This window comes from Saccopteryx leptura, chromosome 5 (genome assembly GCF_036850995.1).
Source record: "Saccopteryx leptura isolate mSacLep1 chromosome 5, mSacLep1_pri_phased_curated, whole genome shotgun sequence".
NCBI lineage: Eukaryota > Metazoa > Chordata > Mammalia > Chiroptera > Emballonuridae > Saccopteryx > Saccopteryx leptura.
The window spans coordinates 195861287-196149644 of record NC_089507.1 but is presented as its reverse complement, the minus strand read 5'-3'; the positions used below and the strand labels follow the sequence as shown (position 1 = coordinate 196149644).

At 45.1% G+C, this 288358-nt stretch overlaps 4 protein-coding genes across 10 annotated transcripts; 2 read left to right on the top strand and 2 right to left on the bottom strand.

Moving 5' to 3' along the window:
* Window positions 1-92029: 92029 nt before the first annotated feature.
* On the top strand, window positions 92030-99233 carry CIMIP1 (ciliary microtubule inner protein 1). The gene is made up of 4 exons (XM_066385792.1): window positions 92030-92151; window positions 94863-94944; window positions 96354-96455; window positions 98843-99233. The coding sequence occupies exons 1-4, from the start codon at window positions 92084-92086 to the stop codon at window positions 99002-99004; spliced, it is 414 nt and encodes a 137-aa protein (XP_066241889.1). The 5' UTR covers window positions 92030-92083; the 3' UTR covers window positions 99005-99233.
* Window positions 99234-136070: 36837 nt separating this feature from the next.
* ANKRD60 (ankyrin repeat domain 60) lies at window positions 136071-145552 on the bottom strand. Its single transcript, XM_066386602.1, has 4 exons — window positions 145156-145552; window positions 140165-140295; window positions 138434-138599; window positions 136071-136366 (listed from the first exon to the last, which is right to left on the bottom strand). The coding sequence occupies exons 1-4, from the start codon at window positions 145550-145552 to the stop codon at window positions 136071-136073; spliced, it is 990 nt and encodes a 329-aa protein (XP_066242699.1).
* A 201-nt stretch (window positions 145553-145753) lies between these two features.
* LOC136406964 (serine/threonine-protein phosphatase 4 regulatory subunit 1-like) lies at window positions 145754-219472 on the bottom strand. Of its 6 annotated transcripts, XR_010751748.1 has the most exons (21): window positions 219443-219472; window positions 219255-219299; window positions 197884-198016; window positions 185411-185517; window positions 183990-184132; window positions 178454-178600; window positions 169352-169459; window positions 168545-168610; window positions 166287-166445; window positions 165166-165350; window positions 163233-163696; window positions 160892-161085; window positions 158120-158215; window positions 157087-157272; window positions 156685-156846; window positions 155757-155857; window positions 153520-153640; window positions 152581-152715; window positions 150194-150335; window positions 147873-148681; window positions 145754-147823 (listed from the first exon to the last, which is right to left on the bottom strand). XR_010751748.1 is itself a non-coding variant. In XM_066387373.1 (20 exons), the coding sequence occupies exons 1-20, from the start codon at window positions 219447-219449 to the stop codon at window positions 148524-148526; spliced, it is 2859 nt and encodes a 952-aa protein (XP_066243470.1). In that variant the 5' UTR covers window positions 219450-219472; the 3' UTR covers window positions 145754-148523. The 6 variants fall into 6 exon arrangements, 4 of the variants coding, with proteins under 4 accessions (XP_066243470.1, XP_066243473.1, XP_066243471.1 ...); XM_066387373.1 differs by having other exon boundaries at window positions 145754-148681; XM_066387376.1 differs by having other exon boundaries at window positions 145754-148681; window positions 163233-163480.
* A 129-nt stretch (window positions 219473-219601) lies between these two features.
* RAB22A (RAB22A, member RAS oncogene family) lies at window positions 219602-271174 on the top strand. Of its 2 annotated transcripts, XM_066387371.1 has the most exons (7): window positions 219604-219926; window positions 220768-220847; window positions 247609-247690; window positions 256460-256531; window positions 256619-256725; window positions 257299-257408; window positions 263904-271174. In XM_066387371.1, exons 1-7 carry the CDS (start codon window positions 219891-219893, stop codon window positions 263999-264001), a joined length of 585 nt encoding a protein of 194 aa, XP_066243468.1. In that variant the 5' UTR covers window positions 219604-219890; the 3' UTR covers window positions 264002-271174. The 2 variants fall into 2 exon arrangements, with proteins under 2 accessions (XP_066243469.1, XP_066243468.1); XM_066387372.1 differs by lacking the exon at window positions 256460-256531 and having other exon boundaries at window positions 219602-219926.
* The last annotated feature ends 17184 nt before the right edge of the window (window positions 271175-288358 follow it).

The following is a 288358-nucleotide window of genomic DNA, read 5'->3' as shown; positions in this document are numbered from 1 at the left end:
ATCGTCATGGTGATTGTGATCACTAATGTCTGGATGCTGCTTTGCTTGTCACATGATGCCTTTTACCACGTTGCTTCATTCTCATCATCACACATGGGTGAGACCACTGAAGGTTGGTGGCTTCTGATGTGAACGAGTTCACCCAGCTGGACTTGAACTCAGCTCTCCTGAATACAAATGTCACAATCTTTCTATCATTCAGTTGCCTCCCAGTAGCACATACCATTTCACAAACACCAAACTTGTCCCAGAGAGAGGACTGCTTTAATTGTTTGGTTTTTCCTCCCCCTTGTGTGGAACTTAATTCATGGTTTAAATAAGGAATTAATCCAACTTGCAAGATTAATGAGATGTCTTCTGGGCACTGTTTCCACTTTCTGGCTGATTGATAAATGCCAAGGCAGTTCCTGAATTTAGGCACATGATGGATATAGTCCTGGGAAGGAAAAGCATGTCTGGTAAGCCAGATGAATGGCGAGAGAAAGTCACTGTGGTGTTATTGAGACGCCTTCAGGAGGTTATAGCAAAATGCAGTCATAAAAGTCAGACAGATGTTGTTAAACTCCTGGCTCCACGTGACATTCTTTGTGGCCACGGGCAAGTGGCTTCACTTTTCTGGTCTCAGTTATTTTTTCTTTTGATATGAATAATAATAGTCCCCAGATCACTGATACAAAATGTGTCGTGTATTTAGCACAGTGCCCTCCACGCAATAAAATTCCCAGGAAATGATGGTGACTATTATTATTTAACAATCCCTAGTCAATATCCACTCTCTTTTTTTTTCTTCACTAACAGAATCTCAACTTCACTTAGGCAGTAATAGGCCTATTTAATCACGTTTACTTTCCTGGGCCTCCTTACAGCTAGAAATGACCATGTGACCCAGTTCTGGGCATCAAAAAATCAGAAGCAATCCTGTGGCAGGATTTGCCACCTTAATATTAAAAAAAAAAAATCAATTTTAGCATTTGCCTTCTTCCCTACCTTCCCTTCTTTGTTCCTGGATTATGGATGCAATGTCTGGAGATGAAGCAGCCATTTTGCTCTTGTCAGGATAAAAAGTACACTGTCAGGATGAGTGAGAAAGAAGGCAGCTGGGATCTTTTAGCGTTATGAAGTCATTGTTTCTTTTCATGTTAAATGGGGTAGTGAGGGTAGGCAGGAAATAAAGCCCTGCTCTGTTAAGCTGACATGGAGTTTCTGTTGATGCAGCCTAACACAATCCCAATCAGTCCACCATCATTGCAATAGCTATTGTTGGATCATCTCTGGCACTCACTCAGGGCCCAATCTTAATCCTTGGTAAGCATTTCAACATATTAACTTGCAGGAAACTTAATCTATGAAATAGTACTGACTGTCAACATCCTTTAAAAAGAAAAAAGTATCTGACTATCCTACTCACCAAGACAAACATTTTGACTTACAGCTTTTCATCTTCCTTTTTGCATACACATTTAAATATAAATTTAACTAATAATGATGACATGTACTATAAACTGCTTTACCACTTTTCATGTATTCAATGTTAAGACCTTTTTTATTTTTTGGTATCATTAAACTGCCTTCTACAATAAAAAATAATAAATCAAATCATGAGATGAGAATGATCCTTTAATTGCTTCAGTGTTGTTTACTAAGAACTGGATCTTCACAACATTTATTTAAGCAGACACCCACTCTGCAGATACATACATAAATATTTCCTGTTCAGAACTGTACTTGGGGACAAGATGGCGATGGAGTAGGTGGACATACCAACTTCCACCTCCCAGAACCAAAGTGGATTACAACTTAATTTTAAGAACCATCATCTGGAAAAACCAACTTTGGACTAAACTAAGAGGACTCTTCAACCAAGGAACACAGAAGAAACCACACTGAGACTGGTAGGAAAAGCAGAAAAGCGGAGAGGGCTGCCCAGCTCCCCGGAGTGAATAGCAGCTCAGAGAGACTTGCGTGGCGGGAAGTGAGTTTAGCAGAGAGGAGAGGGTCCTAAGCCCCAGGAACAAAGCCTCAGCCTGCAGCCCCAGAGCCTAGAAGAGGCATATGGACAGCATTTAGCTGGAAACAAGTCAGGATACTGTTTATAAGAAAGAGACTGATTTCTCAGACCCAGGATTCTTCTTAAAGGGACTGCGCAGAAAACCTCTCTCACAACCACTCACTCAGGGCTCTGGGGGACGGGGAGAGAGGAGAGGACCGGAGTAGCAGGAAGAGAGTGTAATCTAGGAGGCACAGGGAGAAACACTTTGAGAGACAGCTATTCTAACCCCTGGGATGAGTCACTCCCCAAATCTGAAGTGAATATTTCCCCTGGAAACAGTAATACCAACAAAGGGAAGCAGAACACCAGCCAAACAAGCTCTCCCGTGGCACTCAGAGCAGAGTGACTTAGAAGGAAGGAGCTTTCGGGACTACAATAGTGAGTCTTAGGGTCTAAGCTGCAGCATCCCCACCCACACAGCTGAGGGCTCCCCCGAGGGCGGGCAGTGGTGGGATGTGGAAGCACAGTTCTGTTGGCAAGGGCAGAAGCCGGCTGATCACAACTGAGGTCCAGGTGTGAGCTCGGTCTTGCCCAGCTGGGGAGGAGGGGATGCACGAAAGTGGTCAAGCCCAGCTGTGGGCTGCCTTCAATCCAGCCTGCAGGGGAAAGGCAGGAGCCCTGGAAGGGGCAAAGACCCACCTTTGAGCTAGGGTGCAGGAGCACAGCCTTGCCCCGCCTGTGGAACCGAGGTTTGTGGCCTGACGCAGGAGCCGGCTCCTCCTATGGGGGTGGAGTGAAAGCCCAGAACAGGTGGAGTCCCGAGACTGAACATGGGCATGCAACCCTGCCCAGCCTGTGGAGCCAAGGCTTGCAGCTGTCCCACAGGTGAGTTCCTCCTGCAGGGGCAGGGCAAAAGCCCAGAATCAGGCGGAGACCCGCAGCTGAGCAAAGGTGCTCACCCCTGCCCTCAGGGCAGAGCATAACCCCACCCATGGGGGCAAAGCAAAGGCCGAGGCCACCAAGTCTTGTACATCCAAGCACGTGATCACGGCCCCTCCCATGAAGGAGAGGCAGAAACCACAGCAACAGCCCCAGTGGGCTGGCACTGGCAATACCCATCCCCAAACACCCTAGGCAGCAGCACAGAGGGGGTGGCAGAACTGCAGACAGACCACACCTAGAGAACACAGAGGCCACACCCAGTGGACTCCAGTGGCCAAAACCTTCTTTTACACAGACAAAATGAGAAGGCAGAGAAATGCAACACAAATGAATCAAGAGAAATCTCCAGAAAAGGACCTGAATGAGTCAGATATAACCAAATTACCAAATGCGGAGTTTAAAATAATGATTGTTAGGATGCTCAAAGATCTTATAACAATAATAGATGGTCATTACAAACACCTAAATAAAGAGATAGCAAATAAAAAAAGGACATTGAAATAATAAAAAAGAATCAGTCAGAAATGACAAATACAATATCAGAAATTAAGAACACAATGGAAGGAATTAAAACAGGGGTCCCCAAACTACGGCCCATGGGCCACATGCGGCCCCCTGAGACCATTTATCTGGCCCCTGCCGCACTTCTGGAAGGGGCACCTCTTTCATAGGTGGTCAGTGGAGGAGCATAGTTCCCATTGAAATACTGGTCAGCTTGTTGATTTAAATTTACTTGTTTGTTATTTTAAATATTGTATTTCTTCCTGTTTTGCTTTTTTACTTTAAAATAAGATATATGCAGTGTGCATAGGGATTTGTTCATAGTTTTTTTTGTAGTCCGGCCCTCCAATGGTCTGAGGGATGGTGAACTGGCCCCCTGTGTAAAAAGTTTGGGGACCCCTGAATTAAAAGCAGGATGGATGAAGCTGAGAATCGAATAAGCGTGTTAGAGGACAAGATAAATGAAGGCATGGAAGTGGAGCAGAAAAAAGAAAAGAGACTCAAAAAGTCTGAGGAAACTCTAAGAGAGCTCTGTGACAACATGAAGAGAAATAACATCTGCAACATAGGGGTTCCTGAAGAAGAAGAGAAAGAACAAAGGATAGAGACTTTGTTCAAACATATCATAGCTGAAAACTTCCCTAAATTAAGGCAAGAAAATGTATCACAAGTTCAAGAAGCACAAAGAACTCCATTAAAGAGAAACCCAAAGAAATCTACACCAAGACACATCATAATTAAAATACCAAAGCTAAGTGATAAAGAGAAAATATTAAAAGCTGCTAGAGAAAAAATGTCTATCACCTACAAAGGAGCCCCCATAAGGATGTCTTCTGACTTCTCAACAGAAACACTTGAGGCCAGAAAGGAATGGCAAGAAATATTCAAAGTAATGCAGAACAAGGGCCTACAACCAAGACTACTTTATCCAGCAAGGCTATCATTTAAAATTGAAGGAGAAATAAAAAACTTTCCAGACAAAAAAAAAAACATCAAGGAATTCACTACAACCAAACCAATGCTGCAAGAAATGCTAAGGGGCCTGTTGTAAACAGATAAAGGGGGAAAAGAATATAGCAAAAGAGGAATACAGTTTTAAAGAATAAAATGACAATAAACAACTACATATCAATAATAACCTTAAATGTAAATGGATTAAATGATCTGATCAAAGGACATAGGGTAGCTGCGTGGATAAGTAAACAGGACCCAGCCTGACCTGTGGTGGCGCAGTGGATAAAGCATCGACCTGAAAATGCTGAGGTCGCTGGTTCAAAACCCTGGGCTTGCCTGGTCAAGGCACATATGGGAGTTGATGCTTCCAGCTCCTCCCCCCTTCTTTCTCTCTGTCTCTCTCTCTCTCCTCTCTCTGTCTCTCTCTCTCTCTCTCTCTCCTCTCTAAAAAAAAATGAATAAATAAAATAAAATTTAAAAATTAAAAAAAAAAAGAAAACAGGACCCATACATATGCTGTCTACAAGAGGCAAACCTTAAAACGAAAGATGCACATAGACTAAAAAAAGGATGAAAAAAATTATTTCACACAAATGGAAATGAAAAAAAAGCTGGGGTAGCAATACTTATATCAGACAAAATGGACTTTAAAACAAAGGCTACAGTAAGAGATAAAGAAGGTCACTACATAATGATAAAGGGAGCAATCCAACAGGAAGATATAACCGTTATAAATATCTAGGCACCTAATATAAGGGCACATAAATATATAAAGCAGACTTTGATGGATTTAAAGGGTGAAATCAACAGCAATACTATAATAGTAGGGGATTTCAATACCCCACTAACATCACTATATAGATCCTCAAGAAAGAAAATTAACAAAGAAACAGCAAACTTAAAGGACACACTAGATCAACTCAATTTAATAGATATCTTCAGAACCTTTCACCCTAAAGCAGCAGAATATACATTCTTTTAAAGTGCTCATGGTACATTCTCTAGGATAGACCACATGTTAGGGCACAAAAACAACCTCAACAAATTTAAGAAGATTGAAATCATATCGAGTACTTTCTCTGATCACAATGGCATGAAAATAGAAATCAATCACAACAGAAAAACTGAAAAATACTCAAACACTTGGAAACTAAATAGCATGTTATTAAATAACAAATGGGTTAACAATGAGATCAAAGAAGATATAAAAAAATTCCTAGAAGTGAACAATAATAAGCATACATCAACTCAAAATTTATGGGACACAGCAAAAGCAGTCCTGAGAGGGAAGTTCATAGCATTATAGGCATACCTCAAGAAGCTAGAAAAAGCTCAAATAAACAACTTGACCCTGCATCTAAAAGAACTAGAAAAATAACAGCAAGTCAGCAAGTAAAGCCCAGAGATAGTAGAAGGAAGGAAATAATAAAGATCAGAGCAGAAATAAATGACATAGAGGCTAAAGAAACAATACAGATGATCAATGAAACCAGGAGCTGGTTCTTTGAAAAGGTAAACAAGATCGATGAACCTTTAACCAGACTCACCAAGAAAAAAAGAGAGAGGACTCAAATAAATAAAATTAGAAATGAGAGTGGAGAAATAACAACTGACACAACAGAAATACAAAAAATGTAAGAAAATACTATGAAGAACTGTATGCCAAAAAGCTAGACAAACTAGATGAAATGGACAAATTCCTTGAAACATATAATCTTCCAAAAATTAATCTGGAAGAATCAGAAAACCTAAACAGACTGATTACAACAAATGAGATTGAAACAGTTACCAAAAAACTCCCAAAAAAGAAAAGTCCTTGGCCTGATGGCTTCACAAGTGAATTCTACCAAATATTCAAAGAAGAACTAACTCCTATCCTTCTCAAGCTATTTCAAAAAATTCAAGAGGAAGGAAAACTTCCAAGCTCCTTTTATGATGCGAGCATAATTCTGATTCCAAAACCAGGCAAAGACAACACAAAAAAAGAAAATTATAGGCTAATATCCCTGATGAATTTAGATGCTAAAATCCTCAACAAAATATTAGCCAACCAGATCCATCAATATATGAAAAAAATCATACACCAAGATCAAGTGGGATTTATTCTTGGGAGGCAAGGCTGGTACAATATTCACAAATCAATCAATGTGATTCATCACATAAACAAAAGGAAGGAGAAAAACCACATGATAATTTCAGTAAATGCAGAAAAAGCATTGATAAAATCCAGCACCCATTCATGACCAAAACTCTCAGCAAAGTGGGAATACAGGGAACATACCTCAACATGATAAAGGCCATCTATGACAAACTCACAGCCAACATCATACTCAATGGGCAAAAATTAAAAGCAATCCCCTTAAGACCAGGAACAAGACAAGGGTGCCCCCTTTCACCACTCTTATTCAACATAGTTCTGGAAGTCCTAGTCACAGCAATCAGACAAGAAGAAGAAATAAAAGGCATCTAAATTGGAAAAGAAGAAGTAAAACTCTCATTATTTGCAGATGATATGATATTGTATATAGAAAACCCTAAAGTCTCAGTCAAAAAACTACTGGACCTGATAAATGAATTCAGCAAGGTGGCAGGATATAAAATTAATACTCAGAAATCAGAGGCATTTTTATACACTAACAATGAACTGTCAGAAAGAGAAATTAAGGAAGCAATCCCCTTCACCACTGCAACCGAAAAAATAAAGTACCTAGGAATAAATTTAACCAGGGAGATTAAAGACTTATACTCAGAAAATTATAAAACATTGATAAAAGAAATCAGGGAAGATACAAACAAGTTGAAGCATATATCATGCTCATGGTTAGGAAGAATAAACATCATTAACATGTCTATATTACCCAAAGCAATTTATAAATTCAATGCAATACCGATTAAAATACCAATGACTTACTTCAAAGATATAGAACACATATTCCAAAAATTTATATGGAACCAAAAGAGAACACAAATAGCCTCAGCAATCTTGAAAAGGAAGAATAAAGTAGGAGGTATCACACTTCCGGATATCAAGTTATACTACAGGCCATTGTACTCAAAACAGCCTGGTACTGGCATAAGAACAAGCTTATAGATCAATGGAACAGAACAGAGAACTCAGAAATAAACTCACACTTTTATGGACAATTGATATTTGACAAAGGAGGTAAGAGCATACAATGGAGTAAAGACAGCCTCTTCAACAAATGGTGTTGGGAAAATTGAACATCTGCCTGCAAAAAAATGAAACTAGACCACCAACTTACACCATTCACAAAAATAAACTCAAAATGGATAAAAGACTTAAATGTAAGCCATAAAACCATAAGCATCTTAGAAGAAAATATAGGCAGTAAGCTCCCTGACATCTCTCGCAGCAATATATTTGCCAATTTATCTCCACGGGCAAGTGAAATAAAAGACAGGATAAACAAATGGGACTATATCAAACTAAAAAGCTTTTGCACAGCTAAAGACAATAAGAACAGAATAAAAAGACAAACTACACAATGGGAGAACATATGCAACAATACGTCTGATAAGGGGTTAATAACCAAAATTTATTTATAAAGAACTTGTAAAACTCAATACCAGGAAGACAAACAATCCAATCAAATAATGGGTGAAAGAAATGAACAGACACTTTTCCAAAGAGGACATACAGATGACCAATAGGCATATGAAAAATGCTCAACATCACTAATCATTAGAGAAATGCAAATTAAAACCACAATGAGATATCACCTCACACCAGTCAGAATGGCGCTCATCAACAAAACAACACAGAATAAGTGCTGGCAAGGATGTGGAGAAAAGGGAACCCTCCTGCACTGCTGGTGGGAATGCAGATTGGTTCAGCCACTGTGGAAAACAGTATGGAGATTCCTCAAGAAATTAAAAATCAAACTGCCTTTTGACCCAGCCATCCCACTTTTAGGAATATACCCCAAGAACACCATAGAACTGTTTCAAAAGAAGAAATGCACCCCCATGTTTATGGCAGCATTGTTCACAATAGCGAAGATCTGGAAACAGCCCAAGTGTCCGTCAGTGGACGAGTGGATTAAAAAGCTTTAATATATATATTATGGAATATATACTATATACTATGTACATATATACTATGGAATACTACTCAGCCATAAGAAATGATGACATCGGATCTTTTACAACAACATGGATGGACCTTGATAACATTATACTGAGCGAAATAAGTAAATCAGAAAAAAACTAAGAACTATATGATTCCATACATAGGTGGGACATAAAAATGAGACTCAGAGACATGGACAAGAAGAGTGTGGGGGTTACGGGGTTGGGGGGAGAAGGGGGAGGGGGTTGGGGGAGGGGCACAAAGAAAACCAGTTAGAAGGTGACGGAAGACAATTTGACTTTGGGTGATGGGAATGCAGCCTAATCAAATGTCAAAATAACCTGGAGATGTTCTCTCTGAACATATGTACCCTTATTTATCAATGTCACCCCATTAAAATTAATTTTTAAAAAAAATCTAAAAAAAAAAAGTGTACTCGGGAAAGCCGTCGGAGCCGCTAGTGGGGGTGCTCTCAGGGAAGCACTTTCTCATGGCCAGGAGCCCACGTGGAACCATCTTTCCTTTCATGGACACTCATTATGTTCTTTCCAAATATTGCTATGAAAAGTTCCTGCCTATTTCACAGTGAATGCATGCTTTTGCAGTTTTAAGAGACACGAAGCCTGAATTCTGCAATGCTACGTTGGAGGGCTGTGGAACCTCCAACGCAGCCTCTGAGCTGCACCGAGCCTCCTCCTCTCTGCCTCCATTCCCACCTTGGCCCAATGTCCAGAGAGCGTGGGAAGTTCTGTTTTGGGAGGGGCAGTGAGTCAGAAATTACTTGAGAAAGTAAATCTAATACTAATAATGTGCTGATAACAATACTAATAATATATTGCTCACTTAATAAAATCACACAAGGAATGACTCCGAGAAGCCCCTCAATGCCCCTGAGGCCAGCCTGGCTTGCGGAGGGCGTGTCCCCCCATACCTCAGTCCCCAGCTTATGGTTCATGTGTCCAAATAAGGATTTGATGTTTCCCAATTTTTTAAGAGATTAGGGACATGCATTTTTTATTTAAACTCTTCCAATTTTTAAATACTGGTCACTTCATTACAAACCCTGTGAGGGCCAATAAATACAACCAATTGCACAGGCGGGACCTGGCCGTGGCCTGCAGTTCAGGGTTCAGCCTGCCCTTGCACCTGGCTCGTTAGGGAAAGAACACCCCTTGCAGAGGAGACATTGCCGCAGGGACACGGCATTATGGTAATAGCCTTTTTTGCTTAACATTGGTTTCCCAGACACTCTGTGCTTTAGGCACAAATGAGACAAATTAAGGACATTCGTCTGGGAACGAGTGCATCTTTTTCCCCTGTTAAGGAGCTGAGCGAGTCATTAACCGCCCAGGGCTGTGGAAGGCTGGGAGGCTCCTGCAGACCCAGGAGGTGCAGAGAGCCCACGACCTCATTCTGTCCCAACACGGTCTTCACTGCCGAAGCGAGGGGTTGTGACAGGGCCGCCTCCGCCACCCCCAAGTGGCAGCCGCAAGCCTGAGGGGGTTTGGAGCTCTATTTTTTGTCCTCCAGCTACCTCACTGTCCAGGTCCTGCTCCGAGACATCTACAGGGGGAAATGCCCCAGAGCAGGCCCGTCCCTCTCTACTGGGTGAAGCAAGGTGACAAGCCCCCTACTTTCCTGGTTGACACTGACCCTGACTGATGCGCAGTAGGTGGTTACTCGGATTGTTCCCCAAGCCTGTACCGAGTAGTCCCGGTGTGTTTCATCGCCCAGGCTGCAGTCTAGATAGGGTGACAGACTCGTCCTGGTTTGCCAGGACTGAGTGTCCCCTGTTCCAGGAAGCTCCTCTGTCCTGAGAAGACCAGTCTAATAACCCCAGGGGCCTGACTAAAACTCCACGACTGAGATGTCCTATCGGACTATAGAGCAGTGGTCCCAACCTTTTTTGGTCCACGGATCGGTTTAATGTCAGAAAATATTTTCACGGACTGGCCTTTAGGATGGGACGGATAAATGCACAAAATAAAATTATGCGACTGGCGTAAAAACTGTGATATTTTTAAATATAATTGTCGAACTTATGAGACAAGTGTCAAGAGTGAGTCTTAGACAGATGTAACAGAGGGAATCTGGTCATTTTTAAAAAACAAAACATCGTTCAGACTTAAATATAAATAAAATGGAAATAATGTAAGTTATTTATTCTTTCTATGCGAACTGGTACCAAATGGCCCATGGACTGGTACCGGTCCGCGGCCCGAGGGTTGGGGACCACTGCTATAGAGGACATAATTTAAAAAGTTTAGGAGGTGGGCATGTTAGCCAAATGAATTGAATGACAGAGTCCCCAATGTAGCTCTGATTCCGCAGGTAGGAGAGAGGTGCAGACCAGTGGGACCATTTTAGACAGCTGGTGCCCTCCGCCCCACCGGCAGCCCAGGCCCCTGGCATCAGCAGCACCGGGCAGCGGGTTAGACATGCAGACTGCACCAGCTGAGTTTGCACCTGAACTTGGAGAAGACTCTACGGGCTTCTGGAACGCTGGGCTTGCAGAGGCACTGGCTCTGTGTTCTGTTGTTTTCACAGCTGGACTGGATGAAAAGGACCACGAAGGGGCTTCAGGGACATCTCAGGAAACTGCGCAGGACCAAGCAGCCTGGCTCCACTACCCAGCTTCTCAGGGCAAGAGCTCCTTAGCTCGGCCCGTACACAGCTCCACCTGCTGGGACAAATAGGGCGCCATGGTTCCATACTACATGGCCTGAGTGTCGGTGATCTCGGAGGCTGTGGGGCTTTGTGTACTTCTTCCATTTAGATTTATTTCCCAGAACCTTCCAGAACTGAATTCTATCAGTTAAAAATGCTTTAGGGTGCAAGTAACTCAAATCCCAACTGCCAGCGGTTTAAACAAACAGGAGTTTATGTCTCTGCATGACAAGGAGTGAGAAGGGGGTGCTGCTTGGTGGGGACCTTGTCCCTGTGACTCCATCAGGGACAGAGCTGTCCCCCACCTTCCCCTCTGGTATTTCAGGCACCTGGGCCTTTGGCCCTCAATGACCTCATGCTCTCAAGATGGCTGCTGAAGCTTGAAGTATAACATTGACGTTTTCAAGACAAGGAGAAAGCAGAAGGGGAAACCAGTAACGACGGCCTTTGTATCAGGAGAGTAAAATATTTCTCGGAAACTCTTCTTTAGATTTTATCTTAAGTCCTTAAATCTCACGCATGGGGAGGCGGGGCCACCGCAGCTGTGGCTGAAGCTGAGAGTCAAGTGCCTGGCAGAAGGTTCTAGGTGGTCACGGTGGGCTTCAGCCAACCCCGGTTCCGTGCCAGGAGCCGAGGAGCCGGGGACTTCCTTCACAGGTCCTCTGCAGTCTTGGCTTGGTGGCCCTTATCATGTGGATCTGGCTGTTTGTTTATATTTCTGACCCCCTATAAGTGATAGAATGCTTAAGGCAGGGACTATGTTCTCATGATCTCATTATGCCCCTGATGCTAACACACCAGGCACAAAATAAATGCTTAGTAAATAGTTATTAAATGAGTAAATGAAGGTACCTTTGGTGGCCACGAACCTTGTTGGATTAACTATATCTTTCCCAGGGCCACTGTATCCAAGTATTTGCAACATAGTGTCATTAGCTTCATCTGATGACATCTGTCACCTTCCAGCTCTCTCCACATGACATCTTTCCACACTAAACACAGGCTTCAGAGAACCGGGGCGTAACCACAGAGCACCATCACCAAAGCCTGGTTTTAGCATGTGATCCAGCTGGTTGGCAGCCAGCAACCCACCCGCTCCCTTAAGGCCAACAACATAAAACAAGAAACAAAATAAAAGACAGTATTTCGGGTCAGGCTAAGCTGTTGTTTCCGAGGGAGGAACCCGCGGAACCAAATGATGACCTCAGTGCATCGCTGCCAATCACGGCCCGTGAATCCCAGCGGGAGGGGGAGGCCCATCAGAGGATTCTGCCTGATCCATACCGTATGGCGGCTGTCAAGTCGTTTGAGGTCCTGGAACCAGCATTTCATGGAGAAGCAGGTAAGGGCAGCAGCCAAGAGCAGAGAGACTCCACCTGTCTCGGTGGAGCACTGGACGGGGTTGTTAGGGCAACGTCTCTCATTTCCTGAGCCAAATCAAGGCACATAAAAGCTGGGGAGAGCTCAGGGTCTCCACAGGAACCAATTTAGAGGGAAAAACCAGACTCTGCGTGCTGGCACAGGCACTGGGCTAGTAGCAGGGATCCGAATGAGGTTGAGGCAGGAGGACGCGGTCCAGCTGCTGGCGGAGGCACCACAGCTGGGCGGGCAGGGAGTCGGGGAACCCGTGTCTCTGTCCTGGAGGGTGCTGGGTGTGGAACCGTTAAGGGCATGGGCTCTGATGACATGTCTTTGGGCAGGTCTATCTCCTTCTCAGCTTCCTCTGTTTGCACACCTGCAAAAAGATTGTGAGGATTAAAGGTGGGAAGACGGTCCCCAAGGACCCAGCACAGTGCTCAGCACAGAGAAACTGCCCAGTAAACAAGTTATTAATAGGACCAAGTCCCAACTAGGGTGCCCTGGGGCCGCCTCCCTTCCCCCTTGGCTGAGTGGGAGGGTTGCCACATTGAACAAGTAATAACAGAGGGCACCCAGTGAAATCAAACTTTAGATAAACAAAGAACACTTACACTAAAAAATTATTTACTCTTTATTTGAAATCCAAGTTTAATTTAGATTTGTCCTGTATTTCACTTGGCAACCCTACCGAGGAGAGATTAGGCGGGGAACAGAGAGGCTGTGTGGGTGGAAATGCGAACATTAGGAGATATCTGAGCAGAATGTGGTCAAATTAACTAAAGGCACCTGTGTTATGAGCAATTAATTAAAAATTTTGATTTATGAAATCTAACTCCCAAAGCCTAAAATAATAAAAAAAAAAACCTCCTTTAGTCAACAAGGAAACCAATTAAATGAGTGAAGGCCGGGAAGTGGGAGTCCCACCCCAAAGGAAGCATCTATGTGCTGATCGGTCCCCATGCCGTCCTGCCAATTTGCAGACTAGAAGAGCAAGGTGCTGGGAAGTGGCTGCAGTCCAGGTCTGCCTGACGTTTAAGCCGGTTATCCTCACCAGGAGACTCCACCACTTGGAAAGGTCCCACCTAGCAGGCCATAGACCACCCCCAACTTTTGCAGGGAGCATAAACATCAAAGGATGTCAGGTGAGGGTGAGTGTCCTAACCCCTTTGTGCCTCAGTGTCCTCCTCTATAGAATGGGGTAATTATTCCACCATCTTCATAGTGTTGTTGGGTGCTTAGTAACTGACAGTGTGTTGAGTACCTGGACCCTAATTATGATTGGACAAATGCTGTTTATTAAAATTACTCTCATGGAAACAGTAAAGCTTTGTTGCTAGCTTTAATCGTGAAATTCGACGAAACTGGTTCAGCCCAGACCCACCTCTTACCAATCTTGGGCATGTCTCTGAGCCTCAGTTTGCTCATCAGTAAAGTGGGAACATTATATACCGTACAGTTGAGTTGTTGGGGATGAAATGGACTCACACAAAGAAAGGATTGAAACAGTGTCAGACAAGTGAACATTCAACAAGTAAGGGCTATTTTTATTTTAAAGCCATGGTATTGGAGGAATGGCCAGCAGCCTCTTTGAGGACTGCTCTGAAGTCTCAGCACATAGCAGACCTCTTCTCTGGCTACCCCCTCCCCCCGCGGTGGACTGTCACAGGCCTGCCTCTGTGGCCAGTGGAGACTTTTCTCTCACGCTCGCCAGCAAGGCCCACCTCAGAGCCCACAGCCCTCCTCTCCTTGTTTATACACCAAGGACAATACAGACCTAGAAGCCAAGGGCTTTTTCAATTTTAAACCGGGTCTTGAAGAAAACGGTTGTCTCTCCAATAAATCCGTGCGCGTCATTGCTAATAACCCTGGACCACGCTGCCCACCCTGAGCGCCTGCCACTGGAGGTCAGACAGCGGTTAATGAGCTTGCCACCATTAATTAATCCACAAGGGACTGATTCTCTCATTCTACACACAGCCAGGGTGCCACTCCTCGCCCCCTGTTACTGGAACTTTCTTCCTCTTCTTACAGCTCTGCTCTCTCCAGTGTCCCACATTTGCCAAAACTTTGGGCTCTCCAAAGGACACAGGTGTGCCAACTGCATTTTCTGAGCTTGAAGTGTTGTGTGTCTCATAACTATCTTTACAGTTACATAGACCTTGCGCCCAGGAGAACTCTTCAGCTGAGATTCATCGACTCTGGGCTGGGACGTGCCCAGGAGGTGAGTAAGTCAGGTGCACACTGGACCCCTGGGACATGGAAGCCCACCGCAGGGAGAGATGGTGTTCCTGAGAGCCCCTCTTCTGGACCAAAAGCTGGCTACAGGCTCTCCTTAGCCCTCCATTGACCATCACACCCCACCAGGTAAATGTTAGCACCCACTTTTTCTGAGGAGTAAATCATGGTTTCGAGGAGTGACATGGTCCGCCCAATTTTCACAGCAAGCAAGTGCTGAAAGAGGTCTTGAACCCATCAAATGGCGGGCTACATTATTTCCACTACGTAGGACGTGGCTCATACAAATACTTGAAGTCCACTGAAAGCCAGAGCCTGGGATATCATACATGCAGCTTTCTTAACACCTGGTAGGCACAATGCTGTAAAATTACAATGCCATTAAAGCTGATGGCTCAGCGGTAGAGCATCAGTCTGGCATGTGGAATTCCCGGGTTCGATTCCCGGTCAGGGCACACAGCAGAATCGCCCATCTGCTTCTCTATCCTTCCTGCCTCTCCTTCCTCTCTGTCTCTCTCTTCCCCTCCTGCAACCAAGGCTCCATTGGAGCAAAGTTGGCCCGGGCACTGAGGACGGCTCTGTGGCCTCTGCCTCAGGCACTAGAATGGCTCTGACTGCAAAGAAGCGGTACCACAGATGGGCAGAACATCATCCCCTGGTGGGCATTCCGGGTGGATCCCAGTCAGGCACAGGCGGGAGTCTGTCTGACTGCCTCCCTGCTTCTAACTTCAAAAAAAATACAAAAAAAAAAAAAAAAAAAAAAGCTGATGATCTAGTGACCTAACAGTTCATCCATTCACCAATCTTGTGTACATCAGGGATTTTTACTTTTGCTGATTGGAATTCCATTCTTACATAAACTATTTTTATATTATCTAGAATTGCTAGTTTCCATTAAGTTCAAATGAAGTAAAAAAATGGAAGGACATTTACAGAGATTCTGAATGTAGACTCCTTCATTGTTCATGTGGTTTTTGGTCTTTGCTTAGCCTCTCTGACACCTAATTCTTTAGCAATTTTTTTTAGCAACTCATATCTATCAAGTTCTTCCAAAGCATATCATATGACCTTTTTTTTTTTTTTTTTTTTTTACAGTGACAGAGAGAGAGACAGAGAGAGGGACAGATCAGGACAGACAAACAGGAAGGGAGAGAGATGAGAAGTATTAATTCTTTGTTGCAGCTCCTTAGTTGTTCATTAATTGCTTTCTCATATGTGCCTTAATGGGGGAGGGGGGCTACAGCAGAGCAAGTGACCCTTTGCTCATGCCAGTGACCTTGGGCTCAAGTCAGTGACTCTGGGCTTCAAGCCAGAGACCTTTGGGCTTCAATCCAGAGACCTTTGGGCTCAAGCCAGCAACCATCAGGTCATGTCTATGATCCCACGCTCAAGCCAGCGACTCCTCGCTTAAGCTGGTGAGTTTCTACTCAAGCCGGATGAGCCTGTGCTCAAGCCAGCACCCTCGGGTTTCGAACCTGGGTCTTCCATGTCCCAGTCTGACGGTCTATCTACTGCGCCACCACCTGGTCAGGCCTGACTTATTTTTCATTGAAACAATTATTCTCTTTCTTTTCACACTCAGAGTTTTTCATTTTCTATAATAATTCAATTGAATTATGAAATTAAAATGACAAGTGTAACTGGCACAAACAGGTTCAGGAACAAACCCACCTGACTCTTGGTAACCAGACAACTTATTAGATGGGGACAGAAGTAAGGAGAGCTTATTTGGTATAGATGACCATGCTCAGACATTCAGAGTGCTGTGGGCATCCACAGAATGTCCACAGTGGCCATGGAGAGCATTGGGCAGTGCAGTGTCTTGGTGATATAGAGACAGGCGCAGGCAGCTTCTGCTCCAGTATCTTGATGGTGGTAATAGGAGTAGTGATAGCAGCAGTAATTTCTACATATTTAGTGTGAGTGCCATGGTATTAATGTCTGTCCTCCTGATGACATTTTGAAATTACTGTACTTGCAATCTAAAGATTAGCTATTGCAGAAAAAGTCACTCAATTTTACCAGGAAGATTTTCTGAAAAATATTCATTCCTACCCCAAGTCTCCTTAGAGATGTGCCAAGCCACCAGGAGGACTGGGTTAGAGATGCCTCTTGTGTCTTTCTTGTGACCTTCCTACCTATCTGTGGGGGGTGGTAAGGCAGGGGAGTAAGGGGCCACATTGCTGAGACTTAGTCCATTCAGTGTCCTGTGGTGGACTTGATGGTGTCACCCAATGAGGCACCTAAAGGGAAGAAAAGTGAGTCTTTTTTCCTCTTGTAGTGTGTGCTCTCCTTGGTGCCATATCTAAGGAACCAATGCCTAGTCTAAGGTCATGAATATTTACAGCTATGTTTTCTGCTAAGTGTTTTGTAGCATTAGCTCTTACATTTAGATCTAGAGTCTATTTTTGCATGTAACATGTAGAAAATAAATCTTATATACTAGAAAATATAGAATTTTTATATCCATTTTAAAGATGAGAAAACAGACGCAACGGTGAAGTGACTTAATCAAGGTGGCACAGCTTCTAAGGAAAGAGCTGAGATTCCACCTCAGGTTTATCTGATTCCAAATTCTGCATGTTTTCAATTGAATGACTATTGCCATTGAGTTGAGTTGGGTTGGGTTAAACTAGACTGGGTTGTGTTGGGTCAAGCTCGGTGGGGTTGGATTGAGCTGAGCTGAATTGAGTTGGTTTGAGTTCAGTTGGGTTGCATTGGGTTGGATTGGCTTGAGTTGTTCAGTTAAGTAGATTGGGCTGAAGTGGATTGGGTTGAATTGGATTAGTTTGAGATTGGTTGGGTTAAGTTGGTTTGAGTTGGGTGGGTTTGGGTTAAATTAGGTTAGGTTGAATTGGCATGGGATACATTAAGTAGCTTTAAGTCACATCGAACCCTTTGCTGGGTACTGTTGGTTTCATAAAAAAAAAAAGAGTATAAAGTCTCCTCTATAGACTTTCAGCTCTTTGAAGGCAGAAACAGTAATAAATACAAAAGAAACAGACCAGAATCACGTATGATTTGTTGTTAAATTGTGGTTGAATTAGCAAGGTAGACACACTTCTCTCTGGGCAAGCTCACCGAGTATGAAGCACCCCTACAGAGTGGTTGGTGGAGAGAGGGCCCTTCTGTCACCTGGCTCAGAAGGGCTGGACCTAACTATGCTCCTAGTCATGGGTCACAGCAATCCCAGTGTCAACCCCCTCGGTGCAAATCATACACCACATAGGCTCAGCAAATGTTAATAGCGAGAATGACCTTTAATTGAGCACATTCGATGTGCAAGATGCTATTCATCTACCCTCAAAACCTCACATCAGCTTCCTTCAGAAAGTATAACCATTACCTTTTCACGACAAAGCAACTGAGGTGATGTAACTTGTCCAAGTTAACTCAGTCCTCAAAGGGCTGGTGCCATGGCTGCTATTATTTAAGACAGGAAGCACCACTGAACCAGGAAAAATGGGCAAAGAGTGGTTGCTGATGTTCTTGATCCACTCCTTCTGAAACATTATATTCTGTATTAAAATATCCTTCAAAGTAATGGCCAAATGCCCCTTGGCTGGGAATATGTTCCCTATAGAGGAAAAGCTACCCTCAAACAATACAGGGCATTTTAAACTGCAGCCTGCCACCGAAAGATGTGTGACAAATAAGCATAGTTAACCATTTATGGTAAAGTCTGGGTGACAGGTAGCTGAGTGTGCACTGTACAATTCCTTCAGTGATTCTGTATCTTTGGAATTTTTATAATAAAATGTTGGGGTGGAGGAAATGCAGCCTGCCCCAGCCCTCCGGGAGAAAGTGGGTTAAAGCATCACCTCCTTATATTTCTTCTAGTTCTGTAGAACCTTTTGTTCATAACCTCACAGTTGATACATGTTTGAACAATTATTACTGTCAGGTGCACAAACAAAGCCCCCACACAGCGGTGTATTGTTCCACAGATGGAAAAGTCTGTCAGATTAGATTATTTTTTTAAAACCTGGGGCGAGGAAGCTGAAGGGGGATGTGTGTTGATAAAGGATGTCTCAGACCAGGCTTGAACAATCACAATGAGAAGATCTGGCTTTTCAGCGACTTCCCCTAGAGCCGCCTTTGTTTACCAGGACACAGGTTTAACTCTTTCTAACCAAAAGCTTCTTTGCAGTGGGCACTGTAGCCCTGTTTCTCTTTTTTCCTTATCCAATGGTTGATCCACACCAAAGACTGACTCTAGTCCAACTTGTGGACCTTAATGGGCAGCAGTGGGGCTTGAGGATTCACCCTCTGGCCAGACTGCCTGGGTTTGAATCACACTAGCTTAGTGATTGGCCTTTTTGTGCCTCAGTTTCCTCATCTGTAAAAGGGGAACAACCATTGTTGTTGGAGGATTAATAGAGATGTTATGCACAAAGATCTAAGAATAGATGAGACAAGCCTGTCGTCAATAACAAATCATCGTTCCCTATTATTAGTAATTGCTGGGTAACGTTTCTGAGCCTCAGTTTCCTTATCTATAAAGTGTAACTGGAGATTATATATTATGTTACTAAAATGATAATAGGACCCTTTTCTGGGGCTGCTGTAAGGATGAGATGACATTGACCATGCAGTGGGAAATTGCTTAATAGAATGTCATGGCTCAGGAAAAGATTGCTACTTAAAAGACCTCATTTAAGATGTACAATGGGACACTTGTCCTTGCCTCTGTGACGGGAAAGCAACAGGCTTGAGGCCGATGATGTGAGCAATATTATGAAATACATTAAGAGCAAATGCTGCAGAAGGAAACCAGCCTGTCTGCTTCTCACGTGCCCGGGCCCCGTTAGTCTGGCTCCCAGACGGCCGTGACCTCGATACGGTGTGTGTGCCGCCGGCTGGCTTGACCCCCCTTCCCATGACCGCGTGCCTCACTGGGATGACCTACATTTCCACGGCGGCAGCCAGAGCAGACATTCCAGGGTAATTAACAAACACACACATAGAGACACACACACATACATGTATAAACACACACACACACACACACACTCAGGCGGTTCAGGCCTGGCAGTGGCTCACATGCTCACTCGCTGTCTAGACAGGGCTGGGAGCTGAATGGCCTCCTGCCACGGGAGGCAGCAGCTTGGGGCAGCAGCCGGAGCAGCCCGTGGCTCCTCCCCAGCCCTGTCCCTCCAAGAAAAGTGTCCTGAGGAATCATCAGCCAGACAGCTGCAAAAAAGCTCAAAGCACTGTTGTTCATAATCATGAAGAATGGGAATGACCCTTCCCAGAAGGAGCTAGTTAAGCACAAGCAGGACAGTCCCGACTACGCAGACCCAGAAAGCAGCCACTGACAGTCATGTTGGAGGAAACGGTCTGATGGCATGTGGTGACTGTCAGCAAACATTAAGTTTCAAAAAAGCGGAATCAAAACGGCAGGGCCATCAGGGATGGTGGCTGTCTTTTTCGTTGGTGCATCAGAGAACCCTGGGCAGCTGGGTGCTGATCCCAGGCATGATAGCCAGTCGCCAAGACACTGTGCACACTTCCAATCACAGCTGGCGTGCCAATGAAGTAGGCTTACACCTGAAATCCCAAGGCAGGAGGCTGCCCTTTCCCAGACCGCTGACCATGTGAGGACCGTCTTCATAACTTTGCCCACTGGCACAATCATTTACTTAGAGCCATTCTTTAAGTGACGCACCCTTTGCACAAGAGCAAATTTATTTTTAAATAAAACCCTGTATCACAACTGTGGGTGAAAAAAAAAAGTAATAGAAAGTGACTATAAAGATAAATACATCATTATTAAAATTTTCAAAATTGCTTCTGCCCCACCAGAAATCATCTCACTGACCAATGATATCTGTGCCAAATGTTGGACACTGTCTTCCCCCAACCATCTCATTTCCAGACTGAGGGCGCAGAGGTTCAGGAGCTGAGGTCATCCGGGAGCCAAGAGCCCCGGGTTCTGACTCAGACTCTGCTTCCCCTGGACCTTGCCTGACTATGATCTTCCCACCCTCCTGGCAGAATCCTCGGAGGCTGCGCTGGCAGGTCTGTCTCCAGGGAGATGGGAGCAGCCTCACCTCCCGGGTCTCCGGACTCCTCCTGAGCTCCCAGGCCCCTGGCTTCCCAGCAAAGCTCCTGCTCTCTCCTCCTTCTGCACCCTCCATCGGGACACATGGTTTTCAAATGCTAAGTAGAATGCCAGACAAAAGTACACGAGCTCTGTATTAAATTATTTTAATTTCATGGTGCTCAGTTTCACACTCAATTGATTCCCAAGTGGGTTTGGAATGAATTTGGGGCGGTTCTCACACTGAGCCGAGCGTTGGGGTCACCTGGTTGCCAGACCCGCCGACTTAACGGTCTGGAGGGGGCCCGGCGCCCGGCTGAGCGCCTCTGGGAGAGAAGGTGTTAAAAAGCTTCAATGTGCAACAGGAACGGAAGCTCCTCGAGTGTTTTTGAGAGATTTCTCCAGGACTGAAATTGCCTTCAATTATTTCTGACCCTCAGCCAATCGTTTATTTGAATGTGACCCAGTTCTGGGACAGGGTGCCACGGTGACCTGGCTTTATCTGATACAAGTGAATGAATGAAGAGAAGGGTCCTCTCCCAACACTGTCACCAGGCATCACAGACATACGTGGCAAGAGGAGGTAGCAAGATTCTCCGGTTCAGGGACTCACAGGGAAGGAAGGACGGTTTATTGCTGTTTCCTCTTCCCTGGAGGATCTAAGTACAGGAGACCAGGGGCTCAGTGGCTGCTAAGTCTCACGTGGAGAAATTAGGTGTGATGTCCCAAGTCTTGACTAGCACCTCTTAGCCAGCTAGGCAGATGGTCAGACAGACGCTTCTGTGAGAACCTCCTTGCAGGAGACTCTTGGAGACGCTGTCTGAAAGCCAAGCCAGTCATCGGAGCTGCTGAAGGTGTTCGCCTCTCCACGCTTCTTCTTCCTCCATTTTCCTCCTCTTTTTCACTGACCTCTTCTTCTTCTTCAGGACTGAGACACAGGCTTGTGCCCCTCGGTCATCCCTGGAAGGAGCTCTAGGACTGGAGGTGTTGGTTGGGAGGAGCTGGGCCTTCATCTACCCCACCCTCTCGGGCTTCCATTCCCAAGCTCTCCAACCTCTCTGCTGGGGGGGGTCACACAGGGCAAGTCACGCCTCCGCCTGGTCACAGCTGCACAAATCCCCAGATGATCCCCCACCCTGGGGCTCTCACACTCCGGAAGCAGCAGCCCCTCCCGGAGGGCATCTTATAGGGCACTTGTTGGGGGAGGCCCCGGGGGGAGGGGGGAGGTCCTGCAGTGTCACCTCTCACAAGCCCAGGAGGTACTGACACGGCTGGTCTCAGGACCGCATTCTGAGGACCGCTGCTGGTGAGCTCTGCTACTACCGCACCTGGGCCCCACCCAGGGACTGTTAGACATGCAGATTGAGGGCACCTTAGCCCCTTCCCCATATGGTTAGCCTGGACACTCCAGGGGAAGTGACAGGCACACAACTAAAATTGGATCAAGACGTGAAACAGGGAGTATGGTGGGCCTTGTAGCAGGGAGGTCCGTGGTCACGCAGATTTCAGGCTTCAATGTCCTCCGCGGCCCCAGTGCCTTGCAGCTCTGACTCCTCTGCACCGGGTTCCATCTCTGGCCTCTCGCCCCCTTGGGAAGGGGAGATGGTCTCTAGCAGTAGCCTGCCCACGTCCCGTGACTCAATGTCCCCAGCGGAAAGAGGTCCTCTCATCTGCCCTCCTGTGGAGATCGGGGCTCACCTTCAGGAGTTGATGGATGGACTGGGTCACACAAACCAGTCACAGTGTTAGAGTGGTGACGAAGGCTGATGACCGAGCCTGGTCACACGGCACCTGTGGAGCACGGGGACAGGGCTGCCCCCCCCCCCACCTTGCACACAGGCGAAGTGCAAGTGAGAGCTGTTTCCAGATAGAAACTGGGGAGTTTGTAACCAGAAGACAGGTGGGCAGACCGAAATAACCGCCTGCCCTGCGAGGTTCTGGATGGGGATTCCCACCTGCTCCCCGAGTCTCTCAGACACGGGTGCCCCTTTCATCTCCACCCCCACTGCCCTGCCCCAGGGCAACCTTCATCACTAGGAAGGGGTCCCTAACCCACCTCATGACTCCAGTCTCCCCACACTCCCTTCTCCACAGCTGAGGTCTTTGAACAGAGATAGCAGCTGAGGGGACTGCAATTTAATGAGAGTCAATCCACATACGCTACCTTAAAGTAGTTAGGAATAAAGGCGTGGCACCCCATTTGAATCCTGGCCCTCCCACAAATTAGCAAGTTACTCTCTCTGCTTCTGTTCTCTCATCTGTATAATGGATATAATATAGGTCCCTTCCTCAGAGGGTTATTGTAAATGTTAAATGAGATAATATAGACAAAGCACCCATAAATGCGAGCTGTGATCAAAACTTATCTCCAGTCTGTCCACTTCTCTCCATCGGCACCGCCACCACCTCCTCCAAGCCTGCATCCCCCACCCCCACCCCGGGCAATGCACAAGCCTCCTGACGGTGGCCCAGGGGCCAGCCTTGCCTCCCTCTGACCCATTCTTCACCCAGCAGCCGTGCTGCGACTGCTGCATAAACTACAAGAAACCCAGTCAGACATGCATTTCTGTTGAAAAGAACAATTTTCAGCACAAGTATGTCCCATGCAATATTTGGGATATACGTATGCTAAAAACATTATTCACTATTTACTTAAAACTGAAAATGAACAAGGTATCTTTATTTTGGTTTGGTGCGCCTGGCAACCAGGGGGACTTTTATAAAGCACAAACCAGACCGTTTGCTCCTTGCTCAAAACCTTCAGTGATTTTTCATCACAATTAGAATATAACCCATACCCTACTTTGACCTGGCCTGCCGGGGTACTACTCTGACTTCACTGTCCTTGTGACTATTATTAATAGTTTCAGTAGCATCAGTGGCCAGGTAGTGCCCCTATGGGGTCTCCCACTGGCCCTCCCTCTTCCGGTTATGGGGCTGGATCCTCCTCTGGAGCCTCAGGAGGGAGCACAGCTCAGCTGATACCTTGATGTCAGACTTCTGGCCTCCAGGAAAAACGAGAGGATAAATTTCTATTGTTTTAAGCCACCAAGTTAGTGGTAATTCGAATGGCAGGCTTGGAAACTAAAGCGGTGTTTAAAAGTCCCCTCTGGCTGAAATATGCAGAACAGGGCTGCCGGAGCAGAAGAGAAAGCAGGGAGCACAGCGAGCAGCTGTGGCCCTGGTCCCCTGGAGCAGGATGACAGTTGGAGTCAAGGCAGTGACAGAGGGGAGAGAGAAATTGGGCGGCTGGGACGGGTTTCAATAATAATAATAAAGGCCACATTCAGCTTCACTCCCGTCTCTCAGCATCAGACTCCAATGACCTTGTGCAAATTATCCTGAACTAAACCTGGCTGTTGGCTATGCTCTCCATCACCACGATATCAATGTAGAACCAAAGAAACAGAGAGGTTAGCCAACATGGCTGAGAACACACAGCAAGAAGCGGCAGGGCAGAGGTCCCAACCCAGGAGGCGTGATCACACAGTCATATGAACGGCACTTGCTGGACTTAGAGATGGCTGGGGGAGGAAGGAGGAGAGGGGAGGAGTGGCTTTTTATTAATTACTAATTTGTCAGGAAGGGTGACTGGGTGGTGCTGTTTACAAAGTCAGGGCCTGGGCAAGTTGGGGGCTGCTTGGGCAATCTTGAGGTGGGGAAGCTGGTCACTGCACTCTCGAGAAGCCCATCAGAGTAGGAAACTTTCTGGATCTGGGCCCTCCCCCTCCAGGTTCTGGAACCCACTGTAAGTCGTGTTCAATTTTCTGAAAGCAAACCAAGGCCCTCAGCTGAGCCGCCGGCACCAGGAAAGCCTGGTTGCGGAAAGTGGATTTGGGGAACGTGTCTTAAAACAGCTGCCATTTGGCCCTGGCCGGTAGGCTCAGTGGTAGAGCATCGGCCTGGCGTGCAGAAGTCCCGGGTTCGATTCCCAGCCAGGGCACACAGGAGAAGCGCCCATCTGCTTCTCCACCCCTCCCCCTCTCCTTCCTCTCTGTCTCTCTTTTCCCCTCCCGCAGCCAAGGCTCCATTGGAGCAAAGATGGCCCGGGCGCTGGGGATAGCTCCTTGGCCTCTGCCCTAGGCGCTAGAGTGGCTCTGGTCACAACAGAGCGACGCCCCGGAGGGGCAGAGCATCGCCCCCTGGTGGGCAGAGCCTCGCCCCTGGTGGGCGTGCCGGGTGGATCCTGGTCGGGCGCATGCGGGAGTCTGTCTGACTGTCTCTCCCCGTTTCTAGCTTCAGAAAAATTCAAAAAAAAAAACAGCTGCCATTTTTCTTGGTGTGGGCGTTGGATCCCTCCCACTCGCAGACTGGGGTGTGCTTTGTGGGAAACCATGGTCTTTCCTGTTCCAGCTCCCTCTGCAAACAGCCTTTCTCCGAACCCTCCTACTTGGAGAGAAGAACTCCACTTTTTCAAATAATAATAAAAGTTTCCATGGAAATATGAGTAATTTCCAACCCGACGTCGTCCAGATGAACTGTTGGGCATTGCTGGCCACCCGGCTGCCACCAGCTTGGGTCTCATTGACTAGAGAAATTTGGGGATGTTTGAGAAGCTCCCATTCTATTGCATTGATTTCCTAAATGGGTCAGAGCTTGGAGGTCTTGGCAATTAAAGGCTGACCATGGAAATCTTGTGAGCAAAGTACATCTTCCTCATTTGGAAACATTAAAGGCTCTATTTGGATAGGTGAACCCTAGTGCACCTGAAGCACTAAGGAAATTAGGTGTGATTTTATTACAATATTGATTGCTGTCGCCAAGCATATCAATTGTAGCTTCTAGCCTTGAAAATGGCATCTGTTAATCAAGTTGGAAATGGTACTCTCTGGGAAAATTGAGCTGAGCTGAAGAAGGAAGGTGGAGGGACAAGAAAACATCTGACGCCTGACCAGGTGGTGGTGGAGCAGTGGATAGAGCGTTGGACTGGGATGCGGAGGCCCCAGGTTCGAGACCCCGAGGTCGCCAGTTTGAGCGTGGGCTAATCTGGTTTGAGCAAAGCTCACCAGCTTGAGCCCAAGGTCACTGGCTCGAGCAAGGGGTTACTAGGTCTGCAGAAGGCCCGGGGTCAAGGCACATATGAGAAAGCAATCAATGAACAACTAAGGTGTTGCAACAAAAAACTGATGATTGATGCTTCTCATCTCTCTTCGTTACTGTCTGTCTGTCCCTATCTATCCCTCTCTCTGGCTCTCTCTCTGTCTCTGTAAAAAAAAAGAAAAGAAAAGAAACCATCTGAGACCCTCTTTGGGGGCAAGTCCCCATCTTTTCACAGAAACAGGACTTTCAAGAGCAGCTAACAGTCAATAAATATTCAGTGGGTAACAGAAACAGAACAAACTGAACTCCTAATGCACTGAGTTCTATGCAAGTCCGAGAGGGCTGTGGAAGATGCGGGAAGGAGGGAAGGAAGGAAGGAAGGAAGGAAGGAAGGAAGGAAGGAAGGAAGGAAGGAAGGAAGGAAGGAAGGAAGGAAGGAAGGAAGGAAGGAAGGAAGGAAGGGAGGGAGGGAAGAAGCTTCAGGCAGGGAAGCTATTTCAGCAGAGGAACACAAGAAAGTAGTTTCTCAAACCTCACGTAGCCTGGTATGCAGTAGGTGCTCAACAGGTGTGTTTAGATTGTTACTGTTAAAACTTTGAGGCCTAGAAATGGGTGCCTTTGGAGAGGGGTGCCCTCCATGGGCGCCTGTCCTGAAGGAAGGGCGAGGGTCAGCCAGGTGAAGACGGGGTGGTGGGAATGAAGGCGGGGAGGAGGTTCTGCACTGAGGGGACAATGTGAGGTCATCCTTCTGATTACAGAACAAACAGGGGCCTTGTGACGGGAACACCTGCCCTTGTGAGAGTCCCTGTGAGACAGTGCGGTGCATGGTGGGGGGACAGGCTGCTCGCCCCAAGGGTCCATCCCAGCACAGATCACGGGACCGGGGAAGGCTTCAGTTTGCTGGCAGGCAAGAAAGAAAGGAAGGAAGGAGACAGGGGAGGGAGGGGAGCTGAGGGGCAGGGAGGGGAGAAGGGGGAGGAGCTGCTCCCTCAGAAAGTGCCTTTCTCCTGATGAACCTTTAACTTAGCCTTTCTGAGATGCAGCTTCAAAGGCAGGTACTATTTGATGTCCTGCAGTTCACCTCCCACAAGCACTGACTGGGGGCATTCACCCCCAGCACAGAAAGGCACCAAGGCCCTAAAGGACTTCACAAACCAGGAAAGAAAGGGGCTCAGGCCAAGGGCTGTGACACTTGGGAGGCCATGGCTGCCCCACTCCACCCCTTCTGACAGTCTCAGCAGAGGAGACTAATCACAGGAACCACCTGCTGGACAGGCTGGGTGCGAGGACATGCCCGGAGGCTTTGGGTCATGCACTGGAGGAGGGTCTTCCCGCTGGGAAGGGGTGGTGGGTGGGCACATGCAGGGCGGGACTGGAGAGGAATGCATGCACCCTGGGGCGCTCCAGCAAAGGAACAATAGTGGCATTCTTGCCACTTCCCTGTCCCCTCGACGTCCCAGTTACTCATCGAGGATGTTGGCGTGTCCAGCCTGGAACACAGCGTGCTTGTCGCTTGATTAAGCGGCAGACACGCTCAGACAGTGGCCCTGCGGGAGGCGGCGATGAGTTCATCTCTTGGCCATTCAGAGACCAACCACCATGAACTTGGGCAGAAGATGGGTCAACAGGAGGTCATGCCGGGTGGTCCCTTCCAGAGGCCACCCCCAGTGGAAAACATGACAACATCCTCTCCCCCAGGAGGTGCCCCAGGCAAGTCGTATGGGAGGGGTCGGCTCTGTGGCCTCCTTGTGCAAAGACCAACCTTGGGCTTGGGTGGCTCGCGCCTGTGAACAGACTTGCTTGCTGCCCTTGCAGGAGCTGGCTGTGTCTCCAGCTAAGATGGGGCTTCCTTCAAAACAGACGGCGCCTTTTAGAATATAGTGCTTTATCACTCCCTTGCTTTAAACCCTTGGTGACTACCACTGCACTCGGAATAAAATCAAAGCTCCTTACACCGGCCCTCGTGACTGGACTGCACGTCTTCCCCCGCCCCTTGGCTCACTGTATTCTTCTCACACTGGCCTGATTTCTGACCCCGAGACACACTAGTTTGTCTCCCTCAGACTTTTCCTTTTGCGCCTGACCAGGCGGTGGCGCAGTGGATAGAGCGTCGGACTGGGATGCGAAGGACCCAGGTTTGAGACCCCGAGGTCACCAGTTTGAGCACCGGCTCATCTGGTTTGAGCAAGTCTCACCAGCTTGAGCCTAAGGTCGCTGGCTTGAGCAAGGGGTCACTCAGTCTGCTGTAGCCCCCCGATCAAGGCACATATGAGAAAGCAATCAATGAACAACTGAGGTATCGCAACAAAAAAACTGATGATTGATGCTTCTCATCTCTCTCCGTTCCTGTCTGTCTGTCTGTCCCTGTCTATCCCTCTCTCTGACTCTCTGTCTCTGTAAAAAAAATTAAAAAAAAAGAAAAGAAAAGAAAACACAGACTTTTCCTTTTGCCTGGACAGGTCCCTGCTCTCCCAAGAGGCTGGCTCCTGACAGGGACCCTCCTGCTCACCACCTTGCACACCCCTCCACACATACCCCCACAGCGCATGCCCACAGGCGGAGCTAGCACACATCCTGGGGGATGGTCCCTCCCTGGTACCAGCACAAAGCCTGGCCAGCAGAGGGCACTCAGTAATGTGGGAGGGAGGTGGGTACAGGGAAGGGGAAAGATGGAGAAAAATTATAGTATGACTGAAGTTCAGAGACAGAAAAGAAAGTGATACAGAAAGGTACCTCCTATAGTCCCTTTTGGGGGCCACTTGGCTCCCTGTGGCTAATTGCATCTCATTCACCACCACCTAAAGCATTTCAGGGAAGGGGTCTACCTCTCTGAGTGTGGGGGAGCACTACACCCCAGACTCACAACAGGCAGGGCCCCTCCCCCCAAACCTGTGTTAACCTCTCATTTCTGCTCCAGCATTGGCTTCATCCCACGGGGACCAACAGTGAGGACATCCACTCAGGCCCCATTGGAAAGGCCAGCAAGCATGCCCTATGACAATGGCTGGAATATTTGTGGTCATCTTTCCAGGAAAGATACTTGTCACCATCAGTGGGATTTTCTCAAGGACAATAGACAACAAAACCCCAGACGAAAGTTCCTGGAGTGCAGGGAAAATGCATTAACTTCATGATAAGATTACAGGGACTTCAGCCAAACAAAAAGGAGGTCTCCCAGAAAAGCCCACACTTTTATATATTTCGTGTCTCTTGATTTGAAAGAGGTGGACAAGATATCCTCTGGTTTTATTCAGGCTGCTAATGTAAAGATGAGTGGCGGGTGGCCCTTAGTTTTAAGAGTGTTTGGCAGCCCCATTAATACTTCAAGACAATAACATTGAGTGTTGTGAGGGCAAAGTTCTGCTGCTTCCAGGTGAGGACTTCCGTTTCTAAGTGTCACTTGAATTTGGGGTTGTCTGAGCACTGCCCCGCCCACAACCACCACAGAACACAAATCCTCCATAGAGAATGTACGCCATGGCCATGTGGGCGACAGATGAATGTTGGAACGACCCAGTGAATAGACAGAAGTCACTCTGCAGTTAAATGATTACTCTCATCCTTTCTGAAGTGGTGGGTTTCCCCTTCCTTGGCCAGCTTAATCTGAATTCCCCCTCTTCTGAGAAGGGTCAGAAGGCTTGTTCCCAACTTGAGCCTATCTTTAAAGGCTCAGGCAGCCCAGCATTCTGTGTAGTTTTGAAAAGAGAGGCCCTTTCCAGTGCCCCTGCACCCTGCCTGCCCTGCGCCCGGTGAACAGTTCATTGTCCTCAGTATGGCCCTCTGCATCCCTCCCCCCCTTTATTTCAGCTAGTTGAGCTATTAAGATGTTGACTGGCAGCCACAACAAGAGCTTCAGTCAGGAACTTGGCAGCCTCCAGTCTTGAACCCTAAACAAAGAGGGCGGATGCCGAGGGGGCCTGGGGAGAGGGTGGTGGGCCAGTGTGCCTGCCCGTCCGCCTCTAAAATCCCGCTTTGTCTTGCTAGCTCTGCAATTGAGCCACAGGAAGTTCATGGCCCGTCCATCAGCCCTGTGGTACAAGTAGCAATTAAAGACATATTTCTGAGAACAGCCAGGGCTTGGGTCCAGTGCAGGGCCCCTGCCTCTCATCAACCTGCTGGCTGGGCAGGGGGGTCACTCTGCAAAGAAAGGCCACTGTTGGGGATGTCAGAGAACTGCCATCCCTGACGCCGAGCCCTGATGTTCAGGAGTCATTGTCTGGAAGAAAAATAACTGGCAAGTCCTGACGCTGGTATGGGCAGGGTGTTTTCAGCCCCCAAGGCTCTAAGAGGGACATGAAGGAGGTCACTCGGACACCAAGCCCAGGACGGGTCGAGAGCAGTTATAAAATGAATAGTTGCCATTTATGATGTGCAAACAGCACTGGGCTGGGACACACGTGATCATTTAGTCTTCCTCAGGACCCTGCACGGAAGGGCAGTCTTGCCTGTGGGACATGAAAATCCTAGGTTGGAACCGAGGTCGGAGCCAGCAAGAGGTGACTGACCGGACATGTCTACCCTCCCCAGAGGTCCTAACCACCTGCTTCCTCTGGCTTCCTCCAGTCTGTTCCCCAGCCTGCAGGGAGAGTCGTCTAACTAAAACTCAGACCTGATCGTGCCCTGCTGAGTTCCACGTCCTTCAGGGGTTCCCTGGTGGTCTGGGGGAGAAAGTCCAAGACGTGAATTTTCGGAAACACGCGGTATTCAGTCCACAGCACTGATGTGAACCCGCTGACTTGCTGCGCTGCAGGAGCCTCAGACTCTGAAGGCAGAGGAATCACCAGCCCGGGGGACTTCCTGAGATGCAGGCTCCTGAACTTCGCCCCCACTATCCGGATTCAGGACACCTTGGGTGGGACCCTGGAATCGGTGTGCTTGTAAGCCCTCCACCTCACTCTGATTAATGCAAGTGGTCCACGCAGCCTACTTTGAAAACCACTGTCTAGGGTTCTGGGGATGCTTTCATTCTATGCCATGCTGGAGTTAGCATCTCCTCAACTCCAAAGCACTCAGCAACAAGTGAAGAGCCATATAAATTAAAAGAGGTTTGTGTCAGCAGTGTTCCAGACACCATTATTATTCATCTCATTTATTATTAACAACCCAAAAGGTGGTAATCCCTCTATATTCAAGGTTAGGAAGCTGAGGCTCAGAAAGGTACAATTCCTGGCGCTGGATCATACACAGGCAAATACCAGAACTCAAACCTGAATCCAGATCTCGCCCACTAAGGTGCTCTTACCCACAATGCATCATGTTCGTGCTCTCTGCAGGTCCACAATGAAGACCAAGCCAGGGTGGCCCTCAGGAATGAGACTCCAGATTCTTCAGGGCTCAGGCAAGCCCCAAGTGGGAGAGTAGATGGTGGACCATGGACATGAACTGCGTTGACTTTGGACAAGAGGCAACACTCTGCCTCAGTGTCTTTGTCTATGAAATAGATATCGAATGTCAACTCCAAACTCCGTAAGATAGTTTGAGGAAGTGACGTGTGAGAAGCTTGGTTCATTGGTGGCTGATGTGGACGTTGAGATGTCTGAACAAGGTATCTTTATTCATGCAGATGTGGGATTCCTTGAAGCTTTTAAACTAGGTAACTGGCTATTGAAAACATTTTTAAAGTGAGCTAGTAAAATAAATTTTTTTCTAGTTAATTTGCAACTCACCCAATTTTTACTTTTCAGCCGGCCATTTATACAAACTACCCTCCTTCCCTTCTGCTTTATTCTATCACATGTCCTAATTCTATCCAGGCTTTCTCTACTTCTCCTTTGTACATTTTTTGTAAATGTTATTATTTGGACTGTGTGAAGTGTTATAGAAGATGTCTGGAGTGAAAGTCACTTTGCAAATAGAAATGAAGTTGACATATATTGCGTTTAAATCTCTAGTCGAGGGGCACAGGGGCATGGGGAAGAAGTATGCATAGATGTACTTGGGTCCAGGCTTTGAAAAATCTCCTGTCTTCCTGCTTGGCTGGCCAAGATAATATTACTAAGAGAAATCTCCCTGGGAAGGAAAAACAGTCCTTCAATGTTTATGGTGCAAATTGAAAATGAAAAGATAACACCAGAGCCAAGTTGCTTGGCTTCTCTGCTCCACTCCTCCCGGGGACTACGAAGGAGACACACATAGAATTTTCTGTCGCTGGTGGAGAGAATGAGGTGAACGGGGCCAGCCTTTGCCATCCAGGTAGATTTGGGGCTGAGCATTCCAGCTGGTGGATTTGAAAAACAAAAAGCAATGGGGTGCTTCTTCTTTTTTTTTTTTTAATAAAAGCATTCTTTTTTTTAAGATTTTATTTATTCATTTTAGAGAGGGAGAAGAGAGAGAACAGGGGGAGAAGCAGGAAGCATGAACTCCCTTATGTGCCTTGACCAGGCAAGCCCAGGGTTTCTTTTTTTTTTTTTTTGTATTTTTCTGAAGCTGGAAACGGGGAGAGACAGTCAGACAGACTCCCGCATGAGCCCGACTGGGATCCACCCGGCACGCCCACCAGGGGCGACGCTCTGCCCACCAGGGGGCGATGCTCTGCCCCTCCGGGGCGTCGCTCTGCCGTGACCAGAGCCATTCTAGCGCCTGGGGCAGAGGCCCAGGAGCCATCCCCAGCGCCCGGGCTATCTTAGCTCCAATGGAGCCTTGGCTGCGGGAGGGGAAGAGAGAAACAGAGAGGAAGGGGGGGGGTGGAGAAACAAATGGGTGCTTCTCCTGTGTGCCCTGGCCGGGAATCGAACCCGGGTCCCCCGCACGCCAGGTCGACGCTCTACCGCTGAGCCAACCGGCCAGGGCCAAGCCCAGGGTTTCAAACTGGTAACCTCAGCGTTCCAGGTTGATGCTTTATCCACTGCGCCACCACAGGTCAGGCATGGGGTGCTTCTAATTAAAGAAAAAATATATATGTATAGAATTGTTACTGACCACAAAACTGCTTGGTGTCAACTCTTCAGCAAGTGGGGAGCCAGGCCAGGGCAGCTAGCTGTGTCTGGGGACCCCAGGTACAGATTCAGAGGGCTTGCTCCCTTCTCCCCTCTAGGATGTCCAAGCAGCTGCGGGCCGTATGGTGCCCTTGCGCAAACCTAAAAGCATGTCCCCTTGGAAGGAGGCTGCCCCAACCCTTCGGCTGAAATAGGGAAACCCAGGCTGGGTTTCTACCCTCTGCTCAGCCCCTTCGATGCAGAGAGAAGCCCCAAGCAAGGTCTATGGGAAGGATTCCCATGCTCCTCCAAGGAAGGACCGCCCAGCCATGGGAACGTCCTTCATGCGGTCACACCTGCCTTGGGCAGCTGGCATCAGTGAGGACGCTACCCTGAGGCACAAAGATCCGGCTGCTCAGGCTCAAGGCAAGACGGTGTGCCGGGCACACCTACCGTGCCCCTGCCAGCCGGGCTGAGCACTAATGTGTCCGCCTGCACTTCCTCCTCTGCCCTGCGTCCCCCGCCTCTGACTTCCTCTGACAGGTGTTGATCCCTAATGAACACGTTGAACACCGAATTCCATATCAGATCCTGCTGCTGAAAAACCCCACCTGCAGTGCCGTGTCCTTCCCTGTCAGTCCAGCTGGAGGCACAGATACTGATCAAGGAGTTGAGGACACACATTAAAAACTGAGGCTGGAAGCTGCTTTCCCAGGGAAGGAGTGAGTCTGGGCAGATCTGGAAGGGGCCTTGGTGGAGATACAATCTGATGGGATGGTGGATTGTCAAGAGGAGGGGAGGCAGGCACAGGCCCTGGGGGACAGGGGACAGAGAACAGGCAGGGGAGGGGACAGCCAACTCAGCAGAGCTGGACCATGCAAAGCCAGGTGGGTGGAAGTGAGGAGGTTAGTCTTTATTTTTTGACTAATATGTTTAAACCTGGGCTGATCTGATCAGATTTGCTTTGTGAAAAGGTCTCTCGTGCTGCTGGGAAGGGCCTGGATTGTTTAGGCCGCATGGAACGACACAGTCCTTCCCGAGTGGAGAACAGTGTGTGGCGAGGGTGTGGGCTGAGGGTGGGTCATGCGGAGGAGCTGGCTGTTGGTGGTGACCTCAGGGAGACATGGCCAGCCCGTTCTGTGCCCCACCCATTGAGGAGGATGGGCGTCAGCCCCAAGACCTCCCCGATGAGGTCAGCCCTGGGCTCCTGGCTGGGAGGCCGCCTGCCCACAGGGACTCTGAGCAGAATATTTGCTGAAGTTTGGGAGTGCCAGGCTCAAAGCCATGTGTTGTCATTTATTTTTCCAGGCCTGTGGGACTTCCGCGGTGGGGGGCAGCCATGAAGCCACGATGGTGGAGGCAGAGGCATGACTCGGTCGGTGCGGCTCTGGGTCCTCATTGGAACATCCATCAGGCAGACGGGCCGGGGAGCAGAGCGGAGCGGGGAGGGGAAAGCGCCCTGCAGAAGTCACGTGGGTTCTGCAGCTTCAGGAACAGAGTGGACTTTGCTCCCACTTGTAAAATGACAGGCGTCATGGACAGGGAAAATTGACAACAGCATTGTAAATTGTGGGAAATGTTGACCAAGTTACATATGAAAACAACAGGTGTTTTAGTCTGGCCCCTCTTCCCAGGTAACCTGCCTACATGATCATCTGAATGGACTGCGAGGACCTCCATTTACAAGAGGGAAAATGAGTTCCAGGGGGCACAGACGTACTAAGGCCTCCCAGCCGGAGTTTCGTCCATGTCTGGGGCACCACAGCTGCCCCCTCGAGCACCCACACACCTGTGTGCAGGGGGCCAGGTGAGCTCAGCAGTAACCGGGCACTGGGCATGACTGCTGGTGCTGTCTGTACAATGCACAGAGCAGTCCCATTTACAAAGCGTAAGAGAAGGGGAACACAGATTTTCAATAATATCTTCCCTATTCCCTCTGCTAAGTACAACTAAGCCAGCACACAAATGTTAAATCAATGGCCAAACCCAAGTGAAGGCCAGAGTGCAAGAGGACCCATTGACATGGTCCCCTTGGGTCAGCCTCCTCCTGGGGCTGCGAGAGGACAGGGTGGAAGGGGGAGGTCCGAAGAGCAAACATCCTCACAATGGTGACTTACTCCCCCTACACTAAAGGCATAGGCAGTGACTGCAACCTACAAGAATACTGGCAATAACGCCATCAGACAAGGGGAACCAGCGTCTCTCCTGGTGACTGGTGCCAGGTATTTATGCCTCGACAAGACAAAGGCAAGACAATCTCTCTTCAGATTTTAGCACTTGCTTTCAAAATGGCAGGGGCCCAAGCGGGGGGACAACAGAGGATGGATGGGCGTCTGGCGTGGATTGGTATCCGGCCTGAATAATACATCAAGGGCCTGTGACTTCATCACAAAAGCAGGGAGAGCCAGCCTCCTGCAAGCCAGACTCCCCAGGGACTTGTCTTGCCAGGTGTCTGCAATAGGAAATAAAGTGAGAGGAATGTTCCTGAATCTTCAAGGTGGGCTCCCAGGCTGAGCAATGGAAGGAAAGAAGTGTCCCCAAAGTTTCTAGGACTCAGGCCTCCTAAAGGGTCCTATGCCCTGGAGGTGGGCTCCCACATTCCTCTTCATTTCCATCAGTGGGCAAGTCCCAGGTGAAGACAAGGCTGCCTCCTGGGCTTCGCACAGGCTCCTTGGGAAGGAGGGACTCGGCGGCAGGCCCCGGGCCCCAGGTGAGCTGCAAGCCGAAAGTAGGGGCAGCACGAGCAACCTGACCTCCATCCCCCCTGCTTCCTTCCTTTCACAGACATTTGCTGAAGTACTGACCCAATGGCAGGTGGCGTGCCGGAGAGCAGAGACACAGCCCAGAAAGGCCACCTCAGCTGCTGCCCCACTCCCAAGAGAACTCCTCTGAAGCCCTTTCACTGAACATCTGTCCAGCACCTACTCTGTGCCACTCACGGGGTTGGTTGCAGATCAGGCCCATTTTGCAGGAGAAAAAAGAGCAACTCCAAGAGCAGCGGTGCTCTGTCACCAGACCTGTGACCTTGAGCAAGTGGCAGAGCTCGGACCATTTCTTCTTACTTCCTGGCCTTCCGTGCAGCTCCATGTGAAAGGGTTAGATCTGCCGGTAGGCGATGAGCTCTGGCTCACTGCTGTGTCACAACCATAATCTAGCACAATCCCAGGCACCAGTGAATGAAGACAAGAAATCCCTGGCCTTCCGGGTCCTGAGCGCCCCCACACAGCTAGGCCTGGCTGCTGTCCATGGTACCAGAAAGATGCATGGAGCCGCCTCATGGTCGGTGGCTATAGCCACCCTTCGGAAGCTAAAAGACCTTCATCACCCAATTCATGGTTTCGACAGCTCCCAAGTTATTTGCCTGGGACTTTGCAACGTTTCTAACTCTTTCTCTCTCCCTCTCCCGTGAGCTTTTCCATTGGCCAATGGAGGCCTTGTATGAGATGTCTTGGTACGTATTTTGTCTCTTGTTTCATCCCAAGTTATTTTTAACTCCATAACCAGCTGCACCTGCTTCAATAGATCTCAAGTTATTAATAAACTATTTTGTTTTTTATTCAATGTGTTTAGCGCTTTTCCCCATTGTCTTACATGAACAGAGACCTCAGTTGTAACGATTACATTACAATATTAAATATATTAAATATTAAATATACAGTTCTTACATCATGTTTCCCAAATGTTAATCACCCACATACCTACTTCCCAACGATGATTTCCATAGCCTTGTACCACCTACTATTCCATACTGAATTTACTTCATCTCACATAAATCAAATCACTTAAATTTTTAAATAGAACTTATATTTTTAGAGCAGTTTTAAATTTACAGAAAAAAATTGAACAGAAAGTACAGACAGTACTTTCCCTCTCCTCCACATTCTCCCTATTATTATCTTGCATTAGTGTGATACATTTGTTACAATGGATGAACCAAATTGATACATTATTAGTCACTAAACCTCAGAGTTTAGAGTCCACTGATCATGTTGTATAGTTCTATACAACAAATCTGGGTTTTGACACAGGTATAATGACATGTATCCTCCATTACAGTATCATACAGGATAGTTTCACCACCCTAAAAATTGTCCTGCGCTCCAACTATTAATCCCTATTGCCTTGCCATGAACCTCTGGCAACCACTGAATTTCTTTTACTATCTCTATAGTTTTGCCTTTCCCCAAATGTCATATAGTCAGAATCACAGAGTATGTAGCTTTATCAGACTGGCTTGCTCAGCCAGAAGACTTGATTTGGTTCATCTCCCAGAATATAACCAGAAACTTGTCCATATTACTTCTCATGCCCATTGGCTAACACACAGTCACATACATGTCCACTCTCTGCTGCAAGGTCTTCTGGAAAATGTAGTCTTATTCTGGGTGGCCATGGAACCAGCTAGCATTCTGTATCTGACAGGAGAACAGATATGTGTAGGGATAGGGGTGGGGGGGTGGCAAGTGGCTATCTCTGACCCAACTTTCTCTTAGTGGATAATGAGGATTAATTAAGATGCAGTTGGTTTGCAGACTGACTTAAAAGAAACCCTGCCAAGGCCAAGGAAGTTGAAAAATGTTTCTTTTATAGCCAGGACATGAGTAGAAAGAATATAATGATTGAACTGAATTTTCTGCTGACAATATGCTATAAGTAGTCAAGTTGGTCTTGAAGTTAAAACAGTAGAAATAATAATGTCATAATGTGTTTCTTACATGCCAGTCCTCAAAAGCACCCTAGGAGAAAAGTACTATTATTATCCCAGGTTTCAGAGGAGGAAACTGAGGTTCAGAGAACTTAAAAGACTTGTTCAAGGCCTCACTGCTAGGGGGGTGACAAAGTCACACTCAAACGCAGCACTAACTGCCTGCAAAACCTGTATTCTCGGCTTCTTCACAGAGATTCCAGTAGGCAGGCACCCTAGTGACTCCAGGAATGAATGCCAATGCCAAGGTGAAGGTCAGGCTCCTCCCAGAGGTGCCCTGGCTTAGTCCTGACAGCCATGCACCTGTCTCCATGCGCATTCCACACTCACGACTCAGTATTCACTCATTTTCTGAAAATGTTTTTTTAATGGTGAAACAAGCAAAAAATAACCACCAAAAGTAATACATCTTTACAACTCAGAGTGTGGCCCTCAGACCAACTGGGTCAGACTCTGCTCTTGAACAAGTGATCAGGTACCTCATGTGCAGAGCTGAAGTTTTTAATTTTAATGGCGTCTAGCTAGTTGGTTTCTTCTTTCATGGATTGTGCCTTTGGTGTGGTATATAAAAAATTATTGCCATTCACAAAGTCACCTATGTTTTCTCCAATGTTGTGTTCTAAGAGATCTATAGTTTTTTTTTATTTGTGTTTAGGTCTATGACCCATTTTGAGTTAATTTTTGTGATAAATATAAGATCTCCGTGTAGATATTTTGTTTTTGTTTTTCCCTTTTTGCATGTGGATGCCCAGTTGTTTTAGCACCATTTGTTGAAGACCCTATTTTTGCTCTATAGTGTTGCTTTGGCTGTTTTGCCAAAGATCAGCTGGCTGTAGTTATAGAGGTCTAGTTCGGAGCTCTCTACTCTGATCTAGTTGTTGTTTCTTTAGTTAATGCCACACTGTCTTGATTACTGTAGCTTTTTAGGAGGTCTTAAAATCATGTAGTGTCAGTCTTGCTACATTGTTCTCCTTCAATATTGTGTTGGCTTTCTGGGTCTTTTGCTTCTCCATATAAACTTTAGAATCAGTTTGTTGATACCCATAAAATAACTTGCTGGTATCTTGATTGGGATTCCATTGTATCTATAAATCAAGTTGGGAAAAACTTATATCTTGACAATATTAAATTTTCCTAACCATCAATATGAAATATTTGTTTCTTTCTTTAGTTCTTTGGTTTTGTTCACCAAAGTTTTGTAGTTTTCCTCATACAGATCTTGTACATATTTTGTTAAATTTATACCTGTTTCTTTTTGAGGGTCCTAATATAAATTGTATTGTGTCTTTAATGTCCAATTCTACTTGTTTAGTGCTGGTATGTGGAAAAGATACTGACTGTTGTGTATTAACCTTGTATCCAGCAATCTTGCCATAATCACTTTTAATTCCAAGAGTTCTTAATTCTTTCAGATTTTCTACATAGGCAACCATGTCATTTGTGAAAAAGGTTTTTTTTCTTCCTTCCCAATTTGTATGCTTTTTATTTCCTTTTCTTGTCTTATTCCATTAGCTAGGACTTCCAATCTTTGATGTATAGAATTCCAACCTTTTAAAAGGTTCTGAATTCTATAGCCAATTGCATGCTAATTAAATGGAAAGTTTTATACTTTTTGCAAAATATCTTTTTTAAATGTTTTCATCACATTTTAACAAAAATTTTATAATTGACATAATGTTTTTTTAATCTATCTAAAAATGGATTCTTTTTTTTGTGCAGGAATTCAAGTTATGTTATATTGGCCCCAGTTATAAGTACAGATTCTATTAGAATCATTTTAAAGATTTTATAGAACATTTAATTCTAGTTGACTTGTTTTATTGATTCTTTTTCAACCATTGAGAGGAAAATTCTTATCAAATTTATTATGAATTTGATACATGTGTCTGTTGCTATTGTTCATTTTATTATTTTTTATCCAACATATAAAAAAATTTTGTTTTTCCCTGCTGATTGTGATTACCATTCATCATGAAATTTGTAAGGTCTCAGGTTTTCCATATCATTCTGCATAGCTACTTGATTCTGCACAGTAGAATTCTTCCATTTAAAATCTAAATATCTGCCTATATTTAATTTTGTGTGTGTGTCTATATGTGTGTGTGTGTGACAGAAACAGAGAGAGGGACAGACAAGGACAACCAGGAAGGGGGAGAGCTGAGAAACATCAATTCTTCATTGTGGCTCTTTAATTGTTCATTGACTGCTTTCTCATATGTGCCTTGACCAGGGGACTCCAACAGAGCAAGTAAGCATTCACTTACTCAAACCAGCAACGTTGGGCTTCAAGCCAGCGACCATGGGGTCATGTCTATTATCCCACACTCAAGTTGGTGAGCCTGTGCTCAAGCCGGATGAGCCCATGCTCAAGCCGGCAACCTTAAGGTTTTGAACCTGGGTCCTCTGTGTCCCAGTCCAACGTTCTATCCACTGCACCACCACCTGGTCAGGCAGCCTATATTTAAGTTTTAAACTAGAAAAATAACCATATTAAAATAAGAATTTCAATTTAATTACATATATATTATAATAACTTGTACCATCTGCATAAAATATTCAAATAAATACATTACAGTGTTGCATTTGTGCATAGGAAAATAGTCATCCTTACTGGATCAATCCACTGATACCAACTAGGTGGGTGCTGTGTTTATGAAAGAGTACACTTGCCCAATATATGCACAACAATACAGGAATAAGATCTGGTGGGCTGGAAAAGTTAATGTGAACTGCAGTGTGGTAGCCAGAACAATGGTGTCCTGAACATTTGACATTCAAATCCCTGGATCCTAGGACTATTTCACCTTACATGGCAAAAGAGAATTAAGGTCACAGATACCATGAAGTTTGCTAATCAGCTAACCTTAAAATGAAATAACTCTGAATGACCAGGGTGAGCCCAATGATGTCATAACAGTCCTTAAAGTGGACAATTGTTTTTTATCTGTGGTCAGAGGGAGCTATGACAATGGAACAATAGTCAGATTCAACATCACTGCCTTTGAAGACTGAGGACAATAACGCCAGAATGTGGGTACCTTTGGAAGATGGGAAATGCAGAAACACTGTCTCCCCTATACCCTCCAGAAGGAAGAAGGATCACAGTTCAGATGGCACCTTGATGTGAGCCCAATGATACCCACGTCAGACTCTAGATCCCCTGAACTGGTATAAGATGAAAATTTTGCATTGTTTTAAGCTATAACATTTCTAGTAATTTGTCATGGCAGCAATAGGAAAAGAATCCAGCAGTTCGACAGAACAATAAAGGCTTACGGGAAAATATTTTACAGTTCAGTTCTAACGTTCAAGTTTATTAAACTTAAATAAAAATTAAACGTTCAGTTCCCTAGTTGCACTATGCACATTGCAGCTAGTCAATAACCACACATTCTTAATGGCTCCCGGATCAGACAGTCTAGTCTGGCTACCTTCCCCCTTCGTGGTTGGAAGTTGTAAGCATGGAGCCATGGGAGGTGGGGGAAAACCAAATTTGCCATCGCTGGTGAACTCTTGGGGCCGTGTGACCTGTTTCCCTGACTGTACAAGTTTTGAAAATGTGTTTTAAATTTCAAGTTCTGCCTCAGGATTGTTTTTGGAGGCCCCTATATTTGGCAATGGTGCGCTGGCTGGAGAGGGCAGGAGAGCATCTTAAAAGAAAATTACATCTTTGTTTTTTGGGGACTCAGACCCAAGATACTGTTTGTGGTTGCTTACTAAGCATTTGATCCCAGGATTTCCCATGAACTCTTCCAGGGCCTGACTCTGCTCCCAGCAGGATGTCAGGAAGGGCTGGTGAGCCACATTATTTATCGATTGGTGTTGATTTCCGTCTCCTCTTAGGGCATAACTGACTAGAAATGAACCCCATCTCCAGCCTCCCCCACTCAGTGTGAGCTCAAGCAGGGGGTGGAGTAGGGGTGGGGGGTGTTGAGTTGAGACAGCTGCAGAGCTCATAAAAACCAGGGACTGCCAAAAATGAGCAAAGAGAGACTTCAGGGCAGAGGAGAGGGAATGAGTCAGTGTCAGCTGTGGGGTTTGTTCCATGGCTTCTGTGATCAAAGGAAACGCCCAAGGGCCTCGCTTAGAGCTTACCCTTGAGGGGATGAGGGTCAAGGTTAGGGAGGGGGTGGGGGTGGGTGATAGCTCTTGGGTGTTTGTGGAAGAAACAGAACTCCAGTGCTCTTTTTGAAGTTCTTCCCAGCAGAAAACTCAGCATCTAGAAAATGCTTACCCTCTCCCTCTGCTGTCCTCCCTCCCCTTGCCTTCTCTGTCCGCCCTTTAACTCTTCTCTCTCAGCTTTTCTCTCCTTCTTTCATCTTTTTCTGTTTCGACTTCTTCCCTCTCTCTTTTCTCTTTAACTCTGGGCTTTTGCCACATGGTAAAATGGCATCAAACCAAACCAGAAATGGTAACTCTACTCACCTCCTTCCACTTTTTACTTAAAATTTCAACAACTTGCCTATTTTCACCATTAAGCAACATGTTTATTGAAAACATCTGAAAAATCATGTAAAGCATAACAAAAGAAAATAAAAGCCACCTATAATTGTTCTTTTTTTTTTTTTTTTTTGTATTTTTCTGAAGCTGGAAACGGGGAGAGACAGTCAGACAGACTCCCGCATGTGCCCGACCGGGATCCACCCGGCACGCCCACCAGGGGCGAGGCCCACCAGGGGGCCATGCTCTGCCCCTCCGGGGCGTCGCTCTGTTGCGACCAGAGCCACTCTAGCGCCTGGGGCAGAGGCCAAGGAGCCATCCCCAGCGCCCGGGGCATCTTTGCTCCAATGGAACCTCTGCTGCGGGAGGGGAAGAGAGAGACAGAGAAGAAAGAGAGGGGGAGGGTGGAGAAGCAGATGGCGCTTCTCCTGTGTGCCCTGGCCGGGAATCGAACCCAGGACTTGTACATGCCAGGCCGACGCTCTACCACTGAGCCAACCGGCCAGGGCCTATAATTGTTCTTATCAGAGAAAAATACTATGAAAAGTGTGGTGTGTTTCTTTGAAGTCTTTGTTGTGTGTGTGTGTGTGTGTGTGTGTGTGTGTGTGTGTGTGTGTGCATGCGCGCGCTTGCGTGTGTGTGATTGGAAACTGTGGTTACAAAAAATAAAGTCTGTGAGTAGTTTTGTATCCCACCCGTTTTGTTGTTTTTGTGTTTTTTTTTTTTTTGAGTGTGACATTGTATCATAGAGAGTCTCTCAGATTAGTAAGAGTTTTCCAAAAACCAGATTGTTGGATGGTCTGAAGATAGTTATCTCAATTGATTGTTCACAGTCAGTTACAAAAACCAGATTGTTAATGACTGGGTAGTTTTCTATCTTACAAATGTACATACTATCTTTTACTTGTTTATATGCTTCTAGTTGTTGTTTTTTCCCCCAGAGGTTGCCAGTTGCCTACCCAAGACCCACCTTCTTTCTTCTTTAGTAAAAGGACACTGATTTTTATTGTGAATGGCAATACGCTGATCTATTGTAAAAGACTATATCTCCCAAACTCTTTTGCAGCCAGGGGTGGCCAATGAGATAAAAGTTGTTGATTCTTCTGGGAATGCACATTAAAAGGGTCTCTCCTTTTTTCCTGATTGGAACACAGTTGCTATGGCTGGAGCACCAGCAGCCATCTTGGACCGGAAGATGACCTTGAGGAAGGAAACTATGTACTGAAGACCAGGAAACATAGGCTAGAAGCCACCTGGGTCCCAGAGAACAACATGTGATCACCACATCAACACTAAATCATCTACCTCAGGATTTCTTCTGTGTGAAGGAGAAATAAACTCCCGTATTGTTTGTTTTCCATTTCTTACTAGTATAGCTGAATGTGACTCTTACAACAAATTAATTCATTCTATATTCAGATACAGTGGCAATTTATAGAATGATTCTATGTACCAGTTCCCACTGGTATGAAGCCATTCCAGTGAACAAAACATAGAAGAATTCCTGTCCTCATGGAACTGACATTCTAGCAGGGAGAAACACATGATTTTAAAAAAGGTAAACAAGTGAAATATTGAGGAGGTTCGATCATATACTAAAGAGAAAAAAATAAAGTAGGGCAAAGGGTGTGTTATGCTTTGAGGTTTGGGGCAATGTTGAAATTCTGAGTAACCCAGGAAAAGGCTCACTAATATTACTATTCTTTCCCCCCAAATAATTCACAATTAGATATCTTATATCATGATACACTTTTCATATCTTTAAGTGCTTAGAAATTAGTGGCTAATGGGGTTTGTAGAAGAACTGGCGACTAGGCTGTTCTCGTGAGGGTTAACTGGGATATTACATGAATTGGGCTTCTCCTTGTTGTTGGTGAAAGAAACACTCAAATAGACTTAAGGAAATAAGGGAACATTATGACTCGCAAAATTAAGATACCCAGTGAGTGGTCCAGGCATGGCTGAATCCAGGTGCTCAGAAATGTCTCAGGAACCTGTCCTCCCCATCTTCCTGGGCATCCTCCATCGGTGTTGGTACCATTCTCAGCCCCCTCCCCTCTGCCCACTTCGGGAGAGAAGTTGGGCTCTTGCTGCTGCAGACTGAGGTTCCAGCAGCAAGGGTGCCTGTTTCCCAGTAGTTGTAGCAAATATCCCAGGGCTCATTCTCATTAGATGGGGCTGGGTCACATGCCTATTCCTGAACAAATCCCTGGGCCCACTGGAGTCAGACAGGCTGATGGGAGGGGCTTATGTTACAGGACCCCTTCTGAAGCTGGAACACGGGGCTGACCCAAAGACTCCGAGTGAGAGTGGTCGCCTAGAAAACCAGGGAGCTCTCAACGGAGGAAAGGGCGGAAGACGCTGAGCAAACTCTTCCCTTGGCCTTGTGCTCCACCCTGGAGTCCCCTTGAGCGTTGGGGGGAAAAAAAAATCAAACCCATTTCTTCTTCAGCTTTCCTTTTGCCTGCTGATTTTTCTCTCGTTTTACAAATGAACAACCAAATGCACGAGGACCATAAATTATAAACAAGCCGTTCAAATGAGGCGAGTGATGGCAATGAGTAAAATCTAATTAAGCAGTTTGAGATCTAAGTGATATTGTTATTAAAGTGCCACATTAACAGAGCGTTTGATCAGCTCTCTAATCTGTTATATGCGTTCGTTGGAGGCGAGCTCCACGCTGATTGACGGGGAGATCAATTCGTTCTGTAAGAAGAGATAATGTGCAGCTCCAGTCGGCGGATGGCACGCAGGAGGAGGCTTTGCCCCCGGACACCGCCTTCCCGGCCTCCCCAGACTGCACTCCTTCCGCAGCCATCAGTCACAACCAGGGCTGGAGGATTTGGGAATACACTTTTTAAAGAGTGTGATCACCTGCTTTTGAAGATCTCCGGGGACTTCCAGAGCTTAGTTCTATTATTCGCATTTAAGCTGTTCATTCTTCTGACACTGAGGCTTCTAGAGGTTCTTGGTAAGGCGACACCAGAACCTCTGAGCTATGGGGTCACCAGGGGGAATGTGACAGGGTGGAAACTCCCTGGGGCCACTGCTGGGTGTGTCCACTTTCTTTTGTGTTGGTTGGGGCATGTTTGGTTAATTACATTTTAGTGAGGATAAGTGAGTTACCTCCTTTCACAGGGAGGAGACTGAGTCACGGAGAGCTGAGCAGCGTGCCCAAGGCCACCGGGCTGGAGGTGAATCCAGGGTGTGGTCAGCACCCAGGCTAGCTCCCTGCCATGTTGTCCTAAGGAGAGAAGACTGCGTCACACCAGTGGGACTTATCCCCCAACCCCAGGTCAAAGGTTGAGATCATCTCCAAAGCCAGCTCTCTGAGGGGCACTCTGGTCGTCGCTGACCATGTGTGACCCCAGCCTTACAGAGTGTGGCAAAAGAAAGCAGTGGTATCGCCTTCTTCCCAGGCCAGACCCAGGAAGGAAAGGGTGGGGGTTCCTGGAAATGCTGGGAAATTTCTCCATCTTGCTGTCCCCCCACCCCACCCTAGCCACTCTGACTCTCTGCTGAGTGGGTCCCCTTCACTTCCCTTTTCTCTTAGTCTCTGAATCATGAGGGCGGGACTGAAGATCTTCGCTCAAAAATTTACATGATCTGGCACTTCTTGGCAAGCCCACCAGTCTGTCTCTTTCTTCTCTGTTCTCTCAGGATCATTCCAGGTGGCAGATAATCCCTGGAAGCTGATTAAATCTCAAAACATGTTACACGGTGAAAAAAGCCAGGGCTCTCGGTCCTACACAGCACTTGTGGGCTGTGTGACCTTAGAGAAGTCACTTACCCTCTCTGAACCTCCATCTCCTATCTGTGAAATGAAGACGCTAGCACTACTTGAGGCATGAAAACAGGTTAATGGATGACAGCTCATTGCACAACTTATGTTAGTTTTTGGAAAAACTAATGATGCTTGGGGGAAATGATATTTTCAGAAATGCTCACCTCTCTACTAATCTGTAAGAGCCCTCGGCGGCAGTGGGTACACGTGTCATACAATTCTCTCTACCTGCTTATCCCCTTTTTGCTGTTAAATGGAGAATGTCTCTGTTCTTGCCCGTTAGGCCAGGCGTGGCCAACAGTTTTGGCCCCCAGGCCAGATTAGAAAGAAAACTTTTTTCACAAGTTGGATGAAATATTAAAATTAAAAAATGTTAAATACAAAAACGATTCATTTAAGTAAACAAAATTTTATTGTGTAATTTGTTTATGAATAAATGTAAGTAATTTAGTACAACAAATTAACAAAAAAACTAATGTGATGTGTTGAGGCGTTTTGCATCACCTATTATTTTTTTTAATATCTGGCTCTATACTATTCTTAACACAGCCTCCAAATGTAAATCATTCAATCTTGATCTTGTACTTTTTAGATTGATTAAAGAAAAAGTTTGTTCACAAATATAAGTTGAGCTGAAGATTACTAAATATTCCTTGGCAAGTTTTTTTAAATTTCCATATTTTCCATTATTCAATTGCTTATAAAATTGCACAGAGTACAAAGGTTGTAAATCTTTATAATGAAATTTTAAAAAGTAAAGAAGTATCGCGAATCCATTCAACCAATTATTGGAAGTTAACCCTAGATTAGTCACATGCGGAATTCTTTTCCACATATCGCTATCTTCTTAAATATCTCAATTTCCAATAATCAAAGATGCTTCCGCTTCTGAGTAGCTGAGATTTTAACTTTCATTGTTGTATAATGGTTAGATACCGTAGTTTATGTATAACGATTTAAAAGTACCACTTATTTCATTTCCACAGTGTTTCGTGTGGAGGATATTAAAAATTTAATCGCGGGCCACATAAACTCATTCCACGGGCCAGATCAGGCCCGCGGGCCGCATGTTGGCCATGCCTGCGTTAGGCTCTTTGGGTTACAGCTCTCTCCTTTGCTGGAGAAGAAACCAACTTGCTTGCATGATCAAATCCAAACCAGGGCCGGGATGGACGGCTGTTGTCTCTCTGTGATACCTTCTGGGGTGTGTTTATTCACTATGGCCCTTGACATACCTGATCCCTTCAGGAGGACAGACCAGTCAGAGGTTAAAAAGCAGAGAGAACTCGGCAGAGCTGTCATGTCACGTGTGTGGTCCAGCCACCCAGGAGCTTGTTAAACATGCAGAACCTCAGGCCCTAACCCACCCCTTGCATCAGCATCTGTACTTAGACAGGATGCCCAGGGCTTCCCGGGCACAGCAGGACTGACTCTTGTCCCCCTCCGACAACAGGTGAGCCAGAAGTCAACGCCGGTTGATCTCCCCTGATGGAAGTGGGGGCACCTGGGCTCATCCCGGGTGCCCTCCTACTGTGCGTGAGGAGTAAGGGGACAACAGGGGGTTCTAAGTGACAATCAGAGATAAAGATGCCCCTTCTTTGCACCAGATCATCCTGTTTTATCTTTTGGGGTGCCTTCAGTTTATTCTTGACCCAATATGGCCACAGTACTTTTGTCAACGCAGTTCATTGTCCACTCTGGGAAGCGTCCCTGGACACTCACATGCCAGTGCCTTAAGCAGGTCCTCAAAAAGAAGGGAAAGCAAGGAGGTGACCGCCTGAGACAGAGCTCTGGGAGCCCCCCGGAGGGTCAGCAGGAGCCTGGGGCCACGGGAGCTGAGGGTGACAGCTGAGGGCTGGCAGGACAGACTACGGCCGCCCTGGGCGGAACCAGAGCCAGGCGGCCACCACTCAGAGACCACCACTCACTCCCTCTCCCGGCCCCACTTCGCTCTCTGATGGAAATGGGCTCAGGTGGCCCTGGGAAAATTCCAAAGTCCCTGCATTCATTTCCTGGGGCTGCTGTAACAAACGACCCCACACAGGGGCTTAAACACAGAATGTGTTCTCTTCTGGATCTGGGGGCCGGGAGTCCAAACCCAAGGTGCTGGGTTCCATCCCTCACCTCTGGTGTCCCTTGACTTGTGGCTGCATCACTCCAATCTGTGCCTCTGTCGTCACACGATCATTTCCTCTATGTGTCTCTGTCTGTCTCCTCTCCTCTTCCTAAAGGACATCAGTCATTGCGGGATTTAGAGCCTGTTCCAATCCAACAGGGCCTAGTCCTAACTAAACCACATCTGCAAAGACCCTATTTCCAAATAAGGTCACCTCCTCAGGTTCTGGGTAGACATGAATTTTGAGAAGACACCATTTAACCCACTGCAATGCTCTATGGACTTTCTAGAAATGTTGGCATATCCTCCCTATATATATACTTTTTTTTTCTTCATCTGCTATTGATAGTAAAATAAAATAAAGTAAAACAAAATAAAAGTTAATTGGAATCTTGAATGAATTTGAAATCTTCCCTCCTCTCACACAAAAGCCTTAGCCGAATGTGCATTTTGGCCACAAGATTTTATTTAATGACTGTGGACAAGAAAGGGAGACCTAGAGGGTAAGCTTCGTTAAATATTTATATTTAGTAACAATCTGGTTTGCAAAACTGCGTGGGCACCTGCAGAGGCTGAGGTGCCACTCTTTCTCCCGTGCTGTTGATACAAAGGACCCAGTTAATTATCTCTTGCCAAATATAATAAACTTATAAAGATTCATTCTCAGCAATGTCTTGAGAGTTCTACGTCCTGTGGGTACATTTCCAGTCTGGGGGCCATTATGGCAGCCACCATCGTCTTGACTTGAGTGAATCTGAACCCAGCAGGTAGAGGGTGGGACCAAGTTTCTTCGCCTCCCTAAATCTCAGTAACTTCATCTCTAAAATGGTCAGTTTAGTCACCTAATACTCATTGTATGCTGCTATGTTCCAGACACTGGGGTTTAATGACTATCTAGACCAGGGGTCGGGAAACTCTTTGGCTGAGAGAGCCATGAACGCCACATATTTTAAAATGTAATTCTGTGAGAGCCATACAACAACCCGTGTATGTCACGCATTATCCAATAAAAATTTGGTCTTGTCCCGGAGGACAGCTGTGATTGGCTCCAGCCATCCGCAACCATGAACATGAGTGGTAGGAAATGAATGGATTGTAATACATGAGAATGTTTTCTATTTTTAATATTATTTTTATATTAAAGATTTGTCTGCAAGCCAGATGCAGCCATCAAAAGAGCCACATCTGGCTCGCGAGCCATAGGTTCCCGATCCCTGATCTAGACAAATGTGGTTTCTGTCCTCACTAAGCTTTCTTTTAAATAAGAGAGTTGGACAACAAACAGATAAACAAGTTTATACACAGTGTGATGTGATATCAAATGGGGAGAGTACTAAAAAAGAAAGGTAAGGCGAGGTAAATGAGTAAAGAGTTCGAAAGTCATGTAAGTTTTTAACTGAACAATCAAAGAAGACAGCTTGGAAGAGGTGGCATTTGTGCAAAATATATATATAGAGAGAGAGAGAGGGGAAGCCAGGAAAAGAGCCTTGGGACTATTTAGGGGAAGAGAAATCCAGACAAAGACCACCTCAGGTGCAAGAGCTCTGAGGAGGGTCCTTGCGGGGGGTGGGAGGGAGCAAGAGAGCAATGAGACCAGCTGGGCTAGGGGCAATCACAAGAGCTTGCCTGCTTTGTGTGGGATGAGAAGCCTCTGAAGGTTTGGGAGCTGTCTGGTGTCAGGCTCAGACCCCCACCTTCAAGCATCTGCTCTGGCTGAGATCGGGAGAACAGACAGTGGTGTGGAAGGGGAGAAGCGGGGATACCAGATAGATAGAGTGCCAGTGGCCTGGGCCAGGGTAATGACATGGGAAGTGTGAGAACAAGAAAGTCTGCCTCACAAGAGATAATGCACAAGGAAACCAGGTGAAAGCGGGGCAACTCCTCAGGGGACCTGGTAAGCATTTGTTCTGTGATGGGCACTTTCCCCTGGAGATTCCCCTGAAAGGTGTTCCATTTCTAAGCCACCCCTGCCACGTCCAGGACAACCTGATGTGACAGGCTTCAGCACCGTGAGAGACCCCATGCTAACGGAGAACTCTATAAGAAGAAAGCAGCTCCTTCACTCCTTCGTGCACTCATTCATTCGATACATCCTGAGCTCCTGCTGGGGACAGCGGTGTGCAGCCCCAGAGTGGTCTGCCGCCCACTGATGCTCGCCACCCGGGGAAGACTGCAGGCTTTGGCTGGTTCCGCTATTAGAGTGGCAAGTCCCTGTAAAAGGGTTGGTCACTCGCACCTTCCTGGGCAGGGCAAGACCCAGGTGTCAGAGCCACTCCCCTCAGTCCTCTGGTCCCAATGACACAGCTATATTTTTTGTTTGTTTGTTTGTTTGTTTTGTTTTTTGTTTTTTGTGGGGTTTTTTTGAAGCTGGAAACAGGGAGAGACAGTCAGACAGACTCCCACATGAGCCTGACCGGGATCCACCCGGCACGCCCACCAGGGGCGAAGCTCTGCCCACCAGGGGGCAATGCTCTGCCCCTCCGGGGCGTCGCTCTGCCGCAAGCAGAACCACTCTAGCGCCTGGGGCAGAGGCCAAGGAGCCATCCCCAGCGCCCGGGCCATCTTTGCTCCAATGGAGCCTTGGCTGCAGGAGGGGAAGAGAGAGACAGAGAGGAAAGAGGGGGAGGGGTGGAGAAGCAAATGGGTGCTTCTCCTATGTGCCCTGGCCAGGAATCGAACCCGGGTCCCCTGCACGCCAGGCCGACGCTCTACCGCTGAGCCAACCGGCCAGGGCCCACAGCTATATTTTTGTTTATTTATGTGATGTTTATGCCCCTGCCTTAGATCCAAAAGGAGTCTGAGGTCTCACAGTAAAAGGCAAAGAAATGATAATACCATGAAAACCAAGCAGACACATCAGCATACGGAAGTACCTCTTTGATCCATAAACCTGACTGCCATCTGCCTGTCCTCTCCCCAATCCCAGCAGAGAGGGTGGTGGAGTGAGAGGCGCGCTGTCCCTGACCTGGTTCCCAAGTCCCTCCTTACAGACAGGCAGGCTTGGCTGTCTGGGGAATGTTGTTCTCCTTAAGGACAGAGGCAGGGAGGGCGCCTGTGCTGGAAAGAATGCCTGTGCACCGGAGGGCTAGAAAGTGGCTTTGACAGAGCCGTCACCCAGAGGCCGTGGCCTGGAGCGGGAAATCAAGTCTTGTGAACGTGTTTAAGCCATCTAGCCACAGGAGCTTTTTAGAACCTTTCTGGAAAGCTCGCTGGACACCCACTGCAGGTGGGGTCCTGGGTGCAGTGCCGGGCAAGCAGTGTTGAAGCAGGCATGTGTCACAGTGTGGTGACCGCTGAGACAATGGTGTCACAACCACATCATAGCAGCATCACAGTGGTGGCTACATCTGAGAGGACCTCAAAAGCCCAGCAGAGGCCCTGGCCAGTTGGCTCAGCAGTAGAGTGTCGGCCCGGCGTGTGGAAGTCCCAGGTTCAATTCTCCGCCAGGGCACACAGGAGAAATGCCCATCTGCTTCTCCACCCCTCCCCCTCTCCTTCCTCTCTGTCTCTCTCTTCTCATCCCGCAGCCAAAAATCCATTGGAGTGAAGTTGGCCTGGGCACTAAGGTTGGCTCCATGACCTCCGCCTCAGGTGCTAGAATGGCTCCTATTGCAGCAGAGCAACGCCCCAGAGGGGCCGAGCATTGCCCCCTGGTGGGCGTGCCGGGTGGATCCTGGTCGAGCGCATGCAGGAGTCCATCTGACTGCCTCCCTGCTTCTAACTTCAGAAAAAAAAAGAAAAAAAAGCCCAGCAGAGGCAGGGGTGCCCCGGAGTGCCAAGGTTAGCCTGCCTCACATCTGTCCCAGTCTCTTTTGGCTTGAGTGCCCAATTCTGTTCTTGGGACCTGCTCGTCCCTGGCCTGTGCTCTGGAACAGAACAGAATGGAGTGCAGAGAACCAGGAGGCAAGGAGACCAGCTCTGTGGCCCTCCAACAGAAAAAGCGCCTCTGGGGAGGGGACCAGAGGACAGCAAGGAGGAGGGAATGGGCTGGGGGGGACATTGGTGTTGCAGGGAAAGCAGACAGCCACTCCTTGAAGGCATTTAAGCCTTTACATTTCCACTCTCTCAAGCCCATCAGTCAAGGGCTGCTGCAGGGGAATATTACTATTTTTCTCTTTCTAAAGGTCAGCGACTTGTTTCGGCTGATTATGTCCCTGAACGGAGCAGAGAGGCAGACCCTGCTCATCGATGTCCCTGTGTCACCCAGCTCCGGGAGACATGAAATCTCACAGAGGTCCGTCCATCACTCGCTCGCAGCTGCAACTTGGAAATGAAAGAGACTCGTCCGTACTTCCAATCAATGTCTGTCTGCCATCTCTGTCGATAACTGCCGGGCGGTCCAGTCTTCCCTTTGACAGAAGGCACTGGGGGTCAGCCTGGAGATGCGCTGGGGGAGGAAAGGCGGCTGTTTGATCCTGAGCCTCCTCGCCAGGCTGGAATTAAGTCGGCTCTTTGTCTAATGAAACTGACTCCAAGGGTCCCCATATGCCAGAGACTCAAGGGCTCTCAGGAGAAGCAGCGATGAGCAATAACATTAGAACCGTGCGCGCACACAGCACACAGCCTTGCCTCCACTCAGTGCTTTCTGGATGCTTCCAGCCCCACAGGCAGACACCGGAGGGACCCAGCGAGTGCTGAGGGGCCAGCCTCTGGTTCCTGCCTTCCCAATTCTCCTGATGGAGAGACCAAAGCATTAAAAGGCTTAGAAAGTCACTCATGGTTCCAGGTTACAGAGCACCTGAACGGTCCTCATGTTGGCAAGGAAAAGGGGCTGACCCCTAGATTGGGGTGCCCTCTCTGGACAAGGCTTTATACTGGACTGTGTCCCAATTCCACGCAATGGGATGGAGATTCTGATTGAGCCAGCAAGGGGCAGGTAGGCATTCTTGTCCCATAGGCTGTAACCAAGGGGTGTGGGGACCCACAAAGTAAAACTAGCCACTACGTGTGGCTAGGGAGGGGATGGGGCAGTCCTCTGAGAAAGGGGATATCGCCTTGGGCATTCAAGTTCAATGCCCCCAAAGCGAAGCCCAAAGGAATGGGAGCTGCTTCCTTTGATGCTGAGTGAAAAGTTAGCTTAGATTTGTGGATCATTAAGGGTGGGAGTGAGCGGACCCAGCTGTCAGAAATTAGGTCAGAAGGCCCAACCAGAAAGATACGGGACATGTTCTCCACGAAGCACAGCGGGCAGGGGAGCCTTACTGAGCTGGAAAATGACCCTCTTGGCAGCTATGGGATGAGAGGGGCACACTCAGTGGCCAAAGGGTGGGGTCCAGCAGCCCAGCTCTCTGCCTGGACACAGCCTGGAAGGGACTTTTGATCAAACTGTGTCTCAAATCTCCACTCCTAATCCTTGTAGTAGTCTCGTAACTACACACCCCTGCCCAACCTGGGGTCAGCCCATCAGAATCGCGCTCCGGTTTCTCAAATCCCAGTGCTTTCCCGAAGCCTCCTGGGTCAGAATGCATCATCTTCCTCTCATGAGCATTCTTTGTCTCCTGTTTCTAATAGTTACTTATGGCTTGTCTCATCTTCCTTCCACCCAAGGTCCCAGGAGCCTCGAACTTGCCCAAGTCTGACAGAAGAAAGGAAATAAGATTTAAATTGAATATGATGTTGGATTTTTAAACCGGACTACCAGGAGTGACCAGAAAGTGCTGAGACTGCCGACAATGGCATTAAAGGATGGTGTGGTTGGATGTGGGTGGATGCAGAACCAGAAAGCCCACAAGTCACATTGGCCAAAACAAGACAAAAGTTGATAAGTTGATTTTTTGTTCCGGTAAAAGATGTCTGGAGGTGGGGTCCAGAGTTGATGTGGCAGGTGGGCTCCACAAAACTTCTGAGAATCCAGCCCTTTCCCGCTGTCTACTCCGCCATCTTTAGAATGCGACTCTTGTCCTCATGGTCCAATATTCTGGCCATTCCAATAGGTGTGTAGTGGCTTGCTGTTGTTTTAATTTGCATTTTCCTGATGACATAGGATGTGAGCATCTTTTCATGTGCTTATTTTCTATTTGTATCTCTTCTTTGGTGAGGTGCCTGTTATTGGAGTTTTCTTACAAAACTATTCATCCTTTTTCCATACAATCCAAGAATTATGCCCCCCGGTATTGCCCAAATGAGTTGAAAACTCACATCTACCCAAAACCTGCACACGGATGTTTATAGCAGCTTTGGTCATAATTGTCAAAACTTGGAAGCAACCAAGATGCCCATTCAGTAGATGAATAGTTAAGTAAACTGTGGTCCATCCAGACAGTGGAATATTATTCAGAGCTAAAAAGAAGTGAGCCATCAAATTATGAAAAGATGTGGAGAATACTTAAATGCATGTTACCAAGTGAAAGAAACCAGTCTGAAAAGCTACATACTATTTTCCAACCATATGACATTCTGGAAAAAAAACAAAAAAACAAAAAACTATGGAAACAGTAAAAGATCAGTGGTTACCAGGGTTTGGGGTTGGAAAGGACTGAACAGGGAGAGCACAGAGGATTTTTAGGGGAGAGAAACTGTACGATACTCTAATGATGGATGGATGTCATTATACATCTGTCCAAACCCACAGCTTAGGTAAACTATGAACTTTGGATGATACGATGTGTTAGTGGAAGTTCATCTGGTGGGGGATGTTGATAATGGGGGGGATGCATACGTATAGGGAAGTTATAGGAAATCTCTGTACCTTCCTCTCAATTTTTTGGTGAACCTAGAACTGCTCTAAAACAATTAAGTCTAAATTTTTAAAAATCAAATTCATGGCATAGATCATTTTTAATCTCAACATCCGTCAAAGAAGAATTTCAGTTAGGAAATGAGATTCTATGACAGATGATGCTTCAGCTATAGTAAATCAAAAGTTCACATTTACTGGAATTTTAAAACAAGACACTGATGTTTCTCTTAATATTTTGCTCCATTGTGTGATGCATATAAAATATTGATGTTCGGTTTTCTGGAGCAGATGCTGAAAACTTGTCACGGATATGGCAGTTGAAATCATTTTTTCTTTACAAACAAATGCTGTGAATCTCACCAGCTTGTAGAACTGCTGAAGGAAGACGAAGACTCTCACAATCTTGTGTCCTTCGCTCCTTGGTTGAGCCATGAAAGAGCTTTACAAAAATTTGTTGTAGTGTTAACTCCAACTCAAGATTTATTTGAATACAAAAACATACTTGTCGGCCCTGGCCTGTTGACTCAGTGGTAGAGCGTCAGCCTGGCATGCAGAAGTCCCCGGTTCGATTCCCGGCCAGGGCACACAGGAGAAGCGCCCATCTGCTTCTCCACCCCTCCCCCTCTCCTTCCTCTCTGTCTCTCTCTTCCCCTCCCGCAGCCAAGGCTCCATTGGAGCGGGGATGGCCCGGGCGCTGGGGATGGCTCCTTGGCCTCTGCCCCAGGCGCTAGAGTGGCTCTGGTCGCAACAGAGCGACGCCCCGGAGGGGCAGAGCATCGCCCCCTGGTGGGCGTGCCGGGTGGATCCCGGTTGGGCGCATGTGGGAGTCTGTCTGACTGTCTCTCCCCGTTTCCAGCTTCAGAAAGGTACAAAAAGAAAAAAAAAAAAAACTTGTCTATTGTTCAATAATCAAAGACAAAAAATGGGAGTTTGATTTTAGGTTTTCTCATGGTCATCACACAACATATGAAAGAGTTAATTTTGAAGCTCCAAAGGGAAAAAAAAGTTCATTAGTGAACTGTCCTAACTAGACAGGTGCAAGAATTGATGTTAAAACTGTAGTCAATTCATTTATTTTCCATATTCCTTGTGTAACTATTATATTACTCTATATGTACTCAGGTACATTGGGTGTGTGTACATCTGTGTGTATAGTTGTGCATTGCACATGAGCATATTTCTCTGTCCACAGTGTCTGTCATTTGTGGATATCTGTGAACGTATGCAAATGACTATTTATTTATTCATTCATTCAATAAACTCTTATTGTATTTCTATTAAAAAAAAACTGTAGTCAATCATAGTGACTTTATTTTATAAAGGAATTACAATGACCTGATTTTTTTCCAACCTGAATCAATATGTCAAAGATTGTTGTTGTAATTGGCAGCATTATGTAACAATTTACATAAATTGTTTTTAAAAAAAAAACAAGCAAAAATTGAAGACTGCTTTGTTGACAAGGATAACTTATGTGCTGTCTCCACGACATTCAAGTTCATAATACTGAATTAGTGGATTTATTTCACTTTAAAACTGATAGGCGGCCCTGGCCGGTTGGCTCAGCGGTAGAGCGTCGGCCTGGCGTGCGGGGGACCCGGGTTCGATTCCCAGCCAGGGCACATAGGAGAAGCGCCCATTTGCTTCTCCACCCCCCCCTTCCTCTCTGTCTCTCTCTTCCCCTCCCACAGCCAAGGCTCCATTGGAGCAAAGATGGCCCTGGCACTGGGGATGGCTCCTTGGCCTCTGCCCCAGGCGCTAGAGTGGCTCTGGTCGCAACAGAGCGACGCCCCGGAGGGGCAGAGAATCGCCCCCTGGTGGGCAGAGCGTCACCCCTGGTGGGCGTGCCGGGTGGATCCCGGTCGGGCGCATGTGGGAGTCTGTCTGACTGTCTCTCCCCATTTCCAGCTTCAGAAAAATACAAAAAGAAAAAAGAAAAAAAAACAAAATTGATAGGCTTTTCCTTCAAAGTGAAATCCCATCTAAAAAAGATGGGCCGCTTCTGTCAATGGGACATAAACATGGAAGGAAAATGACACTTGTGCACAGCTCAGTTACTGGGAAACTTTTCAGGATGTTTGGAAAAACCTAGACTCATGAATCTACTTTTCCAACAATAAAGTTTAAAAACATCTAAATGCAGACCAACGATTTCTGATGAAAACTTAACAGCTGAATCGAAATACACGGTAAGTATAAAACACACACACTAGATTTTAAAGATTTAAAACAACACAGAAGGGGCCCTGGCCAATTGGCTCAGTGGTAGAGTGTTGACCTGGTGTGTGGATGTCCTGGGTTCAATTCCCAGCCAGGGCTCATAAGAAAAGCAACCATCTGCTTCTCCACCCCTCTCACTATTGCTTCTCTCTCTCTCTCTTTCCCTCTCTCTCTCTTCCCCTCCTTCATCCATGGCTCAATTGGAGTGAGTTGACCTGGTCCCTGAGGATGACTCCCTGGCCTCAGGTGCTAAGAATAGCTCAGTTGTTGAGCAACAGAGCAACACCCCAGATAAGCAGAGCATCACCCTGTAGGGGGCTTGCTAGGTGGATTCCAGTCAGGGTACTAGTGGGAGTCTGTCTGTGCCTCCCCTCCTCTCATTAAAAAAAAAAAAAATACCACAGAAGGAATGTTAAATATCTCATCAATCATTTTTATATTTATTATGTGTTGAAATGATCATTTTTGGATATATGAGATATATTTTTTAAATTCATTTCATCTGTGTCTAATTTTGTAGTAGAAAATTTTAAACTATACATGTGGTTCTCATTACATTCCTGCTGAACAAACTGAAGTTTACAGTAAGGAACTGTCTTTTCTGCCTTTGGCTCCTTGTTTCGAATGGGTCCAAGTCCATTTTAATAAAAGTTGCAAAACAGTGGCCAAATCCAGTCATCAAATTTGATTTAGTTCATGTCAGGTAGTCAACAAACAAACAAACAAAAGGACTTAGTTGACAGCATGGCAAAACCAAAGTTACACACAAACATTCAATTCTTGGCCTTCTTTGAAAAACCAGATTTGACCAGCCGGAACCCATATTTCCAAGTGGTTTGTGAAACAATTCATCAAAAATGGTGCCCAGCGTTGGCCAGCCTCATTACATTGGGAAGACTTTGCTCTTTTTCAACAGTCTGATAAAGTCTAAATGGAATTATCTCTTCTTAGCTAGAACCTGTGTCAAGTCAAAATCAATTAAAGTATGTATTATGATAGATCTTTGACAAACTTTAAAATTTCTTCTCTGATTGTTTTAAATTTCTTCTATCGTTATTCTATGTGGGAATTTTTAAAGGTTTCTACAACTTTACCTATTTCTGTTATTCAAGAAAGTTATCTAGCACTTCACCAGGTTTTTAAATATTCTCTTTTAATTTAGGTACCTTCTGAGTTCCCCCAGGTCCTTGAGCCCTGGTTACCTGGCCCCTCCCCCTTCCTTCTGCTCCAGCCTCACTGGCATCCTCCAACTTCCTGGGACACGCCAGGATAACTTCCGCCACCCCGCCTGCTGTTCCCTCTGGCTGGACCATCTTTGCAGGACTGGCAGCTCCATCTCCTCACCACCACCAACCCCCCATCTCAGCCAGAGCAGCCCTCCCAGCACCGAGTCCGTCCACCCTCATCAGCACCCTCCATCAGTCACCGTCTCATCTTCTTTATGGACCACCTTAGCCAGCTGCAGTTGTCTTATATATTATTCTGATTTTGTCAGCTTCGTCCCCCTCCAACTAGAACGTAGAATCTTCAAGGACACTTCTTCGCTCCTGCCTTCCTGGTGCCGGCAGCAATCTTGGAATGCAGTAAGTGCCCGATACATGCTTGACACTTCCATAGCTCTTCAAGTTGAGAAAAAGCCAAAAAAAAAAAAAAAAAAAAGTCATCTAGTGTAAGATTGTAAATTTTAGCCATAAAAGAAAAGGTACAATATGTCATTTAAACTTGTCCTATGCAATATTTGGGTCATATTTATTGTTTAAAGAGTCTGTTGCTTCCCTGCAATGCAAACTTCACTGGGCATCCTGTATCTTTGCTGGCACCCCTAACCCAGTGAAACCAGCATTTTATGCTAAGGCAGTAGTTTCCAAACCTGGCTGGGAAGCTTCCTGGGAATATCGACCCCGGGGCTGCACCCCAGACAGATTGATTCGGCCTCTGGGTCCGGTTCCAGCTGCTCTGTGACTCTGAGCATTAGTCAAGGTTGAGGGGCACGGTGCCAAGTGTCTTAGGACATGTCCAGCTGCGTCACCCCAGCTCTGAGTGGTGGGGAACGCACCGCCTGCTCTGGGGAGCTCTGACTTTTGGGCAAAACTCCCCTTGTCCTCACTTCTCTGGGCAAAGGGAAGACAGCCCTGGTCCTCCCGCCTGGCCTGGCTCAACATGGCTCCATGCAGTCAGTCCTAACGCCTGGTAGTGGGTAGAAAGAGGGTATGGGACAGAGACAGAGACTGTAGAGGGGAACCCCGAGAACTGGATCCCTAATTCATTTGGTGCCTAGAGAGGGTCCGCCAGGCACAGAGGAAATGGCCCCCACCCTCTCTGTCCCAGCATCAGACACCCTCCTCTGAGGCTGAGGCAGCAGGATGCCCCAGGGGACAACCGCCAGAGAAACAGCTGCGTGGTCTCCGTCTGTCCCCTGCACCCCGTCCTCAACATAACAGAGACACCCGTGTGGGACAAGAGAGCAGGTTATATCCCAGCTGCAGTTAGCTGTGGCTTGTCAGCCATGGTTAAGTGTTTCACCTGGCAAGGAAGAAGGGAGAGGGGAGGGAGGGAATGAAGAAGAAGGGAGGGCAGAGGCAGGCCTTTCTTCTCCCTCCAGTCTGATAGACAAACACAAGCAAGCACCTAGCTCTCCCTTGGGTGGGGCAACAGACCCCTCCAGGCTATCTGGGGGCTACAGGAAGCCCGGTGGTCCTCTCAGCAAGGAAGCCAGAAGAGGCCCAGGGAGAAGGCGGCACCTGAGTGAGCAGGCAGGGTCATGGGTAACAAGGTGCTCCCCGCTCCAGCCCTCCCACAACCAGCCTTCGGGTGGGCACTGCCTGCCTGGCCAGCTCACACCGGGGGCTGGGCCACCCCAGGCAGGCTCCAAAGAGCCCCGAGGCCTGTGCTGGGCTCCCCCACTTTATGCCCTGCAGAGACCTCACACACCCAGTTTGGGCCACCGGCTGTCCTGATGGCCAGCCATTTCAACTCTGTCCTTGTCACAGCTTTGATCCTCCCACAGCCCCCTTCCCCAGTACAAAGAGGGTCCCTTAAAAAGCAGAGGCCCAGGCAGGCATGAAAGGACCCTTTCTCCCACCCTGAAGGGCCCTATTGTCCTCAGATGCTCACAGGACTTCTTTGTGTGGGGAGAAGGCGCAGAATCATAAAAGAAGCTATGAACTGACTAGTCCTTCTCTTTTGCTATAATATCGTAGCATGGCCCCTAAATTCCAGATGGCTGCCCCTGACCACCTCCTCCCCCACACTCTGATGCCTCATTGGGACTCTTTGGGGACCACAGCTGGAAACTGAGGTCCAAGGTTAGTGGGGGGAGGGCACTGGGCAGAAAGCAGAGTCCCCACTCTAGGGTGCCCAAGTCTAAGGACAGAAGTCCCTCCCCAGTCACCTAAAACCCTCTCAGTCCTGTGGCCACCCTACCTCATTGCTTCTTCTTCCCCAGTGTCTGGTCTGTGTCTGACCAGTAAGTGGGAACAGAGAGGGAGAGCAGTACAGAGTTTACCCACATGCACTCTGGGGCCAGTTGCCTGGGACTAGATCCCTGGTACAGCAGGTCCAAGCTGTGAGACCCAGGCCCAGCCCCCTGATGTCTCTGTGCCTCAGTTTCTTCACCAGCAAAATGGGTGTGAGAATGGTTCCAACCTCAAAGGATTGCTTCTGGAATCAACTGACTTAATTCATATGAAGTGCTTAAAATAATGATGGGCACATGGCAAGTGATGCACTGGCTATTCTATGATTAAGTCTTTATTTAAACAGTCACCCACATGGCTAAGGCTCTCATTTTGCTTGTAAGGAAAAATAAAGGATATTTGAAGACATTTAAACCAGTTCAAAAAGAACATCTGCTGCTCCACTGCTGACAAGAGACACACCTAAAATCAACCCTCCAAGACTAAATATAAAGAGATATACAAAGACTCACACACATACATGAAAATTATGAATGCTTGTGTGTGTGTGTGTGTGTGTGTGTGTGTAGGAAACCAAAGAAGTGAATATGCAAAGGACTATTGGAAATATTAAACAATAGAATGCAAGGCATAAAGCATGACAAAAAGGATTACTTTATATTTCTATATGTAAAAGCTAGCATCACCCTGGCCGGTTGGCTCAGTGGTAGAGCATCGGCCTGGTGTGCAGAAGTCCCGGGTTCGATTCCCGGCCAGGGCACACAGGAGAAGCGCCCATCTGCTTCTCCATCCCTCCCCCTCTCCTTCCTCTCTGTCTCTCTCTTCCCCTCCCACAGCAAGGCTCCATTGGAGCAAAGATGGCCTGGGCACTGGGGATGGCTCCTTGGCCTCTGCCCCAGGCGACAGATAGACGCCCGGAGGGGCAGAGCATTGCCCCCTGGTGGGCAGAGCGTCGCCCCCTGGTGGGCGTGCCGGGTGGATCCCGGTTGGGCGCATGCGGGAGTCTGTCTGTCTATCCCCGTTTCCAGCTTCAGAAAAATACAAAAAAAAAAAAAAAAAGCTAGCATCTACAATAATGATGGCTTATGCATCAAATAACATAGGACTAACATACACAAAATGAACAGATTTGAGATGCCATTAAGCTTAGATGTTTCTTCTTACAGAAAACCTTCCTGGGTACCTCAAGCCCTCTGAGGACACCCTATTTTTCTCATCACAACACTCATGGTCAGTATTCCTAATGACCTAGTCAGCTGCCCCTCCCCCAGTCTCACTAGAAGCTAAGCCCTAAGGGTCCCAGACAATATCTGTCTTGTTCATTTTCCATGACTTCAAGGCCCAGCTTAATGCTCACCAGCTACTGGGAAGTCAATAAATATTTGTTAAAAGCATAGCAAATAGATACATATTCAATTCTGTATCCCCAAGACAGAGAGCACACATTTTTCCAAATGTCCATGGAGGTCTATAAAAATCTGTCATATACAGTTGGCCAAAAGAAATTTTAATAAATTTATAATGCAGAAACTGTACATATAACATTCTCCAACCCTGTAGCTAAAGAATAAACAGCAAAGAAGAAACAAATAAAAAATTCCAATCTGTCAGCAGTTAGAAGTCACTTTGTAAAATGACTCCAACCAGAGGAGAAATCAAAACTGAAATTAGAAGTTATTTACAAAATATCAAGAACTGTTAACAACCCACATAAAAATGGAGAAGGTCTAGCCAAGTCTGCATTCAAAGAAAAACCAGGAGAGATTGAAATGTTTTCATATTAGGACAAAAAAAAACTAAACTAAATGAAGAAAGCAGTCAAAGCAAAACACTAAAAAAAAGGACAAAATAAACCCAATGAGAGCAGAAGGAGGGAATGATAAAGATAAAATAAAAAGCAAGAGATTAGAAAACAGAACAAAATAGATTTTATAAACATATTTAAAACTGTGTCTTTGAGTGGCAAATAAAGTAAACAGGTATATGGAAAATTTAACATATAAACATGTAAATATAGCCTCTTTACACTTGCTCCTTTAAAAAAGAAACTATAAAATCTTTAGGAGTAAACTAAGTAAGAGCTCTAAAAAATCTGTAGGAAGAAAATCACATCTTACTAAAGAATATTCTAGAAGGCCTAAACACACAGAGAGACAAAGAGTACTCCTAGGCGAGCCTACCAGCTCTTTCTGAATTAATAAGTAAATATAATATATTTCCAATCACAAGGGGCTGAAAGGATCAAAGAGAAACAAGTTTTAACAAATAGGTATAGACTTTTTTCTAGAAAAACAAGGACAGTTTTGAAAAACAGAATAATGAGGGAATCTGGATGAAACGGATGGAGGGCCTCCAACAGACATCTGATGGGGGTGGGATGGAGGCAGGAGTGGACAAGGGCTCATTCATGGTCCCAGGCACTTTGCAGTCTGTCCCTCACTCATCCTCACAGCCTGCCTGGTCAAGCTGACACCAGGACAGCAAGCCCATCAAACGCTTTGCCACCTACAATCCTTCCCCAGAGCAGGCCAGCCTTTCTTCCCTGCCCTCGCCTCACTTTTGGAATTATGCCAAAGATTTAAAATTTGGAGCAGATGTCAGAGTCTCAATTCAAGGTGTAATGCTGTAACTGTGGTTATGGGCCAAAGAGAAGAAAGATAATTATTAAACAAAGTTGGGGCAGATCTAAAGTGGTAAAAGGTGGTATGACCCTTGTAAAATCAACTGACTCAAGGAACAAATAGAAAAAATATCAAGACATTGCTCAGGACATTGGCATGAAAGCAAATGAAGAGGCCGAGCTGGTACCACCAGGTGCAGCATGCCACGTGCTCACCACGGATGTGCTTCAGGGCCAAGGAAAGTTGGAGAATGTCAGTTTGCCCAGGGGGGCACCACAAAAGGGGTCCTGCGACTATCTTGCTTAAGAAGCAGCCTGTGATCGTTGAAAAGGTAAAGAAGTTGAAGAAAATGTTCAGATTGCTACACGTTTTGCAAATGGAGACCAAAAGAATTGGGCAACCTCATTTCTGATACAATGCAAAACAGTTGAAGAATGAATCTTCACAGTCAAGAGTGGAAAACATTGAATGACTAATTAGCAATTACTGACAACATGAAATTCAAGGGAAGTTCTTTAACTCATACTTGATTGACACATCAAAAGGTCTGAAATAAGAATACCAGGATACTTGGAGTGAAAAGAAACGCTCTAGTGTCCAGCTCCGGAGAAAAGAGACCTTTCTTCCCCATCAGTCCAGGTTCCCTGCAGAAGTCCAGGTTCTGAGTTCCTCTGCCAAACTCGGTCCTTGCATACCCTACGCCAGTCACAGGGGGTGAGGGAATGGACCCATTGATGGGTTTAGACCAGGGTCTTCTGCCACCCATAAAGGTGGGAGGTGTCAACTCCACCCTGACCACCATGTGCTTTGGGTACACAAACAAGACAGATGTGAAGGATAGGAGAAAATGCCCATGGTTTCCTCCAAGAAATGAACTCTGTGACCTTGGGACAGGAGATCTTATTACTGGGATTCACTGGAAAGAATAAAATTCAGAGCAATTTGGGCAATGCTGCTCTGACAACCTACCAGCGGGACAGGGGTCCTTCCAGGAAGGCAGCCCCTTGGCCCCTCTGCCCTCACCTGACTGGCAGCCCACATGGACAATGATGAGCATCCACCCGGGAGAGCCGTCCACGCATCTCCTGCCTTAGCCAGGCAACAGCGGCCACCGTCCCCAACAGGTCCATGAAGAAAGTTCACAGATACCTCGAGAAAGCTAAGGAAGCCCAAGAGCAGCTCTGCTGCTGCCCAGACCTTGAAGGCTTTTCTTCAGACCATGCCGGGGGCTGTCCCTGACCACGACGCTGACGCATGACCCCCAGCTGGTGGGGCACATCGGGAGAGGGACAGAACATTGTCTCGCCCCAGAAGGTGGCAGAGAATGCCTCAACCTGTGGCCAAAACATTGGCTGCAAGGGGCTCCATCTGAATGTGCTTAATTGGTGAATTTTCATCAACTGGCGTTCAGATGAATAGGATTTTATTAGAACGAATCAAATGTTCAGGGGAGATGGGTACATACAGTGTATTTGGAACAGGACCTGCCAGGCAGTCAGCAAATAACATGCGTTTGCTGCTCTGTGTTCTAGGCAACTTCACACATACCTCTCTCAAGGCATGTTGCTTGGCCTGTGTTGGAGGACAAGGCTGTTTCCCTGACAGCTTGTAACCCCCACAAGAAAATGAGAGCCATCTTGTTCCCCATGGAATTACTCTAGTGGCCAATACAGAGCATTTGCTCAACAAATGTTTGTGGAAGGAAGGGCAGGAGGAGGGGAGGGAGGGAGGGAGGGAGGGAGGGAGGGAGGGAGGGAAGAGAGAAGGAAGAAATGGAAGGAGGAGAAAGGAAGGAACAGGGAAGGACATTTACAAATGTCTGCTCTCTTCAACTGAAAACGTGGTCTACGCCCACACCCTCTGCCCAGATCACTTCCGGAAGGTCTCACACATCTCACACAGCCCTTATGTGGCTGGATGGGACCATGCTTTCTCTTAGCTTTCTGAGAACAATCTTATGCAGAACTGACTCTTTCCTAAGAGTGAGTGTCCCAGCAGGATGATGGTAGAGCAGTCACGACAACCTCAGCACTACCTCCTAGAAGCCAGCTGGTCTGAGGCAAGTTCTCTAACTTCCCGTGCCACCATTTCCTGTCCACGAGTTGGCATGTCACTGGCTCCTGCCTCACAGTCACAGATGAAGGAGTAAAGACCAATCCATTCATTCTGAACCCCCCCCCCACACACACACACACACACAAACGGAATGAGTGGGTGCACCTGCCCTCCAGCGGCTCAGTCAATTGAAGGGCACCTCCCACTGATCTGAAAGGCTGTCACACTGAGTTGGCCATCCCAAATGCAAATTCAATGGTTTCCTCCCCTCCTTACAACCCTTTAATGATGTACATGACATCTCAGTTTCTGCTTGCTCCATACCCATTTTGCCTCTGGTAAGATTCCTGGTCTTCTTGAAGTGGGATGGTGACTCACCCCCTCTTCTCATCTGTGATGGTTCATTTTTTTTTTTTTTTTTTTTTTTTTTTTTCATTTTTTTGAAGCTGGAAACAGGGAGAGACAGTCAGACAGACTCCCGCATGAGCCCGACCGGGATCCACCCGGCACGCCCACCATGGAGCAAAGCTCTGCCCACCAGGGGGCAATGCTCTGCCCATCCTGGGCGTCGCCATGTTGCGACCAGAGCCACTCTAGCGCCTGAGGCAGAGGCCACAGAGCCATCCCCAGCGCCCGGGCCATCTTTGCTCCAATGGAGCCTTGGCTGCAGGAGGGGAAGAGAGAGACATAGAGGAAAGCGCGGCGGAGGGGTAGAGAAGCAAATGGGTGCTTCTCCTGTGTGCCCTGGCCGGGAATCGAACCCGGGTCCTCCGCACGCTAGGCCGACGCTCTACCAATGAGCCAACCGTCCAGGGCCTGTGATGGTTCATTTTATGTGTTAACTTGAGTGGGCCGCAGGGTACTCAGAGGTTGGTCAAACATGATTCTGGGCATGTCTGTGAGGATGTTTCTGGATGAGATTAGCATTTGAATTGTAGACTAAATAAAGCAGATCACCCTCCCCAGTGTATGTGGGGGGAGTGGGGGGGGGGGTTTATCCAGCCCATTGAGGCTGCACTAGAACACAGAGATGGAGAAAGGCTGAGTTTGTTCTCTGCCTGACTGTCCGGGCGGGCGGGCGGGCATGTAGATCTTCCTCTGTTCTCCTTCCCCTGGTGCTCCTGGTTCTCAGACCTTCAGACTTGGGCTGGAACGGTTCCTTCCGCTCCCTGGCCCCCAGGCCTTCAGAGTTCAACCCTGGCTCCCCTGACTGTCCAGCCTGCACACGGCGGGCGGCAGGACTTCTCAGCCTCCATAGTCGCAGAGCCAATACCTTGCAATAAATCTCTTTATATTATATACTATGATGCAACCCCAGGCCTTACACGGGGCTAGGCACATCTAGACATTCCATTAACACTTGGTCAGTAAAGAAATAATTCCAAAAACCACTTTCAACCGCACTGAATGAAACCCTGGCGGCCACTCCCCCCACACTCCCAAAGCTCCCTTGATGATCGCCACCGCCTCATCTGTTAAGGGTCAGTTGGAGTCCGGAATGGTTGCAGCTTTCCGCCCTATCACAGAAGTTGAGTTAATGTCCTTTAGAGATGACCTAGGATGGCATTTTCTCAGAATTTCTCCAATATTTTTTTTTCCAGCGTCGGTCCCTTTTCCTCCTTTTTCCCTCTGGCCCTTTGATTTGGAGAGAAAAGCAGACACGTTGGGAGACTCAGAGGACAATCGAAACCCCAGGTACGGATTTCAAAGCCAGCACCGAACCCTTCAGCCTCCTTCTTGGCTGCTATGTAGACTTCTGACTCTCTAAGACAGGGGTCCCCAAACTTTTTACACAGGGGGCCAGTTCACTGTCCCTCAGACCGCTGGAGGGCCGGACTATAAAAAAAACTATGAACAAATCCCTATGCACACTGCACATATCTTATTTTAAAGTAAAAAAACAAAACGGGAACAAATACAATATTTAAAATAAAAAACAAGTAAATTTAAATCAAGAAACTGACCAGTATTTCAATGGGAACTATGGGCCTGCTTTTGGTTAATGAGATGGTCAATGTGCTCCTTTCATTGACCACCAATGAAAGAGGTGCCCCTTCCGGAAGTGCAGCGGGGGCCGGATAAATGGCCTCAGGGGGCCGCATGTGGCCCGCGGGCCGTAGTTTGGGGACCCCTGCTCTAAGACAAGCCCCAAAGGCAGTGGAGTCCCCATTGCTAAGAAAAATAACAGGTGACTGACTCGACTTTGAGTGCCCAAAACACCGAGGCCCCCAGGGCTGGCTGCGCGTCTGGGTATTACATAGGGGAGGTAACGATTCTGGTCCAAGCAGGCGGTGAGCTTGATTGACTCACACTCACGAGGGAAAAAAACGGTTTCTAAACCTTTCCCCAGCTAGCTGCCCTTTTTCCTGATCTCTTTTTCCCCATGAAAGTAAAAATAGATCCTAGGATCTGAGATGGGGGTTGAAGTTTACAAGGACCCTGAAGAGATTAGTGTTTCATGAGAAAAAAAAAATCCAGACCAAGATTTCTTCTTCTAAGGTTGATTAAGTCAAAGTTAAGAAAAAACACTATCTATTGCAAACTCAATTACCTCAGCAGGCAAGCCAGTGATGTCCCAGTCAGCGGGCTGGACATAAAAGAGAGAATGGTGACAATTATGGGGAAACGGGGAGACCAGGCCCCATCTCATGTACCTAATCTTCAGTAGTGAATTCCCCATTCTTTCTCTCGCTGCCCCTTCCAAGGATTTATCTGACGGAGCATGCGGTGAGCAAAGCATTCGGGATGTTGGAGGAAAGCCTTCTCACCCAGCTCATGGACTGTCCAGGGGCAGAACACATCAAAGGGACCTCAGTCTTAACCCTCATTTCCCAGCAGGTCCCCATCCCCACCATAAGTGACATTGCGGATTAGCAGACTGGAGTTTTTGGAAGAGACACTGTTTTGCCAAGGTCTGTGCTATGGATGCAGCCACAGACCCTCAGACTGGAAAAAGCAGACAGCTGCGCCCGGCAGGCTCACGTGCTGGCTCCATCTGCTAAATCACTAAAACTGAGGCTTGGCAGAGTCTGCAGAAAAACACATTTGTTCTCCCCATCAAGAGGAAGAGTAAACTTTCCTGTCTCCCTCATAAGTTTTTGCAATCTTTTTAATGTGCAAAGTGCCCTGTACCAAAGCAGTAAACTGTTACACAGGCTAAGGGGCTAAGAGATTCATGCTCTCATTAAATTATATGTTAAATTATAGTTCACCAGCTCCAGTGGCTTAGCTGTCATTTCACAGTGATAAGACATATACACCCAAGCTCACAGTGACGCTCCAAGGCTCGGTGATTTGCCTGTCATGCTAACATATGTCTAGGGGTCACATTCAACATTGGGGGGGGCTCCCAGAAAGTCATTCAGAGAAAACAGACTGTCCTGGGGATGGTGAGAGAGGTGTGATGCCACACAGCCCTGGAGTCACCAGGAAAAGAGGGACTGAGTCTACAGAGGTGTCCCAGCTCCCGAATTCAGAAAAAGCCTTTATTTCCATCATTTTAATGTGTGATAGAGCAGTGGTCCCCACCCTTTTTTGGGCCACAGACTGGTTTAATGTCAGAAAATCTTTTCACGGACCGGCCTTTAGGGTGGGACGGATAAATGTATCATGTGACCGAGACAAGCGTCAAGAGTGAGTCTTAGACGGATGTAACAGAGGAAATCTGGTCATTTTTAAAAAATAGAACATCGTTCAGACTTAAATATAAATAAAACGAAAATAATGTAAGTTATTTATTCTTTCTCTGCGGACCGGTACCAAATGGCAAATGGCCCACGGACTGGTACCGGTCCGCGGCCCGGGGGTTGGGGACCACTGTGATAGAGAATCTGTCCCAGACTTCAGATTCTACATACCAGCTATATTCCCAGTCAAACCCCAGTGGACCTGACTGGAGCCATTCAGACAGCCTGAATCTGTACTCTGTCCCTTGGTAAGTATGACCCTCTGAACTTCAAGTTTCTCATCTGTTCAATGGGCATAATGATTATAGCTCCTTCATGAGGGTATGGAGAGAATTAGGGGAGATAATACGCACAGGGGACTTAGCATACTGCTTCCCTCATAAACACCTATTATTATCATCATTATCATTTCTCTGTGACTGTGACACTAGATGCTTTCAGAGCGTACATTCCCCCTTTCAAATGCAGCCCTTGGTCCTCATCCTAAACTTGTACTGATGTCTATGTGACGTGGGGCAGACTCTAGCCCACGTGCCAAATCCTGCTCGCCCCCTGTTCTTGTATACTTGTTCGATTAAATAATCATTTTTACATTTTTTTTTAATGAACAGAGAAAAAAATAAGAGTATTATTTTGTGGTGGGTGGAAATTAAATGAAATTCAAATTTCAGTGTTCACAGAGTTTTATTAAAACACCCACTCATGTGTGTTCTGTATGCTTAGTGTTAGGACAGCAGAGAGAGTAAATGGCAACAGAGACTTGTGACCCATAAAGCCGAAAACATTTACCCTATATCCCTTACAGAAAATTTGTTGACCCTCATTTCAGGGACTAAAACCATTATCTTTGGAAATCTTGACCCAGTTGTTGTTTAAAAAACAAAAACAAACCACAACAAAACAAAAACAAAAAACAAGACCTGACCTACTAGGGTAGATATGAGAAGCAACTACATAGAAAGATAGGTATTAGTTCAGTTACATCGCAACCAGAGATAACACCAAGAGGGGTTAAGTGGCTTAAATTCCTGAGAAGGAATGACCCTGGCATTACAGCCATGTTTAAAACCCAGCTTTGCCACCCGTACACTGTGTGACTTTTCTCCTTTAAATTGGGGTACTGATCCCTTTGGAACAGGGTTGGCATGACAAGCATCCCCACTACAGAGGATCAGAGGCCCTGCTGGTACATGACATTTGCTGGCTTCCTCCTTCCACAGCTTGTCTTTGTGGTCTGTCAAAAAGAAAAACCAAAACGGACAATATCATTCTATGGTATGAAAAATACCATAGACTTCCAGTTTCAGCTCCAACATGTAAAGAGCTTGCAAGGTGTGACTCCTACCCAACAACAGCAGCAACAGAACTGAGCAAACTAAAAAACAATGACTTCTTTTAGGCCCATCAGGAAACTGAAGTTTTCAAGATAGACGGCAGCTCTATACTCTGAAACGACAAGTGGACCCAGACTCATGGTTGAGCTGTGCTCCCCTGGGGCAGAGGCCAGAGGCTCCTGGAGCCATAATGAAGAGGGACTAAGTGCTAATTTTCATGAGTTGCTCAGGGGTCAGTATGAAACTCCTGGGGGCTGCAGTCTTGGGGGAGGGATGGCCACAATTTCATGGGCTTTATCTCCAGGAACTCCATCCACCAGGTTCTTATTGTGAAGATCCCAGAGAGATCCCCTCCAGTCTCTGACAGGAGGAAGGAAAGTGTAATCCTTGTGAAATACATTCAGGTCCTCTCTATAACAAAGGCCAACTCTATGGGGAAAAGGTGGGAAAAGAGCATTACTCTCATTTCAATACCCTCCAGCCTTTTTGTCTCAACTAAGAATGAGGTTATGGGTGAGAAACACTTGTGAAGGTCACAGGCCAGGCACAAAGACCACTAAAAGACATATTTAACCTTCAGATTATACAACATTCCTGCCCCCCACCCACTCCTTACCAGCATGCCAACAGGGCTTCAGTATAATAGCTGGATTATAGCTGAAAGCTCTAAAACACAGGATCTCTCTAAGGAAGAGGATTTAGAAAAGTTCAAAGTCAAGAAGGAATTAAAAAACAAGGACACTAGATGAATCTGAAGCCTCTGGCACTTACCTCTACAACAAACATAAAACAGAGCCAAGCTCTGAACCAGATTACCATAAATCCTCACACTACAGGCCTATTCACCTCCATATCCATTACTTGGTACAAGATGTTTGGCTTGCAACACAAAGTTACAAGGTACACCAAAAGGAGGGAGGGGAAACAAACATAGTCTGGAGAGACAAAGCAACATCAGAACCAGACTCCAATATGACACAGACATTGAAGTCATCAAGCAGGGAATTTAAGATAACTATGATTACTAGATTAAGAACTCTAGTGGGAAAAGTAAACAATATGCAATACATATAGATAATGTAACCAAAGAAATTAAAATTCTAAGAAATAATTAAAGAAAAAAAATGCTAGAGATAAAAAAAAAAAACACTTCAACAGAAATAGAGAGTGCCTTTGAAAGGATCATCAGAAGACTGGACATAGCTGAGAAAAGAATCAGTGGGCCTGACAATATATCAATAGAAACCACCCAACTGAAATGGAACGAGAAGAATAAGAATGATAAAGACAGAAAAGAACACCCGAGAAGTGTGGGAAATTTCCAAAAGATATAATATACATGCAATTAGAATGCCAGAATGAGAGAATGGAGAATAATATTTGAAGAAACATTGACTGAGAATTTTAAAAAATTAATAACATATCAAACTACAGATTCAGGAAGCTCAGAAAATACCAAAAAGCTACACCAAAGCATATCATATACAAACTGAACAAAACCAATGATGAAGGAAAATATTTGAATGAAGTCAATGGGGGTGGCATTGCGGGGGGTGTGTGTGTGGAAAAAGCTTACCTCTAAAGGAACAAGGGTAAGAGTTACAGCTGACTTCTCATCAGAAACCATGCAAGTAAGAACAGTAGAATGAAATATTTAAAATGTCAAGTAAAAAAGAAAGGACCAGTGTAGAATTCTATACCCAGATAAATTACTTTTCAAATCAGACAGAGAAATAAAGGTTTTCTCAGACAAACAAAAACTAAGGGGATGTGTGACTGGAGCAAACATGGTCTGTGAGAAATGTTGGAAGATTTTTTCAAGTGAAAGGAAATGATAAAAGTCAATAACTTGGATCTATATTTTTTTAAAAGAAAAAGAAAAAACATCAGAGAAGACATGAAAATAGTATCTTTTATTTTTCTTATGTGTATTTAATCTAAAAGATAACTATTTAACGTTGTAATAGTTTCTGCCAAAACAAGATACCACAGACCAAAGGAGATGGAGACTTAAACAACAGGCATTTATTTTCTCACAGTTCTAGAAGCTGGAAATTTCCAGATCAAGTTTCCCACCAATGTAGTTTCAGATGAGGGCCCTCTTCCTGAATTGCAGTCATTTTGTCCTCACATGGCCCTTCTCTTGGACATTCATATGGAGAGAGAGGAAGAAAACATTTTCTGATGTCTTTTCTGATATCCACACTAATCCTGTAGGATCAGGGCCCATCCATATGACCTGTAGAAGATGGTACAGATAATTAATGGTACAGAAGACAAAGATTAAGGCATATTTAACAAATATGCTTAAATAATTAAAAAGTACATGGTCTAAATGACTGATGAAATAAAGACTCTCAACAGCAAAATAAAAATTATAAAAAGGAACAAATGGAAATCCTATAACTGAAAACTGTAATACTTGAAATTTCAAATTCCCTAGGGTACCTAACACTGTATTGAATGTGGCAGAGGAGTTAGTAAACTTGAAGACAGATCATTAGAAATGATCTCATCCAAAGAACAGAGAGTGGGTTGAAGAAAATGAACAGTGCCTCAGGATCTGTAGAACAATGTCACATAAGCTAACATATGTGTCTTGGGTGTCCCTGAAGGAGAAAAAAGTGAGACCGGAGCAGAAAACATGTTTGAATAAATAATGACTAAAAACTTCCCAAATTTGAATGAAAACATAGACTTACAGATCCAAGAAGCTCTGAAAACCCCAAACAAGACTAACATAAAGAATAATTCACTTTGGCCCATCATAGTTAAACTGCTGAAAACCAAAGACAAAGAAAAATTTGAAAGCAACCAGAGAAATCAAACACTTTATGTAGAGATTAAGGATAAGAATTACTCCTGACATCTCATTTGGAAACAATGGAAGCTACAGGACAATGGAATGACATCCTTAAAGTGCTGAAAGAACACCTCTCACAATTGTCCACCCACTGGTCTACCTGGAGACTTATTTCATCATCAACTCCCATTACCCCTGCTTGAGGGTTTCCACCGGGGTGTCAATTCCCCTGCACTTTCAGGCTGAATGTGTGCTTGATAAGCAAGTTCCGACCAGTGGTTGCAGCATCTAAGCATCTCTAGGGCAGGGTCATTAATTAAAGCTACATGGCACACCTTGTAGCTAGATAAGGTAAGGCAAATCAAAACTTTCATGGAACCCACAGCAGACACAGCTTAAATTATAAAGGAAACAGGTCATAAGTGTGGGCACCAAAGACATCTGCTTACTCTATGTGCCAGGCACTGTTCTAAGCACCTGACATAGAGTATCAGTTCATCCAAATAGCAGCTCATTGAAATTGCTACTACTGTTAGCTCTACTTTATAGAAGCAGAAGCTAAGGCAAAGAGTGGTCTAGTCCAGTGGTCCCCAACCCCCGGGCCGTGGACGGGTACTGGTCCGTGGGCCATTTGGTAATAATGTAAGTTATTTATTCTTTCTCAGAGAAAGAATAAATAATTTACATTATTTCCATTTTATTTATATTTAAGTCTGAACAATGTTTTATTTTTTAAAAATGACCAGATTCCCTCTGTTACATCTAAGACTCACTCTTGATGCCTGTCTCGGTCACGTGATACATTTATCCATCCCACCCTAAAGACCAGTCTGTGAAAATATTTTCTGACATTAAACCGGTCTGTGGCCCAAAAAAGGTTGGGGACCACTGGTCTAGTCCAGTGGTCGGCAAACCGCGGCTCGCAAGCCACATGAGGCTCTTTGGCTCCTTGAGTGTGGCTCTTCCAAAAATACCATGTGCAGGCACTATCTCAATAAGGAATGTACCTACCTATAGAGTTTAAGTTTAAAAAATTTGGCTCTCAAAAGAAATTTCAATCATTGTACTGCTGATATTTGGCTCTGTTGAATAATGAGTTTGCCGACCACTGGTCTAGTCATATGCCAAGATGCCATAGCTAGTATGTGTTAAAGCTGGGCTCGAATCCAGATTTCTCTGGCATTCAAGCTTTCAAACACTACCCCACATTACTTCTTGAGATGCATTTCTCAGTCATTGTGACACAGATATGCATCATCTACTCAGATACACACCCAAAGACACAATGTCCACACACACAAACATATAACTGCATGTGTACTGCCACACTGCCCCATACTTGCAGACATTCACACACACACACACAAAATCAGGGCCAGATGCATGCACACCCTCAAACTATACATAAATGCAGCAAAAATACATTCATTAGGGAAACATTCTAGTACTTTCCTGGTTCTGAAAACAATGTCGTTGGGCTCACCACAAGTGGAAAATGAGGGCTGCTCTGCCCACAGGCAGAAGATCTCTCCCTCTGCTCCTTCCTCCCTGCTTCTTGTGGTTAGCTAATCACCCCCACGGATGTTTTCCATCCCCCCACCACCAATGACACCCCTTCACACAGACCTCTCCTGTGTCTCACCCAGCCCTGGCAATCTGCCCACCTCCATTCTCAGCCTTCACATGTGCCTTCCTGAAATCTCTCCCTCTGTTCTGTCACCAGCACAGTCGGAATGGAATTCATTATTCTAAACCCCAGAGTTTCAACAGTGCACTGGCAGCTGAGCGGGCGGGGCAGGAAGTGCCTCGCTGCTGGCTCTGTCCTTTCCCAGAACTAGATCACAGCCTCGTTGGTGCAACCTCCTCCACCCTGCTGTATCCAAAGGTTGAGACTCTAAAACACTCCCTCGTTGTTGTTTTTTTGTTGTTGTTTTTTTTACCAATTTATCATTAGCCATAGCATAAGGACATAGAGATACTTTCTAAGCATCATATCACTTATTTTGTCATACACTTATTCAACAAATGTTACTAAGCCTCTTTTATACACCAGACACTAGGAATGCACCAGAAACAATTTCTGTTGTTTTTCTTTCAATGCCATGCCAAGTGCTGGCATATGGTAGATTCTCAAATGGTGTCTGTTGGATGAATGAATGGATGGATGGATGGATGGATGGATGGATGGATGGATGGTGGGTGGGTGGGTGGATGGATGGATGGATGGATGGTGGATGGATGGATGGATGAGTGGAACAGGCTCCACACAGAGAGATGCAGACACAGTTGGCATCTCAAAGGAGTCTACGCTCTAGTAAGATTTTGCTTGTGTCACCTTATACTGTGGTTACATAAATGCTAGGAGGGTAGAAGAGAAGCAGCAAGAGAGGGAAGAAGGGAGACTGGGATCACATTCAGCTGGGATATTTTACGTGGAGCACTTGGGGAAAGACTTCTTGATCACCTGAAGCCCAGTAGGAGAAGCACTGCCCATCCTCTTGCCTTACAGAAATGATCAGCCAAGAGTGTCCCTTTTGGAGGTGACCACAAGACCACTGGAGTGGTATCTAGCAGCAGCCATTTAATCCAAGTGCAGCCAGGCCTGGATCCTCTCCCCTGCCCCCCCCAGCCTCTCCCTCCTTCCCCACCCCCCTACCCCCATGTGCTTGTGTTGTCACTTTCTGACCTGTGCCACAGCTGCAGAAGGCCTGCCCTCCTTGGGTTTCTGCTGGCACTATCACCTGGCCACAGTCTCAAAAGGCTCCTGTAGTGTCTCACCTGACTCGCTTGTCTCCCTGACCACATTTTTCCCTCCCACGGAGGCAGGGAGATCCTTTTGCAAGCTGGGGTCTTAGGAAGCCTCCCAGGAGGTAGGAAGAATGAGTGGTGCAAACTCTAAAATGCTCTACTTTATGAAAATTAAAATACAACAAATATCCAGGCTTAGGGAAGTTTCTAAACATTTCTGAAGGCTTTTCAAACTTTCTTCCTCTACAGTTTCACACAAAGAAATCAAATTTTTCTGGGTGTGTCAAATAAAGTGAGTAAGAGAGTTGAGTGGGCACCAGATTCACCCCCTACAGCCCCCACCAACTGATCCAGTAATTATTTTGCTGATGGCAATGAACTTGACCTCTGGTGGGGAGGGGGGCGCTTGTGTGAGAAAAAGAGTACCTCCTTCAGATGGGTTTGTAGTTTCATCCCTCTAGCGAATTCTTTTCTAATTTTCATTCCTTTCCAGCAACCAGCAACGTCTTATTTTTTTTTTTCTCCCCTCCTTTGCTTTAGCTGAATTAACTTAATTGGGGCACTTGCTTTTGACAATGCTGGGAGATTTTTAGATACTGCAGACTCCTCAGGAGACCAGCAGAGAGTCTGCTGCTCTCTCTGCAATTACGGCGCTAATCACTCAGAACACACGCCCTTGTTGTGTGTATTTATATCTTGGGGTATAAACCTTCATTTCCATTTTCCTTAGCTCTGCCGTTTGTGCCAGGCAGTGAGCTAGATACCCAGGCCCGAGATGAGTCCGCCTTTATGGAGAGCAGCTGGGAACACAGATATTAACAAATAGTGACATGCAGAAGCACATAATTAATTACAGGGCGCAAAGAATGCTGCAGAGGAGTGGTACTTGGATACATTGCCTTCTTTCTGGAATTGTTTGGGAGCTCACATTGAAGATGAAGAGTAAGCACTTCTTTTTGAAATAGTCTGTCTGAAATAAAATTCATTCTTTCCCCACCATGGTCAATGGTGGGCTCAAACATGCCTTTTGTTCACAGACTGAATCCTGGGCTCCCTGACGCCCACCCCAAGCTGCTCATAGGATGCACTCACAAGATGTCTCTTTCAGCCAGATTGCCTCTGAAAATTCATACTAAAACTATATCTGAATTCCCTGGGATTAGATATGTTTTCCAGTTTCTCCTTGGGTCACAGGGGGGCTGCTTTCTACATCAACGAGTCAAAAAGACAAACCATTTTTCAGCGTCAGGAAGAAAAGCACCGAGAAGAAAAAAGAAGGAAAAAAAAAAAATCTCAAGATCAGATTCTCTGCTCTTTTCTGAGTTGCCAGACACAAACAATATCTTTCCCAGCTGTGACTGGCAACCACTCTGAACACTTCACTGAATTATTACTCCTTTCTGTAAATAAATAAGAAAGAAAGAAAGAAAGAAAGAAAGAAAGAAAGAAAGAAAGAAAGAAAGAAAGAAAGAAAGAAAGAAAGAAAGAAAGAAAGAAAGAAAAGGGAGGGAGGGAGGGAGGGAGAGGGAGGGAGGGAGGGAGGGAGGGAGGAAGGAAGGAAGGAAGGAAGGAAGGAAGGAAGGAAGGAAGGAAGGAAGGAAGGAAGGAAGGAAGGAAGGAAGGAAGGAAGGAAGAAGAAAGAAGGAAAGAAGGAAAGAAAGAAAGAAAGAAAGAAAGAAAGAAAGAAAGAAAGAAAGAAAGAAAGAAAGAAAGAAAGAAAGAAAGAAAGAAAGAAAGAGTGTTTGGTTGTCCTTGGCTCCAACCCAATTTCTCCAAGTATTTCAGTGCATCTCAAAATACTGCGTTGACAAGTTCAAGTCACAAAAAAACTGCACTGGGAGTTTGGGAACACACAGTGGGAGTGTTAGGCACGTTTGCTTTCCACTTGAGTCCTTCTCTGAGGACACGGTCATTTTAAAGATAAATGTGGTATTTGGAAGCCCGAAGACTGAACTGCAAACTGTGCTGACTTCAAGGAGAACTGCCTTCTCCTTCCCTCCACCGCCATCAAACCAACAGTCCTTGCAGGGGACACATCTCAAAGGGAAGATAATGGGTGATTTTGGAGACCCAGGTGGTGTCACAAAGCACAGGAACCCACTCAGTCATTCCTTTGTAATCAAACCTACGACTCGGCCCACGAGGGTCTCTGTGAGAGATGAGCCAGTTCTTAATACATCCCTAATGCTGCCCCCACCCGTTTTAATAAGGAGAATGAGTAGCTACAATATCCAACTGGAATTCAAGAACATTGGCTTTCCTGACTTTTATAAGCGCCTTTTACATATGGCAGATCCTACTGGTTTTCCATTCAATGGTATTGATTTAAAGTTTCCTTTTTAAGTAAGGGCATATGTTTAAAAGTGTGTAAATGTAAAAGAAAAGATTAAGTCAATACTAGCCTAGATATAGGGTAAGTGGGATGCAAATGACAGGCTCAGGAAAGAGTACAGTCAATAAAAATAAAACTCAGCTTGGCTCTCTGGTGTTCCCATTGCTGCTGCGCAACAGAAAACGAAAATTAATTCCTTTTGCAGCGTGATGGAGAAGAAAAGGCGTCCAGAAGAGAATGTACCAGCCCGTTAAAAGCGATCCCCCCCTAGGGAAAGGGGCTTGGAGGCAGGGAGAAAACATTCACTTTTTACTTTAAACACATCTGGCTTCTTTGAATTTTGTGCTGCATAGAAATTAACCCTTTGTCTGACATCTTGGTTACAAATATTATCTTTCCCAGATTGGTCATGTGTGTAGTATCTTTGGCACACAAAACTTTTTAATTTTATAGAGTCAAAAATTTTTTATTTTTTTTCTTTAATAGCTTCTGGGTTTTCGATCTTGGTTCAGAAGGTCTCCCAGTCCCTAGATTGTGCATGTATTATCGTAAATTTCTTGCAACACTAGGTTACTCTTATTTTATTGCTTGTAAGTCTTTAATCCTTCTAGAATTGATTTCTGTATATGGTGGACAAGGGGTTCCATTTGCCTTTTCTCCCATTTGTCAAGGGTCCGCTCTTCCCTCACTACACTGACTATCACCTTGACCTTCTCTGTAGATGCCTTCTGAGTTATAGGGGCACTCACTGCGTCACTCAGCGAGGTGGCTGTTTCTGCACCAGGATCGACTTGTTTGCAAGGCCTTTGGAGCACTAACACCTGGACAGGTGTGGTCCTCCACTGCCCTCACTTTTCACAGCTATTCTGGGGTCATTCATTCTTCTCTATGAACTCTAAGGCCTAATATATATATATATATTTATATATTTTTTGTGTGACAGAGAGACAGAGGGAGGGGCAGAAAGGGGTAGACAGGAAGGGAGAGAAATGAGAAGCATCAGTTTTTCATTGTGGCTCCTTAGTTGTTCATTGACTGCTTTCTCATATGTGCCTTGACTGGGGGGCTACAGCAGAGTGAGTGACCCCTTGCTCAAGCCAGTGACCTTGGGCTCAAGCCAGCCACATTGGGCTTCAAGCCAGTGACTTTTGGGCTCAAGCCAGTGACCATAAGGTCATGTTTTTGATCCCCTGCTCAAGCCAGCAACCCTAAGCTCAAGCTGGTGAGCCTGCACTCAAGCCAGCAACCTTGGGGTTTGAACTTGGGTCCTCTGTGTCCCAGTCCGAGGCTCTGTTCACTGTGCCACTGCCTGGTCAGGCTATACTATATGTATTTTTAATAAGAGAAAATTATTTAGAAAGTCACAGAGATAGAAAAAGTGGGCTTTTAAGAAACAAGTTACAGAGGCAGGAGACAGAGAACATAGGAGAAAGAGGGAACAGGGCCTGGGGAGAGGGGCAAACGAGGGGGAGGGGAAAGATGGAAACATGACCCGGGAGAGCTGCTCACATATTTTTGTGTGAGTCTATAATACTTGAATAATTTTCTATTTTTTTCTGAATAACTTTCAAAATAAAAATTATCTTATTATTAAAAGGGGGAAAGGGGCCTTTTAACATCTTTTTCTTATATTCCAAGAACTAAGATATGGCAGCATAAGTTGCGGGATTCAGCCGGTTTGCACCGGTTCAGCAGAACCGATACCTAATTTTTTGTTGAGTTCGGTGAACTGGTTGTTAAAATTACACTTGTAATCAGGGTTCTTTCTAAGGTGGGCGCCTGGGCAGCCACCCAACGTGGAAATCATAAATTTACCTTCCTTACTCTTTCTTAACGTTCATCTGTGCGACAGCAGATCCTAAGCACCCGTAGTAATAATGTTCATTCTGTCTGTAGGTTAAAAAACATTGCAAGTGAGGACACCAATCAAGAAGCAATATAGAAATATCTTAAATAACAGTTTTATTATTTTTTTGTCAGGTATTACTTAATATTTTTTCATTAATATTTTAAAACTCATAATCCAGTTTTGTGTACTTCTTTTATTGTTCTTATTTAAGTTTTAAATGCATGAGATAATAAACTATCTTTTGGTATATTGTTGTTTTATATTTAAAACAGTCATTAGGGCAGAGAACCATCTGTTAAACTATTTGAATCCCACCACTGGGCAGCATCCTAAGCAGAAAGTGGCTGAGCGTACGTCAGGCACCGGGCCCTTGTTCTCTGGGAAACTCCTTGAACTTCCAGGGAAGGCAGGAGACGGTAAAGAATGGCAGGATGGAGCCCAGCACTCCAGAAGCCCCACTGCGGCCCCTTCAGATAAGAAGCCCCGTGGGGAAAGGACTGTGATGGGAGCACTTCGGGTCCTTCTCCTGGTTCAGCTGGACTCTGGCTAGAACTCGCTCTCTCCTACCACGCGCGCAGCATTGCCACTGGGCAACAGTCCTCATCAAGGACAGAGGGAGAGGCAGGAAAATGCCACTGACAGCACATAAAAATCAAGGGTCAAGTTCACGGGCTCTCTCCATGTGCCAGGCACTGGGCTATGTCCGAATCCTTTTGCAACCCCCCCCCCCCCTTACCCGTGTCACAAGTCAGCCTCTCAGAGAGCTGAAGTCCTTCACTCATGTTCACACAGCCCGGGGCACCTGGAGCTGGGGACGAAGAGAAGCACCTGCTGGCATTCCCCTGGAGGAAACCATTCACCTTCTGTCTGTATAGTTATGAACACGTGAACGCAGTGCTGGCGCATGTCCACACACATGTGTCTGTGCCTCCGCTGTCGTCGTCTGAGGTGCCTAGGGGACCCAGCAGCGTCGCCATGGAGAGCCGGCGCCTTCAAACAGACTGGACAGAAAAGTGAGAGGCACTCCTTCTCAAGGTTTTTGCCTGAAACCCGGTGTCTGTTCAACTTCCAGTTGACGAAGAAAATGCATCAAACCCTTCAAATGCACAGCTCGGTGATGTCACCATGTCACCCTTCGTTGTTCACAGCTCGAGGTCCTCATGAGAGGACACACAAACACACACACACACACACACACACACGCAGTGAAATGGATCAAAAGATCTAGGCTACTTCTCCTCTCTTGACTTTTTAAAAGTTTAGTGTCTGGGGAACTCAACAAACCCAGACCCCTCGCCATGGTATTTGCACAGAATTCTGGGATCAAAATACAATTTCAAAAATAATATATTTTCTGACATCTCCCAAGAACAAAAAACATACTGGTTTCTTCCCTCTAAAAGGATTTGGATGAAATAACATCTGTGTTGAGAATATTGTGAATATGTTAAACTGACAGGCAGTCTCTAAGGCACTCCACTCATTAATGCTCTGTGCATAAAATTAAAACTTGAAATATATTTTTAAATCCATTTTGAATCATTTAAGTAATTCTCCCGCAAAGAAACTATTGTGCTGAAATAATATATTTGGAGCGAGGAATATGAAAGCTATTAAAATGTCTTAGACCCCCTGCCTTTCATGGGAAAAGGAAGGGGGGAAATGTTCTCTCTCTTTGATTTGAAACCTGCTCTGTATAAAATATATCCACCAAAAGGAAAAAAACTTTGAAATTACACTAAGACCTTGACTTAAACCCACAGGAGCAAGGAACTCAACTTGGGTCTTAGATTGTGAGACCGAGGTGAACAGAGCTCGGTGGGGGCATGGGAAGGCCCAGCAAGGGCGTGCACCTTCCCTGGGTCTGCAGTGCTCACCTCTGGGAGCTTGAAGCCCTCCAGGAGGGAGGAAGACGGCTGGGCAAGGACCGACTCCATCTGCTCCTGCTTCGTCTCTGTTCCGTAAACACTCATCAACCAGTGGTCTCTGGCGCCATGTGGCTTGAGTGTGCGCTAAGAACAGCAGACTGACTTTCTCTCACCTCGGTCCTGTCGATCCATTTAACAAACATTAACTGAGTGCCAACCAAGAGCCATCATGACCCTGGATTCTGAGAGTTCAGTGGTGAGCAAAATTCAACTATGAAAACACACTCTAAGAGAAGGCACATGATGCTTCTAAAATGCAGGGAAAACATCTGGCCTGGTCTGGGAAGGCTTCCTGGAGGAAGTGACACCTGAGTTAGGTTCTAAAGAAAGAGGAAGAAAGGGAAACGCCATTCCAGGTATAAAGGCCAACAAGTGCAAAGGCCCTAAGGCAGAGATTTGCCTGAAGTGTGTCCTAGATGGGAACCAGGCCAGTGTGATGGAGCACAGTTGTGTGTGTGTGTGTGTGTGGGAGGGGTGTGAGAGAGGTGAGGGTCAAGGCTCAGTGGAAGGGCTCCTACCCGAGGCTCCTGTGTCTGAGTGATTATTGTCAGAGACCAGAGTCCATCCAGACAGGGTAGGAGGCAGGGGTCCTTTGGGCCCATGTCCTTCACAGTTTGGAACCACAGCCAAGAGTGGGGAACGTGGGCACATGGTCACTGAGAGAGGGTGGGCCTCCAGGACAAAGAGGAGACCCTGTGATCCCATATGACTCACGGTCAGTCTTAAAAGGTGCAGAATATGTGCATGGGAAGACCTGCTTTTGGTAGGAAGACCCAGCAAAGGACCAGAGGTGCACTGGAGCTAGACGGGGAAGGAGCCTCCCAATTTAACCACATGGCTAGAGCCCCCACAATACACCTGAAGGGACCCTTGAACCCAGGCTCCCACAGTACCCCCACAACAGACTCACTGGCAAGACATCTTCTGTATTAGACCGAAAAAAATTCTTTCTTATAAAAACCATCTTGATTATTGTCAGTGTGACAAGCTGATTGTCCCAAGAGATAAAAGGCAAAAATGTGTCGGTTCATCCTCTTCCCCTGAACGAGCGGCGATGAACACACAGCACTGTGACAAGATCTTGAGTGAGAGATAAAATGGAAATGACAGCTGAGTTATAGGCGAGTGAAGGCCAGATCATCACAAATCTATAAAATCAGGAACCGCTAAGTCGGGCAGAGCCAGAGGGTTATTTAGTTTAATTTGGTCCAAATGTTGTTGCCGTCTTAGCCACTCCACCACTCCTTAGGGACAGGCTCAGTTCATGGCCCCCAGCTCCAGCCCCAGCCCCTGGCCACACCTCAGCAAGATGCTGAGTCACCTGTGATGTCTGTTTCCTCCTCCATGTCCACCGAGCCAAACGCTCTGTGCAGGGGACACTATGACCGTGTGTCCAGGAACCAACCAAGTGTTAACGTGAACACACGGACACAGCCTGTCAATCAGCTCCTCTGTCTACTGTTCACAGTGATCCTGCCGGAGACGGACATACAACCTGGCAGTCCAGTCAGGGAGGATGCTGAGACTCGTGTGGGAACCATGGGGAAAGCAGGCCTCCACCCAACCTGGAGCCTGAGACAGGCCACCAAGCAGGTACACTGAACCCAGGAGTGAAGGACTCCAGGTCCTGATGACATCACTCAAACTCCTGGATACAGCCTTACCTGAATCCTTCAAGCTCTTCAAATACAGGAGCTAAACAATTTTGTTTGTTTTTTTTATTCATGCTGATTTGAGCTAAATAACCAACACTTTTAAGTAAAGTCCTGGCTAATACAACCTCCCAACTTCTCCCATATCCCACCATTTCTAACTCTTCCTCCCTACCCCAAATGCCAATTCTCTGGGCCCAACTCTCATCACCACTTCTCTAGGTATCACTAACAACCTCCCTCTGGTCCTCGGGTGTCCAGTCTGCTCCACAGGTCAGTCTCCAGGCTGAAGCAACCTAAACACAGCAGGGCATGCTGAGCCCTTCCCTAGAGCAAACACTTCTGTCAACAAAAGAAATTTCAGGCCCTGGCCGGTTGGCTCAGCGGTAGAGCGTCGGCCTGGCGTGCGGGGGACCTGGGTTCGTTTCCCGGCCAGGGCACACAGGAGAAGCACCCATTTGCTTCTCCACCCCCCCCCCTCCTCCTTCCTCTCTGTCTCTCTCTTCCCCTCCTGCAGCCGAGGCTCCATTGGAGCAAAGATGGCCCGGGCCTGGGGATGGCTCCTTGGCCTCTGTCCCAGGCGCTAGAGTGGCTCTGGTCGCGGCAGAGTGACACCCCGGAGGGGCAGAGCATCGCCCCCTGGTGGGCAGAGCGTCGCCCCCTGGTGGGCGTGCCAGGTGGATCCCAGTCAGCGCATGCGGGAGTCTGTCTGTCTCTCCCCGTTTCCAGCTTCGGAAAAATACAAAAAAAAAAAAAAAGAAATTTCAGCCCTAGAGAATGATTTAAAGAGTTTATTTGAGCCAGAGCTGATGGCCAGACCTGGGAGCAAAATCTCAAAGGACTGATAAAAATGCTTTAAGGAATAGCAGTTTTATAGTTTATTTGATACATTTTAGAATCAAAGGAGAAGACATAAAAAGGTGCATGAAATTCATTGGTGGAAGGCTGAGGGGGTGGGACAAAGCAAAGCAGGGATATCTCCAGGGTTGGATAAAAGGTAAAGTGGAAAGATACATATTTCTTTTACACTAGTGGGAGCAGGATAGTTAACATTAAACTTAAGTATTGTTTGCAGAAGTATGAGGGGTAAGATAAGAATGAGCAATATTGGGATTATCTCGCCCCGATACGAAGGTGTTTATCTCTGGAGGTCTGGAGAAGAGATTATCTGACATGTTAAGTATGTTATACTAGACAAACAAAAACAATGGATAAGGCTTGCTCAAGGTAAAGATTAATTTTCATGCTCAGATGATCCCGTGTGGTTACTTTCACTTCCTGAGCTCATCCGGCCGCCAGGTAAGCATTCGCACTTTCAAAGACTCCCCAGCTTTGTCCCAGGACAAAGTCCATCCAGGGGTCTCATATTTGTCAGTAGGGTTTTGGGTTATCTCCAGCATTGGGCTCCCCTTCCTTCATGGAAGCTCCGAGCAGCCTCTATTCCCAGAGGACCTGTGGCTTTCTCACAAGTCTGGGAGACCCTGTCTGCAGCTCAGAGCCCAGCATCTCACCTCCACTGTGAGCAGCGTCAGGGGAGGTGAAACGATGCAAGAGCTCGAGTTCGGCTCTCCCCTCCCCTGTGGCTCGCTCCTCCCACAGTCACAGAAAATGAAATAGGGGGCTGACTGGGTAGTGGCCCCCTCACTGTGGTCTGGACAGTCTCCCAGCTCGCTATCTGAACGTGGCCTCTTAAGCCTCTTCGGTGATGGTAGACAGCCGCCAGGAGCTGGGAGCCAGGGCAGCTGCTGTGTTTAATAACCAGCTGTAAGAGACCAGGCACGTGCGCAGCTCCCTGGTAATCACAGCTCTGGCAAAACCCTGAGAAAGTAGATAGTCCCAGTGTAGACTTCTTGGTTTCATAGAGCCCCCAAGCTTTCATTTAAAATCCATTTCATATGAAATTCTCTGAAAATGAACAATAAGAACCTCAAAGAGACGTCTCCCCAGACACCAGTATGAAGGATGCAGAAAGAGATCAATCCACAGAATCAATTTGCCTTTTAGATCAAATATGCATCATTCCTCTGGGTCCTGTCCCCACACTCATGACAGGAGAAGGCCTCTCCCTGAAGCAGAGTGGGGAGCCACTCACTGGCCATTCATGTCCTGGGTGAGGCTTTGAGGCTTCGAGTAGATAGGACTATCTACTATCTACTTTGCCAGAACAGATAAATAACAGTTTTCACTCAATCGACAAATGTCTGCTGAGGGCCTAGTAAGTGCCAGTTCCTGGCCAGTGGCTGTGTCTGGAGGGAGAAATGAGACTGAGACCCTAGACCACCCACACTTGGAGCTCAGCACTTAGTAGGTGTTTAATACTCAATAGATACTCATCTGGAGGGCCTTTCACTCGAGCCTCAGGAGGACAGAAAAGAATAATGCCATTCACTTCCTTTAGAGTCACTAGGATTGTTCAAAGTGTCACATGGGAGATGACATATTCCTGATTATTATCCACCTAAGAGTCCTAAATAGATGCTTGTGACTTGCCATGTTGATGGCTAAGTGCATGAGAGCTGTGTGATCATGGGCAAGTGGCTTAATTTCTCTGATTCTGTATTTTCCTCTGTAAAATAAGAATAATCATCACTCCTACATCATGGGGCTGCTGTGCTTGGGAAATGCAGTGATAGTACTTATTATTTAAGAACTGCTTAATAAATTTCATTTCTCAGCATTATCATCAGATTGACAAAAAGAGAGCTCTTGTTATCCCAGCCTGGTGTCTCTTTGTAAAATCCCAGAGAAAGACTCTGATTGGCCCTGCTTGAATCACATGTCCGCCTATCAAACCAATCACTGAAGCCAGGAGAATGAAGCCTGGTGATTGGCCAGGCCTGGGTCTGGTTGGCATGGTAGGTGGTTGGAGCAGTGAAATTAGATGCTACCCAACACCACTTTAAGCATGGAAAGGGATGGTCCTGAAAAGATTTCAGGAGTACAACCTTCTTCCTCTCTCTCTCTCTCTCTCTCTCTCTCTCTCTCTCTCAGTCTCAGCCCTGAATTCTTTGATTCCCTTGGCCAAACCTAGAAGTTGGGAATGAGAATATCAGAGAATGTTCTCAGAAAGGCAGCGAGCGGGGGTTGCGGTGGGGGAGGTCTATACCATGCCCAAGGCCAAAGACCCTATGCATTGGACTGGACAGAGCTTCCCAAATGTGCCAAGGACCTCTCATTGGACTTGCAGTGAAGTCCGAACTCTGCACCCCAGCCTGCCGGGCCTGCCAGGTCGTCTCCAGGGATGTCCTCTGCTGTCTCTAGGGATGATGGCCTTTTTGCATTACCTGGGTCCCTACTCAAATGCCACCTTCTATGACCACCCTTCCAAGAGAGCCCCCTAACCCCACACCACCTTTTATATATTTTTATAAAACTTGTCCCCACCTAAAATCTCCTGGTTTGTTTGTTTACTGAACTGGAAGTTTCCTAAGGTTCGAACTAGGCATTGTCTCTGCTGGCCCAGCACAAGGAAGAGATTCTATAAACATATTTGTTGAATGAATAAACGAATGAATGGCCATTCAAATGGAGGATAGGAGAGGTTAGCCTGGCGCCACCAGGTGAGTAAATGAAAGAATGTTGTCATTTTTTGGAACAAAACATGTAAACCAGCCCCTCCTCACCTTCCTGCCCCGTGGTCCAGCTTCCCTTTGGAACTCTGCACAGCAAAGCCCTCTGTGTTGCCAGTGCAGCTAAATCAAATTCCTCAGGAATAATAGATAAGTATCACTCTTTAGTTCCCACTCAAGTTTAGTATTTGTGACTTAAAGCTACATCTATACCTTTTGCACTGCCACCTCTGGTCTTGGGGAACATGCATTTCTGACCTGGCTCCTTCTGCAGCACTAGACAATGTCACAGATGCAAACTGTGAAGGTCCACGACCCCCTCTGCTTCCCACGGACTCACCTCCTCAAATAACCCAAGGCTGGTGAGTGCTAGTCACACCTGGAAGTCAAGGGTGCTTGCATTCAAACTTACTTCTCTTTTCACACAGACCTTGGACTATTCTGACACCTTAAGAGCTGGCCCAAGAGAGGCTGGAAAGGAAGGGGCAGGGGACAGAGAGAGAGCACGGGACAGGCTGCACCCCCAACCTGGTGGTGGGGTTCCAGGGGGCAATAATTGATCATGAGGCCGAATGGAGAACAGACTTCCATGGGAGGCTCCCAAGGAGCTGTGGGAGGGGCTGGGCTCTTTCCTTCTCTGTAAGACCAAGAAAATGAAGTTAATTGTCCCTTTAGGTGGTACAGGGTAGACTATTTGTGAAGTAATAAAAAAAAAAAAAGAGTTCTTTTGCTATGACTAGAGACAGCATAATGGCTGTGGAAAGACTAGAACTTTTGAGTCCCTGAAGTTGAAGTCGGGGAAGCCATCAGACGCATTCCCTGGAAATTGGCACTTTGAGTTCAAGCCTCCGTGCCTTTGTTGTGCGGTGGAAGTAATAATCGCCCATGCTGCGGGAAAAGGCGCACTGGTGGGCAGGCTCACGCGGGCACAAAGCATACTGTGGTGTAAAAAAAAAAAAAAGTCATAGAATAAAAAAGAAACAGTTTAAGCTTCAAAACTAAAAAGAAGCAGTTGGCTCCAGCCGTCAAAATGTTTTATAAAGCAACAGCAAGAAGAAAAAAATAAATAAAAAATGAAAAACTGTCCCAGAATGCTGAGAGAGGGCCAAAAATATTAATATACAGGAACACGGCGAACCCTCTGCAAGCTGTAAATATTGTCTTCATTTCCCACATCCAATCAGCAAGCACGGCAGTCCCTTCTCTCCCTCAGTTCTTCCGTTTTGAAAGGTATGCTGAATAACACTTTTTCAGGCCCTGGCCAGTTGGCTCAGCGGTAGAGCGTCGGCCTGGCGTGCGGGGGATCCGGGTTCGATTCCCGGCCAGGGCACATAGAAGAAGCGCCTATTTGCTTCTCCACCCCCCCCCCCTCCTTCCTCTCTGTCTCTCTCTTCCCCTCCAGCAGCGAAGGCTCCATTGGAGCAAAGATGGCCCGGGCGCTGGGGATGGCTCCTTGGCCTCTGTCCCAGGCGCTAGAGTGGCTCTGGTGGCGGCAGAGCGACGACCCCTGGTGGGCAGAGCGTCGCCCCTGGTGGGCGTGCCGGGTGGATCCCCGTCAGGCGCATGCGGGAGTCTGTCTGACTGTCTCTCCCCGTTTCCAGCTTCAGAAAAAAAAAACACTTTTTCAAAAACTAGAAAAGTATTAGCTGAAGGAATTGTGTCTGTCAGAGGTTCATGAATTTCTGGGTTCCGAATACCATGGTGAGGAGGTTTCAACCCCTAGAACGAGTAGAGAAGGTGAAGGATAGATACAAATCAAAGGAAAAAAACAGACCACTGGAAATAAAAAGAAACAGAATTTTATATACACACATGTATTCATTTGCTGAGTATGATCCATACACCGGTGAAGAAATTCACTGGGGTAGGGTAGTCATATAAGAGGTGGGATGCCCAGGTATAATTAATAAACAACAAATGATTTCTTAGTATAAGACAGTAAAAGTGTGCTCCTGGACATTCCATTTTCACTGGACCACCTGGGTTTCTATTTGCTGAGTCTGGCAACACTATAAATGGAAGGTACTGGTGGTTGTGCTAAGTCAGGGTGGGCAGCACACACCCAGTGGGACAGTGAGTCTGGGCTCTGTGCACAGTTAGGTGCAGCAAGTCCTTGCCCACCAGACAGGAGGAGTCTTCAGGGATGTTGGGGAGCTGGCATCTATACAGTCTGGGTCCTCTGTCACCTTCAGCCACCTGAAACCAAAGTAAGTCTTAATGTCACTCACAAGTGTCACTAGGAGAAACTTGGCCTGTGCCTGTGCAGACATCACTTTGGGAAAGCCCGAGCTCCTCCTCCAACTATCCTTTGTGGCTTAGATTCAACAGTCATAACTGAGCTCCAGCACTTGGAAATCCAGAGAGAAAAGGGCAGCCTCATGAGTCAAGAGAGAGAGGGAAACCAGGCTATGTGGACCCCATCTCCCTGTGGGGTCCTGCCCCTAGAAAGAGCACCGTCATGAGGGCTTTGGAGTTTGGTTCAAATCCTCTCTCTTCCCCCTGTTGTTTGAGCCCATTTTCCTTTCCGCTAAGTGTTCACAAATGAATCCCTCCTCCATGACATGAGACGTGGGGAAGCACCCAGCCAGGGCCGGTGAAAGCTGGCGCCATGATGGTTGCTCAGGGTGGGGCCCTGGGAGCAGCCCCAGCCAGTGTACCTGTGGTTTCCCCGACACTTCTCGAGAAGAAGGAATCCACCTTCCAGTCCATGCCCCCAGCCAGCCACAGCCTCATTCTCAAATCTGACATCCTCAAAAAGCAACCCACAGTTCCACTCAAAGCCCCATTTCCACCTCCCCACACTGTCTTGGGCTGAGGCCCTTGAACCAGGACAATTCCTCAGGTGATGCTGTCTTTTATTCATGAGCACTAGCCATCCAGGCACTGCCTCCTAGTATACCTACAAGCTCATTTCACAAACGATGACAGTGGGGCTCAGAAAGGCTAACCAGTTCACCCAAGGTCACTGAGATGTCCCTCAGCCGAGCCAGGACTTGAGCCCACACCCAATCCCAAAGCCTGTGCACTAAACCATAACACTCTACTCTTTCCCTGTCCTGGATCCACCTTCCTGGGTGGCCCATGCAGATATATCAAAGGCAAATGGACAGAACTAGCAAATCCTTATTCATCTTTCAAAACCCAACTCACTCATCTCCTTCTCTGCACTTTTCTGCCTCATCCGGGACTCACTCTGAATCACATTCAAACCACTGTAATTGCATGTATCAGGCTGCATTGTCATCACCCGGTTACATTCACAGCCCTGTCCTTACTTGATCGAACTCTTGGCAGGCATAGAAGCTTCCCCTTCCATTTCTGCACTGGTCACACTTCCAGGAAGCTCAAAGCTGCACTGGTCTCTTTGGTGTTCTTCAAACACTCCAGGCTGGTTCCACCATGGGAACTTTGCCCTGCCCTTCTCTCCTCCGTGGAAAACCCTTCCAATCCCTTTGCTTGGGTCCCTCTGTCACCAGCTTCATGCTCAAACGTGCCCTTCCCCGAGAGGCCTTTCTTAAAGCAGTCCCTTAAAGTATTGCTTTCCACACCCCTTCACCTGGCTTTGTCCCCAACAGCCTCCTTCCCCACACTGCACAGCCCTCCCTGCCCTCATCAGCTGCACACCTGTCTCCGCTCCCTTGTCTGTCTTCCCAGCAGGTATGTCATCCCCAGACGACGAGTCTGTCAGTTTGTTCCCTCCTGGGTCCCCAGGCATGCAGGAGGTGCTTAGCAAACATTTGCAGAATGACTGAACCCTTGGTGTCTGGCTTATATAGAGACATTCAGTAAACGAGTTTATTCTTAATTAATCATTTTAACAGAATCGTCTTCAAAGCTTCCTGAGGGAGAAGCAGACACTGCCTTCCCACCTGATGGGTCCTCCTCTCTTCCAAGCCATCCACTATTCACAATTCCCCCTGAGGCGTCTTCCCTTCTGTTGTATGGATGGCGACCTCAGACACAAGACCAGGGAGAAAACTCTAGGCCACCTTGGACACCTGTTCACCCCGTCCATGGCGATCGGGCCCAGCCCTAACCTTGCCCAGTCCTGGGCCTGGTGTGTTACACATTCACTGATTAACCCATTCAACACAAAATCCAGCCCCTGTCTGCCCCCTCACTATTTAGGCTGAGTGGGCAGTTGATACAACCCCAGTCTAAGGCTTCCACCCAGCATTTCCAACAGCCAAGAGAAACATCACCTGCCTTGGGTGTGGAAAACACAGGAGGAAAACAAATCCCCCACAAAGGCATAAATCTGTGGGTAAGGGAGTAGCTCAAAGAAAAAGAGAGAGGAGGACACAGCAAAGAGAACCACAGATACTCAACTGGAAGATGAAAACATCCAGGTCACTACAGAGTGGCCTCGGGAACTGTGGGGAGGTGACCTGCAGATCAGCAGAGCCTGCTGTCTTTGTTCTCCCGTTCCGTGGGGCTCTGGACACCTGCGTGTTCCTCCGCAGCTCAGGCAGAAAAACTCCCGCACCCCGTGCAGTTGATTCACTTACGTTGAATCTTAGACCCATTTTCTAGGTGCAGGTCTAGGACACCATGGTACAGTGGAAGCCTTCAGGGTGATCGAGTCAGTCGACAAATACCGATTGAGCACCCCAATGATGGGGGGTCATTGTGGATGGGCATGAAAGAGTGTGGGGTGCAGGGCTCGGAGGAGGGATTATCTGTGAATTCTGGTTGGGGCTTGTTATATGCCAATCGAAATGCTACATACGCTCTCCGGAGCCACATGCAGGAACCGTCATAGAGGCACTGGGATGGTGTCCAAAGACTCAACTCCAATGTCCACAGCAGCAGAGTGGAAAACTCTTCGGGAATGGAAATGAACACCTGATGGCTGCAGACAGCAACATGGGTGAACCCCTCAAACACGACATTGGGCCCAGGAACCCAAGCACAAAGATCACCACGTGGCGGAACTAAGCTCTGCTGAGAGAACTCGACAAGGAGGCGGGCCGGAATGTCCCATTCCGTAATTCGGGCCCTGATTGCGAGGGTGCCTTCTCTGTGACACTGTTACCACAGTTAAGCTTGCTACGTTTGTCGGTGGGTATACTTGCATTTGAGGTCTAAATTTTAAAAAGGCGGTTGAGTGTTAGATCCTGTTGTTTCCCCAAGGTTTCCCGCAGAGAAAAAGGGCCGCCGCCGCAGACAGGTCCAGGCAGGAGGGCAAGGAGGTGGGCGAAGAGCAGAGCGCAGAGGCGGGCGGAGGCTGGGAGGGGGCGCACGGATGCAGAGTGAGCCCTGAGGCCCCACCCTCCGGGCAGGTGCGCCTCCGCCTCCGCCTCCGCGTCCCATGTTCCTTGGCAACCGGTCTCCTGGGCAACGCAAGACTCTGAGCCAGGGCGGCAGCGCGTAGGGCAACTGAGACCCCGGGACCCGTGGCGCAGGGACTCATGGCGCAGAAACCCATCAGCACCGCGGCAGCCGAGCGCATGAACTTCGTGGCCCAGGACGAGATCTGGTAACGGCGGGGATCCGGTAACCCGGTGGGCACATCAGTTTCCACGAAGTTCTAGAGGTGGTGAGGGGCCTTGAGGACAGAGGGCAATGATTGGGACACGTGGTGGACCAGAGGGCTTTCCATTCTCCGTCTTCTCTTGTGCGATCACAAAGGCCTGAAAGATTTTGTATCCTGCTCCACAACCATCCGCAAGGCTAGCTTTGCTTAAAATACTTGAAAGATTTACCGAATTTTTTAAAAAAGGAACCAAACGAAAATCTTAATATTTGTTTAATCTGAATGAGAGATACATATACACTTTATATTCTCTCTTGCTTTTCCTGGCTTTTTAAGGAATAAGATTTTAATGTAAAGGATAGATCCATTTTCTATAAGATTTATGTTGCAGACATGTGTAATGATTGCTTTTACTTGGCTTTCTCTCCGACTTATAAATATTATCCCATTTCTTTGAAGTTTTAATCAATATAGGAAGTTACTAGTTTCGAGGCCAATAAAGTAAATTTTAGTAACAACAAACTATAATTGTTTGCCTCTGAAAATTCAGTTATCCTGTGTGTCATCTCAATGACTTTTACCATTTTTTTAACCTAAAATAGCCATTTCATATTTTTCTTTAAACTGGCTTTGTTCTACTTAACAAATTTATTTTTATAAGAAACTTTATATTACTCTTGAAAATGAAAAGTCAGTATTATTTGGCATAAAATACACAATTATTGGTTTTTTTTAAACATCTTTATCTTTATGCAAGTACCCCCTCTACCTAGAATTCTCCTTTCTCCCTTCTCGACCAGATAAACTTCTACTCAGTTCAAGACCCAAATCAAATCACCCTTCCTATGTGAACTGAGCCGGTGAAGCCCTTAGACCAGGGGTCCCCAAACTTTTTACACAGGGGGCCAGTTCACTGTCCCTCAGACTGTTGGAGGGCTGGACTATAAAAAAAAACTATGAAAAAATCCCTATGCACACTGCACATATCTTATTTTAAAGTAAAAAAACAAAACGGGAACAAATACAATATTTAAAATAAAAAACAAGTAAATTTAAATCAAGAAACTGACCAGTATTTCAATGGGAACTATGGGCCTGCTTTTGGCTAATGAGATGGTCAATGTGCTCCTTTCATTGATCACCAATGAAAGAGGTGCCCCTTCCGGAAGTGCAGCGGGGACCGGATAAATGGCCTCAGGGGGCTGCATGTGACCCGCGGGGCCGTAGTTTGGGGACCCCTGCCTTAGACAGTGCCGTTCCGTGTCCAAAGTGGCTGCTGAGCACGTGAAATGGAGCTATTCCAAATTGGGATGAGCCATAAATATGCACTACCAGATTTTGAAAATCTCATACCAAAAATAAGTGATGTTAAAATTAAGTTCAGCTGTTTACTTTCACTTTTATTAATGTGGCTACTAGAAAATTTAAAATGGCATGTATGGTTCATAACTCTGGCTTGTGTTACATCTCCATTAGAAATAGACTCTGCCATAGATACTAAGTGCCCAGGGCAAAGAGCTTGGCCAGGGTTCTGAAAATGCTAAGACACCCTGGGGGGTGGGGAGGGGCAGATAATTGATTGCAAAATAGGGAAAGAAACTTGAAAATCAAAATGAATAAATGTTTACACAGAGTTTAATTAATTTAATTAAAATTCATTTAAAATGGATACACCCACTCTTTGATATCAACTCAACTCAGCCTACTAATGTGCAGAAAAAGCAAGGTGGGGCCCTGGCCGGTTGGCTCAGCGGTAGAGCGTCGGCCTGGCGTGTGGGGGACCTGGGTTTGATTCCCGGCCAGGGCACATAGGAGAAGCGCCCATTTGCTTCTCCACCCCCCCCCCTCCTTCCTCTCTGTCTCTCTTTTCCCCTCCTGCAGCCAAGGCTCCATTGGAGCAAAGATGGCCCGGGCGCTGGGGATGGCTCCTTGGCCTCTGCCCCAGGCGCTAGAGTGGCTCTGGTCACGGCCGAGCGACGCCCCGGAGGGGCAGAGCATCGCCCCCTGGTGGGCAGAGCGTAGCCCCTGGTGGGCGTGCCAGGTGGATCCCGGTCGGGCGCATGCAGGAGTCTGTCTGACTGTCTCTCCCCATTTCCAGCTTCAGAAAAATACAAAAAGAAAGAAGAAAGAAAGAAAGAAAGAAAGAAAGAAAGAAAGAAAGAAAGAAAGAAAGAAAGAAAGAAAGAAAGAAAGAAAGAAAGAAAGAAAGAAAGAGGTGGGGCGAGCGAGGCAGCTGAGGGGTGGTATTTAAGGAAGGCTCAAGTTCAAGGTCATGTAAGTGCTCACTGTGCCCTTGCAGGAACCTCGGAGTGGGTGCCTCCTTAGATTTGGCACGCTAGGTGTATCACTCAGCCCCACCCTGGTCCTTGCCCTTTAATGATTTAACACATGCCCATCACTGTGGGTCACAAGCACCTCCAAAATAAGTACCTATGTAGCCTGCCAGGCAGAGTCAGCCCCTGTTCTGTCTGCTCCCCAATGCACCACCCAGCCATCATCTCTGGTTCTCAGAGGGTATGCTTCCCTCACCAGAGAGTATGAGGTCTCAGCGACAGGGACGCACTCCCGCCAGCACCTCGCTCCCTCCCTGGCACAGAGCCATCATTCCGCAACTGCGCTGACTGATGTAAAATTTCCCAGTGGACCTTTTGGAGTTGGTTGGCTACGACTACCTTCCCAAATGCCGTCCAGCACTTTGGAACTTTCTCTTTTAGGAGAAGCTACCTGAAGGCTGAGAGTGAAGCACGGAAAAACTGGGCCCAGAACTGGGGATTTTTAACAACCCCTCTCGAGGAGGTAAATATAAATTTTATGAGCCCACAGTTTATAGAATCGATCATTTCCAAGAATAAGTGGTTATGAAGTGTATAATTTTCAAGAATAAAATTAAAGAGCGTGTGGTAGGCAAAGACTGCCGCCTCTGGAACCTGGAGGGTCCCTACTTTCCCAAATTTATTGAGCACGTACTACGAGCCAGGAATGTCCTTGGTGCCTCATCCCAAGCAGCTTATTTAACCTGCACAAGAACCCCTGTGTAGAGGAGGTGCTCTTTTATGCCTATTTGACAAATTAAAAAATTGAGCTTAAAGAAGAGCCAAGTCATGCAGCTAATAAGGAGATGCTTCGAGGGGAGAAGCTGGTCTGTCTGAGTCCAGGGCCACTTGGCCTTAGACTTGTCATCTGTGAAATGGGGCGATGGTCCTCACCTGCCTCACTGAGTGACTAAAGATTCGATGGAATGAGATGGTGAGGCAGAGGTAATGAAGAATTATTAGGGAAATGTCTTCGAATGCCCTAAACTTGATAGGTAACAGGAATGGGGAAAGGGTCAGGCATAATAAACATTAGGGACTGGTGGGGACTCCAGCAAAGAGACCACCGTCCTCATCCAGCCACAGCCACCCTCAGCCTGGAGGAGGGCTGTCATTCAGAGAGGCCAACTGCAAGTTCAGAAATCCAGATGTTTAAATAAAATCTTCTTAGTCTGGAATAGCGGCTCAGATTTATAAAACACCATTCAGGCCCACAAAACACTTGCGTGGGCTTTATCGGGATGGTGGCCACCAGTCTGCACCCTTTGAAGCTATCTCAGGACACAACATGGGGAAGCCACATTTCTTTAGAGGGCTGCAGAACTCAATAAGAGCTGCCTAATTCAAAATAGTCATGATTCAAGGCAGCATCCACCCCACTTGTATAACTCACCCCACCCATCCCACTAGCTTTGAAATCATGCCATTCTTAACGAATTTTTTAAATACTTGGAGAATTGTACAATCTGAAATTGTATGCATAAAATGAGTCCTATTAAATAAAAATGCATAAAAAGAGTCTATATTAATATTCTCTGTATGTAATTCAGTTGGATTTTTGAAGAGTTCAAAATTGCTTTAAAACTTAGAAAGGGAATGGGGGCTCTTCTCTGATATTTTAAAGATTGGTCCTAGAACCTGGTTGGCATTTTTTAATTGGAGCCCGTATCCTGTAGAGTTGTCTCAAACTACTACTTGGGAATCTCAAGCAGCAGCTGCAGGAGAGGAGGCGGCACGGCGGTTCGGTGCCTCTGAGTCCCCAGCTACCCCCTTGTCTAACTGCGATGGGGACGAGCTGTGTCATCTGCAAAGCGTAGCGTTCTAGGGGCTGGTGAAGAGGACACGTCCACTGTCTCAGTCTGGCATTTCCCATCTCTGGGAATTGTGTTTCAGTTGATCAAGGGCGAAGAGGAAGCTTCCCCCCCAAAGCCCAGAATCGAGCTTCCCCAGAGGTTCCGCATCCGGCCGGTGACCCCAGTGGAGAAATACATCAAGGTTTGGAAAGTTGTTTTTAAATACTTGTTTTTCTAAGTGAGAAGTAAGCCCCACTGGGGAATTTGTTTGCAGTGGGTACACAAAACCAATTGTCAAAGGTAAGAGCGCAGCAGCCTTGGGCAGGTGGGGAGTCCAGTTTCTGTGCCCTTCCCATGCTCACGCATTGGGTTACTGTCTCTACGCTTTTGAGAGCCTCTGCCTCCTGCTCTGCAGATGCAGAGGGGGGCCGGGAAAATGAGGGGCATGGTCCATTCTTCAGCAAACATAGGGAGTGGGCGGGAAAAGGCCGAAGCTCTGGAGTCAGACAGGTCAGCCACTCACCTCCTTGTGGTCTTGGGCAAGTGGCTTGACCTCTGGGCGTCTCTATTGCCACCTGTACAATGGGGGTTCGTGAAAGCACGTACTTCAAGGAGTGGCATCAGGTCCAGTGGGAGGCCACCTGTGAAGGACCTAGAACAGTGCCCAGCGTTTTCAGAGAGTGCCAGTGACTGTTAGCTGTTAGCAGGTGTCAGGTGTTTGGTTGGGCAATCAGTGATGAACTAGAAGGCAAGACTCCAACCCATACATGAAACAAGAAAATCAACAAAATTGTTATATGCTGTGCCAGATGCCATGGAGTAAACAGACAGGTGGTGTTGGAGGATAGAGGACAGAGTGGTCAGCAAAGGCCCCCTGTGGAGCTGAGGGCTGAAGAATGACAAGGAGAGAGAGCAGGGAGTATTCCTGGCAAAGGGAACAGCATGTACAGAAGCCCTGAGGCAGAACAAAGGTCATGTTTCAGGAGCAGCAAGGGATGGTGATGTGACTGGAGCTTGGTCAACTGGGGTGGAGTAAAAGTGGGGAGGGGAGGAAGGGGGATGGAGAAGTGCAGCAGGGCCAGACCCCCTGGACCTCGGAGGCCAGAGGAAGCCGTTGGGATCTGAGCCCAATTTTCCGTGGAAAGCAAGGCTGTGGCATGTCGCGCTGGCCTTTTTAAAGATCACTCTGGTTGCTGAGTGAGTGACAGGATGCTCCAAGGAGAGAAGACGTCCGTGGCATTCCCACCTGAGACCATGTGAAGACGGGTCAGAGGCGAGACACTGCTGAGCTGGGCAGGTCCCTGGACCTCTTCTCACGGGTCTGTCATTCTGGTTGTGGTTTCTGACCTCTGCTCAGCTGTGGAGAAAGCAGTTCCCTGTTCTGACGGGGTAAGGGGACGAAAATGTAGGACGAAGGCAGCCAGGAGTGGGAGACGTTAACCACTTTTCGCAGAGAATAGCAGAATTGCCCTTCACAGAGAATGAACCAAACTACTCTCCCAGAATGCCCTTGTCAAGGGTGTTGTTTTCATTTCTTGGCCAATCTGGTGGGTGAAATGTGGCCTCCCCGGGTGGTATTTGATTGCATTGCTCTCACAAGTTGGAGAGAAACTTGAAAGCTCGTCCACGTGTTCCCAAGGGCCCGTCTGGGACGATTTCCCCATAGCTGGCTCCAGGAAATTTTCTCCCTTCTGGCGTTTATTGATGACCCTCCCTACATGTGGTCTCTCAGGAGATTAATTTTAATACTTCATCAAGAACATATGTTAAGGGGCTTCATCCACCAGTGGCAGCCCGCCCACCAGGACCGCCCCCTCCACCACCGCCTCCAGCCAAGATGCCTCTAGCCAAGCGTGAACTCATAACCCCAAGCATATTAAACCTCTTTATCTCAGCTCTTCTGTTAGAACAAATATTCCTCACTGTTTTCTCCACTCAAATCACCCTGTAAGAGCAGAACAGACGATTACTTCAAATGGAGAGGGGGAAACTGCCTAAACATTTATCCTCATTTTCCAAAAATTTCAAGTCTGTCCAAGGAACTGACAAATGAAATTGTGTTGTTTGTTTGTTTTTCATTTCAGATAGAATCCCATTTTCCTCTTGGATTTTAAAAGTTCAGTTTTTTTTATTCCTGTAGTCTCTACAATTTGGGAGTGTGTGTGTGTGTGTGTGTGTGTGTGTGTGTGTGTGTGTGTGTGTGTACACACATCCTAAAGCCTTTTAATCAAAGCAAGAGGGCTATATCTACCAGATTACCACCTGACAATACTGTCGTACGTTTTATAAAGGGTAATGTTTGATATTTCTGTACTTTACTTTTTTCCTCCTATTTTGCTCTTTTACCAAATAAAAATAATTTTACGGGAGGTCGCAAATCAAACAAGATAAAGAAATGCATTTGGTGAGCATTACTTTCAGGAATAAGGTGGGTCTCAGGATCAACCTGGTTGAAATGTGCACCTTACATAGGGACCTTGGCTTTGCTGTCTTTTCTACACCACGCCTCACGTGCAGATTCTGGTGCCTCTGTGGACACGTCTTAGGTCACTATGGCCCATGACTAACCTCCCTGTGTCTCCATTCCAGGTCCTTCCATCACCCCCGGTTCCGAAGACGACCCAGGGCTTTATCGGCTGGAGGTCCAGTGTGCCTGGCCTGAACAAGTGCCTTGAGCATGACTATGAGATCAGAAGCTGCAAAGGGGCGTACGCCAAGGAGCTCAACTGGCCGGAGCAAGGCGTTCACTGAGTCCAGATGGGGACTCCGGCCCTTGCGGCAGTGCGGGGCAGAGCACCGGGCACCTGGCACCCATGCTCAGGAAAGAGAGAGTCCTCAGGGCCCCCCTGAGGACATAGTTCCCACCACCTGTGTTCATGAGATGCTGCAAAGAACACATAGTAGCCCTTTGACACTTTCTGTTCAATTCCTCCCTTCCCCATAACACTCATTCTTGGCTAATGTAATAAATAAGGTAAAATTGATTCTCTGAATTTTTTTTTGATACTGTGGAAATTTCTAGGTATGGCTTTAAAAAAAAATAGTAATGTGATTTAATTTTTAAAATATCTGTCTAGGTCCTTTCATGTCGTTTACTATCCTACCTCTCACCATCACTGTTTATAATGAGACTGTGGACCAGGTGTTTCTGTGCCCAAATTTCCCTGGGCCCACTTTTGGGGAGGAATAAAGCACTTTGAGGACCCTTTGACTTTCCTTTCCCCAGACATTTGCAATGTCAATAGCTTCAAAGGTAGAAATGAGCCCGGGATGTGCCAGTGAGTGGAGGTTTCCAGGACAGGAGGCCCCCTGCCCCCCGGGATCAGCACAGAACCTCCCTGCTTACCAGCCCCTGCCACCCCACCACACACAGCAGCCAGCTGGCCCGGGATGTGCCAGTAAGTGGACGGGAGGCCCCCTATCCCCCGGGATCAGCACAGAACCTCCCTGCTTACCAGCCCCTGCCACCCCACCACACACAGCAGCCAGCTGGCCCGGGATGTGCCAGTAAGTGGAGGTTTCCAGGACGGGAGGCCCCCTGCCCCCCGGGATCAGCACAGAACCTCCCTGCTTACCGGTCCCTGCCGCCCCACCACACACAGCAGCCAGGCTACGTTCCTTCCCCTTGTGGACATTTGACATTAATCTTTTGGTCCTTGCCTGCCCCTGAGGCTTTGCTCCAGGTCTTATAAGTGGGGGGAGGTGGGGCGGGGCATCCAGCTGGTCACAGTGCCAGAAGGAAAGCCAACATGCCTGCAGGTCCCTTGGACTGGTCCCCAAAGCGTGGGAGAGTGCAGAGACTGTAGCCGAGCGTTCCACAGCCTGTGGAAGTGGTTTGTGTTTGTTTCGGAGTAGCAGAGGGTAGTGCCTTCTTCACACCCTGAGTGGCCGGGGTGGGGGTGAGGGGATCTTCCCCACCCCCACTGATCACCCTGGACTCAGTCTGTCCTCAGTAATTTGGGCCACACTCATGGGCTCATAACAGGGCAGAAGTGTCCAGTCAATGGCCTCAGCTGAGAATCAAAGTGGACAACACTCGAAGATTCAATTACCCTGGATGGTTTCAAACTTGACATTTAATCTATGGAAATCAAGCTCTTTGTGGGTGTTTAAATGGGCCCATAAATGTCACCACACACTGTAAAATACCACTACATTTCCAAGGTCAAGACGAGGCCGGCGATCCTGTACACACCATGGTATAATATATCCCAGCAGCGGACCTCCAGGTGGGCCTCAGAATGAGTAGCCTCCGAAATGATATAAAACATAACCCGGTGGGACAGATCCTGTCAAGAGCTCGTCTCAGCACAAGAAGCGCCTAGGTTGAGTTGTAAGAAAATGACATGAGCAAATAAAACTCTTGGAAAATACAAGCTTTACACATTCAAACATACTCTAGAATAACTGCCCCAGTGGCCCCTGGACTTCAAGTGTCCAAAACCTGAGACCAGATGTGTCTGAATATTTAGAATTTTGTAGGTTTTAAGAAGCCTGTATACTATATATTACATAACCCTCTGGCAAGGTCTGGGGCAGCCAGCCCCACAAAATTAAGTCCATTACTATTTTTGCAGCAAAATGTGTGAACATTCACTCTAAATGGAATCAAGACTCTAAGGAGCCACTTACCCAGTTTGGTTTAGGTTTTGCCACCTATTATGTGAACGTGTTGTCCCCTCCCCTTGGGTATGGGCAGGACCTAGTGATTCTCCTCCAAGAACAGATGTGGCAAAAATGACAGAGGCTACTTCTCAGATTAGGTTTAAGAATGACTTAAATCAGAGGTCCCCAAACTACAGCCGGCAGGCCACATGCGGCCCCCTGAGGCCATTTAACCGGCCCCCAGCCGCACTTCCGGAAGGGGCACCTCTTTCATTGGTGGTCAGTGAGAGGAGCATAGTTCCCATTGAAATACTGGTCAGTTTGTTGATTTAAATTTACTTGTTCTTTATTTTAAATATTGTATTTGTTCCCGTTTTGTTTTTTTACTTAAAAATAAGATATGTGCAGTGTGCATAGGGATTTGTTCATAGTTTTTTTTATAGTCCGGCCCTCCAACGGTCTGAGGGACAGAGAACTGGCCCCCTATGTAAAAAGTTTGGGGACCCCTGACTTAGATCTTGCAGCTTTCTCCCTTCCCCATCTCCCTCCTTCCCTCCCCTCCCCCTCTCCTCCTCCTGCTCCTCTCATTCTCTCTCACTCACTGTGATGAAGCCAGCTGCTGTGTTGAGAGATACTCTGTGGAGATACCCACATGACCAGGAATGATGGGAAACCATATCCAACAGCTCGTGAGGACCTGAGTGAGGCCTTTAGCCAACAGCCCACAAGGAACTGAATCCTGCCAGCCATCTCATCAAGTATATATAAGGAAGCTGATCTTTCCCAGTGAGGCTCCAGGATGGCCACAGCCGGTGAGACACCCCGGCCCAGAGGACTCAGTGCAGCTGCACCTGGATTCCTGACCCACAGGAACTGCAAGATCACAGGTCATTTTAGGCCACTAAATTTGGGGGGAATTTGTTACTCAGCAATAGATAACAAATCCAGGTTATTTCTAAATTGACTCACCCAATTGCCATCATTTTCAGGAGAGCCCAGAGGATTCCCCCACAGCAGGGGTCCCCAAACTCCGGCCCTGCGGGCCACATGCGGCCCCCTGAGGCCATTTGTTCGCCCCACCCCCACCCCCGCCGCACTTCCAGAAGGGGCACTTCTTTCATTGGTAGTCAGTGAGAGGAGCATAGTTCCCATTGAAATACTGGTCAGTTTGTTGATTTAAATTTACTTGTTCTTTATTTTAAATATTGTATTTGTTCCCGTTTTGTTTTTTTACTTTAAAATAAGATATGTGCAGTGTGCATAGGGATTTGTTCATAGTTGTTTTTATAGTCTGGCCTTCCAATGGTCTGAGGGACAGTGAACTGGCCCCCTGTGTAAAAAGTTTGGGGACCCCTGCCCCACAGGCTCTGAAGTGTGCCAGAGTTCTGGGACATTCCCTTGAGCCACACCAGCTCTCTCTTAAGGAGTAGAGCCCTTTTCCAGGGAAATACCCTGAAACACCCTTCAGGAAAATCTGCCTTCACATCCAGAGGCTGGATCCGAATTCCAGGTAGTCACCTAAAAACAAAAGGGCTTTTCAAAGTCAGAGTCAACAGCATTTATTTGAGATCAATAAGAATAGCTATTCAGGATGCACTGATTCAGGTAGAGACCCAAATAGTTCTGATTAGGAGCCAAAGGCAAGAAGCATTTATGAGAAAAGGAAGAAGACAATTCCATCTATAGCAGGGAGGCACCACTATTGGCTGTTGGTGCAGATAAGGTAAGAACATAGTGACACTAATTCTAAATAATGCTCTTAATTTTCAGCCCGGTAGTCACAGTACCAGCTTTCTTATTATCTTGCAAATACGTAGTTCTTTAGGATACAATCTTGCTTTAGGACCAATCCAAAGGTTGTTCTGTGGTTTTCACATTGGAAAGGTCGGAGGCATCAAATGTGCAAGGCAGTCCCTCTGGGATGGCAGCTCTAGCTCCATTTTAAAGTGGCTCCGTTTCGTTTAATATAGATGACACTTGTCATTTTAGGTTTGGGGGACAAAGCTAAAAAATAGTTCACAATCCCACCAATCCCACATTCCCATTTAAAACCTTAGAAGCCCACCAAAGGCTGGAATATCCCCCCTTGAGTCAGTGAAGAGGTGAGCCATCGGGGCAGAGTGGGCCGGAAGCAAAGGCGGGCTGAGTCAGGGAGATCAGTGTTCAAATCCAGGCACTCCCCTTTCAGACTTTGTGGCTTTGGGCAGGTGGCTGGGCCTCTTCAATCCCTGCTTCCTCACCTGTGAGATGGCGATACAAACTCAGTCTCACAGGGGAGGTGTGAGGATGAATGAGGATCAGGGTGCAAAGGGCTTACCATGAGGATAGAGTCTAGAAACACTGGTAGTTCCATCCTTTGCAGCAAAGGAACAAACTCTTCATACACAGGGTTAAGATAAAATGAGACACTAGTGACAAAGTGTCTGATAAACTTATTGCCATTTTTGTTGTTGCTAATGACCACCATCCCACCTCCGTAAAGTCAGGCTGTGCTCAGGCTTTTCGATCAAGGGTACATTTCTTCAGACCTACCATGCTTTGGAGCTGGCTGTTACTCCAGAGAAAGCTGGGTGCTCCTTCAAAAATGCACAAATAAATTAAACTCCCCCCATACTTCCACTTAAAAAATAAACTTGGCCTGACCTGTGGTGGTGCAGTGGATAAAGCATCGACCTGGAAATACTGAGGTCGCCGGTTCAAAACCCTGGACTTGCCTGGTCAAGGTACATATGGGAGTTGATGCTTCCAGCTCCTCCCCCCCTTCTCTCTCTCTGTTTCTCTCTCTCTCTCTCTCTCTCTCTGTCTCTCCCTCTCCTCTCTAAAATGAATAAATAAATTAAAAAAAATTTAAAAAAAATAAAAATAAAATAAAAAATAAACTTTAAGATCTTTCTGGGCCCACCCATTAAAATGTAAAACATAGAGCACAGAATAGTCTGAGGTTTACATTTCTGAGTGAAACTGCATTCCTAGGAGGCAAGCTGACTGGGCTTTAGTTTTAGGAGATGATTGTGTAGTTACACATCAGTGTTCTGCATGGGTGGTGTGGTCGTGATGAGGGGGAATGCCAGTGATGACCGTGGGTATGCTGCAGCCTTGGGACCCCAGGAGCAGAGAGCCACGTGTCCCCCAGAAACATCAGCACGCATGTAAGCAACTGTTGTCCGAGTATCGTGTATGTGGGCATGACTGATTGACTGTTCAGGAAGCTCTCTTTTAATTGGGAAATCTTGCTTTTTTTTTTTTTGTATTTTTCTGAAGCTGGAAACGGGGAGAGACAGTCAGACAGACTCCCGCATGCTCCCGACCGGGATCCATCCGGCACGCCCACCAGGGGCGACGCTTTGCCCACCAGGGGGCGATGCTCTGCCCCTCCGGGGCGTCGCTCTGCCGCGACCAGAGCCACTCTAGCGCCTGGGGCAGAGGCCAAGGAGCCATCCCCAGCGCCCAGGCCATCTTTGCTCCAATGGAGCCTCGCTGCGGGAGGGGAAGAGAGAGACAGAGAGGAAGGGGGGGGGTGGAGAAGCAAATGGGTGCTTCTCCTATGTGCCCTGGCCGGGTAGCGAACCTGGGTCCCCCGCACGCCAGGCCGACGCTCTCCCGCTGAGCCAACCGGCCAGGGCCGGAAATCTTGTTTTTTGATGTCTGCCTATAACATCCCACCAGGAGATATGTGGAATGCTGATCTGGGGTGCCCCAGGCAAGGAGGAACCACTCCGGCCACTCAGAGCACACCTGAGCTAGGTGTCTAAAAATCCTCCTCCCCACCCCCAGGATTTATACCCTTCTCGCAGGAACCTGTGACTCAGAGGAGAAATCACTACCATGATGATATGAGGTGTCATGACTCTCTGACCTTCGGATAGGAAGATTAATTGGATGATTCAGGTGGGCCCAAAGTGATCACGTGAGCCCTGAAATGTGTTCTCTAGCTAAGGGTCAGTCAGGGCATTTGAAACATGGAAAACATCCCATGTCGTTGATGTTTTCAAGATGGAGGAAACCATGTGACAAAGAAGGTGGCAGCCTCCTGAAGCTAAAAACGACGGGAAGGAAACGGGGACCCCAGTCTTAAAGCTACATGAAACAGTATTCTGCCTAAAAGCAGAATTAGCTCAAAAGAGGAGTCTCCACCCTAGAGGCTCCAGCGAGGAGCTCAGGCTAGCCAACGCCTTGGTTTGGCCTTATGAGGCGGAGCAGAGGACGGCACAGCCCATCTGGGTTTCCTGTCTACAGAGCTAGGAGATGGGAAGTGGGTACCATTTCAAATCCCTAAAACGTAGGTTATTTACTAGAGCAGCAATAAAAAGCCAACCCACCAGACAGGCCACAGACATGAGACCCTGAATTCTTTGCCCAGGCCTGTTCCCTATCCATCTCCAGTTTACAATCTCTAAAATAAGCTTGCATTTCCCACCACTTTTCTGACTTCTCCATTTGGATGTCTAAAAGGCATATCAACTTGACATTAAAAAATAAATTTCTTGATTCCAGCAGTCTGTTCCCCCACCAGCCAGATAAACCTCTGCCCGTGTGAGTCGTGACCGCAGCAGTCAGGAGTCTCGGCTTCCCCTCGCCACCGCCCCAACGATCCTTTGGCAAATGGGTCAGTGGAACCCTCTCCTTCACCTCTGCCACCATCATCATTTCTATAAATGGCCAGGTATAGGACACCGTGATGTACACCTTTTGTGGAGGTGATGGTGATGGTAGATGGTCTGTGATAGATGTTGCTGTTGTGGTCAGTGCATGCTGGCCTGGAATAGCTTCAGCCTGAAGGTGACACATATCACTTCTGTTCACATCTCATTGCCCAAAGTAAGTCACCCCAACCCTGCCTGAGTTCAAGGGGACAAGAAGTCTCCATTAGCATTAGCAATGTCTATCACAGGGACTAGCAACTACCACCATTGCTAAATTTTTATTTTTGAAAGTAAGAACATCTAAAATAGATCACCACCACCTCCATCTTTTGAATCTGGGCTGGCCACGTCTCTGGCTTGCCACCTCTTTTTGTCAATAAAGTTTTAATGGCACACAGCCAGGCTCATTCCTTTGCATATTGATACAGATGATTTCAGCTACTCAGCAGAGGGGAGTCGTTATGACAAACCTTGTATGCCTTTCAAAGCTGAAAATATTTACTATCAAGCTTTCACAGGAAACAATTGCCCAGCCCTGGACCACACCATCTACCATCACCATTAGCTTGTAAAAAGAACAATTCAACGCTGAGAAAGTAGTGAAGGTAGTCTCTCAGACGTTGATGAGGTGTGATGTCTTCATTTTCTTCCTCTATCTGAAGAAAGGAAACCTCATCAGAGTCCTGCCATGGGGCCCAGACAGCTCAGGATTATAACTCCTGAGCTGCTCCAGCCTTCAGGAGTTATAATCCAGAAGCTGGGAAGGATGCAGGGGAAGAATAAAGAAGGTCAGGTGGCGCCTGAGGCGAGCTGCGGAACTCAGCCCCACCTGAGGGCGGAACCAGACACCTGAAGCCAAAGCTGCCATGGGCGGGGCCCAGTGCAGCTGGACCTTCTGATTGGCCAAAAGAAGCTGATGCTATAGCATTCATGTTGTCCATCAAACCCCAGTTTTAAAAACCACGGAAAAAGATAAATTTTATGACAGAGGTTGAAGAACAGGGAACAGCAGTGCTGTTAAGGAAGAAAGAACTCTTCCAGCTCATCAGTGATGTTTTATTTTAAAAAGTGACTTGGAGCCTGACCTGTGGTGGCGCAGTGGATAAACTAGCATCGACTTGGAATGTGGAGGGTCGCTTTTTCAAAACCCTGGGTTTGCCTGGTCAAGGCACATATGGGAGTTGATGCTTCCTGCTCTTCCCCCTTTCTATCTCTCCCTCCCTCTTTCTCTCTCTCTCTTTCTCTCTCTCTCCTCTAAAATGAATAAAATCTTTTTTAAAAAGTGACTTGGAGCACCTGATCAAGTGGATGCAAAGGACCCAGGTTCGAAACCCCAAGGTCACCAGCTTGAGTGAGGGGTTGCTGGGTTGAGCGTGGGATCATAGACGTGACCCCATGCTCACTGGCTTGAGCCCAAAGATCGCTGACTTGAGCAAGGGGTCACTCACTCTGATGTAGCCTCTCCCCTCCTCCCCCATCAAGGCACAGATGAGAAAGCAATCAATGAACTACTGAGGTGCCACAAGAAAAAACTGATGCTTCTCAGCTCCCTCCCTTCCTGTCTGTCTTTATCTGTCCCTCTCTCTGATTTTCTCTCTGTCTCTATCCAAAAAAAATTAAATAAATAAATAATAAAATAAAAAGTGACTTGGAGCAAAAATGACCAGAAGCCGTAAAAAAGAATGACATACTAATACCTGCTACGATAAGGATGGACCTCAAACACGTGATGCTCGGTGATAGAAGTCAGGCACAAAAGGTTACCTATTGTATGGTCCCATTTATATGAAATATCCAGAATAGATCAAGCCATAGAGACAGAAATGAGCAGATTAGTAGTTACCAGGGGTTGAAAGGAGGCGGGAGGGAGAGCGAGAGCTAATGGGCATGGCTTTTCTTTTGGGGTGATGAAAATGCTATGGGACTAGAATAGAGGTGAGGCTTCCATAACATTATAAGTGTTCTAAAATGCCACCGAACCGGACACTTTAACATGGTTCTTTGTATGTAATGTGAATTTCACTTCAATAAAAAAAAAAAATGACCAGAAGTTTTTAAGGTGTCATTTTTGGGTTCTGTGTGTGAAATTATTATGCTTCTATGTGTTGTTGTTGTTGTTGTTTTCAACTTCTGACATATATATTAAAAGATGCATGACCTACTGTAGAGGTCAAATGAAACACGATGGCGGGTCACGGTGGGTCCTTGAGTCACCTGTTTGCCATGGTGGATCATGGTCTTTCATGGGGGCCATCTGGTCATTGTTTCTGCCACCATCACCACCACTTAGCAGACTCTTTCCTGGTCCTGGGAACGCTGCTGGGATGGGATCAGATATAAAAATAAATGCACAGAATGCTAGTCCAAAGCAGCCAGACAGAAAAGAGAACGTGCTGTGTGATTCCATTTATATAAAGTGCAAGTGCAGACAGAACTGAGCTGTGATGGGAGAAGTCAGAAGGCGGGGTCTTTGCAGGGATGGGGACGAGGGGGAAAGGGAGGCCTGGAGGGGGAAGCGGGTTGCCGGTCACCTTCTATCCTAATCCAGGTGATCGTGACACGGGGACGTGCCGGGCATGAAAATGCCTTGAGCTGGACACTTCTGATATGTGCACTTTCCCATGTCATGCTCGATTTCAACTTTAGAAAAGTTTAAAAATAAATAATAAATGCATAAACCCACCAGGTACATTTAATTTCCTGCCAACCCCTTGAAACCGCAGTCCCAGGCCTTGGCTTCAGGTTGCAAACCGCCAGATGGATTAATTTGTGGGTTCAAACCTGCAGCCCCCCTAGGATGTGCAGATGGTGTTTAAGGACACTGAACACACAGGAGGTGAATTGCAAATGCTTATTACAGTTTCTTTCTTGTGCAAACAGAAATTACCTTATTCCCACTCAGGACCCCCCTCTAGAGACCAGGATGTCAAGCAGGTGTGGGTGGCCTCTGTCATTTCAGGCCCACCCAGCATGAGCAGCAGGGGATCCACTGAGACATCCAGGAAGGAAAACGAAGGATGGACTGTTATCAGTCCAGACCAAGGATCTCAGACTTGGGATCAGGAAAAAAGACATGGAATTGCAGAGGGCAAACCCTTGTCTGGTTTTCTGGGAAAGAATCCAAATGTACTGGTTTGTTAGAGTGTTCGGAGAAGCTGCACACCCATCTCCTCTCCACGGGCTAACAGAAACCCAGGAGGGAGCCCAGAGAAGGCTGTGAAAGGCCCCAGACCTTGCCCAGAATGGCCTTTCTAGTGCTCCTACCCACCAAGCCCAGGACACCCGGCCCTCCGAATGGGTCCTGCAGCATCAGCTCAGTTCCTGTTTTCAGGGAGTTTGTCAGTGTCTGCAGTAAACAGCAGGCTGGGGATAATATAAGCTAATGATCCCTATCCTTTCCCCTTTAATACAGAAAAGATCAAATCCCCATGGTGGGTGCAGAGCAGAAGTGAAGCCTCCACCTCCAACACCTGCCCCAGGGTGGAGAGGGGGGAGAGACAGACACAGAAAGAAACGGGGAGGAAGAGATACATACTAGGAACAGGAGATAGAAAAAGGAGGAAAGAAGGGAGGAAGGTAGCAAGAGAGGGAGAGAAGGGTGCAGAGGGATCTGGTCTGTTTTCTTCCTTCCTTTCTTTTATTTTCTTTCTTTGCATTCCCAGGAAAAGAACAGCTTCCCAGACACAGCTGCCGAGGTGCCTGGGACCCTGTCCCTCTTTGTACACACAGCAGGTACACACAAAAGGTCCCCATTCCTCCAATACCAGCCACTTCTCACCAAGAAGGGACCACAAACTCAGTTGACATTCATTGTCTAGTTGAGCATTTGTCCCAGACAGTAGCAACCCTGTTTAGTCACTTGCTCTGTCCCTCTGTCACCAGCTAGGGCTGGCCTGGGTTTAAGTGCCCCACCACCACTTTTGGTGTGATGTGGACAACTTTTCACATGTGACATCAGTGTGGCGCCTGGCCTCAAGTGGTGATGAGAGTCAACAATAGTCCACCTGTTAGCCCAGGATCCTTCTTTAAGCAGTAGGAAAAGCCAGGAGCCTGCCCAGCACCAGAGCCGAGGATGTGCCTACCTGCCCCGAGTGTCACAGACCTCGTTCCTGACTCCCCTGACTTGTGTGACTCAGAACCTGTCTAACCCTGGGCTCCCCCAGAGCAGAACCCTCCATAAGCCCTTGGGAGTAGGCCCAGACGAATAGGGAAGGAGCCTCTCCTAGAAAGCAGCTGGTCTCTTGAATTTTGACTCTGAGACCCCATACTTGGGAGAACTTTGCTCCTGCTGGCAGGTGGGAACCGCCCGTCCCTCTGCAGCCTGGGAAGAATCCAGCCTCTCAGCCCTCCCGTCCCTCTGCAGCATGGGGAGAACCCAGCCTCTCAGCCCTCCCGTCCCTCTGCAGCATGGGGAGCATCCAGCCTCTCAGCCCTCCCGTCCCTCTGCAGCATGGGGAGAACCCAGCCTCTCAGCCCTCCTGTCCCTCTGCAGCATGGGGAGAACCCAGCCTCTCAGCCCTCCTGTCCCTCTGCAGCATGGGAGAACCCAGCCTCTCAGCCCTCCTGTCCCTCTGCAGCATGGGGAGAACCCAGCCTCTCAGCCCTCCCGTCCCTCTGCAGCATGGGGAGCATCCAGCCTCTCAGCCCTCTCGTCCCTCTGCAGCATGGGGAGCATCCAGCCTCTCAGCCCTCCCGTCCCTCTGCAGCATGGGGAGAACCCAGCCTCTCAGCCCTCCCGTCCCTCTCAGCCCTCCCGTCCCTCTGCAGCATGGGGAGCATCCAGCCTCTCAGCCCTCCCGTCCCTCTGCAGCATGGGGAGAGTCCAGCCTCTCAGCCCTCCCGTCCCTCTGCAGCATGGGGAGAACCCAGCCTCTCAGCCCTCCCGTCCCTCTGCAGCATGGGGAGCATCCAGCCTCTCAGCCCTCCCGTCCCTCTGCAGCATGGGGAGAACCCAGCCTCTCAGCCCTCCCGTCCCTCTGCAGCATGGGGAGAGTCCAGCCTCTCAGCCCTCTCAGCCCATCAGCTGGCTGAGGCTCGGCCTGTCAGGGGAGCTGCTCTGTGATTTCTTTTCCAAACATGAGTAAATCAGGGGTCCCCAAACTTTTTACACAGGGGGCCAGTTCACTGTCCCTCAGACCATTGGAGGGCCGGACTATAAAAAAAACTATGAACAAATCCCTACGTACACTGCACATATCTTATTTTAAAGTAAAAAAACAAAACGGGAACAAATACAATATTTAAAATAAAGAACAAGTAAATTTAAATCAACAAACTGACCAGTATTTCAGTGGGAACTATGCTCCTCTCACTGACCACCAATGAAAGAGGTGCCCCTTCTAGAAGTGCAGCGGGGGCCGGATAAATTGCCTCGGGGGGCCACATGTGGCCCGCGGGCCGTACTTTGGGGACCCCTGGAATAAATGGTCTGCAGTTGCTGTGGTTTCCTTCCTGAGGGCCTGGGGCTTCAGCTCCTCCAGGTGCAAGAAGACAACCTCATAGGCAAATTCATCCTGTCTGATACGACAAGCAGGGGAGGGTCCGGGGTCCAGGAGCCCCCGGGATCCCCACGGGTGAGGACAGAGGCCTGAGCACCTCCAGCTGCCCCACCTGAGGGGAGGAAGGAGAGCAGGCCAGGAGTGGGGAGGGTGCTAGTCCTGGCAGGCAAGGGCCCTGGCCGGTGCCCTCCCACCCGTGATGGGCTCTACAAGCCAGACTGATGGGGGAGGAGGAGAAGGTGCAGAGAGATGACAATAGCAGGGGCCGCCTGGCAGGTGGCAATGATGGCTGGGTTTTCTGTGGGTGTCTGGCTGGTGACCTTTCACGGGAATGGATTCAGAAGTTACAGCTATTTGTTGAGGCCCAGTTCAGAGACATCTTCTGACTTAAATGTCAGGCCCCCGCTGTCACTGGGAAGAAAGGCATACGTCCACCAGGACACAGGCTGGCTGAGACGTGACAGGGCTGAGTCCTAAGGAAACACGCGTGGGACCTCCTGGTGTATTGGGACATTAATATTTGTGACTTGTTCTTGCTGGGGTTTTTTTTTTTCTTTCTCCTCTTCACAGAAGACAGCAGGAGAAATGGGGCCACGGTAAGGATGCAATGAGTTAAACCCACACAGCCTTCCACTCGGCACCTGGCGGAGTCGGTGCCCAATGAACAGCACCAATACATCTTATTGTTGGAGAGGATGATGGTGGGGCATGAGGCCTTATCGGAGGCCAAGCACCCCTCTGGGCCCCTGAGGATCAGCCTCACCTGGGACTGGGGGCGGGGCGTGGGACACAGGTGCCAACACCCTTGGGGCCATCTCACCTGCAGGATGAAGGAAGTAGGCGTTTGTAAAATACCCGTGAACTGTCTGTGCCACCTCCTCTCCACACTCCCACTGCGGGGGGGGGGGGGGGGGGAGTTTGCTGCTCTAGGGGAGGGGAACACTAAGTCCTTGTCCCTTGGACTTGGACTGGAATGGTGAGTGCAGAGAGGAACTGGGTGGGACAGCTACCAGCTGTCACCTGCTGGATGGTGCTGGGAGGTGGCCTCACAGTTCATGCTTCAGGCCCTCCAGCAACTTCTGCTGTGGCAAAGGGCAGGGTTCCCTCTCTCTCACTCTTCAGTGCACCAAGCCCAGCAGGTGCCCCAGGAGGGTCCCTGCCAACCTTGCTCCTCCCTGCAGCTCTGGCCTCTGCAAACGTCTAAGTTCGGAAACCGCCCGGAAGCAGGTCCACGGAAGCCATTGTTTGGCAGACAAGACGTTGAAGGGAACTATAAGGAGCCTGGAGCATAGGAAACATCCATACATGTTTTACATATATGAACGTGTGAACTTTTCTCAGTTCAAATCGGGGGGGGGGGGATGCTGCGCCCCTAAACAGACCTCAGAGGCTCCTCCCTCCCCTGGAGAAGGGACTGTCACCAAGGGGTTACAGAGCAGTCTTGCCGGCTGCCAGTGGGTTGGGGCTGTTCGCAAAATAAGGGAAAACGGCAAAAGTGGAAAGAATGCCCCCAAGTCGCAGGCTGAGAAAGGGTGTGCCCACGCCGCCCCCTGCTGGGAAGCCGTGGAGTTGCAGGAGCAGAGGCGCGGCCCGCGGGGACTTCCGAGTCCACACGGGCCGCTGGCGGGGTCCCTGCGGATGCGGACGCTGCGCTGGGGTCTTCCCCTGCTACCACATTGGCACTGGGGTCTCACAAGGGCTTCCTTACGCCTTATAGAAGAGAGGGCATGGTTGACAGGCTGGGGAGCGTTGATGGAGGGGATCCTGGCTAAGGACCGCCCCAAACCAGAAAGGACGAGGCCCAGAGAGGCGGGTGGTGCCTGAGTCAAACCTGCCCCACTCCAGTGGCCCCTGAAAATGCCAAAATCCGTTCCTTTTATGTTAACTGGCCTCTGAGAGCTGCTTCCCCCAAGGCCAGGGGTGGAGCGAATTGGGGTGCAAATTTTAAGTATTCAAGATAAGATTCAGAAATTAGTGCAAACATATCCATGATGAGCAAAACATCTAAATTTTAAAGAAAGATGGCATCTATATTACTGATTTTTTTCCTTTGCCTGGGACTTTAATATGGCTATCCATCTTTATTTAAAGCTATGATATTTTGTTCATCATGGATTTTTTGCATCTATTTTGATGTTTAAAATTGCGTTATAATATCATTCATCTCGATTACTGAGTGCTTCTGGCATCCCCTTAAATACTGTGCCGGGGCGAGATCCAGCCCTGCTGTGGCCCCACCCCTTTTCCTGCTGCTCTATGGTCCTCTCTAGGGGCTCCGCAGGCAGACAGGCCTGGTAAGCCCTCATGTGGCTTCCTACCATCTGTGCCGCCGGTAAATTACACCACCTCTCTGACCCTCAGTTTCCTCCTCCGTTACATAGATTGATCACAGTTGTTTCTTCTACCTCACAGGTTGTTGGGAGGATACAATGAGCTAATAGTGGGAGGAAAGCCGGTAGCCTTGAGCCCGCATCTCTGTAAGAGCTGGGTGACAGCCCTTGTTTTCATAGCACATGATTCAGAACTTTGCACTGGTTCGGAAGGATATGTGTGTGCAGCCCATTAGCAGAACACTATTCCACTTGCTGAGGAAGCCCGCAGAGAGTTCAAAGCCTGTGGCACAACCAGGGAGGGGTGCCTTTCCCATGGGTGCCTGCTGAGGCCCCATGTACCTGGCACAGGGGAGCAGGAATCCCGCACACCTGCCTGCAGCCCCGCTCCACCTTCATCCACCGGAACCCTCCAGGCAAGAGACTTTGACTCTTTGACCAGCATCTTTAAGATACTTTATTTAGTTCACCCTTTTAGAGGGGGAACTGGGGTTCAGAGAGGGTGTGGACCCCTTGAGACCACCCAAGAAGGCCCAAGCTGCCTCCACCGTTCTGAAGCATCAGGGCATCTTGCCCATACCCACCTTACCTTGTAGATGAAATCCCTAGTTTCATTAACTTTCCACGACCCAGCTGGGGGGTGGGGGGAGGAGGGTGACATGCAGGACGAGGGAGGGGGCTCCATCCCCCATTGCTCTTGGGAGCATGAAACTTGGGGGCGTGGCACCACACCAACACATTTCTCTCCAGCACACTCACCTCAACACCAGAGCAGAGCTGAGTCAACACCAGCTGGGGAAGAGCAGTCCGTCTCCCGCTTTTCAGACCGGCCTGGTTCCCTATGCTTCTCCTGAGCTGCCCTCTGCTTGGCCAAGGAAAACCCCGCCCAGAAAAGAAGGAACTGCCAGGTGTGGCGGTCCTTTACGAGTTTCTCACAGCACCAGCTTCCCTCAAAAATACCTTATTTTTAAAAACAAAGCTTTGTTTGGGAAAAACATCTCTTAAAATGGGGTCTCAAGAAAGGGTGCTTTGGGAGCCTTCCCTTGATGTTATCAACAAGAGGGGAGAGAGAAACCACCATTCATTTGGTCATTATCCAGAAAGTGTCTTCACAGAGGTGATGATTGGTTCTTATTGTGAACAAGTTGGTAGGCAGAATTCTAAGATGAGCAAGTGTCCTGCCCCCCCCCCCATGTCTGTACCTTTGTGTGATCCTTTTTCCTGGAATGTGGGCAGGACCTGTGACTTGCTTCTAACCTACAGAACAAGGCAGAGGTGAAAAGCTCTCACTCCTGTGATTATGTTATATGGTGAAGGTGGGTTGGATTTGCAGGTGTGATTAAGGTCCCTAATCAGTTGACTTTACTCAAAAGGCAGATTATCCTTTAAAAGAACATTTAGAGGTAAGAGGCTCTCTATCTCTCCCTCTCTATCTCCTTCCTTCTTTCCCTCCATTCCCCCTTCTTTATCTCTATATATCCTAGCCTTGTGAGATTAGATAAGCCAGCTAACCTGTGCCCAAACTTTTGACCTAAGAACTGTGAGATAATAAATGGCTGTGGTTTTAAGCCACTAATGCTGTCCTAATTTGTTATACAGCATTAAAAAAACTAACATAATGAGCCTAGTAAGATCCCTTGAAATGCAGTGAAGTAAATGGAGGTACTGTGAAGATGACCAGCTTACCCCACGGAACAAATGGAGAACACTATATTAACATCAGGCAAATATGCCTGCCAGTCACATGTGAGTGACAGCCACGGGAGGGAACCAGTCTCACACAGCTCATGTGGGAGTGAAGACACTGAGTTCTGGGAAAGGTTGGACCCTCAAAAGGCCTGGTGATGACCACAGGACACTGGAGCAGACTCAAGGGAAGCATGGACAGAAAACTGATTCATAAAATGAGAACGAGGGAATTAGCCACATGAATTAAGTGAATTGAAATACATATGGATTGCTCATTACAGAAACGTTATAAGTAAGCATTTGACAGTTTCATCTACATCTTGGCCGACATGCTCTCTTTGTTTTTAGATCTTATTGGGAAAGTGGGGAGAGCCCCTTCTGTTCTGAGACTCCAGATATTCGGGTATATGTGGTATGTGTTGTCAGTGAACTCACGGGTGTCCATTTCCCAGATGGAGGGAGAGTCAGAGAGCTTGAAATAGAGGAGCCAGGATACAAATAACCACGCTCAACCCAAAGACCAGCCTTTCCAGACTACCCTAGACAAAGGGGAGAAGAAATCTCCCCGGCCCCAGGAGTCCACAGATCACCGGGACGTGAGGTGGCCCTGGACACTGTGGTGGCCAGAAGAGCCTGCCTCGACCCCTCCACTGGGACTGCAGGTGGACACAGGCAGCAAGGCCAAGCCCCACCTCAGACTCTCACAAACTTGCCACTTTAGATCCTAAAACTCACACCATCTCCGCAACTCCTACCTGAAGCTCTCTTACCTCCCAGAGATAACAACTTAGCTTTCAGTGAAATTGCAGGGTGTTAATGGAAAAAAAAAAAAAAAAAAATCCTGAACTAGGCTTTTAACGACCAGCCATACATTTCTTATTCCCCAGGCCCTGGGGGGACAGATCGTGTCCATTTACTGTCTCAGTGATATTTGGGGTAATGTGTCTCCATGTACCTAATTCTCAGACCATAATAGTAGAAGACACCTATTTGGGGCCCATATTTTGCGTTAATGATATACACTCAGTGTATAGGCAGCTAAAAGCTAAAATGCAGTGGCTAGAAAATTACTGTCAAATTCTCCTTTTTTTTTTTTTTTTTTTTTTTTTTTACCTAAAGTTTGTTTTAAGTTTCATATATCACAAGAGTTGAGAAAGCTCACAAAGTTAGAAAAAAAGCCACACATCGTTTTATTTTCAAACTAGGTCAATCTAGGAAAAGCAAGAGATGTTGCCTTTTTTAAATTATAAAATAATTTAATAAATTAAAAATGCATTTTTTTTTCTGCTCAACACTCTTTTAGAAAACCACTTCCCACACTCCAATGGTCTAGGTATCTATATTATGTGTCGATCATGGTACTCCACCTATAACACGTGTACTAGGGAGGACCACGAATCAGTCTGGCCAATTAGAAGATTCCATCCCACTGGGCATGTGACCCAGACAGACCAACCAGGCACTGTCCTGAGACTTGAAGCTAGATGAGAGAGTTTTTCTTTCTTGACCTAGGAAGACCACATATGCTGGAGCTTTCTGCCACTATTGTCCCCTTATACATGGAGGGACACAGCTACTTTCAAAGAGAGTGACACAAACATATGAGAAAAAAACAGATTAGTGGAGAGGGAATAGAAAGAGAATAATCTAGTGATATCGTTTGATTCCCTGAAGCCTCTAAACCTAATGATATTCTTGAACTTTTCCATTTTACAAGTCAACAACGTCCAATTTGGGCTAAAGCCAGTTTGAGTTGATTTTCTGTCCGTTATACCAAAAAGTGTCCTGAGTAATACAGACAATTTCTCTGTCACTCACTCACTCATGTGTATGAGAAAGACACAATCCTTGATCCTCGGAGAGCAGAATTAAGCAGAGGCAGCAGCCATTAGATAAATAATGGCCCAGAGAGGTGGTCACAAACAGGGGTGAACAGTGCCAGCAAAGAGAAATCAGTGTCTTCAGGGGCCCACCCCCAACTGGGGAACCTCGGGGGGTGTCTTCCCTCAGATATGACCCAAGAAATTTGACAACAGCTCCTAAACTCTCTGTTTTTGTCTCATAGGATTTTCTTGTTTTGAGTTATAGAGTCATCATAGATACCGCTCTGAGATGAAACAAACTGTCCCTCTTCTCTTCAGAGAGAAAGCCCTCTGCTTCCTCCTGCGCAGAGGAAGCACTGTCCTCACGGCCAGCAGCCCAGGGCTACATGAAACCAAGTCTGGAGGATTTGTGAGCTCTGAGCTCCCCACCTATCCGCCTGAACCCACTGCTGTGGGTCTCCCAGAAAGTCGCCCAGAGGCACACTGCCCTGCAGGCCACTCCTCAGTGTGGCCTAAAAGTTCACAATGCCACCTGCCTCCCTGGCGCATGCAGAAAACCTACCAGAGAAGCTCTGCTTCCAGTGGGGTCAGCACCCAGCAGCCCGAGAGCCTTGGAAATGAGCCTGAGGGCCGGGTGCAGGCACTGGCCTTGGAAGATGGTGGCACCTCATGTCTCAGCCAAGCGCAGCGCGTCGCCTGCTGCTCAGGGCAGCTACGGGACACCCAGCCGGGGGTGTCTCACAGAGGGCCCCTCCACCACGGCCTGCCAGGCCTCCTGGGCAGGAGCCACTCTCTGGCCACACTCTTGCCCCTCTGTCCCAGCCACACTGCAGTCTCCAGTGGTCATAAATGCAGACATACAGGCACACACACACGCACACACAGGCAAAACGCATGTGCACACATGGACACTTGCACAAATGTGCACACACAGACTCAGTACTCACACGCAGACACATGCATGCACAGGCACACAAAGATGTGAGTGATCATAGGTGCGCATGTGTGCACAGAGACACACATACACACACACACCCAGAGACGCATGCATGTACACACGAGCACGTGCAAGCACCCAGGCACGCACACACGCACACACACAGCAGAGGGGTCCTGGAGGCTGAGGAGGTGCTGCATGTGAAAGGAGAGTGGCGATGAGGCTCAGATTCAAGGCAAAGGAATATGATGGCCACTGACATCGGGCCCCACCACTGCTCATCATGGTGGGAGGATGGAGTCGGGCCCCCGCTTTGACTAGGCTGGGATGCCCCCTTCTCCAGGTAAACTGGACAGATTGGATCTGAGGCCAGGCTCCTCCCTGAGCCGCTCTGGGCCTCAGAAGGTCTTCTTGTAGAGTGGAGATGACGGTGCCACCTTGTAGGGGTGTGGGCACTCCGTGAAGTGGGGGACGTGGAGGTGCTGGCATAGCTCCCGGCCCAGCAGGGAGCACAGCTCGCAGTCCTAGTGATCAGCAACGAGAAAGGCCCTGTCTGAATCACACAGAGAGCAGGCAGCCACGCGCTGGCCTCCCTAAAAGCTCTGTAAGATGCTGGGACAAGTCAGCACACCTGGGAGACCCCCAACAGCATCTCAGGAGGGTCAGGGTCTGGCTCTCCTTGGGCCGGCAGCCTGTAGATGGTGGCCGTTATGACAGTGTCTAGGGAACACCAGCAGAGGGCAGTGACACCCAACAGATAGACCAGGTCAGGAACACATGTGAAACAACCTGGAATTCCCCAGAAATGCCTGGGGTGACGAGGGGACTGGGGCTTTCACGGAGCCCCAGGTTTCAAGGGCAAACCTCAGTGATGTCTGGCTCAGCAATCAGCGGCCCCATTTGTACCCACAGGTTGCTTAGGGATGGAAAGTGCAAGTCCCATCAGCAGCATTTATTATTTCTATTTGCAGAAGAAGAAAAAGGGGACCTAGCAAGGCATCAGATGGGCAGGGAAGACTCCAAACACACCACGAACATACCCAACATAGCCCAGGCCAGAGCATCACACAATGACGGTAGGAAGGACAGACAGCATTCAACAGCCAGAGAAGAGCCGACCCCTTATTTGCTGCACAAAGGTGCCAGCCCCAGAGAAAAGCCCTGGCCCCGTTCCTTCTCACCACCCCCAGCTCTGACTGAGAGGGTCCAGGAGCACAGGGTGGACGGCAGGCCACCTGCTCTTCCACGGACCCAAACTCTCCACTGTGCTTCCTCGGTGTCTCCTTGACGCTCCAGCATCCCATGCGGGATCTCCTGACACCAACCTGCCTCAGAGGCCTGGACCTAGGCATCCCGCCCAGACCTGGGAGCCGCCTCCCAAATGTCAGCGCGTCCACACAGAGCTCATCACCTTCACGCTCCCCGCCCCCCCCAGCCAACCCCCCCACTACATCTCAGCACCAGCACCCTGCTCACCCCATCCCCCAGCCCGGCCCCGCCGGCCCCCTCCTCTCTCCTCCCCTGTTGGGGTCTGCTGGTCTTTGAGGACACAGCTGGCCCTGTATGCCGTCTGCATCTCTCCTTCCTGCCGTGGCCACATTGCTATAACTCGGAGTCTCAGGTCAATTCAACCGCTTGTCTTCAGAGGAGAATTTCCCTTTCTCTTGAACTCCACTACCTTTTATCTGTTCAATGTTGCTGGATGCTTTAAAATACACACACACACACACACACAGCTTTATTGAGATAAAATTCACAGAGCATAAAGATCACGCCTGTAAAGTATACAATTCAGTGGTTTTCAGTATTTTTAGTGAGTGCACAACTATCATCAGAATCTCACTTTAGAACACTTTCAGGACCCCGAACAGAAGCTCCAAATGCATTAGCAGTCACTGTCCCTCCCTTCGCCCTAAGCCCAGGGTTCGCCTGTGTCCCCCTCGGGCTAGTGTAGCCCCACCGCAGATGGCCTTTTGTGACTGGTTCCTTTCCCTTCACATCATGGTTGTGAGGTTCTGCCTTTCAGCTGCATCCAGTGAAGACACCGTGTTAAACTGCACGCGCCCGTCGCTTCCCTCCTGCAGCGCCCTCGGTGAATGAGGCAGGCATGGAGCAGGGCTGACACCACAAATTTCTCGTGACGATTTTGATGACAAGTATGGGGTGCTCTAAGGAAAGTGGCAGGTGGAGGATGAGGAGCTGATGGAGAAAGCAATGTTGAGACTCCAGAGCAGGAGGGCAGTGGGTAACCAGGCAAAGAGAGGCGGGAAGAGCACCCCAGGCAGAGGGAACAGCATGTGTGAAGGGCCTCAGACGGGAAGGAAATGGAAGCTGGCCACATGCCCGAGACCCAGAGGAAAGGGACAGGGCCCAGAAGTCAACGAGGCACGGAGCATCTTGAAGGCTTCCCTCAGCGGCTTGACTTTATCCAAAGAGCGAGGGGGGGCTGCTGAAGGTTTGAAACCAAGGGAAGATGTTCTCCCAGTTTTGTTTTGAAAGATCTTTCTGAAGGCTGGGGGGAGAATGGAGGGAGTCACGAGGGGACACTGCAGAGCTGGGTGGCGGACTCGGGGGAGGAAGGAGTGGTGACTTTCAGGCCCCAACCTCATCACCTAACACAGCCTGGCCATGAACTTGCACAGGCTGCTCCACAGTGCCTGGTAATTCAGGACGCGTCTGGCTGCTCCTCCGGGTAGCTGCCATCTCACTATTTCATGTCCCCAGCACATTGGCCCAGTGGTGAAAACCTGCTCCGCTCCTGGTCGATGCATTGAACTTAAATGTTTTCTAACCAGCTCACCCTGTGCCTGTTTTAATTCCTAACTGATTTATCCACCCAATTTATTATCAGGGAGCAATTCAATCGATACTGGCCAGGATTCAGCCAGCAGAGACTTCTCGGATTTCTGCACAGACACCTCTGGGGTGATTGGAGATTCCTCCTGACCCCCCCCCCCTAAACTTCTGGGTCTGCCTCATTGCAAGGCAAACCAGCATCAGCATATCAACGACCAAGCCCAGAATCCCCAGGCCCTCTGGGTGCCATAGGCACCTCTTTTCCCGCAGGGCCTACAGTCCTTGATCCCAAACTGCCCTGGGCTGGCCATGACCCCAGGACTCCCTGGGAAAGAAAAGTTTCACAAACTCGGAGGTTCCTGCATTAATCTGGGCAGAAACAGGCTCTGGGAAGGGGGAAGACGTGCGTGACCTGTATGAATTGTGTCTTATTGCACTACGATCAGGCTCAAAGTTAGATCCTTATCTTTTGCTCTGGACATATAAAAACAGGATGTTAGGGTTTCTTGTTCCCAAGGATTTAGCAAAACTTTTGCTAAAAAAAAATACAAAAAGATGCCAGAAAGGTTTTTTTTTCCCTTCCAAAAAGAGGGTCATGGGGTCTGAAACCGAATATAAGAGGTCAAGGTCTTCCCTCTTGAACTTGCTCTGGCAAAAGTTCAATAGAATCACATCCTCTGGTTCTAATTCTAAACTTCCCGGAGGAGGCCCAGCAGGAGGGCTGGCTCAATCTATAGCCTTTCTCAAAATAAATCACAGCAGGTCACGGCAGCAGTAGTTATTAAAATATTACATTATTTGGCATCTCCATGTTTTTGCTTCCCCCTCTCTTTAAGCCAACTCAGAAATGCCTTTAGGTGGGGAGGGAAAAGGCCTAAACCATTCACTTAGTCCTAAATGCCTTCAAGGACCCAGCAAGTCCTGTAAATGGGTGGCACGGCTGAGTGGGAGAGGCAATAGGGAGTGGTAGGGCTTGCAGTAAACTTAGGAAGGGGGCAGCTCTACCAGAGTCCACCTTTGCCCGGGAAGGGAAATGCCAGATACCAGGGTGCCTGACCTTGCCAAAGACTATCATGACCCTCAAAACAGGCACATACATCCTGTTCCATCAGATCACGTGAGGACCCAGTGTCCTGGGAGCCCTGGGATCTGATCAGTGACTATAACCACACCCTCCAGAAGAGCAGAGTTCATAAAACTGACCAAAGCTCCATCTACCACCAGCCCAAAGGGATGATGCTCTGAGTTTAAATTAAATTTGCATCAAAGTAATATTTTTCCTTCTTCTTTTCCCCTCTTGACTCTTCTCCTAGTGTGCGCACCAAGCACTTAGTGACACTGTGTCCGAGAAGAAAGGGAACTTCTGGAAGAAGAGGAAAACCAGAGACAGTTCTCAGCTTTGGGGGTTTCCAAAATCTCATTCTTCAAGGAGGGGAGAGAACTCGGGGAGCACCGAGCCAAGAGCAGGTCTGATGGCAAGGAAGTCTTCCTAGAAAACATGCCCTCCAACCCTGAGATGGGCACAATTTCTCCACAAAGTGGGAGACAAGGGGAGGGAACTCTCTTTCCCAGAAGAGCCCCCTCAGAAGAGGACAAAATCCCCCTGAGGATATAGCTGCCCAGAGTGAACAGGCAGCGAGGACCTGAGTCAGTATTCTGGAGCTGCTGTGGCAAGAAGAAAGAAGAGCAGAGGGTGCAGGAGCCCAGCCAGGGCTAGCCCCAGGGTGCCAGGAGAGGAGTGGCCAATCTTATTGGCCCCCCGAGTTTCTCCAAGTGGGATGGGAGTGGCTCAATGAGCCCACTGTCTCAGAGAATAGAAAGGAAGTGGCCGAGATTTAGCAGTCAGCTGCACGGACCAGAATCTACAGGTCAGACAGGACCGCGTGTCTACCCGAGGCCAGCTGCCCCGCCCTAATTCCCCGGCATGCCACACATGCCCCAAAAGAGAAATATAAAGTCAAGTTGCTTCTTCGTCTCATCCAGTTGGAGGGCTCAGACTACACAGGCACCACACCCAGTGCTGAGGGTTCCTTAGAAAGCTGTCACATTTATGTGAACATGATGGAACCCTCAGGTAGAGCAGCAGAGCCCAGACTTTAATGTGCATGCAGTGCCCTGGGGGTCTTGTTTAAATGCACATTCTGATTTGGCAGGTCTGGGGCGGGGGGACTTATTTGTGTTTCTGACAAACTCCCAAATGCTGCTTGTCCCGTCTACTGTGAGTAGCAAGGTTCCAGAAGATGCTAAAGGAAGACCTCGAATTCATTGTTGAATCACAGTGGTTCGTCCACAGGCTGAAGTGCTGCCCAAAGGGAACGAGGCTTCTGCTGCATTCTCTGCCTGGGGATTGGAGTTAGTTGGAAAGACACAGGAATTGCCATGTTATAATGTCAGTCCCATGTTCTCAGACTGGATTGTGGTGATGACTGCACAGGTTGGTAAATTTACTAAAAATCATTAAATAAGACACTTAAAAGTTTTAATTTATGATATTGTAAGTTATATCTCAATAAACCTGTTTCTTAATGTGTTATACCCTGTGGACAAATTTGAGATTATCTGAGTGTTAATAATATCATCATCATCATCATCATCATAATAGAAAAGAACACAAAGTTGGTTCAAACACATTGATTAAATAAATATCCCAGCATGCATGTTGACCAAGAACTGAGCATTGTCCTGCCCTTCAGTTAGAAATGCCTTTCAGAAAACCAAATATGTCCAGAAGAAAGAGTCAAGTTTTTTTAAAAACAGAATGCCAACTAATGACATGTAGAAGGAATAACAGAATCAGAAAACTACAACTTTGCAAACCCCAGGAGATAATTGGCTCCTATCAATTTCATAAAGGGTGGATGGAGACAAACCCACATGAGCTATGGCTTTACACCCATGGGAATGGCTCCAATCAAAGAGGCGACAATGGTGGAGAAGTCTGAACACTCTCACATGGCTGGCAGAGACGTAGGACGGTGCAGCCCCGGGGAAAACAGTCGGCAGTTCCTCAAATGATTAAACAGAGTTCCATAAGACCAGCAATCCACCCCTAGTATAGACCAGAGAGAAATGGAATCGCACATCACCCAAAAACTTGTACACAAATGTTCATAGCAGCATTATTCATAATAGCCAAAAAGAAGGGGAGGGAACGACCATCAAAGGATGAATGAATAGACAAAATGTGCTCTATCCACGCAGAAGAATATTCTTTGGCCACAGAGAGGAATGAAGCACGGACTCACGCTACAGCATGAACCTTGACAGTATGATGCTGAGTGAAGAAGCCAGGCACCAAGAGCTACAAATTGTATGAGTCTATTGATAGGAAATGTCCAAGATAGGTAAGTCCATACGGACAGAAAGATAAGTGGATGTCAGGGGCCAGGGGATCAGGAAATGAGTGATGGTTTAATGAGTATGGGGACTCCCTTGAGAGTGATGAGAATATCTTGGAACTAGACAGAGAGGATGGCTACAGAACTCTTTGGATGTACGTAAAACCACTGACCTGTATACTTTAAATGGTGGATTATTCGGTATGTGAATTACATCTCAGTAAAGCTACTTTTTAAAAAGGCAGATGGGAGGACAAATACTGGATGATCCCACTCCACAAGGCACCTACCGTAGCCGAGTTCCTAGAGGCAGGAAGGAGAATGGTAGGTACAAGGGGCTGGGGGAGGGGCAAGGGGAGGTAGTGTTTAATAGGGACACAGTTTCAGTTTGGGGGAGTTGGAAACATTCTGTGAGTGTACTTAATGCCACTGAACTATACACTGAAAAATAGTTAAGATAGTAAATTTTATGTTATGCTTATCTTACCATAATGATAAACAGGTAGGTAGGGAACAGGGTATTCACCTGTGTGAAAGGGTCATCCCCAAATTAATTGTTAGTCCAAAGGAGGACCTATTAAGTCCCCGTTGGAGAGAGGCAGCTGTCAGTACCCTAACCCCACTGTCACTTCTTGACAATGGGGCCACCTGGCCTGCCTGGTGACTTACACGAGGTCACTCACCTATGAAGCGGTCTGGCAAAAATGGTCAGCCTGAATCTGACCCCTGCGGTGGGGGTGCCAGTTACAGGAAGTTAAGGGACAGGGGAGCAAGTGAAAAGAGACTTCGGAGATGCAGGATCTACCACAGGACAGCTGGGCTGGCCTTTCCTGGAGGATGGCAGGGGTCGCTGCTCTATGTTCAAAGAGACTCAAGACTTAAATGACTGAGTGAAGGGAGTGCAGTGCGAACCAGCTAGCTCACCCGGACAGCTGGGACAGCTGGGGAGATTTCCATGCAGACCGCCTAGTAGATGCTGTGATTGGCTAGAAAATGGTCCCCAAAGGTGTCCACACCCTCACCCCTAGAACCTGTGAAGGAGCTCCCTTCCGTGCAAAAGTGATTTTGCCGGTTGAGTAAGGATCCTGAGATGGGCGAGTATCCTGGTCCAATCTGTTCACGAGAATCCCCGTGAGAGGGAGGCCAGAGGGCCTGGGAGAGGAGGGCGGCACCGCAGCCTCTAGCACGCTGGGTCGGCCCTGAGCTGGAGGAGGGGCAGCAGGGGGAGAGGGACTGCCGTTTCTCTGTGGACCAGGCTGGACTTTTGAAGATTTGCAAAAGACAGCAGTTGATTCATAGCAGTGAATGGCCAGAGGATCCGGTGGCTACGTGAGACAGGGAGGGAGGCTGATCGGGTGGGAGCACAGGGCAGGAGCGGGGCAACACGAAATCATTCCTGGTGTCCCCAATGGGAGTAGCACCGAGCCTAGAGAGCTTTCTAGCATGTGAGTGCTCAACCACTGGTTTTGGTGTATGTGCCCGTGGGCAGCAGGTCAGACACCTCACTTCATGGCCATCACCTGCATCTGTTCAGTGCTCCAAGCTTCAGCCTACAGCAGGGGTCGGGAACATTTTTGGCTGAGAGAGCCATGAACGCCATGCCATGTATTTTAAAATGTAATTCCGTGAGAGCCATACAATATGTTTAACACTAAATACAAGTAAATGTGTGCATTTTATGTAAGACCAACACTTTTAAAGTACAATAAGTCTCTGAATTCTTTTTTTTTTTTAATTTTTTGTATTTTTCTGAAGTTGGAAATGGGGAGGTAGTCAGACTCCCGCATGCACCCGACTGGGATCCACCCGGCATGCCCACCAGGGGGCAATACTCTGCCCATCTGGGGCGTCTCTCTGTTGCGACCAGAGCCATTCTAGCGCCTGAGGCAGAGGCCATGAGCCATCCTCAGCGCCCGGGCCAACTCTGCTCCAATGGAGCCTTGGCTGCGGGAAGGGAAGAGAGAGACAGAGAGGAAGGAGAGGGGGAGGTGTGGAGAAGCAGATGGGCGCTTCTCCTGTGTGCCCTGGCCAGGAATCGAACCTGAGACTCCTGCACACCAGGCTGACGCTCTACCACTGAGCCAATCAGCCAGGGCCAGTCTCTGAATTCTTTTTAATAACGTTGTTATGCTGTTGCTAGCCAATGATGAATAAAGTACTTTTTACCATTAATGTGACTTCTGGTGCTGCATGGTTTTGCTGATGGCTTTGTAGTCTGGTTGATACGTGGTGAGGTTAAGCTTCATGCAGGCGTTGAGACTTCCATCCATTAAACATGATCGTAGGTTGGTCTTAATGTTCTTTAGATGTGAGAAAGACTGCTCACATGCATACGTAGAGCCAAACATTGTCAGTACAGCAATACTCACACGCTGCAGTGTGTGGTATGTGACAGGAAGCGTGTTCCAAGTTTTGACAATCAGCTGGTCCACGGGTTGAAGTTTTTTCATTTCTTCCCACTTGTGTTTGCTCGTCAACTCTGCTTGCTGTCGTTCAAGTCTTTCCAAATCTTCATTCAGACTTGAACTTATTCACCCACATGTCTGAGGCTTTCAGGTCAGCAGCTTGTAGCTCAAAATCTCTGACGGAGACACCGGGGATGTAACTCAGGTCGGCGCTGTCCACTGCACACTTGTGTGGATGGGTGATGAACTTAAAAAGACAAGTTTGCTCACGAAATTCTCCAAAGCGCACTTTGAACGACTGCAGGAGATTAGATGTGAAGCCCGCTAGCTGCTGGAGATCAAGATGTTGAGCAGGGTCACTTGCTGTGCATGCATCTTTAAACTCTCCCAGTTTTTCCAAGTGTAGTAAACAACTTGTTTCAATGTCAGCGATGAAGAGTTCCAGCTTGTTTTCAAATGCAAACACTGCTCGTTGAAGGGATAAGACTGTATTTCCAATGTCTTGCATTTTCACATTGAGCTAGTTCAGATGTTCAGTCTTGTCCACGAGATAGTAGAAATTCAGGAGCCACTCAAAGTTAGCTAACTCAGGATGCTCAATGTTTTTCATTTCAAGAAAAGTCCGGGCCCTGGCCAGTTGGCTCAGTGGTAGAGCGTCGGCCTGGCGTGCGGAAGTCCCAGGTTCGATTCCCGACCAGGGCACACAGGAGAGGCGCCCATCTGCTTCTCCACCCCTCCCCCTCTCCTTCCTGTCTCTCTCTTCCCCTCCCGCAGCCAAGGCTTCATTGGAGCAAAAGATGGCCCAGGCGCTAGAGTGGCTCTGGTTGCGACAGAGCAACGCCCCAGATGGGCAGAGCATCGCCCCCTGGTGGGCGTGCCGGGTGGATCCCGGTCGGGCGCATGCGGGAGTCTATCTGACTGCCTCCCCGTTTCCAGCTTCGGACAAATATAAATAAATAAATAAATAAATAAATAAATAAATAAAATTTAAAAGTCCAGATTTCACTCAGACAAGCCGCGAAACGGCTGAGCACCTTCCCTCTTGACAACCAATGCACATTGCTGTGCAGAAGCAGGCCAGGACAATTATTCCCAACTTCATCCAGCCGTGTTTTAAACTGGCGATCATTTAAAGCTTGGGCAACAATAAAGTTGACCACTAGAATGACCAGCGACATCATCTCACCAAGCTGCTCACCACACATCTGAGCACAAAGCACCTCCTGATGTAGGATGCAGTGAAAACTTAGGATGGGTCTCTTTTCATGTTCATGAAGAAGCGCTACGAATCCTCTGTTTTTCCCCACCATTCACGGAGCACTATCAGTACACACCGAAATAAGTTTATCCATTGGTAGATTTTTTTTCTTTAGCGAACTCAGTGAAAGACTTGAATAAATCCTCCCCTCTTGTTGTCTCTTTCATAGGCAAAACAGCAAGACTTTCCTCACATAGTGTGTCACTGACAGCATACCTTGCAATCATGCTGAACTGGGATAAATGGCTTATGCCTGTTGACTCATCCAAAGCGAGAGAAAAGAATGGTGCTGCATTTATGTCCTTCACTTGTGTTGCGTCAATTTGATTTGCCATCATGATGGTACAATCGTGAACAGTTCTTGCCGACAGAGGCATGTATTTTATTCGTTTGATTATCTTGTCTTTATCCGAAAAGTCATCAAAAAGGTCATTGGCAACATCAAGCATGAATGTTTTGGCATACTCCTCATCTGTGAATGGCTTTCCGTTTCTCACAATTGCTAAAGCACCAGCAAAGCTAGCTGAATTCCACTTACCTTGTTGGGTCCAAACACAGAGTTGCTGCTGACTAGCTTGCACTCTGCACAGTAGCTCTTGACATGCTTTCTTCCTGCTGTCCCTGATGGATATTTTGATGCAAATATAGTATGGCATGTGTCAAAGTGCTGCTTTATATTTGACCGTTTCATCGATGCAATTTTATCATTGCATATTAGACACACTGCAGAACCTGCTCTCTTCACAAAGGTGAATTCCTCTGTCCATTCCTGCTGAAAAGTACGATACTCCTCATCTTTTTTTCTTTTAGCCATCTTCTTCGTCAAAAGGGTTTCTGCAATTAGCTAGCTGACTACTTGATTAAAAGGAGGGAAGTTTACTTCCTGACCTCACAACGACCCGTGTATGTTAAGCATTATCCAACAAAAATTTGGTGTTGTCCCAGAGGACAGCTGTGATTGGCTCCAGCCGCCCGCAACCATGATCATGAGCAGTAGGAAATGAATGGATTGTAATACATGAGAAGTTTTATATGATATTTTTAACATTATTTTTTTTTATTAAAGATTTGTCTGCGAGCCAGATGCAGCCATCAAAAGAGCCATATCTGGCTCGTGAGCCATAGGTTCCTGACCCCTGGCCTACAGACTCATTTCTTTCCAAAGAAAGTGACCTTGGCTCCCAGGCCTCTGTCTCTGCAGGGTGTGAATAGCGGCGCCTCACCAGGTCCTTCTAACCAGCTGATGAGACACTTTAGAGCACTGGTAAACCAGGTCTAACATTTTTTTCTCATTATTTAAATATCATTCCTAAACCGTGTGTCAGACAAACCAGGTATGAAATATACTGCAGTTTGCTGAATGGTGGAGCTAAATCCTGACATTCTTTGAAGATGTAGTCTGGTAAAAATAGAAATCATTTTAAATCTCAGCCCTCCTCTGTGTGCTGTGGCTTACCCTTCACTTAAGAAAAATAATGTAGAGAGCCTTGAGTTTCAAAATACCAAAATTAGCAAAATTCCTTCTTGCTTTTGTTTTTGCAGCTCCTCCTGGGTGATAGAGACTTTAATTAAAATGTTCATTAGACTTGCAATGAAGATCCTAGACTTTTCTTCCCTTTGAGGGGTTAAAAAAATAGACTTTATATCAATCTGGCTGGCTCTCATCCTGACCCTAGGGCCAGAATTTGTGAGCCCCCGAAGAAGGAATCTTTGGAGGACCATATTCATTTCTGAATTCTTACACTATTAACTTGATGTAAAAATACTATTCACAAAAAGTTAGATATTTTAAAAAATATTCCATAGTATATACAAAGATCAGAACAGCATAAAAAGATCAAAAGTGGAAACTCCTTGGGGGTAGAATGGTCTACGTGGGAGGAGAAAATTAACGAACGCAACAGGTCTACAACTTGCACCTGGGGCAGAGGATGCATCCAAGACCGAAACAAAGTTTCTGGGGCCAGAGTTGATCCGTGGTCTCGCTGCGACACCTGGTGGCCACTTTGCCCGACCGCCTGAACCAGCCGCGCGCGACAGCGCCACCTAGCGGGAACCTCCTAATCGATTCTAGGAGGCCTGGGGAGGGTGTGTGGGAGGGTTTTCCTTCTCGATTTAAGACTGAGGGTAGAAGAAATGGTTCAGAACCCCCTAGAGCCTATCCTGACGGTCGCTGGAGCTCCAGAAGGTGTATAGGAGGTGGTGTTTGGTAGGGTTCGATTACCTGCTCCTCCAACCTGCATCTGCACTACCTGCTGGTGCCCAGCCGGCTGGCCTGTCCCGGCTGGGCTCTGGGTGAGCACCTCCACAGTGTTTTTAGAATGAGTGCCAGTATTTTTTTCTGTGCTTTGTGAGCAGGAAAAAGGGGCCCTAGAGAGGTAATAGAGGTCACAGCCGCCAGGAAGTTCTCCCAGACAAGCTGGTTTACTCCTGGAAAAGTAACATGGTCTGTAATCATGCAAGTTTAATAGTGTCAGGTGCTTGTTAAAATCACGGCCTGGGGTCAGGCATCCTCACTCTGCCATTCGCGTGCGGTGTGACTCTGGGCAAGTTGCTGACTTCTCTGGGCCTCAGTTTCCTCAGTGAAAAATGGACACGGACTAGCACATGCTCAGTGCCTCTTCAGCATCCAGCATCCCTGGGAGTCTCTTAGAAATCTCGGGCTCTGCCTGGAACCTGCTGAATCCAGGGTCTCCAGGAAGGAAAGCCCTCCCTGCGGGCTCAAGGTGGAAAAACTCTGACTTTCAGGACCATTGCAAATACTAAATGAGATAATGCATCCAAAATATCTGGCCCTGGATACATGCTCAATAAATGACTGTTATAATTCTCAAACTTTGAAGGGCTCAAGTGTGGGGGTGGTTCTCCTTCCTTCCTTCTTTTATGTTCTCTAATGACAAATGTAAGACATGGTGTTAACCATAGAAGTACCTATGACTCAGCAATTCTTTCCTAGGTATATGCCCAGAAGATTGACAACAGGGACTCAAACAAATCCTTACACACCGTGAACATAGCAGCATCATTCACCAATACTCAAAATAGAGAAACAATCCGAATGTCCCCAGCTGATGAATGGATAAACAATGGACTGTTATTCAGCCATAAAAAGGAACGAAGTGATGATATGATATATGCTACAACACGGATCAACCCCCAAGACATTGTGCTAAGAAGCCAGATATGAAAGGCTACATACTGCATGACTTGATTATACGAAATATCCTGGCTGGACAGAGCCATAGAGACAAGGAAGTAGCTTAGTGGTTGTCTAGGGTTAAGAGGAATAGAGGGTCCAGAGTTTCTTTTTAGGGTGATGAATATGTTCTAGAACTAGACAGTGGGGTTGGTTACACAACGCTGTGAATGCACTAAATGTCATTGATGGCAAATTCGTTATGTGTATTTTACCACTAGAAGAAAAAGGGAAACACGTTAGCTGTGACCACTCAAGCAACCTCACTGCCCTGAAGTTAGCAATGCTAAGATTTGAAGATCTTTGACATCATTCTTTTTGCCCAAATAAACTTAAATGCATATCTATTGGGTTTGCCTCCTCTTAAAACTGTTAACTCAATGAGCTCATCACATTTCCTGGGCAACTTGCTGTTTGTCACTTACTGACACATCACAGACACCCTCATGGCCATCTCTTGGCTGATACATACACATCAAGCCATTTTTTAGTAGCTGCAAAATGTCCCACCATCATTCCCACCGGTGGGCATTTGGAGGGTTTCCAGGCACTTGCCACCGTGGACAGCTGTCGTGAACATTTGCACACATGTTTCATTATGCACTGGGGTTTCATCTCTGCAGGATGGATTTACAGAAGGGTAGCTGGGTCGAGAGATGGTGTTCTGAGTCCCAGTTGTGGGGCCATCATCCTGAGAGGCATCTAGCCCTCCCTCTGTCGTGGGAGAGAGAGCCATTTCCCAGACATCCCCAGGAGCTCACATGCACATCACAGCGCCAGAGGGTGTCAGTATTTATCATTTTCCCAGTTGCAACTCGACAGTGCACACCGACCAAATGCGTCAGTGACACACTGTATTGATGTGATCTGACAACTGGTGGGGTTGGCCTATGTGTTGTGCCCACATGGGGGAACCTTCAGGCGGGGGGGGGGGGCGTAGACCCCTGCAAGGTGTGATGGGAGCTGTGAATCTTCTCCCAGAACAGATGTGTGCCGATGTGCATGTTCTGCAGACAATTTCAGGGGTTCAAGCAGAGGAGCCCATCTGTGATCCCCCACCCCCACCCGCTGCCAAGCCCTGCTCTCGAGTTTTGAATGTGGCGCAGACTGCAGCTTCTGTGACATTTCCGAGAAACACAAACAGCGGTGTTTTTCTCGATGTTAATGGGTTCCTGTGCCCTCTGCTGGATGCTTGCATCGTCCGGGCGCAGTGCAGAGCCCCAGCTCAGAGGCTGGAATTTTCCTCTCGCCTTGGAGGTTTTTTTCCCCTCTCCTGCGGAACTGGCCTTGCAGTCTGAAGTTCAGAACAGCTTTCTAGAAGCTGCTGAAGAAGCCCTGGACTTAATACCAAAATCAGCAAATCTCAGGGAAATTATTTATCCCCCACTTTGGGAATTATTAGTTCTGGATGGAGACTCTATTGTATAAGGTTTGCTGAAAATTTATGAGGCTCTCTGGGAACCAGGAGACTATTGATTCCCAGTGAATAAACACTTTAAGCAAATTAAGTGGTGGTAGTAATAATAATAATAATAATAATGGCGACTATTTGTCAAGTGTCTGCCCTGGGCCAGGCATTTAATCCCGCCAGTGATGACAGGGGCAGGTTTTATTACCCAAATGTTACGACAAAGAAACTGAGGCTCTGAGACAGACAGCCGCTTGGCCCAAAGCCACAGAGCCAGTGGCCAAGGAAAATTCTAAAGCAGATCTACCAGATGGCAAGCCCCAGCCCTTTGCGGAGAACCAGGTTGGGGTGGGGGGTGCACACCGACTGGACTTCGGGTCCAGAGTGCACACACGGTTCACATCAGTTGCCTCACTTCACCAACACGACCAGGTTGGGATGGAGATGGTGGAGCCCCATGAGAGATAAAGAGGCTGAGGCCCTTGGAGGTGATCGTGCCCCAAGTCACACACTGGTTAAAAGCGAAGAAAGGAATAGAAACCTGGCCTACAAATAAAGGCAGTTGTTTTTCAATCTTAACAACAGGTAGTTGCCTGCAGAAGCTGGCTCTACTTACATACTTTTAAAGGGGGAGGGGGTGTGGCAAGGGTCAGGATGGGGAGGAGCCTGAGGCATCCTAGCACCAAATGGAGACTTTCCCCTTGTTGGAACTAAAAGAATGGAGAGTGCTTTAGAAAGGAGAGAACTTTCTCACCCTGAGTTTCAGTATACTTTATGCAGTGCTAAGGGACCACCTAACGTGCCCTGAGGTGCCACCAGTAAGATGCCCTTCCACCTTCGTGGGAAACACTGGCTGGTGAATATGCTTCAGTTATGGAGGCATCAGGGCTGGGCCAGAGGGGGGAGTCAGCAGTCAGATACCAGGCGCGGCTGACACCTCGTGGACAAGTCTGATGAGAGATGGCAAAGGGCTGAAGACCCGTCAAGGCTAAGAGAGTCAGGGGGTGGCCAGAGGTCCAGAGGGGCAGCCACCGTGCCCACTTCGAGGGTCAAGAGGGTGTTGGACACCAGGCCAATAGATCAGATGCAGAATGAGAAGTGGCATCTTTGTTTAGCTGCCCCTGAGACAAGAGGGGCAGGGTGGACCAGAGGCCGGACAGCAACGACGCTAGGTCAGCCAAACCAGTTCCGAGAAAGATGTCCAAGCCACTCTCTGAACCACAGTGTGGACCACCTCTTTCTAATCTATAATGCATAGACCCCCAGAAGGATTCGAGGCAACATAATTAAACATATGTACAAGACAGGGCGACTCGTTATGACTCACTCGGGGAGGAGACCGGGTATTTGCTCCAGGTGGAAACTAACTTTGGCTCTGAGCATCCTGGCTGCCCAGGCAAGTAGAGACACAGCTGTCATCTGCTGATAATAAGGGGTCCACCTCTCCAGAGGGTATCCCTGGTCCCAAGGAATGTTTTCCAGACTGACATCAGGCACCTGGTGAACCATGTCCCTGATGGCAAAGAGATACAAAGAAATCCCCCTTCGTGTAGCCACCAAGAAATCCAAGGACACTCAATGGCATTTTCATGGGGGCACTGAGCTCAAAGGTCAGTCCATCAGTTTTTTTGGTTGTAGTAGTGTAAGAGAGTCCAAGAAAGCCACCAAGTGGTTCTCTTGTCTTCCCCCTCTCTCAAACATCAATAATGTAGCCCTTGACTTCAGCAGGGTTTTCCCACCAAGCTCTCAGATGATAACTAGCATCTGTTGAGTGCTTCCTACTTTCCAGGCCTTCCAGCACCCAGAGGGACCAGGCACCATAATTACCAGCCACCCTCTGGTCACAAGGCAGAACCAGCCAGATGTGGATCTGGGTCCACACTGAACCCAGACTATGTCTCCGCCCTACCCCAGCAGTTCTTTGTTTTGCTCTGCTGCAAATCAACTCTTCCAAGGCAACGGACATATTATTGAATCTGTGAGGCAGGCTTATTTGAATATCAGAGATAGGATGTTGAGATTGCCTAGAATGAAGAGCCCCCAGGACCTACAGGAATGTTCAAATGACCCCGCCACAGGCTAAGCGAAATGTCACCACAAAGAGTTTGGAACTTGCCCAATTTCTAGCCGTGTTTAATTGAATTGGGGCCATAGAAAGATAGAGTGCTTGCCTCTAAAGTTCTGGAGACAAGTGTCAGGCGGTTGGCTCTCCTAACAACAAAGACAACAGAGCAAAGCTCCAGGCAAAAGGTGACTTTGAGTGATGCCACTTGTTAAGTTAAAAGGGTACTCTAGCACCCCCTCTCCTCCCAACACACCTCATTAACTAAATGAACTGACCCATTTGATGGGGTTATTTACTATCTGCCTATTGACTTTGGATAAAGCCTGCCAAAAACAAGATCTCAGTTTTGACATAGTTGATGCTAAACTATATATTATTTTCCCCCTATTATTTGTCAAGCGAATTGCTGAGCTGGGTACAGCCACGTCCACTGAGTATAAGGCCACATCATCAACACAGATTTTACCCGCGATAACAGCAGGAAATGCAGCCAATTAACTTAAAAGCGAAATCCAGTTATTAGGATCTAAGTCAGAAAGCAGGGCGCCAGGACTCAGTGCCATTTCCATCACTTTACAAACAGAACTGCAGTGGTTGAGAGGCAGTGCCACACAGACTGGTTCCAGGAATTGTGTCGGAATAGAGCGATTTAGAGAAGCACACACGGCAGGTCCCGTGGCCATTCCTACCCTGTGGTTTTAGAGCCAATGAGTCTAAAGTGGTTTTTATCACTTTCCTCTGTGAAACAAGTTATCTTGGCAAAGTAGGGCAGCCCTGTGGGTGTACCTCAAATTTTCTCCTCTTTTTGTGCCATATCATAATCCTAAAAAAAATGTAAGCCAACACTTAGACAGCTTGGAAAGATCTAGTAGCCTTTGATCCACAGGTCTGCTGAAGCTAAGCCGTGGCGCCCTCTTCAGACAGGCAAGTGTATGTCAGTTTGCCCCAGTCCTCACTGTTCCTTATTGTCTCCCCCACCCAGCTCACTCACCCACACGACAGGCCAGGCCCGCAGGTCTGTAGCTTGTGTAAGGTACAGAGCCTATAATTAAGCATGGACATTGCCCCCTAGGGTGCTGTAGTGACCTGGGTTCTAACAGGAAAGGAGAAAGCTGGTGGGAGGAGGTGCTTGGGCCATTGGGGATGAGACATGAGACAAGAAGGTGGCAGCTCCTTATACAAGCTCACCTTTACTTTTCACACCGTCTCCCCCAAATTCAAAGCCAACTTGTCACCTTTCAACAAAGCAGGTGCCCATGGAAAACATGTTTGGAGACCCAAGCCCCTTCTCCCTGACTCAAGCAGCAGATGCCTCCAGGGTGACTCAGGAAACTTCTGGAACATTACTGGTTCTGGGAGCCTTTTATTCTATGAGTTCTACAAACTGAAACTCACCGCCCACACTGCATGCGCCCTCCTGACATTTGCCAACACTTGTTTTGTACAATAACAACTAAGCTGTTCTCACTATTTCTGGTTGCTCCTATTATCCCAAATGCATTAGACGGCCTCCAGACAGGGGAGAAGGTAATTGGCTCTCATCACTCCAAGCGGAGTTATTGGGCACCACGTACAAATAGCTTAAAATTAAAGGCCGACATCAAGCCTATTAGGGCCGTAATGGATTACAAAATGAACACAACTCACCTATTTCTATCAACTCCCTCCCCAGGTCATTTGCAACCAGGACAGATAATTTACTATCTGATTCAGATTAATTGCCATGTTTTTCCCTTCCTTCCTGCTCACCGAGGGTCACTGTGACTCGGAACTCTTAAAAAAGTTACCCAAATCCGCTTTGACCAGCACACCTCCCCAGTGGGGAGCTAAGTTTTGTTCTTTTTCTCGGAGCCAGACCCGGACTTGCCCGTCCGACAAGGCTGGTGTGAGCTCCAGGCCTCCTGCCCCGACTTCGCCATCCAGTAGGCCACGAACATGCGCCGCTCGTCGTGCTTGCGGTGCAGCCGGCGGACGATGTCCTTGGGGGTTATCCCCTCGGCGTCCTTGTCATGGATGGAGGCTCCGTATTGGAGCAGGAGGCTTATGCAGTCCGATTGGCCCATGGCTGCAGCCACGTGCAGGGGGGTCCTGCCCATCGGGGATTGGCCGAGACAGTTGGCTCCTATAAAATAAGAAAGTTAGCTGAGGGAGGCCACCCTCCTGGCGCATCCAGGAAGAGAAGCATGGGCGGGGCCGAGGCTGTAGAAGGAATGCTTGAGAGAATGAACAACTGCTCCCTGTGCTCAGGACCAGGTGCAAGAGGGGGCAAGATTGCCTGCAGGCTGCTCCTAAAAGCCAACGGTCTTTCTAAAAGCCCGTACCATCCTCCTCCAATTCCATTGCCCTCGGGATAATGGTCTTCACTGCTCTATCTCATCCCACCTTCCCCATGACTCCAGCAATACCCCCACTGATGCTCTTCTTCCCTACCCTCCACCCTCCAATCATACCAGCCTCCTGTCTCTACCCCTTGAATATGCCCCATTCCCTCACCCCGCCCCTGGCCCTTCCACATGCTATGTGCCCTTTGCCAACAACATTCTCATCCTTTTGTGCTCCCTCTGGGCCACCTCTCCCCTTCCTTAGGTCTCATGCCTTTCCTCAGGAAACCGTGCCTTGACCTCCCACCCCACAAACACTTCTGTAGATGCTCGGTAGATATTCTGCGGCTTCAGAGCGTGCTGAACATAACCAACCGCGGAATTAATTATTTGTAATTATTTGCCGACTCCCCTTTGTAAATTCCATGAGGGCAGAAAACCCAGTTGTTGTTTTTTATCACTGCCGTTTTCATCCCCAGCCCGTAGCACGACGCTGAAGGAGACAGGTGCTCGGGGGAGGACAGACAATGGGCAGCCTGACTCATGGACGCACTTGACCTCAGTCGCATCCCTCACTGCCTCCCGCAGGTGCATGGGCTAACGACAGGTGTCCAGTGTGGACTTGTTGAATGGAATCAAATTCTGGGTTAATAAATGTCATGACAGAAAAACAAGGCAATTCAATTCCATGCAGCTGACATTTCTATGAGCAATGGCTTGTTGGTGAGGGAAAGGGTTAATTAAATAGGTTTTTGTAATGCCCAACCTTGGCCAAGATGCATCTTCGCAACAGCTGTCTGCAAAGGACAGAAAACTTTGCAAAGCTGACTGTAATTTTTTAACTGGTGCTTTCAAATACATCACAGTTCCATCAGAGTGAAAATGACTTTTTATGAGCTTAAAGGACTACTGGGCTGTGAAAAGCCCAGATTTCATCTTACAACAGGCAGAGTGCAGAAGGCACAGGAGGAAGGAGGGGAATCCAGCCGGGAAATGCTCTGTCCATCACAGACACACAACCTGGTCATCCTGCCCAAGCATCTTGCTGGTGGAAGTGGGAGAGAACAACAACAACAAAAAAAAGCAAAGATTGAGTAGAGAGAGGCTGGGGTCAAGGCCGGAGGCAGGAAAGAAAGGGGTCTAATTTGGAGGTGAGTTGGCAAGAGAGACCCTTGGATGAGGCCCTCTTCTGAGCTTCCAACTACTGACCAAAGACCCTGTCTGTCACACGTTCTTCCTTTTCCCGAGGAAGCGGTGGCCTGGGCTGTCCACAACTATTGTCCATTGTTCTTAAATGGTCTACACCTCAATCTGTGGGCCACTTCTCCAAAACATCCTACATCCAGGGTGGATAAAGTATACTCCTGCAAAATCTCACGCAAACTTCATTCGGAGACAATGCAGGCTAAGGCTTGGAGGGGGTGGGGAGAGAGAGAGAGATGAAGAGAGGGTGAAAGGGTTTGGAGTGACCATCTCAAGGCTTGGGGGATGGAGGCTGGCCGGCCTGCCAACCACAGAGAGAAGTGCCGGCGGGGTGAAACTCGTGCAGCAGCTTGGGAACATCCCCAGCACGTCTGGTTGGACAGGGAAGTCAGGAATCCCTTTCGGCTGCTCTCCTGAAAGTTCCATCTCCCCACCTCAGAAAGAATTTCCTTGAGACCTGGCCACAGGAGGGGGACACAACCTCTGGCTAGCATGTTTAGTATGTCCTAAGACACCTCAGAAGGGGACCGTGATGGGTGGTTGACAAGACTTGGGCCCAGGAAACCACTGCTGAAGAGACTGGGAAGATAAACCACTCTGTCCTCCTTACTCACCAAAGACCTGAAGTCTGGAATAGAAAGCACTCAGCTTTCTATTAGAATTACCGTGTTCTAGAAGGTACTTCACAGTGTCCAAGTGACCTCTGTGGGAGGCGACATACAATGCCACAAACGCTCTCTGAGCTATCCACTTCTTCCGCTGGTTCTTTCCCATATATTGCGAATTTGCAGTTTGGTACAAAGAATCTTCATCCACGCCAAGGCAAGACAGCTAGGCAAAGATACACAGAGTGACATGGGTCTGAAGGATTTCATAAGGACACATTTCCCGAGCAGGTGGGTGACGGGTCACTCCCAAGGGAAAGTTTGCTCAAATGTCAAATTAAGGGTCATGATGGAGAAGTTGGAAAACACCCAGGGGAAGACATTGTTTGACACTCCATACATGTCCAGGAAATACGAATTTACCATCAGGCAGGCTCAGAAGGCAGGAAATTCTTCCTGTCAGTGTTTTGAAGAGAGAAAAATAGATTTTTTGGGTGTCCAGAGGAAGGTGGTTGTGGCCTGTGAGGAAGACCCCAGCCGGCATGCAGTGGCTCCCCAGAGGGGAACGAACTTCTCCGGAGACCTGATGAAGTCTGACCTTCCGATCTATTTTCAGGTCCATTGTCTTCTTTAACTGTTGGAACACTTTGAACTCGGCTCTTTGTGAATAATAGCCCCATCATATCATCATCTTGCAGTGGACTAAGGCTCTGAACACAGGGTGGGTGCACTGTCCCTGGTGCTAGTGTCTGGTGTGGGGCGGCAGAGAGGCAAAAATGTGACCGTGTACAAGGCAGGAGTGATGGCAATTCTGACTTGCGACAAAAGGACTTGCCCCATGTCCAGAGCAAGAACTAGGACACCAGGGACAGGCTGAATCACTAAGGGGGCCTGGGAGAAGGGGCTGTGTGGACGGCCGGGCAGGGTCGCACCCTTCCTCTGCAGCTGTGCACCCACACAGGGAGTGCTACAGTCCTGGCCCTGCCTCCCCCAAGCCCACCCACCCTTCGCAGACTGAATCCCAACTCCGCTCCGCACCCAGCCTTCCCTGACCGAGTGCTACAGTCCTGGCCCTGCCTCCCCCAAGCCCACCCACCCTTCCCAGACTGAATCCCAACTCCGCTCCGCACCCAGCCTTCCCTGACCCCTTTCCCAGCCGGTAGGGAACTCTGTCTCCTCTCCTCTACAAGCTCATCGCTTTTCATCCGAATCTATTCTCTAGAAGGAACATACACTTGCCCCCTTGTGCCTGAGTAATCCATCTTCACTGCTGGGTCCAAAAGCTGGTTTCCTCTTCTAACCATCGCCCACCCCACAGCCCAGCTGAGAGCCCAGCACAAAGCCTGGCAAAGAGGAGCCACCTGCTGTGTATCGGGGCGGGGCGGGGCTGCCCCCCCCCACCCGCTAGGATGGGACACCTTCCTGTGTCCTGGGCCACAAGACTCCAGGTTACTGGGAACGCTTCACTGGCGGTGAAATCGGGTTTCTAACTTGACAAAACACACACGTGAACAGAGAATGCGCTGCCCTGATTCCTTCGGGGGGCATGAGTGAGTTATAAATCATGAGTAAGGGAACACAGTGAGATCACAAACCCAACGAGTGAACAGAAACACTCAACCCCGTGTTCAATCATTAGAACACACGTCCTTGTTATCTGTTTTTCCCTACTCTGAAATGTCTTCTTAAATATTCATATTAAAGAGTAGGAGATCCCACACACTCGCTCACATGCACAATTTATAGTTGCTTCATGAAGCGTAATATCCATTTAAAGAATCGTGAAAGCACCTTACTGGTATCCCCTTCTGCAGCCGCTACAACCAGGTCTGCCCATCCATCATAATGCCAGACACATAATGAAATAATTCCACCAGGGACGACATCATGGAACTTCAGTGTAGTGTCATCCATCAAAACTCCTATGGAGAATCAGTTTTTCTTTTAAAAAAAGAAGGGGAGGTGGGTATTCGAGATAAACTATTATGGCAGTTTAGTTAAGAGATTATCTGACCTTAGGTACAACAAAGATCATTTTAGAACCTGGAGCGCTAATCTCCTTTGATGACTCCACACTAATCTGTCTGTGGTCGTTAATGCTTTTAGAAAATTAATTTGGCTTGGCTTAAAGAGAAGCCAACCCCTCCCCCCCAAAAAGGGCAATTTATAAAATTCTGTAAAATTTATAACTCATCCTATTGCAAAAAATATATATATATATGAGTCAGTAAAGTCATTTTATGAGGCAAACTCTACAAATAGAACGAAAACTTGGAGTAACTATTATTACGGGCATAGCACAATGTGGTTATACAAGTTATTACAAGTTATATACGTCAAGTTAAAATACTCTGGGGTAAATGTAGTCATCATTGGCTAGAGAACTAAAAATAGCAAAATTCTGTTGGCTCTTTCAAATTCTAGTTGACAACAATGTATCTCAACCTCGGCACTATTGACACTTGGATTGGATACTTCTCTTTCGAGGGGCTGTCCCCAACACTGTAGGGTGTTTAGCAGCATCCCTGGCCTCTACCCACTGGACGCTACCATCACCTAGTTATAAACATCAAAACTGTCTCCAGACACTTGATTTTAGATAGTGAACACACAATATACAGATGATGTATTTATAGACTTGTATAGCTAAAACCAACATAATTCCATTAACCAATAGCACCCCAATAAATGGGGAAAGAACCAAAAATTTTTTTAAAAGTGTCTTCAGACATTGCCAAATGGCCACAGCCCCTGAGGGCTAAAATCGCCCTAATTGAGAACCTATGGTAATAAGAATTGTGATATTGACATTCATCATAATTTGAGTTGGGGTTGTTAGAAGTCCTTTTGTCTGTGAAATCACCCAAAACTACCTTTTATGCACACCAAAAAATGGGGTGGGCCCACTCACACTTCATAAATTTAGACTCATTGGGGAAGACAGTCAGAAATAGAAGAAGGATATAGAACATTTCAAGAAAAGTGAAGTTTCATTTAGCTTATCTTTTTAAATACACACATTTCCTTACACGGCTACCTATAGTTTTGCTTAACAGATTAATTTGTTTTCTCCATAAGCAATGCCACATGCGTGTAAGTCTCAACTCTGGCCAGATTGGATTATCATTTATTCCAAGTGGAATTCATGAGTTTCGTTTTATTTTTTGGTCTCATGATCTAGTGATTACTAAGCACCTGCAGTAAGTACGCACGTGTTTTAATCCTCAAGGCAAACTAGGTCTGTCTAAAAAGCAACCACAGGCCCCTAGTACATGGCAAAGCCAGGACCTGCCCCTGCCTACAGCTCTAGGCGCTTGTCACGCCAGGCTCTGTCGGCATTTCTGGTTACCAGCAACTCAGGATGGTGGATGTAAACAGGAAATGGTGACTAGCAAATCTGTTAATTAGGGTCTTATTTGTGGTTCCCACACAGAGGATAATCAGTAATTAGTCTAAAAAGACAACTTGTCTTCCCATCAACTTTGAAAAAAATTGTGTAAAGCTGTGTTTCCCTGTGAGAGACGAGAGCGTGAGTCACACGTGCTGAATAGCTCTTCCAGAAATCAGAGCGCATTCCTTCTTACAGGCGGGCAGCAATTGCCTTCGGCTTAGACAAACACTAATTATCGCCCACTAAATAAATTTATTAGAGTTGACGACAGACGTGTCAGGGCGACCCTCATCCATGGGTCTGCTCACCCCTGTCAGACTGAGTCTCTCAAGGTTTTCATTACACATTATCTCATTTGATCCTCCCTGGCAACCTTTCAGGTGAGCAAAGAGGCATCAGCTCATCATTTATAGCCAAAAGCCCAAATTTCGTCTCTCAAGGTAGCCACACCTTCCCTCTTTCTTCCTGGCCATCCACAGTAAAGACAGCAACCACGGGAGGTCAAGCCTCCAACAGTCGCTATGTGTGTGCTGAGGGACAGGATTGTGACATCAGTGTTAAGTCACCATCCTGTGACTTAGCTTTCTTGAATTTATTGCCCAGCATAGCTCAACAGCAGAAATAAATGAACGGAAGGGGTGCCAGACATTTGTAGTTCAGGATACGTAATTTTCTAATTACTCGTTTTGAAATCGAAGTTCTTCAAGAGTTCACCCCATTTTTAACATGGTAAATACAGGCTGGGTTCAAGAACTTTCCCTCTGAATAAAGCCTCAGAAATGCCCCCAAAGAGTATTCCAAATGCTCCTCTACTACAACCAGTGTGTAGGAAGGGGCCTCAGCCTTCTATATGTGACTTTCCCTAGTCGTTTCTGTCTAAGGAGGGAAATGGGACTGAGACTTCTCTGGCTAAGTGGGCTCGGCGCACCGATGAGGAAACAGCCCCAGAAGGGCAGCGTGCTGAGCGGAGCTGTGGGCCAGGCTGTTCCGAATCTGTCTGTCTCTACCGTTCTGGCCCCTGCAGTACCACTGCAGTGTATCTGCAGTATCACTGTTCACATTCTCACATTCTCTGGGCTGCAGCCCACAGAGCTTTTCATATCTTCCTTTTCTTCAAGTGTTTTTGCATTGATTTCCAGCGGGTGGGGAGATGATGGAGGCCAGGGGCTTTGATCCTGTTCTCATATCCTAAATATTGTAGGGATTGGGATAGGGACAGCCAGGTCCTCAGGCGGATGGAAGGAGATTGATGGAGAGGGAGAGACTGGGCTCTAGGGTGTTTGCCCTCCACTGGGTGCCTCCCACACGGGATGTGTCTGGATAGGGAGCCCGGGGGTCCCGATTTAGCCACAGTGAGCTTTAGGTACTGGGATCTGATTCCAGCTGAGCTAGCTTTGAGCTCCTGAGATGAACAAGGACACAGCCTGAGATTCTGAGTTCGGATGTGAACTGGGTTGTTGCCAGTGTTTGGGGTTCAAACGTGGACAGGATTTGCTTTGAGATTTGGGGTCCTGATGAAGCAGAGTTTGCTCTGGATTTGGGGTTCTGATGAAGGCAAGGTTTACTTTCTGTTTTGGGGTCCTGGTATGGAAAAAGTCTATTCTGGGATGGGGAGTCCTTGCATGGGCAGGACTTGTATTGAGATTTGAGAGTTCTGGTGTAGCCCGGGGTAGTGTGGCAACTATGGGTGAGGAATCAGACGGATCTTTCCCGGGACTTGGGGGTCTTGATGGCAATAAGTTCTGCTCTGAGATTTGGGGTCCTGACACAGACAGGGTTTGGTCTAGATTTGGGGGTTCTGATGTAGATAAGGTTGGCTGAGGAATTTGGCTTTCAAATATAAGCAGAGTTTGCTTTAAGTTTGGGGGTTCTCATGTAGTAGGCAAGGCTTGTTTTGAACTTTGGCTTCCTTGGATTGCTGATGTAAACATGGTTTTTATGGAGATTTGGGGTATGAATATAGGTAGGTTTGACTTGATTTGGGAGGGTCCTATTGTGGGCAGAGTTTGTTTCAAGCTTTGGAGCTCTTTTGAGGACACTTTGCTTGGAGTTGGGGTTATGGTGTAGTCATGGTGAACTTGGGATCTGGCTTTCAGATGTGGGCAGAGCTGGCTTTGAATTTTGGGGTCCAGATGTGGGAAGAATTCATTTTGGGCTCTGGCATCCTTATGTGCAGAGATTGCTGATTGACTGGCGTTCAGATGCACAAGAGGTTAGTTAGAAATTGGGGGTTCAGAACTCGGTATGTCTGCTCTGGGATTTAGAGCCATGGTCTGCATAGAGTCTGCTCTGGGCTTCAGGTTTCTGTTGCAGACAGGCATAGTTTAGGGATTTTGAGGTCCTAACGCAGGCGTGGTTTGCATACAGATGCAGGGTCCTCAGGTGGGCAGAGTTTGTCCCAGGCTTTGGCGTTCATCAGTGAACATGGTTGCTGGAGGATTTGGGGTGCTGATGGTCACATGGATAGCCTAGGGATCTGGGGCTCAATCTTAGCCAAGTTTTGTTCTTGGTTCTGGGGTCCGGAAGTAGGCAGGACCTTGTTCTGAGCTTTAGTGTCCTTGTGTGGACACAGTTCCCAGAGGATTTGGGGTTCTGAGGTAGTCATGGTTACCCTGAAGATTTGGAGCTCGGTCTTGGGTAGGTTTGTTCTAGGGTTTGGAGTCCGGAGATGAGCAGGGATTGTTTCATGCTTCAGCCTCCTTGTGTGGATACAGTTGCCGAAGGATTTGGGGTTCTGAGGCATTTGTGGTTAGCCTGGAGATTTGGGGCTAAGCCTTGGGAAGGTTTGTTCTGGGGTTTGGGGTCCTTGAAGTGGGCATGTTTGTTTTGGTCTTTAGTGTCCTTGAGTGGACATGACTGGCTGGAGGACTGGGGATTCTTATGTCCACATGTCCAACATGGGAACTTGAAGTTTACTTTGAGTTTGGGGTCCTGCTCTGAGCAGATTTGCCCTGGGTTATGGGGACCCACTGAGGACAGGCTTTTGGGGGGCTTGCAGTCTTGTGTGGACACTGTTGGCTTTGGACTTGGGTTCCTGATAAAGACTTGGGTAGCCTGAGGCTCTGGGCTCCTGAGGGGTTCTGCTGTGGCAGCACGTTCTGGGATCTGGGGTCCTGACATGGGCAGGGTTTTTGTTGGGAGTTGGAGCCCTAATACAGTTTGATGAGTGGGGTCTTCTTGAGGACAGGGTTTGCCTTGAGATTTGTCTAACGTGAATCTGTCTACCTGGGATTGCTTTTCCATCTGAGGTTTCCGAGTGGTTGGGGTTTGACATCTTGGGGTTCTCATTGGCACACTTCCCTTTGGGGTCTACAGGTTCAAATGGGGACTAGGCACCCCGGATCAAAGGAGTACACAAAGCGAGGGAGGGAGTGGGTTGGGTGGGGACCACCTTGGTCCAGATACCGGAGCCGCTGGATGTTCAAGGGGATGCCGACTATCAGGTCCAACTCCTCTTTGAGCTCGCGCACAGTCATGTCGTTTCGGCAGTTCGTCACTTGAAACATTTCCTCGGTCTCCTCCATCAACACCCGCATGACAAAGACCTCTGGGGCCAAGTCATGCGCCAGGTTCACAGCCTGCGGTTCCCTGCCGCGGCTTTGGCTGGGGGTGCGGGCCCGGGGAGGCGCGGGGAGACACCGCGAACCCCGGGGAGGTGTCTCACTGCGCCTCCCCGGGCCCACCGAACCCGCCTTCCGCCCGCCCCGCTGGCGCGCCGCGGGGTTGGAGCGAAGGCCGCCCTCATGCGGCCTCGCCACTCGCGCTCTGCCGGCGCCCGCCCGCCTCATGGCCCACCGCCCGGTCCCCGCCGCGCGTCATCCCCGCTCCAATCGGTGGTCGCGCGTCATCCCGGATCCACGCGGTGGCCGCGTCATCGCCGCCCCCGCCTTCGTCGCCCCCTCCAGAATGTCCGAGCCTCCATTGTGAGCGGACATATCCCGCAATGAAAGCAGTGACGAGTCTTAAATAAAAGGAAAGGGCACAGGCACTCCCTAAAACAATCAGAAAGCTTTATTGAGATCAGCAGAGGCCCCGCATCCCAGCTCCAGCCACATCCCCAATTCCCAACTCCAGCTCGAGGCTTCCAAGCTGCTCTGTCAGTTCATCTTAACCTGGAAGACGAGGCAGCTTCTGACCAGTTAGGAAACTGACCTCTTCAAGGCTGTTTAAAATACAATCTTTGCATAATTCGGGGCCAACTACCTAGAGAAATTATACGTGAATAAGGCTCTAAATCATCACTGCATGCGTCATCTGCAGAGGGCTGTAAAGTGCAGTCTTTAGTCATGCTCAAAAATCACATTTCTAGCATGAATGAAAAAACCAACATCACAGAAATAGAACTCCTTTCAGCAGATTTGGTGAAAAAACAATACAAAAAACCCTGCCACTTGGACAGTCCGGAAGTAAGAGACAGACCTTCATGAAACCTGGAATGCTGTATCCAAAAACCCATCAATTTTGAAAATGCTGTTAAATTCTTAGGAGTGACAAAGGTGCTGGTAAAAAAAACACTTAACAAGGAGCAATGTCCACGCTGGTGAAAGGCTGGGATGGTTCTATTGTTAAGACACCTTTTAAGGGAGCTCTCTGTGAGAAACACATCTTGTGCTTTTCCATTAATTCACCAGAGAGGAGGAGGAGCATTCAAGTCAACAGGAAGCTCACCGCTGATAGTCAAATCCCACACACTCAACCCTTGGGAACAATAGGAGAGAATGCGTGGGGAACCAGAACAAGCCTAGCGGAAGCTCAGTGGTTACAAGAAATAAAAAATAAAGTATGAACTTGAAACATACTTTTTTGCAGAGAAATTAGTCATAAAAAAAAATCTTTGCATTGGAAAGGCATTCATATTATATCAAAGTTTTAACATATAAACTGACACTTTAAAGGCTAGATGATTCACCAGAGTCTCTACAATGTCTGCAAGCAAGCGTGTTTGAGTCAGCATGCAAATTCCACACATCACAACACAAACAGAAGCTAATCTTTTTTCCTTAATAGAAAATCAAGCTCTGCACAGAATACAAGATTCCAGTTGAATAATTCCACTTGCTGCTAGATCAAGAGATTTTTAACAACATGACAATCTGAATTTCTAGACAATAAAAAAAAAAATTAAATTGCTTGTTACTGAAGCAAAACACTACCTCCATCTACTTACTGTAGGCAAGAAATGAACACAAAACGACTGAGGTGGTTTTATTTTCTTTTACTATGTAGCCTCCAATTTATTAGCCCACTCTACTGAAGCTGTCAAAACATGACCCTGGTTACATTTTGCAACTTCCTCACATGCGCCTTGTTTTCGTTGGCACACTAGAGATGGCTCCCTTTCTGTTTAAAGCAGCAGCTCCATGGACCTGGGGGAGGGGGAGCGCAGCCTGGACACCAGGAAATTTAATGGAGAGCTCCAGAAATTTTATTTAGAACAAAAGAAGAAAAGGCAGACCAGAAAAAGGCCCAAAGGGGAAAATGGAGCCAGTGGCCGTGCCAGTGGCAGCTGCCCTGGGGCCCCGCCTCTGAGAAGAGGTGCGGGGCAACAGGCGGCACGAGCACACGTGTGTGCAGAATTTGGTCCCAGGGTCCCAGGGTCCCAGAACCTTGAGTTACTAATGAAAACCCTGTTTAAATTCTAGAGCATCTTTCTCAGTCTAAATGATAAAAATATGCAATGTAAGTTGTGTACCTAAGTCAATTTGAAGAGTATCATAATTTAATATCCCAAACCACTGGTATTTGTGGGCAAGTAAATGAACTGATCAGACTATGGTTTCCTATCTTTTGATTAAGATTCTACAGCATTTGATATAAAGGCAATATCCATGCATCTCAATGACCAGTTTTGCCCCCAAGTTCTTAAGCATATCAGAATATATCCATGTAACAATGAAGTCTTTCTACTTCTTGTCTCTTCTACGAAAGGCCAATACATATCTTTATGGCTCCAATCCTGCAAGAAGGGGAGGGAACGAGGAAAAGTTCCCAACAGTTTCTAACAAACCCACAACATCAGAAAGATTGTCATAAATCCTTCTCTAGTAGATTTCTTTAACCTACAACATCAGAAAGATTGTCATAAATCCTTCTCTAGATTTCTTTAACCTACAACATCAGAAAGATTGTCATAAATCATTCTCTAGTAGATTTCTTTAACTATCACTTTTCAAAAGTAAACAAATTGGGTTATATTTGCAGCAACTCAAAGTTGGGCATAAATTTAAATGATGTATTTGTTCTGTTCACTGATAGCAAGCTAATATTACATCAATATCTTTTCTTCCTGTCAAGAGTTATTTACATATGTACAGTATCTCAGTTAAAAATAAAATATAATACCATAAACTATATTTTATAGGGAAGCGTAAGGGAGCCAAATGTGCATGCCCATTCAAACTGAAAACTTTTAATACACCACTTTATCTGTGTGGGGGAGGCTTTAAATAATCCAGAATCAAGACAACAAACTGCTTGTGGGTAACCTCAGGCTAAGGAGGCCCCCACATCCAGGGAGCCACCTGGTTCTGTGACCTTTCAGATTCTGCATCAGGCCGGTGGGGCACAGAAGCGTGGCACAGGCCCGGCCACCTGGAACCTGAACCCACCCAGGTGCAGGCCCATGACTACAGGTGGGAAAGGGGTTGTTTGACTATGTGGTATCAAGAGTTTCAGAACTTTTCCTCCCTCAGCAGGTCTGACTACAGAGAGACATGTGCACCATGTATGGAAGGATCAGATTGTGAGCAATCAGAGTGCTCAATTCTGTTTCTCCAGCATGGGAGTGTCTAGAAGATTCCGTCGCTTTGGTTCCAGGGTGGCAAAAAAGGAGACATCTTGGTCCTGGTCGGACTGCAAAGCTAAGACAGTCTCTTCAACGACTTCAAGATGAGGGTGACCGGCATTTCTAAAGTAAGCTAGAGAGAGAAAAACAAGTTTGAATCTCATGTGCCATGAACTGTGTTCTAAAACATCTTCTAGTTTGCAGGATTCTTAAACCACATCTCAGGACAGTAAGTCATTTTTCAAAGAAATGTCACATATGTAAGTCCTTTAAAGTGATAAAAATTGCTTTAATCAAAGAGTATTTCCTAATTTTAAAGATGTACTCTCAAGAATAGGCAGGCATATTTAAAAAATTATAACTAAAAAATTTTTAATATTATCTTTTCTTCCTGCCAATAGAAGTGAACTAGCCAAAATTAAGTCCTGCTCAGGTTGAAAACATCTGACGAGGTTGGGCTATATATTTGTTCTTACTGACTATAAAACCAGTGCATTAAAACCTAATTGTAGGCCCTGGCCGTTTGGCTCAGTGGTAGAGCATCGGCCTGGCGTGCAGGAGACCTGGGTTCGATTCCCGGCCAGGGCACACAGGAGAAGCGCCCATCTGCTTCTCCACCCCTCCCCCTCTCCTTCCTCTCTGTCTCTCTCTTCCCCTCCCACAGCCAAGGCTTCATTGGAGCAAAGTTGGCCGGGGCGCTGAGGATGGCTCTATGGCCTCTGCCTCAGGCACTAGAATGGCTCTGGTTGCAACAGAGAGACGCCCCAGATGGGCAGAGCATCGCCCCCTGGTGGGCATGCCGGGTGGATCCCAGTCGGGTGCATGCGGGAGTCTGTCTGACTGCCTCCCCGTTTCCAACTTCAGAAAAAAAAAAAAGTAAAAAAAAACCTAATTGAGTCCTGGCCGGTTGGCTCAGTGGTAGAGCGTCGGCCTGGCGTGCAGAGGTCCCAGGTTCGATTCCCGGCCAGGCCAGGGCACACAGGAGAAGCGCCCATCTGCTTCTCCACCCCTCCCCCTCTCCTTCCTCTCTGTCTCTCTCTTCCCCTTCCACAGCGAGGCTCCGTTGGAGCAAAGATGGCCCGGGCGCTGGGGATGGCTCCTTGGCCTCTGCCCCAGGCGCTAGAGTGGCTCTGGTCGCAGCAGAGTGATGCCCCAGAGGGGCAGAGCGTCGCCCCCTGGTGGGCGTGCCGGCTGGATCCCGGTCGGGTGCATGCGGGAGTCTGTCTGACTGTCTCTCCCCGTTTCCAGCTTCAGGAAAAAATAAATAAATAAATAAATAAATAAATAAATAAATAAATAAATAAAAATTAAAAAAAATAAAAAAAAAACCTAATTGTAGTTAAGGCTTAAATTTGCTACCTTTCACAATCTGCATATCATAACTCAAAATTCACAAAGTTTCCTTCATTTCTAGAGGATTATGTAATATTTTGCATTGTGGCATGTTTATTAAATGTAGAAACTGAACCACATATATTTTCTTAGTCCTTTTATGAATAACATAAAATATGCATGGAAGTCAATAAATTTATATAATAAATCTGAAGTAGCTATCTCATAGTTGGCCACAGCTTCCTAGAGAGGCAATCATGTTGCTGTCTGATGAAGCTGAAAACGTGCAAGTTCAGAAAACATGTCCACATACCCTTTTCCAGCAGCGTCTGCCTCAGAGCTTTGGCTAACAAAACCCTGACGTTGGGCACAGGGTCCGATGCAAGGCTTAGCAGGCTGGGGAGTAGATGTTCAACAAACTGGTCTACAGGGATACACTCCTCACTCACCACTGTCTGTGATGAAAAAAAAAAAAAAAAAGCCAAACAATTGGTATGTTTCAATGGTGATCAACATGGTTCTTCCAAAAGCACCCAGTTCTGTAATTCCAAAAAAGCAATTTTAGCATCTGTTGGTCTAAGGGGTATGTATGTGTCTGAATCTGGTTAGAAACACAGTTATCATTTCATAATTTATCATGAGGCACTGGATTACAAGTGGTATAATATTTGGTGGAGAAAGCTAAGGCCTTGAGTTAAACAGGGCTAGGTTCAAAACCTGATTTGATCACTTACTGGCTTTGTGGCCTTGATTCACCTTCCTGAGCCTTAGTTTCCTCATCTGTACAATGGAAAGATGATGGGGATGGCAGATTATTCCTGCAGAGGCTAGCCTGGCGCCCACCAGTAAGGGTAAAGAACCTACACCTGTCACTCACCAGAACCCAGGTTCTGAGGGCAAGGGCCATGCCTGTCAAGTGACAGCCAAATCCCTGGTCCCAATCCAGTGCCCCCAATCCAGTCTTACAGGAATTCTTGCATTAATTCTCACAGTTAGCCACGGGAATCAGAATCAGCCTAATATTACAGGTGAGGAAATTCTGGTCCAATGTGGTGGTGACACCCAAAGGTCCCATGACCAACAAGCAGCAGTAGGGTGGAGACTCCAAACCAGATGTGTGGAATCTATAGATCTAACTTCTACAGATCTTCTCACTGCTGGAAACCACAGGAGCGGACATGAACTAAGTGTCCTCCAGGTGGTAGGCATCACACTAGCCAACTTAGAAGCATACGCTCATTAGAGCCTCCTGACCATTCCAAGAGGGTACGTATACTGCTCCCCCACTTCACAGGTGGAAAGGCAGCAGAGATAGGCTGCTTGGTTCAAGGCCATTCCTCGGGCTTCAGACCCGCTGGTTCTGGCTCCAGGTCGGCTCTCATAGCCTCCAGGCACTCATCTTGCCCTGGAGCTGCATCTGAGTAATAACGGACACAACCCTGAGGAGGCAGTCTTGGCTGAGAACCCTCTTCTTTTGTTGGTGTTACTGGGGGTTTTCTAAATCTTTAATGACTGATTAGTGAAAGCACACAACACATGAATTGTTCTGGAACAAAACTGGTTGACATTTTTTCTTTTGTTTCATCATGAATTTCCTAAATCTGAGATCAAGAATTTAAAAATAAAAGTAAAAATATCTCGTTTACCCTTTCTCCACAAAATGATCTGGAGCACCAACTTCTTTACTAACTGTTGTGTCAGGCCTGTGGTTTGTGAATTTGGTCCTTCATAAAGTGGATGGCCAAAGCCCTGTGATGCCCCTCCAACCCACAGGGGGCCCTGGTGAGTCCTTCAGCGGGGGGTGGGGGGGGTGGTTAGGAGCGAGAGAAGGGGGCTTTGGGATCGGGGTCAGGTGGAGCCCAATCATATAGGTTTACTGTACTATTAAGCAAGGTGGGGGATGGGTTCATAAGATTCATTATACTATTCCCCTATCTTTCCATATGCTTGAAAACGTGCATAAGGAAAAGTTAAAACTCGTAAGATAATACGTTAGCAGAAAAAAGCATAGCTGTATACTTCCTGTATAATCTTGAGCAAGTTACTTAACCTCTCTGGACTTCAACTGCTTCACCTAAAAGCTAGTCTAAAAGTAAACAAGTGTGCCATGCTCAGTGGACAGTAGTCCTTATTACTGAAGGTCAGCTGTATGATGAGATACCTGTCACACAGAAGCCATCCTCATTTTCAAGATGCTAAGTAGAGAGGGTGACCTCAGGATCTGGAAGGCTGACATGAACTTCACTTGATACAAATGAAACGGTCTCTGCCCTGACCTGTTGCTCTGTCCTTCACCTCACTTTTGCTCCAAGGCAGCTGGCTGAGGGGGGGCAGTGACGTACACAGCCCTAGAGAAGACATGACGGGAGCAGGGCTCTGGACGTGGCCCTCACCGCATACAGGGAAGGTGCTGGGAGGACAGGAGCTTGTTTATTCTGTCTCCAGCATCTAAAGTATGCTGGGCACACAGTAGGTGTTCAGCATCAATAGGACAAATGCACGTATATATGGGTTGGGAAACCCTGGGAAAGTCACTTGGTCTGGCTGGGTTGGTCCCAACCTCCTGAAACAGAAGTGGGCTTGGTCCTCTGATCACCAAGTTCCTATTTAGTCCTCCAGGCCTGGGTTCTTCGTCTGGGGCCTCTGATATCACACATGGCAACTCTGTGCCCAGGGCAGACTCCCCCAGGCCATGCTCACCTGGCAAATGAAAGCGAAAGCTTGCCTTCCGACCCACTTTGAACAATGCCGGAACCTTACAATGAGCTCATTGATGAAATTTAATCCCAAAGCACTTTCACTGTTTGAATAGAACTTCTGAAGAATAGCCACAACCTGAGAAAAAATTAAAAGCAAATTTAATATGCTGCCATCTATCTGAATTATGAATACTATGCTACATGGAAACTAGACATTTTTATGCAACTTTCCACCTTTAAAATAAATTTATAGGCATGGGAGAAAGTAATTTTGTTATAGTAATCATTAGGACACGGAGGAAAAAGGATGATGTTTAAGTATATGGCAATACACAGACACTCTCACACACATAAAACCCTTCCTTAAAATAAAATTTAACAAGGGAATCGCATTGGAAAAATACATCATTAATCTTAAGATTCCAAATGTGAGAAAATGTCCCCTTACATAATAACTAAATCATTACCTTTCAGAACATGTCATTTTTACAAAATTTTAACACCATCAGAGTGCCTTAGTAAATCAATATTTTCAAGTGAGATATTTCCCTCTCAGTCTTCAGCTGGTATAAGCCCACATAAAACAGAATCAGCTTATCTATGCTAGAGCTTTTGCTCATTAGCTACTTTTCTACAAAGCCATGCTGTAGAGTAAACCCAATCCGAAACACTAAGCCACCAATTAAAGGGTTTCATTTATAAAATTATCCACAAGTCCCATCCTTGAAGCATGCAGCTTAACAAAAAAGCTATCTTACATATTGATAAAATTATCATACAGTTTCTAATTCCACAATAAAAAAAGCTTGTTTCATAGGTAAACCGACGAAATATAAAGAAGTTAATATGAAAGAAAAAAAAATAAAGAAGCTACAAAGGGAAGAAACATAAGTATTCCTATTTCCCAAAATCACAAACAATAAAAGCCAGGATTCCTTACTAGTTTGAAGGAGACCCACCGAACTTCGGACACTTTATCTGCGCACAACTTTAGGGCGATATGCATTAAATAATCATAAATATCATTGGGGTTATAGAGTTCCAAAATCAGTATCAGCTGCCTGAAATTCAAAGAAAAGAAATTATTTTCAGGGGCAAAAACACCTTATGACTTCCTCTTTCTTCTCACTGCATGTTCCAGGTAAGGACAGCCAGGCTGGGAAACAGGGCAGTGAAGACCCCAGGAGGTTCCGGTCAGGGTCAGGACAAAAGCCAAGAGCCGAGGGAAACAGCCACTCAAAGAAAAGGAAAAAAAAAATCTTGATTCTTCATCTCACATGCACAAACAAATCAAATAAAAAGGAAATAAATTAAAGTTGGTAAAACAGAGGCTGAGAAATTTATGAGTAGGGATTTACTATTTCAATTTTAGGTTATCAGTTCAAAAGCACATAAAACTTTAAAAATCAGATAACATAAAAATAGCCAGAACGTTGAAGTTCCCAAAGATCAACAGATCAAGGGAACACTCAAATGAGATTTCACTCCTCCGCAGTGTTCCTGAAGCTGCAAATTAAATCTTCTGCTGGTGCAGAGCTTTTCAGATGCAGCCAGGTCCGCTTGGAGAGAACTGGGAGCAGCAGCAATTTACTCCAAGGGGGGAAATGCAACGCGGGCTGGTGGGGAAAACCTTCTACCCGAGCTCTCACTGCTTTCTACACAGGGATGGGAAGAAGGACATGAAAATAAATGGCATTATTTCCACATTGGCAACAAAAGGAAATGAAAAAGAGATTGGAAGGAAGTTAGAACTAGAAGCCAGGAGTGCCAGTGAATATTTTCATATCAAAAAGCACTGTTTCCAGAAAAATGATACCAGTATCATGGGCACAGGGAGCACAGAATTCATATCAGTGGCTTTGGCTTCAGTAACCACAGCCGAGATGGGAGATAGCCAGTGCTCAGAGATTCCGTCTGGTGATGATAGCCAAGCTGGGAGCCAAACCTTGGCTGTCCCCCAGCTGGTCCTGTCTCAGGGAAGTGTTAGCCCATCCCTGTCATCATCCCTGGCCGCATCCCCTCTCCGCCTCCCACCCCACTCCCACCCCCTCCCCACCCCCATCCCCATCCCCATCCTCATCCCCATCCCCATCTGCATCCCCAGCCCCAGCCTTATCCCCAGCCAGGAAGCCAGCGGGAAGCCGTGGGGAAGCGAGTCAGCTCTAACTGAGGACCTGGCCGAGTTTCCATACACTGACGCTAGAGGGCACAATGCTTTCATGAAAAACTTGGACCTGTTTTTCTGTTCTCTTAGAATATATGCTGGGAACATGGCATAATGACTAAGACCTCAATCGCTCAAATTAAGCATAATGATCAAAGATCACAGCAAAGAGAAAATCTTTTAGTTTGCCCACGGCATTGGCCAAATCATATCCTGAATAGCTGTAAAAGCTTGATGGATTTCTACAGGGAAGACAATTATTTCAGAGATTTCTAGTTGAGGGAAAGAAAAATGAAAACTAAAGATACTGAAGTAAATCTCCACAAGGTGAAAACTAAAACCCAAACAACAATCACCACAAACAAATCCACTCGATACTGCGGAAATCACATTATGCACCTCAGGAAGGAGAATTATTTAAAGTGAAGCTTTCACTCTATTACAATCACTAAATTCTTTAACATTCCCTTTGCTGGCACAGATGGAATTAAATAACTCCTCACACAAAATGACGTACAGATCTGAGCCACCTTGGGGGTCGGTTTTATTTAATAATTGTCTCATCTGGGTTAGATCTTTTCATATCTCTCACTGTAGCATAATTTTCTTTAGAAGCGTAAGTGCCTAAACCACACTGTGCCCTACAGAGAAAGGCTATGCTCAGAATGTTCAAGAAAGCTCTGGCAAAAGAACTGCTCCGATTAATAGGAAAATATTGAAGAGTGGGTGATTCATCTTTTATTTGGTTCGAATAAATTGCTTTATAGAACAGCAGAACACTCTAATTCCAAAGTGGCTCGGGCCCTGTCATCATCTAAAAATGAATGTCTCCCCGGAGACAGAGGTATTTGTAACTTAGAGCTTTGGAGTTTGGTTTATCCCTCAATAAAAACATCATCTCTTTATCCAAAAGAACACTATTACTGCTAGTTTAGAAATCAATTAGAAGGTAGGGCAATGAAGAATTATTCCATCTCATTTGCCTCTCACAGCCCTACACAGGATTTACTTACTCTGCTAGTTCATGCCGAAACCTCCAATTCCTGCTGTTATCGGTCACTACAAATTCTTGAAGTTGATAAAGATATTCTCTCCTCTTGTCTTCAGGAAGCAACTATTTTTTTAAAATGTATAATAAATAAAAATATATAATCCCTCAACATGACCCCAAATATCCTGTTTTATTATACTTCAGATTATACATTTGTCACTGGCAAGAACTGTGCATTCCTCTACTGGCTCTAGGACCCGGTGTGGTCGTGTTAACACTGCTGGGGATGGACGCCAGTGTAACCCTGGCTGCTGCCAGCCTTCTCCTGGGCTACTGACATGCTGTGTGTTCACAGTGCCCCAGCTCATCCTCCTGCCAGGGCTCCTGACCCGAGAACCCCATCTGTGTGTGTTCACAAGCACCGCGCGGGCTCTGGACCCACAGGATAGCTAAGCTGGGCGCCAGGGTCCTCCAGAGGTAGCTCAGCACGTGGGAGCCAGTGATTAGCTTCTCTAGGCCATTTTCAAACTCTTATTTTTGCACTCATTCCTTTGGGAGGGGAAAAAAACAGGCAGGGAGGGAAGCAGCAACGTCGTGCAGAAAAGGCCCCGTGTGCAGAAGTAAGGTTGATCTCAGCTGAGCTCAGAGCCGGGCAGGGCCGCCTACATGGGGGCCTGGTTTCTTCTGACTTGGGAAGCATGCTGACTGCTCTCCACCAGCCTCCACAGAACTAGTCCTCTGAGGGGCAGGGGATTAGGAGAAAGGGTATAAAACACTCACCCATCACCAATAGAACACCCACTTTAAGATGCTGGGTATGTTTCAACTGAAAAAGCCCACACACCCACACTGCTGTTTTTCCACTGATACTCTACATATCCAGGATTTAAAAAAACATGTTTTGAAGAAAGGGAGCTTGTTTGGGTTTTTTGTTTAACCCTTCCTCCTACCTTTAGAAAATCATACAGGTGTTTAAGAACTCCTATTCGTACTTCATCCAGGTCTTTTAAAAATCCATTGAAGATGGGGACCAGGTCAGCAGTCGTTAACTGGTCCCCAAGAATCACAGCCAGCTCGTGGATGGAAAAGGCAAGGGTCCGACGTACCTTCCACTGGGTGCACAGCAGACACAGAGCCACAGAAAGCAAACACAGTTCTATGTTATCAAGTGGCATTTCTGGAGCAAAACTGATGCTGCCAGGTGTTGGCCACTTAAAGCTTTATTTCTTCAGAGACCAGTAAACATAGTCACAGCCACATAAATACAGGTCATGAGCCCTGCTGCAGTTTCCCACCTCTTCCTCATCAGACAACCCACCTGTGTCTGCTTCTGGAAGGTGAGTGGCTCTTACCTGCACGTCGGAAGCCAATGTTGCATATGTATCCTTGAGGCAGTGCCAATTCTGCCGGCCCAGCGTGAGCGCCACCCCCGGGAGGCTGTAGGCACAGTGCTTGGCTATGTCGGTGTCAACAGTCTGGGCGCGAGCCGGGTCAGTCATCGACACATATTCATCCAGCAGGGGCTGGGGTATTATATCCTGGGAAAGAGGAGAGATATAAAGGAAACCATCAAGCTTGCTGGGGAGAAAGAGAAGACTCACAAAAAATGAGGTGTTTGGAACTTGGAGGTAAGAACAAAAAGCAGAAATGTGAGAGGAACAAGAGGCCTTCCTAAATCTTTGGCCTGGTGAATTTCTTGTTCTGCCAGTTTTCAACACGGACTGAAGTTAAAGCAATGCCCATTCATCTTTTCTAAATCCACCCAACATCTGATGTCACAGAGAGCAGTCTAGACATCAACGTATGGCTCATCTGGTGCACACGGCTCCTGAGAATGGAAACTATCTTTTCTTATTCCTGCCCCCAACATGCAGGGCCTGAGCCCCTACACTCTGCTCATTACTCCTTTTTTCCAACTGATGGAATACTGCCTTCATGAGATGGCACCCACTTACTTCTGTCTCTGTGACGGCAATGGGATACAAAAAATAAAAGCATTTAAGAGAACTTATATAGCACAGGAAGCCAATCCACAAGACAGAACAAAGCCAAACACAGTTCAACAAAAGAAGCCATCAGAAACTTCCCAGACCAAAAAAAAAAAGGACTTATATAAATAGACACTAAATATTAGTGTATAGATGTCAATTTCTTATATTTTATTTGCTTTAATTAAAATATTATTCTAGATTATTCAGAAGACTTTAAACACTACTTTAGAGTTTACCATTTTTTTAAGTTAGAGAGGAAATAGTAGCACCATAGATTGTAAACTTAGATATGTCAGGAATATTGATGGAAGAAAAATATTTGCTTCCAGTGGCCATTCTTAAGTTTAACTCCCAGAGAAATGTAAAGTTTTGAGTTGCATTTCAAGGAACAAACCTGTAATTTAGATTTACTCTCCTCAAGTGGGATGGGGTCATGCCTCTGCTTGGTCCCCAGATGGTCACTGGCTCCACCATGGGGCTTGCCTAGACTCTGCAGAAGGGATGGGGTGTTAGCAACTGGCTCCAAAGGAGGAAGCTGTCCTACTGCTCCCCCTTCCCAGAATCCTGTCAGTGCCAGAAATGACTTCTGTGAAACAACACCAGAGCTTTGCTCTAAGTCAAACTTCTCTCTCCAGATGTTAAAGAAATACATTTGCCCAGTTATGTATGATATCGTTTACGTTGGTCAATTTAAGTGCCGAGGCAAACAGATTTCACACATTTTCACTTCAAAACTGCTTGAGGCCCTTACAAAAGACAGGCTAACGCTGGCGAGTACCAACAATCTGAGTCTGTGTTTACTATTCTTCAAGCCCCAGCGACCCCAGTATGGTTAACCACAGTGCTTATGTGACAGTCACACGCTTAAGGCACAGACCACTCTAGAAGACAGGGTGAGGTTTGCAAGAAACAGTCAAGAAAACACATCCTGCACCACCTGGGAATTGGGACTGCATCAATGCTGGACCTCAGAGAAGGGGGAGGGGCGAGGGAGCCTCAGGTAATGTGCACGAAGCAACATGGCGGATCATGGAGCGCTTCCTCAAAAAACCCATTCTAGATTTTCACATGTACAAACATGTCTCATGTTTGTTGGTAAACCTTTACATTAGATTAACAATTAAAATGTGCAAGAATGTTCAACGGTGACATATTGGTCTCTGATCACTGATTAACATTAACTGAGACGGACCTGACCTTCTACTTCAACCATAACATGGATTTCCCACTTGCACTTGAAATGTCATACTGTCTACCAGCTTAATGGATTCTGACAAATCAGCTCAATATATGATCCAGGGAAGTCGATTAATACACCGATAAATGCTTCGTTGGCTCTGAGACCTGCTACCAGAACCTTCAATCCCAAGGTTTTCTCTGAAACGCACTGCTTATTTTAATAGAGGGCGTGATAAAACAGAAGCATTTTGGTATGATAACCTAAGACCTCAATTTCTCCAAGTTAATAAATTCACATAGGTTAATAAATAATAAATCATTCTTCTTCCTTCAGGAATTAATCTGATTCTAGAGTCTTCATTTGGACCTGTAGTGCGGCACCACTCTGGGGCCAGTTACAGCGTCAGGAACCCACCACCATCAGGCAGCCCCCAAAGGTGCTGAGAGGTCCTGTCCCCAGAAAACTGCCTGGCAGTCAAAAGACAGGTCAGAAAAAAGCCCCCCCACCCCGCTGAGTTTTGGGACTAAGCTGGCAAGCCAAAATGGCAGAGTGGCCGTCTGGAATCGTGTGGAATGGGGCCCACGTCACGTGGCTGAGGTGACCAGCCCCAGCCTCAGCCCCTCTCCAGTTGTCTGTGTGAAAGAACTCTGTCCTCGCTGTTTAAGCTTTTTGAGTTCTTCACTTTCTTTTCCTTCTTTTGCAGCGGGATTGATTGATTACCCTGGACACTGAGTCAAACTGTGAATTCAAGAACCTTGAAATCTCACACCACAAACCAAGGCTAGATGGCATGAGCCCTTTAAAACCCTCCCCTCAAAAGGGCCACCTTGAATGAATCAGTTCTTTTTTCCACTTCCATACATGACAGAAAGCTTAAATAATGTCACATGCCCCACCAGGGTAAATGCGGCCACACCTTTCTACCTAATGTGCCTGATTTTAGCAAGGGTAACAACATGAGTTTTCTTGCCCATCTTCTGAAACAAACCAGCAGAACAGGCTATCACCTCATCTTTTACTAATCAAATGTAACCTTAACAAACACTTAAACATTTTATATTCAGGCTATTTAAATTTGTCTTTTGTTTTGTTTTATTGGAGTAGGACTAGGGGATAACGGAAATGATAAGTTAGTCGATTTGCTAATATCAAGTTACAAACTGTGTGAATGGAGAAACAATTAATATTCTGGCCCTGGAGACCACAGGTTAGGAGAGTATCTGTTGTGAAATGAGGCACGTGAAAATGAGAAGGTGCTGACGTGCCCATGACTTTGATCATGGGCCTTCCCTAACTTTAGTTGTTCAGTGTCACCTGGCCTGTGAAGGACCTCAGCTGAAGGTGGTCCAAGTGCAAGTTCAGTGGGAACTAGGGAGGCAAAAGAGCCTCCCACACAAGCAAGGCAGAGAGCTTCTAGAGAGACACGAACTAAGAAACCAGGCCCAGGCTCCCCCCTTACCCAGGATGTGAGGCCCAATCTCACAGGCAGAAAGAGGGTGAGCTGTCAGCTTGCCCAAACTCTCCCAGAGAAGTGGCATGCCGGTACCACTCCAGGGTGCCTCTGTGTTGCAAGAGCTCCTCTAAGGTGAGGGCTGGAGGCAATGACCAATCACTAAGGCCTGCTGAAACGCCAGAGGCTGCATGCATTCACCTTTCACCTTCCATTGTTATTCAGAGATCTAAACTTCAGTTAGCAGTGAAACAGAGCGTTCATCTGGTCAACCCCACCGCCTGCCCCCAGAAGCAGGTCTCATCGTCTATGAGAAGAGGGAAGGTCCTTTTTGGTCTCCCCACCTTGTCTTTGTGGAGGAGATTCAGGGTTATCAATCACCTGATTGATTGGTTGTCTAGTTATCCAAAACATGACCTTAAGAATAAAATTAAATTTGCCATTTATCATCTCTGCCAGGATATATTAATAAGAGAGAAAGCAGCTTTGTGATTTCTGTCACATGCACGGTGGCCGAGGGAAGGGCAGAGACTTACTGTGCTTTGTAATATCCTGGCCACAGAGAGCTCGCTCTGCGGGGCCGAGGCCGACGGAGCCGGCTGACAGCTGGAGACAGGGCCGGGATCTGAAAGGGACAGTGCACTTACACCGTCTGCCGGCTGGCGCTCGGGCTCACACACAGAGTCCAGCTGTGCGGCTCTCAGTGCAGCTGACAGCACCTGAACTTGGGCTGCAAGGAGAGAAGTTTCAAGAATTTCAATAACTTTATCTGGTTTGTAGAGATTCACCTGAGAGAAGCCTTCACAACAAGACAGTGTGGGTGTGGGCACGCCACCACGTGCTCACCTTCCCCATGCCTGTCCCAGCATGAGTGCTCAGGGACATGGTGATGTTTACAGCCATTACCTTGAACTATTCCAACTAATCGCCAGCCATGACACAGCCTCAAACCTGAACCCGAACACCTCAACTGGGAAATCAGAGCTTGACTCTGTCATCTTTAACAGAAAGACAACAGTGTTACTGATCACCGATGTGGGGAGGTTCCCTGCTTCGGGGTGTGTCCTGCTCCCCCATTTATAAAGCAGGGTGGCTGCCATCTCTACCACACACTCCTGTGCGTGCGCGCGCACACACACACACACACACACACTCACCCACGAACCCATGCAGCTACAGACACACGGATGAGTCAAGGTCCTCTCTACAGCATGACTGTTTGAGACTCTCTGAACAGTCAAGATGACACATTCCACATACCTTTCTGTAAAAACAGATGTTTTCATGTCCCAAACCTCCAAATGCATAAATACGATATTTCCTGCATTGTTTTCTACTGGTTAAACTCCAGAGACTCCAACATTCATTAAAACGCTGAGAACTTGTAGCTGGCTCCCAACTGCGCCCAGGGAAAGGCTCCCCTCAGCACAGCCCACCAGGCCCTTCCCAAACACCTGACAACATCTCCGTTCACAAACACCTACAATTTCACTTATTTCTGAATCTTTGGAGGTCACATATCCCTCTGCACACTGATGGAAGCTGTGGGCCTTTTCCTACAAAGAAATTATGTATGCATGTACATGCCAGATTTGGCAAAGCAATCTCAGGGACCTGAACGAACCTCTGAGATGCATCCCTCATCTTCTTCAGACAGTGGCTTCCCAGCCATCCTTTAAAGCCTACATCAAATGATACCTGCTCTGCAAGGTCTCCTCCCAGACAGTTCCTGTCCCCAGGAATGACCGGCTTTCTGCCTTAAGCTTCTACAGTGTCCACCCTGTCCCAGCCCCTGGCACAACCCTGCCGGATGGCTATCTACAGCCCCCCTCCCCCTGACCTTGAAGGCCTCGTGTGTCGGTCACTGTTGCTCCAGCACCCAGCCTGGCTCCTAGCATGGAGATCAATGCTGCTTTAGAAATACGTTTTCCAAAAAGCAGACCTTTGTCTATAGCTATTAGGAGAGATATGTAACATGTCCTCATTCCTTCAGCAAACACTGACTTAATTTCCTTTATCAATTTAAAGACAAAGAATAATCACAGGGCTAACTAAATTTTCACAATTCCTTTCCCGAAAGCATCACAAATCTTTGCCCAGCAACAGCAGCAAGTGTTGTTTTTTTCCAATTTCCCCAACTCAAGGAAGAGTACAAATATAGCACTGTTTCGAGAAAGAAGAGGCGTGATAATGGATATGGATTGCACGGCCTGGCTCCCAGATCCGATGCTCAGTGGGAGTACTAGTCATAAAATGAAAAATACCCCAAAGAAGAAGTTGTACTTTTCCTTGCTGTGAAAAGACAAAAACCTAAAAGTTTAGCTAAGGGCTGAGTTAACAGGCTCCAGAAGGAGCAGCATCCTTAGCTGTTCACAACTGGAGAGGCATTAGACCACGGCAAAGACTGAGGAGCTAATAAAACTTCTACTGCTACCCTGGCTGGGTATCTCAGTTGGTTAAGGCATCATTTCCATGTACCACGGTTGCAGGTTTGATCCCTGGTCAGGGCACATGCAGGAGTCAACCAATGAATGCATAAGTAAGTGGAATCACAGGTCCATATTTCTCTCTCTCTCCCTTCCTCTCTAAAATCAATAAATGAAGAAACTTTCTAAGTAAAATAAAAATTTCCACTGCTACAGATCTGCCCAAGAACTCTGCGCTCCTGTGTTAGAACTGATGTCAGACCTGCATGGCTGCACACGGGGAGGGAGGGCCCCTGTGGTCCCTGCGGGGAGATGCTGAGGTCCTGGCTACAGTGAGACATGTGCAGTGTCACCAAAGGTAAGTACACGCACAGATGTGGCAGGACACAGGCCCATGCGCCACACAGCCACAGATGCCCCGCTTCCCCTTTCACTGGGGGACAGCACTCACCCTGAACATCCGGGTCACTCATCATGTGCTTCTGTAGACTGTCGAGGACTTTCTGGATCTCGCTCCTGGCCACACAGCTGCTGTGCACAGTCTCAGGTCCGCAGCAGCCTGCCCCCTGCAGCCCAGCCTCACTGAGGAGCAGCTCCAAGTCCTGGCTTATGTCAGGGAGAGGAGTTCGCCAATAAAGGAAATGACTGAATTCATCCTCAGGGCTCCCTGGACAGGCCCGAGAATCAGGTCCAGCGTGGCTGTTGATGGGGAGGTTATTAACATCAGGGAGCTTGGTGAAGGTAGTACTGGCCTCTGGGGAAAGCCTGGTCACCTTGGCTCCAGCCCAGCCGGAGTCTTCCCGTGGCTTTTCCACTGGGCCATCGCAGGAGCTCCTGACGTGCAGGAAACTGCTGGTTTCCCTTGATGCAGCTCCCACAGGTGGATCTGGTTCTATGTGCCCCGGCTGTGCTGAACTGAGTTAAATCGAGGGAGGCAAAATTTAGCCCCAAGGTAAAGTACAAAAACACAGGGTCCACACGCTCACAAGCCCAGTCCTCCTCCTGACCTGGCCATCCGACCTGTGGTGTCTCCAAAAAGCCCCACAAGCGGCCCTGGCCGGTTGGCACAGTGGTAGAGCGTCGGCCTGGCGTGCAGAAGTCCCGGGTTCGATTCCCGGCCAGGGCACACAGGAGAAGCGCCCATCTGCTTCTCCATCTCTCCCCCTCTTCTTCCTCTCTGTCTCTCTCTTCCCCTCCCGCAGCCAAGGCTCCATTGGAGCAAAGATGGCCTGGGCGCTGGGGATGGCTCCTTGGCCACTGCCCCAGGCGCTAGAGTGGCTCTGGTCACAGCAGAGCGATGCCCCGGAGGGGCAGAGCATCGCCCCCTGGTGGGCAGAGCGTCGCCCCCTGGTGGGCGTGCCGGGTGGATCCCGGTTGGGCACATGCGGGAGTCTGTCTGACTGTTTCTCCCCATTTCCAGCTTCAGAAAAATACAAAAAAAAAAAGCCCCACAAGCCTCAGAGAGGATGAGAGACCCAACCAGCCCCATCTGCTCCACTTGGGAGTATTATGTACATTGAAAATACCACACACGCACACAAAGAAAATACCACACACAACCTCAGCAATCCCTCCATATACGCAAGTGGTGAACAGAGGCACGTATTCAGTAGCAAGATTTCCTGCGCTTACTGCTTGCTAGGACCTCCACCAGGGGGCAGGCAGGAGAAAATAAAAGGGGCTGAAGCGGGCAAGTGCTGGCTGGTTGTTAACCACTGGAAGTCTTGATGAGGATGGCCATGCCCCTGGAGCCTGACATACAGCCAGAGAGTCTTGGTGGAGGAGGATGGAGAAGGATGCACCAATCACACTGGGCTATGAACTACCCTACTGCCATACTCCATGTAATACTACCACAGAAGGACATCTGTGAACTCACTTAAATGGTCTGGTTGATATGCATATGCACCCATCATTCTCAGAGAAAAGACATTTAAAAATCCAAGATCAACCACTACAATTTACTAGGAAAACAGTGCAGGGTCTATTGGTGGATCAAGAATGCTGCCATTATGGGCACGTAATATCCCTATGGCACAAAAGTACATTTGAGACTTCACATTTTCCCTATGTACATTACCAAAGAACTTCATTAATCAAAAAGTAAGAGAAAATTTTCTTTATAGGTTATTTAATCACTACTCTCAATGAATATTTTATCTAAATTTAGGAGACACAGTAGCTTCATTATTTATAACCTAGTAGTCATGTTCCAAAATCATTATTGCAATTACTTTTTGCTTCTTTACATAATTAAAGCTCTAATATTCTATCTTGCCCAGAAGGTCACTGTTACTAAAACTCCAGACAAGATAATTGCTAGAATTATAGGTGGACGCTTGAGGTGAAGCAGGATCCTAGTAATTATCCCGGTCGGAGCTTACCAGGCTGGGGTGGTGTTAACACAGCTGCCGGCACTGGCTGACCCACAGGGGAAATTGGACTCCGTGTCTGGAACTGGAGGCCGGATGCTCAGGGTGCCGTCCTCCCGAATATAGAGGCCAGCCCTGGAGGGGTTTGCAAAGGTAGAAATGAAGGGGCCCAGGGACTGGAAGGCAGCCTGGCGTACCTGAAACCAGAGAGAACAGAGAGTGAAGGTGGCAATGGCTGGGTCTGACCCCAGGCTGGGCAGGGACAGATCACCAGGCCATTCACTGTCTGCCAAAGTATGTCTCAGTGGACTTACTACTTTCTACGGCATTCCCCAAATTCCACATACAGTGTTTGTCAACAGAAAACAAGGAAAAACAGCACTATTATATACTTGTTAGTTTTCCAGAATGTTAATTCAACATCAAATAATTCCACACTTTATAAAGCACTGAACAGAATTTCTTAATCATTGCAGCTTATTTATGATCAGAATAGAAAAGATAACAATTCAGTTCTAGTCTTTTCCTTCTCAAACTTTATTTCTATGAAAGTTGTTCACTATAAATGTTACAGTAGGTGCTACTTTCTTAAAATCACCAAAGCTTTTGGCCCTGGCCGGTTGGCTCAGCGGTAGAGCGTCGGCCTGGCGTGCGGGGTACCCGGGTTCGATTCCCGGCCAGGGCACATAGGAGAAGCGCCCATTTGCTTCTCCATCCCCACCCCCTCCTTCCTCTCTGTCTCTCTCTTCCCCTCCCGCAGCCAAGGCTCCATTGGAGCAAACATGGCCTGGGTGTTGGGGATGGCTCCTTGGCCTCTGCCTCAGGCGCTCGAGTGGCTCTGGTTGCGGCAGAGCGATGCCCCGGAGGGGCAGAGCATCGCCCCCTGGTGGGCAGAGCTTCGCCCCTGGTGGGCGTGCTGGGTGGATCCCGGTTGGGCGCATGCGGGAGTCTGTCTGACTGTCTCTCCCCGTTTCCAGCTTCAGAAAAATACAAAAAAAAAAAAAAAAAAATCACCAAAGCTTTTGAGATTTGAGGTGCTCTAATCCTCACAAGGTCTCAATGTGGCCATCAGTGACTAAAAAGACCAAACACCTAGTCACAAATCCAGATGCCAAGAGGAGGCCCATGCTTACCCATCGACAGGAGTCGCTGACCAGCTGGATGAAGAGAGGGGACAGCTGCGTTCTGCGGACCTCAGGGGACGTATTGTAGGACACCGCCATGAAGCACTCCGCGCAGGCCTTGCGCATCCCCCAAACATTATCCGAGCAAAGCTCAAAAAACTTTGGAATCTACCAAAGCAAATAAAATCATGCTTCTCAAATCTGGTTACTCTAAGGGTAGAACCTGTTTCAATGATGTAGTTCAGGCATAGCCATAAATTAATGACAAAGGGAAATATATACTTGTCTAAAAGGAATCATTTGAAACCAACAGAAATTATGACAAGTAGAATAAAACATTTCCTTACCTCTTAATTCCAGCAAATGACTTGGTTAAATTTAACAAGGAAATAGAAATAAAGAAGCCCAAAACCCAAAAGGCAGAATTCCTGATATTCATTATGTGATAGGAGAAAAATACTGAGAATGACTCTGAAATTCAGTGGCTACCCTAACAAGCTCGCCCATCCAGGCATCATGGTCTCTGACCAGGTTGTTTTAGTGTTAGAAGGTAAATTGTTAAAAACTGACAGTAATGCAAATCATTCTTGTCCACAGAAATACAAACATTATGACCCTGGATACAACCAGTCTAGAATCATTTGTGAGGTCACTTTAGGACCCCCTCATGTGTGGTACTTTGACTTTTCCATTAGATCAGCCGTCATATCTTACTGGTTCCCTCATTAATAAATGAGTTGAATAAAACCATTGTCACATCTTCATTTTATATCTGTATGAAGATCATGATTATATTCTTTTAAAATTTACCCTTTAAAAATATTTTACCATCCTAACATAAAATAATGAGCAAAAAATCTCCACTAATGGGCTCATGCGAGCACAGAAATACCCACCCAAGGAAGGGTTCGTATGTTATGTTAGTCCCTACAGGTCTTCCTTCAGACACGTTAAGTGGAAAATAACACTCACTGTATACTCAAAACAACAGCTACTAAAATTATTTTGGGGTGAGAACCGTGTTGAGATGGCTTATACTTGAAATAAAATGAGCTTCTGAACTTAAATTTAAAAATCAATTTAAAGACTACACTTTCTGAGGTTCAGATGCAAGCACTTAGGTAGTATAGCCTGTCCAATAAAGTGGCAGGCACATACTGAGCCTTGCTCTCTAGGGGCCAGGGCCTGGGCAGGCGCTGGGAAAGAAGGACAGATGTGATGGTGTGAAGGTCCCACATCAGCAAGCTAGAATGGGTGTGGCGAGGGACATATGCATCCTCTGAACACACCGTTGTGGGGTGCTGAAGAGGGAGAAATGGATTCTCTCTGACATGGTGGGGGCGGGTAAGACTAGACCAGGCAAGGACCTGAAGGGGCCATATGCACAGGCAAGCTGGCTCTGAAGTGGGAGTAGGTTCTCACCAGGTAGGAATGATGCTAGAAAAGGGGCAGTAACAAGCAGAGTTACCGGCCGGCTCCTGAAGTGGCGCTTTACCCCACCGTATCTCTGAACCAGGAGAGAATTTATCAAAAACTATGGGCCCCTGGGCCTACCCTTTTGGGCCCCCCATGCCTCAGATGCATGGCCACAGGGGAGACGCACCCAGGCTAGCACAGTGTTCAGAGTTCAGACTAGAGGCAAGGCAGGAAAGTTACTTGTGAAGGGACCTGAAAGGCCAAGAAGGGTGTGGAAGAGACCCTGGAAACTCAGAAATAATCCCATGAGTTGTGAAGCCCAGGAATGAGGTGGTAGAGCAGTGTTCCAGACCAGTGGTCGGCAAACTCATTCGTCAGCAGAGCCAAATATCAACAGTACACCGACTGAAATTCCTTTTGAGAGCCAAATTTTCTAAACTTAAACTATATAGGAAGGTACATTCCTTATCGAGGTGGTGCCCGCACATGGTATTTTGTAGAAGAGCCACACTCAAGGGGCCAAAGAGCCGCATGTGGCTTGCAAGCCGCGGTTTGCCAACCATGGTTCCAGAAAAACCAGGGGAGGAGGAATAGAAGAGACCAGGGGGAGTGAGTGACGAGAAAGCACCAGCAGAAGTCCACAGGAAGGAGGGCGGGGGCTGCTTCGGCTCCATTCCACAGACCAGTGGCTTCATGCTGTGAACCTCAGAGGTCAAGAAATTTGAAATTGATGAATGCAAAATTAAGCTGCCATTCTAAAGTAATGGACTCAAAGACACAAAACTTTACAGCTGACTTTAAAAGTGCCCTAACAAGACACTGGCAATTACAATCAGCAAAACTTCACATACCAAAAATTTCTCAGTGGCCTCTTGTCCAACGGCGTGACAAATATCACCAAAATTTGTAGCACATACCTTAAAAATGTAAAAAGCATACCCATTATTTTCATCTTTCTTTTTGTCTTCAACAAATTGTGAAGACTAACAAGCAGGGACTTTGAGAGCAATTACTCCTCTCCTCAGGCAGCTAACAAGCACTGACTAAGCCCCTCGCCCACACAGCACCACCCAGGTACTTCCGATGCACTGGAAACAGAAGGTTTACAACAGAGACCAAATTCTAGGACTTCTGGCTCCTAACTGATCTCAATACATAATGTATTTGGTTAGCGATAGAGCAAAAGAAACCCTTAATATTCTCCACATGGCAAATGAGACCTATCTTCTTGACAATGAGTCATAAGGGGAGACCAGCGGGAAGATGAGGCTGTTCAGATAAAGATAACATTGGCCTTCAAAAGGAAGAATTTGACAACCAAGTGACAAGTGACTAAAAGGGAAGAGGGCAGGGTGGGAATGGGAAGGCATGGCAAATCACCCCAGAAAATGAAAGCTTTTGCTTGCCTGGCAATGACGTCCAATCATAGCCAGCACGGTCTCCTAGCTCACAGTCCTGTGCCTAAGAACAGGCCTACTCTCACACAGCCTCATCTCCAGGGAACTATGCACTCCCTAACTGCATACTGTTCCGATGTTCTCCTTACACAGTCTACACTGGCCACAGTTTTCTTCCAGACCATGTCTACTGAGGAAGTCCAGAAACTTTACAGGAATCGATTTTAAATTTTTTAAAGTTTTGAAACTATATGTGCCCACCTTCCGAACTTGAAAGAGTTTCCCATCACCACACAGTTCACAGAATCGAGGGAGCAACAGGCGTTCAACTGTGCTCTTGCTCAGCACTGAGGCCAGTCTGCAGATGATCTATAAAGAAGAAAATCAGTCACGTGAAATACCAAAGTTTATGTGTCACACTAACCACTACCTAGGTTCCGAAAGCTGAAATTCAAAATATTGCCAAAACACTCAAGAAGTAAAAATAAAGAACACTTTCTTTTGAGATTTGTCTAGTTATATTATCAATAAAAGGCCAAATATTTCTCAAGTTTTACTCAGATAAGGGATTGTCTGAAACTCAAGAGTTACCATTGGCCAGGTAGCCACTGTGTGCCTAATGCATAAATCAGCAATTTATGTGCATTATCTCATTCTACTTGCCCAAAACCCTATGGCAAGGGTATAATTTATCCTCATTTTTCCAAATAAGGAAACTAACACTCAAAACCAAATGGTGGTGAGGTGGGACATACAGTAGTAGTTAGACACAGTATAAAAGTGACTGGCAGGCACTGAAGAGTGATCAAGTATTGGTGGAAACTAAATGAGAGCAGACCCTCGAGAGAAGGGAATCATACTGAGTGAAATGTGCATTGCTGTTGCTTTTTTGCCTGGGGTCCCCATTCTGGTGGCTAGGCAGAATAGCTGGACCTCTAGCAGAAGCTATTTTAATACTGGTTTAAGAAGTCAGACAATAGAGATTGAGGTTACCAAAGCAGCTGGCAAGTAAGGGTAGAAATCCTGGGAAGGGAGGAATGAGGGAGCTAAGAAAGGGAGCCCCAAATCTGTGATTAAATCCTATTCTAATACATGCATGCAAAGGGGAGATGGTCATATTCACCGAGAAAAGCAATAGTTTGAAGGCAAAAGGAACTGAGCAGTTTCAGCTGCTGCTGACTGCAGGGGAAATAAAACCGGAACTGTTTGCTAATACAAAGTCAACATTCTTCAGAGGAAAATTAACAGAATCCAAAGTTTCTACAATGTTTCATCAAGAAGATAATACAGGCCCTGGCCAGTTGGCTCAGTGGTAGAGTGTCGGCCCGGCATGTGGAAGTCCGGGGTTCAATTCCCAGCCAGGGCACATAGGAGAAGCGCTCATCTGCTTCTCTACCCTTCCCCCTCTCCTTTCTCTTATCGCAGCCAAGGCTCCATTGCAGCAAAGTTGGCCCAGGTACTGAGGATGGCTCCATGGCCTCCTCCTCAGGCACTAGAATGGCTCCAGCAGCAATGGAACAACGCCCCAAATGGGCAGAGCATCACCCCCTGGTGGGCATGCCGGGTGGATCCTGGTCGGACACATGCGGGAGTCTGTCTGACTGCCTCTCCACTTCTAAATTCAGAAAAATACAAAATTAAAATAAATAAAATAAATAAAAATTAAAAAGTATACAGACAGTAAAATATTCATAGACATTAAAAGAAATGGGAAAACGTGACCTATATGCAAGGTAGATATCAGCCAGTAGAAATAAACCCAAGGAAGATTCAGATATTAGAATTAGCTGACTTTAAAAGAACTTTAAAACAATTATTATAAATATACACAAGGACTAAAATGAAAATAGGGTCATAATGAATGAACAGATAAGAAATCTCACCAAAGAAATTAAAACTATTAAAAAAAATCAAGACTTCAGGTAATAACACAGTACGTAACTTGGTCAGACTTAGCCTCTCGCAGATAACAATTACAGAATCTTGAAAAAAACCTAAAAAACAACCACTTGTAAACAATCAAAAGGCAGCAAATGGAGGGGCAGCTATTCTTAAAAGATGAACTGCAACTGGAAAGATTTGCAAGTAAGTTCTTTGGCTGACTGTTAAACTACACATGTGTGGGGGAGCTCCCAAAGGTCCCAGCAGAAAAGCAGCAACAAGAAACTGATCACATCAAGCAGAAAGGTTAGTGCTGCTCACCATAAAGGAGACAGATAACTGCCTGCTACATAAAAGATCACCTTAGAGAAATAAAACAGAATCCAGAGTCTCTGTGGTATATCATCTCTAATGTTGAGAATTCAATTAAAAATAACTACCTACATACTGACAGTAAAAGGAGGTCCATGATTTATTTTTAAAGCAGTTAATGGGAATCAACACAAAGATGATCCAAATGTCACAGCTACAAGGCAAAAATTTTAAAGGAACTATTGTAAAATATTCAAAGATTAAAAGGAACATACATGCATAAAGAAAAGCATATAGGAAATCTTTACATCACAAAGAATTAGAAACCATAAAAAAGGTCAAAATGGAAATTCTAGAGCTATAAAGCCCAATAACTGAAATAAAAAATTTAACAGATGGGCCTAACAGCAAACCAGAGATGACAAAAAGAGTCATTCAACTTAAAGACAAGTTGATAAAAATAAAGAAATCTGAACATCAGAAAATATGGATAAACCCCCCAGAACCTTACCTTTAGGACAATATCAAGCATCCCAACTTTGTGTAATCTAAGGCCCAGACTAAAAGGAAAAAGAGAAAAAGGTACAGGGAAAATGTACTTGAAGAAACAACAGCCAAAACTTCCCAAATTAGGTGAAGGCATCAACACACAAATCCAAGAAGTTCAATTAGCAAAAGCAGGATAAGCATTCATTCTGCAAAGATCAAAAGAAAAATCTCAACAGAGCCAGGGGAAAAGGACACTTTTTAGATAGAAGTATAGAGTATGAATGAAAGCTGACTTCTCCAGAAGACAACAGGTATTTTTCAAGTGCTGCAAGAAAAAACAAAAATACACCTGTCAATGCACAATTCTATATCCAGTACAACTATGGTTTAAAACTAAGGGCAAAATAAAGACTTTTTTTCAGATAAAAAGAAACCTTATCATCAGCCAACCAACCAAACAAAAAAAAGTACTGAAGGAAGTTCTTTGGGCTGAAGGAAAATGATACCAGATGGAAACTGAGATCAAGAAAAGGAAGAAAAAGCACCAAAAATGATAACATTGCGAGTATAAAAGGCTATATAGTTTTTCTCTTTTTGTGATTTCTTCAAAAGATATAACTGTTTAAATCAGAAATGATAATACTATGATATCAGATTCATAATGTAATATGTATATCATAATATATATGAAAACAACAGCACAAAGGAGAAAGAGTGGCACTACATTAATAACAAGGTGCTATATTTTTTGAAAATGCTCGATTAAAATGCAGTACCACAAATACTCATTTAGCCCAAAAGAAGGCAGGGCAGAATCAACAGAGAAACTAAAACAGATGAGAAAAATGGAAAACAAATAACAAAATGGCAGAATTAAATGCACATATAATCAATAATTGCATTAAACATAAATGGATAAACATGCCAATTAAAAGGCACAAACAGTCAGACTAGATAAAAAAGCAAGACCCAACTATGTACTAACAAAAACAGGCAGACTTTAAATGTAAAACATTTAAGGTTGAGAGCAAAAGAATACAAACATCAATGACGAACAGTAAGTGTAAGAATGCTAAGTGGTAACAGTAGTATCACTGTAGACTACAAGATATAGATAGATTACTATTGGAAATTTTTTAAAAGTCAGGTCTTAATTAAAAGGTTAATATATCACAAAAATATAAACATTAAATATGTAGCTTTAAATGCTTAAGTTGGAAAAGGTAGGCTTAAAAATACTGTTTCCTCCTTAAGAAGCTAGAAAAATGCAGGCAAAATGAATTCAAGTAACTGGAAGAAAGGAAATAAACAGTAGAAATCAACTGAAAAGAACATAAGTAATAAAGAAACTGACAAAGCCAAAAATTGTTTCTTTGAAAATATTAATAAAATTAATAAATCCTTAGCAAGACTGATCAGGAAAAAAAATTGAGAAAACACAAATTACCAATATCATAAATGAAAGGACTGCCACTACAGATCTCACAGGCATTAGAGAGATAAGGGAATTTGTAAGCAACTTTATCCCCATAAATTTAACAACTTAGATAAAATTAATAAATTCCCTAAGATACACAACTTACCCAATGACACAAGATGAAATAACAAATCTCAATAGTCATCTATAAGGAACTGAATCTGTTATCAAAAACCATCTCACAAAGAAAACCCTCGGATCAGAGGTTTTACCTGCAAATTCTAACAAATATTGAAGGGAAAAATAACACCAATCTTAAACAATATCTTTCAGAAAATAGAAGAACAGGGAACTCTTCCCAACTCAATTTTTGAGGCCACAATAACTCTGATTCTAAAACCTGACAAAAACATAATAAGAAAAGAAAATTGCCTACAATAGTCCTCCTGAATATAGATGCGAAAATCCTCAGCAAACTGTTAGCAAATAATGGAGAAGGAACACTCTTCACAGTAGAATGTCAACTAGAACTATCAAATGGATGCTAATTCTAGGGGGTGAAAGTTGATGAAAAGCATACTTACACAGTTTCAAAGTAACTCTCCTTATTACTTCTAGAATGGAAAGCAGTACACTGGAGAAACTTAGCAGACACCACCTCTATCTGCTAAGTCACCAGAGTTAACAGACCAATATCAGGACAAACTGAAGTCTTGGGCCTCATGACGTGACTCATAAGAACACAATATCACTTCCATGGTATCCTGCCAAAGCGCAAAGCCTGAATCTACTCATGAGGAAACATCAGACAAACTCAGATTGGGAGACATTCTACCAAAGAACTAGCCTGTACTATTCTAACATGTTAATGTTACAAAATTCAGACAGATTCAGGATCTATTCCAGATTAGAAGAGACCAAAGAAATGTGACAATTCAGTGCACTGTGGGATCCTGGACTGACTGAATCCTGGACAAATGACATTTGAACATGAACTGTCCCGATTTTGATCAATGTACTAGGGTTGAGAGAATTCCCTTGTTTTAAAGGGGTATGCACTGAAGTATTTAGCAGTAAAGGGGCACAGTGTCTCCAATTTACTCTCAAGTGGCTCAGTAAAATATATCCACATGTGTATGTATACACCCGTGTCTGTGTATTGTGGGAGCATGTGTGCACGTGTGTGAAGAGAGAATATGATAATATAAATGGCACTAAACATAAACTATGGAGAAACTGGATAAGGGTATACAGTTTATTCCTGCAACTTTTCTACAAGTTTTACATTAAAACAAAATAAAAAATTACCCCTCCACAAATTTTTTAATAACTCTTTCACTCCCCCAAGGGGAAATAAAAAAAGGAGGGGAGGGGAGGGGAGGGGAGAGGAGGGGAGGGGAGAGGAGGGGAGGGGAGGGCAGAGAGGGAGAGAGGGAGGGGGGGAAGGGAAGGGAAGGGAAGGGAAGGGAAGGGAAGGGAAGGGAAGGGAAGGGAAGGGAAGGGAAGGGGAAGGAAGGAAAGAAGAAAGGTACCTCCAATGTCTCTGAAGTCTAATCTTCTGGCTGCCTTTTTATAGCAGAAAAAGTCCTAGGTTAACAGCCCACCCACTATTCAATGAATTTGGAATCTGCATATAGCAGACAAGAGGGGAAAGTAGGTGAAGGGAAAACTGTTCCCACAACATGAATGAGAAAAAGACTGTGTCCTCCAAATTCAGAGGACACATATTTCTGACCTGACGCTAAGCAGAGTTGCACAGAGTAATGGCCACAATAAATGGGAATGTCAGGCTTCTGTATCCAGGTAACAGGCAACTAAAGAGTGCCCAGTATCTCTATCTACCCCTGTCCACCTGCCACACTCACATGACCTTATTTCTACCTGTTTAAAACAAATCCCAAATCATTAAAAGTCAGCACAGCCAGTAACAAGAAATATTCCTGTGGCCCTGGGAACCACTTGTATGGAATGACAATCTTCACTTTCACTTACTTGCTTGGAGCTGACTATTCTTCACAGAACATAACCACAACATTCTTTTTAAGTAAATGAACAAATAAAAATGAGCTTAAAAACAGGAATGACGACAAAAAATGAGGAAGCCTTAATGTGAAAACGTGTTGGGAGAGAAAAATAGGCTCCTGACAATTAGTTATAATCTCAGAATGCTAATGGCCTTGTGAGCACGAGGAATTATAATTGGTCTCTGGTGGCCTGTTTCTGCTGTCGAGATGTAATTACAGGATACAGCATTTCCAGTTTTTAACCAATCCATTCATTCAACAACTAGCATTTATCTAGTACTGACTCTGGGCCTGGCACTGTGCTGGGTACCAATAATGAAAAGACACCTGCATTTAAGAAGATCACCATTTAGAAGAAGAAATAAACAAAGTTCATAATTCAGTTGTTAGATGACAGAAGACAGGTGTGAACCAAGCCTTCTGAAAACATGAAGGAGGGCATCACTACCATGTCCTGGCATAGCTAGAAAAGACTTCACTAAACAAAATGTGTGCATGGTAAGACACCAGGATATAAGATACCCACATGTAATTTGTCCTGCATAACTCAACTTAAGAATGCCCAGGACATGTCTACTTGGCTGTCTCTGATTTTCCTAATCATGAATGCACTAGGGTTGCTGGAATCCATCAGAATCCACTGGTCGAAACTTCCAATGAGAATGTAGTCTAATGGACAGGCACACATCCTGTCTATGGAGGCCTGATGTTTCCTAAGGGTGAAAATTATTTCCTTTGAAATGGCACTTTCGTGAGAGTGTGTGTCTATGTACACACAGATGCAGCACCACTCACTCTGTATGGTGCAGGGAGCCTCAAAACACAAAGACATTGGAGGAGCCTCATTTGCTTCTCCTTATGCTTGTCAGTGCCCAGTGTTTGGGGTTTGACTCACAGACCAGCCAAATGAGAACCCTGCCCTGCTTGGGGCACTGCAAATCACAACTGGCCTTCTTTTCCTTTAAGACTGAAATCTACTCTCTACTCAAATATCCAAACATTGGACACACTTTTTTTTCAATAGTGTCCTTTCCTAGATAAAACAAACAGTGACCAAATGTACTCCACAACTCTAGAAGCCCAAGGAGTAAGTCCCCTCTAAGACCCCTGGGTCTCGGTGCTCCAGAGAAGAGAGGCACAACTTCTGCATGTGACCAAAGCAGGCGCCGGCTAGAACAGACCCGCAGGCCTGCTTCCCGCAGGGCGTGCAGCCCCTCCACAAAGACCCCAAATCACATCTGCGCTGGGCCTGGGGAGGGTTCAAGACCACTTTTGTTCTCTGTAGCCACATCTGAAAACTTAGACATTCAAATAATGATATCAGCAACTCAGTTGGAATGAAAACTACAATTTATGTGAACTAATTTGTTCTGCAAGTGATTTGTGGAGATAGCCTTTTGAAGGCTTGTTATATTTTCCAAATATTTTCACCACACACACACACACACACACACACACAAATACTGCTGACAAGAATGGAGGGGTTGGAAACAAAACAAAATAAAAATCACGCACAAATGCCTTTAGCATTATTTTTCATGGTATTATCAGTCTTTAGGGATAAGATATTTGGTTGTCAGTTGTAACCTTGGAAACTCGCCTAACCAACTTTCAAACAAAAAAGAAGATCAAGTTGCCAAAGTTCACTGCTCAGCTGCCAGATACTCCAACTAAATGATATTATCCAGGTACGTTTTGCCCAATAAATTTAATTTCTTAGAGAGAAACTTGAAATGTATAAGAGAACCCTGGAGAATTTGAATTTTAATAATCAATTATTCTTGAGACTGATTCATCTTATAAACATATGGGATATGCAAAATATTAAATTAGTTTAAAAAGCCAGACCTCTAACGCATAGTTGTGGAAAACTTTTACATAAATGAAGAATAATTGCCAAATGTTCTGATGCTGTAATACAGTTTTTTTGGCTCCATGGTGTATAATGTTTCCACACTTTGGAAAAAAATAATAATAATAATTCCTTTCTCTAACGTCACTTTTTTCCACGCAGGAAAACAGCTGTCTTCTATATCTTACTGTGCTCACAGTAAAGGCTTATGATTTTTTTACATCCTTAGGTGGAATGTTTCCTAAATGCTGGAATGATCCTGGAGCTGTTTATTTCTAAAACAAAAACAGCAAGGCCAGGCTGGGCAGCACCCCACACATGGGCCAATGGACAGCAGTGAGGGCAGCAGCCAGGAAAACAAGATGGCCCTGGGTGGCCTTCCCCTGGACCACAGAGAGCAGGCACAGGACGGGCTGAGGAGTCTTCATTTCAGGTCGATCGTGACGGCCAGCACTGACTCCTCAAAGGCCAGGAAGTGGACAAGCGGTCCAGAAGCACCCAGAAAGCCCTGCTCATACAGTCACTTCACAATGTGTGCAGAATCTCACAAACCCAAGGACACCACAAAATGAACTGTTAAAGCAGAAGAAATCTAGTATTTAGACTACACCTTTAATTGTACACTTTTAATTTATATCAGCACAAACACTTTTACACAGCATTTCCCAAACTCCTGTAAACATTTTGGCCACATCACATTCTTCAGAATGCCTTTCTTATTTGCTGACATGCCTACTTTAGTCTTGCCCTAATCAATAAAACAAACACACATGTCTATTAGATTTTAATTGTCCCAGTACCAGTGTTTATCAATTGCTGTCCACAGACCAGTGCTGGTCCGCAAGAATTTTCAGGCGGGTCCACAAGAGTTAACCACCCTGATATTGTATGAAGATTATAGAATCCATAATCATTTTGTCTGTAATCGCCACGGAACATCAGGTGGTTAACTCTTTCACAGATCTGCACAAAATTTCTGGCTGACCGGCAGCAGTCTGCAGACTGGTGGTTGAAAAACACTACTAGTACCACCTAAAATCATCTCCGTACCACACTGGGTTCCTTACTTTGGGAAACAAGGTCCATGATCCAAGCTGGTTGAAGGATTCACCTACAAATCTCAGCATCTTGCCCAGCAGAAGTCAAAGCCAGCTGCTGCAACTCTGCCCAAATCACTAAAGTCCCATGCTTTTCCTTCTTAAAACAATCAGTGATATAAGGGTGGTCATTTTCAAACAGGCTCAGCTCTGAACTGTACACTAGCGCTGAGTAAGGCCAAACCACCAGCCACCTTGTTTATGAGAACAGTGCTGGTCAACAGTGAACACATGCCCAGTAAGGGGACAGCCCAGCAAGGCATGGGGCTGTCATTCCCCAGACAGACTTACGTTCACGGCTTCTGCTTTATATTCGTCATTGCTGTCTGGGGCAGAGAGTGCCAGCAGGATTGGACACACTTTGTTTTCGATGTCATGCTGGAAAATCAGATCCTGTTCCAGAAGAACTACGAGCACTTCCTGACCTGACTTTCTGACCTGGGGGAGGAAGAAAACGAAAGGTGAAACACTGAACGGCCGTGTCCTCAGGATCGAGACTTTATCTCCCTCCCCTGAGGTTCTGGCCCTGCGGTCACACTTCCTCTGGGGCCTCAGAATGTGTGCTCCCTGTCTGACTGACTCCTGCCATCCAATGTTCTCAGACCAGTGTCCTTTCCCCTCAACCCAATTCGGTCTGGATCCATCTGTACCCTAACAGCACCTCACACTTTTCTTTCACAACTGGTATCCCAGATCTCTACTCACAGACATGCACACACACACACACACACACATTTTTCTGTATGATGACACACCGCCATCTGTTTTTCCTGCTGCAGAGTGAACCTGGAGGCTGGGTGCCATGGCTGACCTGTCCTCTGCCTTGTGGTGCACCCTCAGGACCTGGCAGCAGGTTGATGACATGGAGTGCATCCCTCCCCAACCCCAGGCAAAAGGACCGTCCTCCTATTGCTTTGTAAAACCCTGGCCTGGGCGTGAATTATGTCAACTGCAACGGGTGGCCACAGGCAAGGGCCCTACATGTGGGACACAGAAAATGAGGACTCAGTGCAGAAAAGAGGAAGGTAGAAGAATGTTCTTTGCAGTTGGCATGGGGTAAGCAAGCATGAGAACTCAGAGGGAACTCAGACATTTTTGGGGAAATAAAAGCACAAGAAATTCCAATTGCTAGAGCCACTCATGAAATATGCAACTCATGGCCTGACGGGGAGGCAGAACAGGGACGGGACTAGGAGTGCAGTCACAGGTGTGTAGCAGAGAGCAGTGAAAGGAAGGCCACTCTGTGAGACTGGAGCCACAGCAGCAACCCAGCATGAAACTTTCTGAACACGTGACAGACAGGATGAAAACAATATTTGAGAATAGTGGTCTTCAATCACTGCTCTACAGACTGATGCTGGTCCGCCAGAAATTTCATGCTGTTCTGCAAAAGTTACTTCAGGGTGGATGGCAGGAGCGAAGGAAGGAAGGCAAGCCATAGAGAGAGAGCAGAAGCCCATCTCTGGGACTTAGAAGAAAGGCAGAATAGGAAAAAAGAATGATAGTGGGCATAGGCGTGAGGCAACTGCTACAAGGTAGGTGGGCATGGCTCACAGGCAGGACGGCTGCTCTGGCCATTGCTACAACACCTCAGCAAACCCAGCTGACTGTCAGGCACTGGGCTAGAGCCTCTACCCTCCTGGAGTCCAACATATGGCACTAACATGTGACAAAGCTCAAGAAAAGTGTCAAATCCCCTCACTCAGTATAATGTCATTTTTAAGAATGTATCCAGGCCCTACCCCTGCCTGTGTGGCTCAGTGGTAGAGCGTCATGCCCAGCATGTGGATGTCCCGGGTTCAATTCTCGGTCAGGGCACACAGGAGAAGCACCCATCTGCTTCTCCACCCTTCCCTCTCCCTCTTCCCCTCCCACAGCCATGGCCTGACTGGTTTGAGTGAGTAGGCCTCGGGCCCTGAGAATCCATGGTGGTTTGAGTGAGTAGGCCTCGGGCCCTGAGAATCCATGGGCCCTCGGGCTCCATGGTGTGCACCTCAGGTGCTAAAAAAATGGCTTGGTTGCTGAGCATCAGAGAAACGGCCTCAGATGGGCAGAACATCACCCCCTAGTGGGCTTGCCAAGTGGATCCTGGTCAGGATGCATGCAGAAGTCTGTTTCTCTGCCTCCCTTCCTAAGAAAGAAAAGAGATGAAGAGAAGAGAAGAGAAGAGAAGAGAAGAGAAAGAAAAAGAATCCAGAGGAAAAAGAAGAGCCAAAAGAATGAAGCCCTATCCTTCACGATGCTCAGGGCATCTACAGCACAAAAAGGCTGAGAGAGCCTGACCAGGCAGTGGCGCAGTGGACAGAGCATTGGACTGGGATGCAGAGGACCCAGGTTCGAGACCCCGAGGTCGCCAGATTGAGCGTGGGCTCATCTGATTTGAGCAAGAGCCCACGAGCTTCAACCCAAGGTCGCTGGCTCCAGCAAGGGGTTACTCGGTCTGCTGAAGGCCCGCGGTCAAGGCACATATGAGAAAGCAATCAATGAACAACTAAGGTGTTGCAACGTGCAATGAAAAACTAATGATTGATGCTTCTCATCTCTCTCCGTTCCTGTCTGTCTGTCCCTGTCTATCCCTCTCTCTCTCTGGAAAAAAAAAAAAAGGCTGAGAGAAATCTATGCATTCAACAAAATTAAAAAGATAAAGATTATAAAGTTAATGTCTTGGGCACAAAGATGAACTTTCTGGGGTAGAAAATCTGTCCTCATCTTTTTTTTTTTTTAGATTTTTATTCATTTTAGAGAAGGAGGGAGGGAGGGAGGGGGAGGGAGAGAGAGAGAGAGAGAGAGGAGCAGGAAGCATCAACACCCATATGTGCCTTGACCAGGCAAGCCCAGGGTTTCGAACCGGCGACCTCAGCATTCCAGGTCATTTTATCCACTGAGCCACCACAGGCCATGCCTGTCCTACTTATCTCTTTATCCCCAGCACGAAGCACCGTACCTGGCTACTAACGGGCACTCAGAACCTCTTTGAAAAAAATGAATGAAAGGAAGAAACTGTCACATTATGATTAGACTTATGTGGGGAAAATATAAGTACCTAGAGAAAAAAATGCAAAGCTAATCAAAATACTGATGTTAGGAGAGTGGAAATAGGATGACTTTCTTTCTCTGAAAACGACATTTAATCCTGTCACACTGTTCAGCAGTTAAAAGTGAGTACATACTTGCTCTTTTAAAAATGCTGGATGGCTGACACCTTTTGCTGGCCTCAGCCTGCCTGCACTCAGAAGCCTTTAAAATAAATATTCCTTTTGGAAAAAAAAATGCTTGAATCAAGAAAAAAATTGTAGAATTTCTTGAAAATAACAATGATGAAAACTTGGCATATCATAAAAAATTACAAATACATTTAACCTTTATGGTAATCTACCCCCCCCCCCAAATGAACTGATACAGATAGAAATGATGCAAGGCTATTTGTTGAAATAATTTTAAAGTGGCAAAAAGGTAGATGTCACTCAAATGTCTATCAATAAACCGTGGTCCATATGCCCAGTGGAATACTATATAGCAGGGGAAAAGGAACAAGGAGGCTTTCCCTGGGCTGCTATGGACTGACCTGCAGGACAGTCTAGACAGTGGGAAAAACAAGGGACAGAAGAGCAGGTGCAGAAGCCACCTTGCATCTTACAGGAACGAGAGAGGTTAGAACATGAGGACATATATGTGTGTTTGCTTAGTCATACGTGTGTGTGTTTTTAAAAGGTAACAATAAACCAAACCCCAATAAAAATGGTTTATTAGGCACCCCTAAAATATCTACAGGGGAGGTAAAGTCAGGCAGCAGGGATGATGGCGGAAGTCAGGTTTCTCTGAATGTACTTATCTGCTTTACAGTTTTTCCTGTGGAATCATGTCAAAACATTTTAAATAATTATAAGTCTAAATTAAATCAAAATGTAAAAGCTAAAGCAATTCCTACAAATAAAAATAAATGAAAACAAATGAGCCTAAATGCATATCAAGTTGTTAGCTTAACCACAAGAAAAAGAGTTAATGCAAGTCACTTGCAAATGCAGTAATGATCATATGATTGTGCATCTCTTGGGGCAGATAAATAGCCTAAAAACCCCCCAAAAATCTTAAACTAAATTCAGTAATTTCACCATATAGTTTGTAATAATACTGGTATATTCCTTTTGGACATGCATACACGTTAATACCATCAAGAAGCAAGATTTGTACTGTGAGGAAAAAAAAAATATATATATATATATAATCAAATAAGTAAAAACAGCATAATCCTAAGTTTGAGTTGGAAACATCAATATAGCTTCAGGAAGAATTTTCAGTTTTTTAAGAAAATCAATTGTTCTGTCACTAGAAGCAATGACTAATCTCAGAGCAATGAACAACCCCAGTACTCACACTCTGGCTTCCTATTATCGTCTCCCTCTTAAAGGAACCAGGGCTCCTTGGAAAAATGGCCAAATGCAGGTAAAGGTGAGCTATCAAAGTCTACTGGGTCACGTCAGGAAGATTCAGGAGCTAACTTAAAGGGTCTCTACTGGTCAAAGCTAGGATAATTTGATCATGAAAAATGACTACAATATATGAAAGCATCCAATATGCTAACATTCACAGGTCCATAACAATACTCCAAATAAACAAATTTTTAAAACCTAATTGGTAACCTTTGCATACTATTAGGACACCAACTAATTATTTTAGAAACTGGTAGATAAAGGAAAAAAAATAAAGCATTTATCTTGTCTTCCCCGGACAGATTTTCAGGGTTATTAAAGAGCTAAGGGGGAACTTCTTTATAGAAGAATCCCAGTTATGAGATGAAGAAGAAATGATGACATTTGAGAATCACAACTATGCAGCCTCTAATGAAATCCTGGGTCCGAGCAATGATCACCAATGGCTACTCCTAGGTTGATGGGGAACTTGAGAATGAACAGATAAAGCTGACAAAACCTGTATCCAGTGACTGCACAGCTTTTTGCTTCCTGACTGGATGCAGCAGGAAAACACAGCTTCTCACTGTAGGATACAAAAATCTGGGTCTGATAGAGCCTCTAAATTAACCACCAGTTCGCCGGAAATACTGAGAATAGAGAAACTTCTCAAACGCTATGGTGACATGATCAGCTAGATCCCAAAGAGGGGAAATCCGATAGGACTAATGACCTAGTTTCCTCAACAAATAAACAGCAGGGGGGAAAGGGAGGGAGAACTTTATAAAATAAGAGATTTAAAGACATGTCAACCAAATACAATGTATAAACCTGTGGGTCTTCTGATTTGAACAGACTATCTGCAAAAAACCAGATATATGAGAAAAATGGGAAAATTTGATGAATTTTAAACAATTTGAAGTAGATGATATTAAGAAACGACTGATAATTTTTACACTTGTGATAATGGCACTGTCATTATGTTTTTTTAAAGTGTCTATATTTCTCAGAGTGCAATACTAAAGCATTCACAGTCGAAATGATGAGGTGTCTGGGAAACGCTTTTATCTGGGTTGGATTTATCTTGCTAAGAGAAATGAAAAAAGACTGGTCAAATGCTAATGCTCGCTGAAGCTGGGTGAAGAGAACACAAGCATTCTTTTTAATATTCTCTCTGCTATGTGTGTTTGGAAATTTCCATAATAAAAAGTAAAAAAAAAAAAGAAAAAAAGAACCATCTCATGATAATAAGAATGAGTGCTGTCTATCTTCCTCTGTGATTACAGGGATGGGGCACAAATAGACCTTTTGTTCCTGAATCACCTAACGCTAAAAAGCTGTTTTCTAAATTATGAAGATCAGTTAAATAAGACTAAAAACAATTTGCTACAGAGATCTGAAGGTTACAATTTTCACACCTGATTGTTTGGATCTGTGAGGTACCTCACTACAATAGGTATGAGATATTCGGAGAACACCATTGGAAAATTTGATCTGGTTTCTTGTAAAAAAATAGCAATAGAAGGAATCTGTTCCATCAGCTCAGTCCGTACTGTGGGCTCTGCAGCAATGAAAAGCAACAAAAAAAGAATTATATAAGAATAAGCCACGCATCTTATATAGTACACATTGATAGTTTCTAGCTTTTCTTACGAAAATACTTCATCAAAAAAATTAGACAAATGCAGTTTAAAAATCATTTCCCATTTAGAGTATTTATGCTATGGACTGGCTTAAAAAGCTAATAAGCTACACAGCAATATAAAAACATAAAAAGAAGAGAGAATGACAACTCTATTATAACAAGCCATATATAAATCGAAGAGGGCGCAAGGAGTCTGCATGCTGGGCCAGCGTCCAAAAGCCATTACAACTAATGGCATATATGCCAGACCTATGGGTTGTGCTTATTTAAATTCCAGCCAGAATGTATACATTATAAATAATTCTTTCATAAATGCACTCCCCCACAATCCACGCATCCCAATTATTTCTAAGGCAAAGCATTAAACAAAAGAGCGGCTTGAGCGCCAATATCCCACATTAAATTTAACACAAATATATAATTGCTTCAGCACTGTAAATGGTGACTCATTTATAAAGAGAATCCATTTAAGGACTCAAAACATCCACTTGGGCCTTTTTAAAAGCATTGTTGTCATAATCTTATGAATATTTTAAACTAATATGGGAGCTATATGGAAGGCTTATTTTCCTATTTTCAGTTTAAATGATTAAACCTAAAGCAAGCCTAAGATTTCGGAAACTTTCTGAAGCTGCGTACCAGTCATTATAACTGTGGGGGGTGGGGGAAGCAGCTGTCAGTACTGGCAAACCCAGCACCCGCTCATCTTACTCATCTTTCCAGGGGCGGGGGGCCGCGAGGGGAAGGGAGGGGGCTAGTGTCTCAGCGCTGCCACACAGCAGTGGGCTTTCTTCCAGGAGAGCAATCATGAAGGCAGAAAGGAAGAAAAAATCAAGATTAGTCTACAAAGGCCACAGGTGAGGGAGACTAATGACGGGATTGTTCTAATCCAAAGGACTCCTTTTGATCTGGTATTTCTTAGCAGCCGAGAGTCTGACAAGAGTCCTGAAACACAAAAGGCCTAACTGCCAGGGCAAAGAGCATTCAGAGCTGCTAGTCATTCTAATTTTCTAAAAATAAGGATAATTTGATGTCAAACAAGACACCCATTCTTCATGACAAAATCCATTCATAGTTAGACACCACTTAAAATATATTGTTTAATAAACAGATTTTTTATATTCGCTATTATTGGTTATAAACAATTTTTGGAAACACAAGTAAAAAGTAAAAGGAAACACTCTTTGCACAAACCTGCATCTTCTGACAATCTGACCACGATCGCCATGACCGTTAAGAAGTCTTCTTCATCATTACTGAAGTCCCGGAAGATATCGAGTAGCCCTCTGGCAATAATCTGACTGTGGAGACGAGAAATGATCCAACAGTTACCTGGGCAACACAGATTGCCAGGGCACGGGCTACAAGCAGGTCATATAACCAGACAGCAAAGGAAAGTCTATGACCTCCGTCCAGAAGGAGAACAGAGTTCCCGGAATGTCCAAAATGGTCATTCCAACATGGTCAACATCCTACAGCAGGGGTCAGGAAACTTTTTGGCTGAGAGAGCCACGAACGCTACATATTTTAAAATGTAATTCCATGAAAGCCATACAATGACCCGTGTACATTACACATTATCCAATAAAAATTTGGTGTTGTCCCGGAGGACAGATGTGGTTGGCTCCAGCCGCCCACAACCATGAACATGAGTGGTAGGAAATGAATGAATTGTAATACATGAGAATGTTTTATTTTTTTAACTTTTTTTTTTTTTTTAATAAAGATTTGTCTGCGAGCCAGATGCAGCCATCAAAAGAGCCACATCTGGCTCGTGAGTCATAGGTTCCCGACCCCTGTCCTACAGGGATGAGACCGCATTTTCTAGTTTGGAGGTCACTGGAGGTCGAAACTATCCACTTGGGAAAAGGAAAAATCTTTTCTCCTTTTCTGACTGATTCTTCAGGTCTAGATAAACTTGGAGACAGGCCCATGACAGTGGGAGAAAATTAAGTGACCAATAAACGCAGAAGGAAAAGGCCCAAAGAGACACTGATGGCCATGTCAGTCTTGAACACCCTCTACCCACTAGCTGCCAGCAGTATACCCCTGGCTGCCCCCAGCCCATGATGCGGCAACCTCAATCATCTCCAGACTCTGCGGAAGGGCCAGTGGGGGCAAAGTTACCAGTGACAGAGAACTACCACATTAGAGGGTGCTGAGCTAAGCTGTAAGGACCCTCTCTACACTACTTCGCAGGTTTTCTGTAAACCTAAATATTTTCCAAAATAAAGTTTAAACCCATAACAAAAAACCCAAAGACAAAAAAAGCCACAATGAGATAACACTGCACCTATTACAAAACTCAAATTTTAAGAGTGCCTAGTGCTGATACTAGATAAAAAAGATATAAAGCAATAGGAACGCACAAATGTTGGTGAGAATGGAAAATAATTGGATAGTTTCTCAAAAAGTTAAATATACACTTATTATTCAGTCCAACAATTCTCTCTTGAGTATTTACCCAAATGAAATGAAAAAGTATGTCCACACAAAGGCTTGTACACAAATGTTCATATTAGCATTATTTGTAAGAGCCACAAAATGGAAAACTGCCAAAGCTCGTCAACCAGGGGCGGCACACAGAAAGCACAGGCTGTCCACACAATGGAATGCGGCTCAGCGATCAACAGGAACGGACTGCTGGTAACCACAGGCACAGATTTCAGATGCATTTTGCTAAGTAAAAAAAAGCAGCCAGACAAAAAGACTACATACCACACAATTTCATATATATGAAATTCTAAAAGCCTTAGCATCAAAAAACAAGTCTCTGGTTGCCTGGGTCAGCAGTGGTGAGGGAGGGGCTGACTACAGAGGAGCAAACAAGGGAACAAAGGGATGATGGAAATGTTCAGACTGACTAAGGTGATGGCTGCACGGCTGTATACATTTACTCAAACTCATCTCACTGGATGCTTTCAGTGCCTCAATAAAGCTGTTTTAGACAAAGACACTGATGAGGGGACATTCAATGCAATCAGCAATGGCTTATGGTGGCCTCAGTGAGCGAGAAGAGGGACTGGCAAATGGAAAGGGATCCCTGCCTGCCTCTGCCTGCTCCTCTGGCTACGTGACAACCCAGGAACAACGCACGTCATTTCTGGCTGTGCATCTGGAGAATTAGCTGAAGTCAGAAACCCACCTTGATTTTCAGGAAAAGAAGAACAGAAATGTGGAATTCAAAGAGGCAGTCTTTTGGCCCAGCATATACAAAAAGAAATCCATCAACTCAAGCCTGTCTGTAGAGAGACTTATACCACCCCTGGGATGAAAGGTCGAGATCTGGCAGCTTTGAAACAGACACTATAAAGTCCCTGATTACATTTCACTGGACCACATTCATGTCAGCCTCCCCTGGGAAATCAAGCAACTAAGATCCCCAATCTGCTTCTAGGGCCACAGAATGGATAGACAGATCTGCATCCAGCCTCAAGTGGTCACAGGGGACCTGCCCTCTTAAGGAAAGCGAGGACAGAGTGAGAGAGGGCCCTGAACAGGGACAAATCCACCACAATGAATACAGATGGGAGGAAGCAAAAGACTCAAACCAAATTGGTGCTTTGGCACTGCTTTGGAAAAACCTGGCTTCTTTATGTTGCAGTGACCTGGAGAGGTCAAAGTGGACACGCAGAGTCCAGAAGCATCAGCCTCAATACTTCCCACTTCCAGCAATGCTAATGAGACAGAAGCAGAGAGGACAACATGTGTGTCTCAAAAAAGGGTTGTGAAGAGTAAATGAGCTCATGCAAGGGAAGCTCACAGCACAGTACTTGGCACATAAGCCCCGAGTGTGTCAGCCACCATAATGACAATATAAGCAAAGAAGTGTGATCAAAATGTCTACCAAACAAAGGAAGCTTAATTGAATTATGATACAGTTATACATTGGCATACTATACAATCATTTTTAAAGGTGCCTACAGATAGGTTCTGGGTTAGAGAGACATTCATGGTACATTAAATGAAAAAACAAGGTGAAAAATTTTACATATAGTATGAGGTCATTTCCTAACACAAAGTATGTCTATGTATATATGTGCAAAACATACACATACACACTTAGATACATACATTCATTTAGGGAAAATTCTGGAAGGAGGTACCCTGAACTGTTCCTAGTCATTACCTAAGATTGTAGTGGGAGAGGGGACTCTCACTACTTAATGCCTAAAATTGCTAGATGTTTCAATAAGTAAGTATTAGTCTCATGGTTTTGTGTTTTTTTTTTTTGTTTGTTTTTTAATATAAAAAAGAGGATGGCTCAACTTTACATGGCAATGTTCCCTGGAAATGGAACCATAGAAGTAACCCTTTCTGTCTGTGTCCCCTCACCCACTCACTGAGTCACATTCATGAGTTCAGCCCAACTAGCTCCAGACGCAGGGAAAGAAGAAGGCTCGGGAGCACAGAGATGAGAAAGTCCCAGGCCCTGCCCTGCAGGAGCTCACAGCTGAGGTCCATAAGTAGAACAGAAAATCAATGATGATGAACAGTGACAAGATTCTAAGAGAAGAATATGGAGGTGAGCAGAAAAACGTGATTGAAGAGCAGAAGTCAAGCCTCCAGAGAGACGAGGAAGGGCGAGGACACTGGGCCAGATGTCAAACAGATCAGACAAGGACTAAGATGGGTTTGGTTAATATGCTGAAGGCCTATTGGAAGAGTTGGATATGCCTGGACAGTTAAGGGATATGAGAACTCTATACCTGCTGCTCAGTTTTTCTATACACCCAAAATTGCATAAAAGTGAAGTCTATTAAATAGAGGAAAAAATGAAAGTGAAATAAAGATGATTTCTGACAAACAAACTGTGAGAATTCACTGATAGCCACCTCATAGTAACAAGAATTGTTAAAGGAACTTCTTGAGGAAAAGGATACTTGGTGGAAATGGGCTTTTTACAAAAAGAAATAGAAAGCATGGAAATGGTAAAAATAATGGCAAAGATTAAAAATATTTTTCTCATTTAAATTGCTTTAAAAGATAGTTGACTATCTAAAGCAAATATCAGAACGGGGGATTGTACGTTCATAACACGTGTAGAAGTAAAATTAATGCAGGAGAACAGCAGCAGCCAAGCGGGAGGAGGAAATGGGGATATGCTGCTGCAAGGACCTTACACTGCATCTTGTACCACATGCAAAGTGATATGTTTTATTTGAACACATGTTGTGATAAGTTTTAAAAGTCTATTATAGGCCTGACCTGTGGTGGCGCAGTGGATAAAGCGTCGACCTGGAAATGCTGAGGTCGCCAGTTCGAAACCCTGGGCTTGCCTGGTCAAGGCACATATGGGAGTTGATGCTTCCAGCTCCTCCCCCCTTCTCTCTCTCTGTCTCTCCTCTCTCTCTCTCTCTGTCTCTCCCTCTCCTCTCTAAAATGAATAAATTAAAAAAAGTCTATTATAATCCCTAGAACAACCAGTAATAATTTTTAGAAGAGATATAACTAATAAGCCAATAGTGGAGATCAAATGAAATTATTTTTAAAAATTTGTTTTTCTTAAAAAGATGGGAAAACAGCAAGATAGAAAACAAATACAGATGGTCAATTTAAACCAAACCATAGCAGCAATACCATCAAGTGTAAATGATCTAAACACTCAAACTAAAAGGCAGAGATTAAGTTGGATTTTTTAAAAAGCAAGACCCAACCAACTGCAATGACCACGCTTTAAATATAAGACATAGATAGGTTAAAAATAAATGGACAAAAATATACCATACAAACACTAAAGCAAGCTGGAGTATATATATTAATATCAGACACAGTAAGCTTCAGAAAAGGGAGTATTACCAGGGATAATGTGGAACATCATCACACAGTGATACGGATAGCAATATATTGGAGAAAACAGAACAGTACTAAATGTATGTACCCAAGAACAGAGTTTCAAAATACACAGAATAAAACTGTTAGAACTGAAAAAAAAGTATATATAGCCACAATCCTAGCTGCAGATTTCAACATTCCTCTCAGTACTTTATAGACATAAATAAGAGTATAGAAGACATGAACAGTGTTTCCAACCAACTTGATATTTATAATACTCTACCCCAAAACCCTGGATGCACATTCTTCCCAAGTACACATGGAACATTTACCAAGTTAGAGCCGAATGAGCCATAAAATAAATCTCAACATTAAAAAAGAGAAATAATACAGTATGTTTTCTGACCAAAAAAAAAGAACACTTGAACTAAGAATCAACAGAAAGATACCTGGGAAACCCTCAAATATTTGGAAATAAAACAACACACTTCCAAATAAATCATTGGTTAAAGGAAAAATCATTAGGGGCATTAAAAATATTTTATACTGAAAGGTAGTGAAATACGACATATCAGAATCTTACAATGAAAAATACAGATGTTATAAAAGAAATTCCCCCTCAAAAAAAGAGCATCCCTCACAAGAAGAAAAAAATAAAAGCAATTTTAAAGTCCCCCAAACAATTTCAAGGAAGAAAATAATCCAGATTAGAGAAGAAATTATTGAACTAGAAAATAAACATACAATAGGGTATATCAAAGACAAAACTTGATGCTTTCAAATAACTAATAAAGTTGATGATCCTCCGGTAAGAATTATCTAGAGAAAAAAAAAGATAAAAAGCAACAATAACCGCCTGACCAGGCGGTGGCGCAGTGGATAGAGCGTCGGACTAGGATGCGGAGGACCCAGGTTCAAGACCCCAAGGTTGCCAGCTTGAGCACAGGCTCATCTGGTTTGAGCAAAGCTCGCCAGCTTGGACCCAAGGTCTCTCTCTGGCTTGAGCGAGGAGTTACTCAGTCTGAAGGCCCGCAGTCAAGACACATATGAGAAAGCAATCAATGAACAACTAAGGTGTTGCAAAGAAAAACTGATGATTGATGCTTTTCATCTCTCTCCGTTTCTGTCTGTCTGTCCCTATCTATCCCTCTCTCTGACTCTCTGTCTCTGTAAAAAAATAAAAATAAAAAGCAACAATAACCAGTAACAGGGTGGAAAATGGGGCCATACTACAGATTTCACAGAAAATAAAAAGAAAATTACCATTTCTCAACACATAAGGAAATAACAGATCTAAGTAATATTTATTGGTGACGACTGAAATCATCGGAAGGAAGGCTGGTGAGGAATTTTATATGAAAGCATCCAACCTGCGCCCACTGCTCACCAGGAACATCGCTGAATGTGGGATGACCAGACACTGTGTCCTGATATTTTGTAATAAGAAGTACACTAAACAGCATGTCAAGTAGTGTTTAAAAACAAAATGTGAAGCAGAATTGAATCAAGTCTCCAAGTATAATTTTCAGTTTACAGAGAATACAGAAAACAAAGGGACATGTTAAATTATACCATGAGAATAATGAACACCAAATCCAGCCTGTGGAAAACTCTACAAGACTAATGACCCCTTCAATAAATAAATGATGTCGGGGGAAGATGAGAGGGACAGTCAATTAGAGATTTAAAGAGATTCAAGATCAAAAGCAGAAAACTGTAAACAAACAAAAAAAAGACTTCAGAGACACACTGACCTAATGAAATGTGTGGCCCTTATCTGGATGATGATTCAAACCAACCAACCATAAAAAGACATTCAGAGACAGTAAGGGAAAACTGAACATAGTTTGGTGGACTGGAAGGCATTATTGCTAATTTGGTAGAGTGTGACAATGACAGCAGTTAGATTTGAGTCTTTAACTGGACAAAATGATATGATATCTCCAATTCCCTTTACAATACACCAGCATAAAAGCACAAAACTTCTACAGAGAAAACAATCACATTCTATTGGGGCATTAAGACAATCTAAATAAATGAAAAGATATACTATGTTTATGGTTTAGAGAGGGCAATGCTCTCCAAATTGACCTATAGGCTATCTGTGCAAACCCAATCAAAATCCTGGTAGGTGTTTTGTTTTGTCTTGTTTTATGGCAATCTGATGAGCTGATTTTGCAATTTATATGGAAATGCAAAGGATCAAGACTAAATGTCACATCAAAGAAGCAAAACAAGGTGAGAAGTCTTGTTCAATCAAATATCAAGTCTTATACAGATCTAAAGTAATCAAGATGGTGTGGTGTTGGCTAAGGGGGAGACAGACCATTGTATAAGACAGCCCAGACAAAGACTGCCACAAACAGGTATGGGATTATAACAGCTGGCACCCAGGGCACTGCAGAAAGAATGTACTTTTGATAAGAGGTATTGCACCAATTAGCAAAATGAAGCTGGACCCTTCTTTCACACAATGAACCAAAATTAAAATCAGATAGATTATTGGCCTAAATGTAAAAGACAAACAAACAAACCTAAAGCCTTTTGAGCAATATAAAAATATGTTTATGATCTCAGGGTGGAGGAAGACATTTTTAAACAGCTTCAAATGCACTAAAGATAGAGGAAAATGTGGATAAATTTAGCTACATTAAACTGAATAGCTCTGGTTACTAAAAGAACACCACAAGGAAAGCTAAAACACAAGTCACAGAATGAGGGAAGATGGTTACCATACCAAACTGACAAAGAATATACAAAGAATTCCTGCAAATCAACAGGAAAAAGACAAACAGTCCATCTCCCTATCCCCAACAAAAGATTTAAACAGGCACTTCATACACACAAAAAAAAAAGAAGAAAGAAATACAGATGTCAACATATATAAAAAGATATTCAAACTCCTAAGAAAGTGTAAATTAAAATCACAAAGCGACATCATGTTATATACAACCACACTACTAGATTGGCTAAAATTTTTAAAGTTGACAAAACCAATTGACAGATAAATTGTGGGGCAAAGGTAGGACTGTAAACTGATGCACCCACTTTGGAAAACTGGCACTGTCACTAAAGTAAAAGGTTAGTGTCTCCATCACAGAGTAGTCCTCTCTTGGGTATACAGAAATGCCTACTGTGTACTCCCAAACACAAAACTGTTCACAACAGTGAGAAAACCGGAGATACTCTAACAATGTATGGATAAATGTCACAACACTGTTATAAAAGAACCAACTGAAACTATATGCAAACCACAAAGTAACATATCCTATAGGATTTCATATATTTCAAGTTCAGAAACAATAAAATTAAATTATATTATTTGAAGGTAAATACTGAGGTGCTAAAAGTGAAAAAAAATTAAGGATGTAGTAAAGGTAAAAAACAGATGGTAGGTCCCACTTGGGAAGATGTGGTAATCAGGAAGGGGAGACAGACTTCTGGGATGACTTGAGTAATGGCTGTGTAGATAGGTACCTGCTTCATAAAAATTCCTCAGCCTTTATGTGTATGTTTTATCCAATTACCTGTTGTGTTTATTTCACAATAAAAGAAGTTTTACAGAAAGGTAAAGAAAAGAGATTAAAGAAGGAAAATCACCTGATAATCTCAATAGATGTGAAAGAAGCATTATGTCAAATTCAGCCCTCAGTGAGGGTTTTTAAAGCTCTTAGTAAGTTTATACTATAAAATAAATGACCTGTATTCTTCAAAACTGTCAACTATATCACAAAAGGTAAAGAAAGACTGAGAAACTGTTAGAGATTCAAGGAGACTAAAGAAATAAAAAATTAAATGCAATACATGATGCTGGGTTAGATTCTAGAGCTAAAAAGCAAACAAACAAATCACCCAATAGATAGGACACTATTAGGACAATTAGAAAAATTTGATTAAAATCTTTATATTAGACAACACTATTGTGTCAAAGTAAATTCCCTGATTTTGATCATTGGGCTGTGATTATATAAGAGAATGGTGAATGTCCTTGTTCTAGAAATATGCACAATGAAATATTTAAAGAAAAAGAAACATATCTACAATTCACTCTAAAAAGAAAGTAAAAATATAGAGAGAATCATAGCTGAAATGTGGCAAAATGTTAACAATTGATGAATATGAGTAAAAGATATACAAGAATTCTTTTTTTTTTTTTTTTTCATTTTCTTTTCTGAAGCTGGAAACAGGGAGAGACAGTCAGACAGACTCCCGCATGCGCCCGACCGGGATCCACCCGGCACGCCCACCATGGGGCGACGCTCTGCCCACCAGGGGGCGATGCTCTGCCCATCCTGGGCGTTGCCATGTTGCGACCATCCTGGGCGTCGCCATATTGCGACCAGAGCCACTCTAGCACCTGGGGCAGAGGCCACAGAGCCATCCCCAGCGCCCGGGCCATCTTTGCTCCAATGGAGCCTTGGCTGCGGGAGGGGAAGAGAGAGACAGAGAGGAAGGCGCGGCGGAGGGGTGGAGAAGCAAATGGGCGCTTCTCCTATGTGCCCTGGCCGGGAATCGAACCCGGGGCCTCCACACGCTAGGCCGACGCTCTACCGCTGAGCCAACCGGCCAGGGCCTACAAGAATTCTTTTTATTCTTGCATCTTTTTGTGGTGAAATTATTTCTAAAAATTTAAAAACAATCTCTTGGCAAATGAGAAATATAAAAAAGTATAAACCAGAAATACAAATTTTCTTAAGCTGTTAAGAGGTGGCCACTAAAAATATAAAACAAGATAGGAAAGGAAGAAATACAACTATCATTTTTCACAGACGCTATTGTAGTATGTAGAAAACCCAAAAAATCCACAGAGAAGTTACTAAAATCAATCAATAAACTTAGCTAATCATTGGAGACAAAAATCAAAATATAAAAATAAATTTCATCAACAATTAGAATATAAATTTCAAGAAATGATAGAATTTACATTAGCATAAAAGATCAAATACCTAGAACGAAACCTAACAAGATACAGAAGATCTCTACAACAGAAAACTATGTAGTATATATAAGGTCTACCGGAAAGTTCTGTCCGTTTCTAACACAAGTTTCTACACGTAAGCACATGTTTATTTGGTGCATGTGTGCCTCTCTATTTTTATCACTTAATGTATACATATTGATGTAGCAAATGAACTGAAACAAAGTTGATTCATGTTAGTCTTATGTGTGAAGCCATAGTGTACCCATGGCTACTGATAAAGTTTATTTACGCCACTGTAATTTTTACAAATTTCAACAAGGAAGAAATGCTACAGAAGCACGTCTGTCGCATCCACCATATTCCCCGGACTTAGCACCCTCCGACTATCACTTGTTTTTGTCCTTACAAAATGTTTTGAAGGGCAAAAAATTCAAAAATGAAGAAGATATCAAACAAGCACTGGTTCAATTTTTCGCATCAAAAGATAAAACATTTTTCAAAAATGGGATATACAAATTGCCCTCATGCTAGCAAAAAATCATTAATAATAATGAAAATTATATTATTTAATACAGTTTATTGACGGTAAAAAAAATTTGTATTTTGTTTTATTCCAAAAACGGACAGAACTTTCCAGTAGACCTTATATTATAGTTATTTATGTGTGTATATACAAATATACACACAGAGAGGGAGAGATTGAAGAAAATCTTAAAAGCAGAAATAGCCCTGGCCAGTTGACTCAGTGGTAGAGCGTCGGCCTGGCGTGTGGGAGTCCCGGGTTTGATTCCCGGCCAGGGCACACAGGAGAAGCACCCATCTGCTTCTCCACCCCTCCCCCTCTCCTTCCTCTCTGTCTCTTTCTTCCCCTCCCGCAGCCAAGGCTCCACTGGAGCAAAGATGGCCTGGGCGCTGAGGATGGCTCTGTGGCCTCTGCCTCAGGCGCTAGAATGGCTCTGATTGCAGCAGAGCATCGCCCCCTGGTGGGCATGCTGGATGGATCCCGGTCGGGCGCATGTGGGAGTCTGTCTGACTGCCTCCCAGTTTCCAACTTCAGAAAAATAAAAATAAAAGTAGAAATATTAGAAAATGAAATAGTGTAAAGATGTCAATTCTTTACACGCTGGTTTACAGATGCACTGTGATTCCAATCCAAATGCCAGCAGAACATGAGAAGCTGGTGCTAAAGTGGTGCTCAAAGACCTTTGGAAATACAAAGGGCCAAGAACAGCCAGCACAACCTTGAAGAACAAGGTGGGAGGACTTCACTCCACCCACACCAAGACTCTGATGATGAAGTTGCAGTGACGGAGACACTGTGCTCCGGCCACACTGACAGATAAATAGATCCACGGAGAGACTAGAATGTCCAGAAATGGATACTTGATTAAGACAAAGGCAGCGATGCACAGCTTAGATAACAGGTAGTGTCTTCAATAAATGGCACTAGGTCCACGAGAGACCATGCAGAAAGAAATGAAATGTGACTCCTCCCTCACATCATACACAAACATAAAAAGCAATTCTAGGTGGACCGAGATCCGAATGTGGAAGATAAAACAAACAAAAAAATCAAGAAAGCAATATAGGCCCTGGCAGGTTAGCTCAGTCTGTTAAGAGCGCTGTCGGGAAACAAGGTGGCCAACCTGGTCAGGGTACACATGGGAAGCAACCAATGAATGCACAACTGAGTGGAACAACAAATGAATGCCTCCTTTCCCCTTCCCCTCTTTCTCCCTTCCTCTCTCTGTCTAAAAATCCATCAATAAATATAACCCTGTCCGGATAGTTTGGTTGGCTAGAGCATTGGCCCAACACAGTGGTTGCTAGTTCGACTCCCTGGTCAGGGCAGCTTAATGTTCCTGTCTCTCTCTCTCCCTACCTCTCTCTAAAAAAAAAAAAAAAGAAGAAGAAGAAACAATGTAAAAAAATATCTTAGTGGCCTTAGGAGGGGCAAACATCTCTTATACGCAACATGAAAAGCACTAAGCATAAAAGAAAAAATTGAGATCACGAACTACATTTAAATTAAGAACTGCTCATCAAAAGATGCCGTTTAGAGTACCATCATTTTCCGATCTGTAAAATTGGGATAATAACTGGACTGATTCAGTAGTAATTGCTGGGAGCCTGCGATGATTTAATAGATATAAAGACAAAGAATACTATTTTTTAAAGTAAGAGTGAATGGAAGTTAAAGGAAGAGACTAAGCAGCACCCAGTCTTTATAGAAGAAAGTTGTTTTTAGGGGAAGGTGTGAAGGAAAGCCTCAGGTGCAGAAGTCCAGAACGAGAGAATGTAAAGGTCTGGAAGTGGAAAGAAAAGGGTGTGTGGCACAGGTGGTGAAGAAGCTACAGAAGTCAGAGGCCTATCTGATGGAAGGTGAGAGACAAAGAGAGACACTCCCTCTGAGGCAGGAGAGAAAAATGATTTCAGATTGAAAGACATGCCTTAGTTTCTGCTTTCTTCAGGAAACAAGAGTCAAGGTCATCTGCGAATAGAAAGATGCATAATCTGAGCCTGGAGTAGATTCCTGCCAGCACCATAAGGAGCGACATCAGATCATCAGGGCAGGACTAGCTGCAGGAATGTCCCTGAAGCACAGTGCAGGCAACAGACGGAAGGAGCCGGCGTGGCTCCCAAGGATGCTTCCCAGTCACCAGGACACTTGACTTTCCAAATAGTACACACAGGAAAGAAACCCAGTTAGCGATCCTCATTACCTAATCACCATGAAATTTCATCATTTCCTTCCTGGTTTACCAGATGGTCAGTAAAACGGGAACAAGAATAATGAGTAAACCTAATATAATGGTGCCATTCAGACAGAACCCCAGCAACCTGGAGACAGCCTCTATGCTAACTTACCCATGAGTCTCCTCAACATTGTTACAGAGAAGTGGCCACCAGTGTCAGCTGGAACCAGACACAACAGAGGGATGTGCACGAGCGGAGGACAGGTGGAGCTTACCGGTTGAAGACATTGTCGCTGAAAGCATACTTCTCCAGGCGAGTGAGGGGAGGCAGGTTGTCCTGGCCTGGAATGTCCAAGAAGGCTGTTACCCTCATGCTGTCACAATCTGGACTGTAGTCTTCAAATCCATCTAAAGGGGAAGGGGGGTAAAACACACTCATAAGTGTGCACCAGCTGTGACAAGTCACAGCTGGGCACAGACACGGCCCTGTAGCATACTTTCCACTTTCACAGCCCCTTCCCGCTGACGCCTCCGAGACGGCAAACTTGACAATCATCTAAAATGAAGGGAGCAGGAGCAGGCTGTCACCCAGGAGGAGGGTGGTAAGGGCAGAGTCATAAGGAAAACCGGATGCTCTATTAGTGCCGCCAGTCGGAGGCCTGAGCCACCGCTCATCAACACAGATGGGAGCACCACCCCCATCAAAGAACCTGGAAGCAAGTGAACAAAGAAGCTCACTCTCTAAAAATAGCCATGGAGTTGTGTGCAAAGAGGTTTAAAATGGTCAAAAGAAAAATAAGTTTGACCCCTGTAAGCAACAATGTGACAGAAAACCCACCCTATGTCTTTTCTTGTCTTGTAAATGTGCCCATCATACAGCTTCATCCAGTCTGTGACTTGACCCTCATGGAGCCACACCCCTGGCCTGGCCACACCCAGTCAGACCCTCCACGTGGATGTGTACAGGCCCCTCCAACAATGAGCCACTGGTCAAACAGTGGCTGCCTAAAGCCTGGGCTTCTCTTCGACCCCAGCTGGGGGTGGGCACCTCCCTCTCTCCAATGGAGTGGGGTGGCTGAACCCATGGGCACTGGTTTGAAATTAACCCCCCAACTACTACTCACCGATGTGGGACCAGAAGAAGTGACTTAACTTTGCTACACTCCCATGTTCTCAAATGGAGGCTGGATACAAAACTTTCCCCTTGCTTGTCAGGATGTTGGAAAAGTGAGTTCATGCAGGGTCTGGCCCACGCTGGCCGTGGCTCACAGCCTTCATGCACCCACACTTCAGGGTATAAATGCTTTCCTACTGTCCCTTGCACTTCATTAAATAAGTGTCAAGGTCATCTGCTGAAATTGCTGAAGAGCACCGACAGGTACAAAAGCAGAGGCTCCTACCTGACCAAAGGAAAACCATAGCTAATCCAGGCAATATAATTGGTATGAGTTTCAAATAAGAGATGACGAGTTTGTGCCTTGGTGCTTATTTTTCTTTGAAACATTAACCACATTTTTTCTGAGTTAATTCTTTTAGGTTAGCAATTAGAGCCTATTAAAATTTTACATTGTATAACAGTTACTCATAGAAATTTAATAAAGAAAAAATATGTGTGACACAAAAGTGTCATCTCTCTGCAGGATCCCTGCCAGGGATGGATGGGTCCACACTGGGCCACAGTCAAGCTCCAGACCACAGTCACCAGGAACGAGCTAGTCTTGGCGCACTTCAGAAGGGCCCAGGAGGACTATGGACCCTCTGTCCCACAGATCTTTCCGGAGCATGGCAGACGCAGCGTGGAGTGGATTTTAAAACATTAAGTGTAAAGGCAGTGCTTCCTAAACTTCAGGGGGTACAGATAGCTTTGGAACCTGATGGTATCTATAGAAATACACTCAATTTCTCATACAGGATTGATCGGGTGTTTCAAAAGATCCTGAGGCCCACTTATACATTTCATGGGTTAAGAACTGTTGTTTTAAAATAACAGAAAACAGCCAGGCACTCTTCAAAAAAACTCTGTTTATCAGAAAACTAAAGAATTTACCAATTAGTTCCACAAAAAAATAACTGCTATTGGAGAATATTAATGATTCTACTACACTATATAAAACTATACTAACTATACTAAACTATACTAAGGAAATAAAAGCCATAGAATAGTGGATAATTACTAATTGTTACTGTACTGAGAGCTTTCTGAACAGCAGTAGTTCAGTAAATCCGGCAACAACCATATTATTCCCAAGTTTCTGTTAAGGGAACTGAAGGTGAGAGAGGTTAAGAAAGGTGCCAAAGATCACCCAGCTAGAGAATGGCAGTCAGAATTTACAGTCAGTTGGACTCTAGACATTGTACTATGCTGTACTGCCAAAGAGGAAACCGAAATTATAAATTAAAATTTCAAAGAAAGCCCTCCCACCTCCCTATCTGGGCTTCAAGCACAGTGGCTTCCCTTAGTTCTTCAAATGCCCCAAATCCTTCAGCTCAATGTCTGTGAGAATGTGCCACCTCCTAGAACACAGCCACCCCTTACCCTCTTCTCCCCTCCCCCTGCCCCCAGCTTGGGTACCAGAGTCCAAAAGGGGCCCCCGCAGCCTCAGGAAGTCAATCTCTGGTTACAGCCCTCCTGGAGCTGTGGCTCTTCTGTCCCAGCACTCCCCACAAACAGGCTGGCACGGGGTTTTGTGACCGCTTCATGGCTGTCTCCTAACCACACTGTGAGCTCCCCAAGCACAGTACCTGACCAGCTCAGTAAAAAGTAGTGATATGAAAGAATGATACCACCAAAAGAAACTTAAATGAGCGAATGAAAGGATCCAAGAAAATGACTGTTCTAGCACAGAATCATAAAGCAGCAGGAAGGAACTTAAGGACGTGCCTCCTAAATTTCTCCTTTTACAGCTGGGTAAATAAATGTGCCCCAAAAGCCAGCAGCAGAACTGGGGTTCTTGCAACCTAAATGTTCTGTGTTTCATCCAGTGTTCTTTCAAGAGCTGTGCAGAAAAACTAAGATGGAGGCTAAAAGGACCAGAGAGCCCAAGATGAAAGGGCTACAGTCCCCGAAAAGGCGGAAGGCCTTCATGGTTTACCCAACCAAAAATCCAGACAAGAACCAATGAAACAACAGTTTTCAAGCACTGGACAAGAGACAGCACAGAATGCAGATCCCCAGAGAAGGGACACAGACAAGAGCTCTGAGACTGTAGCACTGACCTGGCTGCCTGGAGGGTTTCCAGCTACAGCGGAGGAAGTGTGAGGAGGGCAGGGCGACTGGAGTCTGCAGAAGAGGCAGCTGCAGAGGTCAGCAAAGAGGCCCTGGGAGCTTTAGCTGGGTACCAATCTCCGCACACATGAGAGAAAACTACCAAGGCTGGGGAAGGAACCATCAGAAAGGAGCCGGCAGGCCCATCCCTGGGCTCACGGGCTGTGAGGAGCAGCCTACTCCCACCCGAGTGGAAAGACCCTGCAATACAGGGCACTCTTCTCAGCAGTAGGGCTAGATCAGTCCGAAATAAAGCCTTCTCTAACCTGCTGAACTGAGTTTTAAATCAAGTCTCAATGGAATCCAGACCAATCCAAGAAAGTTATCTACATGTTATAACAAATCCAACGTTACTGGATTTATTATTTGTTTTTTAATTTTTTTTACAGAAAGAGAGTGAATCAGAGAGAGGGATAGACAGACAGGAATGGAGAGATGAGAAGCATATCAATCACTAGTTTTTCATTGCGCGTTGCAACACCTTAGTTGTTCATTGATTGCTTTCTCATATGTGCCTTGACCGCGGGCCTTCAGCAGACCAAGTAGCCCCTTGCTGGAGCCAGCGACCTTGGGTTCAAGCTGGTGGGATTTTGCTCAAACCAGATGAGCCTGCGCTCAAGCTGGCGACCTTGGGGTCTCGAACCTGGGTCCTCTGCATCCCAGTCCGACACTCTTATCCACTGTGCCACCGCCTGGTCAGGCTGGATATATATAATTTTTACAGTAAAACCTACAACCCTAAATTCTTAATGCCTGTCATCCAATCAAATATTACCAAGCATGAAAGGAAGTCAAATAATATGACCATAACCAGGAAAAATGAATAAACAGAAAAAAATCCAAAAATGTCAGAGATGATGGAGATAAAAGAAAATTATCTTTAAACAGCAGTTAAAAGAATGTTCCATATATTCAAAAAGACATGACGATGTTCAGGAGAAAACTAGAAATATAAAAAGCTCCCGAATGGTGCTGAAAAAGCACCAAGTTCTTGCTCTAGACTTTGCCCATTCAGAAGCTACTGACCTATCAACCTGGCTATGCCTTAGCCTTCTAGACAAAATGCACCTTATTCTAACAAATAAATTGACATTCTGATTTCTATTTTAACATCATTCCCCTTTTCTATCCCCATTATTCCTACCCTAGCCCAGTGCAGGTTACCAGAGGAGCACGTGCTTTGGAAAGCTACGTCTAAACTCCCGTTAATGGAATTTCTAACAACTTATGGTGGAGCAAAAGAGAAAGGAAGCCCCTCTCACCAAAACAAAACCCCTGAACCACACATTTGTGTGGCAGGTTCCACAGCATAGCTAAGGCTAAGAGAACTGGACTGGGATTTGGAATACCATCCACTAGAGGAGAGACAAAGCTAACAATTTAACCTCAATTTAAGTGCCTACTAAAACAAAACAAAGAAATCAACACTTTGAGTGCATATGGCAGAATTCAGTGTGTATATTTTACAGCACATAATATTCACAATATCCAGGCTACAATCCAAAATTACTCAATAAACAAAGAAACAAGAAAACATAAACTAGCTAAATTAGAAAAAAATCAAAACAAATTATCTCTAAAAGAATCCAAATGTTAGAATTACAGACAAGGATTTTAAAGCAACTATTATAAAATGTTTATGGATGTAAAGGAAAATATACCTATAATGAGTGAAAAGATAAGGTATCTCAGCAAAGAAAGGTTAACTGTAAAAAGACACCAAATAAAAATTCTAAAATTGAAGCAATATCTGAAACTCAAAAATTCGTTAAACTACCTTAACAGAATGGAGATGATAAAACAATGGTCAAAAATTCCCCAAATTTGGTGGAAGAAATAAATGTACAAAATCAAGGATCTCAGTAAACCCCAAGAAGATAAATATACAGAAAAGCACACCTAGGCCTTGGCCAGTTGGCTCAGCGGTAGAGCGTCGGCCCGGCATGTGGAAGTCCCGGGTTCGATTCTTGGTCAGGGCACACAGGAGAAGCGCCCATCTGCTTCTCCACCCCTCCCCCTCTCCTTCCTCTCTGTCTCTCTCTTTCCCTCCTGCAGCCAAGGCTCCATTGGAGCAAAGCTGGCCTTGGCGCTGAGGATGGCTCCATGAGCCTCCACCTCAGGTGCTACAATGGCTCTGGCCGAGAGGGAGCAACACCCCAGATGGGCAGAACATCGCCCCCTGGTGGGCATGCCAGGTGGATCCCGGTCAGGTGGATGCGGGAGTCTGTTTGACTGCCTCCCAACTTCTAACTTCAGAAAAATACAAAATACTAGACACAGCCTAGTCAAACTGCTGATAACGAAAGATGATAATCTTGAAAGCAGCAGAGAAAAACAACCATTATATATAAGGAGTAATGATTCAAATGATCTCTGACTCCTCACCAGAAACAATGGAGGCAGAACACCTTGGAAACACGTTTAAAGGAGTGAAAGAAAAAAACTGTCAATCCGCAACTTTACATCTAGTGACACAGCCTTCCGGAATGAAGATGAAGCAAAAACACTGTGAGATTTAAAATAAATAAATAAAATAAACCTATTTATTTTCCACACACCCTCTAAACACAGTCAGCCAACACAGACTACAGAAATGCTCAAAGTTCTACAGGCTGAAAATGAATGATACCATCTGGAAACGTCCTCAAAAGGAATCAAGAGCATTGGAAATGGCAAATATGTGGGTAGATTTTTTTTAACTATTTTTCTTCTTAATTTCCTCAAAACATATGATGCTCTAAAGCAATACAAAGCAAAAATTATAACTCATTGTGGAATTTATAACATATGCAGATGTACTATTTAATAAAATATGCCTATGATGTACTGCACAGGAAATACACAAAGTAGTAGGGTAATGACTGGAACTATACAGTTTTCAGGTTTCAAGGTTTTACGTAAAGTGGCACATCCTTAACTCTAAGTAGACTGTTTCTGTCTCCACAGCTAAACTTGGAGGCCCTTTAAACCCTGGGACTGTGTCATATAAAGCCTGGGACAGAGCAGACACTTAATAAATACTGGTTTCTGCAGAAGTCAGTCTCCTGAGACTTTGATTACCAGGATTCAATTCATGAGAGTCTAGCAGCCCCTGAGAAAGCTGAGAAAATCTAGTTTCCACAAAAATGAGGTGCAGCAAGGAGCCTACAACTGCCTGGAGCTGCACCCACGTGAGTTATAAAGCAACCAAGACATTAATCCATTCACTACTGCTTGCAAAAGTAAGGGCTTAGAGCTTTAGAGAGGAAAGAAAGCAGGTCACAAACTATAATACAACTACTAAAATAAAATAATGAATTCTGACATTCAATAGAAAATATGTGACTTAATCAAAAATATTCAATCCTAACAATAAATATAGAAATTTTGGTAATACATATTACATATGGAAGGAGGGGCTGAGAGAGGAAAAAGATGTAAAATTCATCCAAAACAGTAAGAAATCTGAATTAAAGGGATTTGTTTTAAGAAATGGAATTGCAGTTTTGGTCCCACGTAGAACACAGAACCAGGCTGTCTAACCCTACCACTCCAGGGAAGTTCTGCAGTGACAGCCTGCTGGTGGCCGCTGCCCATCACTGACGGGTTCCACACTCAGACTGTAGCTCGGACCCCAGCCAGCCAGGCTGCAAATCCACATGCCATCACCTGGCCTCTGAAGATGGACAGCTTGGGACAGCATATCTCCAAGTGTGACACATGGAAGGTGCATTCAATATCACGAAATCACATAGTGGAAAATTATTCCTAGCTCATTCTCTGATTAAATCAAAGGACACTTCCTGTTGTCACCAGTGTGTGAACACTTGCCTAACGCTGGTGAATCTCCCTTTCTAATATAGAGCAGGTCTCAGGTTCGGACTCTTTGCAGGCAAATGTGCCTGTCTAGATTTTAATCATGTTATTTTTGTCTTATATTTTAGTGAACTTTCATGTCGAACTACTGATACAAGGCTTTTAGATATGTTTAAATAAAAATTTATTTGATATAAAGAAAAATAGAGATGTTATACAGACAAAGCAGAAATAGGAAAAGCAGGATATAAATGACTGACTTCTGAAAAATACCTATTTCCATAATCTAAGAAAAATAGTCCCATGGATAATATCACATTCATATGCGAATGGCAGTGTTTAGTCAATCAATTCAAATCAACTTATTGAAAATCTATTTTTTTTAATATATAGGTAAACATTTTCTCTCATGTGAAGCACCATTCTAGCCCTTTTCAAAATTAGAAAATCATCCTTGAGTCCACATTAATAAGATTATCTGTTAAGATTATTTCTATTTACCTGTAAACATCGTATTAGATTTTTAAAACTACTCCATAAAAGCACTGAAGTTCAGTAAAATGGACATGCGAGCAAGATTTGGATCTGCTTCCCACAAAGTGAGTGACACACAGCCAGCATTATCTTTAGGTCAATTGTGAAGGTGTTCTGACCAGGTACCATGATTAACAACCTCTTTCCGTGACGTTTTAATGTTTTTCTTTTATTGAGTCTTCAAAGACAAACTAAATCAATCAACAGCTGATGAACTGTATAATAATAGAGCAGGGTTTCTCAGCCTCAGCACTATTGATGTGATCATTCTCTGTTGTGGGGCTGTACGTTGTAGGGCATTCAGCTCACTAGATGCCAAGAACACCCGCCCACTTCCAACTTATGACAATCAAAATGTCTCCAGACATTGCCACGTGTCCCCAGATGAAAACTGCTGTAAAAGAGGAAGATATATCAGGTGTTGTTACCTGAGCAACCCCTGGTGAGTGGATGGTCCCATAAAGGGAGGGGCTTCAGGTCAGCAGGAACAATCTGCCCCACCTTTGCCTCTCTGACCCCACTCCTCCTTCTGCCCTTTAGGCCCTCTCCTCTGGCCAGGGAGGCTCCCTGCTATTTCCCAAACCCTCCAACCACTTCCTTGGCTAAGGGCTGTAGTATGGCAAGGTGGATCCCTCTGCCTAGAGCTCTCCTCCCCAAGCTGTCCTCTCTGTTAACTTCCTTCTCCTCTTTAAAATCTTTGCCCATTCATTCTTTCAGTGAGATCCTCCCTGACCACCTTATTTGATCTACACCTTACCCCACATTACCCTGATGTACATTCTTTCTTTCCAGAGAACCTTCTAACACAGAGAACATTTACTTACTATGATCACTGTTTACCAGCTGGTCCACACCTTTACCTTTGCCCCCACACCCACACCCAGGGCAAAAATCTGTCACTGATTCATTGATAAGCCTGACACACAGCAGGCACTCAATAAATTAAGTTGCTGAATGAATGAATGAATAGTAAAGACCTGCCAACCTAGCTTGTTGTGCCTCCTGACAGTAGAGGTAGAACATAAAATAACTCCTGCTCTCAAAAAGAATTTTCTGGAATGTACATTTCTAGCCGTTGCTAAGAGTGTGTTATCTGGCAACTGTTCACAAGAACAGTAAGTTAACATCTGCATGGTGATATCATAAGCAATCGATAATTCCAAGACCCAACAAGTCCAGGCCACAGAGAAGCACAGAAATCTTAAGCATTCAAGTTAGAAATGAAATATTGATATGAAGTAGCACATAAATAATTCCTTGTTCAAATTTTTTCATTGCATTTTCTCACATTTGGAAAAAAAAAGTTACCTACTCCATTCATGAAAACTTAATATCATGCATAAAATCAAAGCTAGCTTCAGAAATAGTTTCTAACAATACCTCCAAGCCTTGACTCAGTTTAAAATACAGAAAAAGAAACACTGATCGTGATTGCCTTTGTGTGCTTTCTGCACTGTGATGAACTTCTGAGTAGAAGTTTCTAAGTTTTTGCCCCATATTAAGTTCACCGGCAAGTTTACACAGGACATCACTAACCCTTTACTGAAAGATGAATAACTTAAAGCTAACAAAGGCCAGTAGGAAAAGGACTGGGAAGAACTGCCAGTTTGATTCACAAGGGTGGGTGACCTCTCCCATCATACCTTATGCTCAGTCCCCTGTCCCCTGCCACACACCCACATGCCACCACATATCCCTGAACTACATGGCCAATGTCCCGGCAACTCTGCAGTATCACACTCAGCCTCTGTCCTCCAGGGCACAGTCCGAGTTTAGAAACCCAGCTAACAAGCTAAGAGATGGACAGCTCCCCTCTACCACCCAGCCAAAACCAGAGCGGTCCTGTGGTCCTGAAGCAGAAGACTTAAGCTCACACAACCAAAGACAGTGTGGTCTTGACCTGTTTGCAAAGAACAAGAGTCTAGTAGCCTTTGACCCTGTTATGTGACTAAGAAAAAAGAAAGGACTCTTCCCTGATTAAATGTCTCACTGGAAAACCAATTTCTGGAACCTACAAATCGGGGAGAATAAGGATTTACCCTCCTCTCTACTAACTAGTTACTCAAGGGTTATGTACTAAAAATAATGAACACTGTCAGTCTATTCATCATTTAAAACAGGCTGGGGCATAAAATAAACCAGATGAGGATGCTCTGGTAATGCACACAACGGACCCATGAACACCTGCCTATGTATTCACAAAAAAGAGTGTTCACAAATCACCAACCTGTCCTACAGATTGTTTTCAGTATAATGTTGAATGTGTTTACAGGTTCAAAGTACAGTAGATACAATCTAGTAAAAAGAGAGAAAGAAATTATATAGGTTATTTTGCATCAAGAAAAGAAAAGATCTAGGACAAAAACAGAAGGTATGTGAACAGCAAACCCACCTCCAACATACTCTCCTCCCACATGGCTAACTTCAGGTGACAACGGTAAACCATAACTCAGTACTCAAGAGTACTGGTGACCAGAGATGAGAAATTCCCGAAGGAACAAGGTCATCCTCTACATAACAACCCACAAAGCTCCAACAGCAGGAGCCACAAGATGCAGGTGTAAACAAACTGGGAAGGAAACCAGGCCTGCTGGGAAAAGGAAGGAGGAGACGGGACATGATTCCCCAGTACAGAAGTGACATTTGGGTTGGGTTCTGAAGATCAGGTAGGAATCCACCACATAGGAAGAGAGAGGATCTGGGATAGGGAAAAAGTACATTCCAGGTACAGGAGAGAACACATAGAGGAAAATGCACTGAGCATCCCCTTCCTTCCAGTAGTTCAAGGAAGTCAGAGGTTACCCATGAAGCCACCAAGCCCCGAATGGGCAGCCTTGCTAGAATTGGTTTTAAGTCGAAAGGTGAGAAAAATAAACACAATAAAACATACCTGATGAGATCCCTTTATTGGCCCAGACATGAACAGAGGTAGCGACAGAGGCAGAATGTTACAGCACGTCTACCCCGGCAAGCATTTTCATTAAGAATCCCTTCTCCAGGCATTCCTGATATTTATGATTCGCCATTCAACATGTCATCCTGTCACTATAACTCCATGTGAGATATGCCACCCTGGGCCAGCCCAATTATCCATCCCATTCAATATTCTGTCCCTGACATAGCACTAGGGGACACTGGTTGGAGAACATGATAGATGTGGCCCACTATATGTCCATCTCAAATGTTAGATTAGTGGATCACCATTGAGAAGGAGGAAGGTTATTTAGCCTACATGCCAAATTTATTCTTTAAAAAAAAGAAAAAAAGAATGTATTAATGTACAACTTACATAATTGATCATTTTTTAGAGCTTCTCATTAGCCACTCTTCCATGAATAATAACTAAGTCTTTGTACAGCCTTAAATGAGTTGGGGGGAGCCAGAGTAAACCATCCATTAATGTGTTATTTAAAGTGGTTTCATCGTTCTTGCTAACAGGCTTATAAATACAAACGCAGATTCCTAAATTGGGGCTATTTCTTATAGCTAGACTAGACAAACCTGACCCATCTAAAAGATAAAGAACGTTTCTGATTCTTCACTTGTTTTTTTGGGGGGGAAAGTGACTGCCACACAGAGCAGGTCCTTGTTGACTTAACTAAATTTCAACAGCAAGTTGCACAAGCAAACTTTCTCCATATAAATGTCATTCTCTAAGAAGATCCAGGCTGATTTGTTAGCTCTCATATGAGCGGGTCAGTCCGATGCATAATGCTTTATATTGGAAACATCTGAGGGCACCAATGGTTATTACCAGCACTACGCAATGGGCTGGTTGGAAAGACCACTTACTTCATGAGCAGCCGTCCTTTCTATACCACACATTCATGGAAATTCTTCTTTGATCTGTGGGTTTAATCACAACTTCCAAAACCTGTCATTATTTATAAGTCCAATTTTATACACTGATGGTCAATGGGAAACATTTACTCAGGTCACCCGATAGGAAAGAATTCTGCAGTCCAAGCAGATCATGTGCTCCATTTTGATATCACATGCCTCAGTTTTTCCTGCCGACTCACCAAGTGGGGACAGGGTTGAGGGAGATGGGGGTACTAGAGTCTACACTGTACTAATAAATGAAACATTATTATTTTAAAATGCAGTGACTTCTCTAGTCAGACTCAAGGCAGACTGGTGGGAAAAAAGGGTTATAAAAGAAAACCAACAACCTGTATGTGAGTGTGGGTCTCTAACTTCCTGCTGTTCAAAATATTTGAAACAAGTAATGCTGATCAGCATTAAGCCCCCTCTCTACTGACCCCTCAACCACACTGCTAGGGAGGGGCTTTCCTCCTCCTGGACCACAGCCAGCTAGGCCCTGGCTGCAGCTCTCCGCCATACTCCCCTCTTCCCAGATTCCACCCTGGAGGCGGCTCTCCGCCATACTCCCCTCTTCCCAGATTCCACCCTGGATGCAGCTGCCATCCTCCCCTCTTCCCAGATTCCACCCTGGAGGCGGCTCTCCGCCATACTCCCCTCTTCCCAGATTCCACCCTGGATGCAGCTGCCATCCTCCCCTCTTCCCAGATTCCACCCTGGATGCAGCTGCCATCCTCCCCTCTTCCCAGATTCCACCCTGGAGGCGGCTCTCCGCCATACTCCCCTCTTCCCAGATTCCACCCTGGAGGCGGCTCTCCGCCATACTCCCCTCTTCCCAGATTCCACCCTGGATGCAGCTCTCCGCCATCCTCCCCTTCCCAGATTCCACCCTGGAGGCGGCTCTCTGCCATCCTCCCCGCTCCCCCGACTCCGCCCTGGAGGCAGTTCCCTACAGTCCTCCCCTCTTCCTGGACTCCTTCCCCACAATTCAGTTGTGCTCCCCCATGACTTGACTGTAAAAATCAATACTTTTGCAGGGGGGGGGGGAATGAAGCATAACATTCATACAGAAAAGTGTATAAATGATCAATTTTTACAAACTAAACATACCTGAACAAGCAGCACCAGCTCAAAAAAAACTTCTATCTCATCTACAAAAGCCCTTCCTGCTCCCTTCCACTTACTTTACCCCAGGAGTGACCACCCTGCCTTCTAACTGCCTAGATTAGATCTGCTTGTCTTGTACTTTGTAGAAATAGAATTATGCAGTTTGGACCCTTTTGTGTCTGCCTTCTTTCACTCATTACATCTGTGAAATTCATCCATATTATCGCCTAGGGTTGTGGATCACTCACTTTTATAGATGCATAGTTTTCCATTGTGTAAACATAACCACAACTTATAATCCATTGTACTCATGATGGACATCTGGGTGGGTTCCAGTTTTTGATGATGAAGAATATTGCTCTATGACCATTTTGAAAATGGTCATTTTGAAAACATATGTTCATGTTTTGGGGGGAATATAACCAGGAGTGGAACTGTTGGGCTGTTCAAATCCTTTTTTAATTTTAATTTTCAAAGTAGATATAAATAATGCAAATGTATTCTGGGATCTTCTAACCAAGAAGAAAGGCAACTGACCTCAACCCCTCCAGCCCCTCCAGTTGCTGCTTCTTAAGAAACTATTTTCCCCTTCCAGGCTGTCAGCTTCCAAGAACAGTGGCCATCCCCCAAGATGCCCAATGGCCAGCCAGTGCCTGGAAAACAACGGGTACTCAACAAATGATCACTGAGCTACAGTTCTACAGGTGACACTGCCTCAACTCCCAATGCCTTCCCAGTTCATGCTGGTCTGGCTGCATTAGTCAAGTTCTCACTGAGGTCACTGAAGACCTAACTAGCAAAACCCATGGCCTGTCTCCAGTCCTCATTTTACCTGACCCTCTGTAGCAAGTGACATGAATGATCACCCCAAACAAAACCCTGGCTCCAAGGGTCCCTGGTTTCTCATTTCTGGGATGCTTGCTCTCTGGGGGCCCAACCTATGCCTTCTTTCCCTTCAATACTCCCCTCTTGCAGCTCTCATCCACTCCCCTGGCTCTAGCTCCCAACCACCATGGATGATTTTAAACCTAATCTCTGGTCCTCACTGAGCTCCAGAACCTACAAGCGGGGCTTTTCAACGCCTCCTAGGCTGTGCCACTAAATCTCCTGTAAGCACCTCAAAAGTGTCTCAGATGGATAACAGAAACTCCACCCATTCTACCCCACCCCCTAAAACATGCCTGATTCCTTCATCCAACGTGCACTTCTGTTATGCGCCTGTCAGCTAAACACCATTTGCTACGTCAGACTATAGTGAGCTAAAGATGGTTAAGACACAGAGCAGCCCTATGGCCATTCCTGTCTGAAACGCTACCACAAGGGGAGACTGAGCTCAGGAAATACAAAGGAGGGGCACCTAGCCCAGGCTGGGTGGAGGGGAGCAGAGGTGCTACCCACAGGACTATCTCTGAGTTGCCTCTTCCCTCACCATCAGAAATATCTATCAAGCCCATTCCCTGCTCTCCTGCCCCCTCCTTCACTGGGTCCCCACTACCTCTGCCTGGCTGCCTCCAACACACTGGTTCTTCCATCTTTGGCTTGGCTCTTTACACTCTTCCCTTTCTGTAAAACAGAACTCAGTTCTACTCAGTGCCGTGGTTAAAATTCTCCACTGGCTCCCCGACTCCTTGAAAAAGACAGCTCCTTAACCTGTGAGGGACTTACGGCCAAGTGCAATAGGACACCATCTACTTCTCTCACTCCTGCCTCCATACTCATTGCTCTCCAGCCACACATGTTCTTGACAATGACGAGCTCACACTTCCTCAGAACCTTTGCCCTAGCTGTTCACTACGCCCAGATGCTCTCTCTGGCTCTTCATGGGAATTTCTACATTCTGTTATTCAAATGTTAACTCAAGAGCACTTCTCAAAGCTCCAGAGAAACCTTCTCTGGCCACTTGAGGTAAAGCAGTGCCTCCATCCATCCAACAGCTGTTCACACTCAGCTGTTACACATCCTTCTCTGCACCTGCCACACCTGAACAGACCTAACTCATTTATGCTGACTTTTTAATGGCTGTCTCTGCCACTGAACTGGAAGCTCGATGGCAGCAGAAATCGGGGAGTTTTATTCACTGGCGTCCATAAGGCCTAGTCTAAGACTTCATAGGTCCTTAGTAAATATTAGTTGGATGGATGGATGGATGGATGAATGATGACAACTCCTCCACAATATAGTGGCAAAGAGTATAAATCCTGCCACCAGGCTCTGTGGTTTGAACTCCGACTCTGCCACTCAATAGATGTGTTGTTTGGGGCAAGTTACTTAGCCTCTCTGTGCCCCTTGTAGCTTGGCTTGGCAATAAAATGGAATTAAAAATACCTGCCTCATCAGGTTTTTGTAGTTAATTTAAAATACCAGAGGCCCTCACAACAGTGCTTCATACATTATTAATGCTAAATAAATGGCAGTTTTTATACCACTGCCTGGCTTGCTTCCTAAGACAGAAATCCCAGAAAAACACCCTGAGACACACAACTGCCACTCAAGCCAAGTCTAAATCCTGTGGCTGATGAGAGCTTCTTCCCTGGTGGCCCTCAACCCCCCCTCCCCAGTCTCAGCCCACTCTTCTCCCAAACAGCCCTTGTTCCCCGATCTTCCACTTTCTCACTACGATGTGACCTCCCTCTGCCTGGAATGTCCATCGTCTTCCTTGGCCTGACCAACTCAAAGGGCGCGCCCCTCCTACTCCTGACATGGAATCACTGTTTTCTTAATGCTCAGCTCTGTTCACTCTCTGCCTGAGCCGCTGAGAGGCGGCATCTGCGCCATTTCTACACAAGCACCTCTCCTCCAGGCAAGAGCATCTCTGGGCTCGAGCCCAAGGCTTATTCATCCTCTACCCCAGCGCCTCCCTCACGCTGGCACCTGGAGGACCTGGAGGAACATTTGGTACGTGCATGACTCACTTTCCATGTGGAAAGCAACCACCTATCCTTGTTTCTTTCTCTTTTCCCCATCAGAGTTAAGACTAAGTGGTGTTTTGAAGGTCAAAACCACTTTCTCTTTCATTAGCTGCATTTTGTTGCAAATTCTCTTTTTAAAAGACCTTAATTTGTGATGTAGAGAGCCATTTCAAACTCTTTTTAAACAGAGACAATTTCAGGGAACCGCTGATCATATGTTTGCCTCACAGGAAATGGAAAATACAGACAACAAAAGTAAAATGCATTACGATTTATGGGAAGGGAAGCAAAAGTTGTTTCTGATTCCACCACTCTGACTCTTTTGTTCCCTACCATTCTCATCCTGCTGGGAGGAAAAGGTACATGTTATTATCCACAACACAGCAACAGGAAAAACGAGAAGCAAAGTTTGAGCAACTGGCCAAGGGTCATTCAACAAAGCTGAGCCTGCACTAGCACAAGCTCAGCTCTTCGCACTGAACTTAGTAGGGAAAGGAGCCTATTAGGTTGGCTCAGCTAATTGACAGACCTATATAGGCTCTGATAGAATGAAATCAACTTGATTTTGAACAGGGGTTGTCTAACTACATCCCGTGGGCCAAATCCAGCCCACTGCTTGTGTTTGTAAATAAAGTTTTATTAGGAAACAGCCATGCCCATCCGTTTGTGTTATGTAGGTGGGTGCCTCTAGTCACGGCTTGAGTGGAGACATCAGAACTTCTAGCTGAAAAACCCGAAATATTTCCTATTTCAGCCTTTACCAAAAGAAAAGAAAAATTGCCCATCTCTGATTTAGAAAATACGTAGTTTGATGTCTGGATTTTGTTCTATTTCCCAAGATGAACATACTCAGTTTTTATTCCTATTCAAGCTATTTCACTTAACAGGGTCATCTTTACTTTTTTGAAAATTGACAATCTTTGATTCAAGTTTATAGGAGAAAAGGCTCAGCAGTTTGGTTTTAGGCTCAGATGAATGTAGTTCCTCTGCTTTGGGGGCACATGGCTTGGCTTGGCTGTGGTTTTTGGGCAGACCATCTTGACAGATCTGGGACAAAGTGGGCAGTTGACAGGGACCTCCTTTTGCTCTGGAGTATCTTCCTCACTAAAGCTCGAACACATACTGCTCCTTCCAGCATAAAATTCAAAGAGCCTATCTGTACTTCTCTGGCGTAGCTAATTGTATTTTCAACAAAGGTCCACCTACTTCCAACTTTTCTCACAGATAGTGTTCCCCGAATACTAATATATTCATTGAGTCTGTCTTTTGAAGCTGAATGCATCCAACAATAACTTTGCAGCCAACTTCAGAATTACAATCCAGCTTTCCAACTCTTTGTGCAGATGTTTAATCCTATATGAAACTTTCATGTCATTTTTAAAAACTTTGTATTATGGAAATTTTCCAATGTATGCAAAGAAGAGCATAACAAACCCATGTCCTCAGTAACCAGCTTCAAGTATCAATATTCTGCTATTTTACCCCATGTATCCTTCTTACCAACTTGTTTGCTGTGATATTTCAAAGCAGACCTCACATATCAAATCATTTCATCCATAAATGCTTGTTTGTTTCTGTTAGGTAAGACCCTTCATCTTTGAACAAAACTGTAAAACCACTGTCATATCCAACAAAATTAAGAATTCTTACCATAATCTAATATCTAGTCCAAATTCAGTTTTATCCAACTGTCTCAATCATATCTTTTTATAGCTAGGTATCCACACTGTATTGTACAGTGGTACCTTGAGATACGAAAAGACCAACATACAATTTTTTTAAGATACGAGCTGCGACTTGGTCCGTATTTTTGTTCGAGATCCGAGCAAAATTCCGAGATACGAGTCATGATTCAGGAAGCTGCCGCTAGTTGGCGCATTGGCGCATGGGTCCAATATCGGCAGTTTGATATACGAGTTGACTGACTTAAGAGCTCGGTTACAGAACAAATGAAATTCGTATCTTAAGGTACCACTGTATTTTGTTCATAGGTCTCTTTGTATCTATAACAGGTTCTCCTCATTTTTTTTCCACTCACCTCTGACATGCATTTAATTCTAATTGGCCAAGCAAACCTTACCAAGAGTGATACCTCTTCAGCCTCCACATGCTGTAAGTACACCAAGGCATTCACAGGCCTCTAAGCCCCTTAGGCAAAGATTGACAGAGCTCCAACTTCCAAGTGCTATCCACCAACGGGGCCAATATACCAGGCCATTCACACACTTTCTGCTCTCCAAAGGAAGAAGTTAGATTGCTTCAGCAAGCTAATTCTCTAAAATTAAATCTTTTCTATGCTGTGATGGCCTGAAGACTCAGAATGATTTAAAGAAATAAGGCATCCATTCATTATGGTAACTTTTTGAAGTTACCCAAATTTAATCAAGAATCACAAAGTAAATCAGACAAGCCTTCTAATCCATTATTGTCACCAGTAACAACATTAACTGAACACTTAGATCGTGTAGGACACTAGCTTATAAAAAGGATGACCTGTGTCCCTGCCCAAAGCCACTTACAGCCTAAATGGAGTGGTTATTGCATCATTTAGACAAAAACACTCAAGGATGACAACAGGTATAGAACAACCCAAACCAACACCTATGACCCTGCCTTTAGGTTAAAAATATTTGTGAGGTCTATGTAGTGAAGTAAAATGAACCCGAGTCAAAAGAACAGAGTTTAAAGCAGTGGTAGTCAACCTGGTCCCTACCGCCCACTAGTGGGCGTTCCAGCTTTCATGGTGGGCAGTAGCAGAGCAACCAAAGTATAAATAAAAAGATAGATTTAACTATAGTAAGTTGTTTTATAAAGATTTATTCGGCCAAACTTAGCAAAAATCCAACATAAAGTACTTGGTAATTATTATTATATGCTTTAATTTGCTGTAACTCTGCTTTATAAATTTTATAAAGTAAAGTTACTTTCCTACTTTATAAATCACCATTACTGTGGAACCGGTGAGCAGTTAGAAAATTTTACTACTAACAGAGATGCAGAAGTGGGTGGTAGGTATAAAAAGGTTGACTACCCCTGGTTTAACGGCTAGTTCTATCATTTATCATTTATAAAGTTACTTAAGTTCTCTCTGTTTCATCATTTGTAAAATAGGAATAACTCCACCTACCTCACAAAGTAGAAGCTGTTAACACTGAATCAAAAAATCTTATATGAAAGCCTATCAATAATGATGACTAAAATAATAATAAAATCATTGGATATAATACTCACTATGCCAGGCACTGGGCTACTATGTTTTCTGTGTACTAGCTCATCTACTCTTCTCCTAGTCACCTAGTCATCTCCTCTCCTCATGTCATTTTCCAGGCGAAGAAACTGAACAGAGTGAGTGACCTGCCTAACCTAACACAACTAATGCCAGGAAGTGGGTCACAGGACCTCAGGGTTCCTGCTGTCAATCATGGCAGGATAATGCCTCTCAGATACCACCACAGTAAGGTGTAAAGGTGGGACCCAGGGCAGCATAAATTACTGGGGGGGACAGGTCCCCCTTTTATGGCTATTAGAGAAATTATAAGATTATAAGGTACAGCACCCCACAGTCCACACTCCTGCTCAAACAGGAAGCCTCAGGAGGCTCCCAGAGCTGCCCTACTCAGTGCATGAGTATGTTCAGAACCATAAACAGTGGTTTCCTTCCTTTCTGGGGCAAGTCTTCAGCAGTCTGCTAAACAGTATTTTAAGGCCATCTCTATTACAAATCTCCAAAACCCAATATTTGTTGAAACAGGGCCAAAGTAAAATCATAATAATGTTTTCCTATACCACATCTTACTTGCTTTCTTGTATATAGCACATATACAAAAAAAGACTTGCCTGACCTGTGGTGGCGCAGTGGATAAAGTGTCAACCTGGAAACACTGAGGTCACCGGTTCAAAACCCTGGGCTTGCCTGGTTAAGGCACATATGGGAGTTGATGCTTTCTGCTCCTCCCCCCTTCTCTCTCTCTCTCTCTCTCCCCTCTCTCTATAATGAATAAATAAAATCTTTATAAAAAATGTTATTAAAAAAAAAGACTAAAGGAAGCTAGCTACCAGGAAAGAGGTCCAGTGGCCTGCAGCCGCCATGCTTTGAAAAGCCCACCATAGCTAACTGAAAAGGGCACCTCCAGGTGCCAACAGTCCTGGCAGATCTCCTGGCCCACAGCCATGGGAGTGAAGCCAATGTGAACCTTCTCACCTCCTCAGCATTCAACTGAAACAAAGGAAACCCCTATATCACCCAGTCAAACCCCTTAACTGTTAGAAATAAAACGATGCTGGTTTAAGCTACTATGTTTTGGTGTGATTTGGCAGATAACTAAACAACCAGAAATCAGCTTTCCTAGCCAGAAGAAACATCACATTTATGAATAAGAAGTGCCTTAACTATGATAACTGTCATTTATCAGTATAAATGCTTCATTCCTTCCTTTCAAGGATGCCCATCGGCTGAAATATTCAACTCAGTAAACCCGGGACCTACACTGTACCTGGGTCAACGGTGTTAAATAAATATGGTAACAATTACATTCATGACAGTAATAACGGCAGCTAATATTAACAAGTGTTGCTTACACACAAGGCTTCACACTAAACTTTTTACTAATTTAACCTTCACAAAGCCTTTCTGAACCACTATTATGCTTATTTTACAGATGAGGCCACTGAGGCACTTTACACTCTAGCCATCAGACTCAGGAACCTGTAGTCCTAACCATGGCCCTTCAAGTACCATTCTACTTTTATAAGGTTGTCTCCCTCTTTAAAAGATAATGTGTATAAACAGTTTAAAACTATGCCTCACCTGGCCCTGGCCGAATACCTCAGTGGATAAAGCCATGTCCCAGGGCACCAAAGTCACTGGCTAGATCCTCTGTCAGAGCACGAAGAAGAAGCAACCAATGAGTGTACAACAAATGGATCAACTAAGTGGAGCCACGAGTTGATGCTTCTCTCTCCCTCCCCCCATTCCTCGTTATAGAAAAGTTAAAAAAAACAAAAAAAAAACTATACCAGACCTGTGGTAAGTTTTCAATAAATACCAACTCTTATCAGGAAACCTGCATATGGGGAAGGGAAGAACATAGTGAAACTTCAATTAATGTTTGCGCCTAACCATGCAGTGACGCAGTGGATAGAGCATCAGTCTGGGATGCGGAGAACCCAGGTTCAAGACCCCGAGGTCGCCAGCTTGAGTGCGGGCTCATCTGGTTTGAGCAAAAAAGCTCACCAGCTTGGACCCAAGGTCGCTGGCTTGAGCAAGGGGTTACTCGGTTTGCTGAAGGCCCACAGTCAAGGCACATATGAGAAAGCAATCAATGAACAACTAAGGTGTCACAACAAAAAACTGATGATTGATGCTTCTCATCCCTCTCTCTGACTCTCTCTCTGTCTCTGTAAAAAAAAAAAAAAAATAATGTTTGCTATTCTGGTCATCTGCACAGGTCCCCTTCACCAGTGAGCCTCCGGGGGAAAAAGCAATTTTCTGTTGACAGGTCTGCTCTCTCCCTGGACAGCGAGTTCCCTGAGAACTCTGCCTGATTCTGATTCATCTATATAGGTCCAGAACAACTAGGTGCTCAAGGAACGTTTGCTGAATGGAAAGGAAAGCTTTATCTGTTACAAATGCGCAGTTGCACTTCCAAGATGCCATCTCCCCCAGCCATCAGTCCTTAAATGGATAACAAAAGGAAAGGAGAGGACAGGTAGGGATAAATGAAGGAGACCCACCGAGAAATGCGGGCTCCAAGGAGCATCCTGAGACAAGAGATGGAGCTGGGTTTGTGTCCCAGGACACGAGAATTCTGTGCAATTCTAGAAGGCCCCGCAGAGAGCGGCACCCCCTCAGCTCCCCAGCACTCTGAAGTCTCAGGGAGAAAGTGGAGACCCCGCCCCCAAGGTGGCCCGCCTCCTCCCGCCCCTCCCGGGCGTCGCCGCAGGAGGTAGAGGAGGAGGAGAAGGAAGAGAAAGTGACAGGAAGTCAGAAGTTTCTCAACAACCAAACTTCCAAACTTTTATCCCCTGGAGGGTAGGGCTCCCCATCCTCGGCCGTCCCGCCCAGAGAAGAGGGACCACCACAAGTGGTTCAAAACAGTTAGGGGTCCTGTTTCTCTGGTCCCAAAAAGCAGGGCCGGGCCTGTAGCACCCCACGTACCCCAAATTCTGAGAGACGCTCTCAGGGAGGGAGGGGGGCGCCCCAACTGTTACTTACAATCGTCTAAGTCATCCTGCAAGTCCACAAAGTACAGGGGGATCTCTGAAAACCAAGAGACAGAGGAGTTACAAAGGGGCTGCGGCTGGAGGGCTCAGCGGTTGGCGGGAAGCCCCAGGCCTCGTTGGGTGGTCGCCGCTAGGGAGGAAGGGGCCATCACGACGCCCCCGAAAACCGACCCCACTTACCCGCCATCTTGGGATGGGCCTGGAGGCGTGGTCTAGTGCGGGGCGGGGCCTAGGGGCTTCTTGGTCCCGCCCCTTGCAGCCGGCCCCGCCCCCGAGCCGCACCTCCCCACGAGCCCTTCGGCGCCGGCCGGGCCCCGCCCTCGCGGCGAAGGTGGCTGCCGAGGTGGGCGGGGAGGTCAGGTGACCCGGCCGGCGGCGTCCCAAGATGGCGGCGGCGGCGACGGCGCCCGGGAGGTAGCCGTACTGTCCCGGCTGCTGAGGCGGGTTCCGCGTTCCTGGCGGCGGACGGGCCCAGCTGAGGGCCGGCGAACGGGAGGCCGCCGTCTCTGCGCGCCCCGCGGCCGGGGCTGGGCCGTGCGGCGGCGGCGCCGGGGAATGCCCGTGCTGGGCCTGGCCTGTCCCTCCTCAACTTAGGGCGGCGGCAGGCCCGCGCCCAGGCTCCCGGGCCATGGCGCTGAGGGAGCTCAAAGTGTGTCTGCTGGGGGTGAGTGCAGCGGGTGGGCCGGGAGGGCCGCGGGAGGGGACCAGGCGTGCCCACGTCCCGCTGTCCCTACCCAAGTCCCCGCGCGGGACGCCCCTACCTGCCCGGACCCTCCCCCTGTCCCTCTTGGAGCCGGAGGCCGTTTCCCGCCCCCCGAAGGGTGGAGAGCCCTCCTGCCCCCTGGCATTCCGGTGCTGAGCAGCTGTTAAATAGTTTCTCCCAGGGCGCTGGAGAGTGTGGGCCAAGTCTCCCAAAGTAAAACGAGTACCGGGTCCCTGGGTTCTCCCCGCAGCGCGAGGCTCCTTCGCCGCTTGGTTGGAGTTTTTGAACTTGTGGACCCACCCTGACCCTTTTCAGGGTGTCTTTCCTGGGGGGACGGTCAAGTCAGGAAACCTCAAGTGTCCGAAGCGGCCGCTTCCTCTTGTCAGGGCAGCGGGGCCATTTCGGAGTGGGCTTCCTGGGGGGGCTCCCGCCCGAGACCCAAGGGGGTCCCGGGACTAGGCTTCCCCTCCCGGACGGGGGCGGGGGGCGGGCTGGGACCCATCAGGGACAGCCCAGCAGTAACTCAATAGTTTATACAGTTGCAAAGCCACCGTGCAGATGGAGCAGAAACTTCGGGGCTTCCGAAAGGTGTGAGAGTCTCTTTTAAACAACAGGAGAACTTCTCTCCTGCAATGCATTTGAAATCTCATCACTCCCTCTGAATCTTTAGGGGGGGGGGGACCCTTTTATGTCCCTTAACTTGTAAAATGTTCCCAAGATGAGTTTTTTAAAGTCCTGAACTCAAAGCCCCCCAGGTAGTTTTCCAGTAGGCCGCCTGACTCAGCCCTCTGTTCGCTTTCAGGACACAGGTGTGGGTAAATCAAGTATTGTGTGGCGGTTCGTGGAAGACAGCTTCGACCCGAACATCAACCCAACTATCGGGTAAGAGATTAGGTTTTATCGAATGTACCTCTCACGGTGTATTGGAAGTTCCTCCGAATGCCAAGTGTGTTGCAGGGTTAGGCCTCGCCCTCGTACAGGCTTGTGAATTTGGAGACATGGGCTCCCGTCGTCTGCGGAAAGACTCGGAAGGATTGCTGCGTTTTTAGAAAAATTGTCTTTTGATTTTGTGAGGAGTGAAAACTTCAAAATGGACATATGAATTAAAGTCTAGACTATACATGGAACCTTCAAACTCTTAAGTCAACAATAGTTACCTCTTGAAATACGCAGATGAAAACAGGTCTGGATACTGTTTTCATAGGCCTGTCAATGGAAAGATATTTAGATTGTTTTCATTCTTCCTGAGAAGTAGGACAATGGGGCCTGAGCCCTTCTCACACACCCCTGCTCTAATAGTGATAATGAATTAATAAATGAATGTTGGACTATAAGACTTTTTTTTTTTTTTAGGTTGTGTGGTTCTTTGGAGAAGTGACATTGATTGGCAGTATGTTTCTGACTCAGAGAAAACTTTTCAGGATATTTAAATATCACAATATTAATATTTTTCTGAGTTGTATTTTATAGATTTTAATATATGTTAGACCCTATACTATTACAATCCCCCAATTACATGGTTTCTTCCATTTAAAGAGAAAGTCTATTCTGCCTCATAGAGAAATATCTTACTGCATATACATACACATTTGAAGGCCTAGAGATTAAATCACCACTAACTTTCCAAAATTCAAACACCTTTCCATATCCTTCAGAAAAGAACTGGGTATGACCACGTGCTTAAAGCATGACTTCATCCCCCTCAGGGCCTGCCTGTTGTTACCTGCATGGGAAAATGAAGTGACTACCGGAAATGATAGAAGGTGGTGCTAGTGACTCGGTGAATGACACAGCTGACACCTCTTAGGTGAAGGCACAGCTCTGAAGTACCCAAGTGCTCCCTCAGATAGGATGGAGAAGGGAAGGGTGTGTTCCTGGCAGTTGTGTGGCCTGAAGCCCTGTTCTGGGCCTCCACACCTCCCTGTTCGCCAGTCCTCCCAGTCTAAGGCCATGCTGGGATTCCTAATGTCCTAGATTTTTATTTAAAAATGTATAATAAATATGAATTTTCCGATGGCTTTAGGCGACCCCTGTGTTTTGATCGGTCGACCCCCGCCGGGGTCGCGACCCACAGGTTGAGAACCGCTGTCCTAGATCCTGCTCTCCTCACCAGGTGGTCTTGGCTCACACTTCACAGGAAAGAGGATTACAAGGCTTTTCTCCTTATTTCCTTCTACCTCCTCTTGTTTCCTCAGCCAGCGTCTTCCTCCTTTATGACCAACACCACACGTACCTGAGCCCTGGAACCCCCCCTTCAGCAGTGTCCTCTTCCTCAGCCCTGCCTTCTTGTTAAGGCATGCAAACATGATTCTAATGTACCCACTCCATGAAACAGTTTCAGCCCCCAAGCCGCCACTCAAATTGTGAAGCTTTTGAAAGAAAAGTTACTACTTCCTCAACTGCTGCTCACTCCTCAAACCACTGTTGTCTCATTTCCACCCCCACCTTTCCACTAAAACCACCTTCCCTGAGTACCTGTTTTCAACTAACTGCCAAACGAATGGCTTTTTTCCCCTTCCTTTATTCACTCATTGAGTGCGTACCATATGCCAGATGCTAGACAGGCTACTGGTGGTTTAGACCCGGGGTCAACAAACTATGGTCCTTTGGCCCACCTATTGTTCTTTGAAAATAAAGTTTTATTGAAACACAGTCACACACATCTACTCACATATTCTCTCCACTGCTTTGGGGCTACAGTGGCAGAGTTGAATAGTCATAACTAAGACCCTATGGCCCACGAAGCTGAAAATATTTACTGTTTGGCACTTTTCAGGAAAAGTTGGACCTGACCTATAAAGAGAGACATAGTCTATAACTGTGCAGGAAGTAATTAAGCAGACCATTTTCTGTGCTACAAAGAAGTGTGAAGTGAGAGCGTGTAAGGGGCCTGCCTGACCTAGGCCTAAGGGAATGACTGATGCCTAAGGGGAACAGTGAATGTGTCCAGAACTTGGGAAGCCTTGATGTATAAATATTGCAAGAAGAGTCGATTATACTTTACAAGAAAAGTTTAAGGGAAAAAAGTTAATGAAGAGTAGAAGTTAACTAGATAGTGTTGAGGGCATTGACTAGCATGGGGGACAGGACATGTTGGAGAGGTGGCCAGGAGGCCCCAGGGCCAGGCCCTGAAGATGAAGAGAGGCTCCTATATCACAGGATGTCTTAGAGTGAAGCTGCTGTGTCTTCCCTAGTTCTCTCCCTGTGTCTGTGACCATGCCTCCTCACTGTTCTTTCTTGCTTCTCTTTCTACTTATTTTGTACATGGTGGTCTTTCCCAAGCTATGTCCTGCTCTCATCCCCTCCCACAGCTTAGCTCCACCTCTGTAGTTAGACTTAAAGTCAACTTCTCTAGCCTTTCTCTTTAGGGCTAGGCCTGTATTTCCAACCCATGATCTGAACCTTGTGCCCTGCAGAACTCAGATCGATACCTCCTCTGGTCCTGCATCACTTAATCGCTTCACCTTTTTCACTCATTTCCCCAACTCCTTCCTTGTCAAAATGTTTTCTGTATCTGAGTCTGTTTCTGTTCTGCTTGTTCACTTGTTTTTTAGATTCATTTATTGATAGGTATTTATTGCCATTTTATTGTTCACATTTTTTGTGTGTGTGTGTGAGACAGAGACAGAGAGAAAGGGACAGATAGGAACAGATAGATAGGAAGGGCGAGAGATGAGAAGCATCAATTCTTCCTTGCGGCTCCTTAGTTCTTGATTGCTTTCTCATATGTGCCTTGACTGGAGGGTACAGCAGAGCAAGTGACCCCTTGCTCAAGCCAGCGACCTTAAACTTCAAGCCAGTGACCATGGTGTCATGTCTGTGATCTCATGCTCAAGCTAATGATCCTGAGCTCAAGCTCGTGAGCCCATGCTCAAGCTGGATGAGCCTGCACTCAAGCCGGCGACCTTGGGGTTTCGAACCTGGGTCCTCTATGTTCCAGTTCGAGGCTCTATCCACTGCTCCACCACCTGGTCAGACCCCTATTTTTCTTTTAGAGACCCTTTAATGTTTTATATAGTACTGGTTTGGTGGTGATGAACTTCTTTAGCTTTTTCTTATCTGTTAGACTCTATCCTTCAATTCTAAATGATAGCTTTGTTGGATAGAGTAATCTTGGGTCTTGTGTTTTGTCACTTTGAATATTTCTTGACAATCCCTTCTGGCCTACAAAGTTTCTGTTGAGAAATCAGCTAACAGTCTTATGGGAACTTCCTTGTAGGTAACTAACTGCTTTTCTCATGCAACTTTTAAGATTCTCTCTTTATCTTTAACCTTTCATATTTTACTTATGATGTCACTTGATGTGGGCCTCTTTGGGTTTTTCTTGTTTGGAACTCTCTACACTTTCTGGACTTGGTCTATTTCCAACTTAGGGATATTTTCTGTCATTATTTTTTCAAATAGGCTTCAATTTTTTGCTCTCTTTCTTCCCCTTCCAGCACCCCCATGATGCAAATATTGGTGTGCTTGAGGTTGTCCCAGACGCTCCTTACACTATCCTCCCTTTTTGGGGAGATCTTTTCTTTTAGCTGTTTTGATTGTGTGTTTTTTCCTCCCTTAAATTCCAAATCTCTCATTTGATTCTCTGCTGCATCTACTCTACTGTTGATTTCCTATAAAATATTCTCTATTTCAGTTAGTGTATTTTTCATTTCTTTCTGGTCCTTTTTTTAAAGATGTTGATCTTCTCACTTTTTCATTGAGTATCCTATAACCAGTGTTTTGAACTCTGCATCTAGTAGATTGCTTGTCTCTATTTTGTTTAGTTCTTTTTCTGGGATTTTGTTCTGTTCTTTCATTTGGGACATGTTTCTTTCTTTGTCTGTTCTTTTTGGCAGCCTCTCTGTGTGTGTTTCTGTGTATTAGGTAGAGCTGCTACGTCTCTCAGGCTTGGTAGAGTGCCCTAATATAGTAGGTGTTCTGTAAGGTTCAGTGGCACAGCCTCCCTGATCACCAAGCTGGGCCCTTGAGGTGCATCCCCAGTGCAGGATATGTACACCCTCCTCTTATAGTTGAGCCTTGATTACTGTTGGCACGTCAGTGGGAGGAATTTATCCCCAGACCAGTCAGCTATAAGTACTGGCTCTGACCACTGACCTCTGACCACCTTGGAGGGGCCACCCCACAGAGCAGGACTTAACTTCAGTGGAGTTCTGGTGCCCATTGAGTCTGCCCCTTGATTTTGTGAAGGGCGTTGGATGGTGGTGTTTTGATGTGGTGTGAAGCTTTCCACTGAGTATGCTGGCTCTGGGGCCTCCTGGGAGGTGCAGGCCAGCCTCAGCCACCACCTGTGTTCTGCCTAGAGCCACTTGGTATGAGGTAGAAAGCAATTCGTAGATGGCTTCTACCTGTGCTGAGCTTGGAGGTATCCAGGCAAGGCCAAGTTGAGAAGCAAGGCCAGCTGCTGCTAGTGCCTGACCTGGGGCCACTTAGTGAAAGATATGGGACATGCTGAGGCCAGATGTTGCTTGTTTGAGAGATTTTAGGAAAATCTAAAGCATCATCTAAGACACAGGTTATTGTATGGAAAAGCCACTGGAAACAGCTTGAATGGTCCAGAAAGTTGAATGGAGCAGGGCCTCAAGGAATTACCAGGGCAGGGTAATAGGTAAACCAGGTTGATGGAGATTTAGATATGGTTCCCACCTGCCAGCTCATCTGTGGAACGATGGCCTCTGCCAGCACTTCTGTCTGAGAGAAAGCTGTCCCTTCAGCTGTGGCCTTGATGCTGGACAATTTAGTTTCTCCCTGAATGTCTCTAGTACCTTGTAAGCTGCTACCCCAGCACTAGAGTTCAGAGGGAGTGAGTCAGAGTAAGTCCATGTGCATAGGCCTTTTAGGAGGAGCTGCCTGGGGCTCCCACAGGCCTCCGTCTTCCTAAGCCTCAAATTTTGCTGGTTTTTTCAGCCAGAAGTTGCAACGACTTCTCTTCCTGGCACTAGAACCCTGGGCTCAGGAACCTGGTATGGGGCTAGGATCCCTCGTTCCTCAGAGGGGACCTCAACAGCCAAGCTTTTCCTCCCAATTTTTATCTACCACACTTTTTTGTGTGTGTGTGTGTATTTTTCTGAAGTTGGAAACTGGGAGGCAGTCAGACAGACTCCCACATGCGCCTGACCAGGATCTACCCGGCATGCCCACCAGGGGGCGATGCTCTGTTGCAACCAGAGCCATTCTAGCACCTGTGGCAGAGGCCATAGAGCCATCCCCAGCGCCTGGGCCAACTTTGCTCCAATGGAGCCTTGGCTGCGGGAGAGGAAGAGAGAGACAGAGAGGAAGGAGAGGGGGAGGGGTGGAGAAGCAGATGGGCGCTTCTCCTGTGTGCCCTGGCCGGGAATTGAACCCGGGACTCCTGCACGCTAGGCCGACGCTCTACCACTGAGCCATCTGGCCAGGGCCTTATCTACCACACTTGATTGTGCGACCAGCCTCTTCCATGTCTCTGTCCCTCCTACCAGTCTTGACGTGGTGGCAGTGGTGGCGGCTTCCTCTCTTTCTTTCTTTCTTTCTTTCTTTCTTTCTTTCTTTCTTTCTTTCTTTCTTTCTTTCTTTCTTCTTTTTCTTCTTCCTTCTTCTTCCTTCCTTCTTCTTCCTTCTTCCTTCTTCCTTCCTTCTTCCTTCTTCCTTCCTTCTTCCTTCTTCCTTCCTTCTTCCTTCCTCCTTCCTCTTCCTTCCTCCTTCCTCTTCCTTCCTTCCTTCCTCCCTCTTCCTTCCTCCTTCTTTCTTCCTTCTTCTTTCTTCTTCTTCCAGCTTCTTTAATTCTCTAGTTGTAGGACTTCCATTCAGCTCAATTTTAAGCAATTCTGAATGAGGGTTCTGTAGTTTAGTTATAAATTTGATGTGGTCGTGGGAGGAGGCAACTACTGTGTTTTCCTATGCTACCATTCAGCATTCAGTCATTTATCATGAAGTGGGATGGCTAAGCTCTAAGTTTTTTATATACCCACTATTAGGTGGCAAATGTTCTTGTGTATCCCTAAAACAATGAGTTTTGGTTTTTTATCAAGAATTGTGTTGAATTCTGTCAGGTAGGGGGTTTTTTATTCTTTATTTTTTTATATCTTTTGAATTTACTGTTCTTATGCTTTTTCTTTTTTAGCCTTAAAATTGTGAATTACAATCATCAATACTAAAATATTAAACCACTGTTGCATTCCTAGGATAAATCTCACTTGGTTGTTATTATTTTAATACATTATTGTATTTGATTTACTAAAATTTTGCCAAGGATTTTCCCTCCATTTTCATTATGGAGATTGAGCTGTTGTTTCTTAATATATTTCTTTAGATTTAGTATCAGGCCTCATAAAAGAAGATGGGTAGTGTTTCCTCTTCTCTATTTTTTTGGAAGTGTTTATGTAGAATTGGAATTGTTACTCCCTTATAGATTTGGTACAATACACCAATGAAGCCATCTGAGCAGGGGTTTTCTTCAGAAAAATTTTAACTACAGATTCAATTTCTTTAATAGATATAGGCCTATTTATTTCTTCCTGAGTTTGCTTTAGTAGTTGGTGTTTTTAGGGAACTTATCCTTTGTATTTATGTGTTTTTCTTAATATATTGAAGTAAAGCTATTTATAATATTCCTCTGTTAGCCTTTTAATGCCTTTAGGGTCTTTCAGCTATAAATTAATCAATTTTAATGATCTTCTCAACCAGTTTTCTACTTTATTACTATTTCTCAGTGTTCTATTTTAATGGGTTTTTTTGTTTATCTTCATGGGGGTTTTTTTCTCTTTCTTTACTTATTTTGGCTCACTTTTATTTTCTTTTAAGTGAGAGGAGGGGAAATAGAGAGACAGACTCCTCCTGCATGTGACTTGACCAGGATCCACCCGACAACCCTTGTCTAGGGCCAATGCTCTAATCAGCTGAGCTATCCTCAGTGCCTGAGGCTGATGCTCAGACCAATCGACCCACTGGCTGTGAGAGAAGAGACAGAAGCAGGAGAAGGAGGGGAAGAGAAGCAGATGGTCGCTTTTCATGTGTGCCCTGATCAGGAATCAAACCTGGGACTTCCGCATGCCGGGCCCAATGCTTTTTATTCTCAGTTTTGCTTTATCAATTTTGCTAGCTACATTAAGTATCTCCAAATTTAGAATTTTATGTCTTACTGATAATGCAAACCTTCAAACAGTCTAAGTTGTGCCCTTTAGCTCTAAGAATGCGTTTTACCTTGAAGTCTAGTTTGGTTTTTTTTGTTTGTTTTTGACAGAGACAGAGTCAGAAAGAGGGATCAATAGGGACAGACAGACAGGAAGGGAGAGATATAAGAAGCACAATTCTCTGTTGTGGCACCTTAGTTGTTCATTGATTGCTTTCTCATATGTGCCTTGACCGGGAGGCTGCAGGAGAGTGATTGACCCCTTGCTCAAACCAGTGACTTTGGGCTCAAGCCAGCGACCACAGGGTCATGTCTATGATCCCACACTCAAACTGGTGAGCCCACGCTCAAGCCAGCGACCTTGGAGTTTGAACCTGGGTCCTCCGCATCCCAGTCTGATGCTCTATCCACTGCACCACCGCCTGGTCAGGCACAGTCTAATTTGTTATTAATATAAAGTCACTATTAACATTGGTCAGTATTTGAATGGTGTCTTTTTCTTATACTTTTGTTTTTAACCTTTTTGTATCTTTATAATTTAGGTAGGTCTTGTAAGCAACTTATGATATGATTTTGATAAAGTATACTCCATATAACCATCACCAGAAATTCCCATCACCTCAGAGTGTTCTTTGTGTGAATCCCATACCCCATAAGCAACCACTGTGGTGATCTGGGTCCATATAGATTAATTCGTCGTTGAATTTCACATAAATGAAATATTACAGAATGTACTCTTTGGTATTTGATTTCTGCACCATTAAACAGTGTTTTAGAGAGTCAGCCATGGTGTTGCATGTAGCATAGGCCTTTTTTTAAAAAATTGGTTAGTAATATTCTCATATATGAATAGATAAGTGGTTTGTTCATTCTCCTGAGGTTTTCCACTTTTGACTATTATGAACATAGATGCTGTGAAAATTCTTTTATAACTTTTTGTAGATGTAGGCATTCATTTCCTTTGAGTAAAATAACTAGTAGTAGAATTTCTAGTTCCTGAGAAGGTGTATATATAACTAACTTAATAAGAAGTTGCCAAACAGTTGTCCAAAGCAATTGTATCATTTTCCCTCCCACCAGCAATGTATAGAATTCTAGTCATTCTACATCCTCACCAGTATTTGTATTTTTCACTTTAGTTATCCTAGTGGGTATAAAATGGTATCTTGTTAGGCTTTTAATCTGCATTTCCCAGATGTCTAATAATATTAAGCATTTTTGCATGGACCTTTTTGTCATTACTATATCTTTTATGAAGTCACTATTCAAGTCTTTCACTTACTTTTATTTGAGGTTTTTGCCTTATTTCTTATAGATTTGTTCTAATTCTTTATATATTACAAAACAACTCTTTTGCCAGGAATATTTATTGTGAATGTTTTCTTCCATTTGTGGCTTGCCTTTTTATTTTCTTAGTGATGTCTTCCTTGAAGAAGAGCTTTCATTTTAATGAAGTCCATGTTATCAATTTTGTCTTTTTTGGTTTATACCTTTTTGGTCTTCTCTAAGTAAGCTCAGCCTGCCCTAAGGTCTCAAAGATATTCTCCTATGTGTTCTTCATAGTTTTAGCTTTGCATTTAGCTCTTGAGCCATCTCAAATTAATTTTTCTGTATTGTGGTTTCTGTTGAGTGGCCTGTCATCATCCTTAGCATATATGTAATGTATCTTTCAGTTATCTGGCTGCTTTTAAGATCTGCTCTTTATCTTTTGTTTTCAGCAATTTACTGTAATACTTACTCTAGGTTCACTGAGTTTCTTGGATCAGAAATTCTGTTATTTGGAAGATTGTCAGCTATTATTTCTTAAAATTGTTTGTCTACCTTATTTTCTTGCTTTTCCTATGAGATTACAATTTCACACATGTTAAACTGTTAGATACTATCTCAGGTGGCTGAGGCCTGGGTGTTTTTCTTTTTATCTTTTTCTCTCAATTCTTAGGATCACATTATTTCTATTGTTCTGTCTTTAAGTTTGGTTGTTCCCTTCTTCTACTGTCTGCTCAACACATACATCTACTTATTTTTCTTTCTTCAGATATTGTCCTTAATTCTAGAATTTACATTTGATGTGGTTTTTTTTATATTTTATATGCTTAGGTTCCCCATCTGTTCACTCAATATGGCTCTTTTGCTCTAAGTCCGAATCATATTTATAGGAGTCATCTTTAAACTACATTTCTGCTAATGCCAACATCTGGATTAGCTTAGGATCTGTTGCTATTTACTCTTTTTTCTCTTGACCTTGGGTCACTTATTTTTGCTACCTAGTAATTTTTTATTGTATACTGGACACTGCAGAAAATAAATTGCAGAGGTTTTAGATTCTCTTATCTTCTACTGAGGAGTGTTGGGTTTTGTTTTAGTAGAAAGTTAAATTATAGGCTAGCCACCTTGAAGTGGAAACTTGCTTTTTACATTTTGTTAGAATGGTTCTATTGGAGTGTTGTCTAACCTTCCTGTAAATCCTTATTCCTGGGAAGGTATGGCCTGTCTTGGTTTTCAGAGTGTTCACTGGGCCCCCATAACTTGGCAGAATTCAAACTCCCAATTCTTTCTTTTCTGCAGTTCACAGCAGCTAAAAATCTCTGCTCAGCTTTGGCCAGCCCTCCTGCTGTTGCTCCTTGGAGTGTGTGTGGTTTAGGAGTGGGCCATGGGTTTGAGAGGAATTTATGTATAGATTTGCAGCTTCCTACTCTGCAGCATCTTCCTTTCGAGGACCTCTCTTCTCCATTTCCAACCACATAGTGGCCCTAACCTTGTTCCCCAGCCAGTAGCACGGGTTTCTACTTTGACAAGTCTGTGAGAGTTCTTTCAGTACAAGCTAGCACCACAATTATTAGACTCATAATTCCCCAACTTTAACTTTTAATTTCAGTATTTAATTGTTTTACTTTTAATATAATTAAAGATGTTCTTATGTTTAAACCTATAATTTTACACTTTGCTTTTTAATTATATCTGTCCTGTTGTTCTTTTGGATTGAACTTTGTTTTTTTTTGTAATAACCTGTTTCCCCTTTGTTATCTTCATAATTATACATCCTTTTATTATTCTTTAAGTGTTTACTCTAGAAATTACCTTTTACATTCTTGACTTATTCAAGTCTAATATAAAGTATTACTTTTACTATGTTCCAACACTGCAAGGACCTCAAATCTAATTTCTCTGCTTCCTACCTTTTATGCTTCTATACTGAGTGTATTTTAATTTTGTAACTTAGACCCCATAGGACATTTATTATTGTTATACAGTCAGCATTCCTGTCACTTTCCTCCACATGTTTATTCTTTCCCTTGCTTTATATTCTGCCAGCATTTCTGACTTTTCATCTGGGATTATTTACTTCATTCTGAAGAATGCTATTTTGTATTTCTTTTAGCATACTCTTTTGGTGCTCAGTTATCTGTTTCAAAATGTCTTAATAGCATCTTTTTATAACTGAGCTTTTATTTACATATAATAAAAAGTGTAGTTCAATAAATTTTTACCTTGTACTTGTTTAAGTGCCATCAAGATAAAAAACATTTCCATTATCGCTGAAAGCTTCCTTGCTAGTATATCCACTCTCACCTCACCAACCTACTCACCTTTCTGTGATTTTAAACTTGATATAAATGGATTCATTTGTATGCATTTATGCTGCCTTCTTTTACTCAAAATACTGTTTTTGAGATTCATCCATGTTTTGCTTATATAGTTCCTTTTATTGCTGACTAGTATTCCATTGTGTGAATTTACCATGATTTGTTTATCCAGTCTCCTATTGATGAACATTTAAATGGAGTCCAGTTTTGAACTGTTATGAATAAAGCTGCTATGAATATTTGTAGACAGTTCTTTTTGTGAACACATACACATTACTCTTGCATATATATATACCTGAGGGTGGAATTTCCGGTTGTTAAGGATATTTGTTATTTAACATTATGTAACAAATTAACTTAAAATTACATGCCTGACTGGTAGTGGCACAGTAGACAGAGCATCAACCTTAGGTCCCAGGTTTGAAACCCCAGGTCACTGGCTTGAGTGTGGGCTCATCTGGCTTGAGCACAGGATCATCAACATGATCCCGGGGTCACTGGCTTGAACCCAAAGATTGCTGATTTACTGGCTTGAGCCAAGGGGTCACTGGCTCGGCTTGGGCCTCCCGGGCAAGGCACATATGAGAAACAATCAATGAACAACTAAAATGACACAACTACAAGTTGGTGCTTCTCATCTCTCTCCCTTCCTGTCTCTCGCTCGCACAAAAAAAAAAACAAAAAAAAAACTACATGAACAAGTATTCTCTCAGTTTTTGTGGGTCAGGAATTCAGGAGCAGCTTAGTTTGGTTAAGGCTCTTGAGCATCCTCACAACCTGGGAACTATCTTCCTCTTATCTAGTAATCTGTGAGAACCCAAAATGTAAGTCACAGTGTTTTTATGACCTCATCTGCCATTTCCATAATAGCCTATTGATTACAGTGGTCAATCCCAATGGGAGGATGCTACACAAGGACATAAGTAGCAAAGGTGAGGATCCTTAGGGCTATCTGGGATACTAATATGCCTTTAAATCTACTGGCTACCGCAGTAGCCACTTTTCCAAAGTGGTTACATATTCTTTTTCATCCCCATCAGTAATACGTGAAAGGGCCCTTTGCTCCACGTCTTCATCAACAGTTGTTTTTAATTTTAGCTATTTGGGCAGATCATAATCTATTTTTTGAGGTCCATTTTGATTGTATATAGAATTCTTGGTTTTCAGTTACTGTCTTTCAGGCCTTTGAAAATATATAACTCATTTTATTTGGTTTCATCTGTTTTTATTAAGTCAGATGTCAGTCATGTTGCTCTCTTTATATTAATGTGTCATTTTTTCCTCTACCTTCAAGATTTCTTTGTCTTTGCATTTCAGCATCTTTTGAATGCGTTGGTGAGGTTTTCATTGAATTTATCCTGTTAGACTCATAGTATTGCTTAAACCTGTAGTTCACGTTGGAACATTCAAGTTGGAACAAGTTGGAAAATGCTCATCAATATTGCTTTTGCTCTATTTTTTCCTCTCACATTCTCAAACTACTGGTACTTATAGTTTAGAATTTTTTCTTTTTTTTCTGTTTATCTCACACTTTTCTGTATTTTCCATCATTTTTTCCCCATGCTTCAGTCTAGGTATTTTCTTCTAGCCCTTCATTCATTTCTTTACTCATTTTTTTTCAAGTAATTCTGATCTGATTATAAACCTATCCATTAAGTTCTTGATTTCATTTATTATTTTTCTAAAGTTGTAGAATATCTGACAGTATTTGTTTTAGTTCCTTTTTCTCTGCTGAAATTGTTATTTTTACTTTCTTAAATTTATTAGGCACAGTTATTTTAAAGTTCACTTTTAATGACAAAAACAGTGGAAAGTAGATGATTATTGGAATTGAATAGTGGATTCTACTTTTGGGTGTAAGTGAAAATTTTTATAAAAGTTAAAAATAAAGATGTCTGATAAATAATCCATTCCCTGGATCACCTGCATTTCTCTTCATTGTCTTTTATCTTGATCGTTGGTCACAGTGGCTTGTCTCCTTGGATACATATTTTTTGTGTTATTGCATTCCAAATATTGCTTATTTAAGTATTATAAATAATTTGAGACTCTAGGTCAGAGTCTACAACCCTGCAACCCAGGAGCCAAATCCAGTCCTGCTAGTTTATTTATTTATTTATTTATTTTGCATTTTTCTGAAGCTGGAAACGGGGAGAGACAGTCAGACAGACTCCCGCATGCGCCCGACCGGGATCCACCTGGCACGCCCACCAAGGGGCGATGCTCTGCCCATCCTGGGCGTCGCCATGTTGCGACCAGAGCCACTCTAGCGCCTGAGGCAGAGGCCACAGAGCCATCCCCAGCGCCCGGGCCATCTTTGCTCCAATGGAGCCTTGGCTGCAGGAGGGGAAGAGAGAGACAGAGAGGAAGGCGCGTCGGAGGGGTGGAGAAGCAAATGGGCGCTTCTCCTGTGTGCCCTGGCCAGGAATCGAACCCGGGTCCTCCGCACGCTAGGCCGACGCTCTACCACTGAGCCAACTGGCCAGGGCTATTTTTATTTTTTATTTTTTTGAGATAGAAAGACAGGAAGGGAGAGAGATGAGAAGCACCAACTCGTAGTTGCAGCACTTTAGTTGTTCATCAATTGCTTCTCATTGATGAGGAAGCTGGGGCTAGCCAAGCCAGTGACCATGAAATCATGCTGATGATCCCACACTCAATCTGGCAACCCTGCGCTCAAGCTGGTAACCTCTGGTTTCAAACCTGGGACCTCAGTGACCCAGGTCAACATTGTATCCACTGCACCACTACCGATCAAGCTAGTCCTGCCAGTTTATTTACACATTGTGTATGGCTGCTTCTTTGCTGCAGCATCGAAGATGACAGAGGCCATGGCTTGTAGAACCAAAAATGTGGACATGTGGCCTTTTCACAGAAAAAATTCTCCAAATTCTGCTCTACATGTTTTCCTCCAGACACACAAATCCAAACCCTACTACCACTGATTCATTGCTTGTGAGACAAAATCTAAATTATCTTCCTTAGTTTAGATCTGTGTTTACCCCAGCAGTTCTCTTAACACCTCTGCTGCCTTTACCTCAAACCTATTTATGCAATCTTTGTCCTTTATTTTTTATTATTGCCTTATTGTATAGGCTACCAGGGGTCCCCAAACTTTTTACACAGGGGGCCAGTTCACTGTCCCTCAGACTGTTGGAGGGCCGCCACATACAGTGCTCCTCTCACTGACCACCAATGAAAGAGGTGCCCCTTCCGCAAGTGCGGTGAGGCTGCTGGATTAATGGCCTCAGGGGGCCGCATGCAGCCTGCGGGCCGTAGTTTGGGGGCACCTGGGCTAGACCCTCCAGTGCAGTGTGGAATAGAAGTGTTAAGAGTGGACATCTAGGCCTGACCTGTGGTGGCGCAGTGGATAAAGCGTCGACCTGGAAATGCTGAGGTCGCCAGTTCGAAACCCTGGGCTTGCCTGGTCAAGGCACATATGGGAGTTGATGCTTCCAGCTCCTCCCCCCTTCTCTATCTCTGTCTCTCCCTCTCCTCTCTAAAATGAATAAATAAAAAATTTAAAAAAAAAGAGTGGACATCTATGCCTTGTTCTTAGGACCTGGCTAAAAGTAAATAATAATGAAAACATTAATGAGAATGTGGAGCAGTTACAACTTTATACATTTCTAATGGGAGTATAACATGGTGGAACTTTTTGGAGCACTCTACATATTAAATTAAACATATATCTGCCCTATGACCCATCAATTCCACCCTTATGTATTTGCCCAGGAGAAATGAAAAAACATGTTTGCAGAAAAACTTGTGAAAAAATGTTTATTACAGCCTTATAACTAAAAACTTAAAGCCACCCAATTTCCTTCAACATAAGGATAGACAAAATGGGCCTGACCTGTGTGCGGTGGCACAGTGGATAAAGCATCGACATGGAATGCTGAGGTTGCCACTTCAAAACCCTGGCTTGCCTTGGTAAAGGCACATATGGGAGTTGATGCTCCTGCTTCTCCCCCCCCCCCCCTTCTCTTTCTCTCTTGTCTAAAATGACTAAATAAATCTTAAGAAAAAAGGAATAAACAAAGTGTTATAGTGATACAATGGAACACCACACAGCAATAAAAGAGAGTTAACTACCTAATACTGGAGTAGGCAAAAGTAGATTCACAGTTGTATGTGAAACAGTCTATTGTATTATTTTTCATACAAACTACTCTAAACCTACTTTTGCCTACCCTTGTATTGAATTTCAAAAACATTGTTCACTGGAAGAAGCCAAACACAATTGAGTATGTATTTTGTGATTCCACTTATATGAAATCTAAAAACAATCAAAACTGGTCCATGAAGTAGAAGTCATGAAGGGTCACCTGGGGTAGGTACAGAATTACTGGAAATGGGCACAGGGGACATCTGGGGTTATGGAAACATTATCTTGCCTTGGGCAGTAAACAATATGAAATGTCAAAACTTACTAAACTGAAAACCTACACTGTGCTCTTTATTGTACTTTAATTCTACTTCAATAAATATGTATAATGTTTTTATAGCCCTGTGTCATAAGTACTGAAGCTATTCCTGGTTTTCAAATGAGGGAACTGAGGCAAAGAGAGAGGTTAATTGACTTATGATATGCAATTGATGGCAAAACTAATAAGCAAAGTCAAGCAGTCCAGCTTAACAGTTTGCCCTCTCAGCTAGTATGCTGTTGTCTCATACCCTGTGGCTCAGCGGCTCCACTTCTAGACTTTATCCTACAGAGAAACTCACAGAAGTTCCAAATCATGAGGTTAATAATTGTACAAATTAATAATTGTAGCATTGTTGATTAGTAGGGGTCTGATTATATAAATTGTAGTGTAGTGATTCAGTGTGATAAAGGGGAAAACAGCTTGAGAAAACTTTATTTATATTGGATTGTCTTTATATATTATATTAGATAGTATAGAGTAAAAAACCTAAAGATATGTAATAAAGGCTACCATCTGTATTAAAAATAGATAAAGGAGGATGCAGAGGAAACTTTATATACATGTGCTTGTATCAATCTGAAGTATTTCTGAAAGGAGACCTAAGAAGCAAAACACCAGTTTCCAGGGGAAGGAATTGAAAAGCTGAGAGGAAGGGGCAGGCAGAAGGGAGACGTTTCAGTATATACCCATTTTGTACATTTTGGGTAATGAAGCATATAAATGTATTGCGTATTCAAAAAAATAATGAATACAATTTATAATTTGGAAAAGACTAAATAACTTATCATAGACACAGTTGCCTGCACTGGCAGAAGCCTGCCTCAGGCTTTCAGAACTCTTCCTCCCCTCACACCAGTTGATACCCCATGGCTTGTGAACGTCAATCAACCTCAAAGTGTTTCTTGTTCATCAAGCCTACCCCATCTCTCCCCAGAATTCTTTCAGGCCCTCTCCACTTTCTGTCTTTCCTCTTTTCCTTTTCTGTCCAGTTCCTGCCATCTTCTCTGTGCTCACACAGTCCTTAATATTCCCCAGTTTTTGTCTACCTATCTGTTTCCACATTCACCCCATAATGTTCTTAAAAGTAGAGATCCATCTCATTCATGAAACGGTTGCTAAGGGCCTAGGATCTAGCAGAGGGGCCCCACAGGTCTGTTCCCTGCTTCCAAAATTTACCTCTGAAACAGGTGTGATAACATCAACCTTTCCTTCCCTCTCACCGGCTCCCCTTCACTTTTAGCTGTCTTTTTATTTTATTTATTTATTTTTATTTATTTATTTTTTTTAATTGAGAGGAAGGGAGATAGTGAGATGGATTCCCGCATGGACCCCGACCGGGATCCACCCAGCCATCCCTGTCTGGAGCTGATGCTTGAATCAGCTAAGCTATCCTCAGCGAGCACAGCCAACGCTTGAACCAATTAAGTCCTTTACTGTGAGAGAGAAAGAGAGAAGGGGAGAGGGAGTGGAAGAGAAGCAGATGGTCACTCTTCCTATGTGCCTTGACCAAGAATTGAACCCAGGACATCCACATGCTGGGCTGACGCTCTGTCCATTGAGTCAACTCGATCAGAGCCTTGGCTCTCTTTTTAAATCACTACCTGTGAGATAGATGATTTTAGATGGTGCACAGATGAACATTTTAAATTCATATTCTAATAAATAAGTGTTTTATTGTCTACTAGGAAAAATAAAACTAGCCTATGAAACCTGTGGGTTTTTTCATTTTACCAGTGTTATTGCTTAGACAAGGCTAAGTTTTAAAAAAGGAGTTTTTTTTTATAATATGCAGTAGTAAGTAATTCAGATGGAACATAGATCCAGCAGACATGGTGACAGTTCAGCCCTGGCCTTTGCAGAGATGCTGACTTGAGGAAACAGGGCCTCACAGAGAGTAGGCACTCACTGGTTTTGAAGTGCAGTGACTTGTTGCCCTTCATGCTCTGTCTCTGGTTTGCCTGGAGCCTTCTCTGTGGTCACCTAATGCACACACACGGTCCTGTCCCCATCTGCTCCCTCCTTAACTTCTGGTTTAGCTCTTCTCTGAAGTCCTCCCTAGTGTATTAGTTTCTTATTGCTGCTGTAATAAATTACAGCAAATTTAGTGGCTTACAAGAAGACAGATTTATTATTTTATAATTGTGGAAGTCAGAAGTCTGAAATCAGTTTCACTGGCTTAAAGTCAAGGTGTTGACAGAGCTGGTTCCTCCCAGAGGCTCAGAGTGGAGAATTTGTTTCCTTGCCTTTTTCAGTTTCTAGTGGCTGCCTTGGCTTGTGGTCCTTTCATCCATCTTCAGGGCACAGCATGCAGTCTCTACTTCCATCTTACATTACCTTCTCCTGGGCTCCGACTGATTCTGGTCCCCCTGATAAGGACCCTTGTGATTACATTGGACTCACTTGGATAATCCAGGCTTCTTACCCATTGCAAGATTCTTAGCCTAATAATATCTGCAAGCTCCCTTTTGCCATGGAAAGTAGTGTAGTCATAGGGTCTTGGGTTGGGATATGAGTATCTAGGAAGGGAACGCCATTATTCAGCTTCCTGCACCTGGCATCACCACTTTCCTGGGTACTTAGATTTGGCTTTACCTCTGTGCTCCCACAACTCTGTCCATCCTTTGATGCTTCATTAAAATTTGCCTTGTAATTCTGTTCACTTGACCATTCCTTCCACTGTGAGCCTCCTGAAGGCAGGGGTTGGGTTGTACTCATCTTGCCTGGTGTTCCTGTCATTAGGTAGAAGGCCATGTGTTTGAGGGAGTAGACCACCCAGTAAAAAATGGTGATTGTTTAATAAACAACCAAACCCAACCAGAGGCTCCCAGTAAGGAGGACTAAATGAGGTCATGTGTGAAAGAGAAGAATGTCTGATGGTAGTGGACACTTAGTCGAGGCAGCTAGTTTTATCATTAGTACTGTTGACTTTATTATTTATGATGTGAATGGTTGTATTTTATGTTATTCTTGACAAACTTAGGAAAGAAAAGGCTAAACTCTTTATTAAACTTTATCTTTTTATTTAAAGAAGTGTTTCTATGATTTTAAATATTTTCCCACCATAAAAGTGAAACTAAGAGACATTGATAAGAGTGTGGTGGTTACGGGGGGAGGGGGGAAAGGGAGAGGGAAAGGGGGAGGGGGAGGGGCACAAAGAAAACTAGATAGAAGGTGACAGAGGACAATCTGACTTTGGGTGATGGGTATGCAACATAATTGAAAGACAAGATAACCTGGACTTGTTGATCTTTGAATATATGTAACCTGATTTATTGATGTCGCCCCATTAAAAAAATAAAATTATAATTATAAATAAATAAATAAATATTTTCCCACAAGTTTTAGGGTCACAAAAATTTAGAACGTACTAAAGGATTTGCTTGGGATGACCATGGACCTGTGGTGCAAATTGTCTGTTGTGCACTTCTCTGGTTTAGGTGGATAGTGACTGCTTCCAAGGAAGCACTATGTAGAGTAATACCTTAACCTGTAGATTTTAAGAGATAGTAGGTTTTGTGTGGGGTTTTTTTAGATTTTATTTATTCATTTTAGAAAGAACAGTTAGTGAGATAGAGAGAGAAGGGGTGGTGGGAGCAGGAAGCATCAACTCCCATATGTGCCTTGACCAGGCAAGCCCAGGATTTTGAACTGGCAACCTCAGCATTCCAGGTCAATGCTTTATCCACTGCGCCACCACAGGTCAGGAAAGAGATGGTAAGTTTTAAAGGAAGGGTTAAAGATATGCATGACTGTAGAACCCATACAAGTAACTGATTTTACAGATACTCATAAGATTCTGGCTTTGTGAAGCCCCGTAACATAAGACAGATGTGTCTCCCCTTTTTTTTCTTTTGCGAGAGAGACAGAAAGGAAGAGAGATGAGAAGCATCAACCTGTTATTACAGCACTTTAATTGTGCATTGATTGCTTCTCATAATTGCCTTGATCAGGGGGCTCCAGCTGAAACAGTGACTCCTTGCTCAAGCCAGCGAGCGACTTTGGGTTTCAAGCCAGTGACCATGGGCTCATATTGATGATCCCACACTCAAGCCAGCAACCCCATGCTAAAGCTGGTGAGCCTGCGCTCAAGCCAGATGAGCCGATGCTTAAGCCGGTGACCTCTGGGTTTCGAACCTGTGTCCTCTGCGGCCCAGGTCGCCGTCTCAGCTCCACTGTACCACCAGCTGTATGTCAGGCTAGATGTACCCTTATAGTAGAGTGACAAATTCCTTGCACCATCCTAAACTCTCCTGAAGACCCTTTGGTGTGTCCATTAGACGAACTAGATTGCATGAACTTTGGTCTTTTTATGTCTCCATCTTGGTGAGTTCAATGGTATTTCAGTCAGTGTTTATAACCTGGAGATAGATCCCGGCATTGTTTGCATGAGATTAGAGTTGTTTTAGAAGTTATGGTTCTTTGTTAGTATTTAAATGTACTGAGTTGTTCATCCTTAAAAGGCACTATATGTCATTTTGGGGATGACGTCATCCCATGTGACATTCCAAGAAAAGGGTTTGCAGTCAAGAGAGGTGTACTAGAATGTGAGTGCAGAGCACACCTGTGTTGTGAGAGAGCCAAACAAGTCCACTGCAGTTAAAGAAATTTTAAAACACCTTGTGGCAAGTATTTTCATTGGAAACACGTACTCTGACCAAAGATCATGACTACTTGGTGTGCATGAAAGTCATATTTTTAGAATGTCATGAAAAATGAAGAAGTCTATGAAAGGCATTCTAGCTTTAGGAAATAATGCTAGTAGGGGTTTTAGATTAAACAGGTAATAAGATCTGCCTAGGCAGAGTGAAGAGAGATGGTTTAGTAGTGAAAAATAAGGTTATCAGACAAGTAAATGGCAGGCTGGAAAATAAAAATGTATCATTTAGATGGCAGGAAGCCATTGCCAGTTTTTCAAAAAGCAAGATACTGAAGTTATCATACCCTACACATCATTTAACTTGAATGGTAAACGAGTGATCCTAGAGTTCAAGTGACAGTGGGATGGAAAAATTGTAGTCATCCTTCTCAGAGATTAGGGTCCAATTTATGAATTTGTATCAGGTGTTGAGGTTCAAGTGTAGATTAAATATAAAATGAAGAACCAGACAGTTCTACAAAATTGGATGCAAGGAACAAAGGACACAGACCTTTGCAGACCAATTCCAGTTCTGTGGAAAGTAGACATCATGTTCTTGTTGAGAACTTGGAATTTGGGACTCTTCTGAGAGTGGGGAGGAAATAAGTAAGCTCTGTTTTTCCCATGTTAAGTGTGAGGTGGTGATGAGGGTTTAGATTGTACAGTTAAATTAAAGTCAGATTTAGAATACTGTTGTCTTCAGTAGATAAAAACATGAAGCTATGGGAAAGAGTTAATTCAAGTGGAACATTTTGCCCTAGGGCCAACCTAGAGTTTCTTAGGGACCAGATGGAAGAGACAACCAGGCAACACCCCATCTCATATGGGACCCTGCATCTGGGTGTTAGACAAACCGAATCTAAATGCTAAGAGAATGAAATGGTTCTTATAGATGTGATAGGCCAAGAGTCCCTATTCTTAAAAATCAACAGAGCTACCTGTTACTATAAGGGGGCATTGGTGGGGCTCGGAAGGAAAAGTGAGGGAGGTATGGTCATCTCACAATAGCCACCTGAGCTGGGACCCGGAGGTGGGACCTGATTCAACACATGAGCTACCAGCAAAGAGATCCCAAGTCACCCAGGAATCTAAGTGCTGGGGGAACTGGTGATTCTTCCCTGCTCCTCTTGGATTTTGCCTGCTGCCTACCATGGGGGTTAGAGTTGGTGGCTCAGTGGGCAGAAAGGACTTCCCTTAACATACTCAGCCCTGGGCTAGAAGCCACACAGCCTGTCACAATTAGAGAGCCAGAATCACCCCTGATCTCAGATGGGCCTGTACTCCATAGCCCTTCTTGCTTTGGGAATGGCGTGGCCAGGACCCCCTGGAGATGTGGGAGTAAAGATAGCACACTGCAAATACTCTGTCAGAACTCTAAGATAGCACCAAGGAGGGAGACAAGGAAGAAGTACAGCAGTGGTGCCCTGGCTGGGTAGCTCAGTTGGTTAGAGCATCGTCCTGTCATGGCAGGGTTGCAGGTTTGCACACAAAAGAATCAACCAATGAATAAACTAAGTGGAACAACAAACTGATGTTTCTCTCTCTTCCCCCCTCTCTAAAATCAATTTAAAAGAAGAAGTACAGCAAGGTCCCTGCTCTCATGGAGTTTACGTTTCTCCTGGGTGAGTGAGACCTTGAACAAATCAATGTAAAAAAGAAAAAAATAACCCTTAAGATGAACAGTGTACAGACATTGTAGGAGGTGCCCTGAAGATAAAATGGAATGATGTGTGTGTTGCAGAGTGAAGTTGGGGTGGGCAGCTGCCTGGTTTGAGTTGATCGCACAGCTTTCTGTGATCTTTGGCAGTTGCCATAAGGCCTAAAGAATAAGGAACATCTCACCACACAAGAGCATTAAGGAAAGGGACAGTCAGTATGAAGCAGAAACAGGAACAATTAGAAGGATTTGCAACTGAGAGGAGGCGACTAATTTATGACTGCAGTGACCCAGGCAGGATGTACAGGGATTATGGTCCAAGGGAACGGTGATGAGTAAATTAAAAAATAGACATGTCTGACTCAGCCGAAGTCCAAAAAGCAGAATCACAGCCAGTGCCAATGGAAATTTGTTTCTTCTCAAGTTGGGAGGGTTGACTGGGGGACATGTTGGAGGACTTAGAGTTTCTAAGCTCTGTTTTCTCTGTGAAGCCTGAAATGAGCTGTTTCCCTGAGAAGGAGGGTAGCAGGAAGTTGTGGGAGCTGGAAAGCAGCCTGAAGATGTGGAATGATTGCTGTGCAGAATGACAGGCCTAGGCGGTCAGCTGATACCGGCTAGTCTCACACTGGTCCACAATGCTTTGTGACTTTCCTCCAGCAAGACAGCCACTCTGCACTGGGTGGGAGAAGCTGATAGAGAGGCTGCTTGGGGCTTTTCTGGGCAGTTGAGACAAAAAGACAAGATTTCTAAAGAACTGGTCATGTGGGCAAATGATGCTAGCCATCAAAGGACAAGAAGCCAACAGACATAGAACCAAGAAGACCCAAGTAGAGAACTTTGGACTTAGGAAAACCTTGGTATAGATAGAAAGAGGGTGTTGAGAGTGACTATAGAGGAGAGCTGGAAGGTGGCCTTGGGTCAGAGGCAGGAAGTTGTGTTAGTTGGGTTTAATCCCTTCAGGTACTTTCATTGTGTGACAGCCACCATTCTTTCCCTTTTCGGATAAATCTGCTTTCAGTGAAGGGGAAATGAATGGTTGGCGGGTAGGTTGAACTTTAGTGAATTCTGATCCTATAATGAAACATTTCCTTTTAATTGTTAAGTATACCTTTCTCAGGCTTTTGTCTACTCCAGGTGTTTTTCTTCTCTTTTCCTTTGAGCAGCTGTAGTGGGTAGTAGATGCCTAGTGGGTAGCGGATGCATTAGTTGGATGCGTTGGATGCATAGGCTCTGCTAATAGGTCTCCATTGGATGCCCATTGTCACTCTTAAATGGAACACCACAGCCATAATTGATAGAGAGTTGAGTTGCAAGCTTTTAGGACTAATTGTAAAGTCTAAACTAAAATGTTTCCCGGAGCTGCCTTTAATAATAATAATAATTAAAAATCTGTGAAGGTACAGTGCTTTACAATATACAGAGCACTTTCACATATATCATATCATTTAAGCCTTATAATAAACAAAGCCGTTTGAATGCTTAGATCTCTCCTGAGTAAGATATCATGCTGCACGTGTCCTGATTTAATCACAGTGAGTTGTTGAAAGTTCTCAAAACAATAACCATTTATTGAGCACCTTCTATGCATAAAGTAACTTTACGAAGGATACCAAGGTGTAAATTTCCAGAAAATAAATATCTAGTAAATAGCACCTATCCAAAAATGTGACCTTGCTTTCTGACTCACTTTCCCTTCCTCATCCCAGTCACTGTTTTGGAGGGTGCTTGCTAAAATATTGTCAGGAATTCAATTGTAGCAGAATTTAAGTTTTTAAAACGAAGGATTCTTATACTTAGCTAAGTTCAGTGATTCTTTGAGTCATTCTGTAGATTTTAGCTCTCACGGCCTTGAAGTTTATATAGCTACTACATGAATCTAAGAAGTGTTTCAGACATCCAGCATGTTTGAAAATGCCTAGCCATTGAGTTCATTGTCCTGAGTAGGATATTTAGGGTATGGCTCCAAGGACAGCAGGGCCCTTGGCCCCAGAGGCTAATTGTCCAGTAGAAAAGGAGACATAATCATCTCTGGGGTCTTCAGAGCATTGAGGAGCCTGGAAAACAAAGGGCTCACAGGAGGGAGCTGTCTGGGGTGTCCAGGAATGTGCTCTGGTCCACCATGGCTCCTCAGAGATTCTCTAAAAAATATGAGACTCCTTAAATAATAAGAACCCCTACTTAAATGGCCCCTGGGCAGAGTAGTCCCACAGAATGAGTGATATCATCTAAACACCATCATTCCTTAAGAATAAACATAACAAAGAATGTAAAGGACTTATATAATGAAAACTATAAACCATTGTTAAGGGAAATCGAAAAAGATATAATGAGATGGAAGAATATACCTTGTTCTTGGTTAGGAAGAATAAGTATAATCAAGATGGCCATATTACCCAAAGCAATATACAAATTTAATGCAATTCCCATCAAAATTCCAATGACATTTTTTAAAGAAATAGAGCAAAAAATCATCAGATTTATATGGAACTATAAAAAAACCCAAATAGCCAAAGCAATCCTAAAGAAAGAGAATGGCCTGACCTGTGGTGGCGCAGTGGATAAAGTGTCGACCTGGAAATTCTGAGGTCGCCAGTTTGAAACCCTGGGCTTGCCTGGTCAAGGCACATATGGGAGTTGATGCTTCCAGCTCCTCCCCCCTTCTCTCTCTCTGTCTCTCTCTCTCCTCTCTCTCTCCTCTCTAAAAATAAATTAAAAATTAAAAAAAAAGAAAAAGAAAAAGAATGAAGCTGGGGGCATTACAATACCTGACTTCAAACTATATTATAGGGCCACGACAATCAAAACAGCATGGTATTGGCAAAAATATAGACACTCAGACCAGTGGAACAGAATAGAAAGTCCAGAAATAAAACCACATATATATAGTCAAATAATTTTTGATAAAGGGGCCAACAACACACAATGGAGAAAAGAAAGCCTCTTCAATAAATGGTGCTGGGAAAACTGGAAAGCCACATGCAAAAGAATGAAACTGGACTACAGTTTGTCCCCCTGTACTAAAATTAACTCAAAATGGATCAAAGATCTAAACATAAGACCTGAAACAATTAAGTACATAGAAGAAGACATAGGTACTCAACTCATGGACCTGGGTTTTAAAGAGCATTTTATGAATTTGACTCCAAAGGCAAGAGAAGTGAAGGCAAAAATTAATGAATGGGACTACATCAGACTAAGAAGTTTTTGCTCAGCAAGAGAAACTGATAACAAAATAAACAGAAAGCCAACTAAATGGGAAATAATATTTTCAAACAACAGCTCAGATAAGGGCCTAATATCCAAAATATACAAAGAACTCATAAAACTCAACAACAAACAAACAAACAATCCAATAAAAAAATGGGAAGAGGACATGAACAGACACTTCTCCCAGGAAGAAATACAGATGGCCAACAGATATATGAAAAGATGCTCATCTTCTTTAGTTATTAGAGAAATGCAAATCAAAACTGCAATGAGATACCACCTCACACCTGTTAGATTAGCTATTATTAACAAGACAGGTAATAGCAAATGTTGGAGAGGCTGTGGAGAAAAAGGAACCCTCATCCACTGTTGGTGGGAATGTAAAGTAGTACAACCATTATGGAAGAAAGTATGGTGGTTCCTCAAAAAACTGAAAATAGTTTATGACCCAGCAATCCCTCTACTGGGTATATACCCCCAAAACTCAGAAACATTGATACGTAAAGACACATGCAGCCCCATGTTCATTGCAGCATTGTTCACAGTGGCCAGGACATGGAAACAACCAAAAAGCCCATCAATAGATGACTGGATAAAGAAGATGTGGCACATATACATTATGGAATACTACTCAGCCATAAGAAATGATGACATCGGATCATTTACAGCAAAATGGTGGGATCTTGATAACATGATACGAAGTGAAATAAGTAAATCAGAAAAAACCAGGAACTGCATTATTCCATACATAGGTGGGACATAAAAGTGAAACTAAGAGACATTGATAAGAGTGTGGTGGTTACAGGGGGAGGGGGGAAAGGGGGAGGGGGAGGGGCACAAAGAAAACTAGATAGAAGGTGACAGAGGACAATCTTCTTTTTTTTTTTTTTTTTTTTTTTTTTTTCATTTTTCTGAAGCTGGAAACAGGGAGAGACAGTCAGACAGACTCCCGCATGCGCCCGACCGGGATCCACCCGGCACGCCCACCAGGGGCGACGCTCTGCCCACCAGGGGGCGATGCTCTGCCCATCCTGGGCGTCGCCATGTTGCGACCAGAGCCACTCTAGCGCCTGAGGCAGAGGCCAAGGAGCCATCCCCAGCGCCCGGGCCATCTTTGCTCCAATGGAGCCTTGGCTGCGGGAGGGGAAGAGAGAGACAGAGAGGAAAGCGCGGCGGAGGGGTGGAGAAGCAAATGGGCGCTTCTCCTGTGTGCCCTGGCCGGGAATCGAACCCGGGTCCTCCGCACGCTAGGCCGACGCTCTACCGCTGAGCCAACCGGCCAGGGCTGACAATCTGACTTTGGGTGATGGGTATGCAACATAATTGAACGACAAGATAACCTGGACTTGTTATCTTTGAATATATGTATCTTGATTTATTGATGTCGCCCCATTAAAAAAATAAAATTATTTAAAAAATAATAATAATCAAAGGCTGAGTAGGGCCAAGATGTGGCCCATCAGGTCAGCTGATGGGCTGTTTTGTTATTGAAACAGGTGATCATCAGGGTGTCACTTCTCCAGACATCTTCCTGCTCCTCGATTGACATCTTAATTTCATTAACTCTAGCATTACACCAGCCCTTAGCTAGTTCATGGGGCCATGTGGTTTGGGAATTAGAGAATACAAATCCAAATGGCCCAATATTTTTTTACTAGAGTACTCATTTCCTATTATAGAATTTTTTTCCATGATACCATCTTCTAAAATAACTTCTGTATTTTACAAGGGAGGGTAATGTTTGGATTACCAAATTAGCTCCTGGTTCTTTTGATATGGAGTTTAGGCAATCGCAAGCCAAAGAACTCTTCCTTCTTTGTCTTGGGCAGATATGCCAATGGTTTATTTTGACACAGACTATGCAGCAGTATCTGAGCATCCCATAAATACTCCAGAGAAGACCACAATTACGATAGAGTATGGAGCGGGAGTTTGAGCATTAAGTCTAAATGATGTTTCCAACTGGGGCTGGCAACATGCTTTAAATAATTGTGTTCTGATCATCTAGGTCTCTCTTTATAGGGCATCTTTTATGACCAAGACTGTCCAGTACCAAAATGAGCTACATAAATTCCTAATCTGGGATACAGCTGGACAAGAACGAGTAAGTTATTCTTTAATTTACTATGTGTTTTTCTGAGGCCCAAATTAAAACTCGAACTAAACTGTTGATGTCCCTGTCATTTTACAGTAATTCACTTCTCTTCTGCACGCCAGAGACACATTCATTTTCGTTTGCATAGACCAGCCTTTTTCTTTTCAATTAGAGCCACAAAGTCCACTGATGGAGAAAGTGATAATGGGCACTGCGGGCATTTTTATACTTTTTAGTGTCTTAAAGTAAATGCTGACTAACGGGCCTGATAAAACTCTCTGCTCAGAGCATTGTGTGTAATTTGGGGCTTTATCCTCCAGCAGAGATATAAGAGAATTAGTGGTAGAAAGGGAGAGTTAAGCACATCTCATTTATAGCTGCCTTTTAAAAGCTAAAGAGAGAACTTTACAGCATATAAAGTTTGAGATTTAAGTGAAATGGATGAGCTAACACAGTGCTTTGCAATAGGTACTTAATAAATGCCTGATGATAAAATTGTCCAAGATGGTTATCTGCTTAAAAAGGAAGAGCCTGAGCCAGAAGTGGAACTGGGCCGAGGCATCACAGTGCAGACTGGGACTGAGTGAAGCCTACCCAAATCAGACAGGAGTGGGGAGGCTGGCAGGGGAACAAGATGCTTGCCTGCTGCCTCATTTTCCCTCTGGGCCTTAAGTCTGATTTCCCTGTCGAAGTGTGTCTGGCAGCCACCCCATTATTCAGCTGCTGTTTAATTTTGTTTTCAAACAGTAGCATCAAAACAGAACATCTGATAGATGCACAGTGCTATCTTAAGCTCTTAAAAGTATACCAGAAGTAATCAGGAGAAATAGTCTGTCATCACGGTCTTATCTAAGACAGCAAAGATACTGTGTATGGTATAAAATCTGACAGAATCATCACAGACAAATGGAGGAAAACAAAACAAGCCCTTGCTGTTGTCCTGGATGTAGACACCACGCATTTGTACAGATTTAATGTCCTACATTTGTTCTGTTTGCTTTTTTGTGTTTGTTTTAATGCTGGATATCATACCCTGTGTCAATTACTCATCTGAGAGCCATCCTCTTAGTTTCCCACCCCCCACTTCCGCTTTGTTTTTAGGACAGTAAGACCTTACCATCACTTTTCCAGCTTTTAGAGGTGTTACTTCCCACAGAACCTTCCTCAGCATATCTATAGGCACAGCTCTGGTGTCTGTCCTATCAGGCAAGAACTCATGTAACTAGCTCTTCATGCCAATAATATATGTGCCCTTTCACTGACTTCCAGGTTTCAGTTACCCCTCCCAAATATTGATGATACAGCAGCACCCTCAACATAAAGAATCCTGCTATGATATAGATTCCATGATGCTTTGAGTCAGTATACCTAACAGGACCCCAGTTTATTCCCCATCAGAGCCCCTTATTAAATTTTCTCAGGACCCTCATAAGTTGTAATCTGTCTACTTACCTTTAGTAGCAGTCTTTCCCTGCCAACCATAAGCTTTGAGAGCTGGGACCACAGTATTTTGTGTCCTCACTGCTATGTTCCCACTGCCATGCACAGTGCCTGACCAAGAGCTGATGCTCAAATGTTGGTTGGGAGATCAGCAGATAAACTCTTCAGCCTATTTCTCTGTATCCTAGAGAGTCTTTGATGCCCTGATCCATGGGATCATCACATGTTTCCTCACTGTTTATCTTTTGTTAGACTGTGAGCTCCTTGGGGGCAGGGACTATCTTCATGTCTGAGTTCTCAGCCCCTGGCACACGATGTTGATGCCAGTGGGTTTATGTCACCTGATTGCCAGCCCTGCTTTGGCACATAAAAGGACGGATCCTCTACATACTTTTGCCATGTGAGTATTGCATGCCTCAAATTGTAAATTTCTAGTATTTGCATATTTATTATTCTGTACTCTATAGTAATGAGATTCAGTATGAAACTAAAGTCATCATAAAATGAAAACCCTTTTGGATGAACTGACCATTCAAACATCCTCCCCATTTTGACCTTTGCAACTGTTGCTGTGTATAGTTTTGATGGTCCAGTTGTATTTGATTGCAAAGTGACTTTATTAAGTCAATGAAAATGATTCTGGAGAACTCCGCAAATGTCTTGAAAAGTGATTGATGGTAGGGACCTTCTTAATCGAGAAAAATACTGGTCAGAATGATGATATAAGTGCTTCAGAAGATTATGATTTGTGTATCAAAGAATTTGAGAGGCCTAAGGAAACTGATAGAGGCCTCAAATTTTTTTGTGAAAATTACCCTTTTTAAGTAGGACCAAGAAATTCAAAATGAAATGGGAGATACTACATTGCACTAGCACATAGCTTTATGAGATTATCATTCAACTTGGTTTTAGTGTTCATTCAGGAAACCAGCTCGGGTTGCAATAATAAACCTAAGTTTTTTCAAATATCAGATAAAATGAAACTTGTTTTCATAATTTAAAATTTATTTCCTCAAGACAGAGCCTGTCACACCTTTTTGTCCCTGTTTTCCATCCTTAATGAATTCATCTTTTCATCAGTCATACTTCACTAACAAGGATCCATAGAGTAGTCTGAAGACCATATGCAAATAACCACCACAAATGCAGCAACATTTCAGATGCTTGAGCCTATCACAGAAAGCTGCTTAAGCAGAGTCCAGTAGACATTGCATCCAGTCCTTAAAGGTATATTTGAGTCCTAATATGGTTCTCCTGATGACTCTTTCCAGAGGTGAAGCACCAGGAAGTCACGGACTCATTTATTGTCACAGTCATGTGAGCAGTTCTTCTCATGCTTAAAATCAGGAATAAGTGTAGTAGCTTAGTGTCACCGAGAGCTAAGGTCAACACTATGGCTTGTGGACTAAATCTAGCAGCTGCCTGTTTCTGTAAATCAGGGTTTCTTGGCACACAGCCACACACTTGCTTGTTTGCTTGTTGTCTCTGGCTACTTCACTCGTCAGTAGTACAGCTGAGTAGTTGTAACAAAGATCAAATGACTCAGAAAGCCTGAACTATTTGATACTTGGCCCTTTCCAGAAAAAGTTTGATGACCCCTAACCTAGAGCCAGATTTGGAGCAGAGATGTGCTGACATCCTGACTCTTTGTTTAAACTGCTACCTTTCCTCTTTACGCAGAAGGACATGTGAAGAGTTTCAATGTCAGTAATGGCAGAGTGGCTTGTGATGGAGTCACCTTCCCACAGACAACAATTGTATAGAAACTCTGGACAACACATTAACAACAGCTATTTGAAGGCATTGCTGAGCAACCAGATGCAGTCAGACCCTCAAAGAGTACTCCACTGGTTGAGGCCCATGCTTCTATAGTTCTTCCCTAGAGGGCACTCTCCAGTCTACATGACACAGGGTAGCTAGGACTCAAGCAGAAAGCCTATCTTTTTAGCTTGTGGAATTTGAGGCTTGTGGAATTTGAGGACAGAATTTAAAGTTGCTACAGCAACCGAAAAAAGAGAGGGCACATCCCATAAAAGGTGGATCCCACAGGAAGCTCTAAAATCTGCTTATAAATTCCCTGCAAGTCTTATCATGACCCTGAATTGCAAATGCACAGGGGAGACCCTGAGGCACCCAGCAGAAAGCAGCAGGTAGAGGGGTAACAAGACTCAGCAGAGACTGGGCTGCTGCTGCTCATCACAGTAAAAGTAGACCTTTTGGGGTTTGAGTCCCTGTTTTCCATTCTTAATAAGTTCATCTTTTCATCAGTCATACTTCACTAACAAGGATCCATAGAGTAGTCTGAAGACCATATGCAAATAACCACCACAAATGCAGCAACATTTCAGATACTTGAGCCTATCACAGAAAGCTACTTAAACAGAGTCCAGTAGACATTGCCTGCCATGTTGACGGAGTTTGGCAAACACCTTGGGCTTCCATTGAAATTTCAGAAGGACCAGGCCTCATGAGTAGACACTATGTCCTGAGACTAAAGGCAGTCCCAGACAGACCTACCCTAACCAATCTCACAATGAGTAGTCAGCAATTTCACACTCCTCAGAGAAGGTAAAGATAGTTTAAGTTCAAAGATTTAAGGAAAAGTAGTCTTATCTACTTTCTCCAGATGGGGAAGCTTACCCAGAATGGAAACTAATAATCAAATGGAAATTCTAAAACTGAAAACTGTAACGTTGAAAATGAAAAATCCACTGGGTTGTTGACAAAAATTAACAAATTAAAAGAGCAGAGAGGCCCTGGCCGGATGGCTTAGTGGTAGAGCGTCGGCCTGGCATGCAGGAGTCTCGGGTTCAATTCCCGGCCAGGGCACACAGGAGAAGCGCCCATCTGCTTCTCCATCCCTCCCCCTCTCCTTCCTCTCTGTCTCTCTCTTCCCCTCCCACAGCCAAGGCTCCATTGGAGCAAAGTTGGCCCGGGCGCTGAGGATAGCTCTGTGGCCTCTGCCTCAGGCGCTAGAATGGCTCTGGTTGCAACAGAGCAATGCCCCAGATGGGCAGAGCATCGCCTCCTGGTGCGCATGCCAGGTGGATCCCAGTCGGGCACAGGCGGGAGTCTGTCTGACTGCCTCCCGTTTCCAACTTTAGAAAAATACAAAAAAAAAAAAAAAAAAAACAGAGAAAGAGTGGGAAAATAATGAACATAATCTTGGTACCATAGGGACAAATTCACACAATCTAATATTTGTGTAACTGAGACCCAGGAGTGGGGAGGAAGGGGAGAGGAAAAATAGATATTTTAAGAAATAATGGCTGAAGCCCTGGCTAGATAACTTGGATGGTTAGAGCATCATCCAGAAGCACAGAGGTTGCTGGTTCAATCCCCATTGGGGCACATACAGGAACAGGTCAATGTTCCTCTCTCTCTCTCTCACTAAAATCAATCAATAAATAAAAAATAATAATAAAAAGAAATAATGACTGAAAATTTCCCAAATCTGGTGAAACACATCAGGTTATAATTCTAAGGAGTACAATGCACCCCTGAGTACAAAGAAAACCACATCTAAGTGTATTGATAGACTGCTGAAAACCAGAATTAAAGAGAAAAATCTTAAAAGCAGCCAGATATAATGGACACATTACATACAGGGGAACAATATGAGTGATGGCTAATGTCCCACAGAAACAGTGATGCCAGAGATCATGCGTGGAACAGTGGCTTGAAAGTGTTTAAAGCAAAAAAAGTCAACCTGCCAAAATTATCTTTCAAATATGGAGTCAAAGTAATGACAGTTCTAGAGAAAAGCTAAAAGGATGCAGAACAGCAGCCCCAGAAGGTTTTCCAGGATAAAGGAGATGATGCCAGGTGGCAACTCAGACCCATAGGAAGAGTAGTAACCACTGGCAATGGTAAATATAAAAATCTTTTTCTCCTAAACTTATTTAAAAGACTACTGGCTATTTAATGCAAAAATTATAATATTGGGTCCTGGCCAGATAGCTCAGTTAGTTAGAGTATCTGAAGCACAAAGGTTGCCAGTTTGATCCCTGGCCAGGGCACATACAGCACCTGACTTTCTCTTTCCCTTCATCTCTCTCTAAAATCAATCAATAAATTTTTTTAAAAATTATAACATTGGGTTGTATAGTATGTATTATATGTAGATTTAAAATATTTAACAACGGTAGTACATAGGGATAAAAAAGAATTAGACTGATATTTTACATGCGATGGAACATTTTAAACTCTTAAGTCAAAACTGGGGGTGGGGTATATTGTAGTTATAAGAGCAACCACGTAAAAAGTAATTCAAGAAGGTATAGCCCTGGCCAGTTGGCTCAGCAGTAGAGCGTCGGCCTGGCGTGCGGGCTACCCGGGTTCGATTCCCGGCCAGGTCACATAGGAGAAGCGTCCATTTGCTTCTCCACCCCCACCCCCTCCTTCCTCTCTGTCTCTCTCTTCCCCTCCCGCAGCCAAGGCTCCATTGGAGCAAAGATGGCCCGGGCGCTGGGGATGGCTCCTTGGCCTCTGCCCCAGGTGCTAGAGTAGCTCTGGTCGCGGCAGAGCGACGCCCCGGAGGGGCAGAGCATCGCCCCCTGGTGGGCAGAGCGTCCGCCCCTGGTGGGCGTGCCGGGATCCCGGTCGGGCGCATGCGGGAGTCTGTCTGACTGTCTCTCCCCATTTCCAGCTTCAGAAAAATACAAAAAAAAAAAAAAAAAAAGAAGTTATAGCTGGCCTGGCCTGTAGTGGCGCAGTGGACAAAGTGTCAGCCTGGAGTTCTGAGATGGCTGGTTTGAAACCCCAGCTTGCCCACTCAGGGCACATACAAGAAGCAACAACTACGAGTCAATGCTTCCCGCTCCTCCCACACTTTCTCTCGCTCCTCTCTCTAAAATCAATAAATAAAATGTGAAAAAGAAAAATTATAGCCTAACCTGTGGTGGCACAGTGGATAGAGCGTCGACCTGGAATGCTGAGGTTGCTGGTTCAAAACCTTGGGGTTGCCCAGTCAAGTTACATGCAACAAGCAAGCAATGAACAACAAAAGTGAAGTAACTATGAATCAATACTTTTCACCATGCCCCCCTTCCTCTCTCTGTAAAATCAATAAAATCTTTAAAAAGAAAAAAGAAGGTATAGCTAAAACACCAATGTATTAAAATTAAATACTAAAAGTACTCAGTTCATGCAAAAGAGGGAAGTAAGGAAAGAACAGGATATTTTTAATGACTAGCTAATTATAAAAAATGAATAGCAAAATGGTGACATAATATCAGTAAGACCAAATATATCAGTAAGTGCATTAAATGTAAAGGAACTGAACATTCCACTTAAAAGGCAGAGGTTGTCAGATTGGATTGCAAAGCAGTATCAACCATGTGCTGGTTGGAAGAGGAGTGCCTTAAAAACAGAGATAGCTTGAAAATAAAAGAATGGAAAAAAGGCCCTGGCTGGTTGGCTCAGTGGTAGAGCGTTGGCCTGGCGTGCAGGAGTCCCAGGTTCAATTCCTGGCCAGGGCACACAGGAGAAGTGCCCATCTGCTTCTCCACCCCTCCCCCTCTCCTTCCTCTCTGTCTCTCTCTTCCCCTCCCGCAGCCAAGGCTCCATTGGAGCAAAGTTGGCCCAGACGCTGAGGATGGCTCCATGGCCTCTGCCTCAGCCGCTAGAATGGCTCTGGTTGCAACAAAGCAACACTCCAGATGGGCAGAGCATCGCTCCCTGGTGGGCATGCCAGATGGATCCCGGTCGGACACATGCAGGAGTCTGACTTCCTCCCTGTTTCCAACTTCAGAAAAATTAAAAAAATTAAAAAATGAAAAAAGATACTCGTTGCCAGTCATAAGCCAAAGAAAACTATTGTGGTTATTTCAATATCAATAAATATCAATGAAGTAGATTTGAAGACAAGGGTTATCGAAGTTGAAGGAGCCTGATAAGAGGAGCATCAGGGAGCTTTCTATGTTGATAGAAATGTTGTGTCTCTTGGTGGGGTGGTGTTTACATGGGTGTATACAACCACATACGGATTTTTATCAAAACCTGACATCTTTTGTCAAACGTAAGGTCTTTGAACTTCTCTATATGAATTTTGCCTTCCAGACCTGAAGGCAGAAAGAAAAGCCCTTGTAAAAGATGTTGCCAGTGTAGTGCATCACAAATGAAAACTATCACCATACTGTCCCACCTTACACTCCTGTTCTCCTTGCACCCTGTGGAAGTCAGCCCACCCTTCCCACCCAGTAATGCAGTTTCCTCTCTATAGCAGTTTCTTACTTACAACCTGTATTTTTTTTCTCTGTAAAACAACATATTTTATTGGGAGTTACCACGTTTCCATCCCAGAGATAGCGGTCTTGCTCAGAGACTAGTTTAAGCTCACTTGGTGAGAAGTTGCAGACTGTAATTCTATATGTGAGTTATATTATGCACCAGATGTTCACCTCTGGGTATAGTTACTACCTGTGTTGGGGGCTAGCCACCAGAACAGAGAACAGGGTGAGAGTACAGTGGTATCCCATTCTATGTAGGGTTGGGTGTCAAAGTTGAGGTGTAAGCTGAAGATCAAGTACAGGTAAAATTCTTGTCTTTGCACATTGGCATTACAATCACTGAGAGATGCTCAGACCAGCACATCCATGTGCTCAGGGAACCAGAGTGAGTGGGCAGAGCTTCGGTTTAACGTCTCATACTCATGGAAAGAAATAGCCAGTTAAATCTGCCTTGTCCTTTAAATTGTTATTCCTCTCCCTTCCTTTCCTTCCTTCCCTGTTGTGTGTTGGGCAGGGGAGAGGGTGTTGGGTGGGAGGAAGCTGTGCATACAGAGTTAAATTTGTGTAAATGAAATCAGATACCTACCTGCATTTGGGAATTGCCACCTGCACAGAATTAAATGGAGTTACAGACACATCAAAGTATCAAGTGTAAATGTGTACTCATTTCTGTGACACCATCAGCATTCAGATGACAGGGTCTTCATTACGACACCCCAGTGCAGCGCTTCTCTGGAGAACTATTTACAGCATGATTTTTATCTCCCTGATAGTTTGGGAAGCCCAAGTTTAAAGGACTATTGAACAAATGAATTTGGGAATTATAACATTGAGTTCAATTAAAAAGCCTTTTTAGCTGAAACAATTGTTTATAGCACTATATTTAATTCCTATAAAACTGTATTCTAAACTATCTTCTGAGAGACATTTCAGTGTTACATTAAGAGTTGTTGCCTTTGGTAATCACTGGTTCATTTGCTTTAAAGTATCATGTCATCTTCTTGGGCTTAAGAGAAAGATTATCTTTTGTGTAGGGATAATGGGCCTAAGAGTCTAGTAAAACATATTAACCAGTTTTCCCAATTCTGTTGTTTCTTTTTCTGTGCAGTTCCGTGCCTTAGCACCCATGTACTATCGAGGGTCGGCTGCAGCTATAATTGTTTATGATATCACAAAAGAAGTAAGACATCTATTGTGTTCTTCAGACTATTGTGAACACTCTCTTGGCTGCTTAGATCTCCAGTTGCTTTCCTCTTTTGTGTTACAGGAGACATTCTCCACATTAAAGAATTGGGTAAAAGAGCTTCGACAGCACGGCCCACCTAATATTGTAGTTGCCATTGCAGGAAATAAGTGTGACCTTATCGATGTAAGGTAAGTTATTAGAACAGGAGATTACAGTGCTGATTATATGTTCCTTTTCTTACTGAACGATATCTAGTATAAGAATCTTGCTTTTATTTTATCTCTGACATTGAAAAATTCCTTTCTATGTGTGGTTGGAATTCTGAAGTTTCAAAGTAGAACTAATTCAGGCACCTGTGGCTAATTAGATGATGTATGTAGACAGGTGTATAATTTATTTAATGTTGGTTACATCAAATCTGACAGTATGTGAGCTTAGCTGAGCCCCGGCTCCCATGACGTAGGTTACTAGAATGAGGACAGCAGCTTTTCAGGAAAGCACACTTATTGGAAGTTTCTGTGGACCACTTCCTTAATTCCCAAAGCAGGGGCATTGCTTTGGTGGTGTGGGGGAAGAAACCCCTGCCATTCTCCGATTGCTTCACTGTATGCATTGCTGGCAGCCCATTCTTTGTTCAACCATAAACACAAGCCATCCATGGCATCCTTTGTCATCATAGATCTGGTGAATTACTGGGTAAGGGGGGATAACATGAAGCCTTTGATGGGTCAGATTTCTGATTTGCAATCATTGCCTTCCAGAGAAGTCATGGAGAGAGATGCTAAAGACTACGCCGACTCCATCCATGCAATTTTTGTAGAGACCAGTGCAAAAAATGCGATAAACATCAATGAACTCTTTATAGAGATTAGTGAGTATCTGTGTGCTATATGGGTTTCCTCTGTGCAGAGCAACTGAAAACAATTATCTTGCTAGGTAGAATTCCTTCCTTATGTAAAGTAATCTAGTCTCTGGTATTGTTCTCAGTGGAATGAGAGTGTAAGAATGACAGCTGGTTTTCATATCGTGTAATAGCTGGGGAGCTGCTGCCCGATGACTGTGGCCCTCCTATTAAGAACATTGCTACTGAATGAATAAATCAGTGCACAGGGCCTGGGGTCCTAGAAGCTGTCACCTCTCCCTCTTTCTCTCCTTATATTTGTTTCAATTAGTCATCCAAAGTCACTGAAAGTGAACAAAATAAATAAGGGGAAATGAAATTTATGTGGAGTTCCACTGTTAGAACCCCCCCCCCAAATTAATACTAGGTGAGCAAAGGTAAGACTTCTTTTCTCACCCCTTACCCTCCCCTTTCTAGAAGTGTTAATATGACGCTGATGAGAGAGAGGCTGCTGCATACCTTTGGGATCCTCTACAGATTGTATCTGTGTTTATTCATTTCATTCAAATTCATCAAAATATTTATTGAGAACCGTTCCAGGCTCAGGGGAGACAGTGGTGAAAGAGATAGGCATGGCCCTGCTCTCCTGGAGCGTAGACTGCCCTGTGGGAGGCAGACAGTGAGCACAGAAATAAGTGAGATCCTTTCAGATGATAAGCAGCGATAGCAAGAAAATAATATAGTATGAAGTGAAAGGGTGTCTGCAGGGGGTCAGAGAAAAGGCCTCTCCTGAGCAGGTGATATTGGAGCCAAGATGTGACAGAGCAGGCTTCGCACAGACCTGAATTCACGTTAACTAAACATATCAGATTCCAGATGGAAAATACGAGACCGTCATCAGGGCACCATGAACTTACTCATTAAGAGCCATCATCTGGGTGAGATCCCAGATTGCTGAAGCTGGAAGGCCCTTGGCCATCCTGTAAAGGGCAGGCCATGAGCTTCAGTGCTTGCCAGGGCCCACCTGTGACACAGCCCACCAAGTAGAGCAGGCTGGGGTGAGCACTGAGACTTGAGGGCAGCAGACCCTGGTGACCCTGACAGCTGGCAAGTGTGGCTACACTGGAGCGTACATCTGGTGGCCCAATTGCTGGGATTGTTTATGTTTTTATTTTTAGTTTTTGGTGATTTTAGTTTGTTCAGAGAACCAGAGATTTGAATTTTATATAACATGTCCCATTGTTTAGATTTAGCTATTAACTCAAATATAGTACTTTCAGAGTACTGTGCAGGCCTGCCAAGCCCATCAGGCGGTTTGCAACCTCTAGGCCAGCCCTTCATTTCAACATTAAAAAGTCATGGTATTTATTGTCTTCCTAGATTATAAGTAGCAGTTACCTGTTTTTGAAAGGCATCCCTGAGGCCAGTCAGAAATTTTTCACAGTTCAAGCTAAAATATCTAAGTGAGTGGTGTCAGAAGTATACTGAAATTATTACTATTTTTCAGTGGTCTTTACACTAGCAGTATTAAAACAGGAAGGTAGTGAACTATACCAACAATGAAAATCCTTAGATAAAAACCAGCAGGTACATACTCATTTTAACTGTGAAAAATAAAAGCTGTATGCTCACATGATTATAAGAATTGAGATAGATGTGAATTGAAGTTATCGTATACTGGCTGTTGTAAAGTTGCATTAGGACGGTGCCCAGCATGCTTGCTTTTTACTCAAGTCCAAGTGCTCATGTCAAAAGTGTACCACCCAAGGAATTTTCACAAACAAAGTAGACTCCTGTAATCCACACCCAGAGCAAGACCCAGGGCTACCCCAGGAGCCTCCCACAATCCCCGCCCCCAAGGGAACCTTTGTCCTGACTACTGACTCTTCAGATTTGTTTTGCCTGTTTTCATACTTTGTATTTTCTGAAGCATGCTGTAACTCTGTGTCTGGCTCCCTTATCTCTACATATACTCTCAGGTTGTCAGTATCATTGCCTGATCTGTTTCGTCACTGGTGCCTCTGTCCTGCTGTCAGTTGGAAGCAGGGAGAATATCCATGGGGTAGTTATCCATCCTGTTGATAGGCATCTGGGTGGTTGTTTCCAATTTAGAGCTATTACAAATAGTACCTCTGAGCATTCTACTGCATGTCCAGTATGTACACAACCAGTACATACTTTTGGTAGGTGTATTTATGCCCAGACGGGAATAACGAAGTCATTGGGTATGCATGTGTTCAGTACAAGTTTACTGGCTGACACACCAGGGACATGCCTGTAAGAACTCTCCATCTCTGCTAGATAGGTAATGATCTGAATTTCCATGACAGTTAATGAAGTTGACCACCTTTTCAGGTAATATTATTTACATACTATTAGGATATCCTCTTTTGTGAAGTTTTGCCTATTTTCCTATTCAATTACCTGCCTTTTCCTGAATGTTTATAGTTTACTTTGCAAATGAGTCCACTTTTGATTATGTGCATTGGACAGAGTTTCTTTCTTTTTTTTTTTTTATTTATAAATAAATTTTTATTTTAATGGGGTGACATAAAAAAATCAGGGTACATACATTCAAAGAAAACATTTCCAGGTTATCTTGTCATTTAGTTCTGTTGCATACCCATCACCCGAAGAGAGATCGTCCTCCGCCACCCTCCATCCAGTTCTCTCTGTACCCCTCCCCCTCCCCTTCCCCCTCTCCCTCCTTCCCTGCCCCCACCCCCCGTAACCACCACACTCCTGTCCATGCCTCTTAGTCTCGCTTTTATGTCCCACCAATGTATGGAATCCTGCAGTTCCGTTTTTTTCTGATTTGCTTATTTCACCCCGCACAATGCTACCAAGACTCCACCATTCTGCTGTAAGTGATCCGATGTCATCATTTCTCCTAGCTGAATAGTATACCATGGTGTATATGTGCCCCATCTTCTTCATCCAGTCCTCTATTTTTTTTTTTACAGTGATTAAAAACCTTTAAGCAAACTCTTGGCCAATACAGCAAGAATCCATAAAAGAGTAGTGTCCTTAACATGTTCACCAAGTCCAAGTTGGCCCCATCACCATGCCAAATCCCTGAAAAATGCAACCCAACCACAGTTCAGTCTGTTAGGAGCTGTCACAGGGAGCAGGAGTCCAGGAAAGTTCCCCACAGGAAAAGTTCGCATGGCACTGGAATTGTTGTCACCATTCTATACTTTGCAGCTCATGTCCAAGTCCCAATGACCGCTGCTTCTAGCTGGTAATGATTCAGGTAGTCTGGAAAAAGCCATTCGCAGCATGCATGGATATGGAGCTTCTGTTCTCCTCTGCCTGGAGAGTTGAGACCAGGTTGCTTTTCCCTGGAGCTCTGTGACTGTGGCCTGGTAAAGAGAACCTTGGGATACACTAAGCTGGGTGGCAAAGGTAAATTCATAATACAAGTTGGCAAAAGGAGGAAAGAGAGCTCTAAATTAGACCTGAAGTATGAGTGGGGCGTTGAGGTAGGAGGGATAAAGGAAACACTAATATTAAGCAAAGCAGCAGAAAATAGGACTATCAACACCCACAACAGAGATCTTTGAGGGAAGAATAAAAAACCTGACTATTCAGGCAAAACATAGTTAAGTGGCCCTTGTGCAAATGAGACCAGTTTACCTGCTTCTTGGAAGAAATACCCTAGGCTCGTCCACAGTGTCGTAGATGGGGCCGACGGCCCTGGGCACCTTCAACCTTCAGTGGCAAACCCCAGCTTTCTGGGCAAGGTTAGGTCATAGGTGGCTGGAGCAGGGCTGGAAGAGACTGAACCCTCCCTTAGTGAAGCGAGGGGGAAGCCCACCTTCCAGTGTCCCTGTTTCCTCACAGCAGAGGCATGTAAGCCTGGCAGGCTTTAGCTCAATGACCTTCCTTTCCACTATTGAAGCAGGACCCAGATGGCATCCTATGAGACCCCTTTGGGGCGTTGGAGCCTTTAAGGGTGTATCCTAAAAGCTGGTAGTTTCCCTTATCTCTATTGGGCTTTTTCTGCCTCTAGGTATCTTAAAAGCCATTCTCAGAAGATCTCGCTGAGGGGTTTGAGAATCCCCATCCGCCTATATAAATCTTTTCCATATATCTGGAGCTATTTGGAAAAAGACAAAACAGTGTTATTAGCTAGATCTAATAAAGAAGGTAGTAGTTTGCAGGCGAAAAAGATTTGGTGTCTCCTGTTCATCAGCATTCAAAAGAAATGTAAATTTTTTTTTTTAAGTAAAAAGCATGATATGGTAGACCCATCGGAGTCATTGGCCTGGTGTGCAGGATTCCCGGGTTCGATTCCCAGCCAGAGCACACAGGAGAAGCGCCCATCTACCTCTCCACCCCTCCCCCTCTCCTTCCTCTTCGTCTCTCTCTTCCCGCCCGCAGCCAAGGCTCCACTGGAGCAAAGCCAACCCGGGCACTAAGGATGGCCCCACGGCCCCCGCCCCAGTCGCCAGAATGGCTCCAGTTGTAACAGAGCAACACCTCAGATGGGCAGAGCATTCCCCCCTGGTAGGCATGCCAGGTGGATCCCAGTCAGGCGCATGCAGGAGTCCCTCTGACTGCCTCCCCATCTCCATCCTCACCAAAATACAAAAAATAAATAAATAAAAGAAAAAATACTAAAAAAAAAAGGGGGGGGGGGCAATCCCTTGTGCTAAAGCTCCAGGGAGCATGGAGTGAGCTTGAGTATGTCCTATGAAACATGGAGCTCTATGTTGACATATAAGTCTTTGAAGAAGGAGGAACTGCTGAAATAGTTTATCAGCATTTTGGACAGAGCTTCTTTATGGCTTGACTTCCATTTTTGAATCAAATCCTTTGATGAACTGCAGGTTTTAATCTTAATACAATCCTACTGATCCTTGTCTTCCTTTATGGTTAGCACTTTTTGGCTCCTGTTTGAGAAGTCATTGCCTATTCCCAGGTCAGGAAGATGTTCTCCTCTACTTTCTTCTAAAAATGTTTCAGAGATGACTCTTGTCTCAGCTGTATTTCCAGTATCCATTTACTGAGAAATAGGTAATGGCAAGGAGCTTCAATAAAGCTTTTAAATTAATTTGCAGTTTATTCACAACAGCATGTATAGGTAGGACATACTGGGGGATACTTTCTAGATGTGTGGACACTGCTGGGTACTACCCACCCAGATTTGCAGGCTGCTCAGCTTGCTTGAGGCTCCAGGTTTGGCAACCAAGGTCCCGAGAGCTGGCAGGTTCCATCTCAGCCTGTTTATGCCCAAAATGCATGTGCCAGTTTATTGCATGTGTTCAGAATACCTCAGTGCCAGGTACTGTGCCAAATAATCCTGGAAACAAAGATGGAGAAACAGGATCTCTTCCTTCAGAGGGCTAAGGGTCTAATTTGGGGGAGATTGTAGCGTAAACAAATATTTGACAACATGCTTCCGATGTCCCAATGGATATTAGTTCCTGAGATATTGGAGAATTAGGAAGTGGAAGGCATCGGAAAGCCTTCTATAAGAAGCACCCTAAAGATATCTGTGAGATAAGTGGATGGGTGATTTAAGGTTTCCCTCAAAATTGACATTATGCTTCATAATGCAGTAAAGTAAAACCTGTCATTCTCATACATGGTTGGTAGCAGAACAAAGTGGCACAGCCTCTTCAGAGAGTAATTTGGCAGCATCTGTCAAAATTTAAATTGCACGTCCTTCCTGCATCTGTGTAGGCAGACACTGGCTATAGGGGTACATCGGATCAGTACACAAGGAGTACAATAGTGTGACCAGGCTCTTCCACTTTGTTAATTTATCCAACACATACACTCGTGTTCACAAAGATATTTTTTGCATCATTGTAGTATCATCAGAATATTGCTAACAAACTACCCATCAACAAGGCAGTACTTAAATGATGGTACATCCATATACTGCAGTGTCACGGACTATTACACAGGAGGCAGCACTCTCCAGACACTGCAGGGACAGTTCCAGGTGCATATAAAGGCAGCAAGGTGGAAAGCCGTGCACATTGTTTGCTCCTGTCTGGGTTTAGGAAGGGGGACAGGTTGAGGTATGTGTACCATGCATGTCTGTGCATTCCTATCTCTGGACAGGGACGGGCGTGTTCTGAATAATTTTTTTACCTACTCAAAACAAGATTTTTTAACTGGTAATTTTTTTTTAGTTAAAAAATACTACTTAATGTCATGTGATAGCCTCATTTGGACTCTGAGACAGAAACAGAACATTAATGGAAAAACTGGTGACATCTGAAAAAAGTCTGGAGTTAATAGTGAAGTGTCAGTGTTGAGTTCTTCATTTTAACAAATGTCCCATGGCGGCATAAGATATTAACATGGGGAGAAACTGGTGAGAGGTATGCAGCGATTCTCTATATTATCTTTGCAAATGTTCTATAAATCTAAAATCATTGCAATATTAAAAGTTTATTACTTTATTTTAATGAAACCTGTCAAATTGCATCTACAAAATTGTTGTGTCTGAGAATGAGCAGATTTGGCAAGTTAAGACTCATTTCCTTCCCTCCTCTCCTCTTGGTTTAGGTCGAAGAATTCCATCTACTGACACCAACCCGCCATGTGGCGGGAAGGGCTTCAAACTCCGAAGACAGCCTTCAGAGCCAAAGCGAAGCTGTTGTTGACTGAGCCTCAGCCTCTCAGACTTGATGAAGTAGGTGGTCCTGAAAGCTAACAGGAGGGCTGGGGGGCCCCGCCGCCAGGCTTCGCCTACTGATCTGGGGCCTTCTTCATACAAAACTTGAGTCACAGAAACTGACCGGTCTGTTTCCTCTTTGAAGACTACAGCAGTAATATTTCAGTCTGTGGATTTGTGTTATGTAAAGACTCTGGTATACAAAGGGACTCCATCATTGGCTTTTGACCTTGCTGAAAAGGAACATGTAATTGTATGGATGGTAGGATCAAATCGTTGAGTAGTTTTGTAATCAAGATTTTATGTAACATTTGTAAAGGGAAAATGAGCACTTTCGTGGTTCTTGAGGGAAAGAAGACCTCGTGGAGATGATAATTTCCTTGGTTTCCCATTACCACTGTTCTAGGGAGTTGTATCATTTAAAATGTGGTAGGATGCTGTTAAGTGGAGGGATGGCAATTAATATCTGAAGGTAAAATGGGTTATTTATAGGACTGATGGAAATGACTACATCCGCCATCTCCAGAGCACTTTCTGTTGCATACATTAGTCCAAGATGCACAGCACAAGTTAGTAACAGTCTCAACAGCCCGTAGCTCACCTGGGCTTGCATGCTGACTCTGCTGTGTCTGTCACCAAACTCATCATTGGCACCTTTTCTAATAAGCTCTCTTGATCAGGGTGGTGGTGGTAGAGAAGCAGCCTGGCCTTGAATAAATTGAATTGCATATACTTAAACTAACTGGTTTAAAAAGAAGGGAAAAGAAAGCAAAGAAAATGGTGTAAATGCTGACGATTTTTTTATTTAATCCAAATATTTTGGTGGGGAAAACAATTATCTATTGCTTAGCCTATGTAAAGTTGTAGTCTATATTTATGAGACCATTGCTTAAAAAGTATAAATTGTGTAAATACATTAATAAATTCTATGTTTCATTCCATTTAATTCTGCCCCGTCTTGCGTACACCCACCCCTTTTTCAGGCTGTCCATGGGAGAGACTCTTCGAAGCACATTTATGTTGTGCGAAAGCAGTCTTAGCTTACATCTTGAAAGATTTCTCTGCCTTTCCTTCCACCACTGTCTCCCCTCCAGATCCCATCTGGAAATCATAATATAGACATATGCCACTTTGACAAGCCTGACTGGCCCTTCCTAGCCTTGGGGTAAAAAATTAAGCTCCAAGCTTAAGTCATTTACCTGGTCTTGGTAATAAGTTTCTTTTTGCTTTTATAGCTACTACCTCAGACCAACTGTTGGAAGAGAGCTTTCCTTGTTAACAATTTAGCTTATCTTTCCATCCTCTGTCCCCTATACCCCCCCCCCCACTTTGTTAGTGGTTAATGCTCTTCTCCCTCAGGGAGCCTAATGAGGTTTTTAATATAATCTAAAAATAAAGCACTGAAATGAAGTTGGTGAAAATTTGTTCCTGGTCTAATTTGGCACCCTTCCAACTTGGTATTGTAAGGGAAGGAAATTTACAAGATTAAATAGGAAATGAAACAGCTTGAATTTCAGACTAAATTGTGTTTTCAGAGTTCTCCTTAAACTGAACAGTCGAAACTTTTAAAAATAATTGTTATTTCTTTGTGCACTGCACTTAATATGGATAGATTTTAATGGGAAAATTATAACTCAGATGAAGTAAAAAAAATTTTCTTCTTGGTGAATATCTTAAGCATTTGAAATTGTTTATTTTATTATTGAGATCAGTTAGAAGGAATGTTGTTAGTGAAAACTCGAATGTCATTTTGTTTAAAATACTTGTGGGCTCTGTACCCCCTAGCATTTCTCTTCCTTCCCCATGTGAGCTTTAGGAGAAAACAAGTGGCTCCAAGGACTGGGCTGTTTGTGCCTGAAGGTGGCTTAGCTATTTCATTTACATCCTGATGGATGAGGCATCTGGCCACTGCCCTGTATGTCCCTAGGTTCCCACTCTGGGCCTCTATCTCCACGACAACAAAATAAAAATAAAGGTTGCTTGACTCATTACCAAAGGGGCAATACACGTGTGGCCCTTTCTCTCTTGTTTTACCAAAAGATGATGCACATCTGTGACCTTCACAATATTTCCACCAAACCTGTCAGTCTGTGTTATTGATTTCATGGTGTCTGGGTCTACAGGGAAAAGCAAAATGCTTGTGTGCTTCCCCTTACTGGTAAGGCATGTGAATTCTTCTAATCCAGTCATTGTGACATTGACTGTCTTTGGCCCCAAACAGACCCATCCCTGTAGCCCTGCAGCTGGTTTCCCACCATTTCTCAGACACCTTCCAGTATGTAGGGAATGATTCTCTTTGGTCGTAGCCACGTTTTATTAACAGAATGAATGGTGTGTGGCTTGTGCAGCACCACTATTCTTCACACGTTTCCAGGGCCTTTCTCCCCTCATTTCCATCAGTCTGTCTCAGAAATTGACATGACACCGTTTCTCATGTAATATCTTTTTAATCCTTAACAACAATAACAAATTGCTCTCTCAGATCCATAATCCATACACAATGAAACGGAGAGAAAGTGTTTTCATTTATTGTGTTTGCTTATGAAATGCAAAGATGAATATTAAATTCAGAAGCAGCTTTTTATTTTGAACACTCTTTGGATGTTATCCCCCACTGAGCAATGATCTAATCCACATTTCCTATATTCTTATTTCTTAGGAGGAAAGGCTGGATTTCAAAAGAATTGAGGTATAACCCATCTACATATAAAAACCTTCTTTTGGTTCCCTTATGACACAGGGCCATTTTTTTCAACTTTAGGGACTGAAAAGAGAAAAATAATTAGCTGCAAGTGTGTATTGATCCCTCTCAGAGAATTTGAAATAAGCTCTTTGCAGGTGTCTAATCCTAGTAACCACTGGTCTCCAGAAGTCTACTTCCACACAAGTGTTTTTCTGATCCTCTGATAACTAATTAACTATCATTAGGTGATTAAAAGAACAAAGTAAGAGTATGATCAAGTATCCTTCATTTCGGTTTCTCTTTGAGAAGTGATTGGGAAGAAGTACCTATATGTAGGCCCTTCAGGTTCCAAATGAGTCCTCCATCACCTGCTTTTCAGCCACAGACAGGATAAGTTCTACACAGAGCAGCAGGAAGATTCAGTTCCTTTAATATAACACAGTTCTTTGTTGCCCATCTATGATTGTTTGGAAGTGATGTGAGAGGCTTGATCTCTAAGTGGGCTGGTGTCCTTGTGGTTACCAATTTTCATTCTTTTTAAATACATAAAGAGGGAAAGAAAGTCGCATTTAATTTTTCAACTTCTCTTGAATTCTTGTATTTATTTCTTTTCTATTCTCAAGAAGGAAAATGGGTCTTGGAGACATTCTAAATTAAACTGGGATATACAGTAATGAAAATGTCCATTAGAGCAGTAGTCCCCAACCCCCGGGCCACGGACCGGTAATAGTCCGTGGGCCATTTGGTACCGGTCCGCAGAGAAAGAATAAATAACTTACATTATTTCCATTTTATTTATATTTAAGTCTGAACGATGTTTTATTTTTAAAAAATGACCAGATTCCCTCTGTTACATCCGTCTAAGACTCACTCTTAACGCTTGTCTCGGTCACGTGATACATTTATCCATCCCACCCTAAAGGCCAGTCCGTGAAAATATTTTCTGACATTAAACCTGTCTGTGGCCCAGAAAAGGTTGGGGACCACTGCATTAGAGAACTACACCATGGCTAACCTGGAGATGTGAAAGCGGAATGTCTGTACTTTTGTGGCATTGTGTCAACATGGGCAGATTTGATTCAAATTATGCTGTACTAATTGGTAGGTCAGCCTCAGAGCTTGAAAAGGCATTTGTTCATTGTCATGAGCATCTGTTATATCCTGAGAATGAATTTGCAAAAGAGGTTACATTAATTCTTAGAAGCATTTTTTTACTCGTTTCAAAACTAAAAACGTGATTCATGGCCCCTCAGTCTATAAGATACAGGCGCAGAGTATATAAAGCACATGACAGCCCTGTACACATTCACATGTCTTTGCAAGAGCCTGTAGAAGTAATGAGAGAATCTTTTCCTTCTGGGGGAATGTTACTGGAAGTTCCTTAACTCTGATCTATACTGGGTACTTGCTTTAGAACCTTTGGGGGAGGTGACAGCTCCCAAACCCAAGCTGCCTCCTCTCCAAACTCCCTAGGCAGTCAATGTTCCTCCTCATCCTCTCATAAAAGTTAAAAGGCAGTGATAAGCCAGAGAGATAACCCTGTAAAAAAATATATTTTGTTTTAATTAAATCTAAATTTGTTTTAGAGGAACTAGCAGCATAACTTGACTTGAAGAGATAGTCTACCTCTTAATGAATATTTTTTAAAGGAAGGAAGGGAATGTACCTTCAAAAGTCAAGTTGTTACTGTGTACCGACCTTCAATTAGCTTGGCCATCAAAAATTTAAAAGTGACTCAAGGTATTGTTTAGAAGATAAAAAAAAAATAGTACAAGCAACAATTTATTCCGAAAGTACACATTATGCTGTACAGTTTTAGAAGACGGAGGTGGAGGTGGGATTTAACCCAGGACTGAAAGAAACAACCTCTGCCAATTTTCTCTTGATGGCAGAGTTACTTGTCTTGACTTCCAGTAATAGAAATCCAGTCAATTTGATTATCCGATTTTGTAAGAAACATTAGTGGAATTCTGGGGTATTTGTCCTGTTCTTTGTACAAATGAAAGTCTAAAAAAAATAGAAGTGTATTACATATTTCAGGAGCCTCCACTTTTTTAATCCAAGAAAATGGTAAGTGAAAGACCTGTTGTGATGAAGTTTCATTAGACATAATGAAGAAAGTGAATAAATAGAACCAGGACTGTCCATATTTCTCAGTTTGTCCTTCAGGACTCTCTTAGCATATGGGAAAATGATTTATGTCCCAAATTGAGAAGGACTTCCAGTAGCATAGATCAACTTTAATTTGATGGTCTGAACCATCAGGAATAACTAATATCTGTGTTCTTTCCTTTTAGAGTCTAATCAATTATATATATATACACACACACACACATGCATATATATATGCTAGAATATTTGGGGCTTCAAAAGGATTCAGAAGTTTAATAAAAAGAAAAACATTTCATCTTTTTATTACACTGAACATTTTAGATAGTAAGATTAGAGTGTGTCATTATAGATACTGGAATTAAAATCATGGAGCCTTAAATTTAACCCAAAAAAATTTTTTTTAATTTATTGCCAGTTCGTTTTCAGATCTGTGCAGTGCCTGGTGCTTCATCAAAATGCTTCATAATTTAAACAAAATTCTGGGTAGCTGAATAGGAATGCAAGTGCCAAAAACTCAGCCAATTAATGGGACATCCTAAGACAGCAATGATGTTTTGAAAGAGCCTTCTTTAACTGACAGTTTTAAACAGTATCCCTTAATGTTCTTAATCATGCAACAGAGACAAAACGTGCCGGTTCTGATGCCAGGAACTTTTCAGCATTTCCAGAAGCAAATTCTTTACCTATCAGTGCTACTTTAGAGAAAATCGTTGTGAAAATAGCATTTCACAGAGGGCCGATAATTTTACTCAGAATTGAGATTGTTCGGGAAACTTTCACAAAGTGAGGTCATGTTGTAGGAAAGGCCAGGGGAGTGGGCCGGGCCAGTGGGGACAGGCAGCACGCACTCCCATCCACGCACACTCAGCACACAGCAGTGTAGGAGTTCACTTCGGGGCTTAATCCTAATCTCATTTGCCCTTTATGAACGTTTCTATTAAATTTACCTTTGAGTAATCAGTTTTACCCCCTGAAAAATTTTGAAAGCAGTGTTCAAATTTATGTACCGTTTCATTTTGTGTATGAGGTTATTACATAATTGATGAAACTCTTCCTTAATATGGACCACGCACGTGATGTCAGAGTGACTGGTCGATTCAGTGCGGGAAATAGGAATCGGTAGCTGGCTAGTTGGAACAATGATGGGTGGCTCTATTTTTAAACCATTTGTTGTACTGTGTAGACAGAGCTTTATTGCTCTGAAAAAGGTTTTCTGTTTTTTGTTTTGCACGCTCTTCCAGCTCTGTCTTTACATCATTTTCCGTTATGAGTCATTCACATAATTGTCAATCATGCCTTTGACCTTCTAAAGAATTGATGTCCTGCCTTCTCTGTGATCATAGTGGATTTCATGCCTTACTTCTGATTTTATTTTTTATTTTTATTTTTTGCATTGGGTTCTCCCTTAAAGACACTGGGCACCTGCCCCTTCCTTAGCACACATGACATTCCTTGTGCTGCCTCCTGTGCTGGCAGCAATATTATTTGCTCGCCACATCCAACAAGGGAGGCGAGACACCACCTGTGCAGTCCAAAAACAAGGTGTATTTTACGTAAAGAACTCCCACATTTCGAGAGAGGCGATGGGCAGCACTTACAGTAGCAACATGATGGAGTGACAAAATGTTTTCTCCCATTGGTGACAACATAATGTAAGGGTCAGAACTTCTCTTAGTTTGAAATAGAGCTTTTGTCAAAGGATGTAAAAATCCAAGTCCATAGTCTTAAAGATAAACATCTATGGAGTATAGAAGTGAGCCTGGACATTAAATTTAAAAAGTAAAATAACTAAGCCGTAATACCAGCAATTAATTCATCTTTCTCCTGAGAATGTCATGCCTTTTCAAAACCTGATGCAAGGAGTAAGATATTTGTGCCTTTTTATACTGGCATCTATTATGAAAAAAATAAAATAAAGTCGCTTCCAGTTTAGGCCGCTTGGTAGCACTATAAACAGCCCAGATTTATAGCCATGGCTTCCCTGCATGATGCATTGCTTGATTATCTGTGATGAAGTATTGTAATGATGGTTGGCCAAGCATATATGGATGTTTAAAGACTTTATTTTTGCAGTCTTAACCTTGGGCTGGACCCACGTCTATAGATAAACCATATGATGTCTGTACTGTTTGTAGATGCTGGCAGAAGAAACTAGATCTTTGGATTTTTGTTGTGAGATTTTTCTGTTTTCACTGATGCTGGAGGTAGTTTGCAAATGGTGGTTGATTTGGCATACTTCTAAACTATATTGTTTCAGCTTGAATATTCTATCAACTTTTATAGAGGATAATGTGCTAAATTACTGCAAAATTTGTTGTAAGAAGGGTGTAAACATTTTGTTAATAAAATGCTATGTTTATAAATACATGCATTTGCCTTTCAAATGGTTTTTCTTTGTGATAGTATTCATCACACATTTTTCTTAACTAAGTATTCTGAAGTCACTGTATAATGATTTTTGAAAACTGAAATAGCAGAACTCTGATAGCTCTAATGTCTGGTGAGCAACAAGCTACACATACGCACTGATCAGCCTTCCAGGTTCCTGCATCTTCATACACAGCCCCTCTTCACATCCTTGTGGCTTTCCACGGTTACAACGGGGCATGGTACTGGAGGCAGTGTGCAGAGCACCTAAGGGGCATCAGAGGAAATTCTGCTTCCCCTCCAGGTAAGGTAGTGGTCCCCAACCTTTTTTGGGCCATGGACCGGTTTAATGTCAGAAAATATTTTCATGGACCGGCCTTTAGGGTGGGACAGATAAATGTATCACGTGACCAAGACAAGCGTCAAGAATGAGCCTTAGGCCCTGGCCGGTTGGCTCAGCGGTAGAGCATTGGCCTGGCGTGCGGGGGACCCGGGTTCGATTTCCGGCCAGGGCACATGGGAGAGGTGCCCATTTGCTTCTCCACTCCCCCCCCCTTCCTCTCTGTCTCTCTCTTCCCCTCCCGCAGCCAGGGCTCCATTGGAGCAGAGATGGCCCAGGCACTGGGGATGGCTCCTTGGCCTCTGCCCTGGGCGCTAGAGTGGCTCTGGTCGCGGCGGAGCGACGCCCCAGAGGGGCAGAGCGTCGCCCCTGGTGGGCGTGCTGGGTGGATCCCGGTCGGGCGCATGCGGGAGTCTGTCTGACTGTCTCTCCCCATTTCCAGCTTCGGAAAAATACAAAAAAAAAAAAAGAATGAGTCTTAGATGTAATATAGGGAATCTGGTCATTTTTTAAAAATAAAACATCATTCAGACTTAAATATAAATAAAATGGAAATAATGTAAGTTATTTATTCTTTCTCTGCGAACCAGTAGCGGTCCACGGCCTGGGGGTTGGGGACCACTGAGGTAAGGAACAGTAAGGTGCCTTGGTTCATGAGAAAAGCTTGATGCCATCATCCATTTTTAGGGCATTTCATCAAAGATGCCAGCAAATTTCCACTCTGGTGTTGACTTTAACCCTAGAATCCCTCAGTGCCGTTAACTGCCTATAACAGTACATTACACTCTCATTTTCTCTATGAGATCCCTCTTCGATGGAAGCACATCTGTCTGTATTTTGTGGTTGTGTTGAGAGGACAGACGTACATGTTCAAATGAGGGACCCGGAGAGGGCTTGAGACAGATGGACTCTGGTTTGCATCTCAGTTTAGGTCCTTACTAGGCTGCGCAGTACTAGACAAAGTCCTTGACCTCTCTTGATTTTCGTTACCTTTATCTATAAAGTGGGAAGACAGTGAGCACCTACAACATGTAGCTATGTATTCTGGCAAGGTACCTATGCAGCTGACATTCAGCACAGCATTGTTATAGAGGAAGCACTCACATGTAATTAGATTTTAAAAGCCTTCTTCCTGATCATCCATATCTGATTCACTTAAAATAACTACTGGTCATGAGCTTGGTACTTTATTTATATTTTGCATTTTTTTGAACTGTAATATATTCAGAAAAGGCTATAAATCTTGTGTCCACCTCATTAAGATTTCACAAATGAGACACATCCATGTAACCCCCATTCATATTGAAAAAACGGGACATCATCGACATCCCAAAGCCCTGTCCTGTGCCCCCTTTCAGTCACTATTCTGTTTTCTAACACCACAGATTAGTTTTCCCTGATTTTGAAGTTTACAGAGACACCATATGGAACCATAGAGTATATACTGTAGGGTCGTACTTCATTCATTCAACATAGAATGTAGTACTCGTGTTCATTCTCACTGCTATATAGTATTCCACTGTTTAAATAAACTACCACTTGTTTATCCATCCTAGGTTTATAGGCCCTGCATTATCTACAGATTGTTGCTTTATGAATGTACCACAACAAACATTCTTACACGTCTTTGGCACTCATATACAGGTTTCTATTGGACATGTACCTGAGAGTGGAATTACTGGGTCATGGGAGATTGATATATTTGTAGGTTTGTTTATTTTTGCTTTACTACTTACAGTTTTCTAAAGTGGCACAGCACTATAACACCCACCTGTAGTATGTGAGAATTCCAGTTGCTCAGCATCCTTGCCAACACTTGATACTCCATGTTAGCCATGCCAGCAGGTATGTGTGGGTAACTTTTGGTGGGATTTGCATTTTCCTGTTCAGTGGATGTTTTTCGGGGCTTTTAAATCATCCCTGAAAGGGAGCATATATCTTAGTGCACCTCTGGCGTTCGTAAAGTACACACCCCATAGCTGGAGCTGTGTGCGGGGGGTAGGGTCTGTGCAGAGTCATGAACACCCAGCCCTCCATCAGGTTATGTGATCAGAAACAACACTGAAAGGTGAACCAATCTCCTGGCCTGTGGTGGCACAGTGCATAAAGCACAGATGTGGAATGCTGACGTAGCCGGTTTGAAATCCCAGGCTTGGCCAATCAAGGCACACACAAGAAGCAACTAGGACAAGTTGATGCTTCCCGCTACTCTCCCTCACCCCCTCTCCAATAAAAAAAAAAAGCTTTTTTAAGGTAAACCAAAAACTGGGAGGTGGGGGGCTGCTACATTGATAACAGAATAGATTCTGTCCCTAGTCTAATAAGACTGCAAAGCAAAAAGAACAACCCTCAAAAAGGGAAATAAAAGGACCAATACATGAAAAGCCAATTCCCAAAACAGAAAATACAGACAGTAAATTAACAAAAGAGGCTAAAGCACACTAATTTGCATCCAAACAACAATGAACTCATCTTCGGCCTGTTGGTGACAGTGCAGGGAGAGGGACCCTCGCCGAAAACCTCATTGCTGTGAGTGGGGCACATCCAGCCTTTTGGGCAGGACCCCTTCCCCGGATCCACAGTGAAAGAAGATAGCCCCAGAGATGCCATAGAACTCCCATCTAGAAAAGTATAATCATTGTAACCTTGTTTATAAGTTCTGCAAAGGGAGCTTTAACAGTCCCATCCACATTAACATGGCCAGCTGCACCCCATATATCGCTGAGAAAAGGAGGTGACACGTCAGAATGTGTGCAGAGTATGACTTTGTTTACATAAGACAAGTTGTACACAGACACGTTTATGTGTGCGTGCTTCTGAAATGGAAATATGTACTCCACACTGCTGTGGTTACCTCTAGAAGAGAGGCTTGGATGACAACTGTCACTTGTCTTCACTTTGTTTTATATGTATTTTTATACTTTTTTTGAGAGAAAGGCGGGAAGGGAAAGAGATGAGAAGCATCAACTCATGTTGCATCACTTTATTCATTGATAGCTTCTTGTGCCTTGACTGGAGCTCACCTAAGCCAGCGGCCTTGGGATCATGTCAATGATCCCATGCTCAAGACAGCGACCCCATGCTCAATTTGGTGAACCTGCACTCAAGCAGGATGAGCCCGTACTCAAACTGGTGACTTCGGGGTCTCCTAGATCAACATTCTATCCACTACACCAGTACCGGTCAGGCTGTATTTCTATATTTTTTTAATGTTCTTTATTTTGATAGTTGATAGGTATCTTTTCAAGCTGTCCTAAATCCTCTTAGAAAGGGGTGGTAAAAATAAATACATGTTATGAAGGAGAATACTAGTCTATAGCGTGTTAAAGTAACACTATGGCAGACGCCAGTCTCATTTAGATATATGCCAAGAAAAAGAATGACTCTATGCCCCAAAAGAAGAAACAAATTAACACAAACAAGGATAGTTTTTAAAATTAATTTTAGGGAGGAAAAAGTGAGCGAGAAACATCAATTTGTTGTTCCACTTATTTACGCATCCATTGGTTGATTCTTGTACGTGCCCTGACGGGAGGATTGAACCCACAACCTTGGCATATCAGGACAATGCTCTAACCAGCTAGATATCCTGCCAGGAACAGGGATGTTTTGAATGCATACACGAAACAACTTTGCTTTACTTTTCTACAGGCCACCGGCTTCTTGCCTTAGAGTATAAAAGAACCAAACCATGGACCCAGTTTTTTATTTTTTTATTTATATTTATTTATTTTATTTATTTATTTTGTATTTTTCTGAAGTTGGAAACAGGGAGGCAGTCAGACAGACTCCCGCATGCGCCCGACCGGGATCCATCCAGCATGGCAATGCTCTGCCCATCTGGGGTGTCACTCTGCCTCAATCAGAGCCATTCTAGTGCCTGAGGCAGAGGCCACAGAGCCATCCTCAGCGCCCAGGCAAACTTTGCTCCAGTGGAGCCTTGGCTGCGGGAGGGGAAGAGAGAGACAGAGAGGAAGGAGAGGGGGAGGGGTGGAGAAGCAGATGGGCACTTCTCTTGTGTGCCCTGGCCGGGAATCAAACCCAGGACTCCTGCACGCCAGGCTGATGCTCTACCACTGAGCCAACTGGCCAGAGCCTGGACCCAGTTTTTTAAGAAACCTTAGTGTTTATGGCAGTTTTTTTTTAATTAGGGTTTCAGAATGAGATTTTCATTAAGATGGTAAAATATGAAATAAAATGTAAAGCCTTTTCAAACAGTTGTTCAGCTTATAATAATATCAGCAGAAAATATGATTCTATACTGAAAATGTTGGTTGGAAAGTCAAGCATCATCAGCCTTCTAGAATGTACGCACCACATATCAATACATATGCAATTATCCCTTTCTGAGGACACCACTGCTGGAGGTTGCAAGATAGAAGCAGGAAAAAGACTTTACAGCTAACCCCCTGTCAAGAAGGTGCTTTTTCATATGAGAAAGCAATCAATGAACAACTAAGGTGTCGCAACGAAAAACTAACGATTGATGCTTCTCATCTCTCTCCATTTCTGTCTGTTCCTATCACTCTCTCTGACTCTCTGTTTCTGTAAAATAAATAAATAAATAAATAAATAAATAAATAAATAAATAAATAAATAAATAGAAATAAAGAAATTTGCACCTGACTTGTGGTGGCACAGTGGATAAAGTGGTGACCTGGAATGCTGAGTTACCAGTTCGAACCCTGGACCTGCCTGGTCAAGATACATTGAAGAAGCAACTACTAGGAGTTGATGCTTCCTACTCACTCCTCCCACTCCTTTCTTTCTAAAATCAGTAAATTATTTTTAAATTAAAAAAAAATAAATTTGCATGAAGACGATACAACATCAAGTATCACTGGTAAAGAGGAGGAAAATGAGTCAACCAATAGATCAGAATTGTCTGTATTTAATACTCAGGGTAGCAAACCTTCAGGCCCCTGTTAAATGAAAGATGTAGAGAATCTCATGGGAAAGCGACAAAGGCTCCACTCTCTTCGAGGAAGGGCATTTTTCAGAAGGAAGTGTAGGGTTATGAATGATGTGTGAGGTTAATAAACACTTGCGGGCACAGAACCCACATGGCGGTGTACTATCATCAACATTAGCATTTCAGTCAGCTGCTCCAGCCATGGGGTCAGGTCATGTCTTCTTTGCATAGAAATGAGAACACTTCCTAGTTGTTGGTTTTTTTAATGGGGGAAAAAGAAAAGACACTATAGTAGTGGCACGGGTGATTTGTGGTCTGAAACAGTCAGTTAATATCCGGGCTCTGGAATTGTAAAAGAGCCCACCAAGAATGTTATGCTTGAATTTATATTTCATATTTCTAATGGGATCACCCCATGTTAGAGAAGCAGGATCCCTGTGGGGTTTCTTCTGTCGTTCTTAAATTACTTCTCCCCAAACAAATGTCCTGAATGTAATAGGAGATGGGAACATGGGTGGCCAAGGGGCAGTTTTTATAAATGGCCTGTTAATGACCTTGTGGGTGCTGAAAAGACAGCAAGTTTTGAAGCCTCTTATATAGTACAGCAAATGGAGATGATTATTGTGGATATCGAGTTACCCCCTCCCCTCCAAAAGCAGTTCAGTCACCTTGAGGGGAAGAACCATCTCACCAACCAGGAAAGGCTAGTCGGGTGTGAGCTGGATTAAAAGGGCGTACTGGTTTCCGGGACCTGAAAATCCTCAAGAAAGCGTTTTAAGAAGTTAGGACTAACATTGTGTTTCGTGGGGATACTCTCTGAAATGGTGACTCAGGTCTTGAGGCTTATTTTGCAAAGGGGGCTTCCAGGCCAGCCAGAAGACACAGTATTTTGCTGACTCGGTGACAAAGCTTTTAACCTTTGGCTACTCCTCTGTGAGTAAGGGCGTGACTTTATTTGCTAAATGATAATGGTGAAGACTTTATGGGGCTGCTACAAACAGCTGATGGTGACAAGTAGTCAGGCTATATAAATCAATACTGCTAATCATACCAATAGTAAACATTTAAATTCCGTGATTAGCGCTGGCCAGATAGCTTAGCTGGTTAGAGCATTGTCCTGAAGTGCAATTTGATCCCCAGTCAGGGCACATACAGGAACAGATCTATATTCTTGTCTCTCTATCCCTTCCTCTCTCACTAAAATCAATAAGTAAAAAAAAAAAATTTTTTTTAATGTGTGTAATTCAAAAAGTAAAAATTCCATGATTGCCCTAGCATCTGATGGCATGTAACAAAACACACACATTGAGGGCCTGCTGTTTTCACCATGGGTCCATTAGGGATTTTTTTTTTTTTTTTTTTTTATTCATTTTTGAGAGGAGAGAGAGAGAGAGAGAAAGGGGGGAGGAGCAGGAAGCATCAATTCCCATATGTGCCTTGACCAGGCAAGCCCAGGGTTTTGAACCAGCGACCTCAGTGTTCCAGGTCGATGCTTTATTCACTGCACCACCACAGGTCAGGCGGATTTTTTTTTAATGTCTTGATTGATTTTAGAGAGAGGAAAGGAGAGAGCAAGAGAGAGCGAAACATTGATCTATTCCTGCATGTTCCTGGACCGGGGATCGAACCAGCAAACTGTGCATCGGGACGATGTTCTACCAAGCTATCCAGCCAGGGCAACTAGGGATTTCTTTATTGTTTCTCTTACAGCATAAAAATATAAAAGTTTGCATTTTCCAGAATGCTGTAGTTAAAGAAAAAATACACCCACACATGCCTGTGAGTACAAACAAAAACCCCGAATGAAGAGAAGACAAATGGCTTAAACTGCAAAGTAAGATGAGAAGAAGACGCAAGATTCCTTGCAGGGCTGGCGGCAGGAGAACAACACAGGGTCAGAGGAGTTCGAACAGGAGAAAGCGTGAGGCTCAGAGAGGGGAGGAAAGCGAAGATGGAAAAGGATGGGACAGCTGAAGAGGCGGGGTACCTGGAAACAGTGCAGATGGGCCGTGCCAGCCAACCAGAGACAAACATCTCCCCTCCCCTCCCAGGTATCAGCTTTGTGAGGCTGATCCATCCTTTGTTATTTGCATTGTCAAATGTTAAAACACCCCTGCTGCTGCAAAGCCCGACATCTCAGACACAGAGAAATACATAAATGAAAAAACCAGGACAGAGTTTTATGACTCCTCTCACACATCATGCGTTATCACAGCACAAATAAATTAGGACCCCAGAAAGGAATTCATCTTCTGATAGAGAAAGATGGGGAGATAGTGCTCTTGTGATACCTATCCCATAGGAGGGAATAACAGAAGGCATTTACTCCATGACCCTTTTTCTAATTGCTACCATGTAAAGAACCCTTTGCTTTTATTGAAAACATTTAAAGATCGGGGGAATGGTATGGGGTCACACAGTGGCCAGTAGATAAAGAACCAGTGGTCAGTGCCCTCGTTCCCGCATGTGTTGTGTTTGGGGTGAGGGGATTTCACCACATGATGAACTCATGATTTCACTATGAGATGAACCTAACTTGAGTTTGTTCATTGAATCCTCTCCAAACTTAAGAGGTAAACCTTCATTATTCCCCACTGTACAGATGAGGAAACTGAGGCACAGACAATGAGAAGGAGAAAATCAGAAAACCAGGTCCTCGCAGCCAGGAGCTGGCCTGGCACTCACAACTGGTCTTGTGGCCTCTCTCCTTGAACTTGAACAGTTCTACAGGACACAAGGCCACTCTGTGACCATGGTGGGCCAAAACAAAAACTAGAAGCCTCTGTAATCATCCTGAGCAGGACTCAACAGGAGCATTGTCCAAATCCCTCAAATTGACCAGACATCCTTTCTCTCTGCTGATCTGAGCGAGGGTTAGGCTGATGCTTTGCCAGGTACAGTTGAGGGCTGGCTGTACTCTGCCCTCCCTGTCTGCCCACCCAATCATGGAATTACCTCCACCTGGCACCATCTAACCTAGAGCAAAACCCCACTTCCTAACCCCCTTGTCCCCTGGAATCACTTCCCCGGGTGCACTTGCCTCCTTCCACCTCCCACCCTCCTCCCTGCTGCAGTGAGATCCCCAACTGATTCAACTACAAGTGTGGCCAGGGGCCTAGGGCTGGACGATGTTGTTGCCAACAGCTTAGTCACCTACCCCCTCTCCCGCCCCCAGGTCACACGTGGCACATGCTGCACCAGCGTGAAGGGATGGGGTACACAGCAACAATGTGGATGTCGTGAGAATACAGCATTTGCTTTTATACCACATCATCGCTTGTTTTTGTTTTTCCCCAGATGAAAAGCAAAGCCTTGACAGTCACTTGAGAACCCATGGCCCTAAGCACTCCCGGGAGTGGGGCACAGGAAAATGGAAATGGAGAAACAAACTCTAATCTGCCTCCACCTATCACCTGCAACACCTCTCTCCCTCCCTGTCTCAGCCTCTGAGCTCCAGAGGTCAGGCATGCAGTCAGGGACCCCTCTCTGCTGACCCGAGGACCAACAGGAGGCTGCTGCGGGATTTCTGTTCCCAAGAGGGCCCTGGCACTGGCTAGTGGGTCAGAAAGACAGCGGAGGTGGGAGGACTTGAAGCTTCGTTTGCAGAGCAAGCACAGGTTTTGGGGTTTGTTTGTTTGTTTGAATTAGATCAACGAAATAACAAAGTTTCCTTCTGACGCCTTTCCTCACTGGTTGCATAATCTTTTTTACTTTTAAATTTTTTACCTACTCTGTCATTTACTTGTGATGGCTAAGGAAGGTGTGTTGGTGAGAGGTCTGACACCCAGCCCCCAGCCAACTCCTGGGCCGGGCCACTGGAGACTGTCTTGCTTTGCCTTGTCTCCTGGCTGGACAGAGACAGGGTGGGTAGTGTGTCTTGTGTCTTGGTCTGCAGGGCTCAGCCAGCGCGCCCCTCCAGGAATGAAGGCCTTACAGGGGGAGATCACTAGGACCTGGGGAAAGAGGCATGCAAATTTTCCCTACACATGGATTCATCCCGTTCCCCCCACCCCCAACACACTGGGAATGGTCTGTGGTCTGTGGGGATCCTGTAAACTCTTCCTACATACTCACTCCTGCCTCATCTAACATTTACAAGTAGCTCTGCCTCCCACTGCTGTGGGGGAACAAGGAGGTAAATATGCTGGCCTCGCTCCTAAGGAGCTTGGAATCTAATTATCTTCCAGAGATCCTTTGGGGATCTGCTTAATAAATCAATACCAATGATTTGTAATTAGAATATCAATTATTTGTATGCAAATGTGGCCTTCTGGGTGCTTGGGGATGAGTCCTAAGGATCAAAGAGAGTCTCCCCATCCCACCCCTCAAATTCTTAATTACATGATTTCCATCATTCATCAAACATTTATTGAGCACCTTTTATGTGCCACACACAGAGATGGGGACCAAGAATCCACTGCCACAAATAAAGAACTAAGGGAGTTCGGGTGCGGGGAGAACTTGCCTCTGGGAAGAAGGGTAAACCACTGGTCTTCTTATCCGGCCTCCACAAACTTCCCAACATCCACTGAGACTCCCAGGTGAGCAGACAGCCCTCCCAACTTAGGACTGCACCCATTTGTGGGGTAGCTCTGACTCTACAACCTCCCTACCCCCATCCAGGCCAATTCTGAACTGCTGCGTCTGTGTGGGTTTTAACAAATTCTGTATATAAGCTAGTCCTCAAACTTCAAGGCCTGGTGACCCTGGGTCTTTTTCTTTTTTTTTAGGTGAGAGAAGGGAAGATAGTGAGGCAGACTCCCGCATACACCCCAACTGAAATCCACCCAGCAACCACATCAGGGGCCGATGCTCAAGTACTGAGTTATTTTTAGCACCTGAGACTGATGCGCTCCAACAGAGTTATCCTCAGTGCCTAGGGCCATGCTCAAACTCATCAAGTCACTGTCTACTGAGGAAAAGAGGGAGAGAAGGGGGAGAGAGGGGGGAGAAGCAGATAGTCATTTCTCCTGTGTGTACTGACTAGGAATCAAACCCAAGATGTCCATACGCCAGGGCGATGGTCTATCCACTGAGCCTCCAGCCAGGGATGACTCTGAATCTCCTTCCTTCCTTCCTTCCTTCCTTCCTTCCTTCCTTCCTTCCTTCCTTCCTTCCTTCCTTCCTTCCTCCCTCCCTCCCTCCCTCCCTTCCTTCCTTCCTTCCTTCCCTTTTTCCCTCCCTCCCTCCCTCCCTCCCTCCCTCCCTACCTTTCCTCCCTCCCTTCATCTTTCCTTCTCTTCACTATTTATGTCTTGGCTATTAGTTGTTGTGCTTCAAGCCCTTGCTAGGTGCTAGAGGTCGTATGTTTAAATAAATTAGGATGGCTCACTCATGAAACTTGCTTCCTAATGGAAAGATAGACAACAGATAAATAAATAAGTAATTCCATGTTGGCAAAGTGCTGAGAAGAAAATTGTGACTGATGTGGAAACTTGGGGCAGACAGCAGTGTCAGGGAAGCCTTCCAGAGCAGCACCCAGCCCAACTCACAGCCATCCATGGTCATCCAGTGAACTCCCTTCCCGAGGTTTGTTTTCACCTGTGTAGACGTACCTGGTGTGCCCCCCCCCCCACCCACCTAGAAGCAGGCTTGATACATCTCCAGCACCTACCATGGTACCTGATCTATAGCAGGCATTCAAGAAGTTGTCCAATGTATAGGCTGACAAGAGAAGGGCACTGCAAGAGAGAGAACAGTGAGTGCAAAGGGCCTGTGGCAGGGTCAATGGGATTCTCCAGGGTGTTGTTCACGCCCTCACCACATCCTTCACTCCTGAGAAATGTGCCCCTCCTCTGCCCCTGTGGTCTATTTCATCCAGGTCTTTATTCTCCATCTCCAGTTTCTCACTCTGCTTAGGTCATTTCCTAACTTCCCTGTGCTCCTTTCCTCCACTGTAAACCAGAGACAATGATGTTATCACCTCGTGGAGAGAACGTGTGAGTGATCAACCCATGAGGCTGTGGAGCAGTGCCTGGCAGATGGCACTTGGTCATTGGTGGCTCAGCTGTTGTTACCAGTCCATTCTTCTGTCTGCTTTCCAAGAATCTCTGTGAAAAATAAGTTTTCTTTTTTTTTTATTTTTTTTTTATTTTTATTTATTTATTTTTTTTCATTTTTCTGAAGCTGGAAACGGGGAGAGACAGTCAGACAGACTCCCGCATGCGCCCGACCGGGATCCACCCGGCACGCCCACCAGGGGCGACGCTCTGCCCACCAGGGGGCGATGCTCTGCCCATCCTGGGCGTCGCCATATTGTGACCAGAGCCACTCTAGCGCCTGAGGCAGAGGCCAAGGAGCCATCCCCAGCACCCGGGCCATCTTTGCTCCAATGGAGCCTTGGCTGCGGGAGGGGAAGAGAGAGACAGAGAGGAAAGCGCGGCGGAGGGGTGGAGAAGCAAATGGGCGCTTCTCCTGTGTGCCCTGGCCGGGAATCGAACCGGGGACTTCTGCATGCCAGGCTGACGCTCTACCACTGAGCCAACTGGCCAGGGCCGAAAAATAAGTTTTCTAAGTTTGCAAAATGCAATGTGGTGTCTTGGACTGGATCCTGGAATAGAAAAAGGACATTAGTGGAAAAACTGGTGACATACAAAACAGTCTGGAGTTTAGTTAATAATAATGTTGCAGTGTTGCTACTATGGTCAAGTAAAATGATAACCTTGGGGAAACTACGTGAGGAGGTAGACAAAACTCTGAAACTTCTACAACTTCTCTGTAAATCTCAAAGTATTGCAAAACAGTTTATTTAAAAACAATATATATTGCCCCTGACCTGTGGTGGCGCAGTGGATAAAGCATCGACCTGGAATGCTGAGGTCGCCGGTTGGAAACCCTGGGCTTGCCTGGTCAAGGCACATATGGGAGTTGATGCTTCCAGCTCCTCCCCACCTTCTCTCTCTGTCTCTCTCTCTTCTCTCTCTCCCTCTCTGTCTCTCTCTCTCCTCTCTAAAAAAATGAATAAATAAAATTTAAAGCCTGACCAGGCAATGGCGCAGTGGATAGAGCGTTGGACTGGGATGCGGAAGACCCAGGTTCGAGACCCCGAGGTCGCCAGCTTGAGCGAGGGCTCATCTGGTTTGAGCAAAAGCTCACCAGCTTAAGCCCAAGGTCGCTGGCTCAAGCAAGGGGTTACTTGGTCTGCTGAAGGCCCACGGTCAAGGCACATATGAGAAAGCAACCAATGAACAACTAAGGTGTTGCAACGTACAACAAAAAACTAATGATTGATGCTTCTCATTTCTCCATTCCTGTCTGTCTGTCCCTGTCTATCCTTCTCTCTGACTCTCTCTCTTTGTAAAGAAAAAAAAAGTTAAAAAAAAAACAACCCTAAAAAAAAAATTAAAAATAATTTTTTAAAAAAGAAATGTTTAAAAAAATAAAATAAAATAAAAAAATAAATAAAAACAATACATTGCCTGACCTGTAGTGGTGCAGTGGATAAAGCATCGACCTGGAATGCTGAGATCACTGGTTTGAAACCCTGGGCTTGCCCAGTCAAGGCACATATGGGAAGCAACTACTACAAGTTGATGTTTCCCCCTTCTCGCCCCCCCTCTCCTCTATCTAAAATCAATCAATGAAAAAAATTTTAAAAACCCAATATGTTAAATTTTTTAAATTTAAAAACAAAAAATAATTTTAAAAAACAATATAGTTGGTTATATTACTCCTCTGTATAAAAACATTGGGTCAGTCAAGGATATTGAGAAGATATATACCAGTGGTAGTCAACCTGATCCCTACCGCCCCCTAGTGGGCATTCCAGCTTTCATGGTGGGCGGTAGCAGAGCAACCAAAGTATAAATAAAAAGATAGATTTAACTATAGTAAATTGTTTTATAAAGATTTATTCTGCCAAACTTAGCAAAAATCTGACATAAAATACTTGGTAAATAATTATTATTATATGCTTTAACTTGCTGTAACTCTGCTTTATAAATTTTATAAAGTAAAGTTACTTCCCTACTTTATAAATCACCATTACTGTGGAACTGGTGGGCGGTTAGAAAATTTTACTGCTAACAGAGATACAAAAGTGGGCAGTAGGTATAAAAAGGTTGACTACCCCTAATCTAGACTCTCTAGCATAACAGAAAACTCTTCATCTCCTAGCCTTTGCTGGCTACACTTCTCAGTGCCTTGCTCTCCTCATCTGTAAAGTGGGGATAAATGATCCATCTGGACATTGTGAGGATTAAATAACTTAACAGGAACAAAGCACTTAGCGCAGTATCTGGCCCACAGGTTCACACTCAGTATGATGGAAATAGAGGTTCAAGAGAGAGAAGACTTAAGAAACTGCTGCTGGCTTTGAAGATGGAGGAAGATGCAATGAGTCAAGGAATGTGGCCAACCTCCAGAAGCTGGAAAGGACGAGGAGCTTCCAGATAGAACGCCAATAGATTTTAGCCTTGTAAGACCCACTTTCCAACATCTAACCTGCAGAACTATAAGTTAACAAATTTTATGACTATCACAGGAAAGTGATACATATGCAAACATACTGCTTGATACAGAGCAGAAGCTAAATAAATATGAGAAACTATTCTTCCTCCTTGCCTTTCCTCAAGCATGCTCTGGCAGGCCATGTACCCCAGGGCCTTTGCATATTCTATTCCTTCTCTACTTGGAGAACCCTTCCTTCTCTTTTGTCTGGTAAGATCTTTCTATGTTTCCAAGATTATTCTCTAATACCTTGAAGCTTTTAAGTTTTCTCCCAGCCACAAGAGTAAAGTTCATTGTCTCTTTTTTTTTTTTTAATTCACATTTAAATTTTATTTTATTTATTCATTTTAGAGAGGAGAGAGAGAGAGGAGAGAGAGACAGAGAAAGAGAAGGGAGGGAGGAGCTGGAAGCATCAACTCCCATATGTGCCTTGACCAGGCAAGTCCAGGGTTTCGAACCGGTGACCTCAGCATTTCCAGGTCGATGCTTTATCCACTGCGCCACCACAGGTCAGGCAAGTTCATTGTCTCTTCATAGCTTTCTTCCCATCCCATCTATTTTAGCATTTATCACAGATTTTAATTATTTTGATGATTTGTTTTTTCAACTCTGCTCACTGGACAATGAGATTCTTTGTAGCTTAGGCTACATGCATTCACTGCAGGATGCTCAGGCAGTGGGTTCTGCCTGGATGAGTAAATGAATGAGAGAATGAGTGATTGCAGCCATGAAAGATGGGTGGGATTTAGATAGCCAGGGGTGATGGCACTTCCAAAGCCAGAAATGGGGTGAGATGATGACACGAATGCCACCAAGCCATTCATTTCTTCACCGTGGCTCAGCCTGGCACATTCTAGTTATCAAAAGGTTTGAGGGCTAGAGAGAAACAGTCAGTGTGCACTGCAAAGAATACCAATATAGGAGGTTGAAAAGCCAATAAAAATATTTTAAATAAACTTTTAACTTAGAATAGCTTGGAAGTTACAGAAGAGTTGCAAAGATAGAATTTGTGCATGCCCAGCACCCAGTTTTCCCACTGTTAATGTCTCACGTTAGTACATTTGTCACAACTAATGAACCACTGTTCTTATGTTAATATGCTATTTTTAATTAAAGCCCATATTTTATCCAGATTTTCTTGGTATTCCCCTGGCACCCTTTTTCTATTCCAAGATTCCATTCAGGACACCACATGACATCTAGTCCTCGTGTCGGTTTTGGCTTTCTGGGCTGAGTCTCTCAGACTTTCCTTGTGTTTGATGACCTTGACATTTGAAGAGTACTGCTCAAATGGTATTATTTTGTAGAACGTCCTTCAGTTTGTGTTTTTATGACTTTCTCTTATAATTAGAGTGGGACTATGGGCTTTTGGGGGGGGGGAGACCACAGAGGTGAAGTGCCCTTCTCATTACATCATAGCAAGGCACATCCTCTCAACATGGTGTATGATCGCCTGGTACTGTTTGGCAGCTCTCTCCTTATAAAGTTATTTTTCTACTTTCCATACTGTACTCTTTGGAAGAAAGTCACTAAGCATAACTTCACTTAAGGGTTAGGGAGTTATGCAGCACCTCTTTGGGGGAAGAATAGCTAACATAAATCATTTGGAATTATTTCACCTTTTCTAGTCTATTTATGTATTCAATAATTTAGTTATATTTGCAGGGACTTGTGGATATTTTCTACTTTGGCTTATAACCCAAAACTGTTATTTATTGTTGTTGCTTGAATTGTTCCAACAAGCCCTGTAGGATTTTTTTTTTTTTTTCCTTTCATTTTTCTGAAGCTGGAAACAGGGAGAGACAGTCAGACAGACTCCCGCATGCGCCCGACCGGGATCCACCCGGCACGCCTACCAGGGGCGACGCTCTGCCCACCAGGGGGCGATGCTCTGCCCATCCTGGGCATCGCCATGTTGCGACCAGAGCCACTCTAGCGCCTGAGGCAGAGGCCACAGAGCCATCCCCAGCGCCCGGGCCATCTTTGCTCCAATGGAGCCTTGGCTGCGGGAGGGGAAGAGAGAGACAGAGAGGAAAGCGCGGCGGAGGGGTGGAGAAGCAAATGGGCGCTTCTCCTGTGTGCCCTGGCCGGGAATCGAACCCGGGTCCTCTGCACGCTAGGCCGACGCTCTACCGCTGAGCCAACCGGCCAGGGCCAAGCCCTGTAGGATTTAAAGCAGCGGTTCTCAACCTGTGGGTCGTAACCCCAGCAGGGTCGCCTAAAGCCATCAGAAAATACATAATGCATATCAGGTATTTACATTCCGAATCATAACTGTAGCAAAATTACAGTTATGAAGTAGCCACAAAAATTATTTTTTGGTTTGGGGTCACTGCAACATGAGGAACTGTATTGCGGGGTCACGGCATTAGAAAGGTTGAGAACCACTGATTTAAAGGATGTACTTCAGGCACAAGGAAAGTCAGCATGGCTGTTATGTTCTGAGATGCAAGAAGGAAAAGATGAGCAGAGAGATTGGTACCTCAGTGTGTGAGTCTAAACTAACATTGATTGTCTAAAGCAACTTAGTAATGATTTATGGGGTGAAAAAGTAAAAGATTAAAGTATAGTACGATTAAAGCATATAATTGAGGGGAGGGGTGATTAAAGTATCCCAGAGTCCTTATATTTTAAGAAAGCAAAGTGAAGAGATTTTAAAAACTGGACTTTGTGAGCAGTCATTTCAAATTTTTTAGGGTAATCATTAAACAACAGAAATAGAACATATATAAGGAAAAAATGGAATGAAAATAAATCAGCTCTAAAGAAACAAGAAAGGAGTGGAAAAAGAAAAGATAGGCATGACAAATAGGAAGCACAAAATAAGATGGTAAAAATAAATTCAGATATTTCAGTAAATATAATAAGTATAAATGGACCAAATGATCTAGTTAAAAGGCAAAGATTATCTTAAAACAAACACTTTTTTATTTATGAAAAATTTCAAGTATACAGAAAAGTGGGAAGAACAGAACAAAGAACATGTGCCTGTCAGAGTCAACAATGTTATTTGCTATGTTTGCTTCATCTATTATATATATATATATAGGAGACTATTAACACACATTTTATGTAGTAAACATTATATAATGAAGTAAAATTTAGATGGCAATGAGGTAGTGTTCATTTTTTACCCCAAACTGATCTGGGTTCCCAATAATTTTTAATCATGTAACTTATTACATGGTTATTCAAAGGCTGTCTCTCCACTAGACTCTAGTGCGAGGGTAGGAACCAGGTCAACTTTTCTGATGACTGCATTTCTAAATATTTATTGCATCTATTAGTAAAGGATTCAGCACAGTGCTTAATACATAGTAAATACGTAGTAAACACGTAATGTAGCATAGCTTTTATTTTAGTTGTTGTTATCAAAAACGTTCAGCAGAGTGGCACAAAATAAGCAAGCAATAACTGGCAACTATTTATACTTACTGCTTTTCAACATCACAATGCCTAGCACACGTCATTTACCCATAAACAT

Bases quoted from the DNA above. Each gene is read 5' to 3' on its own strand.
- CIMIP1 (XM_066385792.1), top strand. From the start codon at position 92,084: ATGGCGCAGAAACCCATCAGCACCGCGGCAGCCGAGCGCATGAACTTC. The intron at 94,945-96,353 runs GTAAATATAAAT...ATTGTGTTTCAG, and splicing joins TAACAACCCCTCTCGAGGAG to TTGATCAAGGGCGAAGAGGA. The intron at 96,456-98,842 runs GTTTGGAAAGTT...TCTCCATTCCAG, and splicing joins CAGTGGAGAAATACATCAAG to GTCCTTCCATCACCCCCGGT.
- ANKRD60 (XM_066386602.1), bottom strand. From the start codon at position 145,552: ATGAGGCGGGCGGGCGCCGGCAGAGCGCGAGTGGCGAGGCCGCATGAG. The intron at 140,296-145,155 runs GTGGTCCCCACC...GATTCTCCATAG, and splicing joins GCTCCGGTATCTGGACCAAG to GAGTTTTGATGGATGACACT. The intron at 138,600-140,164 runs GTGCTTTCACGA...ATCTTTGCCTAG, and splicing joins CAGAAGGGGATACCAGTAAG to CTGTCTTGCCTTGGCGTGGA.
- LOC136406964 (XM_066387373.1), bottom strand. The intron at 156,847-157,086 runs GTAAGAGCCACT...CTGTGCACCCAG, and splicing joins CATTGGCTTCCGACGTGCAG to TGGAAGGTACGTCGGACCCT. The intron at 150,336-152,580 runs GTGAGCATGGCC...TTTTCATCACAG, and splicing joins CTTTCGCTTTCATTTGCCAG to ACAGTGGTGAGTGAGGAGTG.
- RAB22A (XM_066387371.1), top strand. From the start codon at position 219,891: ATGGCGCTGAGGGAGCTCAAAGTGTGTCTGCTGGGG. The intron at 219,927-220,767 runs GTGAGTGCAGCG...GTTCGCTTTCAG, and splicing joins TCAAAGTGTGTCTGCTGGGG to GACACAGGTGTGGGTAAATC. The intron at 247,691-256,459 runs GTAAGTTATTCT...TTTTCTGTGCAG, and splicing joins ATACAGCTGGACAAGAACGA to TTCCGTGCCTTAGCACCCAT.